The sequence below is a fragment of the Prionailurus bengalensis genome, chromosome B3, assembly GCF_016509475.1.
Source record: "Prionailurus bengalensis isolate Pbe53 chromosome B3, Fcat_Pben_1.1_paternal_pri, whole genome shotgun sequence".
Lineage (NCBI taxonomy): Eukaryota > Metazoa > Chordata > Mammalia > Carnivora > Felidae > Prionailurus > Prionailurus bengalensis.
Window position 1 is genome coordinate 41,768,578 of NC_057355.1, and position 288,358 is coordinate 42,056,935.

A 288,358-nucleotide genomic window follows, 5' to 3' on the forward strand; every position below is an offset into this window, starting at 1 on the left:
AAGACCTGAATGAGCAGAGACATATGCCATGTTGGTAGACAAGACTCCCTAACATGTAAAGATCCCAATTCTCCCAAAGTGAATCTAAAAATGTAAGGCAATTTCAATAGACATCTAATAATTTTTTGAGTGGAAAGGAAAAGCATATTCAGAAATTTATCTAGAAGAATAAAATCAAAATCCATAATTCTGAGAAACAGCAAAGAGGAGGGACTTACCTCACGATACTCCAGGGTCATGGCATAAAACACTACGGTGCAGAAACGTGTGAGGAGACCAAGGGCCATAAAGTGCCCAGAAACGTATATGCTTTTGGGTGTGAGTGTACCTGATGTACCGGAAAAAAGTACCACAATCAACGGGGACAGGGTAAGTTGCTGAGTTGATAGGACAGGGAAACTGACTCACTACATGGGGAAAATTTAAGTTGAAGCCTCAACACACATAAACAAAGGTGACTTTCAGATACACTAAAGACTGACTGTGAAAACCATCCCTACGAAAAAAGACTCAGAAATGTATGTAGGAGAATATAGTTATGATTTTAAAGTGGGGAAGGATTCTTTTAAAACCAAGACCTAAAAAGTACAGTCATAGGCCAAAAAAATGGAGAGATCTATGTCAAAATTAATGATAATGATGGATATTGTTACCAAAATTAACTGACAGGTGATAGACTGAGAAAAAATATTTGAGACTTCAAAAACCAACAGGGATTATTACCTAGAATGTATAAGAGAGTCCTACAAATCAATCAGAAAAAGATGGAGAATCCAGGAGGAAAATGGACAAAGAATACGAATATGTGACTTACGCAGGAAAGTCCACTAGTTCTGCTCAATCCCACCCGTTACAGGTAAATGAAAATCCAAACAATAGGAAAAGAGATCTGTTTTTACCCAGGAGGCTGGCAAGAATTAGGGGACTGGGTAATATGAAATTCTCGCAAGGTCTGAAACTCTTCTGGTCGCCTGCTGGGAAGAAAGTACACTGCTAGGATTTTTCTAGCACGTGTCACAAATAAAGCTGGACACGAGTTTAAGCAGCGAGGACAGGTTTTATTCAGTAACTATGTTGCAACAGGGAAAATGAGTCCAGAGGGAATGGGACTCCACGTCCTCAAAACAAAAGGCTGGAAACGTTTCAACAAGGTTGTGCAAGGGGAAAGATACTGAGATGGGGGTTAAGAGGGCTCAGCCTATGTGACGAGGCTACCTAGATTCGTTAATTGGTGCTTATTTGAGGAGAAACAAATTCTCCCGTCTTTATGAAGGAGGCAGTGGTGTGAGATGCAACGAGGCGCCCCCTCAAGTTAGGTCTTTGTCCTCCCACAGGGATAGGCGGGAGAAAAGGGTTATCTCCCTGAATGTTTCCTCTTAGGTCTTTTAGGAAACAGTTTGAGGTGGTAGATTTGCATTTCAAAGGGCAGAGAAAGAATTCATAATTGCAAGCTTTCTAAAGTAACTTCCCTTTGAGGGTTTCGGGGGCCCATCTGCGGAACGAACAGCAAATTCTCCTGGCAGCACTGAACTTTCATCCCGGGTGGGCCCTTCCAGGGGGCTAGGATCATCCCAGGGATGATCTTAAGCGACTGAAACCATGCTAGAGTTTCATCAAGTCTGTTAGTGGAAGGGTTTGGACAACGGAGTCTTCAGATGCCGAGAGTTCTGTAGTTCTCAAGGACGACCCGGCAGTACTTTGTCAAAGGAAATTGGCATAGATATTATGATTCAGTGATTCCCGTCCTGGCACATGCTTCAGAGAAACTCTTGCTCAGGTCCTAAAGGATCATCAACAAAGACATTCGTCTCACTGTAGTACTGGCCGCGGGGAGTTGAGGGTATTTGCCAGGGGACCGGATAAGTAGATGTGGTAGGTGGGTTTAAGAGCAGAATGTACGCAAAAAAACATAATGTTTTTTTTTTAATTTTTTTTTCAACGTTTATTTATTTTTGGGACAGAGAGAGACAAAGCATGAACGGGGGAGGGGCAGAGAGAGAGGGAGACACAGAATCGGAAACAGGCTCCAGGCTCTGAGCCATCAGCCCAGAGCCTGACGCGGGGCTCAAACTCACGGACCACGAGATCGTGACCTGGCTGAAGTCGGACGCTTAACCGACTGCGCCACCCAGGCGCCCCCATAATGTATTTTTTAAGTTCACATACGTAGCCAAGAACACATTATCAAAAACGTGCCGGGCAGCTGGGTGGCTCAGTCGGTTAAGGGTTCAACTCTTGACATCGGCTCAGGTCATGATCTCAGGGTTCACGAGACTGAGCCCCACCTCAGGCTCCCTGCTGACAGCACAGGGTCTGCTTGCTATTCTCTCTCTCTCTCTCTCTCTCTCTCTCTCTCTCTCTTTGCCCTTCCCCTGCTTGTGCATGCTCTTTCTCTCTCAAAATAAATAAACATTTAAAAAAACCCACGAGAGTGAAGGCCTATGGGAAGGAGGGAGCCAGAAGTATCAGGGACAAAGGGAGAGAGTCACAACAAAAGGAAAGTGGCTCCTTACACAGCTGGAGAATGAGGGAGACTGCACTGCAGACGGGGTGGGGGAGGGGGAGAAACAGGGAGAAAGGCTGTCATCTGAAGAATGAGAGGCTGGCGGGGGGGGGGGGGGCAAGGGAGGTTGGGGAGGGGAGTTGCTGGGCAGTGTGGGTGGGGGGAGGGCGGTGGTCAGAAGGAGAGCAGAGGCAATGGAAGTAAAAATAAACCATCAGTGTTGATTAAGGACCTGCTGTATACCGGGCGCTATTAGGTTCTTTCATTCAGTTTGGGATCCCAGCGGCAACCTGAAGGGGGAAACCCTCATAACGGATGATGCACTTGAATGTGGCATGGAGTCGAGGCGACCCCCAGTTTCTAACTCAGGCACCTGGGAGGATGGTGGTGCCATTAACCAAACTAAGAAATAAGTGAGATGGGGAACATGAACATTCACGGCCTGGGATCTCCCAGCCCATCACTCTGAAAACCAAGATTCTAAGAAGGCGTTCCTACTCAGGTGAAAGAGAAGTGACATTCGTTGTGCTCCTAATAATAACTGGTATTTTCCTAACAGCAACAACAAATCTGAGAGCTTACTGCACATTAGATGCCATGCTTCAGCTGTTTGCGCCCATTAGCTCGTTCACACCGCACGAGAGTACTATTATTATCATCTCCATTTTATTGATTAGGAAGCTGGAGCTTAGGGAAGCACCTGCCTGAGGTCCCAAGGTCACAGAGCTGCTACCGACCATGTCTTCTGGTTCCTTAGCCCAACAGGTGACCAGACACCATGCCACAGGCTTGATGTTCATGCAGTTCTCGCAAGTCTTCCATGAGATAGGCTTATTCTCTTCATTTCAGAGATGACGCAAATGAGCCTCAGAGCACTTCGGTGGCGGGTCCGACCTCTGTCAGTCGCAAGTGGCAGAGCGCGATTCAGACCCAAAGGCTGTGCTCTATTCACAACACACAGCGGCACATCTCTCAATGCTACTGCCCAGACGACCCTCACGCTACTCATTCAAACCCCACCCCTTAGACCAGAGGAGTAGAAAATAGACTAACCAACGGCAAGGCCCCGACCTTGTCCGGAGCACAGATCAACAAGCGGTTGGTAAGACCACCGAGAGGACAAACATGATAGTAAGGAATTACGATAGATTTTTGTGAGTGGTGGCAACATTGTGATTATGTTTTAGATAAGGGGGTCGTTTTTAAAAGAGAAATATGTACAGATGAAATAATACAGTGGTTGTCGAAGTGTGGCCCCTGGATCCGCAGCACTGGTATTATCTGGGAACTTGTGAGAAATGCAAATTCTCGGGGCACCTGGGTGGCTCAGTCAGTGAAGCGTCCGACTTTGGTTCAGGTCATGATCTTGAGGTCTGTGAGTTTGAGCTCCATGTTGGCCTCTGTGCTGACAGCTCAGAGCCTGGAGCCTGATTCAGATTCTGTGTCTCCTTCTCTCTCTGTTCCTCCCCTGCTTGCGCTCTGTCTGTCGTCTCTCTCCCAAAAATAAATAAACATTAAAAAAAGTAAATAAATAGAAATGCAAATTCTCAGTCCCCCTCCAGACCCGCAGAATCAGAAACCCAGGGTGGGGCCCAGCAATCCATGTTTGAACAAGCCCTCTAGGGGCTTCTGATGCTCAGTCGAGTCTGAGAACCACCGAAAGGAGGTTGAATCTTGAATTTGTTTCAAGCCAGCCCAGGGAAGGGGTAATGAGTTGGTGAGCGTATAGAGGAGGCAAGGTTGGTCATGAGCTGCCAATTGTTGAAGCTGGGTGATGGGTACACAGGGATTCATTGTAACTACACTGTTTTTTTTTTTTTAAAGATTTTTTTAAAGTTTATTTATTTTGAGAGAGAGGGACACACACATGGGGGGAGGGGCAGGCAGAGAGAGAGAGAGAGAGAGAGAGAGAGAGAGAGAGAATCCCAAGCAGGCCCACACTCAGCACAGAGCCTGACTCGGGGCTCCATCCCAGGAACCACAAGATCATGTCATGAGCCGAAACCAAGAGTCAGACACCCAGGTGCCCCAGGATTTTGTTTTTAAGTAATCTCTACATTCAGTGTGGGGCCTGAATCCACAACCCCGAGATCAAGAGTCACATACCCCACCAACTGAACCGGCCAGGTGCCCCTGTACCCTGTTATTATATGTGTTTGGAAGCTTTCCCTAGTACAACGTTTTAAAAAATCGGAACCATTTTTTTTTCCTGCAGTGCAAGCCCGAACTGCTCTCTCCTTGCTCCTCTTGGTCCCTTTTTCTCCAGCTCTCCTCTGTCTGGAATGTTCCCTCCTGGCTTCGGAAATGGCAGCTCCTTTTATTCTCTGTGTTTGCCTCAAGCTTTCCAAATCTTTGAGACTCCTGCTGCTTTTGCCTTGTCTCCTTGTCCTCCCTGCTGACGTTTTTAAATGACCCGTCTCTTATCAGTTGCCATTTCCCTCCTTATCAGGGTTCTTTCTCGAGGCTCACTCTGTGTGTTTGCAGAACGGGATTTCTCGGAGGCACTGACTGCCTGTCATCTGAGACCTTTCCTCTGCATTTGCTATTTGGGATCTTGCCCCTGCTTTTATTGGCACTGTAGACTCTCCTTAGGTAGTGTGAAAAAGAACCAGCAGCTCAACGCGGCGTTACTGAGGCCAAGTCTTGAAACAGGGGCTTTACACCTAACCTAACTGTAGTTTCAACCTTCCCTACAAATGCAGGCCAGCCAGCACCAATGAGGCAACCTGTCCTGAGGGTCCTCTCCACCCCACCCAAGGGGAGATGAAGTAATCTGCATGATGAGACCCCCCTCTCTCCCGCCCTTCTCCCAAAGAGAAAGCGCCCTCTCCTGGAACAACCATTTCTTTTGCTAATGACGTCTTTGTCCCACTGTCTTTCCTATAAAAACCTTCCATGTGGTCGAATTCCTCTCCCGGAAGCTCACTTCCACTTGCGAGATTCTGGAATCGCTTCATAAAGCCAATCAGAGCTTCAAATGTACTCAGTTGCACTTTTGTTCTTTAACAGCTGTCTGTTGCTTCTTTTTACTTCAAAAAAGAAAACATTTGCCTCTTTCAATGGCTTTAAAATTTGACTTGTGTGACTGTTTCAGTGTGTAACAGATTTGCTTAAAACAAACAACAACAACCCCAAAACTTCAAACAATACAGAAGTGTAACAAGTAAAACTGTCACTGTGTTTCCTGGGACAGGGTCTTCGGAGTTTACTTCCTACTGCCCTAGCTAATCCCTCTTCACAGAGACATCAATTCAAAGTAGGCTCCAGGCTCCGTCCAAGCTGTCAGCACAGAGCCCGATGCAGGGCTTGAGCTCACAAACCACGAGATCATGACCTGGGCTGAAGTCGGACACTCACTGACTGAGACACCCAGGCGCCCTAGCCCATTGATTCTTCAGACTGAAAGATGGAGAATGTTCACGGGGGAGGAATAAATGAAATAGAGAAGAAGAAAGGAAAAGCACGACAAGCGAGTGGGAGGAGGGCGGCTGGCAACCTAGAAGTGGGACAAGGAATAAAATGCCCAGCTCTGGATGTCCTGGATGTGTGGTTCTGATGATTCCCCAAACTTTTCCTTTCATTGAGTGTCCTTGGTTCTTGGTCTTGGTCTTGGGCTCTTTTAGGAGCTCTGAAGCCTAGAAGCTTCTTTAGAGTGCCTACGGGTGAAACACTGTGCAGCATGTGAACTTCAAAAGAAGACTCATTGTCATACACTATGGCTGCTCCTGCTCTGGGCTGTGAACTTGGACCCATCCTTGTGGGCTCACTTCCCCTGTGCAGCCAGTGCTGTATATGCAATCACTTCCCCTTGTTCCCAAAGCCATCAAGCCACTGACTTACAATCTACCCAGTGTCATATTTATCTAAATCCGTCAAATTGTATCTTCCATTGTTCTTCTAGGAGTTTCCTGACCTTCTTGAGGAACTCCCTCAAGAAATTTGATTCCCTGTTTTAAATCGCTACTCTTCCCAGGTTTCATGACTTCTTGAAACTTAAGATTTGTCAATGTAAAAATTATTAAGATTACGTAGAAAAGTACACAAGTGCTTATGATCCACTGTCATTTTTTTTATTAAAAGTTGTATGCACATTATGGTATATTTACTTGATAGTAACTGGATAAATATTTTTTGTTCACATGAACAAGAATGGAACATGCAAGAAGTTATTGTCAACTAGGATGCATTCGTATGTGATTTCTTTTCCTTTTATGAATTCCCTCTAAATAACTTTGTTTATAAAAATCATTTGAGATGTTTCCCTGTTATAGTTGAGCATTTAAAGTTCTGTTTCCAGGGGCGCCTGGGAGGCTCAGTAGGTTGAGCGTCCCACTCCTGATCTCAGCTCAGGTCATGATCTCATGGTTCATGAGATCGAGCCCCATGTCGGGCTCTGGACTCACAGCACAGAGTCTACTTAGGATTGTCTCTCTTCCTCTCTCTCTGCCCCTCCCCTGCTCACACTCTCTCTCAAAATAAATAAATAAACATTAAAAAAAAAAGAAACAAAAAAAAATGTTGTGTTTCCAGTCTTGGCCAGGAATGCTTGGTCCAGCATCAGACTCCTGAATTTTCACAAAATCACATGTTGCTCATCCCTCAGGTGGAAGACCATGGAATTATCCTTGACTTCCCCAGGCTTCTTCCCCTTTAGTCTGGACAATGGCTACAAGTTAGCACTGTTCCTTCCATAACTTTTCTCTGCCTTCTTCCCCAGTTTTTACCATCTCCCTTCTGCTGGCAGCTCGTTATATAGGAACTATTACGATGAGATTTCTCTTTTTTATTTTTTCAAAGATTTTATTTTCTCAGTAACCTCTACATCTGACATGGGGCTTGAACTCACAACCTCAAGATCAAGAGTTGCATGCTCTACTGACTGAGCCAGGCAGGCACCCCATGACGGGATTTCTCTTATTCACTAGCTCTGAAGTGATTTCTTTACTATTAACTGGGCCTGTGTTAACATGTTTTTTGTCTCAGAGGGGTAATGACTCTGAGATCCTTCTTATCACAGGGGGATCAGATGCCTTCACTAAAGAGGACAACTCAATAGGAACAAGCATCAGTGCACTTTGTAATTATGGAGTATGGAATCCTTCCTAAATGTTTCAAAAGAATTTTACAAATTCTCACTGGAATTAAGTGGCACAGTTTCTGTTACAAAAATGGAATGACTGAGGTATCTGAGGCATTTCTCCTTCCCATCCTCCCCAAGAGAAACAGAATTCGAAGATGTAAGTAACCTAGTTATAATTTATTCCACTGTAAAGTGAGCCTCAAACTCTTTTTTTTTTTTTTTTTGTCTGGATCACCAGTTTATAATCAAAGGATATAACTCGGGGTGCCTGGGTGGCTCAGTCAGTTAAGCATCAGACTCTTATCTCGGCTCATATCATGATCTCGTGGTTGTGAGACTGAGCCCTGTGTTGGGCCCTGCACTGGGCCTGGAGCCTGCTTGAGATTCTCTGTCTCTCTCCCTGTGCCCACTCTCCACTCTCTCTCAAAACAACAACAACAACAACAACAACAACAACAACAACAAACAGGGGTACTTGGGTGGCTCAGTTGGTTAAGTGTCTAACTCTTGATCTTGCCAGTCTCACAGTTCATGGGATCGAGTCCTGCGTCGGGCTCTGGGCTGACAGCATGGAGCCCACTTGGGATTCTCTCTCTCCCTCTCTCTCTGCCCCGCCCCTTTGTGTGCAAGCACGCATATATTTCTCTCTCTCAAAATAAATAAATAAATAAACATTAAAAAGAAAACCCCACACATTTAAAGGGTGCAGCTCAGGAACAGATGGCAGAGCTGCACGGGATGGGTCTGGGGAAGGGGTATGGAGCTTCCATGCCTCTTCAGGGCCCACCCTCCCCACATCTCCATGTGCTCACCAACCCAGAAGTTCTTTTGGTTTTTTCTGGAGGCTTCATTACATCAGCATGACTGAGGAAATCATTGGCCGTTGGTGACTGATTCAACCTCCGGCCCCTCTCCTCTTCCCTGAGGCTCAGACTCTTGGTTTCAAGGATTGGGGGATGGGGTGGGCATAAAGAAGTTAGTTCCATAGGTAAGATTTCTTTACTCATCTCAGTGAGCTCACCGTGCAGCCTTTCCTCAGGGAGGTATCTCTAGTTCACTGGCCATACTCTCTTGGGTGAGAGAACAACGAAGCCTTGGCTGCCTATCTGCTGTCCTTGGCCACCGGGTACACCTGAGCCCTTTCTCAGGGCTTGAGATGGAGCTGGGTCCTTGCCAGGGGCGGGCACCTGACCCGAGAGCCAACTCAACTTGGATGGTCTGTTGAGATGCTCAGTGGCCCTCACCTGTCCATGCCACGAAACCAGCAATGTTAACTGCACCAGGCTTCCAGCCTACTGAGTCTCTGCCTGGCACTGGGGCCGAAGGAAGGTGGGAGTTGCTTGCCAGTTTTCTTTGAAAGGAAAGGAAATGAGGGATCAGATTATAAATTCCTGCAATTGTAAAAAACAAGGGTATCCAAGCAAGAGGAAATTACCGGCTTATTCTAATAGCATGTGGCATCTCTGAGCTCAGGAGTACCTCCCAGCTCCGAGATTCTAGTGATCAGGCATTTCCCTTGATAAAGTAGTTCTGAGTCTCCTTGATTAAAAGGTATCATTGCTTCTGTAGGAAGGCTGGTGTGTTATGACAAAAGTGACATTCTTTGAGAGGCCAATGTGTAAAATTAGGGGAAAAGAGATGTCTTGAGATCTTCACTCATTATTCTCTTAGGGTTCATGAAAGTTGGTATGGTTGCCCAAACCAGGGAAATTGGTGGGGTTGCCTAAACCAGGAACAATGGGTGAAATAGTCCCCCATCAGCCATTCAAGGCCTTTCTATAGCAGAGAACTACCATTATATGGTGCTCATTATATGCCACTGGGCGAAGTTCTTTACAGGCCTAGCTTATTTTGTTTATTCCTCCTTATTGCTCTTTGGGGTATTCTTACTCTATGGCCCTCATCTCTTTAAAAAGGAAAACAGGAGGGGTGCCTGGGTATCTCAGTTAGTTAAGCATCTGACTCTTGATTTTGGCTCAGGTAATGATCTCACAGTTGTGAGACTGAGCCCTATGTTGAGCTCCGTGCTGAGCATGGAGCCTGCTTGAGGCTCTCTCTCTCTCTCTCTCTCTCTCTCTCTCTCCCTTTGCCCCTCTTCCCTTCTCACTCCCTCTATCTCTCAAAAAAAAAAAAAAGAAAAAGAAAAGAAAAGAAAAAAATAGGCAACTGAAACTCAGAGAGGCTAAGTGACTTGCCCAAGTTCCCATGGGCAGTGAGTGGTGTTGCTGACTTTCAAAACCCAGGTTCATGTGATGCCGAACTCTTTCCCTTATACCATTCGGCCTTCCTAACCCCGGGCGGAAGTTGTCAGAATTGATATGAGGACTATTCACTTTCGGTGAATAGTCCAGGATCTGGACCAAACCCCCGAGGTTAGAGAAGAGTGGATCCAACCAGCAGGGGTGAAAGGAGATGGATGTGAGAAACCTTAAGCTATTGCAGTCTAATTATATCTCCTAAGCAGTCTCTTGTCAGCTAACCATGGTTTTCAGAATCGTTTGCCTGGAAAGAGGAAACATATTGCACCAAGGTTTATTTTCACTGACAATGCGTACTTTCCTTGTGCATAGAATTTTAAATTACTGTCATTTTGTTATTAATCATGCAGAGTGCTTTATAAAAGTCCTGATGACAAGCCATTATTTCCCACTTGACAGAAGCAACAGCTGAAGGATTCAGCGGACAAGTAGCTGGACCAGAGTCACAAGTTGCCATGGTAACTGGTGGCAGGGGCTGAATGAGAACTTATGGTCCCTTGTTGGAATCCAGTTTTCATTTTCTTTGGTAAACCAAGGCCGAGATCAAAACAATATCTTTTGTTTCAAGCCCTCTCTTAGGAATCTCGTGTTTGTCGAGTACTTTCACTTGGTTTTCCGACATACGGTCACATCTATGGTCTCATCCCACACTCGCAACCCTGTGTGTGGCTAGACATTCTTACTTCAACTTACAGATCAGAAAACTGAGGCCTATGCTGGACAAGAGATCTGCTATAAGCCCAGAGCTCATTCCTGGCAAAGCCATGAGTCCAGCATTCTTTCCTGTGGGTCACTCTACCCTGCGACGATCCTGCCTGAAAGTGAGCAGGGTAGCTAGGGTTCACACAGAGGCTATGACTCCAAGCCACAGCTTCACAAGTGAAGGAGCCCATGTGAATAAAGCTACAAAAGTGACTGCATTTTCAAAGACCTAGACACTTGCACCAGGATCAAGGGGTCTGTGCAAGTCTTGGCCCAGAGGTCTCCTCAGCTATTACCCAGTCAAAGGAAAACCTGTGGCTTTTTCCTTCCTTCTTCCTTTCCTTTCCTCCCTCCCCTTCCTTCCTCCCTTCCTCCTTTCCTTCCTTCCTCCCTTCCTTCCTTCCTTTCCCTCTGCCTTCCTCCATACTCCCTTTCCTTGGTTCATTATATAACAAGTCCATTAATATAACAAGTAACTAGGCAGTCGGGCTCATATTCTCATTTGCTGGAGAGACGTGTCATATCAAAGCTCTGTGGTCTCAGGTTCCTCGTATCACATTTTGGCAGATGTGCTATGCGTTGATCAGAGTGCAGGGGCTCTCAGTAACCCCATGGGGGTCAGGGAGGACACAGCCACGGCCCATGCTGGGCATTCTGGCACATTGTGCCCCTAATCCACAAATAAGTGATCAAAGCATCTAAAAAATGAAAGAATCCTCATCCTACAAGGATATAAAGTATCCCCATCTAAGGTATTTGTTAGGGGAGCCGTGAAAAGAGCCTGCCTGGGTCTTGGAGACAGAGAATCGTCTGGTTGAGGATTCAGTTTCTGCCACCCAACAGCCTCGTTCAAGGAAAGGAGTTAACCTTGCCACGCCTCAGATTCCTTATCTGTGAAATGGCAATCCTAACACTATCCCCACAAGCTGTTGTAAGAATAAAGTGCCATGCACAGTGCCAAACAGTGGGTACTCACTAAATGTTAGTCCTCCGCCCACTAGTCCTTTCGTTAGCCCCATAAACAAGTCATTCCCAACTGAGTGACACTGTTTGTTTGTTTGTTTGTTTGTTTGTTTGTTTGTTTGTTTTTAAGTAGGCTTCACGCTCAGCCTGGGGCCCAGCACAGGCCTTGAACTCAAGGACCCTGAGATCAAGACCTGACCTGAGATCAAGAGTCAGATGCCTAACCGACTGAGCCACCTGGGCAACCCTGAGTGACACTATGTGAAAAGTTAGTTCATACCTTAGGAAATCAAATTCTTTTTTTCTCCTTAAAAAAATTTTTTTTAATGTTTACTTATTGAGAGAGAGAGAGAGAGAGAGAGAGAGAGAGTCCAAGTACAAATGGGGGAAGGTCAGAGAGAGAGGGAGACACAGAATCCAAAGCAGGCTCCAGGCTCTGAGCTGTCAGCACAGAGTCCGACGCGGGGCTTGAACTCACAAACTGTGAGATCGTGACCTGAGCCGAAGTCAGACGCTTCACCGACTGAGCCACCCAGGTGCCCCAGGAAATCAAACTCTTTATACTGGAATGCTTATAGCTACACATTACCTTATGTATGGACAAACGATGCCAGCTCTGGGAAAGAAGAGATTGGCATTAGCAGTGTGCTTCAGAGGTTTTATGAAGTCACAGAATCTAATTCTTACATGGATGATGTCTTCCCTCATTGCCCCAGGCAGAGTGGTTCCCGTCTGGTTATACATCAACCTTCCATCACACTTATTCCAATCTGATATAGTTGTTTATGAGGTTGTTTTACGTTTCCACACTCTCCAAGAGCAAGGAGAACGCCTAGCACAGCGCCTGGCACACAGAGGGTGAATGAATGAACAGAAAAGTTTCCGCTCACCCTCATTCCATTCATATATCATTTCTGTTAGTCACCCAGGGACCAGGATTACAACCTGCACTATACAGAGGAGGAAACTGAAGTTTCAAGAGGTCGTACCACTGTCAAGGCCATTCGGTAAGTAGTGATGGGGCAGGCATTTCAGCCCAGACCCCCCCCCCGACACCAAATCTCGAGCTCCTTTGCCCCACACTTCTCTGCCCTTTGACTCAGCAGCCTCGCCCTCTCGTCAGTTCAGATGGCGACATTATACAGGAGCTCCTCACCCTGGAGCCTTCTGCCTGGGCATGTTGTTTGGTGGCCAGCTGCCACATTTTGTGTGCCACAGGTCCGTTTTCCACCTTAACCCATTGAGTAATGGATTATTTATTGGCGGATGACAGCCCCATCTGATGATGGCAAAGCGAGCCCGTGCATGTCCAGTTACGCAGGCTTCAGGGAGCTTCTGACAGGGAAGGCTCCCAGAGTTGGGAACTTAAGCTGGTTAGGTTTGTGCTGTTTGTTGGGGAGCGAGGGGGTGCTTGATGTTCAGCTTTAATACTTTAGAAATTTGGTCACTCCATTCATTCCTGCTTGCTTTTCCCCCTTTCTGATCCCCTAAACTTAAAAAAAAAATCACTCAAAGCAGGGCAATTGGGTCTTAGTTGATATTCTCAATTCTCTTTGGATTGCTATCCATTCTTTACTAATTAACCACATCTCTGTTCTAGACACGCAGTGAACATCCCAGCCCTCTCCTTTCTCTCCACCAAACCCACTTCACAATCTTGCCTTCCTCTTCTATTAAATCCCCCCTCTTTTCTAAACCCGTCCACCTCGATCTCGGAGGATCCTTGGAGAAGACTTAGAGATGCGTGTTCAAGGAGAAATTGAACTTAATGTTTAGCCAGACATAATGGGAAAACACCTGAACTGAGAGTAATGAAATGTGTGTGCATGGCCCAGGGTACCTTTAAGTCGTTGTGAGACGTGGGGTGAATGATTTCATCTGCACAGCTTCAGTGTGTGCATCTCTGAACCTGCAACAGCTCTTCCCTATCTCTTGTGTCCTTCAAGTACATTTAATCTTCCAAAGCCCTTGATGACAAATCGGAGGCAGGAATGTCTTAAGAACTGTAAGTGAACTGTTCACTCGCTGCTCTGGAGCTTAGTCAAGGCTCTTTATCAAGATTTGGAGGCAGCAAAGGTCATCCTTAAGCCTGCTGTGGTCTGGAAGTGCCAGTAACAAGATTGTCTTTGTAGCTACTTCCTTAAGAAGACTTCAGGGCTCTTGATTAATGCAAACAGTAGCTGAGCTGCTGGGGACAGAACAGTAGCATCCCTTCTAATGTGGGTGGCATGTGCTTGCTGGTGACTGTCAGCACAGAAGCTGCTCTTTCCCTCCAAAACCTGCATGGACAAGTGGTTTCACTGGTCACTGAGGCCAGCCTGAGAGTCCACATAGGCTTGAGAGTCAGCACAGACCGGAGAGATGGGAGGCTGGTCAGGCTGCTGTGGCCAAGAGAAGAGGGCAGGATGGGCCAAGTCACAAAAGCAGGGGTCGTGTACCAGGGCCGGTGGGTGCCCTTCAGCACACCATGTGGTCTGTACAGCGTCTATAGGCAGCTGGAGCCAAGAGAACAGGCAAGGTCACAGAGCAGGAAGGAAATTGAGCCCAGCACGGGGAGCAGTGCAGACATGGAGACGGCCCGGGGAAGCCAAAAGAACAAACGACAAGGATGTGGGAACGGCAAGTGGCCTTAACAGCAGGAGGAAGATGTATGGAGGCAGCAGGTTAGTAAGACTTTTGACTTAACAAATGAACATGGACTAAATACAAAGGGGAATCAGAACCACGTGTATGTGACTAGATGTATGTATACACATACTTAAAAGAAGCCAGGGGTGCCTGCGTGGCTCAGTCAGTGAAGCACGGGACTCTTGATTTCAGCTCAGGTCATGATCTCCAGTCGTGAGACTGAGCCCCATGTCCAGCTAGCACTGGGCATGAAGCCTGCTGAAGCTTCTCTCTCTCTCCTCCCTCTGCCCCTCTCCTGCTTGAGCATTCTTTCTTTTTTTTCTTTCTCTCTCTCTCTCTCTCTAAAAAAAAAAAAAAGAAAGAAAAGAAAAGAATACAGATATGTGAGAAAAATGGGCAGAAATGAGCAACAGGTGATGATAATATGCATGGGAAGCAGAACTCAGACATTGATGCATGATGCAAAATGCCTAGTACAGTGCCTGACACATAGAAGGTACTCAATAAATAATCGAAGTCTTTTTCTACCCCACAGAAGGGACACCCCGCCCCCCAGCTTCGTAGAGAACGGATTGGTACTACGAACGAATATGAGCCTTGTCTACTTAACATGTTACTAGGGAAAGTCTAATTGCTTCCTAAAGCTGTTCACTGCCTCCCCTATTTGCCTATTCTTAATTAATTAATGTCTTTGTGTGCAAATTCAAAAGCAAGGCTGCACTGCACAACCTGCGGAAATTCTGAATTGGAGTGCAGCCCCTTTGCTGTCCTTTCCAGTCCCTGATGTGTGCCCGGTCCAGGCAGGCACGCAACTGGGCATCCCGAAGGAGGCACTTGTCCGTATGGCATTATACTCAGGGCCCTTCTCACTTAAGGGCAGCCACAGATCAAGGCGGTGACCAGTGGAGCCAGTCCCCAGCCGCACCCGTCCCGGCGGGGCCGAGGCAGGCGGCTCTCGACCCACACCTGCCCGCTGCTCCCAACGAGCCCTGGATTCCCGGGTCAGCGCTGCCCCGCGGAGCGCGGCTCGAGTCAGGCTACAACTCACCTCGCAGCCCCGGGCACCAGACCTCCCGTAGGCAGGGCGTTCTTCCCCCCGCCCCCCCCACCCCACCCCTGCACGATGACATCATGTGTTTGGGGCCGAGTCGCTCCTTAAAAGCAGCCCGCGGGGAGCCCGGAGCCCGAAGAGCAGACGTGCTCGCAAGGCGGCGGGGCTTCGCGCACACGGTCCCCAGCGCGGAGAGCCCGGGAGGGGACGGAGCGGCAGCCCAGGCTGCGCTCCCGCCGCGCCCCGACAGCCAGCGATGCCCCGCAGCCTGCACGCCGCCGCCGTCCTCCTGCTCCTGTGCTTAAACGAACAGCCAGCCGGCCCGGCCCCGCTCCACGGTAAAGTGCCTGCCTCTTCTTTCCTCCTGGTCCAGGAGCTCAGCTACACCTGGACGGAGGGTTTCCTGCGGGGCTCTCTCTCTCTCTCTCATGCTAAAGCAAAATCATTCCGGGGAGCCGGGAAGGTCATGCATACTTTCAAACGCGTGTTTTTTAGACAATCTAGAAAATGCGTTTTGGGAAATTCGTTTTCTTCTGGGAGGCACGACCTGTTGCGGTTGAGGGAAGCACGTCGTCTTCGGATTGAAAGATGTTTTGTGTGTTCTTTGAGCTCCCGCCAGCTCGGCAGGGGCGGCTTGGGAACTTGCTGAAGGGAGGAGAAAGGGAACGGGGATCTAAGGTACTGTGCCTCGGTCCACGTGTAGATGGCAGAGAAGTGAGTGTGGCCTTCTGGGCTGCGTGGTTACCGGGAGGGGTTTGCCGCGCCCCGGCTGCAGAACCTTCCACAGTGGAGGATGCTTTTCTTTGGAGGAGAGACTCTCTACCATGACGTTTTACCTCCAAGTCTAAGGGATGATGCATCCCATCCTTAATCACTGTTTTTCTCCAGAAGGGCTCCACTATCCTGAACGGAAGTGTGTGTGTGCACTCAGGAGAGCATACACACCTCATTTCTGAGTGTAATTAGGGCCCTTAACCCCGAAGGGCTGGAGGCTGAGGGTGCCCAATGGGATGACAGGAGACGGGGAGGACCTGAACTGCAGGCTCAGGTCAAGGCAGTGAGTTTGGGTGAGCAGCCAAGGTCAAGGTTTGTTCATCCTTAGGAACAAACAGCAGGACTCCAACCTGTCCCCTGCTTCTCCAGTTGCCGGGTGAGCACTTTTCTTGAGGGTAGATGGTGATGTTTGTGGAAACTTCTGGGTGGCTAACCGATGGTGGCTCCTGCCCTTGACAGAGTCTGTCCCAAGTTGTAGGGGCATCTGTAAGTGCCTGGTTCCTGGACCGAGATTAGGGTGAAACATTTGTAGGAGGCCTGAAAGTGACTATGACGGCTGGAAATGGATCCTCCCCTACTAGGCAGTGGTCATGGGACATTGGACCTCCTCTGTAGCGTGCAAGCTCCAACCCTCCTCCTCTCCTGGAGGTCACTGTACCCGTGGGGCAGGGCAGGAGGAAGGTCTAGGGAGCTGACCTGTTGCAGCTTTGGCATTACTCTTAATTCAACTCAAATCCGCTGGCTGGCAAGATAGGCTTGATATTATTTCCCCTATCTGGCCCAGGAGAAATAGAAGGTGGGTGGGAGAAAGGGGTTATTTAAAAGTGGAAATTAATTTTTACAGTTGCAGACTTTGACATGTATTCCCCTCTCAAGAAAGCTGCACCAAGACCTGAAGTTTTGCTAGAAATCTCCCTTGTAGTTCCAAGCTGCTCAAGACGGGAGAGAAACAGCCATTTATTGGCTTGCCTTCCAGAAAGCCTGTTACTCCCCTCACTCTGGGGCAGCTCCTCCTCCCTGCTGTCTCTTCCCCTGTCTCCCTGCCCTCCCCTCCTCTTCTTCCCCTCTTCTCCGTGCCCTCCCTCTTCCTTTCCTTTCCCTCCTCCTTTGCCTTGCTTCCCTCCCCATTCTCCAAGTTGGGGTGGGGGAAGCTTGCAGTAAAAAAATTCACTTTCACCCCACACTGAGTAGCCAGCCTGCCTACCCCCCAGAGTTGAAGAACACGGGTTTTATTCTGCTATTCCTCATGCAGGTTTCTTGGCTGTTTAACTGCCTTGGGGGACAAGGTCAAAGCAAACGTCACTGAGATGTAGAGTGTCAGTATTAACCCAAGGTTGGGAATGGAGGGGGGTGAAGCTAGGTAAAGAGGTCGGAGTGTGGTCTGCCCTCCCCCTGGAGCACTTAAACTTCCAGCATTTGGCACTGGTGAATGTCTGAAAAAAATGACTTGAGTCGGGAAGGAGGGAATGTAATAAAGTGAGGTCAAGTGTCTTCTGGAGAAAACCTAGGAATTTTTAGTTGCTGTGGGGGAACATTTCAATGAATTCTGCAGAGCCTGCTCTGTCTGAACCTGGTATGGATAGCTAGACAGTCTCTGGCCTCCCCGACAACAGTTACTCAGAGAAGGTTCTAACACCCAGGACAGGGAGCAGGCGGGCCCTGAACCCTTGGCCTGGATCCTTATCCATACTACTTCCTCAGTGAGCCCTCAGGGCATTCTCCCTGCCCAGTACAGAGTAGGCCTGCAGGTTCTAACAGGCACTGAGCTGAGCCTCCAACATCTAACAGACAAGATCACCTTTCCAGGAAGGGGAAAATTTTCTTTCTGGAAGAGCCTGCTCCCTCAGGAAGCCTCTGAAATGTGGCTGAAGGAGCTTTGGCCTGGCCTGCCTCCTGTGTATGGTCAGGTGAGTCTGTTAAGACTCCTGCCCCTAGGGGTACCTGGGTGGCTCAGGTGGTTAAGCGTCCAACTTCAACTCAGGTCATAATCTCGTGGTTCGTGAGTTTGAGCCCCGAGTCAGGCTCTGTGCTGACAGCTCGAAGCCTGGAGCCTGCTTCGGATTCTGTGTCTTCCTCTCTCTCGGCACCCCCACCCCCTCCCCCCACCCCCAGCTAGTACTCTGTCTCTCTCTCTCAAAAAAAATAAACATTAAAAAAAAAAAAAGACTCCTGCCCCTAAAGCTAGAGGCGAGGAACCAGGAGGTGCTACTTGCAGATAAAATACACACACACACACACACACACACACACACACATTTCCTTTAGAAAGTCTTCCTAAGGTTAATTTTGAGCTGAAGATGGACCAGGCTGGGCCTTGACCTTCATCTGAAACCCCCTCCCCCTTAGACTACTCTCCCCTTCATTTTATCATGCTTCCTCTCCCCAGCCTCCAGCTCCTGAGTCCTTCCAGACACTGCCATTTGTATCTTGGTCTTAAGGACCAGGCAGGCCTGCTCAGAGAGAGGAGGGTGGGAACGTTTACTCTGGATGCCGCTGCTTTTTAAAGACTGAGTCCTTGGTCCTGCGAGGCTTTACGGTCCCAGATGTCCACTCTATACCACTGGTCCCTGAGCTTTCCAAAGTATCACACAGATGCCTCATCAGAGGAAGAGCTACAACAGTAGGGAAAACCCCAGTGTGGCCAGCTTTGGGGAGGAGAGCGGAAGGTGTGGAAGACTGAGGCTATGATTTGATTTGGGGCAGGTGCAATTCAACTTCTGGACAGGGCAGGACTGCTCACGGGCAGCAGCTTTGTTTCTGGTGGTCTCCAGGCTCACCGCAGTGGCCCGTCTCTCCGGGTTAGTGGCGAGGATAAACTCCCGATGACTTGTGAGCTTCTAGATCCTGAGCTTCCAAGTGCGCTGCCCAGCCTAAGTGGCAGTCTGATTTCTTCTGTCTCTGAAATCCATGATTGCATTTTAATAATGAATCCCTCAGGCAAAACCGCTGAAGGAAAATGTTCAGCAAAGAGGGTTGAGGTCTTCGGTAGCTTGGTTCCACGGCAATGCCTCCTTTGTTCCTTTGCAGTGTTGTTTCAGTAAAAGGTCCAGCGGTACACTTGGGGGTAGTGTACAAGTTTGGTTTCCCCATGGTTCTGAATGTCTTCATCTAACTGCTAATTCAGGGAAGGTTAATCTTGGGACTGTTAACTCCTATGGGGTCCAGAGCAGGTTTTAGAGGGTCTGTGGACCTCTGGAAATTACCTGTATGTGAAATCTTGTGTGTCCAAGCCTACAGGCATTTTTTGGGGAAGAGGTCCTTAGGTACTCATCAGATATTCTAAGAGATCTGAACACCCCCTTCTTTCCCACACTACAGATTGAGAAGGAGACTCAACGATTTCCAACGTTTTTTTAAAGTTTATTTTGAGAGAGAGGGGGAAGGGAGAGAATGAACAAGAGAGGGACAGAGAGAGGGGGAGACAAAGCATCCAAAGCAGGCTCCGTGCCGACAGCAGAGAGCCTGATGCGGGACTCGAACTCACAAACTGTGAAGTCATGCCCTGAGCCGAGCTCAAGAGTCGGACACTTAACCAAATGCGCCACCCAAGCGCACCCTCCCTTTTTTAAAAAACTCTTTTAGCTTTTCAAAATCACCATTGCCTTGAGTAGAAAATGCCCAGTTGTGCTAAGTGAGCAGATTGCTGGTCAGTTAAAGCTTTACTGCAAATCAATTCCCAGGAGAGAAAGGAGACGTGAGAGCTTCTTCCGACTGTACCCCGTGGGCCCAGAATGATGGAGGCCTCCAGAGAAGCCAGGAGAGGCACTTAGGATTTAGAGAGTCCCTCTCCCTGGCGGTGTCCCCTGAGACACCCTGAGTCTCGATTCAGGGTCTCTGTGTCCTTCTGGAGGTGACGAGGGAGGTGTCAGGCGGGATACTAAAAGTGCCGCCCAGCAGCCTCTTTTCCCAAACTGTGTTTTGATGTGGGAACAGAGGACTTCTACCTGTGAAGGGCGTGGAGCGGGAGGGGGTAGGCGGCTTCCATTATATTCCCGGCAGAACTTCTCCACGTTCTTACCGCCCCTGGCCTTCTAACGCAGGTGAGGGTGGCAGCTTCCTCCACGAAGAACATGCCTTTTGAGATGACTTTTCTCCTCTTTATGCACGGAGGTGAACTGCTCTCCAGGGTATGCTGTTCAGTGGGAAGGAGCAAGATGCAGACCCACGTTTCCAGTATGGGGACGTTTGTGTGCAAAGGGGGAGAAAGAACGTGATTACATGCGTGTGCGTAGTCAGACCGTGAAAATGTTCTCATCAACTATAAAACTGGCTGTCTCTAATGGAAGCAGGGAGAGCGGGTGGGAGGAGGAGCTTTCACTGGTACCTTTCGGGAACTTTTGGCTTTTGAGCCTTGTGAATTTTATTACGTATTCAGAAAAATAAAATTTGGCTTAAGATCTGGGAGGCTTCTAATCAAGAAGCCCCCTCCCTGATCCTTGAGCCCCAGCCCGAACCCATGGCCTTGTGCCTCCCTCTGGAGCACGGTGACTCTGGGAACCGGTTGTTCTGACACCGACTCCAATGACGTTTTACGCCTGGGTGTCCACCTCCTTTGTGACCGCACCCATTTCAAAATAAAATCTGCAGTTTTCTCTAGCTTGCTCAAGTTCAGTTGCACTTACTTTGCCTTGTTTTGTTCTTTGCAGGATCCAAGTGGAGCTATTTTGGTAAGTAGAGATCTTGCATACTTTTTTATTTTTGAGGAAATGGCTGTATTTAATGAGAAAGCCAGAAACTCCACGATCTGTGGAGGTGACAGTGGGGGTTGAGAAGAGCAACTCTGCTATCATTAAAAGGGGGTACCCAGGCTTCTGTAAAGGACTGTTCCACCCAGGTTCCACGCAGCACTTTCTCCAAGCCGAGGAGCCTGCTCTGTGCACGTAAACTGTGAATCCCAGCGTTAAGGTTTCCAGCTTCCTGCAAGGATTTCTACCAAACCTCCCAGGTGAATGTGCCCGGGTTACCTCCAGACTGCAAGGGCCTTGGCTAGGAGAGAGACCTTCTCCTCTGGAGGACATTTATTCTCCAAAAAACAAAGAACAAAGGGTTCCTTTCTGGAAGTTTGGCTCAGGCCCCAGGAGTTAAGCTGTCAGTGTGCCTAGGATTAACTTCTTGTTGCCGTGTTTGTAAACAAGCATAGTTCAGGGGTAGTGACAGTCCTTCGTGAAAGAGGGATGCCTGCCTCGTGCATGAGGAGAGAGAGGGACATCGAGTAAGCAATGGGGTTTCTGCGGGATTGGCTCAAGAATGACATTAGCCACTTCTGGCGGGCCTGCAAGGTTAGCAGCCTGAAATCAGCCCAGCTGCTGTGTCGCAATGAACTGGAAATTTGGTCGTCAGCTGGGGTGGTAATGGAGGCCAAGTAGCAGGTCCACTGACAAGCACAGGAATGTTAATAATGTCTTGTTAGGGACGGTCACAAGCAATGAGGAAGATGGACTGGTATAGTGAGGAGGCTGGGACTGCCTCACTGGCACAGGAGGAGTGGTGACAGGCAGAGGAGTTGATCTCGACAGCATAAGCAGAATCCAAAAAAGGTCTGCCTTAGATTTGCAAAAGCTAGCCTCCGGATGTTTGTTAACCCAGGAGGCACAGCAAAGTCACTGAGCTAATTAACCAATGATCCTACAGGTCAAGGTCCCCTTGGTCCTAGCACTGCATGGCTCCATCATTACTAACATCCCTTATGTATTTGCTGTGTGCAAGGCACACTGCGGAGTGCGTGGGTGATCAGAAGGGTGGGCTGTGGTCTGTACCTGGGAATACTTTAAGCTCACAGTTCAAAGCTAAATAGATAATGACAGGTAATAAATGGCTCAGTGCTCTGATGGTTCAGAGGAGGATAGAGAGGGTTAGGGCTGGATGGTCAAGGAAGGCTTCCTGGAGGAGAAGGGCTTTCACCTGGGCCGTGGAGGATGGAGAGGATTCAGTGTGGTGGTGGATTCAGAGAAGTGGTGTTGGCCAAGATGATGATGGGATCACATGAGTGGAGGCAAGAAATAAGGGGGTATTTGAGGGGCAACAAGTACAGAAAGAGTTGGGGCATCTGTGGCTCAGTTGGTTAAGCATGTGACTCGATTTCGGCTCAGGTCATGAGCTCATGGTTCAGGGGATCCAGGCCCCGCCCATCCTGGGCTCTGCACTGACAGTAAGGAGCCTGCTTGGGATTCTCTCTGTCTCCCTCTGTCTCTCTGCCTCTTTTATTTATTTATTTATTTATTTATTTTTTATATATGAAATTTATTGTCAAATTGGATGTCTCTCTGCCTCTTGCACACACACACACACACACACAACACTCTCTCTCTCAAAATAAATAAACAAATATTTTTAAAAAAAGAGTTATAGGGGAGTGATTAACTCTAAGTTTGGAAAGATAGGTTGGATTGAACAGGGGAGACAGGCAGGGGCAGGGCGAAGCTTTCCCACTTTTTCCATAGATGGAGGGGCAGGGCCGGGAGTAATCTGTGTTTTAGGGAGAGTAATGTGGTGGTAGGGGCTGAAGAGGGAAGGAAAGGGCAGGGCAAGGGACGTGACAAAGGAAGAACCCACAGAGTCTGGGCCCCAGGGCTCCTCAGGAGGGTCAGTGTGTGGGGGGCGTCAGGAGCGGTGCAGAAGCATTTCTTCCTGACCACGGGCTCTGGCCGGCCCCTCTGTAGCAGCCCCCTGCTGAGGAAGCAGAGGGCAGAGTCTAATGGTGCGTGACATTCGTGGGGTGAGCACAAAGACAGATCTGGCTTCCTGTTAGTGACATGGGTACACGTGATGTGGAGTCAGCCCTCAGTGGGGGCCAGTGAAGGAGGACGAATGAAGGATGGCTAGGGACGGGTCCAGGCTGGCAGTGGGCACCTGTGCTCAGCGTCACCTGGCGAAACAGAGGGCCTGGCATAGGCGCTGGGGGGAAATGGTTTCCAAACAGTGAGGGCTGCCCTGAATGAGGCGAGTCCAACCAAATGCCACGTGCTAGTTTTCCCAGGCTGCAGACCTCAGCTACTCTGCACGTAAATGCGGGTGAGTCATCCTGAACCAGGGACCTCCCAAGGCCTGGAACATAGGGTAGGACTTCTAGAAGCACATGGAAAGAGAGCTCTTCCCCCCTCCCCCTCCACAAAGTCACCAGGCTGAGCTCCCGGACGGCCCGCCTGGAGACAGGAGAACCCTCTGATAGGCAAGATGGCACCCCCCACCCCCGGTCCTGTGCACCCCTCTGGGGTGGCTGGGGCAGCAGCTGGGTGCGTCAGCGGGGTTTGGAGCTGCCGAGCAGGCCCTCCCCACCGCTCGTCAGTTCCAGATCAATCCTGCTGAGCCCGGGAAGCTCCGCCGACTCTGGACTGGAGGGCACTTCCAGTCAGGTTGTCCTGTGAGCGGGAGATAAACGCCAGCCCGCTCAAGTCACTGTCTGCTGACGGAGGTCAGGGTAGCCGGGGCCCTCATGGGGTGGAGGTGACTGGAAGGAGGCACCAGGAGGGGGCTGGTCATGGTTAGTTCCTTGGTGTGGGTGCTGTGCTCAGAGGGGGGAGAATTCATCAAGCTGTTCACGGATGCTCCATGCACTGTTCTGTACGTGTGTTATATTCAATAAAAGAGTCAACGAATTCCAGCTGGCTGGGAGAGTCGTCCTTACCCTGGAAGTTTTTTTTACTTCTCCCCCCACAAAAACGCCCCCCAGGCCCCTTAGTGTGTTCAAAACGACAGAGCAGCCAAAAAGGATGAGTGTGTTGGAACCAATGACCTAAGGACACGTCAGATGAGCAGAGAACGGGTGCCGTGCCCCATCCCTGAGCATAGCAGTCATTGCTATGGTGCTCCTTAGATGTGAGCTGGCTCAGAAACAGATACCATCATCTGCTAGAGATTTGGGAGATAAAAGATAAGCCTTCCAAGGAGATGGGTTGGATGGGGAACATGGGGCGGGTGTCCCACTCTCCCGGAGTCGGGGCCCTGCAGGACATCCGCCGGGTCAGCCCCACCATCCTGGTGCAGGGAACTCTGGAACGACGGTGGCGTGGCCTGGGGGCACCGGGCAGTGGGCTGCAGCCCCTCACAGGCCCTCCTGCCCAGCGTCTCTGCCATGTGGCCGAAAGGCCCTGGACTCTGGCAGGACTCCGTGTGATCCAGGCCCTGTCACTGCATTCCTCATGCTGCTCCCCTTGGTCCCAGACAATAGATACCCTGTCTTAAAGGATTTTCCTTGGGAATCAGGCAGGGATCCTTCACGGGGCAAACCTCTCTGGTTTTCCCGACTCTGGGCTCCACCCACCTTCTCTCCCGAATCTTTTGGAACACTAAATTGCCACAAACAAGCTTTCCCTGACACATGACATCCTTTCCAAGGCCTTCCCAAACTCTACAGGCTAGATACGAAACAAGGGGGAGGTTGGGGGAAAAACTCTTCACTTTCTATGCTTTAGTACAGATAAAGGCAACTTGTGACCTCACTCTCAAATGTAGTATGGGAAGCAGACTAAGAGCTAAAGGGAGAACTTAAAACACAGGTAGGAAGCACGTGTAATTAGTTAAGAACAGATCTTGTCTTAGGACTCCTGGGTGGCTCCGTTGGTTAAGCGTCCGACTCTTGGCTTCAGCTCAGGTCATGAGCTCGTGGTCATGAGTTCAAGCCCCATGTTGGGCTCTGTGCTGAGCTCGGAGCCTGCTTGGGATTCTCTCCCTCTCCCGTTCTCCCTGCCCCTCCTCTGCTCTTTCTGTCTCCCTCTCTCTCAAAATAAATGAATAAACTAAAAAAAAAAAAAAAAAAAAAAAAAAATAGCTCTTGTCTTTACCAAAGGTAAGAGGCCCAACCAACTCCAAACACCCCAGTGACTCCCCCCCCCCCCCGCCCCGCCCCTGATTCCATTTGCTGCCCTGAGGGTGAATGCCAAGAGGCACAGAGCACTGTGAGGAGAGACAGCAGGAAAAGGCTGGAACATATTTCTCATACCAGGGAACTGAATCCTCAGCCCTATGCCTTAGGGATTTCCCTTGAGGCTAGCAATCCAACCCACTATCATTTATGAAATCTGTGCTGTTGTTCCAGTTACTTCGCACTGAGGTTGTGACATCCAGGGTCTGTTAGGATGTGGTATGGTCTGCCTACTCATACTTATTTCTCATCTCTTCTGAGCTGTGGAATTGAGGTTTGTGTGTTCGGGGGGATCCTGGCCTGTAGCTACCAAAATGCCTGCATTTTAGTGTTCATGGCTGGCCTTACCAGCTGGGTAGTACCATAGGGAAGCCAGGATTAGTTCCTAAAGGCAGGTGTAGTGGCTCGGGAGTGGGGGAGGCAGAAAACCAGGAGGAAGAAGTGGAAAGTGTATGGAACCCAGACCCAGGCAGACCTCCATGAATATCTGCTGGGCCGCTTTCTGGCTGAATGGCCTTAGGGAAGGAACTTAACCTCACTGAACTTCAGTTTTTTTCAACTACCGAATGCGAGTAATAGCGTCTACTCCGTGGTTCTCAGATCAGTAGCATCAGCGTCACCTGGGACTCGCGATGCTCTTCCCAAACACTAAGAAAGAACTAGAAAAGGAACACATGAAGGAGGCTGGGAGGAAACAGCAACCTCTTCAGCTCCGGTTCTGTGGTAGTAACAAAAGCACCGTGTTTGATTTTGTTAGAAACGCAAAACCTCAGGCCCGTCCCAGATCTGCCTACAAATTAAAAAACTGGGGCTGGGCCCAGCCATCTATTTGGGGAAGCCCACCCGAGGATCCTGAGGCCCACTGGTGTCTGAGAAGCACGGGTCTGCTTCATGGAGGATTCAGTAAGATCACGTGTGGAAAGAGCCTAGTGGAGCCTGGCACATAGTGAGCCCCTAATACAGCTAATCACATTTTCTTTCCCTCCACCCCACAGAGTGGAATTATATTGGCTAATATGTGGGAAAATGCCTTGTAAACGCTATCGCACCAAACAGACGTGAGCTGGGTTGGGAGGGGGTTGCTTCTTCGTGCTTTTCTGAATTGCCTGAGCTTTTAGTAGCAAGGAGGTACTCCTTTTGTATTCTGAGCAAATGGACATTTCCTTTGTGAGAAACAAAGGGACCGGGCAAAAAACACAAGCTCCTCACAGGCCAGAATGTTCCTTCTAGTTCTGTCCATTAGGCCAGGGAGAAGTCAGATGTCATCTCCCCGGTGCTTTTCTGGCCTCTAGGGACCAGATACCTGGCTCCACAGCCATAGCCACCTCAGCCACCTCAGCCAGACTGAGGTGATCCTCAGCGCCAAGGCTGATCCTCGATTTAGGATGCCAGGGTGGAGGTCTGAACCTGGGCAGAAACCTGAGGCTGGGCTGTGAGGATTGTGAGCTAAGTAAGCCCAGCCCCAGGCAGAAACCCTCACCCACCTGAGGCAGAGTCAAGCTTTGGGACTGCAGGGTGAGAGCTGGCTGACTGGAGCTAGGAGCAGGTCTCCTCAGGGGCCCCGTCAGGCCTCCTGCGGTGCTCAGACTTGCACCTCCTGCCCTGTGCCCCAGGCATCCTGGTGAGGGCAGAACAGGGCCCCCCCAGAGCTGGTGAAAGCCCTTGGCAGCCCAGCCTCAGCACTGAACGGAGAGGAACCTCTGGGGTAAACTGGCTCAAAGGAAGATTTAAAGCAAAAACAAGGCTGAATTCAAAGCAGGTGTGTGAAGGAGGCTCTAGGCAGGGACTGGAAAGTCTGGTTTTCCGGAAGGGAGAGAATGGATCCGAGACCTTTTCTGCAATCCCCTGGGCGGGAGGGCCTTCCTTCCTGCTCTGTTATGCAGAGTTATGTTATGGGTCCTATGCAGCGGCACCCACAGGGGTGAGGGGTACAGAAGCCCAGAAGCACAGCCAGACTTCCAGGGGCCACCCCATGTGGCCAAGTGGCTGCCTTGGACAAAGACCATAATGGCTTGATTCTCAGATGCACATTTCCCCCACATTTTAGCATCTCTGAAATAGGGACATACCATCAATGGTGTCTGGAAGCGATGAAATATGGTAGTTGTTCCACAAACACTCACTGAGAAGCACCCTGTTACATGCTAAGAACACGAGGAAAGGCGCTGAAAAGACTACTTTTGATAACTCAATAGTGAAAACAGTGGGGGCAAAAAAGTGTAAAAATAATGGCTGGCACGCACACTGCCCAACACAGCATACGGGAATGATGGGTCATCATATTTGATTTTAAACTATAACGTTTTCCAATTTTCGGTTCATGTATGCTTTCTGTTTGATAATATTACACGTACTCATAAACAAAGTAATTTAGGAGCTTTTTTTTTTTTTTTTTTTTTTTTTTACCAAAGCGTTTCTTTAAGAAGCAAGCTCCCCGATTTCCTCACAAGCACTCGATTTTATGCCAACCAGGAAGGAAGAAACGCCAGCTGCACCTCCTTCTGCCTATAAAGGCTGACTCAGAACTGGTGTAATTCGGAATGGTTTGTTTAAATCATCTTAACTTTTTAAATGGTTTTGCAATCATTAACTGGTGACTAGATCAGTTGGGTGACTCCTGGGTGAACTGGATGAGACCTGTCCAGACACCAGCACAGTCAGGGCAAGGTTCAGGCAGCCCCCACCTTCCCGGGGCTGATCACTCTGGAAAGGCTCCTTATGTTCAAAGTGAGATTTACTTAAAGCAGGGAACAAGGACATTGGCAAATGGTGCCTAGTGCTGTCGTAGCAGCGGCCGTTCCTGGGTGTTCCATCTTCTGGGAGGTGGACGAGGAGTGGAGAAGTGAGAAAAGGTGACTCTGAAGGTTGTTGAACAAAAACTTTGTCCCCCCTCCAAAGACATTTTGTAGCAAGTCTGAGGCAGTCATGCAAATGACTGTTTCCCTTTTGGCTTTGGCCACCAGGAAGCCCAGAGGCAAATTGGTGGCTCCAACTTGAGTAACTGTCTATTCTTCTATGACCTGCAAATCTAAAGATTCTTCCTTATATCACCCTTCTGGTTTCTAGATATTTTTCCTGGTCCTGAGCCAAAAGGTTACAACAAATAGCTTTCTGGAATTTTTAGCTAGAAGGGACCTTATAGTAGAGATACTCTAGATTTCTACCACTCTTTTTTATTCTGCCCCCTCCATGGGCACCACTGCTTAAAAGATTTGTTTTAACAAATTAATACATTAATGAAATAATCTTTCTCCTTTGTTATTAATCAAAGATGCACATAAAAACCAATCAGAGTTTTCAGTTAGCCCAAGATAATTGGTTCACATTCACTCCACAAATACCGAGTGAATACTAAGTGCCGAGTATTGGACTAGATGCTAAAGAATGACGAGTAAGGCATGGTCTCCACCACTGTGGAACTATGAATCTGGGAGGAGACAGTGAATTAGACAGGGTCTTACAATACAGAGAAATGAAGCATGGAAGAGGCCTCACCTAGGGTTTGGGGGAAAGGACTAGAGAAAGCTTTCCTAGAGGAGATGATATCTAATCAGATCTGGAGGACAGATAAGAGCAAGCCAGGCAAAGGGCAGGGCATGAAAGGGCACTGGGGGCCAAGGGACAAACTATGCAATGACCACCTAGGCTGGTATGTTCTGGGGACCACCCAAGAACCTTGATGAGGGGGACTGGGGCTGGGGAGGCAGGCCAGGGCCAGACTGTGACGAGTGTGAGCCAGCTGAGGAGTTAGGACCTCATTCTGGAGGCAGCAGGGGACTGCTGGAGCATTCCAAGTACAAACCTGAGGTGATCAGATGAGCAGTTTAGAAGGATCATCTCAACTGCAGGGTAGAGAGTGAATGGAGTGTGAACACTGGAGAAAGGGAGGCCAGAGGGATGTGGGAGAGGGGCTTAGGGGTCTGAACCAAGGGAGGGGGGATAGGGGTAATGACCTGTTGGTATAAATCAGCTGGAAATGTAGACACCTAACAGAAATGTAGACACGGTGAAGTCTGATTGTGGATGAGTGCCTGTCTCTGTTCAAATTGGCATGCAGACTGCCATATTGCCTACGTGGGACCCTGGGGTGTGTGTGTGTGTGTGTGTGTGTGTGTGTGTGTGTGTGTATGGGACACTGATGTAGCCAAACCCCACCCCCACTTACAAATGAGGCAGGGGAAACTCACCGTTCCACAGTGGCCCAAACAGAGCAGGAGGCACCGAGCCAGGACCAGAACTTGTGTCTCCCGGTTCCCATTGCATGTGCTTTCCCGGTCATTTTGCGGATGTTTATTTTATATTAGGTGTTGCATGCCCTACACTGCACATCATGACATTGTGTAAAAGCCCTTGAGGAAAGGCAGTGATTTTTTTTTTTAAAGTAAATAATGTAGATTTGCCAGGAACAAATTATGCCAAATTAACGTGCTTTTCTTCCCCTCGTCAGGATAAAAGGCTTAGTGCTTAAAGAAAACACAATACGTTTTGACATAGATAAATATCTGATAAGGTTCCATGTGCCACACTCATGGGAAATGTAGATCAAGGACCAGTGTGGTTGGTAGGAAAAAATCAATAGACTCCCCCCGCCCCCGGCCATGGTTACCGTTGGCAACACACGGCTGTTACTGTTGTTGGGGTTCTTCTGGGGGCATTCCTGAATCAATACCCTTCTCAGATTCTTAGGAAGAGGAAGGGCAGCTAAAGGAATGTGGTCACTGGAATCAGAAGGATCAGCGTTGGAAGGAAGAGTAGGGAGTAGAGGAGGAATTGAGGTGAGGAAGCAGGTCAGAAAAGCAGATCAAGTGAGTAGGCTGGGTGGCAGGGGCAAAGGGAGCATCTAGTGGACAAGTGTTGTGTGAGCAAGGCACACTGCAGGGCTAGAGGCAGCCGGCAAGACTGAAGAGGAATGCCTGACCATTGTGCTCTGTCCTGGTTCCTCAGGAAGGAGGGCGTGCCTATGCACCCACATGCACATATACACATGCACGCCCACATCCATATTCATGTGAGTATCTGCCTTCTGAGATGCGTCTGTACTCACACACGCTCACAATTCCATCCCCTAGCCTGTGAGCTGGCGTAGCCTCTCGGCTGGTTTCTGAGGCATGGTCTGTTTACACACTCAGCTTGGAGGGACCCTCAGGTGCAATCTTACAAGTGACTCCTCTGTGCCTCCTTCTGGCAGTGACCCAAGAACCTCCCCGGCTCTTGATAAACCTTTGGGTGCGATGCTTCAATGTGTCCGTCAGCAAGGATGAAGGAGGGAGTGTCCCAACCCTGAGTATGGAAGGTGTGCAAGTAACACTGAGTATGCAAAGCTGCCTGGTCCGAAAACTTACTACACCCTGGAGAGAAATGGAGAACTGCAGGAACTTAGTGTTCTCCTTTCACATAACTGTCCCCCGAAGCACAGGTGCCTCTTGGGTTGGTAATAATAGCCAAGCGCTTGTTTTCCAGTGAAGATTAACGTGAAGATTATCACTGGAGAAGTGTTTTTTTTGTTTTTGTTTTTTTTTTTGTTTTTAGCATAAGCCTACTGCAAGCAGGGCAGTGTTGTAGGGCCTCTGCAGGGTACGGGGCTGAGCAAGGAGCCATTTCCAGCCTCAAGGAGGGTCACCCAGAAGGAGCACATAACTGCACAGCCTGTGGGGAACGACACCCTCCCCATAGGGGTTGCGTGGACAGATGCACAGACCCCAGCCCAGGCAAGATGCTTGGGAAACATCGGTTGAGCGAAGGAGGAAAGAATGGTTTATTTCTCTGCTTATTTTTGGCTTTGGGAGTTGGGGAAGTCACCAGGGAGAAGGTGACACTTGATCTGGGATGATAGGATTTCAGAGGTAAAAGCCAGTCTGAAACGAAATGCCACATCACCACGCATATCTCATTAGAAGTAAACGGAGACACACAGGGAACCCTGGATTTCTTTTCCAGTGAGGCGAAAGGGAGACCTTGCTCGAAAAGGTTGGCAAATGGCCCGCAAGAGAAAGGATTGAGACAATTTAGCTCAGAATGGCCCAGGGCCCAGCCTGTCTTGGGAGTCTGTCACATCTAGACACTGATCTTACGCTACCACATTTATTCCTCATGACAGGGATGGGAGGAGGTGCTGTCACTTCCATTTTCTGAGTGAAGCTCAGGGCATCGATGACATGTGCCCAAGGTCACACAGCTTGTAAGTGGCAGAGCTGTGCTTGGCAGCTCAGCCTGAGGGCTCCAAAGCCCTCCTGCTGTACCTCATGCCTCTCCGGAAAGGGGATAGATAGTAAGAAGTAGCCGGGATGAGGTCTTCAGGTGGGAGAGACCCATGAAAAAGCAGCTTTTCTCACTAGACAGGAAAACTGAGGGAGTAGCTTTAAGTAACAGCAAGAGTGCTGTAGGTTAGCTATCAGAAAGAACTTCCTCATTGTGAAAGCTGGTAAGTGAAGGATTGAGCTAACATCAGGCCCATGGTTCGAGGCCAGTCACCCTTCACTTTCGTTCAGCTTCCACCCAGGGTAACTGCAGAAAGTTTGTCTTTTACCAGATCCCTTCTTTTCATGATTCCCAGACTCCCTGGGGAATGTTTACAAGGTCACAAATGCCTCCATGGCTGCTCCTCCTCTCTAGCTCTGGACGGTTACCCAGGGCCTACCTGCTGGTCACCTCTTAACCACCCTGGAACCAATGCCGATGCCCGGGCTCTGTACCCTATAAAGCGCGCTGGGAGCTGCCATGGTGGCCAGTATGAACTGCCAAGGTCAGAGCCCAGCCTTGCTACTCAATGGCAGTATGACTTCGGGCATATTATTCAAACTTCTGTGCACCAGTCACCTCCTCTATTAAATGAGAGTATAGTACCTATGTCATAGGGCTCGTACGCAGATTAAATTAACAGATGTTACGCATACAGAATGGGGATTGGCAAACTATGCCCCGTGGGCCAAAGGCAGCCTACCACCTGTTTTTGTAGCTGAAGCTTTCTTGGCATGCGGCTCCATGCATCCACTGACGCAGTTGCTAGGACTGCTTTTGCACTAGAGCAAAAGGACCGGGTAGTTGTGACAGAAACAGTACAGCCTGCAAATCCTAAGATATTTTACTCTCTGGTCTTTTGCAGAAAATATTGCCCAACCTCAGATACAGAGTGATACCTGGTACATAGTAAGCGCTCATTATATGGTAGTGTAAAAAAACAAAAACAAAAACAAAAAAACACTAACACTAAAAAACAATTCATTAGGCCTTGGAATTTAGCAAAAAAAAAAAAAAAAAAAAAAAAAAAAAAAAAATTGGTTCAGGCCCTGGGATGACACAGGCAATTACAGTCTACAGATCTCCCTGAGGGCAACAATCATCCCTTTGCCATGGGTCCCCTACCACCAGGTAGGCACCGGCCTTGCTCTCCTGGCCTGGAGTCCTCCTGACTGTGTTCCCTCTTACCTGACACCAGGTCTCTATTCCTCTTTGTGGCCCCAGGATGATTCACAGTGAGAGCACCTAATTCCTTCAAGAAAAACCTCCTCCGCACTGTATGACCTGGTCCCTCTTCCATACCACCCAGAAGAGGAAGTCACAATAGACTAGCCCGGGGCTTCTCAGCCTCTGCACTGCTGACATTCTGGGTAGGATAATTCTTTGTCGTGCGGGGCTGTCCTGTGCATTGTAGGATATTTAGCAGCATCCCTGGTCTCTACCCATTAGATGTCAGTAGCACCTGCCAGTTGGGATTCCAAAAATGTCTCTAGTCATTGCCAATGTCCCCTGAGGGGTAATATCACTCCTCTTGACCACAATGACTTAAACTTTGGAAATAACATCACAAGTGGGACAACAATGTTCCTGTTCAGGACACCTAAATTCATATTTAGAAAAACAGTGTTCTTTGCAAGGACACAGACCTGTTAAAGAAGCACCCAGTTTGTATCATTGGGTCACTAAACAGAATGCTTAGCATCTCAGCCTGAAACACGAGCATTTGGATGGCTACAGCAGGGTTACATTTTCATAGCAACATTGGGTAGTTCCAGGCCTCAGGTGTGTATAGCTAAGAAGGCTTATCCAAGTGCTCCATCCTACAACACGGGGAGGGCCTCCCCGTGGACAAATTTCTGGCCCCTCCCCCAGAATGTTGAAGGTGCTTATGAACCCCACACCTGCCCCACCCCTTGTCCCATGCCAATCTTCCAGCTTCAAGGGTTTGTACATCTGACTCTACCTCAAGTGACAGGAAGAAACTGCTGGCTGCTATAAAATAACAGTTCATTCACAGAGTCACTTATTCTTGCCAGCAGTCCTTAATGATTCCTTTTTGGGCTGGTCCTGGGATTAGAGACAAGCATGACACAGCCCTTGCCTTCAATGGGTTGACAGCCAAGGGACCCGCAGACATGTAAACAGGCAATTAGAGTGGAGCAAATTAAGTGCTATGACAATGTGTGCTGGAGCTGTGGACATGGAGGGATGACAACAAGCCTCAATTTGGAGGCAGAGTGACTGTCAGGCCTGCCTGAGGAGCTGTTTCTTGAAAGACAAAGGAGCACAGCAAGAAGAGCATGTGAATGTTTATATGCATGGGTGGTGTGTGTTTTAGGGATGAGGATGGCTTTCCATTGAAGGCAAGAGAGGTCCAAAAAGCAGGTAAGAGTGTGTGGCGTGGTTAGAGAATCAGGGTGGCAGCAGACTAGCGTTTGAGGAGTGGTGTTGAGAGCTTGTTCTCCCTAGGTCTCTTGTGTTTCAGCAAATCTGTGGGCAGAGGCACTGATGGCTTTTGTTCTGGACAATCATTTCAAGGATGTGTATGTAGCAAATAGTTTTAGAAGACATAGACAGTGTCTCCCTCCAGGGCAGAGAGCAGGTTTGTTTGCTATCCAGTAAGATAAAGACAGTATCTCCCTTGGGGGTAAAACTGGGCAGGTTTTCCCAACTTGGAGTTGCTTGGCCATGATGCGGAGCAGTTGGCATGTGCAGGTGTCACCTGGCCCTCGTTGTAGTACCCTGTGGAATTGGGGCTTGGAAACAGACACAAATGTCACTCTGCTACTGCTGTGAGTATTAAACTGTCTTTTGTCTCTGACTCAGGAGTCTTGTGTCTTTCCCATGAAACTGTGGTAGCCTAACTTGTTAGTCTGGTTGAAATTTTAGGTCCCCCCTCCACTGACCTCAGATTTTTGACAGGTGGCAGTGGAGAAAGCAAAGGCTGGAGAAGAGGGGATCACAAAGGTCTTGAGGGCTGCAGTAAAGGCCTTGGGATTAATCCCAAAGGCTTGAGGAGCCACTGTAGAATTTTCAGCAAAGTAGTGTTCAGAAGTGGTGTGAATTAGTGTGGAGAGGCGAGGGCTGTGGGGTAAGCCTGGAGAGACAAGGCCAGTGAGGCAGACAGATATGGAGCTGTGGGTCTGAACAAAGCCTGTGCCAGTGGGAACACATGAAGGCCAAGTTTAAAAGAAACTTAATGTGGTCCTTGATAGCACTTTTACTGATACAGGAGTCAATCCAGGTAACTCATTGCATGCCTCTTTAGACCTTTCATGCTCTGACATTTCTGAAGCAAATATACTGGATATCTCCTAGAAGGTCTCTCAATTTGAGTTTGTCTGAGGGTTTCTCATGAGATTAGGTTGTCCATTTTGGCATGAATACCGTAGAAATAATGTGTCCTTGAATATCTATGTATTTCATCAGGAGGCTCTCGACTGGTGATAATTTTGATCACATGGTTAAGATAATGCCTGTAGCTTTCCATTTTAATTTTACCATAGGCAATCTATGGGAAGATCCTTTGAGACTAGGTACAAAAAAATTGAATGTTGATTGTATATTAGGTAACTGTACTAATTGTTAAATTTCGTGACTGGGATCGTTACATTGTGATTATGTTGGACAATGTCCTTGTTCTCAGGAGACAGACATGTAAGTATTTAAGTACAGGAAGGCATGAGGTCTAAACCTTTCTCTCAAAAGATAGCCCTGACTGGTGATGGTTCAACTTACAATTTTTCCACTTTAGGATGGTGTGAAAGTGATACGCATTCAGTAGAAACCATACTTGGGATTGTGAATTTGGATCTCTTCCTTGGCTAGGGATACCTGGTGTGATTCCGTTCGGTGACACCAGGTAGGGCGGCTGCAGCTCCCAGGCAGTCACACCACCACGAGGGTACACACCTGAGGGACTTACAACCATCCTGTATCCAGACAAGCACTCTGACTTTCACTTTCAGCCCAGCACTCTACAAATTACATGAGATAGTCAACACTCTCTCATAAACTAGGCTTTGTGTTAGATGCTTTTGCCCATTTGTAGGCTAATTTAAGCATGTTTATGGGAGGTGAGGCTGTGGGGTGCCTGGGTGGCTCAGTCGGTTGGGCGGCCGACTTCGGCTCAGGTCATGATCTCGCGGTCCGTGAGTTCGAGCCCCGCGTCAGGCTCTGTGCTGACAGCTCAGAGCCTGGAGCCTGTTTCAGATTCTGTGTCTCCCTCTTTCTGACCCTCCCCCATTCATGCTCTGTCTCTATCTCAAAAATAAATAAATGTTGGGGCGCCTGGGTGGCGCAGTCGGTTAAGCGTCCGACTTCAGCCAGGTCACGATCTCGCAGTCCGTGGGTTCGAGCCCCGCGTCAGGCTCTGGGCTGATGGCTCAGAGCCTGGAGCCTGTTTCCGATTCTGTGCCTCCCTCTCTCTCTGCCCCTCCCCCGTTCATGCTCTCTCTCTCTCTGTCCCACAAATAATTAAACGTTGAAAAAAAAATTTAAAAAAATAAATAAATAAATAAATAAATGTTAAAAAAAAATTTTAAAGGTAGGCGAGGCTGAGCTAAGATGTTCGACAGGTTAGGTGCATTTTCAAATTACATGATATTTTCAACTTACAATGGGTGTATTGGGACATAATCCTGTCACAGGTTGAGGAGGAACTGTAATAACAATAATAATGTGCATATGTATGTATATATAGAGCAAGTAATAAAGCAGGTGTGGCAAAGTGTTAACAACTAGTGACTCTAGGTGAAGAGTACATAGGAATTCATTGTGGTACCTTCAATTTTCCATACATTTAAGATTTTTCAAAATAAAAAAGTCTTTAAAAAAGATACCTGAAAATAAAATCATTATGTCTCCGTGCCTAGCAATGGGGCCAAAGGAGAGGACAGGAAGAGGTAGATTGGGATTCCAGGCTTTGGTGTGGTGGGTGGTACCATCAGCTGAGACAGAGAACCTTGAAGGAAGTAAGGGAGGTTTTGGAAGGAGGAGGGTCAGAGAGGAAAATATGGCAAGTTTGGTTATTCTTTTTTGATGGTTTGTCTCTCTGCCTTCCTCTCCAGCCATGTCTGGTTTCAGGGAGCCATAGACATCGAATGGGGGCATCCAGTAGGCAGCTGGTCTGGAGCTCAGGAGGAAACTGCATAGGGCAGAGGTGGTGTTGAAACCGTGGGAGGGGATGGCCTCAGTCCGGAGGCGTGTGTGAAAGTAAAGAAAGAGCCAAGAACAAAAACATAAGACAGCTGTCATTAAGGGGGCACTGAGTTACAGACAGTGGAAGAGGAGAGGTTTCAGAAATGGGGGTGGGGGCATTGGGATCAAGGGCTGCAAGAAAAACGAGGGCTGAAGAGTCTATTTGAATTCAGTGGCACGTGGACCCAGAAGTCAGAGTCGCAGGGCAGGGAGTCTGAATGGGAAGTGAAGACGCAGAAGCCAGCAGCTTAGACAACTCTTGTGAGATGCTTGGCTGAGAAGTGGAGGAAAGATATCACAGTAAAAGCGAAAGGGGAAGTACTCGTTCTAGTAAACAGACATCCAAGGTCCACAACTAAGTATTTTGCCAAGGCCACATTCAACTTAGATATCCACTTTTGTCCCTCACCTACTGTCTAACCCTGAATGCAGTCACGGTTTGTCACCCCCAGGTTCACCCTTTTAACAAAGGGGTGGGGGTGGCGTTGGAGACGAGCAGCTTCTTGTCAGCTAGAGGAGACGGCTGTACCAATGATTCAGAGCACCTGAGACATTTTCACATCTCTCTTCGCCAAAGAGCCTGTCACAAAGGCAGCCTCTGCCCACTTAATTTGCCCTCCCACCAACTTCCTTCTTGTGGGAGGGCACAGGGCTACACCACCGTGTATGGAACATGCCTTTGTTAGCATGATGATGGAAGGTTCCCCTTTTCATTCAAGTAAGAGCCTCGTTGACCCCTAGACTCTTGTTCCCGGGAAAGCAGCCTGCATTTTCTCCATCTTCCTTTTCTGCTGACTCTAGTCACACTTCTTCTAAAACCCTCACAGGAGAGGCACTGATGCTTTATTACACAACCGACTAGCAATTTAACCAGAGTCAGATATTTAAACTACAATAAAAAGCAACAATACGCATGAATAAATGAAGGTATATCCATACAAAGCGATAGAATTCAGCTATAAAAGGAAGTACGGATATATGCCTACAATATGGATGCACCATGAAAACACTATGATGTGAAAGATGCCAGACAGAAAAGCCACATGTTGTACGATCCACTTAGATGAAACATACGGAATAGGCAAATCCATTGAGACAGAAAGTAGATTAGTGGTTACCAGGGGTTGGGGGTGGGGATGGGAAATGGGGAATGAGGATGGGGTTTCCTTTTGGGGTGACGAAAATGTTCTGGAGCTAAAGAGTGACGATGTTGCACCACACTGTGAATATACCAAGTGTCACTAATGGCAAACTTCTGTTATATATATTTTACCACAATGAAACATTAATTAATTTTTTTTAAAAAAAAAAAGCAATCTTACCCTGACGATGGGGAGTAAAAGCCGGGGGCTCCAACTTCAAGGCCTTTGATCTGGGAAGGGCTTTTCATCAGCTCTTCTCAAATTTGGCTGCACATTAGAATCACCTGGGAAGCTTTTTAAGGCTTCCTGTGTCTGGATCCCACCCAAGACCAATTAAACCAGATGTCAGGGGCTGGGGCCAGGGGCACACTTAGAAGCTCTCAGAGATGCCAGTGTAAATCCAGGGTTAAGAAACACTGCTGTAGACAGTGGTTCTCAAAGTGTGGTCCCCAGACAAGCAGCATCAGCATCACCTGGTAGCTGAATCAGAAACTCTGCAGGTGGGGCTCAGCAATCTGTGTTTTAAAAAGCCCTCCAGGGAATTCTGGTGGTCACTCAAGCTTGACAACAGCTGTTCTGAGACTAGACTGAACCACTGGTCTACTGGGATAGAAAGATAGAAAATACTATTTTGAAAAGTGTATGTGTTACTAGGAAAGAGAAACGCCAAGGGCTCTACAGGAGCACAGAGGAGGGGGAAACACTCTGTCCTGTGTTAGGGGGAGAGAGAGAGGCAGGGAGAGGTATCTACCCTCATACCTCCACCCCCCCCCCCACAACCCCAGTGCTACTGTGGGGGTACCTCTAGATATGGCAAGCAGAGGGGAGGGGCTTCTGAGGGCTAGCAGAGAGTTGAGTTGCCGGTCAGTCTTACAGCTCACCTCTTCTCCCCCTACTGCCACAGCTAAGCCAGAAATGACACCAAGCAAGGCTTGATCCTCTCAAACTGGCCCAGCTGACGCCAGCATCAGCTCTCCCTCTCAAGCTGGCCCAAATACTAATGGAAATAACAAAGAGGAAAGTTTGAGATAAAGTACAGATTAAAGCATCTTTAGAAAACTTTTCCCTTTTCAGGGCGCCTGGGTGGCTCAGTCGGTTAAGCATCTGACTTCAGCTCAGGTCATGGGCTCAAGGTTTGTGAGCTCAAGGCCTACATTGTCAGGTCCTCCGTCCCCCTCTCTCTCTGCCTTTCCCCCCTCTCATTCTGTCTATCTCCCTCAAAAATAAATAAACTTAAAAAAAAAACTTTTCCCTTTTTATTAACCCATAACATAAAATCCAAGGAAGAAGAATGTGCCTCCTTCGGCAATCCAGCTTTAAGCTGTATAAATAATAAGTAACCCTGACTCTCCAGCCCTTGCTCACTGCCCTGTCTCTGACTCATTTGTAACATTAACAAAGGAAAATGCCAGTTTGATTCCTTGGCCTCCTCTTGTTTATAATAAAATCATAAGACCTCATCCACCAATCATTAACCCACAGCCCTGCTAGCCTCCTTTCCTTCCGGGCAGGATCTTGGTTATTGTGGCCATGCCTCTCCACTTGACTGGCAGGAAAACAGGCAGAATCGGCAGAACATGGCCTTCTGCAGGGGGGCCAGAACCCAGCTAGGGCGGACTCTATGGGAACTCCCTACTCCCCATAGGCTGAGCCCACTGGACTTCTATGAGAAGCTGTATATCTTTTAATCAACTTTGGAAGTAAACTGCAGGACCTATAAAGTATATATTAAATAGTTTTAAAATGTGACTCCCATGTCCTAATGACATCTTCAGGATGTGTGGTTTCAAGATGGATTTAGAGGGGGCCCCAAAGGCTGCCTTCTCCTCTGAATGGGGTCCTATGGCCTAGCCGTGTTCTGTATGGCTCTAGCCACAGGACCATGACTGACGGCCCTCAGGGAAAGGTGGGTACCAGCTCCCTGAAAGGGGGGCCTTTCTAACAGAGGAGTGTACATGAGCAGGTGCCAAAAGATTCGCAGTGTTGTCGTAGGGCGATGCCCATCTTGGGCATGGGGAAGCCAGATGTATCCTAGGTTCTTTCTCAGTTGATACGTCACATGCATACAAAATACATAGGCTCTCTGCTGCAGCAAGTCCTCTGAGCTTGTGGTGCCCTCTCTCTGGAATGCCATTCCTCTGTTTTTGCTCATGGTTGGCTCAGATCCATCCTTTACGTCTCAATTTTAATGGCACCTCTTCTGAGAAGCCTTCCTGTAGCACCTGGTCCACAGTGATCCCTCCATTTTCTCCATCCTAGTCCTTGCTGATTTCCTTCATAGCACTAACTGCAGACCGTAATCATTATATTTATGTATTGGTTTGCCTATTTGCACTTTATTATCAGACTCTTCCTCTGGAATGGATGCTCCATGAGGACAGAGACCACATCTGTTTTGTTCTCCATTGCATCTTCAGTACCCAATACAGTGTCGGGCACATAGTAGGCACATTTGTTGGAGAAATGAATGAATGAACTTCAAAATTAAGTAGCATTCCAAGGAGAGTAGCAATTCCCTCCTCTATTCAACATTTGAATACCCATTTTTAATTGCAAACATGATCAATCTCATTAAATGTATTCAAACTTGATACACAATCTGTGATCACTTAAGTATATACATGCCAGGACTAGGTCCATTTTCATTATATAGTCAGATCCTTTGGGGGACTGATCGAAAGCTTTTATTGCACTGAAACTTTGACTATTGGTTGAAAAAAAGGCATGCCAACATCCATAATATGTAGACCTTGTAAACCTTCCCACGATGGTTTTATCTGTTGGCACAAGTTTTGATCTTTGTGTTTCGGCGGCCACGCTGAAGAGACACGCCCTGGAGCCTGTGGCACAGGACTGGCTTCCCAGGCAGCTGCCTGCACAAGGGTTCACAGAGACACGGAGATGAGTCTACCTCAGAGAGGATGATCATGAAGAAATGTCAGGGGCAGCAGGTGGATCTGAGGGACCGACTTAAGGGAGGCTCAAAGACAAACCTCAAAATAGGATGACAATGAATGCATTTTGTTTTTGTCCAGACTCATCGGATACAGTGCAAGTTACAGACAATGTTTTTATTAAAATTTTTATTATTCTTGAGCACATAGGATGTACAGCCAGGGAGAGAGAATAATCAGTGAGAAACCGGAATCCGATTGTAGCAGTAACTACATAGTTCTCATCTTCGAAGGCGCTCTCCGTGCTTTTATTATTACAGTATATGTACCAGGCATAAAAATATAAGAAATTACTCAACCCATAAAGTTTTTACTTACCCCATACCACGTCTGCAAACAGGTTATAAAATAATAAAATTATCCTCCATTTACTTGCATAAATTATTATTTGCTTGAGGCAAAGACATACCTCATATATGTACAGAGTAAATACACCCATATTGGGGAGAGATGAAGCGGGGGCAGGAAAGAGAGACCTAAAGCCATTAAACAGAAACCTAGAGCCATATTAACCAGTCATAATCCATGAACCTTACCTGGACCCTGACTCAAACAAACTGTTCAATGAACTTATGTGACAATTGGGGAAACCAGAACAGTCTCTGGATATCTGATGACATTAAAGCATTACTGCCAACAGTTTTTGGATGTGAAAACAATATTGTGGTTATTTTTTAAGACTCCTTATCTTTAATTTTTTTTTTTTTAGCATTTATTTATTTTTGAGACAGAGAGAGACAGAGCATGAACGGGGGAGGGGCAGAGAGAGAGGGAGACACAGAATCTGAAACAGGCTCCAGGCTCTAAGCGGTCAGCACAGAGCCCGATTCGGGGCTCGAACTCACGGACCGTGAGATCATGACCTGAGCTGAAGTCGGACACTTAACCGACCAAGCCACCCAGGCGCCCCAAGACTCCTTATCTTTAGATAAGCATCCACAGATTTTCTTCAAAGTAATCCAGTGGTGGGGGGACAGACAAAAACTAAACTAATCATGGATTGACAGATGGGTACATTATATGGTACCTTTGCACCTGCTTTGAAGTTCTCTGTAATTAAGTTTTAAAACAAGACACAAGATGTATTAATATCAAAATATAAGTGCATTAAAAAAATCACACTGACTTGTTTAGGCTCACTGGCGCACTTTGCTTGCATATACTGCAGAATGTGGAGAAAGTTTGTCTTCCCATAGCCAATCCCCTCTGATCAGCATTGCGGGCCCGCTGAGCTCCTGGATTTCTGCCTAGGTTTTCAGTCTATGGGTTTCACTTCCAGGCAGCCTTCAGTGTCCTGCTCTGATTCATCTGCTGAATACTTACTGAGTGCCTCCTTCAGCCTGGAGTTAATTTGTGCTCTGCTGGCGGGACCCTCCCCAACCCGCTGTCTTCTCAGAGCCACATTCCATCCATGGGTTCCTCTTTCTGGATCCAACTCTCCTTCTCTACTCCCCTTTCCATTCTGTATGGAAGTATGCTTAAGTCTGTCTATTAAGAACAAAACCCTTCTTGTTATCCTCATCTTCCTATAGCCATGTGCGCATGCCCATGTACACACACACACACACACACACACACACACAGTCTTCTCTCAACTCTTTATGGCTAGATTTCTGAAATGAGCTTAAGAAATCCCCCAAATCAATTTATTAAGTGTTTAGTAAGTGTTGCTATATCAGACATGGGGGAGGGACGTGACAAAAAGCTCTAGTCTTCAAAAGGACTGTGAAATTTGTAGACAGAGTTCTAGTCTGGAGCAGGTTCATGTGCTAGTCTGGAGACAGCAGTCACACATGAGACTTTAGTGAGTATTCATATCACTGTACCACTGTGTGAACCCCCAGCAGGCTGGCCAAGGAGTCCTGGGGCAGGGAGAAAGCCCTGGAAGTAGTTTTGGCAGGACTTGAGCTGGACTTGGAAGAGTGAACAGGATTCAGAAAGGCAAAGAGGAAAGAAGGTGGCATTTTAAGCACATTTTTTAGCATAAGAACATATGGGAAGGTTGAGTTAGTTCATAGCTTGTTCTGAGGATGGGGAAGCCGGCCTGACCATAGGGGCTGGAGGGGGAGGGTATGAGGGCCACCGAAGGCCTCGACAGGCCTTGAAAGATGGCTATGGCTCCGCTCTGATCTGTTGGGTGGAGTGGGCGTGCTCTGGAGAAGGGGGGTGGGGTGGAGGGGCGGCGCCACAGAGGCAGGGCAATGTCTGGTTAGTCTGGTTAAACTCGGTTAGGAGAGAAAGGAGCCTGGCAGCTAACAGGAGAGGCTGAGGCACGGAACTCTGCAGGAAGCCTTGACGGTGGACATGATGAGGGCTTACCCCAGGGTGGTGGAGACGGTGGTGGTAACAGTTTCTGTCTGATTCCACGACCAAGTGAGGGCACAGGATGGACACAGCCAGCTTGGCTCTGAGATCTGGAGCCATGGAAGAGTGGGGCCAGTTGTTCTCTGATGAGGCATCACACCATCGAATTGAGATCCAGGCCATCACAGGTTGATTAACTGCAGTTTGTGGACTGTACTTCAACCCCGAAGCTTACAAATAAACCATTCAACAGTTAGGAGATAACTGGAAAACTGAGTTCTGACTAGATTTGATAACATTAAGGAGTCGTTCACTCTGGAAGTGTGGTAACGGTCTTGTGGTTTTGAGTCATTGTGTTTTAGAGACACATACTGAAATATGTGCAGAAAAAATACATTTGGATTTGTTTCAAAATTATCCAGTGATGGGGGGAGTGGGTGCGATTTGTTTCTGCAAATTGTTAGTTGTCGAAGCTGGGGGACACGGAGTTTCACTGTGCTCCCCTCTCCCCCGTTGTATGTATTTGAAATTCTCCATGGAAAAAAATTCTGGTCCTTGGGCATCAAATCTTGGACCCCGGGCTTCATAATTCCCACTCAGAGATCACGAGAGGCATTCTGAGCTGTGCTATGTTAATCTCTTGTCACATTTCAAAACAAAAATGAGGTCCACTTCTGTTTTGCCTAAAGCAGAAAAACATGTGCTGGAAAAGAAATAATGCCGGGACTTTATTTGGAAAAACAAACTGGGAGATACACACGATCTCCTTTATCAGGATCATGTGAGGAATCCAACTAACTGAAAAGGCAAAGTCAAAACTCAGATGAGAAAAGTGGCATTTTTCTGATAGCTGGACATAAATGCTTCTTTTGGAAGAGTCCATCCCAAGGGCGGTTTTCTGGCACCAGAGCACTTGGCATGAGTGTGAAAATCGTGGCCAAGTTGAAAAACCACAGCCCGGGCTGGAGCTGCCTGTAAAAAGCCAGCATTGCCTCTGCAACAAGTCACAAACTGCCCAGGCGGAGGCGAGGGGTGGGGGGCAGAGAGGCCTACTGACAACACCCCCAGCCCTGATACTGGCTGCCCTGGTGTCCACCCACACAGCACCTCACACCTGTCTCACTCACAAGCCACAACGATGGGAGGCCGCTCGGACAGTGTCCCCAGATGTGCAAGAAGGGGACACTGGCTGCCACGTGCTGGTGGAGGGTCCTATGAACTGTGGTGAAGCCCCATACTTGGCAGACCATCTCCCAGGCTCCAGGGCAGCAACCAGATTTTGTTCTCAGTGAGTGGCCCCCAAACAGAACGAACCCTCAGGCAGGTAAACGAGGAAGCTAGGAGGGTAAATTTTGAACCTGAGCAAAGGACCTAAGTTTCTTCTTTTCTTTTTAATGGGAAAAAAAAATTATACGGGGTAAAAGGGAAGCCAGGGGCATTCGTAGGTGCACGCTTCCCTGGAGAGGAACAAGCACAAAATTAGCATCAGAATCCAGTTCAGTAAACAAGTAAGGGCCTGCTCCGTGCCAGGTGAACGTGACATGATGCTTACCTGCATGGCGAGCACAGGAGAGGGGGGAAACAGGCATGCACCAAATCTCCTGGGTACATACTAAAACAGAAGAGCATGGAGGTCCTGGCACCCAGGCAAGGTAACTCTGTTACTGAGCCCAAGTCTAACTTAGGGCAAATCATTCAATGTCAATTCTTCATCTGTAAAATGGGGCAATTCTTGCCTTTCGGATCCTATAGAGTTTAGAGATGTAACAACCACAACTACTAAAAATAATAACAAGGCAGGAGGAGTAGCCTTTTCTACTAGACCCTGTTGCCCCTAAAAGCGCCTGTGAGTGGGGCTCAAAGACGAGGCCCCCTGTGGACGGCAGCCAACACCTGTGGCAAGTTCCTGATGCAGATGGCTTTCCAGCCAGACCTCGGAGCAGCAGCGCCCTGCGCTCAGCCTCACCGCCGCTCCCCACTGGGCACCTTGTCACATGCCCAGGCGCTGCCTTGGCATGAGCAACCGTCTCCAACCCGTTCAAACCTGCCTGACACCGAGGGTGGAGGTGCTTAGTCCTAGGTGATCTGAATCAGTCTCGGAGCTGGGAGCCAGAATGGAACTTTCGGAACGCAGCGTTCAATCCTCTCATTTGTATGAGGGTAAAGGAGACTCAGGCAGCGCATGTGACTTGCTCAAGGTCACTCACTGAGGTGCTGGGACAGCTGGCGCTGAAATCTTGTTTTCTGGACTCTTCTGGTCCTGTGCAGTTGCTTTTCTTTCCTCGGGAGGTTTTGCCAACACAGACTCTGTTGCCTTTTATATCCCTAGTCTTTCTGCCCCCAAATACCTAATTCAGTGTGACTTCCAACAAAGAGTATTTAGGGTGCAATGAAAAGGAAAAGTTCCTCCTGACAACCTTCTCCCAAGCTCTCTGTTCTTTGGGGTCTTTTATTCTTTGGGAAGCTGTTTACTAAATGCCTGTTATGCATGGGACCCTAATCACAGCATGAGTTCACAGAGATGGACAAGAGATGTCCCTGTCCCCCAGGAGCTCTTGGTTTAGTTATCACTAGAAGGCTCTCTTCATGACACCTTTTGGAACCTCTGCTCTGGGAAGAGAAAGTCCTTCTGACCCAGTTCCCTTTAGTCATGTGGGCAAGGAGAAATCATCTCATCGCTACGCCTCTTTACTCACTGAGTTTTTCCATTCGTGCCTGGCTGGCAGCTTCTGCCACGCTGGCTGTGGGTCCAGACGATGTTGTGATCAGAGAAAAGGCTGGCGGCCTCACTCCAGAAGGCTTGCCACCTGGTAGCTGTACCTCTTCCTGACCCGAGGGTTTCGAAGGGTCCCCATGATTGCTTCATCTATGCTTCCGACTGTCCCTAAGGAATTTGGATTTGCCCTCAGCTGAGCAACGGTCTTACTTTTACTCCGGTTTGCCCCATGGAGTGACAGCTTTGATGTCCTCCGGCCTCCCTCTCCCTCTACCATCTTGGTGTGAGTTGCTTCTGAGTCCAGGGCTCTGAGGTCTGCGAAATTAAAATATATCTCAGTGAAGACTCTGACTGGCTTGTGCAAGTGAGGAAACTGGTGTCTGTTGGAAGGTTGGACAGGAGATGGTGAAATCCCTTCAAGCCCTAACATCTCCCAAAAGTTATATCCAAAGGTTGACGGTCGGAAAAATTAGCAGGGTTCCACTGCGTGTCCAGACCTCGGATCAATTCCTCAAAGCATTTTAAATGAACACGGGCACCAAAGTTTTCTTTAGACTCTCCTTACTCTCAGATGAAGTCCCCTAGTTAGAGAACAAGGGGTAGGGAACCAGAATACACACGTACACTCTTGTCAAATGGTGCCACTGTCTACGGAAGGCTTCCTGGAAGCGGAGTTCCGTTCCCCTCTGCTCTAGTTAACATCATTCCTGGTGCCAAAATACTGATGAATGGACCCCAGATGGCAAAGCGTGGTCCCCAACTCAGACAGAGCCCACAGGGCACAATGGTTTTACCCTAACGAGCCATGACATGCCAATTATTTGCTTTTCTGGAGAAACCTCAGCCTGAAAATCCATTTAATTACCACGGGAGATAATCTTTTAAACACAGCTTTACATTCTTTAAAGATTTTTCCCTGTGGGAGTAAGAAAGTTTATCTGAACATGGGATTGGATTGTTTATTTCCATTTCCAGAGGAAGGACAATCACCTGGTAGTTAGCAAGAAGCCTGAGCCCTGGAGGATTTATTTTTAAGTCTCTTCCTCCTCACTGATCGTTTGTCATTAGTTTGTAGTGTTGTCACACTCTCTCAGGGTACACTGTGCACTTAGCTCTGTGATCCCCTAATTACTTGGAATTTTTCAAGCATCCCTATCAGATGGGGTTTTACACTTGCTCTGGATGTGGCTATCAAGAGTCAATGTCCTCAAAGGTCTCCCATCAGGAAGATCATATCTATAAATCCACGAGCCCTGACAAGAGTCAATGTCCTCAAAGGTTTCCTATCAGGAAGATCATATCTATAAATCCACGAGTCCTGAAGACTTTCCTGGAGCTGTGGTTAGTAAGACACCACTTTTTCCAGCCTGGAGCATCCCAGAGGATGCAAGCTTGGGCAAGCAGGGGCCCTATGGTTGTGTTCAACCTGGTGGCCCCAAGACCCTGAGTAATTTCTGCTCGTAATAGGTGCTCCATAAACAGAGGCTAAATTGCTGAATATCAACAGGTCCTCACATGGAAAGGATGTGTACTGTGCCAAAATATGAGCAATGAAAACGGAGCTTGGTGGGCCCTATTCCGTGGCATGGGGCCGCTCTAGTCCTTCTATCCCCATCTCCCTTCAAGGACAAATGGCAGGAGGCTGAGATTTCTGGGCCTCGAAGAATATACCTCTGGGGATTAAGAGGAGAAAAGGAGTGATTGTATTGGACACAGAATTAGAAAGTGAGGAAAACGGTTTTGTGGGAAATGGACTAACTTTAGGGCCTGAATCTCCCCTTTCAGGTCCAGATGGGGAGAAGAGCTGGTCCAAGAAGTACCCATCATGTGGGGGCGTGCTGCAGTCCCCAATAGACCTGCACAGTGACATCCTCCAGTACGACGCCAGCCTTGTGCCCCTTGGGTTCCAAGGCTACAATGTTTCTGCCAACGAGCAGTTTCTCCTGACCAACGATGGCCATTCAGGTGAGAGAGACCTCTGAGGACTGCAAGGGGATGTCTGAGCTCCCCTCAGCTCCTTGGCCTGCTCTCTTGCCCCTGGCAGGGAGGGGGCTGCACTGAAGTACAGCCCCCAGGAGACGGGGCGGTGGGAGGGGGGACGGATGAGAGATGCCTGGACCACTCACTGGGGGGGTGGGGGGGATGCTGGAGGCAGTTCTTCCAGGGCAGCACCTCGCATAAGAAGCACATTTCTTGGGAAGGGGCGTGGTGGGGGTGGGGAGGCGGGGGACAGGCTTGAGCCCTTGGGCTCCCTGGCGCAAACACTCCAGGAGCCACGCAACTCACTGTGGGGTCGCCCAGGCTTTGGAGTCAGACAAACCTGGATTTGAATCCTGGCTTGACTACTTACGAGTCATGAGACTCTGGGTAAGAATATTAACCTCCTTGAGCTTTCATGTGGAAAATGGGCATATTGATGGGTACTGCGGAAAGACTAGAGATTATGTATGTTGGGGATCTGGAATACAGAAGATGCTTCATAAATAGCAATTATTATTGTTGCTGTTATATTATTCTACGGCTTGGAAGATACTTCATTAAAGGTTCTATCTTGATAGCTGGGTGTGTAAGACGTGGATATGTAAAAACACACCCACCCATCTAGTATTAGTGCTCTTGCCATCCTTTTCCCAGGGGAGCTTAGAAGGGGCTGGTGCGACTAGAATTGCTTTAGGGAAATGGGGACACTTTCAGGAGAAGAGCCCAGGTTTCTGAGCCCCAGGCTGTGTCTCCACTCACTGCATCCACCTGCCTCCTGTCTGGGCCCCGGGGCCGGTGTCGCATCGCTAACTGCTCTCAGGCAGTGCTCAGCTGGCCAGGGCTCTGAAGGCTCCACTCCCCACAGTGAGGCTGAACCTGCCCTCGGACATGCACATCCAGGGCCTCCGGTCCCGCTACAGTGCCGCCCAGCTGCACCTGCACTGGGGGAACCAGAATGACCCTCACGGCTCCGAGCACACTGTCGGTGGGAAGCACTTTGCTGCTGAGGTGAGTGGAGCGGGCAGGCCGGCAGAGGCTGCCTGGCGGTGGGTGGTCTGGCACCCTTCCACCTGGCTGGTGTGCAGCGAAGATCAGAGCGCAAGCAAGGGCTGCCTTCGGGCTCCACACACCCACTCAGGGAAGGCAGAGCCACTCCCATCCCCCCGCGGTTCTTCTGCGGTGTCCTGGTCCCCTTCCTCCTGAACGTACGGAGTTTGTCTCTGTCTTTACTGAGTGGCGCCGCTCAGAAGGCAATGCTCCCGGGGTGGCACAGTGGGGCACACATGCCCCTTTTGTCGGCATCGCTCTTCTGCCTGCACAGATCGGGATCCCACCGGCTTGTCTCGCTGACGTATCGTATCTCGCTGCTGAATCCTACTGGGCTAATTGCTTCCCCCAACTTCTCCATCTTTCTTCACAAGCCGTGCTGTTTGCACAGGCCTTTCCCACTCCAGCTTTCCTTTTCCTGGGCATGGGTTGTGCTTGGAACCTTGGGGCCCAGGGCCACAAGCCAAGGGAAGACTGGCATTATAATTCACGGGACATCACGGCAATGAGAGAGTCAAAGAGGATAGTCTGGGATGTCGGCACAACATTGTGTTCGGTCGTTCTGAGGCACTACCCCAAAATGCCCAGAGGAAATGGGAGGAGTGGAGCATTGTTCCTGCACTATAGGTGTGCAGGGGGTACGGTGGGGGTGCTTGAGATACTCCACTTAAGAGCTCCCAGAGGACAGAAGTTGGGGGTGTGGCTCTGACTGTTTACAGGGCAATAAATACAAGGAGATAAATGCTACTGATCAGCCAGTGGAGCCCAAGGTAAATAATGACATGACCACTCTCCTCTGTTCTTAACTGCTGAACTGCTTAATGTCTCAGGCTAATTATAGGTAGAGTTACACGTATGGAGGGGCTATAATTCTGGCCCAATAGGACGGCACTCTTGGAGGAGCACGCATTTCAAACCAGGCCCATCTCTGAAACCCCAGGACTGCAATTTCTTTCAGGCTAATTGCAATGTGGAGGCTTCTACCTACACACGGGGAATAAAGAAGGAGTTAGGGTGTAGGCTGGAAGAGTGTGGGCATTTAAATGGATTTCTCATTATTATATTTTCTGCTATGAAGCCACATCATCACCAAGGGCCTGGTGAAGATGGGCCATAAATGTCTCTAATAGAGAAAATACTTCAAGGTGACCCGAAAGTGGCAGATTCCCTGTGGAGGGTCCTTGAAAGGGCACAGTTCTTCTGGATTGGGTCCTATAGAGAAGAGTCTCTTCATCTCTTCAGCAGGGAATTCTGTTCCTCTCCGTTTAATCTGAACACAATAAGAAAAGTGCTGAAGCAGACTGCACGCTCAAAGGGCAGCTGTAAAAAGAAATATGGATCTAGGGCCTGCAGGGTGTCAGCCCTACAGAATCCCCCATTTCTCAAGGCTGTGCCAAGCTAACATGGTGGGGAGCAAGGCGGCAGGCTACATCCTTCATAGCGAGGACTACTTAAAAAAAGAAATGATGTCATGTCACTTGTGAAAATTAGAAAGGACCACTTGAAAGGTGGGGAACATTAAGCCGTATTCAGTAAAATCTGCTTGAATTCCATTTATGACCATGTAAAACGGAGAAAGAGATGAACAAAGAGAAAATCTCAGCGTGTCACAGTCTCAAGAGGCAAAGACTCAACAAAAATGCATGTCACATATATAGATGTATCTACTAATATAGTTTTTTGGAGGACAAGTGACAGACACCACATTTTGGATTAAAAACTAGGTCCAACCTATTGTCAGAATTTATCGTAACAATACCTTAATGCTTACCTAGACATTTATTTATTTTTTTTGAGAGAGAGAGAGAAAGAGCATGTGTGCATGCAATGTTGTGGGGGAGAGCGCAGAGGGAGAGGGAGAAAGAATCTCAAGCAGGCTCCTTGCTCAGTACAGAGCTGGACTCGAGGCTCAATCTCACAACCATGAGACCTTAGCTGAAATCAAGCCGAATGCTTAACCGACTGAGCCACCTGGGTGTCCCAGTTACCTAGACTTTTGAAACCCAAGATTTCTCAGAACGTTCTCTCTCCCTCACTTTAATAATCACAAGTAATTCCTGCTTTGAAAAAATGAGCTTAGAACTTTTTTGTGAATGCTAAGAATCTACATTCAGAGAGTAACGTCCTTGTTTTTTTTGGCCTCTTGAAATATGGCTGATTAAACCCGTATGAAAGCCGGGCTGTGATTTCTTTTTCCACCGGAGGGATAAATATGTGTCCTCCCCCTGCAAAAGCAAAAGGTTCCCATGAGTCGCCCACCCGTGGTGAGCAGCTTTCCTTCCACTGCAGCTGCATATTGTCCATTATAACTCGGACCTGTATGCCAACGCCAGCACCGCCAGTAACAAGTCAGAAGGCCTCGCCGTCCTAGCTGTTCTCATAGAGGTAAGAGATGTTGAAAGGGGTTTTACATGAAATTTGAAGCCAGGATGGTATCACACTCGGCATTTGGTCCCTGAATTGCCTGTCCATTGGATGTGTGGCTCACTCTCATTTTGGCTGTGTCTTGCCTCTAGAGCCAGAGGTATGCCCCCATAGGGGACCTTGTCTTTTGGCCAGGAGGCAGCACTTTGTGTAGCTGGGCAGCAGAAATGGGCATGTCCTTTGGAAGACTGGAGAAAATGAGCCCTAGTTGCTAGCCCTATTGTATAAAGCTTGGAATTGTCCAGCGAGGCAGGCCCTGTGTGTATGGGGTTGGGGGGTGGGGATCATTCAGCGCTGCCTCATCAGGTGTCAAATCCCTTACACAACTCCTAACATCCAAGTTGCAGTCTTTATATGGACCCTGGAGTGAGCTTTTTCCTTAATCCCCCAAATGGGAATGTTTCCTGATTCGCTTGCATGTATTTCCCTAATAAGACAAGCACCTCGTTTTTCGACATGCTTACTTGCCTGACCTGGCTTGTACGTACTACATCTCCCTTGAGTTCTGGTTAGAAAACACGCTAGTTGTGGCTTTCAGACTCAAAGCCTGATCGCCAGGAGCACAGGCTATATTCTTTGCCTCGCGACGCTCAAGCCCCAGGGCCCTGAGGGCTCAGTGCCTCGCATCCTGAGATGCAAGAGGACAGGACCATTACCCTCACTCTGTAACAGGCTAGCGATCCTTCATAATTGTCCTAGTAGAGTGAATCCTTCAGGGAGGACCTTGGCAGTGGTGACTATATACCCCTAGTCGAGTCCTCCCATTAGCAACTGTTACACCAGGCTCAGCCTATATAATTCTGTCCTAGTTCAACCTGCCCCATCTATGTTGCAGATGGGTTCCTTCAATCCATCTTATGACAAGATCTTCAGGCACCTTCAAGATGTCAAATACAAAGGTAAGGGGTTCCTGGATGCTTATCTACCCCTGGAGAGGAGAATACAGTCACCCCCATGTGACCTGAAGAAAAATGAATGCAGGGGCCAGGTGCTGTTCACATTTCTAGGCTCAGTCGCATGCCCAGCAGCACCTCTGCCGTGGGGAGAAAGGCGGACACCATCTCCCCAATATGTCTCTCCAGGCCAAGAAGTGCTCATTCCGGGTTTTAGCATTGAAGAGCTGCTTCCTGAGAGGCCTGACGAATACTACCGCTACAAAGGCTCCCTGACCACACCTCCTTGCCACCCCACAGTGCTCTGGACGGTCTTCCGGAACCCTGTGCAAATTTCCCAGGAGCAGGTAACTGTCGTGCCCTTCTGAGTCAGAGGCCATGTGGCACCTCCGTCTCTACCATCACCCAATATCATAACAACTTGATTTCCTCACTTAGAGTTTCACTGACAGCTGTGCAAACCCTCTCCAAATAGTGCGGGTTCCTGAACGCCCTGCAAAAATTACAGGCCGAGCTTCAAAAACAGAGTTATCAAGTCAAGCTTGAAAAATGAACCCATCTCCACAATTCCTTACAAGCAAGTCATTAGGCTGCATTTCCTAATATACCCCTCAGTGGCTGCATAGTGTTTGCCTCCATGGTGGAGCGAGCACGGTTCCTTTACAGGGCAGAATAAAGACAGACCCAGTTTCGATGGTTTAACAAGCCAGAGCGCTGGGACTGCGGCAGTGAGTAGGCAATGGTCTCTGTTCTCAAGAAGCTCAAAGTCTAGCGCAAAACTGGGGGACAGAAGCCTCAGCGATCATCTCCAACCTTCTCATCTTACAGATGATGAAAGTGAGGGATAGACAGTTGAGAGAACTTGTGGGATCGCCTGCTGGTTGGACACAAAGCCCCAAAGTCCGATTGGGGTCGCTGGTCGCTGCCCATCCCCTACTCCACAGTTGAAATTCATCAAGAAGAAAACTGACTGTCCAGGAGACAGGGCCGGGGCAGTGCTGCACACTGGCTCATAGCCCGTCCCACCCCCAACCCCTCTTCCTGACCAGTAAGGCCCTCACTGTTGGTCGTTCTTTTTACTATGAGCTACTGATCTGAGTAATGTAGATAAATGGCAGCAGGTGGGCGGACAGGAATAGAGATGTGATGAATCAAGAGATGAAATGTTCAGGGAAGCAGTAACCTAGAAGCTGCCTTGGAAACAGATTATATAATCTATGTGGGTGTATGAAAATTCCATGGAACCAGTGGTCAGAGGAACTGTGAAACTCTTGCCTCCCTCTTTTTGTTCCTTGTGATGGGACCACCAGAATAAGCCCCAGGCCCCTCTGATTTAGAGTCGGGTTGCAAATCAGGCCTGTGAGAGGCTGAGGAGCCCCTCCACCTCCCAGCAGCTAAGAGCTGTAACCCCCCCCCAAGCCTTGGGAGGTGGTGACAGACCAGCTCACCCAGTGTCCAGGCAACCAGACGCCTGCGAGGGAGGGGAAACAGTTCTCTGGCTTTCCCACTGCTTTCTGACATGCCTCCTGCCAAGCCCCAGAGTTCTCCTCCCCACTGAGGTCAGGCAAGGGAGCATCACTTTGCCTATGGGGTGTGTTCCTGCCTTGCAGCTGCTAGCTTTGGAGACTGCTCTGTACTGCACACATGTGGATGACCCATCCCCCAGAGAGATGGTCAACAATTTCCGGCGGGTCCAGAACTTTGACGAGAGGCTGGTGTATATCTCTTTCCGACAAGGTGAGAAGACGCGGTGTGTGGGGGGCGTATGGTGCCAGGACACCCATTTTATCTGCAGTCGGGTGCCCTACCCTTGGGCTTTGTCACTGATACCCTTAGGGGGTGGGTTCAGAGCACTCTGGCTGCCAAGGGAACCAAGTATGTAAGAAGCTATTGTGTGTGGGTTTACTGAGGTCTCCCTCCACTGCTCTTGACTTCCCTGAGCCTTTGCAGGGAAGCACCAGCCAGGGCTTCTAGGTGCCTGGACCAGAGCCCCCATTAAGTCTGGGAGTGTCTCACAGATGGGGAAGAGAGGATGTTCTGGGGTCCTCTCTGTCAGAGAACTACGTCTCCTAAGACACATGGTAGGACTGTTTTCACGAGACAAACTCCTAACGTCTTGCCGTAGGCTTTCTTGGCATCAAGGCCCATCTTCAGCCTCACCAGGTGATTCATAGCACCATCAGCATCACCAACGTCCAGGGATGCTCCTTCGTTAAGCTTTCAGAGAGTGGGCATAATCCACATTTGTGGGCATAAGTAGCTCATGGTCTGATGTAGCAGGACCCATGAGGCAAGAAAGCGTCTGCATTCACTGCCTTTTTGTCTCATCTCCTTAAGCTTGCCTAAGCACAGACACACAGCAGCTATACTGAACGAAGCTGAATAGTTTGGTTTATTCCTAATGCTATGAAAGCTCCGTTCTTCCTCTTAAATCTGTAACCATAACTCCTCAGAAGGACATTTAACATCTTTACTTGTTCAATACCCCTGTCAATACTGTTGGAAGCTGGGGGGTTCAGGGAAACAGGTAAGAGAGCACCCTAGGGGTCCACACCCTTCTTCAAACCTCCAAGTTCACTTTCTCACCGCAGACTCGTGGGCCACTCCCAACACGGGAATCTCATGGTCAGAAACAGGTAGGTCTGTGCAAGTTCCACTTTTTCTCCTTATGTCACTTGTGATGGAACTGGGCCAGGTGTTCATATCTAAAGATGACCCCATTAACCCACTTGTCCGAGAATCAGTTCTCCTTGTCTCACCTTCTTGTTCCTTTGTTATTGTGTGAGATTATAACTACCACTGACTAAGCTTAAACATAGGAAGATAGTATTTCAGGGCCCTTGCCAGAAAGCTTTAGAAACATGCCCTTTTGCACTGACCCATATATATGATCAGAATTATGTCCTGTCAATCACTTAATCAGACCTGCCCAAGAATTTATCTTTTGTGCTCTCCTTGCCACATACCACTGGTTAAGGTAGTTTCTCTCTTTTTCTCAGTTTCCTGGTCTGAAAACATCATCTGTGAACAATGGTCCTTCTTAAACACAGAGAACGTATATGATGATGACTGTCAACTTCTTTTCTAGGAAAGCGCCTCAAATGTACAGATCATCCCTTTGTGATCTAGTTTGGATATAAATTTCTCTTTTCCCATTCCTCTAAATGGAGTAGTAGTCAAGGGTAAATGGAAAATACTTCAACTCTTCAATAAAATACAAAACAAAAAAACTACCTGGAGATAAGGGACTTGGCCCACATAGATAAGGTAGATCTTATTGTGATTCAAGATAATAATCAGATCTCTTCTCTGGATTGGTCTATATAAGTCACAGGGGATACGGTCATAAAGACTCCCCCTGCAGTCAGAAAACCTAGGTTCAAGGCCTCAATTTGTTTCCTCCCTGCTGTATGATGTAAGCAAATCATGTCCTTTCTTTGGCCTTGGTTTCCTTAGCCATAAAATGATAGGTTGGACAAGGTGAGCTAATGTCCTTTCAACGTTAACATGCTATAGGATTCGAAGTGGATACTAACAACTGCCCATCCTGACTTTACGTTGCAGGGACAGTGTTTGAGGGCAGTTACAAAGGATCAGAAGAAACCACACAGGAACTTGAGTCTGACATCCCAAAGTAACCTCCACTTGTAACAATGGACTATGGCACTGGGAATAATTAGCCATCTTCTTAGACCAGCTCAGGTCTAAGTTGGCCCTCACAGAGTGGGCAGTGCAGTCAGGCTTGTAGCAGAGCGCTTCAGTAGACTCTCCCAGTCTGGCTGGGGAGCTTGAGGGGCCTCTTAGCAGAAGCCTGGAGACCAACTCCAAGCTCAGGACATCAAGATCAAAGCCCAAATGCATCTTTGCCACTGCCCTTCCTGCACGGCTCACCCAGAACTGTTGCTTCCAAGAGCCCAGGCTGTGCCCAGCTCTCCCCTTGGAGTGAGAAACCCTGGCAGTCCAAGGCAAACCTGTTCATTTGGAGGCTGATTATAGAAACTTGGCTAGAATTGTCCCCTCCCACTTCTCGAAGACACAGGCAGCTACTGGGGCTGTTTCCCAAGGAACAATGGGGAGGGCGGCCCCAAAGAAGAGAAGCCCCAAACCTCACCCCCCAGGGGCACCTGCATTTATGAAGGGCTCTCACACCAACCTGGAGGGGCCTCAGACCATAACGTGCCATTTCAGGTTTATGGAGTGAGCCTGTGTCAGTGTGAACCTTTAGCAATTGTGCTGAATTATCTGTAAACTTCCATTAAGGCAAACTTGGAATTAGGGCCTGATTTATTCAGAGCTTTCTCTGGAAGTTAACAGGAACTATGGAGTTGGAACATTGAGCCAGGAGAAAAGTGATGTTAAGGAAATCCTCTAGGAGAGAAAGTGCAAGGACTTTGAGAGTAGGCTCTGAGGTTTAGCCAAATTGGAACAACTGGGACTAAATCATTTAACTTTACCATGCTTCCTCAACTGTGCTTAGAAGAGGAATAAAGAACTTAATTTCTGTCCTTAAGAGGTAGTAATCTGTCCTTAAGGGGTAGTCTATGATTTAGCCCTAGGGCAGGGTTTCTTAACCTTGGTGCTATTGACATTTTGGTCTGGATAATTCTCACTGGGGGCTGTCCTGCATTGCATTGCCCTCTCCCCACTAGATGCCTATAGCATCCCCCTACTTTTGAATGCCAAAAATGTCTCCAGACATTGCCAAATGTCTCCAGGGCATGAGGGGCAAAATTGAGAACCACTACCCAGGAATTACACGATGAATTTCCTAGGCCCATGCTGATTTTTTTTTTTTTCCCACTTACATGACAGGATTCTGGAGTGTTCATATGCCCTGGTCTTTCCTCTATTACAGCATGACATTTTCAAACTGGTGATGGCTACCCTTGAAACCGAAAGGTTGTTGGGTTACTAAGGTAGAACAACCAAACTCAAGAGAAACCCTGTTCCTTACCTTCCTTTAGCATTTGAATATACCTGCTTTTTGTATAATTGGCTATGTCCAAGGCCAAGAGAAGTGGACAGGCGAGAACTATCCACCCTTAAGAGAAGCAAACAAACCCCTTTTTCAGGGTTCCAGATGCCTCCGAGGCAGCAATTTGCTTCGGGAACTCGTTATCATTTTTCTCCCTCGCTTTTATACCATTTTTTTCTCTCATGTGTGTTGTGTTTCTTGTTGCCTTTAGTTAAAATGACCACTCTTTATGGAGAGGTGAAAGTCATGTCAGGCACTTTTTTTTTAAGCTCTTGTGAAAGTGCCTCTTCCAAGGGGTACAAATGGAGGACTTGAGCTGAAGAGGGGAGACAAGAGTCATTGCCCTCAAGGTGGGACCCCAGAGAGGGGGGAGACATCCTGTGGCCAGACCAGATCTCACAGGAGTCAGATGCCCTCTGTGAAGAAGGAGAAAGATGGCACGGGCAGATTTACAGCCCAGGAGCCTGATTCTTAGTTCCTTCACATTGACCTCTTCCAAGCTAAAGATAGCAACACTGGGTCCTGACGGTGGTGGGTAATAAAGCAAGAGCCTATCGAACCTAAATGCTAATGTTATCTAGTCCTATTTTTAATATACCAGGGCCAGGGACACTCGAGGGACAAGGGGAAGCCAAAGAGTTTCTATAATCACGCATTAGTGGGCTTTTGCTGAGCAACTGCATGTTCCCCACTGTAGAGCCCAGAGCCAGCTGAGGCACTCTTAGACAACAGCGCTGGACAGTAGTGGGGCAGGGCTTTGACCCGTGCTAAATCTGTGGAGTCGCACGATTAGAATCTGCTTGACCCTTAGAGACCTGGGGAGTTTTATAAAACCTTTAAAAAGAGGAAAAACTCTTACGAAGCTAAGATGGCTAATTATCTACTTTTTGAGACTAGACTGTATGCTTTGTGGTTATTGACCTCTTGTTTCTAAAAGTTCCTATTTTTAAATAAAAACTATTAGATGGAAAGTATCATCAAGTCTACTGAGACATCCAAATGAAAGACAGAGGGGTTCCCACCTTCCAATTCCCCTGGATCCAGGGGGCTGAACAGTCAGGAGTAATTGTCAAATGTGCTACAAAGTCCCTAGCCCCTTCATCTAGTGCAATTCAACACACCACATGTTTCCTCAGCATACCCCAAGCCGAGCATTATGGAGAACAAAAACCTCACTGTGGATGTTCTCTTGCTCCTTAAAAACAAGCCTCTGGCACAGGGCAGACCAGGTGGAAAGTCAGAAAGCTGGACCCACCCACGGCAAGGTGGCCCCAGCTATCTTTCCAGCATTTCTCCTCCTGGCACCCGTCCACGCCCTGCAGGGCCTCCCTTAGCAAGGCACGGCTTTTACATGTGCATATGATTTACTTTTGCACACGACTCCCTTTGCCGGCGATGCCCCTCAGCTTTCCACCTGGAAAATTCTTTCACGAGCCCACTCTAATGTCATGCCAGAAATCTTCCCTGTTCCCCTGAAGGTGACTTACAGTCTCTTTCAATGCGGCTGGAACAACCCGTTCATCTCTGTTATGGTTCTTAGCATAGCGCAGGATAATGATTTACTGCTGTACAGAAAAAGAAAAACAATGTCTATATTATCCACACACTCCAAGACCCTAAGGACAGGGACTCGCTTTTGTGGCAGGCATCGTGCCTGGTGCTCATTACAAGTTTGAGAGGATATAACCAAGCCAGCTCCCTTCCGCTCCCCTCCCCAGGCTCTTCTCTGCAGAATGATTTGAACATAAGCCTGGCCAGGGGTCACCTTTTAGTTTCAAGTCTTCTTTTGCTTTGTTTCAGGTTGCCAACAGGCATTCAAATCAATCCATTGGTTTAAGAAGCCTTAAAGATCAGAACTTAGCCGTCAAGTTTCAAAGTCTTAGGAGAGAGTCGCCTAGGGATGCTGTCAGGCTTTTTCTGTTGCTCTGGCCTGAAAGGAGTAAGAGGCCCCCGTGCCACCACCTACCATTCCTTCAGCACAGACAGCCTGTGCCTGGCCACTGAAGGGGGCAGAGCGCACTAAACCCCCCAGTGCTGGGATTGGAACCCACGCCTACTGCCCCGGGATTCAGGCCCCTCAGAGCAATATGTGGCTTTCTGTCCTGGGCCTACAATCCTGCCATCTGGAGGGCAAAGCCCTCAGTCCCTATCATGGTTGTAGAAAACCAGCACCCTGATGTAATGTGGTGGCATCCTTTTGGCAGATCTGTAGAAATCATTTCTTTTTGGGGTTCCATAGTGTCAATAAAAAAGTCCTCCAGTTAAATATGTTCTCCAAAGATAGTTATGTTCTGTAGTCACTGAGGGCATCTTCCTTGCTTTTCTTACCAAAGCATCATCCAAAGAGAGGACTAGCATTTCAGTTACTTCACTCTATGACTTGTATTAAACATAATAATAAGAGCTTTTATCATCTTAAACTGGATTTTATGTATTTAAACTATCAAATCCCTGCTAAGCCAAAGCTCTTCTTGTCTCTTTTATAAGACTGGAGACTGCTAAAGAGGCATATACATATGTATACACATGTATGTAACTATGTAAAATGTCACTTACCAAAATAGTCCATACTTTAATTTTTTTTAATGTTTATTTTGAGAGAGAGAACAAGCATGACCGAGGGAGAGGCAGTGAGAGTGGGGGAGAGAGAATCCCAAGCAGGCTCCGTGCTGTCAGCACAGAGCCTGACACAGGGCTCGATCCCACAAACCGTGAGATCACGACCTGAGCCGAAATCAAGAGTTGCATGCTCAACCGATTGAGCCACCCAGGTGCCCCTAAAATAACATTTTGAAAGGAATAACAATAAGGATTGTATTCCTCTTTATTTAAAATTCTGTTTGAACAAACAGAATTGCAAATAGATCTCGAAAATGCTAGAGTTGTTCCAGGAACGGCAAGCTGTGTGAACGAGGGGCTTGTTCCTTCTGCTGGGCTTTTCTGTGTCTGCACTTGAGGCTTCAGAAGACCTCAAAAGCAGTTAACCAGCATCCCTCGGTCCAGCGAGATACCAGTGGAAGATCCAGCTCCTGAGCCAGCAACAACAGGTAGCAGTGCCCCTGTGGCAATCAGCTTGTCTGCCTTCTCCGGGATCTGTACCCTCCTGGGGGAGGCATGTGACAACCGAATTCTTCTGTATCTGTGTGATTTCATTCTCTGTGTCATACTGCCCTATCTTTGTTCACCCTGACCCGTACCAGAGCGCTTTCTAGATAGCAGATAGCTCTCACATCTGTATGGCATGCACCCTCTTAACCAACCAGCTCGGAAGCCCCTTCGTCGTGTTCTCATGCAGTAGCTCTTGTGGGCCATCTCCGTCAAGCAGCCTGTCTCTGTTTCTCCTGTCTCACTGTTCTTCAGTGGGAACTGCCTGTGTTAGTCGCCATATAGAAACCAATCCATTTCTTTGTTTAATCTGCAGATGAATTTCTCTGGCTGTGTCCCTCCCATCATCAACTGTGTTCCCTATTCTCTACACCATCGCACAGGCTCTGTTTGATGCAGGCTTTGGCTTTTCTCTCTGGGCTCTACTTCTTCAGTTGCCCCAAGAATTTTCCCTGTGCCCCCAAAGTCTCCCTGACTTTCCCCTCTCCTGTTAATTAGCAGATGCTTTAGCAGCTGCTTCCAGGGGGCCCCAAGCCCTGTGGACTTCATCTGGCTCTGCAGAGAAGTCCCGCTTCCTGGATGGTTGGTGCTGTCTCAACTGGCAACTGGCAGGGGGTAGCATCCCAACAACATCTTCCTGCCCTGGGCTCCCCTGGGGGTGGAATTCTTGGGAGGTGACACCCTCACTACCATTCCTCTTCCATAGTGGCTTACACTTTTCACTTGCTCAGTCAAGCCGCTTTGTCTTTGCTGCATCAAAGTCTTGGCTGAAAAGCATCTGTCCCAGTCTCCGGGGCTTACTTTGCCTTTGTGGCTGCTTGCTCATTTCATTATTTCCACAGAAAGGCAATTTAGGCCCTCACAAGTGGTCATCCAGGAGCAAGGAATCCTGGTTAGAGCCCTGGATTAAATTAGGCTGTTGTTTACAGGGCCTAATACAGCCAAGGGCAGCCAGATTTCCTTCCAGATAAGACATCAACTTGGGCCATGGACTCTTGAGAAAAGTCCCATCTCTGGGGGCCTTGCTTCTGTAGACTTGGCTCTGCTCCCCAAGCTCCCTGGGGGTGCCCCCTACAGTCTGGAGTGGGGCTGCTCAGCTGTCCGGGGCCCTGTGTGTTTCTCAAGGATGTTTGAGGTGACTGTGAAAGCAACGACTTTAGAAACTGTTCAGTTGGGGCGGCTTAGCCAGTGGTTAGGCTTACTAGTGATGGTCTTATGTGGCGAGAACTAGTTTGGTACCACAGACATCTGGACACTCTCCTCAGGGGAGACTCATATCCTGAGTGTCTCCCTAAGCCACAGACTGGTCCTTGTATTCAGGTTACAAGAAGAGACTTGGAGCAGGGAATCAGGCCATCGGAGACCCACTCTCTCTGCCACTTGGGAGGCCATGGGCTGCTGATGGCTAGCAAGAGCCAAGAGAACAGGCCACCCTGTATTTTGTGGATAGCTCCTCTCCATACCGGCTCTGCTTATTCTGACAACAGCCTCGGGCCACCTGGGGAGGACAGACCAGAGACTCCTAGGGGCCAGCCTTGGATGAGGGAGGCTGCAGGGTCAGTGTGAGACTGTGGAAGAGGACAGCCGGGAAAAGACACAGCGCTGATGGCTCCGGGGGAATCAACCAGACTCTGGCCACATAACAGGAGAAGGGAGTGAACAAAAAAACCCTCATCCTGCAGTCTCAGGTCTGGTTCCCCAGGGTGTCAAGTGCCCCCAAGTCTGAGTCCCTAGCCCTCTGCTGACATCTCACAACTGGCCAGGGCTCTCCCAAGGTCTGAGTCTCAGAGTGGGCTCTGTGGGCACAGGCTCTCCTGAGTGTCACGCTGGGTGGCCACAACTCCGAGCACAACTCTGGCTTCCAATGTGAACTGGAACAAGCACCCACACGACACATACACACATATGCTAGAAGTTTCTGCTAAGGTCAGAAAACCACCAGACAAGAGGGTATGTGTAACAGAGACTTTCTTGAGATGCAGGACCTGATTGGGAGAATGGGGAGTAGTTCTAAGAACCTGGAAGGAGCATGCTGGGGTTACCCAGGGGAGCTTCATGACTGGGCACCACCGTCTTACTCAAAAAGATGGGCTCACCCATTACCCTCCCCCAGTGAGGTCCCTAGGAGGCTGACTATGGGATTTTATTTTAGATAGCTGGGCACTATTTCAGCCCCATTGAAGACTCCTAACTTACCCCCAAAGGAACTCACTAAGAGAAGCCATAATCTTCTCGTTCCACATCAGAGAAGGGAGGCTAGTATCAGGGAGGGGTATCTCCAGTTTGCCCAGTGGGGCCAAAGCAAAAACAAAACCAAATCATGATAACAGGACTAGACAGGGATGGAGCAGAAGTCTAGCCACAGGCTCCAGCTAAGCCCTGCCAGCCCCAGACAGCCAGAACCTGGAAGATTCCTTACAGATATAGAGGGATAGGTATCCAAGCAGCAGATAATAGCCTGCCCAAGGAGACTCTGATCCTTACCCTTCCTTATGTTCCACTCTAGCCGTGTTGTACTAAAAACTGAAGTCTTGCCCTAGCAAAAAGACTGCTGTGACAAAAATTGGAAAGGAGGATCACAGTGTGAACTCCCAAGGTGGGCAATTCCCTCTATACCATCAGGCACCTGAGTCAAGAATGAATACTCTCAGAAAGTCTGTATAAGCCCTGTACTTCCAACCAAATGTTCAGCACATTGGTCAAATCCACCATGGTTTGACTTGGTTAATTTTCAACCTTTTCCTCTCCCCTTTGAAGTGCAAGACCTTACCTACACAGGACTGAGTCTGGGTATGTGGCCTGCTGGCCTTGCATGCTGCAGCTGGGTGATCTCTGTGATTCTTGGTGTGATCTGGGCCTGTGATACTTCCAACCCAATCTCCCTGCTTCTCTGTGCTGTTGCTCTGGCTCCCGGTCCTCTCCTTGCTGTGGGTCTTACCTTCAGGTCACTCTGTGATTCAAAGATGAACCGCCAATCAAATGCTTCCCTAATGAAAGACCTAATCACTCTATAGCATGTGTACATTCAACGAGCTATCCAAGACCTGCTGGCCATGGTGGGAAGCCATTGTCTGAAAAAAAACATGCCTGAGCTCAGTGTGGAGTTTGGGTGACTGGCTAGGTGATCTTGGCAATGGACCCCTGGTTGTCTTGGACTGCTTAGGACTGTGCAATGGAGCTTGGGGGAAAAGCCAATAGAGGCATCCCAATGGGCCTTAAATCCAGCAAACAAAGACAGAGTAAGTTCTTATTCTGTAGCTCAGGGTTTCTCAAAGTATGGTTCATGAACCATTTACATCAGCATCAGCTAGAGCTGTTTGTTTGGTAAAAATTCAGATTCCTGGGCCCCACTCCAGACTGAATCAGTCTCTGATGGTTGGGCTCAAAAAAAGTCTATATTTAAACAAGCTCTTCAGATGATCCTGGTATAAGTTTGAGAACCCTTGAAGAGTCACTACAGTTTGCAAATGCCCCCCCCTAAGTACTCCAGCCAGTTCTGCTGAGCCAAAGACCAGAACCTGAGAACAGAAATAGGGAAATGACACCTTTCTGTGGCAGATTATACAGCTGTCACATGACTTCACATCCATGTGCCATGGGACGAGACCCAGGGGAAGGGAGGAAGGTAATTTGTGTTCATTGCCTCTTCACCAGGCATCATCCTTTCAGTGGCCCTGGCTGGCGTTCTTGGCATCTGCGTTGTCCTGGCAGTGTCCATTTGGCTTTTCAGAAGAAAGAAGAGGTAGGAGCTGGTTTGGGTTCTAAATGAGAGTGGGCAGCTTATTTGTCCATGAGGATTGATCTGTCTGGAAAGGCAACCTGCAGAACGAAGGGCCCCTGTCACCTGTACCAACACTTATCCTACGGGTGCTGTTTCCAGAACACAATTGCCCCTCGCATCCTCTGCAGGAGATGCTGGTCATTTAAGGATCCTTATGCTCAGAGCTGGAGGTGTGTCTGCCAGCCTTGCTGCACCAGCTAACACCTCAGACAAGAGACAAGTCTCTCGACTGGGGCGCGGGAGGCCCCATTTGGCTAAATACAGGCTGCAAGGCTGTCTCCATTCTAAATCTGATTTTTCTTCTCTGAACCCCAAAAGAAAAAAGAAGGAAAACTTGATTCATCACTCACATTAGCTATTAATGCCCTTTGCTCATGTTTTTATTGTCATGTTTGGTTTTTATAAAATCTATTTCTTCTGGCATTTGTAACAAAAGTTTCCAGGAGCTTTGTTACACACAATCAAAGGTTTGAAGTCAGGGTAGTCATGAGACCTTCTTCAAAATGCAGGTCTAGTATTGTCAGCTGTTAAAAGAGAACAGTTGCAGATTCCTGGGCCCCACTCCAGACTGAATCAGTCTCTGATGGTTGGGCTCAAAAAAAGTCTACATTTAAACAAGCTCTTCAGATGAGTTTCCTTTTTGGTTGATGCTTTATTTGGGGGCATTCCTCCCAAGAGTGACAGAACTGGGGAAAGGTCCCTAAGAAAGGAATCTGACCCCTAAAGTTCATCTTATTTCATAGCTGAGTCAGGCTACTCTCTGCCTGTCTCTTCTCTTTAACTGAGACTAAATATGTGTTCTTCCTGTTCCAGTAGCAAAAAAGGTGACAACAAAGGAGTCATTTACAAACCGGCCATCAAGAAGGAGACCGAAGCTCATGCCTGAGGCCCCAGAACTCCCAGGCACGTCCAAGGAAGGACTCTGGTTTGGACACTACACAATGTGGCTCCCTAGACACTTGAAATACCTGAGGTTCTCTGACGCTCAACCCACAAACACTCCAGACCCATGGGGGCGCTTCTCGGTGGGTGCCCTGCCATCCTGATGCCACGGCCACCGGCCAGTGCGATGCATGGATGGGAATAACTCACCAAGGAGGCAGAAACTCTGAGTCTGCTCCAGCTGTATGGACCATTAAGTTGTCTGGATTTCTGGGGGCACAAGCCAGGTCACTCACTGGGGGCTGTTAGTGACTGTAAAACATTCTGACCCAGGGATTCACCTGAGTGTGATTTCAAGGATCCTGGAAATCCTGCTTCTTGTCGAAGCTTTCAGACCTGGATGTGCACTCTCTGCTTAGGATTTGCTTTTGAGACTCAGTTTCTTTCCTCAGGGAAGGGGTTGTTATTCTCCTCTGATTTCCTCCTGCTATGACAAAAGCTTTGGTCTGACCTTACAATTGGAAGGAAGAATGATTCAGGAAGGGTCAAGGTATCAGAGACAAAAGAAAACAAGAGAGATTCTTTGAAACACAGTAGAGGCATTTCCAAAGTCCTGTACTTTGGTTCAAATGTAGTGAAGGGACCTGAGAGGGAGAGAATGAGAAGACCCCTAAGGTCTGGAGGAACCTCACTTTGGAGTCAGAAGTTGTCTGTCAAGCCGTAAGTGTGAGAAGGACAGAATATTAAGGTCAAGCCCAGACTCCTGTCAGTGGGGCAGTTATGCTTTGTACTCCACACACTTTATACATGATTAGGCTATTCCTTGAAAATGTGTTGTTGCTTTCTCTCTCCTAGACATGAGTTCTGAGATGACCCAAACTGCTTTTGACTCTACAGGAAACAGGCAGATGCAGAACAATTGAAGAGCTTCATCTCGTTTGCCCAAATTTCATTTCTGCCACTTCTGTGGTATCTCTAGTGCCTAGCTGGATGGAATGGGGACTTCTTACTTCTCTGACTTGGGGGATATTGAGTTAAAATCGGGGGGGGGGCTTGGTTAAAATCTGTTTTCGAGCTATGAAAGCAGGAAGTTATCTGTGCAGGGTGGGGGCACCACGGTATTTAGGGACCAATAATAATGGAATATTACAAAGATTCTTCATGGTCTTCCACTCAAGTCGCAGTTTCTGAAAAGACTTAACTCTTTCCTAGATGTAAGAGCCCCATGGAGATCAGTTAGTTCCATGACTGAGAAGGAGCTTCCAGCACCAACCTCTCATGGCCAGCACCTTGCAGTTCACAGACAGCTTTCTGATTCCTGGTCTCATTTTGACAGCATGGAATGTCCTATCAAAGCACAGATTTCTTTATAACATCTTTTTCCTTCTACTCCTCTCTCTGACTCTGAGACGTCTTTTCCCTTTTCTACTGTCATGACTTTTTGTAGCGATGGCAAGCCCCGTGGCTTTGTAGCTAGTTTGCTAAACAAAGTTATGAAAGACCTAATGGACACTCAGATGTGTGTGGATGAGAACTCTGACAGCTTTGGAGCCTGGGGCAGCATCCCAACCTTGCCATTAGCATGCCTGATGCTGATCAAATGACAGTAGGGACAGCCCTCATGACAGAAATGTGACTTAGGGGATGCTTTCTTGGCCTTGGCCCAAAGTTGTCTATCAGAAACCAACATAAACCACTCCAGAGCCATGGGAATGTCTCTCTATACCTTTTATGAACACATTTTGTAAGAGAACTAAGAGATCATCATGCCTGGCATGACAGCTGCTCAACGAAAGGGAGATCTACTGAGCCATGAAAACTGGCATTTTTCCTGCCCTGTGGCTGAGATAAAGCAACGCTAGGGAGGCAGGCAGAAGGCTCCAAGAATCAACACTGTCAACTTCCATGTGAATCATTATGGGACCTCTGAGGACCCAGCAGCTTTGGAATTGGGAAGCCTTTCTTCAGATTCTCCCTCCTTCCACTGACACCAGTGGCCACTACAGGAACCCAGACTGTGGTGTGTGATGCTCCTCTGTCTCCCATGCACCTGGTGGAGGGCCCCGGTGCTGTGCTGGGTGCACAGCAGGCAGGGATCACAAAAACCAGGCACAGACTGGAAAGGGACACACGGAAGGCCCTGGCTTCTTTGCTTCACCAACGGATAACCTGAGTTTCTGTATTCTGTTTCTTTAGTGCCATCTGGTAAAAACAGTAACTTATACTTGTTTCCTTAATAGACATTCTAGAATTTTGCTACATTGACTATTAATCCTATTTCAAGTTCAGACCTTAGATTCTTCTCCCCTTTGCTAAACTCTCTGAAGTCCTCCTGAGCACTGCTGGGGAGCAGTGGGGTCTGCAGCACCCCTCCATTCCTGTGCCATGGATGGATCATGGGCCACTGTGATGATGACGTTTAGCACTTCTGTATTTATTGTAAGAATGATTGTAATGAAGACCTAAACTATAAATATGAGAAATTATAAATAAAATGTTTTTCACATCAGGCTGATTTTTTGGAGGTGAGGCTAAGCATTACTGTTGGCAAAGCACTTTGTAGTTCCTGGTCTATGGTGACATGTAACTGATCATAATGATGTCACCTGCATCCAGGTCTTAGAACCCGGCTCCAAAGGAAAATACACCGATGCATTTAATCATTTTACTGAGGAAGGAGGCCTATGGTATGTGCAGTAAAGTCCTAGGATCACACAGCTGCTTAGGGAGTACAGCTGGGAAGTTTAGAATAATCAGGGAAACGCTCAGAGAGAAGCGGGTATCTGAGCTGTGCCTTAAAGAATACGTCACATTTGAACAGATGGATGGAAAGAGGGAGGCATTCCTAACCAAAATGACATAAATATAGAGAATGGGTCTTAGTAGCTACTGCACTTAGTAGGTTGGTAGCCGCTTTAGCTTGCCTGCTACCTATTTTGGATTTTTTTTTTCAAAACATGCTATCGCCTTCCATATAATTTTTATCTAATTCCAGATTTCATATTCTGGTTTGCTAAAAGAGGCAGTCTTGTACCGGTTACAAAATTGTTTGAGTTATTTAGAAAAGCTTCCAGTCTTCACTTTAGTTGCCCAAGGATGGAAATAGATGAACTGTCCAAGGGTAATTTTGCTTCAGTAGGTGATAAAACAGTGGACCCAGCTTTAGAAGAGAAACACTATAAACCCCTCCAGGTTCTGATGGTCTCTTGGTCAGAAGACAGGGATTCTTCAGTTTGCCCCCTTTAGCATCCTTCTGGGGTGAGGACAGGTGAAGCGAGGCATACACAGAGTGCCTGTGACTCTCATTCCCACTGGGGCTGGGGCGACGGGAGGGGAGGCTGGGGCGAGCAACAAAAATCATCTCCGTCGTCTCTCCATAGCCTCTCTCCCCATTCCCTGAACTCAAGATTCATCAGGGGTGATGATCAGGGATGTGAGGTGGTGAGAGCCATGGGATGCCAGGTGACACTCAAGTCCTTCTTCAGGTTGGCCATTACCTCCTCTTGTAAATCCAGCTATATGGACATTCTGGAGCACAAAGCCCAACAGAATACAAGACAACATAATGCAAGACACATGAACATTCACAGTAGCCACACCTCCCAAAAGGAAAAAAGTGGGTCCAAAACACTACACTTTGTAATCAATATTTTGATATGAGGTATTTTCATTCTTTTTTCCTGTAGTAAGTCTTTGAAACCTAGTGTGTATTTTTACATTTATAGCACATCTTGATTCAGATGCTGAACTTTCATTGAAAATATTTGATCTGTATTTAGATTTGACAAATTTACAGTTGAAAAAGCAGATTCACATGCCAGGAGTTGCTCCAAACACACTTAAAAGTTTTCCAAATAACTGAATCAATTATCAGCTTTTAAATTTAAAGTGATTAAAGTAAAATAAATCAGGGGCACCTCGGTGGCTCAGCTGGTTAAGTGTCTTTGGCTAAGGTCATCTCATGGTTTGAGAGTTCAAGTCCTGCATCAGGCTCTCTGCTGTCAGCACAGAGCCAGCTTCAGATCCTCTGTTCCCCTCTCTCCCTCCTCCACTTGTTCTCTTTCTCTCTCTCAAAAATACACATTAAAAAAAAAAAAAAGGAAAATACATCAAGTTTTTTCTCAGTTTCATTAGACACATCCTAAGTGCTCAGTAGCCACATATGGCCAGAGGCCAGCACAACCACCGTGCAGATATGGACTGCTCACCTCCTGGGACATACCCTTTGTGAGAGTTAAACCTAGAGAACTTTCATGCAAAATCAACCTAAGAACAAAGTTTTGAGGGGCAAGGGATGGGGGATGAGAGATAGAAAATGGGGAATCCAGGTGGGTGGATATGGACGACAGAAGAAAAGAGGGCAGACAGAAAAATCAGGACAAGGTGAACAGAGCAGCAGACCTTAGGCATAGATCTCCTTTCCCTTACACCTCTTCTTGTAGCTCCATGGGGGCTCTCAGCCCTTCTCACCCTGGCAATGTCCCCTGGCCAGGCCCTGGGGTCCAGGTGCTCAGTAGCAACTCGATCTAGGGCATCCTGGTGACTTTGCAGGAGTTTGAGCTAAAGGCACAAGGATGCCTGGTTAACCTGTTAGGGGACCTTGCTGCATTTCCCTGGCCAAGTGCCAGGTGCTAACTCCCCTCTTCCCACCCCCGCCCCCCCCACCTCCCTGACAACATCCTCTTCCTGATCTCAGAGTCCCAACATTGCTGCTTTGTCTCCACTCTTCCAGTCCTGGCCAGCCTGAAGACAGCAAATGCCTGAAACCTGAGTTCCTTGAACTGTCAGCTGGGCCTGGCCCCTCATATTGGAAGGGGCTGTAAGTTGCCTTCCATTCAGGTGTGGGGAGAAGTCTTGAGACAAGAGGAAAGGAGACCTCTGGAGAGGCCTGCTGGGAAGCAGAGGTGCCCACCGCACATTCTGGCATTGCCATCTATGTCCACATTGTACACAGCCTGGCAGGAGTGCATGATCCTCTATGGTCATCTGGCTCAGACTCCACTACGAGAGGGTGGGAGAGAAGGCATAAGGCCCAGACAGTGCTGGAGAGGAGGGGCCCCATGCTCTACCTGTGCCTTTTCATTTTATATTGAATGGGTAGGGATAAGGGCCACAGTTCCTTGTAATAGAATTATTCACCATAAACAAATCATTGCAACCAGGTCAGCATATTGTTATGACTGCAGGTCAACCAGGGAGGTTTCAATAAGTCTCCCACCTGTATATCCTAGACTGAACGTACCTTCACTCCATTATCTCACAACCCAGGGAAAGAGGACACACTGCCCTTGTAAGTAGGAAACCAAACCAGGGCTCTTGCTCTGGGCTAAGTTGACACAGCTCCTGCGGCTCTAGGATCTGCAGTGACAGTACGGTCTGCCCTTCGCAGCTCCAGTGACATGAAAACACCTTCTTATAATAGAACGTACTATGCTTATCTCAATCATGCCACAACCTCATAAAGCCCCAAAGGCTAAAGGAAATAAAGGCATTTGTGCCAACAATTTCTGGAAAGTCAACAACCACCTCCTGCCTCCACTCTGCTTGGTCATATTAACCCCTGGCCTCTGTTCAGGAAAAGTCGGTCCAAAGGTTGCCAACTGCAAGTCGAAAAAGGAGTCAGCACAGCTCCTGGGATGTAACCCTCACCTCTTACTTCTGCAAACCAAATGTGTCCCAAGGATGCATTCATTGAACTTTCTCTATCTGACGGCTGAACTGGAGAGAAGGAATAAATACACATGTGTGCACATGCACACACACACACACACACACACACACACACACTTTAATTCCATTTGTATAAAATTCTAAAAAGTACAATATAAACTATAGTGATAGCAGATCAGTTGTTGCCTAGGGATGAGGTGGGGGTGGAAGGTGGGGGATGAAGGGATTACAAAGGGGTACCAGAAACTGATGAGGTGATGGATACGTTCATTATCCTGTTTGTGGTGATAGTTTATCCGCATAGGTCAAGACTGGTCAAATTTTACACTTTAAATGTGCGCCCACACACAGCCAAATGACACCCTGCCCTGTCCTGGAGTTTCCATTGAGAGCTTATCCTCCTGGTCCATCTAGAAGAAGCCTGCCCAGGACTGGCACCTTCCCTGGGACCCACCCTGTGGGTGGGAGCCCAGAAAGAAGTATGCTCTCTATTCACATGACCAGCTATGACCTCTTGATACTGGAAGTCAAAGTCATTGTTTCTGCTTGAGTTCACTAGTATCAAATATTAACTTTTAATTGCCTGCAATGAAGACAACAAACACAGGGCTACAGGTTCAAGGACAGATGCAGACCTCTATAGGAACTTTGTATCAGTGATGACAGGGTCTACTACCTTCTCTACAAGAAGCAAAGACTCTCCTGGTGAGTCAGGTAATATAACCAGTTCATTCGTCTGCCGAAACTAGTTTCCCAAGATACCTAGACATCCAACAAGAGATCTCATGCACCTTAGTTTCCTTCCTTCCCAGCCACCCAACACATAACCATTTGAAAAGTTTTCCTGGGACGCCTGGGTGGTTCAGCCGGTTAAGTGTCCAACTTTGGCTCAGGTCGTGATCTCATGGTTCGTGGTTTTGAGCCCCGTGTCCGGCTCTGTGCTGACAGTGCAGAGCCTTGAGCCTGCTTTGGCTTCTCTGTCTCCCTCTCTTTCTCTGCCCTCCCCTGCTTATGCTCTGTCACTATCTCAAAAATAAACATTTTAAAAAATTAAGAAAAAAATTTTCCTAAATAACGTACAATCTTTCATGGAGTTGGACAAGCATGCTTTGGAGCTTATCACCTTCTCTTAGCCACTGGGTGAAATCTGGATTAATCTCCTGTGATACTGTAATATAATAATAAATATGTGTTTGGTCTTTGTTCCCAGTTCCTGGTACAGAGATCCCAAATGTTATTCATAATAAGTCCCTTTAAGCCATACCTAAATTTATGCTAAAGAGGTGATGCTTGGAGGATGGGATGCTGGTTGCCGGAGGAACCAGCCATGTGATTAGAAGGTTGGAACTTTCAGCCCTATCCTCTGACCTCCAGGGGAGTACTGGGAATTGAGTTCAATCACCAATAGCCAATGACTTAATCAATCATACCTATATAATGGGACCACAGAAACTCTAAACCATGGGGTGCAGAGAGCTTCCAACACCTGGAGGTGCTGGGAAGGTGGTACACCCAGTGAGGACACGGAAGCTCTGTGCCCCTTCCCCATACCTTGACCTATGTACCTCTCTATCTGGCTGTTCATCTGTATTCTTTGTAATATCCTTTATAATAAGGCAGTCAATATAAGTAAATGTTTCCCTGAGTTTTGTGAGCTGTTCCAGCAAATTGTCAGACCTGAGAAGGGAGCCATGGAAACTTACAACTTATACCTGGTCAGAAGTACAAGTGACAATCTGGGACAAACTGGTGTCAGACAAACTGGTGTTTGAAGTGGGGGCAGTCTTGTGGGATTGAGCCTTTAACCTGTGGGTCTGGGGAGTTAGTTAGAAATGAGTTAAATTATAGAACATGTACACAGTGTCCACTGAGAACTGTAGAATTGCTTGGTGTGGAAAACCTCACACATTTTGTCAGAACAGCATTTTCCTTGATCTCTCCTCTATCATTCAAAGTAATTTCCAACTGCCTTCCTTTCTCACACCTCCTTATTCAAAAGCAAAAATTTAATGAATAACTACTGTCTGCTAAGCATAGATTAAGTGATGGAGATTCAAACATGATTTAGATAGAGTTCCTATATTCAGTGATAATTGGTATCACAGTCTCTTCTGGGGAAGCAAGCAGAAAACACTAAACATAATATACAGAAGAGTAATATGAAAAGAATACTATGTACCTATCAACAGAAGAATGGATAAACAAATTGTATATCCAAAAGATGGAATGGTATTTAGCAAAAAGTTGTAAATTACTGATATACACAAAAACAGGGATCAGTTTCAGAAAATTATGTTGGATGAAAGAAGTCAGACACAAAAGAGTACATTTAGTGTTATTCCATTTATATGAAGTTCAAAACAAGTGAAACTAATCTATGGCGATAGAAGTTGTAACTGGCAATTACCTCTGTGGAAGGTGGGGTGAATAGACTAGAAAGGAGCATGAGGAAACCACCTGGGGAAAGGCAATGTTCCATATCTTGATAGATGTGGTGTTTACCAAATAGGTGTATCCGTTTGTCAAAACTCATCCAATTGTATACTCTAAATCTGTGCATTTTATCATATGTAAATTATTCCTTGATTTAAGAAAATACATGCTGAAGGATAACAGTGGAGAAAGCCATTTGTTTTGAGTCTAACCAGGAAGGACTTCACAAAGGGTAAAATTTGAGCAGGACCTTGAAGGAGGAATAGGATGCTTTCTGGTTGAAACTGAAAACAAAAGCAAAAAGATGGAGGTGTGAAAGTCCACAGTGGATAATAAGAGCTCTCAGGGATGTGTTTGAGAACATCTGAGAAACAAAGATAGGGAAAAGGTGGTTGGGATCAGATTGTGAAAGGCCTCGAATGATACCCACTTTCTAATAAGGACAACAAAAATCATGAAAGGGCTTATCATTTTGTCTGATTACACAAACAATATATGCTAATTAAAAAATACAAATAATACATGTATAAAGCCAAAAGTCCCCCATAATCCTAACTCCTAAAATAAAAATTGCTAGTAATTTAGTTTTATCTTTCTGGCTTTTATGTAAGCATGTGCATATTTTAATATTTATTTTAAATTTTTAATAAAATGGACTAATAGGATACATATTGCATGCTTTACAAGGGCTAGGATCATACCTGTCTACTTTCACTCTTGTATTCTTAGCATCTAGCACAATGCCTAGCCTAAGAAATATGTGTTGAATGGAAGAATGGTCTATACCTTGCTTTTGTTTCCTAATAAAACAAAGAACATCCTCATTCTTTTTAATGGCTATAAAGTATTCTGCTCCTTGAGGCAAAGCTGTACTGACAGACATTGCAAATTCCTTACCTTCCAGTACTAATGCAAGATCCTTTTGCACTTGGATATATTTTAATAGGATAAATTCCCAGAAAAGGAACTGCTGGCTCAAAATATGCATATCTCAACATTTTATAGATACAATAAATTTTGCTAAATTACCACCCAAAAGGTTGTACTAATTTGCTATCTCACAACATGCTGTTTCCACCATATGTTCAACCACCCTTGATATTATCAATCTTTTTCACCTTTGACAATCTGATAAATCTAAAAATTGTGTTATATTTTTTTTATTATTAATAGTTTAGCATTTTATCTTATGTTTGTTGGCTATTACATTTACATACTGTGAATTATCTGTTGACCTCCTTTGATCACTTCACTAAATCAGTCATCTTTTTATTTATAGAAGCTTCTTATATATTATAGGTGGCAATTCTTTGTAATATATGCCAAAGATATTTCTCCCAGTCTTCTTCTTCAGGGTATCTTTTGCTGTTTTAAATTTTATGCAGTTAAATCCATCCATTTTTCCCCCTTTGTGATTTATAGTAAAGTGCTGAGAAATACTCTATCTACCTTAAGATTATGAAACCACAGTTAACCCGTGAACAGCACAAGTTTGAACTGTGCTGGTCCACTTACAGGCAGATTTTTTTCCATAAATTTACTGAAAAAATTTTGGAGACTTGCAACAATTAAAAAAAACTTAGACAACTGCATAGCCTAGAAATATAAAAAAAATTAAGAAAATGTTAGGTATGTCATGCATACAAAAGATGTAGATAATGGTCTACTTTATCATTTATTTCCATGAAAAATACACAAATCTATCATAAAAAGTTAAAGTTTACCTACATGGCGCCATTAGTCAGGAGAAATGTAAACACACAAAAATGCAGCATTAAATCTTAACTGCATAAAATTAACTGCAATCCATACGTACTACTGTAATAGTTCACAGCCACCTCCTGTTGCTATTGAGGTGGACTCAAGCATTGCAAGCATCTGCTTAAAACGCTGTGTGACGCTAATCGTCTCTGCATGACCAATTTACCTCTCCAGTATTTTTGCGTATCACAGTAAAAAGTGATCTCTCTCAGGTCTCACATAGTTTTCATTATGTTTAGTGCAATACTATAAACCTGGAATACCACTACAGGACCCTTCTGAAGTACCACTAAATAATGCTGGAAACATTGCCAAGAAAAAGAAGTCATGACGTTACAAGAAAAAGTGGAATTGCACCATACTTTGAGGTCTGCAGCTGCGGTTGCCTGCTTTTTCAAGGCAAATTAATCCAGTGTAAGGACCATTGTGGGAAACAACAACAACAACAAAACCAAAATTCACAAAGCTGTCACTGCAGCTATGCCAGCAGGTGCAAAAAATCTTGCACTTTTTTGCAAAACACCTTTATCTTGTACTGAAAATGCACCCTTAATGTGAGTGCAGGCTTGCTATCAGAAAGGCATTCCTATATACTCTAATCATGATTTGAGAAAAAGAAAAGTGATTATGTGACAACTCAGAGCAAAAGGAAGGTGAAGGATCGAAAGCTGGAAAATTTAATGCCAGCAGAGTGGTTTGATACTTTTAGAAAGAGGTTTGGCTTAAAAAGTGTCAAGATAACAAGAGAAACAGCTTCTGCCAACCAAGAGGCAACAGATGAGCTCCTAGTCACCGTTAAGAAAATCACTGTTGAAAAAAGAATTATCTGCCTGAACAGGTTTTTAATACAGACAAAAGTGCCCTATTCTAGGGGGGAAGAAAAAGCCACAAAGGACATTTCTTAATAAAGAATTAAGCAACAGGATTTAAGGCAGGAAGGAATAGGCTACCTCTACTGTTCTGTGCAGATGCAGTCAGGGTTGTCCTTATCTGTAATGCTACTCAGCTCAGAGCCTTGAAGGGAAAAAAAGACCAGGTGCCAATCTTTTGGTTATACGACAAGAGGACAACAGAACTCTTTTTCTGGATTAGTTCCATCAATGTTCCTGAAGTTAGGGAGTACCTTGCCAGTAAGTGACAGCCAGGCTTTTTTTTTTTTTTTAATGTTTATTTTTTTTTGTAATCTCTACACCCAATGTGGGGCTTGAACTCACCACCCCAAGATCAAGAACTGCATGCTGTTCCTACTGAACCAGACAGGATCTCTAGTAAGTGACTGCCTTTTAAAGTTCTTATGATACTGGACAATGTCCCTACTCACCCAGAACTCCATGAGCTCAACACAGAAGGCATCAAAGTGGTTTACTTACCCACAAACACAATTATCTCTAATTCAGTCTCTAGATCAGGGGGTCATTAAGACCTTTAGGGTTCATTATACATAATACTCTATGGAAAGGACTGTCAACACTATGGAAAAGAACCCTGAAAGGGAAAACATTATGAAAGTCTGGAAGGATCACATCATCGAAGATTCAATCATTGTTATAGAAAAAGCCATGAAAGCATCAAGCCAGGAACAATAAATTCCTGCTGGAGAAAGCTGTGCTCAGATGTTAAACATGACTTCAAAGGATTTACAACAGGGCCAGTCCTAGAGATTATATATAGCAAAAAAAAGGTGGAGGGTGAGAGTTTCAAGGATCTTAGAGAAATTCAAGAGCTAATAGACACCACACCAGAAAAATGAACAGAAGACAACTTGATGGAAATGAATGCTTTGGAAATAGTGCCAGATGATGAGGAAGGAGACAAAGAAGGAGTCACAGAAGCCAGAGAACAAGTGGATGTTAGACAATCTAGCAGAAGGGTTCTGATTATTCAAGACTGCTTGTGACTTCTACAACATGGACCCTTCTACGATACAGGCACTGAAACAAACGGTGGAAAAACAATTGATACTGGATAGAAACATTTTTAGAGAAATGAAAATACAAAAAGTCAGAAATTGCGATGTATTTCCATAAAGTTACACTGAGTGTGCCTGCCTCTCCTGCCTCCCCTTTGACCTCTTCCACTTCTGCCAGCCCTGAGATAGCAAGACCAATCCTGTGAAGATGACGAGGATGAAGACCTTTACAATGATTCACTTCCACTTAATAATCAATCATGCTGTACAGCCAACAAACTTACGTGTTATGTATATATGTGAGTGTCTTCATATGAAAATCTAACAACTGTACAATAATTGTGTGAGACATTTTGTGTCACCATTACCATCATCACCTAAGTGTTCATCATATAGAACACTGCATGTGTAACCTGTATGGGAGTGGAGAGCCTATCCTCACATAGGCATAAGGTGAGTGATATTTAACATAAAGTTAATAATGTGTTAGTTTTGTTTTATAATTTTGCTTTCAGGAATTACAGTATGCTTCTTATAATTAGAGAAACTGCATATCAGCCTATCATCACAAGCGTTTTTTTTTTAGCAACAATATTTCCAATACTGTATTATGAATGACTGTAATACTGTAAGCCATAATAATCTTATAACAATTAATTCATCAGAGTGTAGGCTAGGCTACCATGAAACAATCTTATTGATTACATAAAAATATGGTTACCATAAAGCAATCATATTGCTGCTTCTCAATGCATGAGTTCTTATACCTGTAAATAAATATGAATTTCTTTTTCACATTATCTTTTCATTTTTGATGTCTAGTGTTAGTAATACATATAACATTTACAGTGTTTTGTATCATTTAAGGCAATATTGATGTAGGTACTGACAATTCATCTTGTAAACAGATGACGTAAACTTACAATGTTAATACGGTACAGTACTATAAATGTATTTTCTCTTATAATTTTTTTCAATTTTATTTTTTTATTTTTTAAAATTTACATCCAAATTAGTTAGCATATAGTGCAACAATGATTTCAGAAATAGATTCCTTAATTCCCCTTACCCATTTAGCCCATCCTCCCTCCCACACCCTTCCAGTAACCCTCAGTTTGTTCTCCATATTTATGAGTCTCTTCTGTTTTGTCCCCCTCCCTGTTTTTATATTATTTTTGTTTCCCTTTCCTTATGTTCATCTATTTTGTCTCTTAAAGTCCTCATATGAGTGAAGGCATATGATTTTTGCCTTTCTCTAATTTCACTTAGCCTAATACCCTCCAATTCCATCCATGCAGTTGCAAATGGCAAGATTTCATTCGTTCTGATTGTCGAGTAATATACTCCATTGTATATATATATACCACATCTTCTTTATCCATTCATCCATCGATGGACATTTGGGCTCTTTCCATACTTTGGCTATTGTTGATAGTGCTGCTATAAACATGGGGGTGCATGTGTCCCTTCAAAACAGCACACCTGTATCCTGTGGATAAATGCCTGGTAGTGCAATTGCTGGGTTGTAGGGTAGTTCTGTTTTTAGTTTTTTGAGGAACCTCCATACAGTTTTCCAGAGTGGCTGCACCAGCTTGCATTCCCATTCTCTTATAATTTTTGAATAACATTTTCTTTTCTGTAGCTTACTTTAAGAAAACAGTATGTAATACATATAACACACACAATGTGATAATTGGCTATTTATGTCATCAGTAAGGCTTCCAGTCAACAGTAAGGCTAGTGGTAGTTGAGTTTTTAGGGAGTCAAAAGTCATGCACAGATTTTTCAACTGCATGCAGGGGGCAGGGGAGTCAACACCACTACCCCCCCACATTTTTCAAGGATCAACTGTAGTCTAATTTTTTTCTAGTTCTTCTATAGTTTTACTTCTTGCATTTGAATTTTTAATGTTTAGATTTTGTTTTACAGTAAAAGTGAAAGACCTGGCTGTACATTTTCCCCCCGAATATAATCAAATTATTAAATAGCCCAATTATTGAATAGCTGATTCTTCCCCTGTTAATTTAAAATGCTGATTTTATTATATACTAGATTTTCATATACACATTGGCCTGCTCCTGAATCTTCTACTGTAGATTTGTGGTATATTTTGGTAACTAGTATGATAAACACAGAAATACTACAAATATGCTTTATTCTTTGAATAGACTAGGTAAATTAAGAAACAGGATACAAGATTATTTATCACATAAAAAAGCTTCATGGTGTGTTAAATAGGCATTCAACATGGAGAATATCCTTTTCATTATGACATTTTGTTCAGTTATTATAGAACAGAAAGTTTTGAGTATAATATTGGTTCCATATTAACTGCCTATAAGCACATGGTCAATAAAACGTATACATTTTTGTACTTCTTTTTTTCCTCTATGTTTGCTTTGGTTTATTTACTGAATGTAATTTTGTATCTGTTGACTCTAACAACAACAATTTTGGGTTTGTAATTTGAATGTTTTATTACATTTTTATAATAATTCATTTTTGTTGTATTTTACAAAAGTATTGATCTGCAATGAATTAGAAGGTTTTTTTTAAATGGCCCTTCACTACAGTTTGAGAAGCAAACTAGAGAGCCAACCAATTTCAATTTCCAATTGTTTGCTGCTTGTATAGAGAAACATGATTGATTTTTCTATGTTGGTCTTATATCCTATGACCCTACTAAGTTCACTAATTAGTTGAATTAGTGAATTAGTTCACTAAGTTCACTAAATCACCTTTCTGTAGCTTCCTTAGGATTTTCTACACTAGTAATTCATATTATCTGAAAAAAGAAAATTTCATTTCTTCCTGTTTGATCGATGACTTATTTCCTTTTGTCTTTTTGTACCTCCAGTACAATGTTGAATCAAAGTGGTGAATGTGGACATTCTTGCCTTGTTTTCAATCTTAGTGGAGACAGCATTCAGTACTTTATCATTAGGCATGGCCTTAGACACAGGTTTTACATAGATGTCTTCTTTTCAGGTCAGAGAAATCCCTTTCTATTCCTAGTTTGCTGAGAGTTGTTTAATTTAAAAAAATGGAATTTAGATTTTGTCAAAAGCTTTTTTGGATCTGCTGATATGATCATGTTTGTTTGTTTTAGTCTGTTAACATGGTGAACTGAATGGTATTTATATGTTAAACTAATTTTTTATTATTGGGATAAACTCCATTTGGTCACATGCATTTTATCTTTTATATATTACTGGATTCAATTTGCCAAAAGACTGTTGAAGATTTTTACATGTTTATACATGATACTGATCTGTAGCTTTTATTTTTGTTTTCCTTTATAATATCTTTGTCTGGTCTTGTTATCATTGGTAATGCTCATAGAATGAACTGGACAGTGTGCCATCCTTCTATTTTGTAGAACAGTTTGTGTAGAATCAGTATTGTTTCCTTCTCCTTTTTTCTTTCTGTGTGGTAGAATTCTCCAATGAAGCCTTCTAGGAATTGCCCTCATGAAAACTACAAATTCAATTTCTTTCAACGTTGTTTTTTTTTTTTTTTTTTTTTTTTTTGGGACAGAGAGAGACAGAGCATGAACGGGGGAGGGGCAGAGAGAGGGAGACACAGAATCGGAAACAGGCTCCAGGCTCCGAGCCATCAGCCCAGAGCCTGACGCGGGGCTCGAACTCACGGACTGCGAGATCGTGACCTGGCTGAAGTCGGACGCTTAACTGACTGCGCCACCCAGGCACCCTACAAATTCAATTTCTTTAATAGAGACAGGGGAATTCTGGTTAGCTCCAATAAGTAAAAAGTTTGGAAGTTGTCGCTCCCATCCTTACAACAAGAAAACACTCAACCAATTAACAATCAATAATGCTTTGCACTTCTGAGAGAACTGAGTCTCAGGACACGCCACCGCCCTGAAATCTTGAAAGACAGGGGAATCTGCAGAGTCACAACTGAGATTTGCTTACCTAGGGCAGAAGCCACCAGAGTCATAAATAGATAGGGACACTTACAGGCTAATTTTAACAAACTGCTGCAGTCTGAGTGTGTAGTAGCCTAACAGTGAGAAATCCCTAAGACTAGCACACAGTCTTAAGAGGCTCACATTTTTCTAGGTTTTACCTCTAGGAACATGACCACAATCTCATGGTCCATCCCCTATGGCTCAGGCAGGGAAAGGGTAAGAGCAAATATTGTAAATTATGCCCAGTGTTATCCATAACAAAGACTTACTCTCCACAGAAAAAGACCTTATAAGAGCCTTATCCTACCTGGGGGAAGGCATTCCTCCCACTCTAGCCCTCTTTGGCTTTCCTGTCTTAACCAGGGGGGTAAAAAGTTAAAAGATGCTTAGTTTAAGGATGCAGGCCCACTACAAAATTGAAATTTAATCTTAAGATTATAGGACACCTTCTTTCTCTTAAGTCTTTTACTGTCACATCAATAGGTTTCCAACATAATAACAGTGGATTATAGCTGAAAGAGCTGTAAGACTTAGACTTTCTTTGACAAGGAGCATATAGAGAAGCCCAAAGTCAAGAGGAGAGACCAAAACAGGACACTAGAGGAATCTGAAGCCTCTGGTACTTAGAGCTGCAACAAACATTTACTACAATCCAACTTCTGCTCAGATTAAAATTTACACTAAAAGCCTATTTCAGTTCCTGTTACTCAATATATGGTGTGCAGGTTTAATAAATAATTATCATAGTCTGAAGAATTATTCAGATTTTCAGTTTCTTCTTCGGTGAGTTGTTAAAGCTATTTGTCCATTTAATCTAAGTTTTTAATTTATTGGCATTAAGTTGTTTATAATATTCTATTTTTATTTAATAAATGTAGGATCTGTAGTGATAGTCATAATTTGTACCCTCTTTTTTTCCCTTACCAATCTGGCCAGGGCTTTATCAATTGTAGTGATTTTCTCAAAGAGCTAGATTTTTGTTTTGTTGAAATTCTCCAGGGGCACCTGGGTGGCTCAGTCGGTTAAGCGGCCGACTTCGGCTCAGGTCATGATCTCGCGGTCCGTGAGTTCGAGCCCCACGTCGGGCTCTGTGCTGACAGCTCAGAGCCTGGAGCCTGTTTCGGATTCTGTGTCTCCCTCTCCCTGACCCTCCCCCGTTCATGCTTTGTCTCTCGCTGTCTCAAAAATAAATAAACGTTAAAAAAAATTTTTTTTTCAATTCTCCATTGTTTTTCTGCTTTGTATGTGATTTTTGCTATTCTTTTCATTATTTCCTTTCTTCTGCTTATTTTGTAAACTTCAGTTTGCTCTTTTTCTAGTTTCTTAAGAAAAAGCTTGAAGTCATCTATTTTAAGCATTCTGACTTACCCAATGTAAGCATTTAATACTAAAAATTTCACTCTACTCTTCCCTCAGGTACTTTGCTTTGGCAACTATCCTCCCCATCTCCTGCATCAATCAATTTTCCCTTTCCACTAAATAATTCCCATCTTCATACAAACATGTTGTTATAATGATAAATTATGGGGGTCGGGGGGGAAGAAAGACACCCTCTGTTGCCCCCTCATACTCCTCAGGCTATCATCCCATTCCCCTACTACAATTATAATGATTGTCTGTACCCAATATGCTGTGTCTATGTCCTTATCCCCCAATATTTATAACCCACTCCATTTAGGTGTTCATCCATACAATGAAATTCCATCTCTTCATATGCAATGATCAATTCTCACTTCTCATCTTACTCATTATCCAACAGTATGTGACATACTTTCCCCTCTCAGGCCACCTCCCGGTTTTCCTCCCTCCTTCAGGGCACAATTCCACTTCCCCTTTCCAACCTCTCAGCTGGGAGTTTCCCAGGGTTCAGTCCTCAGTCACACCTTCTCCTCTGGATCTACATCCATTACCTAGGTGCCTTTCATCTACCACTAAAATTGCAAGTATCATGCACTCAAGCTATTCTGTTATTATTTCATAATTGGTAGTACATTTTTAGTTGCCTTAAAGTAATACTTATGTGTTTTAATCTGTGCGGTGAGATTATATGTTCCCAGAGAACAAAGATCTCCACCATCTTGTTCTTTTCCATCTTTTTAAAGTATCTAATACAGTGTTCTGTGCATGCTAGGCCCTGATTAAACACTACAAACTCCATCTCTGATTTTGCTCAAGCACTGAAAAAAGAATGGTTTACTACAAAATCAAAGAAAGATTTATAGTGATCCACACTCATGCAACATGTACCTTGTATTATTGAGTCTTAAAGCCAGGACCTGCTCAGGGCTCATAATTACAGTCGCCTTAGAATGTGTCAAGTCCCCAATTCTTTTACTAAGACTAAATCCAAAAGCCAGTTAAGTAGCTCCTTCTATTCAACATTTTCAATGAGATGAAGATAAAATATGTACTTCTTTCCACTGGAGGTTTCTCATGTGTTGAGGATGGTCACAGAGAAATCCTTGTTCCAACTAAATATCAAACAATTAAACTAGAGCCACAGTTTCAGTGGGAAGGGGCCAAAAAATTGTACACAAATCTGGGCTGTTACCTACAGAATGTACATCTCTTCCACTGGCTTACAAGTTACAACCAAAAGGCTCTTGGTCTCTGAGGTTATTTCACAGAATAACACAGTCAACATAAACCTGAGCAGTCTCATTTCAAACCAGAGTGAACAGGTATCACATGGTTTGCGTTTCAGGCCATAACAATTCTCTTCACAGCCTGTCTGATGGTGAAAGCCAAGCTCAACCCCTCAGCTGCCCTGCCTCCACATCAAGGAGAGAAAAAAACATAAGGACTCTATAGGCTGCTCAGGGTCACTGGGTAGAAAGTAAACTATACTCTCTTGGCAACCAATTCCCATCTTTAGCCACTATTACATGCTATTTTATAAATTCATTGTTTTACAATTACTTAGAAAGATGGATGCCTGGGTGGCTTAGTCAGTTGAGTGTCCAACTTAGGCTCAGGTCATGATCTCACAGTTTGGTGAGTTCAAGCCCCACATCGGGTTCCATGCTGACAGTGCAGAGCCTACTTGGGATTCTCTCTCTCTCCTTCTCTCTCTGTCCCTCCCCTGCTCATGCTCTCCCTCTCTCTCTCTCAAAATAAACTTTTTTAAAAAAATTACTTAGAGGAGATTTTTCAAGGTGATTCTAGGATCTTCAAGAATAATCTTCCACTTGGTTTAGAACACCTCAAAGAACTTCTCTGCACCAAACTGTTTCTGAACACACAGAAATGAAATAGGCCTTAGGAATTTTAAGGTAACAAAGATTTCTCTTTAAAAAGTCTCAGAGCTGACCAGTCATAAACAACAGAAAATACAGCCAAGTTTTATAAGAGACAAAAACTGTAACAACACATACTGAAGGATACACTACCCCAAAAAGAGGAAACATGGGAAATGAATAGTGCCAAACAATATTTTTATTGTTCACTGAAAAATACAGGTCTGCAAAGAGTCTATTGCATTGTGTACTGAACGCAAGGCCTGACATTACAAGGATACATGACATAACGGCGTAACTTATATAAAATGATACATATTGCATACTTACATAAAATGATACATACAGTACCCCACCTCTCTAAACACTAGAATTTAATAGAAGTAAAGCCTTGTATTAAATGAGAACTGTAAACACTGCAATCATAAACAAAATGCTCTAAGCAAAGCACTTTAAAATTGGTTTGTTGTGATACCTACTTGGTCCACCCAGAGTTAGGAATAGCAGGGCCTAAGAAACAGTTAGCTAACGAAAGCTAGCACCTTCAAGGAGCTCTTCCTGGGGATCAGGCTGCCGCTGCCCAAGACAGGCCGCCACCCTGGCCTCCCTGGAGCCCTCAGGCCCATAATGACAGCTAATCCCTGTCTTGGCGCTAGTATGAGGTGACTGGGAAGTGGGAGGAGTAGCAGGTAAGAGGAAGCTTCTGTCAACAACTGCTTATACTGCACCAACTCTATGGATAAGAACACCTAATATTTTTGATGTGAATCTACCACTCTCAGCAAACACCGAAGTGTGATTTAAAATAAAAAATTAACATTGAGAACAAAAACCATTTTCTAGACAATCTGCCATTATCATCATTTCTTCCTTTCAGCCATGTTTTCATTAGATGCTCTAAAAGAAACTGCTACTTACTATATGACCAGCCAGGTGGGCCAGGATTGAAGTAACAAAACTTCTGCAGTTACAACTACTGACTTAAATGAATACAAAATAAATACAAATTTATTAGAGAGCAACAAAACCAATCTCTATTAATCACATGGCAAAATATTCAAGCACTGCAACAATATTCATATTCCAAGGTCAACTTTAACTCTATAACCCACATTTCCTTCCAAACTGAGAAAGCTTTGTGCGGAGGAAAACATAAAATATCAATACCACCTCCTCTACAAATACTATCAGGGCTCAGAAGGCTCACCATAGATAACAAATGTTAAAAAAAAAAAAAAAGGCACCTCGATATATACACAGCAACAGAGGAATACTATCCTCTCCTCTCCTCTGGGTGTCCTTGGCATCAGGCAAATCAGGGCTATTTATGACAACAGTGCCTAAGCTGACTATGGCCATGCTCACATTTTAAGGGAAATCAGGATTACAAAGTTCTTTTATTCATAGGGAGTCAAAAATAATTTCCTCAGACAAGAGTCTTAGCATCAAAGAAAATTTTACTCTGGCCTGAGAAATTTTTATAAATAAGATTGTACCATATCCCAGCTTCTTTACTTAATATTAAACTACTAAAGCACAGAGGATATCCTCAGAGGGCAGGAATGTGTACGACTAATATTCTCGGATTTTTCAATACTTTACAGATCAAATGTTTTATCAGACTATCCATTTAAGAGATGTGTAAGTCAATACTAATAACCAACTATGTATTTTTCTTATTCTGTTCATCAAAGAACACCACATTCCTATAGGAATAAAGGGCAGTTCAGTGGGTATCCTGTTTCCCATAACTCTGCACAGTAAATTTCACTGCTCAGTCTCTATGCCTTTGACTCTTCCTGTGGCTCTTTTCATCTAAGGAAAACTTTGTATAAAGGGGGAAAACTGCAAACTCCAGTGGAAGCGTCGGAATTAGTGTCGTGAAGTGAACTTTAGGGTAATAACTGTAATTGCTATGGGACTGTTTACAGCCTTGCTAGAAATCCTATTTCTCTTGAATCCCCAGATTGAGACATTCTCATAATTTAAACATGGGCGGAGATTTCACCGATAAAGATCTAGTTCATGTGAAAGGTCTGGCCCCTGGAATGATGTGTGGCTAGCCCAAAACACTGGCCACATTTCCACTTTAGACATGTTCGTTATTCTTTCCCATCACAGTACTGTTCAATTCTTCCATCTGTCATGGCACTGACTGGTGAGCTCTCTCTCACTGCTGCTCCCATTTCTTTTGGGTGTTCTACTGCACATATGGGATCCATTGAGCTTATCACTTTAATGTGTAGGGAATTTTCATTTCACACCATCCACTCTCTAAAAGCCATTAACTGGGAGCAATTTCTAGTTAGTAAAGGCACAATTCACTGGCATTTCCTCTTTATAAAGGAAATCAAAAGGGCTGCTCAGAAGCTGAACACCTTGGGTATTCCTATAAAGGGAGTGTTGTATCTGCTACTAAAACCCAGAGACATTTGCCAGCTCTAAAGATTATACGGATTCTGTAAAAGCATCGATTTGGCAGTTTAAGACATATTTCTAATTCTGCACTACATCACTTGGTGAGGAGGAGGAAGTACTGGTTAGTATCACAGGAGCAAATTTAAAGTGTCAACATCATTCTACTGGCTTGTTTTCCTCATGCTTTTGAACTTTCACCAGCTCTAGTGAAGCGTGTCCCAGGGCACATCACTCAGCAACCTGCAGAACTGCTCAGAGATAGAACAATGGACTTCACCCCAACTAGCCCAGCTGGTTGCTAGCACTCAGCTGGTAAAGACTGCCTCGGGGCACAGCTCACGAAAAGCCTTAAACCCAGGAAAGATTTACGGAAGTTGCACAAAAATTCTTGGTTTATAATACCTTCCCAGAAATCAGAAAATAATTGATTTTTAGGTAAAGAAACTGAATCTACGCTCACGAACAAAGTAATGCCTCAAAAAGCAGAATCCAGAATATAAAACTACAGGAAAAATGCAGCTTGTTAATCACTAGCTTACTTTGGCTAAATTATCATAGTAAGTCAGTGCAATTTACTATTGCATTTAGAAGCACAACCTACCATGTTCTCATAAATTTAGGGTATAATAAAGAACATGAAAAGTTCACAGGGGTGAGAGCCCTTTAGCGTTTTGTGACTTCATAACTTAAAAAGACAAAGGCTAAGCAGGATCTGACAGTCAGAGATTTACCTGCTCAGCACAAGCTGAGTTGAGAGACGGCTAAACATCGGACTTTTATTCATTTATGGTGTTCTCAGAAAGTTCCTATCTGGACACTGATGATTATCAACCTGGCTGCACATCAGAGTCACCTGGGAAAAGCTTTTAAAAATGACCAAATGCCCAGACCAATTATATGTGGAGGGTGAAGCCCAGATATCAATATTCTTTATGCTTCCCCAAGGGATTCGATTCTAATGTGCAGCCAGGATGTGTACATCCACTGCTGTATCCTTCCAGAGAGCTGTTGCATGAAGTCATATTTTATTTATCTAGAGGGTTTTGTTTTTTCTAAATCCCACCAGGAAAAGGAATTTTTAGAAAAAGGCACAGTTGTGCTTCCTCTAAAGATGCAGCTTACTGTTTGGCAGGTGCTGGTTGTCAGAGGTTATCTGGAACGCTGATTGAAAAGGAGGAAGTCCTTGTCTTGGCAGAGGAGGCACAGTTTCAGGCTTCGGCAGCTGCCGCCAGCAACAAAGAATGCCCAAATGCCCATGAGTACCACAATTATATATGTTGACACCAAATTTATTCCATAATGAGGACTTATGAAGGTCTGCAAAAGGAAAATAAAGCAGTTTGGGTAATAACAGCAAGCTGATTAAACATGTAGAGTAACCAAAGATAAAGGAAAATCTAGGATACTTTCAACAGCTGGGGTGTGTTTCAACAGACATATGATGTTATGTCATGTATTGCGGAGTTCCACAAAGACGAACAGAACTAACCTAGTCAACAGACGCTAACCCATAGGTGTGCGCTTTGCAATATTCAAATGCCAAACCTAGAGGGTAATTAGAAGTCAGCATCTAATGGAATACCCAAGAGAAGATACATGTTATATAATCTGGGCCCAGTTTATAATAATTTCTGTGTTAGCTGGCTCTTAATATTTGCAAGAAAGTAGGACACGTCCAAGTTACTTTAGTATGAACCTTTAGTATTTAAGGGAACAAGAGGGCACAGCATTTCTTTTTCAGCTGCATAATTGCTGAGCCTTCCAAAAGTTTATTTAAAAAACAATGATGAAAAGCCAAGAGGTACTCTGTTACACAACAGTGAAGACCAAAGTATCTACCTACTGGAGCTTATATGCTAGGAAGAGAGACAAGTAATGAAAGAACAAATAAATGAATTAAATAATTACACACTGTGATGAATGCTAGACAGAATAATTCTAATTGTGATGGTGCCAGGATAAGTAAGAATAAGGTGGTCTATTGAGGTTGTTCAGGGGAGGTCCTGAGTAAGTGGCACGTAAAGTGAGACACATAGTTGGGAGGAGAGCGCCAGCCTCATGTAGACTGAGGGAGGGAATGACAGTAAAGCGAAGAGTTTGGGGCAGCTGAGAACCTGAGAGAGGGCTATGACTGATGTGTAGGGATGGAGAGGCAGCACAAGAGATGAGGCATCAGAGAGGAAGGCAGGGACCAGCTATGTAGCATATGGGTAAGGAGTGTAAATTTTATCCTCAGTGCAACAGAGGGTCACAGAACAGGCTTACATGGAGGGGCTGAACGACTTGGCTTAGGTGTTTAAAACTGCAGAGAATGGATTAAAGGAGGCAATTGTGAAAGCAGGGAGACTCATTGGGAAGATTCTGCACTGACTGATGAAATCAGGGTGGTGGCAGTAGAGATGGAGAGAGTGGGCAGTAGGAACTGACAGGACTTGCTGATGGATGCAATGTGAGGGAAAGGGGGAGGCCAAAATGACTTCCAGGTTTCTGGCTCTTGGTAAATGATGGTGCTATTTAAGGAGATGACAAAGACTTGAGGAAGACCAGGCTCGAAATGATGGGTAAGAATCAAGTCCAATAAGGACACGCTAAGAGTGAAATGCCTGTGAGATTTCAAAGGACGGAATGTCAGGTAAACATTAGGTATATGAGCATGGGGCTCAGAGGAGAGGCCTAGGCTAGAAAGAGGAATACCAAAGCACAGTCCATAAGCATAAAGTTTAAAAATTTAAAAAATTTTAACTTATTTTTATTTTATTATTATTTTTTAGAGTTCTCTCTAAAAAAGAGACAGAGAGAGAATGTGTGTATGTGTGTGTGTGTGTGTGTGTGTGTGTGAGAGAGAGAGAGAGAGAGAGAGAGAGAGAGAGAGAGAGAGAATCTTAAGCAGGACCCATACCCAGTGCAGAGCCCAATATGGGGCTCAATTCCATGACCCTGGGATCATAACCTGAGCTGAAATCAAGAGTCAGATACTCAACTGACTGAGCCATCCAGGCACCCCCATAGATGGTATTTAAAGCCATGTCTCTACCCAGGGAGCTACTGTAGAAAGAAGAGAAAGGAGAAGAATAAGCCCTGAGAACATTTATAGATTGTTTGTGCTGCTTAGTATTATAGGAGCAAATTAAAAGTGTCAACACCTTTCTATTAGCTTGACTTTTTTTTTGTTTACATTTTTTTAAATGTTTATTTATTTTTGGGAGACAGAGAGACAGAGTGCAAGCAGGAGAGGGGCAGACAGAGAGGGAGACACAGAATCTGAAGCAGGCTCCAGGCTCTGAGCCATCAGCACAGAGCCCGACACGGGGCTCGAACCCATGAAGCACGGGATCATGACCTGAGCCAAAGTCGGACATTCAACCGACTGAGCCACCCAGGTACCCCAATCTGTGAGCTTGACTCGTACTGAGAGAGTCAGCAAAGGGGTCTGAGAAGAGTAAACAGTGAGGTAAAAGAAAAATCAGGACAGTGTGATATAGCAGTCAAAAGAGGAAAATGTTTCACAGGGGGTGAACTCTTTTAAAGGCTGCTGAAATGAAAAAAACAAAACAAAACAAAACAAAAAAAACCCAAAACACCAATGTCCATCAGATTTGGAGAAACGAAAGTCTGTTTTGACCTTGACAAGTGCAATCTTGGAAGAGTGGCTGAGGAGCACCTGGGTGGCTCCAGCTGGGATGCTGGATGAGTTCCAGCCCAGCATCATTCTCTGTGCTCACAGCACAGAGCCTGCTTCAGATCCTCTGTCTCCCTCTCTCTGCCCCTCCCCTACTTGTGCTCACTCTCTCTCTCTCAAAAGTAAATAAATGTTAAAAAAAAAATTTAAGAACAACAACAACAACAAAGAAGGTGGTTGAGCAGAAGCCAGACTGGATTAGAAGCAGGAGAGGTGAAGAAGTGGAGACAAAATTAGTGGACATAACTCTGAGAAATTTGGCTGTGATGTGGAAGAGAAAAAAAAAGGAGTGAAGGCTAGTTGGGGGAAAGGCAAGAGGAGAGATTTTTTTTTTTTTTAAAGATATGACTATATGGGGGCATTTGGGTAGCTCCAGTGGTTGAGCGTCCGACTTTTGATTTCGGGTCAGGTCATGATTCCAGAGTTATGGGATGGAACCCTGCATTGGGCTCTGAGCTAAGCATGGAGCCTACCTAAGATATTCTCTCTCTCTCTCTCTCTCTCTCTCTCTCTCTCTCTCTCCACCTCCCCCACCTCACTCCCCTGCTTATGCTCTCTAAAAAAAAAAAAAAAAGCAAAAAGATATGTCTCTATGTTGATGAAAAGAGGGAAAAGCTGGTGGTATGGGATAAAGGGCACAATCAGAGGAGCGAAGTCCTTAAACGAGAACTGGATCTGGTGGCCAGGAGGAGGGACTGGCCTTTGACAGAAAGAGGGATACTTCCTTTACTGGGCCAGGGTAAGATAAGGAGATGGGTTCCCACGTAAGCCAGCACTTACACGTACCAAAGGAGAGAATCTGATTGGGTCAACTTGCCACCATACACCTTTGCCAATAAGGGGCTTCAGGGGAAGTGCCTCCACGGCTCCTCACTGTCCTTACCCTCACCATGCCTGTACATGACCCCACCTATCAGCTCTGGCCAGGAAAATGGGCTGATTTTGCAGGGAGCTACTTATGCAGAAAAAGTGCTTTTCTCAAGAGGCATTGGTGGGTATGACAGGCATTGAGCATTTTCTGGATTCTTCAGAATAATTCTTTACCTCAAATCCACTGAATTTTAATTTATTTTACAGGGTGCTAAGCTCTTTTGTATTTCTCTTTAGTTTCTTTAAATTTTTTTCTCTTTTAAACAATTACAAAAGCAGCTGTGATTGTTGCAAAAAATTAGAATACACAAATGAGTAAAATAAACAAATTTTAAAACTTGAAATTCAGATAGGTTAGTATTTATTGAACAGAACACAAAAACTGCAAACCATAAAGAAAAACTGATCAAACTACATTAGAATGAGGAACTTTGCTTATAAAAAAAGACAACAGTATGAGGAGATAAAGATAAACCACGGTACAGGAGAAGTTATTTACAGTATGTATATCTGACAAAGACATTTTGTCAGAGAACATAAAGAGAACTCCTAAAAATCAAAATGATTTATAGGCAAAAGATTTGAATAGGCACTTCACAAAAGAATTATCCAGGGGCGCCTGGGTGACTCAGTCAGTTGAGAGTCTGACTTGATTTCAGCTCAGGTCATAATCTCACAATTTGTGGGATCGAGCCCTGAGTTGGGCTCTGCGCTGACAGCATGGAGCCTGCTTGGGATTTTCTATCTCCCCCTCTCTCTCTCTGCCCCTCCCTTGCTCACATGCTCTCTCGCTCTCTCGCTCTCTGGCTCTCTCTCTCTCTCTCTCTCTCCCCCTCCCCCACTCACGTGTGTATGCCTGTTCTCTCTCTTGCTCTCAAAAAAACAGAATTATCCGATGGAGAAAAGACAGTCTCTTTAACGAATGGTGCTGGGAAAGCTGGACAGCAACATGCAGGAAGAATGAAACCAGACCACTAACTTACACCATTCACAAAAATAAACTCAAAATAGATGAAGGACCTGAATGTGAGACAGGAAACCATCAAAACCCTAGAGGAGAAAGCAGGAAAAAACCTTTCTGACCTCAGCTGCAGCAATTTCTTACTTGACACATCTCCAAAGGCAAGGGAATTAAAAGCAAAAAATGAATTGGGACCTCACCAAGATAAAAAGCTCTGCACTGAAAAGGAAACAATCAATAAAACTAAAAGGCAATCGATGGAATGGGGAAAGATATTTGCAAATGACATATCAGACAAAGGGCTAGTATCCAAAATCTATAAAGAGCTCGCCAAACTCCACACCCCAAAAACAAATAATCCAGTGAAGAAATGGGCAGAAGACATGAATAGACACTTCTCTAAAGAAGACATCCAGATGGCCAAGAGGCACATGAAGAGATGCTCAACGTCACTCCTCATTAGGGAAATACAAATCAAAACCACACTGAGATACCACCTCATGCCAGTCAGAGTGGCTAAAATGAACAAATCAGGGGACTATAGATGCTGGCGAGGATGTTGAGAAACAGGAACCCTCTTGCAATGTTGGTGAGAATGCAAACTGGTACAGCCTCTGGAAAACAGTGTGGAGGTTCCTCAAAAATTAAAAATAGATCTACCCTATGATGCAGCAATAGCACTGCTAGGAATTTACCCAAGGGATACAGGAGTGCTGACATAAGGGTACTTATACCCCAATGTTTATAGCAGCACTTTCAACAATAGCCAAATTATGGAAAGAGCCTAAATGTCCATCAACTGATGAATGGATAAAGAAGATGTGGTTTTGGGCCACCTGGGTGGCTCAGTCGGTTGAGCGACCGACTTCGGTTCAGGTCATGATCTCGCGGTCCGTGAGTTCGAGCCCCACGTCGCGCTCTGTGCTGACAGCTCAGAGCCTGGAGCCCGTTTCAGATTCTGTCTCTCCCTCTCTCTCTGACCCTCCCCCCGTTCATGCTCTGTCTCTCTCTGTCTCAAAAAAACAAATAAACGTTTAAAAAAAAAAAAAAAAAAGATGTGGTTTATATATATAACGGAACACTACTTGGCAATGAGAATGACTGAAATCTGGCCATTTGTAGCAACATGGATGGAAATGGAGAGTGTTATGCTAAGTGAAGTAAGTCAGGCAGAGAAAGACAGATACCATATGTTTTCACTCATATCTGGATCCTGAGAAACTCAACAGAAGACCAGGGAGGAGGAGAAGGGAGGGTAAAAAAGTTACAGAGAGGGAAGGAGGCAAACCATAAGACACTCTTAAATACTGAGAATAAACTGAAGGTTGATGGGGGGTGGGAGGGGAGAGGAAAGTGGGTGATGGGCATTAAGGAGGGCACCTGTTGGGATGAGCACTGGGTATTGTATGGAAACCAATTTGAGAATAAATTTCATATAAAAAATTTAAAAAATAAACAACTCTTACAACTCAAAAAAAAAAAATGATCCAAATGGCCAATAAATATATGAAGATCTGCTTAATCTCATTAATCATTAGTGAAATGCTAATTAAGACCATAATGTGATACCACCACATACCCAGGGGGATCAGTAACAAGACAGTGCCATCCCAACCATTGGTGAGGAGGTGGAGGAACTGCCACTCACAAATTAATGGGAATGTAAGTCAATACAACGACTCTGAAAAGCTGAGTGGTATGAACAGCTGACATATGCACGCCCCATGATCAGCAATTCCGCTCCTAGGCACACATCCAAAAGAAATGTACACATATATTCAAAAGAGATATATTCTAGAATGCTCAAAGCGTTATAATTAGTCACAAAAGTCAAAAACTAGAGATACCATTTCTGCAGTAGAATGGATAAATCATAGTACAGTCACAAAGTAGAATACTAGAGTGCAATAAATGAGCAATATATATAGATGAATCTCACAAAGATAATGTTAAGCGAAAGAAGTCAGACACAAGAGTAAATACCGTATAGTTCTGTTTACATAAACTACCAAAAGGCAAGGCAAGCCATGGTGTTAGAAGTCAGGACCGTGGTAGGAGGCTCATGGGATCTGATGTTTTAGTTTTCATGTAGGTTCGAGTTACATAGGTTACAAGATGTACACTTTTGATCTGTATATGTTTCTGTGTGTGTGTTATTTTTCTTAAGTAGGCTTCATGTCTAGCATGGAGCCCCACAGGGGGCTTAAACTCACAACCAGGAGATCAAGACCTGAGCGGGTATCAAGAGTCAGATGTTTAACCGACTGAGCCACCAAGCACTACCCCGTTCCCCTCCCCCCTCTGCTATTCAGAGATAACTACTATTAATCAGCACCACATTATTTTGCACATCTAGGAAATTGATCTGAGGATTAACACAACAATCTGCATAACCTGAACCACAGAACTTGGCAGGTACATGGTGCGGAGAGGTGAAGTGGGGGAGAGAGAGAGAAGCTGTGGAGGGTAGGGAGCTGTTTTTGCAGAGAGAGGACAGAGAAAGGGGAGAAGCGTGCAGCACATCGTGAGAGTACAGGAAAAGCACTCCCTCGAAAGTAGCTGCAGACTCTTAAATACAGAGAACTGAGGATTGCTGGAGGGGTTTGGGATGGGGGGATGGGCTACATGGGCAAGGGCTATCAAGGAGGACACTTGCTGGGATGACCACTGAGTGTTGTATGTATCACTGGATTCTACTCCTGAAATCATTATTGCACTATATGCTAACTTGGATGTAAATTTTAAAAAATAATAATAAATGAATAAATAACTATATTAAATAAAACAGTGTTATCTGTGGATAAGTGTTATAACACAGCTATGAATAAGGGCCGGTGATCGTGCTCAGTCTGGAATATGCACCTTTTCCAGGGAGGCTTCACATGGAACGAGTACTTTTCCAAACTGACTTAGGTTAGGGGGAGACGCGTCACTGCAGATAAAACAGCATGGACAAGGCACACCTACTGGGAAGCCACAATGGATTAATTTAGATGGAGCATATGATGTGAACTGTGGGGAGCAGCAGGAGGTTAAGTTCTGTACCAGTAAGGCTGATAAGAGGCTTATGTCAAACGAAGAAGTCTGGGTTTTATTCCACAGGCATCTACTACAGCTGATCATTCTCTCCTTAACACATCTGGCTTCCAGGACATCTGGCTCCTGGTTTTCTTCCAACCTCACTAGTGGCTCTTTCTCAGTCTCTTTTGCTGGCACCTTCTCTTTCCCCAGTCTCAATGTGGGAGCGTCCCAGAGCTCAGTCTTTGGATTTCTGGCCTGGATTTCTCTCCCCAACTCCGTACTTTCTCATCCAATTGCCTAATGGATATTTTCACTAGGATGTCCAATAGGCACCTCTACTACGTTTATAATGTGTCCAGACGAACTCCTTGATCCACCCTCACAAGCTCCCCCATCCCAGCTGATGGAAGTTCCATCCTTCTAATTGTCCAGGCCCAAACCTTGGAGACATCCTTGGCTCCTCTTCTTTCACTCTATGCCTTACCCAATCTGTAAGGAAATACTGCTGGCTCTACTTTCAAAAATATATCCTCAATCTGATCATTTCTCATTATATCCACTGCTTTTTCACCCAAGTTATCACCATCCTTCTCCTGATGACTATAATCTTTCCCTGCTACAGTTCACTCCTAACACGGCCAAGTGATCTTTTAAAAATGTGAGTCAGATCATGGCCCTAACACCCTGCAACGACTCCCATTTCACTGACAGTAAATGTCAACATCTTGCATTATCTAGATGCGGTTCTCACTTCTAACCTCTACTTCCCTCCCCAACTGTGTCAACTCCGTGACAATATCTATTACCTTTACCCTAGCTCACTCTGTTCTGGCCACCCTCACTTCCAAAAATACGCCAAGCAATTTCTTTGATGTTAGACTTTGCTACTGGCTGTGCAGTCCAGGATGCTCTTCCCCAGAGAGCCGCATGACCAATCTACTTCACTTCTTTGCTCAAAGGTCACCTTCACAACGAAGCCTACTCTGACCACCTAATTAAAAAATTGGACATCCTCTGCCTCCCCACACTCTGGATTCCTTTTAACTCTGCTCTATTTCCATAGCACCTATCACGATAAAATTTCTTATTTATCACGCCTGCTGCTTGCTGCCTTTCTCTCACCACTAAACTGTAAAAGCAGGGATCTTTGTTTTGTTCACTAAACTGTTTTGTTTACCTAAAACAGCACCTGGAACATAGAAGGTACTCAGTAAATATTTGTCGAATGAATGAATTAGCCAAATGGATCCATGAAAAGGACATTTGTTTTTTCATTTAATTTTCTTTTCTGATTATAGAAGCGTACATTGCAGAAAATTTGGAACATGCCAAAAACTATAAAGAAGAAAAGAATCCACTCAGAGATAAATACTATTAGTATTTTAATGCTTTCTCTTTCCAGTCTTTTTTTTCCATGAAGATTTGGCTTCACATAGTTGCCATCACACTAACTTTAGTATCCTGTACCGCTGAAAGGTTTTAGGAAGGGGAAGCAATAAGACTGCATTTTTATCTATCTATCTATCTATCTATCTATCTATCTATCTTTTAAGTAATCTCTATGCCTATAACTGGTGGCCTGAACTCACGACCCAGAGATCAAGAGTCACGTGCTTTAGCAACTAAGCCAGCCAGGCACCCCTGCAAGACTTCATTTTAGATGCATCAGAGGTCAAGGAGCCCAGTATGAGAAAACTTGATATAAATTCTAAGTGGATGGAGAAGAGAGAAACATGAGGTAGGACACCATCAGAAAGAACCCTTCTAATACTAAGAGATGAGAAATGATAAGGGTCTGGACAAGGCAGTGGTGGGGATAATTCTGATGTAAATACATGGCAAATTACCATGAAAGTCAAACCCAAACCATTAAATATTCTTAAGAAATATAGCTAGTCAAGCTTTCTTTTTAAATTTTAGTTATTTAGAAAACTGGCATAATAATTATAATTTCAGTGAGGAGGGAATAAAATGGGCACCCTTGTTATTTATCAGAGTGAGTAGAAATGGTACAATCCTTGTGGAGAGGACTTTACCAATTTATATCAAGGGCTTTAAAAATATTTGTACCATTTAATTTCATATTTTCATTCCATGAAATCTAAACATCATATTGAAAAAATTTCACGTACAAAGATGTTCAAGACAGCATTGTAAGAAACAAAATTTTGAAATAGATGTGATCAATCAGTTGAGCAAACTATAATATAATTCTATGTAATGATATAAGGCTATTAACCTGTATATATGAAAAGGATTTCTAATAACATGGTACTTATTTAAGACGTGTTACATAATGTAAGCCTAATGCAAGACTATTTCAGGCTTGACTATACCCATAAAAGAAAGATAGATGCATAGAATAAAATCTTTAATGACATCAACCAACAAATTAATAGTGGCTTTTTTCTGTAGGAATAGATGATTTATCTATCTATCTACCATTCACTCATTAAAGAGCTTCATCTTCTCATGAGCATGTGTTTCACTGAGAGTGGAATCTACCATATGTGGACTTATGATCCAAAAAATACTGTGAGCACGGTGACAATCAATACTCACCAGGGCTGACACCAGCAGATGGGTCAGAAGAACTACAAGAAGGGCAGACCACTTTTTCTTCTCACAGCCATCAAAAAATATGATGCCCCAGAACACGTGCAGCAATATGATAACCAGCGTCATGAAAGCTGAAAGACAGTTATCAATTAGTGTCCAGTCATACAGACACGGATGCCAAAGCCCAGTCACACTTGGTCATGACACAACAGGCTCTTGGGGTGCGGTACACCACCTTGAGAGTTTAACTACCACCTGCCAGAAGCAGGACTTTGACACACATTTGCTCAAATAGTAAACTGGAAAGCAACACTTTTTTTTTTTTTTAATGTTTATTTTTTGAGAGACAGAGAGAGAGAGAGAGAGAGAGAGAGAGAGAGAGCGCGCGCGTGAGGGGCAGAGAGAGAGAGGGAGTCACAGGTTCCGAAGCAGGCTCCAGGCTCTGAGGTGTCAACAAAGAGCTCAATGCAGGGCTCGAGCTCACGAATCCCAAGATCACGACCTCAGCCAAAGTTGGATGCTCAATAAACTGAGCCACCCAGGCGCCCCTGGAAAGCAACATTTCTGAAGGAGGCGCCAGGTCTGCAGTAGCTTCTCATGCAGAATGTGAACCTATTAAATCTAAAGTCAGCTTGGACCTGGCTTTCAAGGTGTATCTCTGAGGAACGCAATAAAACTAGTGTGGTATCTAATCAACTCTTTCCAAATTAGCCTTTTGCACCATCCTCAACTAAACAGAGTACATTCAGTTTACACAAGTCTCACTAAAGTGGAATTTCTCCTGTGTTCTTTCCTTTTTAAAAAGGCCAATGGAAGAATAAAAAAATTAAAAATTACAACAATTATCTAAGATTCTTCTTAGGCAACAAAAACTGAATTTGATCAGCACACCCAGATTTTTCTGTGGAAAAGAGTGTGTTTCCTGTGCCCTGAAAATATTATTTAAAATGAACCAATTCCGCATATTCTGAAAGGTTTTTTGGGGGGGAAGGGGAGGATTGGCAGAGCCATCTGAGGCTTTATTTGGGAAAAAACTCTTGAATTGGCTTTTAGCTGGGGACATGGGCAAGACGGGGGTACCCAGGGTGGTGGACTCCTTCTAAGGGTAGGCCAAGGACTGAGGTGAGACTTAGGTGGGCCTCTCATTCCCGACGCTCCCCTGCACGGCTCCTTCCCCCACAGGCTCTACGGCAGCCACGGGAGCGGGGAGGCTGGGAGGGACCACAGTGGTTGTTCGCTTGGACAGGATGTCAGACGACTGGGACACCAGCTTCCCATCACGGGTCTCGATCTTCTTCACCACCACAGCCTTGGAGGAGCTGACATGGCCAGAGGAAGCAGAGCTCTGGCCAGAGCTGAAGCCGGACTGGAAGGCATAGCTGACGCCAGGGCTCATGTGGCCCCTGTAGGCTGAGACCAGCCCACCCAAGTAGCCGGTGGAGGTCTTAGTGTGGATGCTCATGTTCTGCATCCCAGACTCCAGCCTGCTTTCCTCACCCTCCAGCAGCTTGCAGTAGGTGGTGATCTTGATGTCCAGGGCCAGCTTGATGTTCATGAGCTCCTGGTACTCCTGCAGCTACCGGGCCATGTCCTGCTTGGCTCGCTGCAGAGCGGCCTCCAGCTCGGCCACCTTAGCATTGGCGCCTTCACGGCCAGCTCCCCCAGCTGCTTGGTATCAGCTATGGTGGCCTCCAGGGAAGCCCTCTGGTTTTTCAGGCCCTCAATCTCAGCCTGGCGTCAGTTAGTGTTCTGGTTCATCTTGGAAATCTCCGTCTTTGTGAGATGGAGGTCATCCCCATGCTTCCTGGCCAACGTCTGCAGCTTCTCGTACTTGATCGGGTACATGGTCTCAGCCTCAGCCTGGCTGCTGTTGGCGATCTCCTCATACTGGGCCTTAACCTTGGCAATGATGCCATCCAGATCCAGGGAGTGGCTGCTGCCCATGGACAGCACCACAGTCGTGTCTGAGATCTGGGACTGCAGCTCACGGATCTCCTCTTCGTACAGCTGCCTTAAGAAGTTGATCTCATCAGTCAGCCCTTCCAAGCGGGACTCCAGCTCCACCTAGTTCATGTGAGCTTCGTCCACACCCTTCTTGATGAGGACAGATTCATCCTCCATGTCTGCACGTTCTTTGATCTCCTCATATTTACTGAAGTCCTCCACCAGGCCCTGAATGTTGCCAAGCTCCACCTCCAGCTTCAGCTTCTCCTGGCCTAGGGTTTCCAGCTGCCGCCGAAGGTTGTCGATGTAACTCTCGAACGTGTTATCCATGTTGCTGCGAGAGGTTTTCTGCTGCTGCAAGAGGTTCCACTTGGTCTCCAGAATTTTGTTCTGCTGCTCCAGATGCCGCACCTTGTCGATGAAGGAGGCAAACCTGTTGTTGAGGGTCTTGATCTGCTCCTTCCCCTGGCTGTGCACGGCCTGGATGTTGGGGTCCACCTCCAGCTTAAGAGGGCTCAGCAGGCTCTGGTTCACTGAGACAGCCGTGATGCCCCCCATACTCCCGGGCCTGCCGTAGCCCCCAACTACACTCATGCTGCTGCCCAGGCCACGCTGGAAGCTGCTGCCGCTTTCCACCCAGGACAGGGCAGAGCTGATGCGGGAGCCAGGCGTGTGAGTGAAGGAGAGGCTGCTGAAAGCCCGGGGGCCAGAGGAGGACACCTTGTAGGACTTCTGGGTCACCCTGATAGACATGGTGGAGGCCAGTGTGGAAGTTGGAGTGGAGGCAAGTAGGCTAAACCTGCCTGAGGTTCGAGAAGGAGCCAAGAAGCTGCTTCTAGGGTCTATTCTGAAAGTTTTAATATGAGGAAAAAAAAGCATATCGATTTCCCCTTTCAGCCACATAAGAAGATACCATTAACACCCACCAGTCTGGCAAAAATTCAAGTCTGACAATTCGCTTTCACATTGCTGACAGGAAAACAATCTAGCATTACCTAGTAAAATTGAAAGTATGTACTCTCTATTTCACTCCAACAACTCCACAGTTAGATATATACTCTGAAGCAGTTAGTTCTTGGATCAATAGATCATTAGTACCTGAGACGTTGTTAGAAATGCACATTCTTGGGACTTACCCCAGACTTCCTGAATGAGCCTTGCAACCTGTGTTTTTAAACAGCCCTTCAGGTGGTTCTGATGTATGCTCAAATGTGAGAACCACTACCCTGGAAAACTCTAATATGTGTGCACCAAGTGACACATACAAGAATATTTATACTATCATTGTTTATATTAACAAAAAATTTCCATCATTATCAGAAAGGATAAACTGTGGTGTATTCACACAATGGAATGCTATATGCTCTATAATATAAATGATCTCAATAATATAATGCTAGTGGGGACAAAAGTATATTGTGGGACACCAACCACTATTTCTACAAAGTTAAAAACATCCCAAAACTACATTAAAAGGACAAAACTGTTATACATTAAAAGGATATAATTGTTGTGATTAGAAGAAGGCAAGTTTTAATTTTTTTTTAATGTTTGTTTACTTTCCAGAGAGGGAGAGAGACAAAGCGTGAGCGGGGGAGGGGCAGAGAGACAGTGAGACACAGATCCAAAGTAGGCTCCAGGCTCTGAGCTGTCAGCATAGAGCCTGACGCAGGGATTGAACCCACAAGCTGTGAGATCACGACCTGAGCCTAAATCGGGAGCTTAACCAAGTGAGCCATCTAGGCTCCCCTAGAAGGCAAGTTTTTATATATAATGACATCATTTAGTGAAATGATGACAAATACTTTAAAGTAGAGGAGGAGTTTTAAAATATGTACCTTTGGGATGATGGCAACATTTCACCACATCCAAATCTTACTTTTACTTAAGATCTAGCTTGATGCCATCTCCTTGGTGAATTCTTTAGGACCCCTAATCTTCATTTTTAAAAAACACTGAGCACACATTTACTGAGCACCTGGATAGTCTGGCCTAAAGATTCTGTATAGGAGCTCAGGAGTCACACAATCCTGAGATGGAATGCGAGCTCCACAATATGGCTTTGGCCAGATTATTTAACCTCCCTCCCCTTCTGTTTCCTTTATTTCAGAAATGGGGCCAATAATACCTCATAGGGCTGTTCCAGGGAAGAACAGTGCTTTAATATAAACCACAGCTTTTCAGTAAATGATGCTACCATCTGCTATCGTCTCCAGGTTCAAAGATGAGTAGGGCAGAGCCTTTAATGAGTTGTACTGTCATGTGGGAAAGAAAGCGAGGCAAAGCAGCAAGCGGTTACCACATTTATCCAAGTTTCCTAGGTACTGGGCTATGTTTTAAAATGCACTCTTCTTCACTCTTGGACATTTATTTCTTCCTCTGACCTGGTATTACTTTTACATTTGTCGTCTTCCTCCCCATACTTATTCAATGTCCATTATGGGCAGGCACTGTTCCAGGCACTGGGGCTATCGCGGTGCACAAAACACAATCCCATGGGACTCTGCCTCATCCTTTCAGTTTCCTGTTTTATTAACAGTATCCAAAGGGGACCTCTCGGACATTTGTGAAAACACTGCATATTCTTACCTGACTGCTTATTTACTCGGCTGGCATTCATTTCTGGCTGGCTTCCATGTCATCACAAGCCTTTCCTATTACAATGTGCTCTTTAGAATACTGCGATTCATTGTTTATTCCCTCTGCAACTGGTTAGAGGTCCAAGAGAAATGGAGACCTGAGTATCCTGCCATGTACATGTAGCTAGAGGTACATACATACTATGTTGATACTTGTCTCTAGTAAACAGAATTCCAACTAGAGGATTTGCTATTCTAGGATATTATCTTTTCATTAGTAAAACTTGCTCATTTCATGTTCCTAACTATAAAATTCAACAATTCCTTCAGTGAATCTAACCCTAAGTGTGCTTTGTTCTAATATTCTTAAAAATAGAAAAAAACTTCTCTAACTTAATCATATAAATTTCACAACTTCTTTATAATAAAGACTGATAAAAGGAAGTTCTATAATTTCTAGTGTTTTGGAACATTAATCAGAAACCTGATTAACATTCTAACAAATTTTGTACATCTGTTTGTGAAACTGTAGCTGCTAGTTTGATAATGGACTTCCTCTTCCAAATATCTTTTAAGTCAAATTCCCTTGGTAAAGAATGTTTTAATCTAACCCATTTTTAAGCAAAATGTTTCAGTGTTATCTTTAAGAGGCCACATTTACCACATTTAAGAGGCCACATTTGGCTCTTTTGTTCTTCCTGAATATACTCTAAATGTTTCAGCACACAGATTCACAAATATCCTCATTTTCATGCTTGTCCCTCTCTCCCTTATTCCTGGTATCTACTTTTCTGTCCCTGCAAAGATAGCAGCTTAAAATAGCGACTGATTCTAATACTAGATCCTACCAGCACAGACACTGCTATCATCTGGCTTCCCTCGACAACTTCAGAGTATCTCCAACTATGCCAGAGAGAGCCAAAGGCTGCTGCTGGGTGGTGGCAGCAACATGCAGAGGAGGACTTAGCAAAGCCAAGGGTTAGCCTCAACTGCCTACAGACAGAATGTAGTTACTAATGAGCTTCTGGCCTCCTTCTCCAAGTAAGAAAAGAGTCTGGCGTGTCAACGTTCTGTGAAGTGAGGGACTGTTCTCCATCCCTCTTGGTTACAGAAACTCTCTGGATTCTTGAGCGATCTCCATTGACCTAGCCAAAGTAGAAGTCAAGCCACAGAACTAAATATTTTTGAAAATGCTTTTCCTGTAAGAGTGATTTAACTTAAAATTTAGCTTTAAAAAACATGACATTCCTGTGACCTAATTATTATAATATAGAAATATATACATTGCTGATCATTCTCCAAGATTTAAAAAAGACATATTGAAAACTATCTTATATTACATAGCAATAAGAAAGGGGTAGTACTATCCCCTAATACCAAACAGATCATAACAGAGATGTCCTGAAAGCAATCTGAATTAACTACTGGTGTTTAAACAGCATTTATCATTTCATATTTACGACAATGCTTCTGAAATATTCTCATGAACTGGAAAGACTGTCGAAGATATGATTTTGTTTAAAGTCTCCCTAACAAATGTTAAAAAATGATGAAATCCTCTCCAGATTAGTTCATCAGAGTGGGGAGTCAGCATTGGGAAACTTCTTAGACGTTTTATGAACTAATCTCTGTGCAATGAAAAAGTAAATCCCACAGGGTCCACTTCAAATCCAGTCTAGAAGCTTACTTCATTAAAGCAGTCACGATGGGAAAGTTTCTTCTCCAACTGAACCCAAATCTGCCTTCTAACTCAGTGATTCACAAGTGAGGCAATTTTGCCCCCAGAGAGCATTTGTCAATATCTGTAGACATTTTTGGGTGCCACAACTGGGGATGGGGTACTTTTGGCATTTAGTAGACAGAGGCCAGGGATGCTGTTGAACACCCTACAATACACAAGACAGCCCTCCACCACCCACTAACGAAGAATTATTTGACCCCAAATGTCAACAGTGCCATTGAGAAACTCTGCTCCAAATGCTGCTTGTTGATCCTAGGAAGGCTTTTTGAAGAAAAATGAGTCAACTCTTTTATTTCCCATATGTAGCACACTTACAAAAAACTGAAACTCTATTACTCAGCTATTGTCACAAAAATGCTGGATAACTATGCCAAAAGTTATTGGCTACAGCTGCCACTGGGAGCATGAGTGGCCTAAGGCAGCGTTCATGGGAACCTACGGTACAACTCCCTAATGGGAAACCCATCCTCTGGCAGTGGGCAGGGAGTGTGGGTTCTCCGGATTCTACTGCTTTGTATTAATGCTGTGTTGGCTCTACGACATTAACTAGGGCCTTTCCATGTTTGTCTCTGGCCTGGAATAGTTTCAGCATCATCAGATTTACCTTTTTTTTTTTTTTAATTGTTTGTTTGTTTGTTTATTTATTTATTTATTTTGAGAGAGACAGAGAGTGAGCAAGCAGGGAAAGGGCAGAGAATGAGACAGAATCCCAAGCAGGCTCCACACTGTCAGCGCAGAGCCCAACATAGGGTTTGAGCTCACAAACCATGAGATCATGACCTGAGCCTAAATCAAGAGTCAGACGCTTAACTGACTGAGCCACTTAGGCATCCCAAGATTTACCTTTAAGTGTTTGCTCCAAACCAGCTCTCAAACCGTTCGTTCCTAATGCTATATATAAAGCAACACTAAGCACAAAAGAACTTGGATGGAGATTTAAATGAAAGTTGGAGGTAAGATGTGTAGCTGGACTGGATTTGAGTTATAAGAAAACAGGAAAAATTGTGCCAAGAAAGGAATTGTGCCAAGGTTTTTGCCTGAGCAAGAGGAAGGATGGAAGGGCATCAATTGAAATGAGGAAGACTTCTTAAGAACATCACTTTAAAGATGTTGTTGCACTGTTTTCTGTCCTCCAGAATTACTGATGAGAAGTCAGATTTTCAAATCATTGTTCCATTCAATGTAAGAAGAAAAAAATCCCCCAAAGATGGAAAATCAACATCTGAAACTGGGAATTCAATCTCAAGATTGATATATTCAAGTAAAGGGGTACCTGAGTGGCTCCGTCTAAGCATCTGACTTCGGTTCAGGTCATGATCTCGCCATTTCCGAGTTCAAGCCCCGTATTAGGGTCTATGCTGACAGCTCAGAGCCTGGAGCCTGTTTCAGATTCTGTGTCTCCCTCTCCCTCTCTGTACCTGCCCATTCACACTCGCTCACTCTTTCTCTCTCAAAAATAAAAAACATTAAAAAATTGAAAAAAATATTCAAGTAAATATTCAAAGTTAATATTTGAGTAAACCTTTGTAAATCAAAATCTTCGTATATCAAAATATTTTTGATATTTCGATGAAATAAAATATATCTTCTTTGGTGAAGAACTGCGAATAATGAAAAAGCTGATAAAATCAAATAGATCAGGGGCGCCTGGGTGGCGCAGTCGGTTAAGCGTCCGACTTCAGCCAGGTCACGATCTCGCGGTCCGTGAGTTCGAGCCCCGCGTCAGGCTCTGGGCTGATGGCTCAGAGCCTGGAGCCTGTTTCCGATTCTGTGTCTCCCTCTCTCTCTGCCCCTCCCCCGTTCATGCTCTGTCTCTCTCTGTCCCAAAAATAAATAAAAAACGTTGAAAAAAAATTAAAAAAAAAAAAATCAAATAGATCTATCCCTTAAAAATAAGCCTCAAGGTTGATTAATTCCTTAAAAAAGAACCACAAAGATTTCTAAACATTTATGCATAAAATACAAAAAGTCTGGTTCCAGGAAATTTGGCTAAGACTTGCTCCAGTAATAGCACTCAGAGTACTGAGGAAAACCTCAGAGTACACCAGTGAAATATTACAATATGAATGATTTCCCCAGAAATGATGCAATGCAGCGGCCCTGATGTGAACATTCTAGTTCTCTTTAGAAGAACCATGGAGAGGCAGGGGAGCAAACTGGCACCACTGATCCCAGCGGTGAAGAGCATCCTTGGTGACGAGAAGTAGGCACAGAACAGATCAGCAAATGCCAGGACTCCCAGAACATGCTTCCAACACAGCAATGGAGCTCACAGGATCACGCTGAGGTGACTGAGAAAGGCCAGACTGGTCAATAAAGCTGGAAACAGGGTGGATTTTTCCCCCCCTTTTAAACTTGTAAATAGTGAGGTAGTGGAAAAAATATATGTTCCTATGGGACTGAAGGAAAAAAAGATACTATGTCAGATGATATTCCAAAAATGTTACTTTTATCCAGCGCAAATCATCTGCAGAGTAATATCCTGCTCATCATTGCTATGAAAAAATTCTCTGGGAATTTCTCTGGGAAGAAAAAGAAACTAAACACAAAAACACCAAAAATTAAAGGCAGTAGTGGATGAAGAAAATAAGGACTTATTCACATGCAAAGAAGAAGAAACATGACCTAAAGAAAAATGAGCAGCAGAAGCCAGTAGACTGCCTGAGCTACATAGGGGTCAGCAGGGGCCAGCCACTCAGCCATGTGACAGAAAAGACATCAGTGTCTCAGAAAGTAGCCTGGAACATATCTGAAAGAGCCACCAAGTCTTAGAGCCACAGCCTTCGTCGTTCTTTCAGCCAAACTGTGAAGCAGCCTCCTGAGCTCCCTGTTTGCATACTGCCTAAAGACCGTTGTCGGTGCTCTGCATCCATGATAACGTATCACAAGCTGCTAGTCTCTAACAAGCCAAGGACATTCCAACAGTAGAGTTTCCCATTCTCTGTTACATGGACAGCTTGAAGGAAAGACTATTATGCCACTGATATAATGAAAACATAACGAGAAAATATATGTGATGACAACACTGATGACATATTACTGCATCATAAGCAGTGGCAGTTAGCTCTGATAATTTATTCTAAGAAATTAAGATTCTAATACATTCAGAAATGAGTAGGAATTGCAGATTAATCTCCATTGTTAAAAACTTTCTCTGTATCATTAATAGATGTTAATCTATTAGTCTACCACTTTGTAATTGGTAAGACAGTCATTTGAGATAATGTTGCTTACAAAGAGCTTTCATTTAAAAGTCTAAACACCTGGGGCATCTGGGTGGCTATGTTGGTTAAGCGTCCGACTTCAGCTCAGGTCATGATCTCACAGTTTATGAGTTTGAGCCCCACATCAGGCTCTGTGCTGACAGCTCGGAGCCTGGAGCCTGCTTCAGATTTGTGTCTACCTCTCTCTGCTCCTCCCCTGTTCACGCTCTCTCTCTCTCTCTCAAAAATAAACAAACATTAACAAAAATAATAAAAGTCTAAACATGTAACAAACTGACATAAGGATTATACTTAAAATATTATAGGAAAAAAAGGAAACTCACTGGGTTATAAGAGTCATGTTCATTGGTCTAAAGGTCTCACTGACTATGCTCTGGCTGATTAAGGTTGGGCTCAGCTGGGCAGCACTGCTACAGGCTGCTACAGCTGCATGCAAGTCTATGCGGGACACGTTCTCATGGCACATGACCAGAGTCCAAAGAGGCAGGCCCAACCATAAAGTGCTTTTTTGGCCTCTGACTTACCTTACATCCACTAATTAACCAACTCAAGTCACATTACTGCATGTAACCTCAAGCGCAGAGAAGTACATCCTGGCCACGACAGGCCATGCAAGGATGTGGATGCGTAATTCTATAACGGGAATGACAAATTGGAACAAATATCGAATCTCCTGTGTTCCTCTTACTTTTATTTTCCTTCAGGCTCAACGTTCCTCTTCCTTCAATCAGTCCCCATTAGACACAGCTTCTAGGTCTTTCACCATACTCACAATGTTCTTCTGTACCAATTTTAGTTCTTTAGTATTCCTGTTAAATCACAATGCTCAGAACTGAACATGATGATCTGACCTGTGCTGATTTCTCCTAGTGAGTGGGTACAAAGTTTAAGACCTTACCTAGATAGGAGCACTGCCAAGAAAATATAAATGAAATGATTTGGGGAAGTTTTAAGAATAAAATATTAGCTGTCCTTCTTACTGAGTACCAGTTAAAGACATTTTTCTTCTAAAGCATGAGAGACAATTCAGAGTAATAAACCCAGATTCCACATAAATTAGAGAAATTATCCTCCAAATCCTGTTTTTTAATTTCAAGAACCAAATTCTCTACCCTGATAAGAACTTGTTCTACCTTTTTGCCATTTTACAGTTTATTCAATTATTTACACTCTAAATTAATTTCATTTAATTCATTACAACTCGGAGCTAGGCATCATTTTTGTTCTTCTTGAAATATGAGGAAATTTTGTTTGGGGGATGGGAGGGGGGAAGGGTGGGTGATGGGTACTGAGGAGGGCACCTGTTGGGATGAGCACTGGGTCTTGTATGGAAACCAATTAAACAATAAATTTCGTATTTAAAATAAATAAAAGCCAAATATAAAAGAAAAAAAAAGAAAGATGAGGAAATTGAGGGTTAGACAGAAGTCCAGTACTTCCTTTACCCAATGAACAATGTCTTTCTTACCTCCAGGACAGTAGGGAAAAGACCTCTTCCCTCCACCTGGTACATTCTTCCCTGACAACCTCCTTCTTTTGCCTGCCTAGCTATTATTCATCTTTCAGTTTCTACTCAAATAGCACTTTCTCCATAAGCTGTGCCCAGCTTTCATTTTTTCCATCAATATTTGAGAAATACAGGACTCTACAAGGTGCTGGTGTGAACAAAACAGATATGGTCCTTGCGCTTAAAAGGCTTTGCATCCAGCTGGAGAGAAAGACATAAATAACTATACACGTGACCACTTAATAACAACTGCAGAAAGTACTAAAAAGACAAGCACAAGGTCAACTGAGCATGGGTCAGGGCTTGACTTTTGTGTGCTCATGGCTCTTCCTCATCGTAACATTTATCACACTTTACTATAATCAGCTGTTTGTCTTCATCCCCCACTAAGAGTGGAAGTCACAGACACCAATTAAGCTGTATTTTCATAGCTTGGTATAACTTCTGTTTGATAAAAACACTTAATATTCCTGTGTGGAATGAGTGATTAAATGATCAAATGGACTTGCCCAAAATACTAAATTAATGAGCCAGAAAAAGACTTGAACTTTGGACTCCAATTTCCATATTTTTGCCTCTATACAGCGTTACTAAGATGGTAATGACTCTAATAAAATTTAATGCTCGCCTGCTACACAACTATAAATAAAAATAATTAACTTAGAAATACATATCATTTATAAACTATGCCTACTTGTAATACAAAAATTTATGTACAGACAGGTATTATACAGTGTATCTCTGACACTAACATAGTGACCCCATAGGCCCTATTCTGATTACTACTTAGGCATGTGTAATGACATATGTTAAACTAACATATAAACTTACAGATTTAACTAACAAATTAAAAATGAGCTCATGGCAGGGTGCCTGCGTGGCTCAGTCAGTTAAAAAACTGACTCTTGGTTTTGGCTCAGGTCATGATCTCATGTTCGTGGGACTGAGCTCCATGCTCAGCACGGAGCCCGTTGGGGATTCTCTCTCTCCCTCTGTCTCTGCCCATCTCCCGCTCGCACATGTTTTCACTCTCTTTCAAAAATAAATAAACTTTAAAAAAATGAGCTTATGCCTAAATAAGTGGTTATGATAGCAATTATAAATAACATATACAACAAACACAAAATATATACAAACTTGAGGTTATTATTTTAAAATGCAATGAATTATCCCTAGGTATTTTATGCTTCTTGGTGCAATTGTGAATGGGATCAGTTTCTTTATTTGTCTTTCTGTTGCTTCATTATTAGTGTATAAGAATGCAACTGATTTCTGTACATTGATTTTGTATCCTGCAACTTTGCTAAATTCATGTATCAGTTCTAGCAGACTTCTGGTGGAGTCTATCTGGAAAACAGTGTGGAGGTTCCTCAGAAAATTAAAAATAGACCTACCCTATGACCCAGCAATAGCACTGCTAGGAATTTACCCAAGGGATACAGGAGTACTGATGCATAGGGGCACTTGTACCCCAATGTTTATAGCAGCACTCTCAACAATAGCCAAATTATGGAAAGAGCCTAAATGTCCATCAGCTGATGAATGGATAAAAAAAATTGTGGTTTATATACACAATGGAGTACTACATGGCAATGAGAAAGAATGAAATATGGCCCCTTGTAGCAACATGGATGGAACTGGAAAGTGTTATTATGCTAAGTGAAATAAGCCATACAGAGAAAGACAGATACCATACGGTTTCACTCTTATGTGGATCCTGAGAAACTTAACAGAAACCCATGGGGGAGGGGAAGGAAAAAAAAAAAAAGAGGTTAGAGTGGAAGAGAACCAAAGCATAAGAGACTCTTAAAAACTGAGAACAAACTGGGGCGCCTGGGTGGCGCAGTCGGTTAAGCGTCCGACTTCAGCCAGGTCACGATCTCGCGGTCCGTGAGTTCGAGCCCCACGTCAGGCTCTGGGCTGATGGCTCAGAGCCTGGAGCCTGTTTCCGATTCTGTGTCTCCCTCTCTCTCGGCCCCTCCCCCGTTCATGCTCTGTCTCTCTCTGTCCCAAAAATAAATAAAAACGTTGAAAAAAAAATTTAAAAAAAAAACTGAGAACAAACTGAGGGTTGATGGGGGGTGGGAGGGAGGGGAGGGTGGGTGATGGGTATTGAGGAGGGCACCTTTTGGGATGAGCACTGGGTGTTGTATGGAAACCAATTTGACAATAAACTTCATATATTGAAAAAAAAATGCAATGAAAATGTCTTCAATGCATAATTTAGAGTTTATGTTCCAAATAATGATGCTATAACAAATAAGAAACTCTTGCATATAATAAAATGACAGCTGTTCTTTATTTCTATAGGTCATATTCACAGCATGGTCAACCTGCCATCCTAACAGCCAGAGACATTAAAATACTTTATTTTCTTTGGAATATTGCATTTTCTCTTGCATTTACAGAAATTGCAAATACAATCCCCAAACTGCTAGCACATCTTTCTTTCACTTTCTTCCAAAAGAATCATCTTCAGCTAGTCTTATGAAAGGGAATTAGCACCATCTAGTGAAAGAAGCTGGCAGAAAAAGAAACTCCATTAGGAGAATGCTATGTGAACCAAAAGAAAACTGCTTAGGTAGCAGTATAATAGGCCAATTTCAGAAAATACAGAAAAGCGTAGCAGTAATACTCCCTCCTGATTATGTTTTGTTCATTTATACTAGACTCTAACAGACTTTAGCTATTAACATTACATTTATTCTAAAAACCTAATGTTCATTATAATTCCTTTAAAAAACTGCCAGAAATGCTATAATTATGGAATGCTTACGATGAAGAAAATTAGATTTGTTGGAGGTGCCTCTAAATAAGTCCAACCCATGAACTTGTAGCCAGATGTAATGGGCCCTGACTTAATCCCTGGAAAGAAGAGACCCTAGCAAGTCATACATGTTTGTATAAGGAAGATCAGTTTGGTGGCTGCCTGCATATAGGACAGATTCATATGAAATGTGTGCTGAGGAAACACTAAGCAGTTGGGAGTTGATGGTAGTAATCTAGACAGGAGATACCAAGGCCTGGACTAAAATGAAGAACAAGAGTCTACTGGGTTTAGGGATCACTAAAACAGTCAGGATGACTAAATTACCTCAGCAGCTTGTTTTTATTTAAATTTCAGTTAACATACAGTGCAATCATAGTTTCAGGAGAATTCAGGGATTCATCACTTACATACAACACCCAGTGCTCATCACAAGTGGCCTCCTTAGTACCCATCACCCATCTAGCCCATCTCCCACCCACCTCCCTCAGGCAACCCTCAGTTTGTTCTCTATTGTTAAGAGTCCCTTGTGGTTTGTTTCCCTCTCTCCTCTCTTTTCCTCCTTCCCATATGTTCATCTGTTTTGTTTCCTAAATTCCACATATGAGTGAAATATATGGTATTTGTCTTTCTCTAACTTATTTCGCTTAGCACAATACATTCTAGCTCCATCCACATTGCTGCAAATGGCAAGATTTCATTCTTTTTGATGGGTGAGTAATATTCCTCTGTGTAAGGAATGTGGGCTCTCTCCATAGTTTGGCTATTGTTGTTAATGCTGCTATAACACTGGGGTGCATGTGCTACATTGAATCTGTATTTTTATATCCTTTGGGTAAATACCTAGTAGTGTGATTGCTGGATTGTAGGGTAGTTCTATTTTTAGTTTTTTGAGGAACCTCCATACCTGTGGCAGTTTTTAAAATTTGGGCATACCTTCCGATATCTGGTTCTACTGCTACCTTAAATTATATTAAAACAGTTATTCCTTTTTTTTTAGTCTCATTTTCCCTGCCAGAGGGTAAGATCCTTGAGGACAGAAATTCCTTTAGTATAAGATGTTAAATATTTTTTTTAATGTTTATTTATTTTGAGGGGGAGGGGCAGAAAGAGGAGAGAGAGAATCCCAAACAGGCTCTGTGCTGTCAATGCAAAGCCCAATACGGGGCTCATTCCACGAACCATGAGATCATGACCTGAGCTGAAACCAAGAATTCAACACTTAACCAACAGAGCCATCCAGGCACCCCATAAGATGTTAAATAATTTTTAATTAATAGAACGTGTTTATGGGGGACACTTATTTTAATGATCTAACTTGTGGAGAAAAAAATACAATGGAATTTTCTTAAAACTATTTTTAAAAGATTCTTCTTGAACATTTAAGATAAATTTTATATTATGTACATTATCAACTCTAAATGTATGATCATGGCAGCATGACAATTTTTACCTGGTGGATGAAAAAGGAATTTGAAATGAGGTGGTCCTTTTATACTGTATCTTTGAATAAAAAGGTCAACTCATCTCAACAAGATACTAGGAAATCAAATCGAGTAGTACATTAAAAGATTTATTCACCACAATCAACTGGGATTTATTCCTGGGCTGCAAGGGTGGCTCAATAGTTGCAAACCAATCAATGTGATACATCACATTAATAAAAGGATAAGAACCATATGATCTATTTTCTCAACAGATGCAGAAAAAGCATGTGACAAAATATAGCATCCATTCTTGATAAAAACCCTCAACAAGGTAGGGGTATACAGAACATATGTCAACATCATAAGGTCATATACAAAAAACCCACAGCTAATATCCTCAACGGGGAAAAACTGAGAGTTTTTCCTCTATGGTCATGAATAAGACAGGGATGTCCACTTTCACCAACACTATTTAACAAAGTATTGGAAGTCTTAGCCTCAGCCAAAAGAAACGAAAGACATCCAAACTGGCAAGGAAGAAGCCAAACTTGCAGATGACTTCATACTCTGTAGAAATCCTGAAAGATCCTACCAAAAAACTGCTACAACTAATAAATGAATTCAGCAAAGTTGCAGATATAACATCCACGTACAGAAATCTGTTGCATTTCTATACACCAACAATGAAGCAGCAGAAAAAGATATCAAAGAAACAATCCCATTTGCAGTTGCACCAAAAACCATAAGATAACTAAGAATAAACTAACCAAAGAGGTAAAGGATCTGTACTCTGTAAACTATAGAACACTTATGAAAGAAACTGAAGAGAATACAAAGAAATGGAAAAACATTCCATGCTTATGGATCGGAAGAACAAACATTTTAAAAATGTCTATACTACCCCAAAGCAATCTACACATTAAATGCAATCCCTATCAAAATACCACAAGCATTTTTCACAGAGCTAGAACAAACAATCCTAAAATTTGTATGGAACCACAAAGACCCTGAATAGCTAAAGTAATCCTGAAAAAGAAAAGCAAAGCTGGAGGCATCACGATTTTGGACTTCAAGCTATGCTACAAAGCTGTAGTCATCAAGACAGCATGGTACTGGCACAAACACACACACACACACAGATCAATGGAACAGAACAGAAAACCCAGAAATGGACCACAACTATATGGGCAATTAATCTTCAACAAAGCAGGAAATAATATCCAATGGAAAAAAGACAGTCTCTTCAACAAATGATGTTGCAAAAACTAGACAGCAACATGAAGAATGAAACTGGACCAATTTCTTATACCATACACAAAAATTCAAAATGGATAAAAGACCTACATGTAAGACAGGAAACCATCAAAACCCTAGAGGAGAACACAGGCAGCAACCCCTCTGACCCACTTTTTATGAGACATGTCATCCGAGGCAAGGGAAACAAAAGCAAAAATGAACTATTGGGACCTCATCAAGATAAAAAGCTTCTGCACAGCCAAGGAAACAATCAAAACTAAAAGGCAACCAACGCAATAGGAAAGGATAGATATTTTCAAATAACATATCTGATGAAGGGTTAGTATCCAAAATCTATAAAGAACTTATCAAACTCAATATTCAAAAAACAAATAATCCAGTTAAGAAATGGGCAGAAGACATGAATAGACATTTTTCCAAAGAAGGCAGCCAGATGGCTAAAAGACACATGAAAAGATGCTCAACACTACTCATCATCAGGGAAATACAAATCAAAACCATGATGATACCACCTCCCACTCGTGAGAATGGCTAAAATTAACAATACAAGAAACAACAGATATTGACGAGGATGTGGAGAAAGGGGAACGAACATTCCAGCACCGTTGGTAGGAATGCAAACTGTTGCAGCCACTCTGGAAAACAGTGTGGAGGTTCCTCAAAAAATTAGCAATAGATCTACCCTATGACCCAGCAATAGCACTGCTAGGAATTTACCCAAGGGATACAGGAGTACTGATGCATAGGGGCACTTGTACCCCAATGTTTATAGCAGCACTTTCAACAACAGCCAAATTATGGAAAGAGCCTAAATGTCCATCAACTGATGAATGGATAAAGAAATTGTGGTTTATATACATAATGGAATACTACTTGGCAATGAGAAAGGATGAAATATGGCCTTTTGTAGCAATGTGGATGGAAATGGAGAGTGTGATGCTAAGTGAAATAAGTCACACAGAGAAAGACAGATACCATATGTTGTCACTCTTATGTGGATCCTGAGAAACTTGACAGAAGACCATGGGGGAGGGGAAGGGAAAAAAAAAAGGTAGAGAGGGAGAGAGCCAAACCATAAGAGACTCTTAAAAACTGAGAATAAACTAAGCGTTGATGGGGAGTGGGAGGGAAGGGAAAGTGGGTGATGGGCATTGAGGAGGGCACCTGTTGGGATGAGCACTGGGTGTTGTATGGAAACCAAGCTAACAATAAATTTCATAAAAAAAAAATTCTGATTCAAAAGCACACATGCACCCCAATGTTCATAGCAGCGCTATCAACAACAGCCAAACTGTGTAAACAGGCCAAATGTTCATCGGCTGATAAATGGATAAAGAAAATGTGGTATGTATATACAATGGAATATAACTGAACCACCGGAAGGAATGAAATCTTGCCATTTGCAACAATATGGATGGAGCTAGAATGTATTATGCTTAGTGAAAAAAGAGAAGGACAATTAGCTCGCTCATATGTGGAATTTAAGAAAAAACCAGATGAACAAATGGAAGGGGGAAAAATAAAAGAAAAAAGAGAGACGGGAACAAACCATAAGAGACTCGTAATGATAGAGAACAAATTGAGGGTTGATGGATGGAGGTGGGGGAGGGATGAGCTAGATGGGTGACTGGTACTAAGAAGGGCACTTGTGATGAGCACTGGGTGTGGTATGTAAGTGGTGAATCACTGAACTCTACTCCTGGAACCAAATACTGCACTTTATGTTAACTAACTGAAATTTAAATAAAAATTTGAAAAGCAATAAAAAAAAAAAAGGTCAACTTCTCTACTATCATTTTTTCCTGTCAATTTCTTTTTTCAAAGAATGTCACATGATTTATTTTTAAATATTCAGAAGCAGGAAAACAATTTCTTTTCAGATACATACATGAAGGTAAAACTTTCATGTTTTACCTTCAAAACAAAATACGTATATAAGTTAAAAAAAAAAAAAACAAAAAACCCTAGCTTTCAAACCCGGTTAACCTAGGGAATTAATAACACAAAGTCAAGGCAATAGTTACCTGTGGGGAAGAAACAATGAAAAACAAGGGATTCTAAGGTCCTATTAGTGTTCTAGTTCTTAAGGAAAAGGGAAGATTTGTTGTTAATCTCTAAATGATACAGGTATGTTTAAATATACATTGTAGACGCATAAACATCACATTAAACAACCATTTTCCCCTCTCAATTTCAAAATCCAGTTATACTGCCTATCCCAAAAAGGGACCAGGATGACTAATTAAAAACTACTGCTTATATTGAAAATAAATACAAACTAATAAAAATCAAAAAGCATATATCCTATAAAAATTCACTTACAATATATCAACTACACATCAACATTATTAGTACACAAAAATAAAAATAAATTTTATGTATGCTAAATTCCACCCTAAAATCCTAAATACCCTAACCAAATTTTTATTTTCCTAGGTCTTTACTTCTTTTTTTTTAATGTTTGTTTATTTTTGAGAGAAAGAGAGAGCACACACACATGTGAGTGGAGGAGGGGCAAAGAGAGAGGGAGACACAGAATGTGAAGCAGGCTCCAGGCTCCTGTGCTATCAACACAGAGCCTGACGCAGGGCTTGAACCCACCAACTGTGAAATCATGATCTAAGCCCAAGTCAGACACTTAACTGACTGAGCCACCCAGGCGCCCCTCCTAGGTCCTTTCCTTCTGATGTCTAACAGTATTTTGCCTTTAAAAGGTATCACGTAAATTTATATTCACTTGAATTCCTAAGCCAGGTAACTTCAATAAGGATGATCATTTAGACCAGAAGACTTGACATTCACAACTGGTAGGCACATACCTGAATTTAGGAAGAACTGAGGAGAGTCTCCATGAATGCCCACTGTGCCTGGTCCCAAGGAGTCAGAAAGGGTATTTACAAAGGAAAATACTCCACTCATGATTCCAAAACCCAAGCCAGAAACTAAAGAGGAAGAAACACACTGTTAGACCCTTTTTATGTTATGATTTCTCTTCAAATCAAATTTCCAAGGATTAGAGAATATTATTTTTTAAAGGAGAAAAAGGACACACGCTATTGGAGAAGCTGTGGAGAAAGCTGGCTCAGAAAAGATGAGTGCTTGGCTAAACGATAAATAGAGCAAGAATGGTGTAAAAGGAAGGGAAATAAACAGAGGAATGTAGCAGAGATATGAAAAGGAGAGAAAAAGATCTAGAAAGGCACAGAAACAATAGGCAAGACAGAGAAAGACACTATGCTGAAGTTCTGGCTTTGGTTTAGGTTAACAGTCTGTAGAACTAATTCTCAACCTTGACCACACATTACAAATACCTGTACAACTTTTAAAATTGAACAGATCTCTTCCCTTTTCTCATGCCAATTCTGTTTAATTATTCCAGAGTGGGTTTTAAACATGAATATATTTTAATGCCTCCCCAGTAACACTAATGTGCAGCCAGGGTTGGGAACTGGGAGCTTAGGACAAGGGAATCAACACGGATAAACTATGTACAGATTCCTCCTAACTCTGCCTCCTACCATTCATGGGAGGGGGAGGCTAAGGAAAGGTGGAGGTAGGTCTTTGAAGATGAAAAGGTCAAAAACTAAGAGGTCAGAATGTTGAGCTGTCATTACTTTATCAATATGATTTTTAAAACGGGATGCCTGGAATGAAACAGTGTCTAGATTTGGTCTGCCAGGCATAGAGTAAGGGAGTTAATACTTCTCTTGTTTTGGTTAATGTTTCACATCTTAAAGTCTATAACTGTATTCATCTTTGCACACCTACATCATAATGTATATAGTCAGCTCTCCAAAAATTAATAAGGTAAAATTAAATAAAGCTAAATAAAATGAAAAAAAAAAAAGAAGTCTGAGAGTTCAAAACTGGAACTGATCTTGAAGGATGACTGGATTATAGAAAGTAATTCCTGGGTCAAACAAAGGTGACTCAACTTACGGACCTAGATCCAGTCTTTAAAACATAATTCTGAAAGAAGACTATACAAGGGTATTAATTATTTAATATGAAAAGTCCTCCTAGTATAGCCAAAGCCACGGTAACCATCCAGAGAAGAGAAACATCACTTAAACACTGTTAGAGTGTATACATATTAGAAACCCAAGTTTCAAATCTAGTTAATATTTAATGGACACACAGATCACCTGTAATTATTTCTCTTTATATAATGGTCCTGAAAAGCTAGAAAAAGACACAATGTACACCAACAGGCCAAGGCAGTAATAAAATACTATTTAAAATCTACAAAGACATAAAAGTAAAAATGGCTCTTATGCCAGGTATGGTTTTTTCTCTTAATGACAACATGCAGTTCCAACTTACCATAGGCCAGCAATCGCATAGAGGGTGCTGTCTCATCTGGGTTTATACTCCTCAAACCCTCATTGGCTTTTCTAAAATAAAACCATACAGACAATTTTTTAAAAGGAAAATAGTATATCAGGAAAATACACAAGATATTTCAAAATCTAGATGCTTATTGAGGTTTCTAATCAGGTTGTACTCTAAGTCTAAAATCCATTTAAACGAAACCCAGAAAATTTTCAATTAACTTAAATCAATCGAAATTTACAACCAACATTTTGCCTTTTATCTGACTTTCACGTAGAAGAGAAAAAAATAAGAAAAATGTAAGTAAACAAGCTATCAAGGATTGGGTTTAGTAAGAAAAAAAGTATGGTTCTGACTACTTTCTGAGCTCAGTAAATATTTAATTCAATATCCTATGGCATCTATCACTCTGAATTTTCTTCTCTTTCAAAAGTACTATATCTTCAATCCCAGTTTAGTGGCACTTTATACTGTCACCTGCCTGGGTTATAGTTATGTGCTCCCCTCCCTTCTACTTTCCACTTCATAGGACCTAACTTATACTCATCCTCCAAAGTCTCACTTACTCAGCAGTGTCTCAAAGAAACCACCTTTGCCAGTGACTGGTAATTGCTATTATCTCCTTACCCCCTTTTTTTAATGCTTATTTTTGAGAGACAGTGTGAGTGGGGGAGGGGCAGAGAGAGAGAGGAAGACAGATAATCTGAAGCAGGGTCCAGCTGTCAGCACAAAGCCCTACATGGGGTTTGAACTCACAAACCGTGAGATAATGCCTTGAGCCAAAGTTAGACACCCCACTCACTGAGCCACTCAGTGAGGGATCTAGGTCCCTAAGGTGCTCTAGTTTCTTATTCTTAAATCCTAGAATACCCATGGTCTGAACTCTTATATGAGTACTTAACCTGGTCTTCGGATGATAAAAGTATTGAACATATTTGTTTCATATCCCAATCAGGCTTCAGATAAGAAATAATCAGAGGAGAATAAAATGCTGCCCTCAGAAAAGGAGATAAATGAATACCTAAATGAAACATTAAAATACTGCTCAATAAGAAATGATCTTCAGAGTGATCATATCTGTGCTGTGAACAATTCAGAAACTTACCATGAGTCCCTGCTCCCATGCAGATATATGTAGGAATGCAAGGTGTGGCTGGTCTGTTCCACTACTGTCACTATTACTAACATTTATTTGTTGGCTAGAAACTCTGCAACAATGATCCTGACTCCAAGGATATCTACATTATATTTACTATAAAGTATATTTGTTAAAGCAATAAAGAAACTGAACGTTTTAGACTGATTTCTTAGCAAATGCGGAAACAAAATGAGTTGGGTTAACTCTAAAAATAGAAAATTTAAATTAACCAAAACATACTTATATTCTGGGCATTGTGTTAATTTAAATTTCAAGGTACACATATTCAGTACAGCTGGCTTATTCATTACATAAATATAAATATCACTGATTTCTTTAAATTAAGGCAATGCGGGGACGCCTGGGTGGCTCAGTCAATTAAGCGTCTGACTTCAGCTCAGGTCATGATCTCACAGATTGTGAGTTCAAGCCCCGCGTTGGGCTCTTTTCCTGACAGCTCAGAGCCTGGAGCCTGCTTCAATTCTGTGTCTCCCTCTCTCTCTGCCCCTTGCCTGCTCACACTCTGTCTCTCTCTCTAATATAAATAAACATTAAAAAAAGTAAAAAAAAAAGTAAATTAAGGCAATGCAGAATTCAACCAAAATAGCGATAAGCATAATGAAAAAGGCCTTTTGCTTTTCCAGACTCAAGACAAACAATATGCAATTTCAGGGTACTCCATTTAGAAGCATTATTTGGTAGCAAGGACATTGACATTAAGTGCCTGTCATCATTTTTCTCTGGAGCAGTAACCAACTAAAATGTTCAATTTTTCTAAATAAAATAAAATAACCTGTCACAAGAATGTTATTAAAGGCTAATTAAAGCTTAGAAAAAGGGGCACCTGGGTGGCTCAGTAGGTTAAGCATCTGACTTCAGCTCAGGTCATGATCTCAACAGTTCATGGGTTTGAGCCCTGAGTTGGGTTCTGTGCTGACTGCATGGAGCCTGCCTGGCATTCATTCTCTCTCTCTCCCTTTCTGTCCCTCCCTGACTCGTGCTTTCTCTCTCTCAAAATAAATAAATAAACTTAAAAAAATAATAAAGCTTAGAAAAAAATGCTTCGAGACATATATGATAGTAATAATCTCTATCAACAAATGGACGTAAGAATACAACAGAATCATTAAATTTTGGAGGATCTGTTTAAATTGCTCAATAATGAATACAAGATTTTTGCTATCTGGTATAGCAAAGTACTGCTATCACAAATATATTAAATATATAATTTCAAAAGTTTAATAAACTTCCTCATTCCACATTACAAATTTGTGAGAGGAAAGGTCAATGGCATTAACAGTTCTCAATGCTAACATTAGGAAATGAAAAAGTAGTTTCCATATTCCTGATGGACAGCGTTTTTGACAGTTTTACTGAAGTGGAAAATTCTTTGTTTGCATTTATTACTATTTTCAAGATCATAAAAGAAAAAGTCCAATTTTTAAAATACAAACTTTGAAAAACTACTGATAAATCGTTTTCTTTGTCTTCTTTTGTGTATGTGTAGTAAGAGACAAACAGTATCAAAAAATATGCATATAAACATTCCATTTTAGAAATTTTTAAAAATAGACTATGCCTTTTAAGAAACTATAATAAAGGGGCGCCTGGGTGGCGCAGTCGGTTAAGGGTCCGACTTCAGCCAGGTCACGATCTCGCGGTCTGTGAGTTCGAGCCCCACGTCGGGCTCTGGGCTGATGGCTCAGAGCCTGGAGCCTGTTTCCAATTCTGTGTCTCCCTCTCTCTCTGCCCCTCCCCCGTTCATGCTGTGTCTCTCTCTGTCTCAAAAATAAATAAATGTTAAAAAAAAAAAATTAAAAAAAAAAAGAAACTATAATAAAGATTATCTCTTTTCTATAAATAGAAGATTTTCTAAAATTAGGAAATATTTATGGTATCAGCATTGTAAGACAAAATTGGATTAAATTGCAAAAGGTTAACCCAAGCCAACATTTTTTTAATGTATATTTTAGGCAATGTATAGGCCCATAATTTGGATTTTTTAAAAAATTAATATAGGAAGAGCTATCACTTGTGGCCACATGCCAGTTTCTCAGGGTACAACTCTTTGCTAGGGTGAAAGTTATTATTCATTATTCAAGATGAAGTACTTTTCCTAAAGCCTGACCCATGAAATAAAACTATGAGATTACAATGATAATTATTTTGATTCAATTTCATATATGTAAAAAAAACAAAAAACAGTGCAAAATGTTCACATTTTAATCTTGGCACCAAATTCGGATAGCAAATATGTGATTAAGGCAGTACTTTAACGTTGAGAACCCACTTTAACAGTGAAGATAGTTAAAATATCGACTGAACCAAAGTTCCTATATTTAAATACAGCATAGCATAAGACAACAACTTAAATGTATTTATATGTTAGTCATGAATAAAGTATCATAATCATTCTCAAACTTGTTTTAACACATAACTACATGACAGCCAATATGTCTAAAATGTGCTAGGAAGATATGGTACAATAATCCAAAGTTTCAGCAAAGATGCATTTTGCAATGGCAAATAAAGCCACCTATTATTTTTTAAACGTTTATTCATTTCTGAGAGACAGAGTGTGAGTGGGAGAGGGGCAAAGAGAGAAGGAGACAGAGAATCTGAAGCAGGCCCCAGGCTCTGAGCTGTCAGCATAGAGCCCAACACGGGACTCGAACCCAAGAACCATGAGATCATGACCTGAGCCTAATTCAACCAACTGAGCCACTCAGGTGTCCTTAAAGGAACCTATTAATACAGGTTTGCCGTGTTACCTGGTTGCTAATTTTCAAAGGCCCTTTCAGAGGAGTAAACATGGTTTCCCCAGAAAGCCAAAGAGGCTTTACTGAACTTGCGGGCCTGAGAGCCATCAGACTGACCTGTAATTCCTTCCACATATGGCCCCACTCCCTCACTACCCTTATTAAAAATGGTAATGTTCAGCCTGCGGTCCTTTAGAAACACAGGACAGTGCAGGGGCGCCTGGGTGGCGCAGTCGGTTAAGCGTCCGACTTCAGCCAGGTCACGATCTCACGGTCCGTGAGTTCGAGTCCCGCGTCAGGCTCTGGGCTGATGGCTCAGATCCTGGAGCCTGCTTCCGATTCTGTGTCTCCCTCTCTCTCTGCCCCTCCCCCGTTCATGCTCTCTCTCTCTCTGTCCCAAAAAAGTAAATAAAAGTTGAAAAAAAAAAAATTTTAAAAAAGAAACACAGGACAGTGCAAAATAAAAGGTTGCATTCCAGGTAGACACCATGAAGAACGAAGGTGGTAAAGAACGGCAGATTTAGCCACTCCAGGCAAGTTGGGTTACAGACCTAAAGCCCTAAGGGGTTATTAAACCCATATCCCTACACTGTAAAATCGTTCAAAATTAACCTATTTCAAAATCAGGATCACCATGTGGAAAATGTAAAACTAACATGAGCCAATGATGTTGCTGACAGGAAAAAAACAGTGCAATCTGAGGCTGAGTTGTTCAGAGGACAGTGCCCAGGCAAGGGTGGGAAGGGCCACTGCGCGGTACCACTTCGACCACAGCAGAGTGCTGTGCTGGTCTTAAGCACAGGTAAACTCCAGGCACTAAAAACGGGGGTGTCTAGTGACGTAAAGAACAGAGACGGAATAGGTTTGGAAGTCATATCTACGTCTTCTGAGGGCCAGGTGAAGAAATGAGGTATGGGTAGCCTTGTAAGAGACAAGATGACAACCATGTAACAAAGATTTCATTTGGCCATGTGGGACAGAGGTCAGAAAGAGGGAGACTTAGTCTACCTTAATATATTCTAAAGTTAAAATTAAATTTTTGAATGAAAGTAACTGCTGCATACCAGAAACATCCACAGGTGAAAAGATGGTCCATCTGTTAAGGGTACTGTACTCCTGTGGAAACTGAAAAGTAATTGTCGGTATTTTGTTTTTGCTCTTTAATATTTCCAGAAACTAGGGGAAATATCATTTTTAAACCTGTTCTAAGAAAGAACTTTTGCTTTTCAGCAGTAGCTTCCTGGGTTTGTTATTTGTAATTAAAACAGCTTCGGTGTTAAATTGCAATATCTGTTATTAAAAGCAACAAGTAAAAAAAAGAGAGAAGGCCTGGCATAGTGGCAAGAACAAATTATCAGAAGCCTATTACAAGAGATGTTGTTGAGGCTCTGTCTTGATCTCATCTATGAAATTCGTGGAATGTCTTAATCATCTCATTTGCAGAAATAAAAAGAGCACACATCCCTTTATTAATTCTTACTACATAATCAAAGTCAACCTCATGACTGCCTGAAAGAAAACATGGTCCCAAGATCAAGCTGTGTTTCAAATCAGTGGTTTCATGTGAGGTCTTCTTGGGTCCTACAGACAACCTATGACCAAAAAATGAAACTCAAGACAATGGCTTCTTTTTAAATCTATTTTTCTATTATAGATATGAAATGCCATGAAATATCACAAAATAAACCCCAGTTTTCCCCTAATGCATTTAAAACAGTGGTAGGCAGGGGCGCCTGGGTGGCACAGTCGGTTAAGCGTCCGACTTAAGCCAGATCACGATCTCGCGGTCTGGGAGTTCCAGCCCCGCGTCAGGCTCTGGGCTGATGGCTCGGAGCCTGGAGCCTGTTTCCGATTCTGTGTCTCCCTCTCTCTCTGCCCCTCCCCCGTTCATGCTCTGTCTCTCTCTGTCCCAAAAATAAATAAACGTTGAAAAAAAAAATTTAAAACAGTGGTAGGCATAATCTCCACAAGAATTATTTAAGTGGCAGCAAAAGAAGCACACAGAAATTCTAACCTGGAACAGTTTTTCTTGTTGTTTCAATAACTCTTTCTCTGGCTTATTTTTCTCTAAGACACTTATTATTTTCTAACATACAATGTATCTTCCTGTTCATTCATTTGTCATCTCTTTCCACTATAAAATAACCTCTGTGAAGACAGAAACTGCCTTTTAATCAGGATCTATCATTCCCAGTGCACAGGATAGTGCCTGGCACTAAGTAAATTCTGAAGAAGTATTTTTGGAATGAGTGAATGAATGAAGGGAGTTAAAATACTCAGTTAAATTACTCAGCATTTTCAGGCTGAACATGTACAATCCCTTGACTTTCAACTCTGTTAGGAAGACACGGACCCTCAAACACCACACTATATTAACATTTTCAAACTACTAAATCATAATTCAAGTATAAATGCAAAAAAAGGTAAAGCAAACATTTAACTTACTTCAAAAGTTTATAATATGCAAATCGAAACATTTCTTGGACAAGGACGGAGACTAACACTCCCAAGATCAGCAGATATTTCTGTATTGGTCCATCTTTGTTGTCAGTAATGGTTCTTGCCATGAACCAAAAAAGGGACGAAAACAGCAGAGATACCAACCAGAAAAAAGCTCTGAAAATTAGAGGGGGGAAAAAGGTTAAGTGAACAGGATTAATAAAGACTTAAAAGTGAAAAAAAAAAACCCTACTTGAAAAGGAACAGATTTCCTGACTCCTTAACGGGGTGGGGGGGGTCCTCATAAAGTGATGCTTGGACCAACTGTTCTTCATCACCGGTTCGTTTTCCCCAGGGAGACGAACATGCCCTCCAAGAGGAATGTGAGATTTTTCCTAAGTCTATTTTTTTTTTTCAGTGACTCTGCTATTTCTAAGTACATCTGCAGACTACCTGCCAAAGGCCGTTTAGCTAGAAATTTGGTTATTTGTTACTCTTCCTAATTAAGGCTTTGCCCACTGATGTGTAAGTATGAGCCTTTTCCAGAAAAATGTCTACATCTCTATTAACACAGTGATTAGTACAAAATTCAGAGGTTGGAAACCGCTGATGGTTGCAAATCTAAATCAGTTTTCCAGTCCCGCTTTTGCAACATACCTGTGGATTTTAAATGATTATAACCAGCTTTACAAACCTTTTGCCCAAATCTCTATTGTGTTTAAAATGACACCTGTGGGGCGCCTGGGTGGCGCAGTCGGTTAAGCGTCTGACTTCAGCCAGGTCACGATCTCGCGGTCCGTGAGTTCGAGCCCCGCGTCAGGCTCTGGGCTGATGGCTCGGAGCCTGGAGCCTGTTTCCCATTCTGTGTCTCCCTCTCTCTCTGCCCCTCCCCCGTTCATGCTCTGTCTCTCTCTGTCCCAAAAATAAATAAACGTTGAAAAAAAAAATTTAAAATGACACCTGTGATGCAGCACTTTCACTACAGCTGCGAGAGGTGAAACAGCTCCGAGAAGGTGGGAATCACTGGCCTACCAAGGCTGTTTCTCCTGGTACTGAGACTCAAGGGAGGAGGGGGGACGTGGGGAGCCCCGGGAAAGCTGCAGGACAGGTGAGAACCGGGATTATGACCACCTTCGCCACCAGAGTTCAGTATTTACCAAGCTCCTGCCAGGAGATGCACTGACAGGTGCGTCGGTGTTTTCACAGGTTTCCAGCCTTTGACTGTCCTTCTGGGGAGCATTAAGGAAGAAAAATCCGTAGCCCGAACCCACCCCCCCAGACATTCCGAAGTGGCTGATCCGGGGTAGGGGGTGGGCATGCGTACGTTTTAAAAGCACCTAAGCCCCAGGTGCTAATGTGCTCTTAACCCCTTCGGGATTACAGATGCCTGTGAAATCTGAGGGAAACTAGAGACCCCCCCCCCAAGAAATATAAAAGGTGAATATGTGAACTTACCCACAATTTTTTCATGCAATTTTAATGGGTTCACGACTCACTAAAGCCCACCCATGGACCCTCGGCAAAAACTCAGGAGCCGAGCATCAGGGTTTTCTGAGACCCAGTGTGAGCTCCTTCCCCCGAGCCCCCACTGTGGGGTCCCGGGGCTCCTGTTCTTTTCCCGCCGACCCTCGGAGGACGAGGAGTACTAGGGGACCGGGGTCCCGGCTCAACCCTCCCAACCTTTCTCCCCTCCAAGCCCAGCAAGATCGAGCCGTTTGGTGCGGACGCCGGGGGTCACCGGTATCTCCGGCGGGGGAGGGGAGCCCCGGGCCTGGGTTTCCCGGCGCAACCGCCTCACCCGATGATGAGGAAGATGACGCGCAACGGCTCAGTGGCGATGGTGAAGATGTAGAGGGCCAGCGCAGGCCCGAAGGCAATGAAGGCGCAGCCGAAGAACACGGCCGCCGTCATGGCGACCGCGGAAGCCGGCCCGGAGGCCTGGCGGGGACTCGAAGTACGCCAGGCGCCGACAGAGCTCAGCGCCGCGCGGGGGCGGGAGCAGGGCGCGACGGCGGGGGCGGGAGGCGGGGCGCGGCCGAGGGGGCTGGAGGCGGGACGGGGGCGGGACGCGGCGGAGGGGGCTGGAGGCGGGGAGGGGCGGGGCGCGGCGGAGGGGGGCTGGAGGCGGGACGGGGGCGGGGCGCGGCGGAGGGGGGCTGGAGGCGGGGAGGGGCGGGGCGCGGCGGAGGGGGGCTGGAGGCGGGGCGGGAGCAGGGCGCGACGGAGGGGGCTCGAGGCGGGGCGCGGCGGAGGGGGCTGGAGGCGGGGCGGAGGGGACGGGACGCGGCGGAGAGGCTGGAGGCGGGACGGGGGCGGGGCGCGGCGGAGGGGGCTGGAGGCGGGGCGGGATCAGGGAGCGACAGAGGGGGCTGGAGGCGGGGCGGGGGGGCGAGACGCGACGGAGAGGCTGGAGGCGGGACGGGGCGGGGCGGGACGCGGCGGAGGGAGCTGGAGGCGGGGCGGGAGCAGGGCGCGACGGTGGGGGCTGGAGGCGGGACGGGGGCGGGGCGCGGCGGAGGGGCTGGAGGCGGGGCGGGAGCAGGGCGCGACGGCGGGGGCTGGAGGCGGGGCGGAGGAGCAGGACGCGATGGAGGGGGCTGGAGGCGGGGCGTGGAGGCGGGGCGGGGCGCGGCGGAGGGGGCTGGAAGGGGGCGGGGCGCAGCGGAGGGGGCTGGAAGCGGGGTGGTGGGGCGGGGCTGGAAGCGGGGTGGTGGGGCGGGGCTCGGCGGAGGGGGCTGGAGACGGGGCGGGGGCGGGGCGCAGCAGGGGGGATGAGGCGGAACACGGAGAAGGGGGAGGGGCGGAGCGCGGCGGAGAGATAAGGCGGTGCAGGGGAGCTGGGGGCGGGGTGGAGGGTGTTTGGGTGCGGCGGAGGGAACTGGGGCAGGTGGGACAGGTCTTAGCATGGAGGGTTGGTGGCAGGTTGGGGCGGGGCGGAGGGATGTTGGGGCGGGGCGGAGGGGGTGAAGCGCTGATGCTGGAAGGCGGGGCGGAGGCCGGGCCTCATCGCCAAGCTCCCGCCCCACCCCCCGAATTGGGCGTTTAGGGCCGACCGGATTCCGAGGTACCCTTCCCTGGGTACCTGGCGACATTAGCCTGGGGCCCCGAGCCCCCGAAACCACCATCACCACTCCTACACTTCGATCAGGCTGCCGGTGCCGGCCGCGAGGCGGCTAGGAAGAGAGGTCCCCAGCCCGCTTTGGAGCCTGAACGGGGAAAGATTCCAGATCCCCTAAAGAAATATAGCGCCGGATAGAAGCAGGATTCCATCTCTAAATAAAGTTGTCAATTTTAACTTTTTAAGTAAAAGTTAAATGTGTCTTTTTAAAGCACATTTTGCCATTTGCACAGTTGCGGGAACTTCGTGCTCCATCGTATAATAAAACCCAAGCTGGAATAGCGGTAACCTAGGTGATAACTCACACATACGAAATAGTGGTGGACGAAGCTGTCCTCAGGGTTGTTTCTATTTATGTTGTCCCCTCACCCCCAGGTCTTCGAAAAGATGTTTTTGAAGACATTCTCCGGTTACCCCCCACTCTATACGAACAGTAAAATCTCCCTGCTCTGTTTTCATTTACTCGTTTGTGTCCCCGATTAAAATGTAAATTTTTAGGGGGTAGGGGTTTGTTTTGTTTTGTTTTGCTGTTTCCACACACCTAGAAGGTGCTGACTAAATATCTGTTAAGTGAACTAAACAATTTAAACGATGGAACTTATAAACATTTGCTACTTTATATTAATGGAACAACTTCTGAGAGGTTTAAGAATTAAAATCAGAAGGTTAAGTTCCTGGATTTCACATCTAAGATTTTTCTCCATGTTTAAAGGGAATAATAATGATAATAATACCTTATGTGTTCTTTTGAGGATTGTGCCTGCACAGTAAGTGGTATATAAGTGTTAGCCATTCCTACTCATTCTTTAATATCATGAATAAAGCTCTTGGAAATGAACACTGAAAAGAGAAACACTAATAGCCAGGACCTGACTGAAAATATTTTGCATCTCGTCTCTGATAATGGGCTTTCAAATAATACAGCTACAAGTATTTACTTCCTTTTTTTAAAGTTTATTTTATTTATCTTGACAGAGAAAGAGATAGGTAAGGGCAGAGGGAGAGAGAGAGAGAGAGAGAGAGAGAGAATCTTAAGCAGACTCCACACTGTCTGGCAAAGTCTGATGCAGTACAAAGTCTGATGCAGGGCTAGATATCACAAAATGTGAGACCATGACCTGAGCTGAAATCAAGAGTCAAAAGCTTAACAGACTGAGACACCTGGGCATCCCTACAAGTATTTAATTATAAAACGTCACCTTTGCTCACTGAAAACAGACACATATACTTCCCATTTACTCCACAATATACTTCATTTTGAAATGTCTTCTATAGTACCTACTGAAACTCAGGTTGAGACCACAGTTCAAAATGATGGAGTGACTCACCATTACATATTCTTTTGGTTCTATCCTGAATCAAAGTTACCAGATGCAATTCCATTCCTTCAGCTCCATGCAGAAATGTCTTCACGAAGCATAATGGACTCGTGTCCTTAGCATAAATTAAGATTTTTGTACCACAAATGGCCATCTACATTTTTCCTGCATATTTTATAAAACTTCAGCATGTTCAATATCTTTAGTAGATCCCTACTTTACTACTTGAGTTCAGGGCTGGAAAAAAGTTTTGTTTCTCCCAGTAGGTACACATGCTCAGCTTTGAGAGCTAACTCATCATACTCAGGCTTCATTGCACTCTCAGGAAGCTTCGAGCTAAATTTAATAGTCGGTGATAGCAACTATTCTGGTTTTTTTTTAGCATTATAATTACTGCCATGACCTCAGAAAACGACGTATTCTTTTATCCCTATTTTAATGATTTGATTACCCCAATTGTAACTAAGATCTTGTGTCTTGGTTAAAGCTGCCTCAAATATCTTGTAGTAGGCAACTCAACAGGCAGAACTGTAAGTTGGGGCAATTTGTATTCATAGTGTCTTGACCATATTTCAGTTCAATCTTAGTCCTCAAATCCACTTAAAAACAATGGGAAGGTAATGTAAAATGTAATGGGTCTGCCCCCTCCCCCCCCCCCCCATCAGTAAAGACATCTTTAACTGATGTCTTTTGGAAGAGAAAAGAAAGCAACTAGACCAAATTGGAAAAATCACCAAGAAAATAGTCATCTTCAGCATTCACGGTTATTTACTGGAAAAACTGATTTCAAGTTTTCTCTGAATAATAGCACCTTACATTTATATAATGCATTGTTATTTGAAGAACACTTTCACACTGACTTCAACAATTCTGTTTACAAGAGAGGAGTTTGAGGCTAAGTAGCAGTGCTATTGACTCCTCAAGCTTTTATGCACTATTAACGTCCCCTGAAAACTTGAAAACATAAGGTACTAAGTGATGATGGTTAAATCCCTAAGAGGTGACTGGCAGAAAGAGGCTGGCACATGGTATGGCTCTGGATATAGACTGCTGGGAATTCCTCAGAATTGGGTGCACGTGGGAAGCTGGGTGTGGGCAGGGAGGTTGTGGGGGGGGGTACAAAAGTAATACCACATTTTAGCAATTTATCAGATAAGGCTTTGAGATACCTACGTGTAACTCACAAGATACTAATGAACTCACTTGAGCTTTGTTTCTGGTAGTGCTGATAGATTCAGAGTTACTCAACCATCTATTCATTCATCCAAAATGCATGCTGAATAGCGATGAAGTTATCAGGCACAATGCTGGGCAAAGGGAATCCACCAGGAGCCAGATGTGCTCCTGTCTCCATGAAGATTACAGTCTAGTGGGAAGCCAGATAGGCAGGTACAGGGTGCTGTGAGAATGTATAGGAAGAGGGAAGGGCACCCAGTCCAGATGTGTGAGGTTTTGCTAAAGAGAACATGCACTCACTCAGGTCTCTGCTTAGGAGTTAGCAAAGATGAGAAGCAGGGGAGAAATGGATGGACAAGTGGAAAGGCTTCAAAGTGAAAGAAAGCAGGGCATTTCTGAAGGACAGAAATTAATTTTATTTGCTATGGGGGAATTCTTATATATTCCCGGAACCAATATTGGAAAACCCAAATTTTGAAGGTAGGACACATGAAGAAAAGGAGAGAAAAAGTTTACTCAATTTATCAATACATAGGTAGCATTCTGGGTGATTTATTTTATTAAAAGGAAATTCTTCTGTATTTAATAAAGACTAAAATAATGTAAGGTAAGGGCTAGAATAAAAACCAGATAATGAAGCTCCTCTTTTTCTTGCTATACTTACTGAGGCATGGATGAATTTACTTTAAATTTTTCTCTAAGAAGTAAATGGGGGGAAAAAAACTCCTAAATTACTTAGCTTTCTTCAACAACATGTTAATTTTGATGAAGTTCACTGATTCCTTCAACGCTGATTAAACACCTACTATGTGCCAGGCTCCTTACAGGATACCGTAGATTCAAGCTCCTGGGAGCTTAGAGTCTAGCGGGAAGGAAATAAGCAGACAATTTGAATCCGATACAGTGACACTCTGGGCCTACAGAGGAGGGGGTTCCTAACCTGGATGGGTTGTGAAGGAAGTCTTCCCAGAAAAACCCTTAGTAAGTCTTGAAAGATAAGGAAGCGTTAGCCAGAAAAGGGGTAGGGAGTCAGCAGAAGGAGTAGCATAAGAAAAGGAATGACAAAACGTGGTGTATTTGGGAAACTGCAATTAGTGGTGACATTTAAAACGGGTATGAGTTAGGGTATGACAAGATCCAAGGCTGGAGAGAAAGATGTGGGAGTGGTAAATGGCTCTGTTTGCCAGGCTAAAGTGTTTAGCTTTTTATACCCCAAGGTATGAGGTATCACTGAAGGATTAAATTTGGCAGTGATAGAAGATTCCAATTTATTTTTTTTTAATTCTTATTTATTTTTTAGAGAGAGAGAGAGAGAGAGAGAGAGAGAAAGAGAGAGAGTGGGGAAGGGGCAGAGAGAGGGAGACACAGAATCCGAAGCAGGCTCCAGGCTCTGAGATCTCAGCACAGAGCCCGACGCGGGGCTCAAACTCACGAGCCGGGAGGTCATGACCTGAGCCGAAGTCGAAGGCTTCACTGAGCCACCCAGGCGCCTCTGAAGATTACAGTTTTAAAAGCCTGTTGGCACTGTGAAAACCGGCTTGGAGGAAAATAAGATTCGACACTGGGCGACTGGTTAGGAGAGGTTGCAGACATCTAGGTGAAAGATGACGAGGCCTGAACAAAGACAGAGGCAGAAACAATGAACAAGTGGACAGATTAGAAAGAGATTAAGGTGTTTGATCTATAAGACTTGGAGGCTACTGAGCATGCAACTCTTGATCACGGGGTCATAAATTTGGGGCCCATGTTGGGCAGAGAGATTACTTAAAAATAAAATCTTTAAAAAAAAAAAAAGAATGCTCCAAAGGGGAACCTGGCTGGCTCAGTCAGCAGAGCGCGCAACTCTTGATGTCAGGGTTGTGAGTTTAAGCTTCACGTTGGGCGTGAAGCCTACTTAGTTGAAATTAAAATAAATAAATAAATAAGACTTGGAGGCTAGTGAACTGTGTACAGATCTAAGTAGGTGATGATGCTATCTATCACAAGGAAGAAAAAAAGGAGACAGAGGAGCTTTTTCCTCTTAGGTTTAAGGGCTGTTGGTGGGAACTGCTGGGGAGGAGGAAAGATGGAGAGCTGAGTATGAGTTTCAGACTGTATTTGATGTTTGAGGTACCTGTAGCAGATCCCAGGGGAGATGTCCGGTGGGCAGATCGACTTGGAAGTCTGCCCATCTGCAAAGAGGTTGGGGCTAGAGATATAAACTTGAAAGCTGTATTAGTTTCCTATCATTGCTGTGACAAATAATCACAATTTAGTGGCTTTAAAGCAACACAAATCTATTCTCTTAAGAGTTCTGGAGGGCAGAATTATGAAATACACCTTACCAACCTGTTAGGTCCAGGTTGGTTCCTTTTGGAGACTTTAGGAGAAAATCTCTTCCCTCACCTTTTCCAGACGCCAGAGACTACCTACATTCCTTGACTCACAGCCTTTCACGATCACACCTTTTCTCCCTCTGTTTCTGTCATCACATAGTTTCCTTTTGATTCCAACTCTTCCTGTGTCCCTCCCATAAAGACTCTTGAGATTACATGCTCCCCACCCTCCGATAATCCAGGACAACCCCCCATTTCAAGATCCTTAACTTGATCATATCTGCGAAGTCCCTTGCCCTGTATAGAGTAACAATCACAGGTTTCAGAGATTAGGACATGAACATCCTTGGGGGCCATTATTCAGCTGACCACAGAAGTTATGAACATTTAAAAGCCATGGAAAGGGATGAAATTATTTTTGGAAAAAGTGGAAAACCAGGAGAACACTGTCACAGAAGCCGTCACGAGAACATTTCTAGGAAGAAGAGATATACTGCTCAAATGCTGCCAAGAGGTTAACCCAGATAAGGACTGAAAATTGTCAGCTACTTTAGCAACTAGGCAACTGTAAATACAATGTCAGTGAAGTGGCAGGGGTGGAAGCCAAACTGGAGGGGAGCTGAGGAATAAATGAAAACTGAAAAACTGAAGACAGTAACTGTAGTCGACTCTTTGAAGAAGCTTAGCTACAACAGAAGAGGAAAAAGGGCAATAGGTGAGACAGAGACGAGGCCAAAGGCTGGATCAACTTCCAAGTTGATCTGCCTACTAGACATCTCCCCTGGGATCTGCTGCAGGTACATCAAACATCAGGGCTGCTTAGATGCTGAAGGGACGGGGGTGACACAGGAGAAGGGTGTAAAGGTAGAAGAGAAAGAGCTGCGAGTTCTCTGAAGGGTAGGGGGGGAGGAAGAGTTCAGAGAAGAGGCAGTGGTGCAAAGTGCACAGAATGGAAAAGATGCCTCTATTCCAAAAGGAAGGAGGATGAGGGTTGGCGATGGGCAGCCAGCCCACAGGAAGCTATCGGTTGGGGAGGAAGAGGTGGCTAAGAACCTCGTGTTTGATTGATGCTTTTCTCTGTGAGGCAGGAGGTGGAAGACCTATCTACTATGAGTGAAGGGAGAGAAGTAGGAAGCTCGAGAACAGTGAACGTTCAAAAGGGTGGTGGGGCTGAATGCAAAAGGCTATGGCCAGGAATGTGCACAAGCATAGTGGGAGGACAGCAATAGGTCCAGGGCCTCAATCCATGGGATTTGGAAGGGAAAACAAAACAACAGAAACTACACTTGTGAGGACTAAGAAGGGAAGGCTACAGTTCTAGAATAGAACAACCTCAATGTATGCTGATGTAGGTATGAGCAGATGTGGCCATTTTTTCTAAGTTTTAAACAACTTCAAGCCAGAAATGTTTGCTAACATATCTTAAGTCTACCATGGTTTGAATCACACACGCTTAGCAAATTTGAAGAAACATTTTTTAAACGTGCAGTCCATTTCAGAGTCGGGGGTGTTTTCATTATGTAGTTTTTATTTTAGACGAACATTATTGTAAAAAAAAGTTCACCTGGAATAAAGTCCATTAAAAAAAAAACACACAGCATCAGTTATCAGTATACAGTTAATGAATTGGCTTAAACAAGATTAACCACATGACAGGTTCACTTTATCTGCAGGAGCTTTTCACAACAAGCCGTTGAAGCAAAAAAAAAAAAAAAAAAAAATGCCGAAACATACACAGTAGGACAATTCTACGGAAAGACTAGATATTTCCCACTAGGGGCATGATTTTAGTCAAATCGTTTATGGCGTTTTGCATTAAAGGAACTACAGTGTCAGCTGCAAACAAACAAAATAAAACCCATCTGTAAGGCCATAGGAATGAATTATAATAATTAAATTCACATTTTAAAAAAGGTAAGAAAATGAAACAAGAAGTTTCTATTAGTTCTTGGCAATAAGAAATGCAATTGCATATGGCACAAGCATTGCAAAAAAACAAAGGAAAATTTGAAAATATCCCTAAAATAACTGTTTGCTAATTTTCACTTCTGTAAATTTCAGTCATTTAAAATTTTTTCATATTGACCATGATTCCCATTAATATTATTAGTCTAAAAAAAAAAAAAAAAAGACTGATTCTCCTGTAAAATTGTGCTGGGATTTAAATTTTTATTAGCATATCCTGTACCTCTAGGACAAGGAATTTCATTTTTAGACATTCCTTTTTCCTCCTTTCTTTGGATATCACAAGAAGGAAAAGGAATGGTCCTTTCTGTTAAAAGAAAAATTCTAAAAAACCCGACAGCAGAAATGAGTGCTTAAAATCTGAGCTAAGTAAACCAACGTAACGAAATGCTGTTTTAAAATTTGAAGCTCAGAAGTCCATCTTTAAAGATTAAGTACTAAATTTATAAAGGAATCTAAGTCATGAACTAGAAAAGAAAGTCTCCTTAAATGTATCACTTACTGTTCACAGGAAAAACTTTATAAGTCTTAATACAGATTCTCAGCATTCAGAATCCGTAAAATGGAGTTATAATCTCTTACTTAGAAATTTCTGCAAACATTTATCTATATTGCACAGCTAAATTTCTTAATGTAGACAGGGCGAGAATACCTTTTTTGCACTAAGTGGATATGACATGTATGTTCTATTCTAAAGTAAACTATCTCCTACCTCTTCCAATGATGTCTTTAGTCCAAAACAAAACACAAAATCTAAATGGTGCCGGATGCTTAAAGGCTGGCTCACTGTTCTTCTACCAGGTATTAGAATACTAGTTAGCTAAATGAGGTATAATTAAAAAATAGTCCTTCAGAGTAAAGAGTATAGTCTTCGGAACATTTATAACAAAGACTGCACAAAATGCTCACGTAAATAGTAAGAAACCCTGTGGCGCCTCCTAACCGACGCACAGGTGGTTATTTTCTCATAATCTGTATGAAGTAAAACATAGCGAAAATAAATTCCCAGCGAAACGTCTTACAATCAACTGGTTTACATGCTAACTTAGTTACAGCACATTTTCATGGTCTGACATCCTCAGACTCTGTTTGAAAAGGTCTAGTCCAATCATTGTCAAAAATTCGCACACTGACAATAAAGTGCAGCCACCGAACCACTAACTGCTGCCAAAGTCTGCGTGTACCTTTCCCCTAAGACCACAAACATGTTCACGCAAAACTAGGTTTCTTCAGTTTCAGCAGGGAACAGACAATTATCTGTCACTAAATTCATCTACAAATAGAAAAAATAATGCACTGTAGGTACATTATGAAGCAAAGTGGAGTATTTATTGGGGCATTTTACCATGCAGAAAGGGAATTTCCTATGGTCTTAGCTCAAATTATATACAATTCAGCAAAGCTACATGTAAGAAAATAGCAAGGACAATTTATTTCTATATAACAGAGCATATATCCCCAAATTGCTGCTACTTCAAAGAGCACTTTTAGACTCATCACTTTTACAGGCTCTTTCAAAGGGAAATTCATGGAGACTAATTATTAACCCATATAAGACAAAAGAAGAGAGAAGGAATAAATCAGAAGCAAAGCATTCTGTTAAAAAAAAAAAAAAAAAAAGTCTAACCACAGAAAATGTCAGTTTTGGTTTGCAGACAACCCCTGAGATATAAACCAAAGTGTTAAGACACCAAATAGTCAGAGGTAAATTGCTAGAATTACATTCATACATGGTGTCATAGCACTTGCCTTTTAGAAAGTACTTTGTTACCATTCAGAAAGCTTAACTGCTTGGATATTTTTTCGGAAAATTAGCAAAGACAAGATGTTTCTAAGAAATTATTTTTTCTTTCCAAAAATGTATCTAATTTTAAGACGGAAGATGTACAATCAGCTTTCAATCGAGCAATTACTGATTATACTGGGACACCAGCAGGTGCCTCTAAACCGATAGGTAAATAAAAAAAAAAAAAAATCAAGAGGGCTGAAATTTGTCAACATTAAGTTTAGCGTATCCATCAAAAATAGCTCTGGTATATTTGCTGCTGCTAAACTGGACGTAAGTTTTCAAACACGTACTAAATAAAGGTTGACTGGTCCAAGCATTCTAACGCTAGGTCTTAATTTGAAGCACAATGCTCTGTGGTAACAAGCAATCCATTTCCATTTTCCTCTCCACTCTAAACTATCAAGCATGGTGGTACCCTCCATGAAACAAAAAGGACCTAACAGGAAGAGTGATTATTAAGAGAGTTCATTTCCCTAATCACCGATTTATTACTCCCTTCTGTGTTTTGACACTGAAGGCTAGGATAAAAGCAATGTCAAAACTATCTGAATTTGGCACGTAAGTTAACTCTAAATACTTTTCTTTTTCTTAAGTGAAGGTTTCATCTACAAAAGGTATATCAGTACCGGTGTTTGGTGAGAAAGGCAGCTAAGCTCTTGGTTGGCGTTGACCCAAACGACTGGACCAAGTTCTGTAACAATGAACCTGAACAGATGGAACTGGGTTCTACGCATTCAACAACAGCTGTTTTAGAATGGAAACCTTACTCATATTTTCTCTAACAAAAGGGCGAGACTTTTCCTAGAGGCTGCACTAGGTCTAGGCCTAATTATCTTTATTTAAAAGAAAAAAAAAAAAAGAAGCCCAAATAAAACCAGAATAAAAAATCATTATGTTTACCATCACCAAGAGCTATCTCTATTAAATTTATATCAACAAGTTAATCTCTCTCCCTGTAGGTAAGTTTTCTACGAACAAAGGTCTAAATATAATTCTTGTTAACTCTTGTAGACAGGGATTACAGTAGGAACTGGGTATTACAAACGAAACCAGCAAGCTAGGGAGTGAACCTAAGAAAAAAATATATTACATATGCTGATGTGACAGAACAATAGGACGCTGAAATAAAACCCAAATGGTACATCTCTCTGCCTGTATAAAATTCAGCTCAAGAAGTTCACAATTAGAAACAGACAACAATGTTCAAATATGTTATGTTTTAGATAACTGAGCAGTTACAACAGGTCAAAAATAGGAAAGAACAGTGAATACAAACCCCAGGAAAAGTGAGCTTAAGGTGATTTCCAAATGTAGCTTCTACAGATGAGGCAGAGGTAATCAATTGAAAAAGTGATTTCTTCAGCTACCCAAACTCTCTGACCAAAAGGCCAGGAATGAAGCAAAATTCTCAACAATCTGGAGAAATAAATCGCAGCCTCTGATGAATAGATGGACATTTTTATGAACTTTTAAGATGAATTTTATCAGAATTTAATGATTCTTATTGAAGGAAATCACAAACTAGAGCCCTTAAAAAAATTCTATCAATGCAATAACATTTGGCCACATGAACCAGACCCAACATCTTTTAGTTTTAGCATATTAATCTCTGCGTTAAATGTTTTACTTTTTTCAAACACCCCCAAGTGCACAAGTTTGTCTAGAACTTCACAAGGCAAAAGTGTGCAGATACGAGTCTGAGACTGTGCTGTAGCAGGGACAGGCTAACACTGATGTGCAAAGTGAAAAAGAAAGATAGCAGCTTCTGGGACAAACCAAAGAAAAAACAAGTTAAGTCCTGCGTATGTCTCCACTTCATTGCTTCCATGTTTGAAAAAAGGAGCCTGTTATCTTTCTAGGCCACGAGGCTGGAACCCACGTGGCGTTCTGTGTCGAGAAGTCTAGGTTCAGTGGTGTTCTCCGCAGCAGCCGGGCGGTGTGGTTCTGAGGCTGGCTGACCTGTGCTTTCAGAGAAGCCGGAAAGGGTCCTTTAGGTGTGCTGCAGTCTCTCAGAAAGAGTTCATCAAAGTAGCGAGCAACGGAAGAAACTGGTCTTCTTTGATCGGTTTTCTGTTATTTTCACTGGTCCACCTGCCCCTGATGAATTGCTGTCATTCTAAAAAAGGGAAGATAATAAAGTTACCATGCAAATTGAAGTTTCATGGTTTGGATCCAATTATCTAAAAAACACAAATATCAAATAAAACCATAAATGCGTATTCAGTAGAGTTTTTTTATTAGAAAGTAACTCGTTAGGCTCTGGCATTGTTTCTTTGGAAATGGTGGATTCAAACGGGGAAAATATCTTTAGGATGGCACCTTTTATGTTAACAATATATTAGACAGGAAGCTCCTATTTCCGGTTCAGAGAAATTATAGCCAAAGGACTGTAAAATTTCAAGGGTAATGAGGGAAACGATGTTAAGATATTGGTATAGGCAATCCTCTTGTTAGATGTAGGAAGAGTTGGTAACATAAGGTATACAATTATATTCAGGCTTCAGGTTAAAACAAACCTCCAATGTGGTCCTAATGATTCATCACTGAGATCATGTCTAATTTAAGCAAACGTTAACAACTTTAAGATCATAATTGCATATAGGTATAAGTATCTGTCACATGAAAACTAAGCTACATAATTTTATGGCAAAAATTTAATTTGTGTCATTAACATTTTAATTATTCTGGTCAAAATTCCATTAAAGACCACCTTTAAGAGTCAGATGAAAGAACTGAGGCAGCTGTGGTTCAGAAGTAAGAAACGTGAAGAAACAGAAACAAGAATCAAAGCTCAACCAGGTGAATACGTGAGTCCAGAAAAAGAGGAGTCAACGTGAATATATCATAATCAGGCCTATCCTTTTAATCAAATAAAAGCACGAATCAAATTAAACAGCATGAATAAGACCACAAATTTAACAAATAGCATAAGGAAAATACAAATGATAAGTGATACAAACCATTTTTCTGTTGAGTTTTGTCATTATATCCCGTGCAAGTGTAAAAAATGCCTAAAGGTAAACCAAACATTTTATTATTATATGTTTATAGCATATTTTAAAATAGAAATGTGGAATTTTCATTAATTCATTATGAAATATATTATTTGACACCTTTTAATCGAGAAAAGGACATAACTACAATCATAGTACACACTTGAATAGCCTCTTATTTTTCAATGATATCGTAAACACTTTCCAGTGTTATAAAACTGTCATGCATTCACTCACCAAATATTTTCTGCACATAATATCCGGCACAAGTTTCTAATGTGACACTGGCTGAGTTATGGGTAGCTTTCTCGGTGCATCAAGAGCACCTAGTGGGGTGGAGGCTCTAAGTCCCGCCACATCCTCAGAGAGGGACACAGCACCTGGTTTAGGAGATGCTGAATATCTGTTTAATCACTGAATGAATACCTAGAGCTCTAGAATCTGTTTTCCCAAAAACCTCTACCTTTCATCTCCAATCTCCTCCCTTTCAAACTACTTTCACTCTTGTACCGAGAATATATCATCTTCCATGTCTTATCTCAGCTAAATTCCCCACCATGGAAATCAGTTCAAATGGAAGCAGGACAAATCTGACTACTCACTTTGTGCCTAGTGTCTCTTGACCCAAACCACACATTTTTTAACTCTATCATCTCTACTTTGTTTCTACAGAGCCAGGACTTTTTCTTTTTTAAGATTTTATTTTTAAGTAATCTCCACACCCAATGTGGGGCTTGAACTTACAACCCTGAGATCAAGATTTCGCACGCTCCACTGACTAAGCCAGCCAGGCACCCCTCTACAGAACCAAGACTCTTAAAGCACCTTCAGTTGTCTCCATGCTAAACCCACTGTTGTCACTTTCTTTGTTCCCAAACACTCCTGATACCCCAAAGATGTTCAGCAGGATTATGTCCAATCAAGCCAAATAGAAACAATGTGATAACCGCTATCATCACTCATTATCAGTGTTGCACTGTCACACTGGTCACCTGTGGGTCTAAGTTTCTAAAGAAGCCCATCCTAGTTCTTATGACAAGCCAACCGCACTAAGTTAAAGCTCTGGGCAAACTGCTAATTTCTGTAGAACACCTGGTCAGAATAAGCAGCTCAGGCAACTCCTCAGCTCTGTATTTCCATAACTCAAAGCTGGCTCTAAGCCACAGGTGTGAGGAGGGTGCACAAAAAGAGACCTACACCTGCTCCATTAAGCCAGGGTATGGAGTTCATTCTGTGAGAGCAATCCTATCTGGGCCATCTCAGTGAACACATTTTCTCCTGTCTCTACCAAAGAAGCTCCCCTTTTTCTGCTTTTTTGTGGCAAGCGGACAGAAGCATTTTTCTGCTTATCTAAGCTTATGTAAATAAATCAAAAGAAGCTTCCTGTTTCCTAACACCCATTAGCCAACCCGGAAAAAAATTAGTTTTATTGAAAACAAAGAAAAAGTTCTGATCAGTGTTCACTGTCAATAAAGTCATTTCGATCTCGATTTTTAGCCATAATGTTATGGTGAGTGGCGAGTAGCCTAAGAAATTAAATGTCTACGTGGGGCGCCTGGGTGGCGCAGTCAGTTAAGCGTACGACTTCAGCCAGGTCACGATCTCGCGGTCCGTGAGTTCGAGCCCCGCGTCAGGCTCTGGGCTGATGGCTCGGAGCCTGGAGCCTGTTTCCGATTCTGTGTCTCCCTCTCTCTCTGCCCCTCCCCCGTTCATGCTCTGCCTCTCTCTGTCCCAAAAATAAAAATAAAACGTTGAAAAAAAAAAAAAAAAAAAGAAATTAAATGTCTACAAAACCATCAACATTACTGTTTATTGAGTTACATGTATTAACGCACATATATCATTTTTGTGAGCAGTTTAAACAATGTTTTTAAAAAAGAAAATATTATCAACAACTCTGCCGGTGATAAATAAAATCTATTCTTAGAAGTCTTTAGATGGTTTGATTGTCTTTAACAGTTAACTTACTGAAAATGTATTAAAACTACTCTCTGATAGACACACTTATTTCTACTAAATACTGCTGTGTTATAATGTATCATGCTTAATCTAAGGGAACCTGTTCAATATACGGTTTCTCTCTTGAGAGAGTACCGACATGAAAGTAATTAAGACTCTCCTGCCACAGGCTACCATAGTATGGCAGGAACCATGACAAATGAGCAGAGGACACTATGCTTGGTCAGCGAGTGCAGGATTTCCAGCTTCCCAAACAAAGGGCAAAGGTGCACTTAAATGGAACTTTTACCTTCTGTTCGGTGAATCTTAACTGAGCAATCTCATTATAGCCCACGTGGAGGCTGGGTGCATTTAACAACCTGAGTCCGCATAAAGTGAGAAGTACAGAAGTTCACAAGATGGAGGTGGAGTTCCCACAAGACATTTACTAAGAAAATGACAAGACGGGGTGCCTGGGTGGCTCAGTCGGTTAAGCGTCTGACTTCACCTCAGGTCATGATCTCGCAGTCTGTGGGTTCGGGCCTCGCGTCAGGCTCTGTGCTGACAGCTCAGAGCCTGGAGCTTGATTCTGTGTCTCCTCTCTCTCTCTGCCCCTCCCCTGCTCACACCCTCTCTCTCTCTCTCTCTCCAAAAATAAATAATAAAACATTTAACAAAATTAAAAAGAAAAAAAGAAAGAAAATAACAAGTCTTGGAGAGTTGTTTGAACACAGGTACCTAAGCTCTAATGCTACCCCAGAGAAGTCATCAAACATTTCTTTCTTACCTCTTCTACATTTGTACTGGATTTTGCACTTGTCTCCAAGAATTTAATCCCATAGTCAATTGCTAACTGAAAGGCAAACAGAAACATTTAAATTCAGTTCAATTTGCTTCAACATATAAAGCATTTCCATTTTCTAGGTTTCTCAAAGTCCCAAAGGTACGGTATGTAGTTGAGAACTCTTGTGGTTCTCAAATTTCTTTGCTTTCTTCTATTTTTTGAAATGTAGACATCTAACTCATTCATCATAAGTAAAATGGCACTGCTTCCACTCAAAACACCATTTGAGTACTTCTTTTTTTCTATTATACTTCAGTTCTCTAATATACTTACAAGAAAAACTGTGATGGGCAACTGGGTGGCTCAGTCAATTAAGCGTCCGACTCTTGGTTTCAGCCCAGGTCATGATCTCATGGTTTGTGAGATCAAGCCCTGCATAGAGCTCTGCGCTGATAGCATGGAGCCTGCCTGGGATTCTCTCTCTCTCCCTCTCCCTCTCTCTCTCTCTCTCTGCCCCTCCCCTATACATGCATACACTCTCTCTCTCTCTCTCTCAGAATGAATGAATGAATGAATGAATGAATAAATAAATAAAAGAAGAGGAAGAAGAGGAAGAAGAAGAAGAAGAAAAGAAAAACTATGAAACAGACACTCGCTCCTACCATTAATTTGGGATTCATTGACGTCTTTTATCTGCTCCCAAAGTACAACTCTCCCAACAGTCACTATACGGACTTTTCATTTTTTTTAATAAATTGGTGCATGAGATAAGGAAAGCTTAAAATACTAGGTACTCAATGCTTTCGTTTTTATTTGGTTTCTATTTCCATCTACTCCCAAAAAGCTCCCAGTTCATTTAAAATACAAAGACTAAATGAATGTTCATAGGGGAAAAGTTTGCAGTCAGATTTAAAAACAAAATGTATTTTGTATGTATCACTAAAAAAAGGCACAGCAAAATTCCAAGACTTAAAAATTGAATCCTCTAAGTTAATTTAGAAAATGTTAATTTAGAAAATTTAGAAGTAAATATGTACATATAATAAACGTTTTTGCCTTTTTTGCAGGATGCAAAATAGAGAAATCCCTGTAAATGAGATCCACAGCTTTGATGAGTTACAAGCAGTTTATTCATAATGACCTAAACCTAATGTGTAGTAAAGTAAAATATTCTTAGGAAAAAAAAAGGAACTGGACTATAATTACTATTTAAACTTCGCTTATTCTATTACTTTTACTTGAAGAGAATGATTTACTTGACCTTTAAAACTGGGCATTTTCACACAGATATGGAAGAAATAGCCTGAACTCTAAGCTGTAGGAATCTGAAAAAGGACCAATTTGTATCTCCCAGAAAACAGCAAATTCTTCAGGAATGAGTCATGACTACACATTATATGGGGATGGATCTCGAATACTAATTCACAACATTCAAGTATGGATTACATCTCTTTGTTGCTTTTTAAAGGATTAAAATCACAGATACTTTTCAAACTGAAACCAATAATTAAATAATACTAAGAAAATAAACGCTTAGTGTGAATAGATTCCAATCTTTATGCATTCAGTTCAAATTTACCTTCTCTCCTCTTTCTTTTGACACTTGTCTTTTGTCATTCATATCACACTTGTTACCCAGGATCATTCTTTCAACGTCTGAAGAGGCATGCTGCAGGGAGAAAATAGTACGTTATAAAAAACAGCCTGAGAAAAACACAGGTATTCAATAGACAAATCCTAACCTGTCAGAAACATATCCATAAATTTAATAATAAGACAAGCTTTTACTCAACACAGGGTCTGATTCAGAGGAAAATGTAAAAGATGGGAGGAGGGAAGAGCTACAGCTTAAGAGTCCGTGCTAACTTTTCCCTCAAAGGCTTGTGGTCATTCTCATGCCTTTTTTTTTTTTTTTTTAATTTTTTTTTTCAACGTTTATTTATTTTTGGGACAGAGAGAGACAGAGCATGAACGGGGGAGGGGCAGAGAGAGAGGGAGACACAGAATCGGAAACAGGGTCCAGGCTCTGAGTCATCAGCCCAGAGCCCGACGCGGGGCTCGAACTCACGGACCCCGAGATCGTGACCTGGCTGAAGTCGGACGCTTAACCAACTGTGCCACCCAGGCGCCCCTCTCATGCCTTTTTTTGTACATGAACAAACAGAAATAAAACGGACGGTTAGTCCAACAACAAAACTTCCAAATATTAGTTTAGAAGGAAACTAAAGGATTTAGAAGGATTACCAAATATTAGTAAAGAAGGGGGGAAAAAAAAACCCAGTACTGAGTGGGCCAATGAGGAAGGGACTCTGGCTTCTGAACTACTTAAAATATAAATTCATGTAGGTTAATAGAAATGTGTACAAAATGATTTCAAAGTCAGATTGCTTTCTGAAATGTCAAAGACATAAAAACACATCTTAATACCAGTCAATCTGGAATTAAACCAGATTTCAAATACGTTAAGATGGAGAAAATGTTAGAAGGGAAAACTGATAAGACGTTGGAAGAGAGGTATCTTTGCCAGTCCAACGACAAGAAGCTGGGGGTCAGATGTTAAAGCTCTCGGAAAGAGCGCGAGCAAGTCTCTTCTGTTTTCTCATGTGTGAGACGGGGGACTTGGATGAAATTATTTTCAAGATCCGGCCCAAGTTTAGAATTCTGTGAAACTGCTGTCCTGGCTGTACCCCCCCCTGTCTGACAGGGTCACCAGGCTGGCAGCACCAGAGATCTCTCCCTCTGTGGTGCTCCTCAGAGCGAGGGGGCCTGACCTGGCCGTGCCCTACTTTGTGGCAGCGCAGCCGCCTCTTCCAGAAACAGAAGGAGCCCTTTAAAGTACTCAGCAGGGCTCCTCCGTAGCATCACCATTCTCTTCCCATACATACCTCTTCAATGTTTCTTATCCAGTTTTTTATATTGTCGAAGGACTTTTCATTTGTGATGTCATAGACCAGCATAATTCCCTGTGACAAGAAAATAACATCTTTATTTAGTACTTCATATACTTAAAGTAATAGAATATAATGGCAGTGTACCTCTACCCTCCAGAAACCATTTTTTGTCCTGTGTCCTTTTTAATGAAATACAATAAAAAATTTAAAGTACAGAGAAGCAAAAATAAATAAATAAATACTTCCATTGTCTCACCATGTAAATAGATAGTCTGTAAACATTTTTACTCTTAACCTTTAATGAATTAGTGATTGCAGTAAAGGTGATACACCCTTTCTACCAGACTTCATGTGATAAGAATCAGCACTAACTGGAGCTAAAAGAGTATTTAAGTTAAAACAGAGATAATAGCATGGAAAGAAAGAGATAATCACTTCTGTTGTCTATTTGTTTATTACAAGTAGAAATGTCTTGCTTCTTACCCCTATACTAAGATAGTAACCATACAATCTTTCAAATTATTTCCTGGGACGTCTGGGTGGCTCAGTCAGTTAAGCATCCTACTTCAGCTCATGTCATAATCTCACACTTCATGAGTTTGAGCTTCACATCAGCCTCTGTGCTGACGGCTCAGAGCCTGGAGCTTGCTTCAGATTCTGTGTCTCCCTCTCTCTGCCCCTCCCCTGCTCGTGCTCTGTTTCTCTCTCTCTCTCTCTCTCAAAAATGAACAGTTAAAAAAATTTAAAAAGTAAATAAAAATAAAATTATTTCTTTTTTTTAAAGTTTATTTATTTATTTGGGGGCAGGGGGAGGGGGGGAACGGAGAGAGCAGGAGAGAGAGAGAGGCCCAAGCAGGCTCCGCACTGTCAGCACAAAGCCTGGTACAGGGCTCAAACTTGAGAACCATGAGATCACGACCTGGGCCAAAAGCCAGACGCTTAACTCACTGAGCTAGCCAGGTGCCCCAAAAAGATAATTTTTAGGGGCACCTGGCTGGCTCAATTGGTAAAGAGTCTTGATCTCGGGATTGTGAGTTTGAGCCCCACGCTGGATGTAGAGATTACTTAAAAATAAAATCTTTGACAATAAATAAATACAATAAAATTATTTCTTTTTATATGGGCTAATCAAAATGTCACTATCATCTACGTAAATCACAGACACTTAAAACAGAATACATTTGTTATACAGGTTTAATGAAAGGCAATGTCATCGTATCTTTAAAGACTCTCACATCTGGTATTTCTAAAAGGCTTATCTTCTAAATGTATCAACCGACGCTTGTAAAATCTGTATCACCAGACCACACTCCTATACTAAGTGCTAGATCTACCCATCTATCCATCCATTCAACAAATATTTAGCGAGCACCCACTATGTGTATGATAACATACTTAGTGCTACCAGCAGTGAACAAGATAGACAAGGCCCCTTCCTTTCAAGCACGGCTAGCAAAGAAAACAATAAACAATAATTATACTAGTAATTATAACTCACCATTGCTATGAAGAAGCATGCAGAGTTTTATATATATATATATATATATATATATATATAATATACTTTTTAATGTTTATTTATTTTGAGAGAATGACAGAGCGGGAGCAGGGAGAGGGGCAGAGAGAGAGGGAGACACAGAATTCGAAGCAGGCTCCAGGCTCTGAGCTGCCAGCACAGAGCTCAACATGGGGCTCGAACCCACAAACCACGAGATCATGAGCCCAGCCAAAGTCGGAGGCTGAACGGAAGGAGCCATCCAGGCTCCCCACCATGGAGAGTTTTGAATATAAATGCTAATCTAATCTGGTTGAGGAGATAGGGGTGGTCAGAGAAGGCTTCCCGGAGAGAATGACATTAAAGCCAAGACCTGAGGACTGAGTATCAAACGTGAATTGGGCAATGGGGTTGAGGCAGGGGTGGAGAAAAAACCCACAGTGCCCAACACACAGTAGAAACATTATAAATATCTTGCTGACCAGAAAGGCCCAGAACCCACTGGATCGACTAAAAGAAAGCCATCTTGGTAAGAGTGAACAGATCCAATGGGAGACAAGATGAGGCCAAAGCGACAGACAGGGTCAGGCATGCTTTGGAGACCAACGACTGGATATCAGCTCCCAAATATCCCCTGTCGTCACCAAAAACCCAACAAGTGAACCACCAGGTTGTCTTTGTCCCCTCCAAATCTTCTCTTCCTCTTTGTACTCATTTTGATAAAGAGCAATATAACCCTGCCAGGCCGCCCAAGCAGACCCCTGCGAGTAACCTCCTCACAGCCAGTCAGTCACTAAATCCTATAGGCCCAACAACTGCAATATCTCCCGATTCTGACCCCCGACTCGCACGCATGGCCTTATTCATATTCTCATCTATTAGGCTTTACCTGAATCGCTGGCATTGTCTTTAACTGGTCTCCCAGCTTTCACAAAAATCTACAATTGCTCAGAATGTGTGGAGGAGTTCTCAAACATCTACAGGCTATTGACCTGATTAATATTATGAAGACCAACGGCAAAGCATGCAGTTACTAAACACAGAACATTAAAAAAAAAACAAAAACAAAAACAAAAACAAAACCTTTAAATGTCTTGTTTTCACATCCAAAAATGTATCTCCCCCATTGTACTAGACTCTAGCTTGGATCCTCTCAACTTGACAAATGAATATTCATGTTTTACTTTCACCGGAAGAGTTACAAAACCCTCAAACACACTCACCATGGCTCCTCTATAGTATGCGGTTGTGATGGTTCGAAATCTTTCCTGACCCGCTGTGTCCCTAAAATTTGAAACAAAGGAGAGAGAGGTTTTAAAAGTTATCGCCGGCATCACCGAGGAGAGACCTTAAGCTGTGGATATAATTCTGGTCTGCTCACAAAGGCAGTGGTTTCAAGGGAAAGGGGAACGAGACGCAGCGGGAGCCTGCTGCCTGTGAGCTGGAGGCGGTGGTGGCCACGGGAGCCTGTCAGGAGCTCACAATGACTTTGGTGGGAAACTTGGTCCTTGATGATAAAAGCAGCAACAGGAAAATACACGGCCCGGCTAGGAACTGGCATATTAGTCAAACACACGTGGGAGAGAACAGAGAATGGTTCTAAATTCTGGGACCCCTGGAGGTAGTTATAATCCTTTCTATAAACGCCTAATGACGAAGGCATCTAGCTCTCTTGACCGAAAGTCTGATTTCTGTACAATGCAAGCAATTGGGCTAGACTTACTACTGTGGAAATTCTGCTCAGTGGAACACACTAAAATGGATCTCCTCGAGCACTTTTTCAGCTATAGAGCCTGGGATTAAATGGGAGCCTGGAGTTTAACACATAGCGGGTGACGATGCTTCCAAAGACTTGAATATATGGACAACGCTTCAAAACTACATAAACTTGAATATATTCTTGCTTTTTAGCTGATGGCATTCTATGAAAACACATCCTGAAATTTTTTTTTCAAATTTCTCATTATGCTTATTGAAGCAATCCCTATAAAGGGAGTCACATTGACTTGATATCTGGGAAAATCAGTATTTCTAAATTTGCCATGAGCCCCAGAACTAATTCACTCCCTGTGCCACTAAGGCAAGTTAAACTGTAGAATTTAATTGCAGGGGAGAGCGAGGCATTTGTGGAAATATACTAGAAATCGAATGCATACCAAACCCAAACAAGAGATGAAGGCCCAAGGGAAATACCATAAATGAGAAACAATAACTACCTTAACATTCATACACACCTTTCCAAATACTTTCCTCTGGTGCTCCCATGATGCCCCCCACCACCCAGTGCAGTGGTAGGATGACCACCATCCTCACTGTGCACGAGAGGCAACAGGCTCAGGTAGGCTAGGGTCTACCACTAAGCCACTAAGCAGCTCGTCGCCTTGAATGACACTGGAGCATCCAGGTCTCAGTTGTTTAGTGCAGGGCCAGGCATCACACCACAGTCACCTTATCCTGCTGTCCTCTCACTGATCAGGCCTAGATACACACGGCACTGGTTTGGTATATGGCAAAGAAATCAAGGGGAAAACAAGCCAAGCACCTTTAAGCCAACTAACCATATTTTGATCTAACACACCGCTGCATTTGGAACCAGCTCTGCCGTGAGGACGGAGGAGAAGCCCTGCCATACTCCATGTTGGTCGTGAAGACTGAATGGAGACTATTTTGCTGCTTGAGAGTATTGATAAATAGTGCTATGATGTTACATGAAGTTCTAATTAGCTGACCGACTGCAGGCTCCTATAAAGGCTTCTTATTGCTATGGTCAGGACTGTTCGGCACAGAGTCAAAAATTCTCTTGGCTTCCCCCTAAAATTTTTAAAACTATCTTTAAAATATTTGGCCTACTAAACATCAATAGATGAAAAGGGCAACCTGTGGTAACCTTCACAACGTTTCCCAACAAATATACTGGGAACCACTCACTATACTAGGCTAATATATGAAGCTTGACATCCTGCTTCAGATTTGGGTAGCTGTCCCAGCTTTAACATTAACCCAGACAAATGCCCTCAGATGGACTTCACTGCTCTAAGTCCTAGGTTCCTCCTCTGTAAAAGAAGGACTAGTGGTTTCAACATGATGCTCTAGTTCTAGTCTTGTTCTGAGATTCAAGGAAGAAAAAAAGCCTAAGGAAAAAGCTGACATATATTACTTGACTATTTTGCCCTGCCTCCTTCTTAATCTATACTGCTCTAAATTTCTAAGCTTTGTCTACTCTTGTCATTATCACACATTAGATCAGTCCAGTGTTCCTCATTTTTTTATTTAAAGAGGAGAAATACGAAAACAGATTATAAAGTATCAGATCGGGAGGGGAACTCCAATGTCTTCAGTCCAACCAAACAATTTATAAATGATGAAAAACAGGCCCTAAGAAGGGAAGGCACAGGTCCAAATCCTCAGATTAGAGGCAGAACCTAGAACCTAGATCTGTACTTCCCACAGAAGAAGCCATTAAGGCTTCTTACCGCCTGAATACTTTTGCCTTATCTGATTTCAAAGCTGCAACAACTACAATGATAACGTGTATGCTCTCTTTAGATTTTAGTTTCCTTCCCTACAAAATTAGTGTTTGTGTGGAATGAGTTCTCAGATCTCCTCCAGCTGTAAGGGTTAGTGGCTTCATTCTTTACCTTCTCATTCTCGGTGGCGACGCCTTTGAATATTTACCCACTTCCCCTTGGTTCTGATAAAGAAAAGACGTTTTAGCGATCACAAGTTACCTCTAACTTACCACAATTCACATTTTTCACATTTCAATTCCCACTTTCAATTCCCACTTAAGGTAGAAACTGTGTATATAATTTTTGTTTTACTTACCATATCTGAAGCTTAATTTTCTTTCCATCTAGTTCTATCGTTCTGATTTTAAAATCAATTCCTGCCAGAAAAAGAAAGAAAGAAACGCTAAATTTCTCCAAATATAATCCAAGTCTTATTAGGAAAAGGACAAAGATTTCTATTGAAAAGAAAAAAAAAGTCTCTCCAACGCACTGGAAAATGTGAACACAGAGAGGGTGTGAATGGTATGTTTCCTCTGAATGCAGGCTGAAGAAAGGAATGCTAATTACTCTGCAAAGAATTCCCACACATGTTAAATGGAACGTATTATATGCCTCATTATTTTGATACAAATGGATCACATCCCTCAAAGTTATATAATTTAGATAGACTGAGAACATGCCATATTTTCCACTTCCTGATATACATATAAACAATGATTCCTACCCCTCTGGCCCATCTTTCCCTAAGAAACACCGTGGGACCTCTTTACAATGTCTTCCTCCGTCTCCTTCCGTTTGTTCTTTGGGATCGGTCACTGGCTAAGGGAAAAAACAAAACCCCAGGCTCCCAAACCTGCCTGTTTGAGCTCAGAGATGGGAAAACCCGCATATTTATTTTACATGGCTGGCAAGTATCTTATGCACATTTTAATAAATGTTTCTTTTTTTTTCAATGTTTTTTTTTTTTAATTTTATTTATTTTTGGGACAGAGAGAGACAGAGCATGAATGGGGGAGGGGCAGAGAGAGAGGGAGACACAGAATCGGAAACAGGCTCCAGGCTCCGAGCCATCAGCCCAGAGCCTGACGCGGGGCTCGAACTCCCGGACCGCGAGATCGTGACCTGGCTGAAGTCGGACGCTTAACCGACTGCGCCACCCAGGCGCCCCTTAATAAATGTTTCTTGCATCTTACTGACTGGGCCTGACATAGCTAGAATGGTTTTTAGCCCTGACTGAACTTTAGAAATTACCCGGAGAACTTTAAAAAACTACTAATGGCTAGGTCTGCTCCTTTCCCCAAATTCTGAGATTCTGACTTAGTTGGTCAAGGGTGGGATCTGTGCACTAGTAATTTTAAAAGCTCTCCAGGTGATTCTAACCTGTAAATAACACTCAAGCGGGACTGTGAGGTAGTTTGCGAAAGTCATTTGGGGCTCTGGCACTTAAACGTTCAACGCCACCCTCACCCATTTCCCCCCCACTATGTAGCTCAAAACTTATTTAGCAATTTCAATTACAAAGAACCACAAAGTCTTTGACAAATATCAGAATGCTCTATCCTTTTACCAGAAATAAGCTGCTACCTTCTGACAGGACAAGTTAATGAAAACAATTCGAACGCAATTTGCTAAATCCTTCATCTGGCCACTGAGCTTTTAGATTTCCCTATTGTTTTGCATCCTGTACAGAATCCCTTAAAAGCAGCCTCCAAGACATTTCAAGAAAATGTCAATTATCCACTATATTGACTTAACCATCAAATGCAGTTATTTGCCGGGAGAAGAGTCTTCAACGGCTAAATTACTACAATGTTTCTACATATAAACGTTGAGAACACACAAAAAGGCTGCCATTTTGAGGCTCATTAAAGTCTCAGTCACTCTCCAGTCATTTAAAACATTTAGGGAGTTTTCTATGGACTCCGCCTTTTGTTTTCTGTAGAAGGACTATCTTTCTGTTATTTGAGGCCGTTCTAACATTATCTGTGAAACTTAACCAGCTTTTCACAATTCAGACGTTTTCAGCGTTTGGAAGAGTCGTGAGCTGTGGGGGTTAGCTTTTGTTCATGCCGCTGTCAGGAGCCAGGTGAGAGACACGTGCATAGAACACGGTCAAATTAGCTCAACTTGAATTTCACTAAAGATGGAAAATGTCGTTTATATTATTATTGAAAAGCACTGGCCCTGAAAGCCAAAAGACCTAGACTGGAGGTAGGAAAAGGTGAGGGGACCTAATTAGATAAACTAGATAATGTGTCTGAATGTGATTTAGAAACTCTGAAATTCCAGATAAATGTACAATATTACATATTACATATTACATATTCAGATGTCACCTCAATCTTTAAGAAGCTATGGGCCCAACTCCCTCTGCCTGGCAATACGGCCTTTGCCACCAGAGGCACTGCTCCCCTGTTTGCCACCAGAGGCACTGCTCCCCTGACTCGACAACCCTCAGAGCCTCCCTCCACCTGCCGCCTTCTATCTCTCCACCCCACACCTCCTCCCCTCCGCACGTGCAGGGCCACCTCATGCCCGCAGCCTTCCCTGAGGATGCCACCTGTGGGTCCTTCCCCTCCTTCCCCCCTCAGCTCTCTACTTGGCCACGTCCATCCCTTACATAGCAAGTCCTGGCTTAATCCTGTGTTATTTGGTTTTGTTAACACACTCCTCTGAATTGCTCTCAAATCAAGCAAGGGCTCCAGCCTCTCTTTGCTAGTTAGGTTGCATGCAGAAACAAGCATAGATAATAAAAGGTTAAATACTCTTATGAGAAGAAAGGTTACATTCTACTAAGTGTGAAGAGAATTAAGAACACCTTGGAAGTTCCAAGTTTTCTTAGCACGCCATAGTAACAATAGTAAGAATGCTAAGAAATCTATTACAATATGAAAATCCAGGTCTTTACATTACAATTAGTTTGATAATAACATCAGTAGACTATATGGTGGATTAACACTCACTTTGACATTTAAAGGAAAGATAACTTCCTGAGACTACTCCAGAATTAGAATAACCAGTCATAATACAGGGATACAATTATATCAATCAGGATGCTTTGGCTGCAAATAACAGAAAGCCCAAATCAAACTAGCTTAAAGTAATTTGTTGACTCATATAACAAGCCCAGTGATGAGCTGGGGTTCAGGGATGACTCAATTCAGTAGTTCAGGCTCATTTGTCTGTACCTCCTTGGGCTCTGCCCTCCTGGGAGTATCAGTTTCATCCCCTGACTGATAACCGTTCCTGACCACCACGGCAATACTGAGAAGAAAAGAGATCATCTTGTGCCTCTCACTTCCAAGTGAGGAAATGTTTTCCCAAAGCCTCCAGCGACCTTTCCGTCATGTTTCACTTCTGGAATTACAACCATGAGAATGTCATGTTCTCGGGACTAATGCTGAGTTCAGAAACCAATCACTGCCATGGGCAGTTACCAAGATTGAATTAATCTAAACTCATCCCTAAATTTAGATTAATCAAAACCCATCCTTGACCCACAAGACTGCTGAAAACAGGAGAGAGTGGAAAAGCTGTTGATTGGTCATTGTTATCTGTCAGAATAATACTCAGATCTACCAATCAGTAGAACTTTATATTCAGAGCTATATGAATATCACTATCACTACAACCCTGTCATGAATGTTACTAAGATTAATGATAAGTCTAGGACTTCATCCGGTGTTCAGCCACAAGCAGAAAATATGAAGGAAATAAAAATACAATGAGCAAACCAAGCAGCTGCTATGACCTCTCTGCACTAGACCATGAGCTTCACCGTCCGCGAGTCCCAGCTCCAAAGGACTGGCCTGTGCACCAGGCCCAGATGATTCGAGACCACAAAGAAGGAGGGGGCTGTCTGTCATACCAACAGCAGCAATAACCACCACAGCTCATTCTGGCAGGAAGGGAGCAACTTTTTTTTTTTTTTTTTTTTTTAAAGAACTATACAATCTAAAAAACATAGCTTCTGAAGAGCATTATGTTTAGGGTAAAAAAAAGCCCTTCACATTTCAATAGCCTTTTAGAAAGCATCATTTCTTGGCAGTACATAATATGATAACTCATGTTCAAAATGATGACCCTGAGTCATCCCAACTCATGAGCAATCCATCAGCCCCAGGCTTCGTGCAGCCTGCCCAGCTGGCCACACAGCCCAACACCTACGTTCAGGAGACAAGACTCCAACACTGTCTCCACGGGTACTAGAATATGCCCCAACAGTAATTTTTTGATGGCTTTAAAGCAGTGCCAGTTTTTGTCATTAATATTTATCTAGTCAATAAAATAGGAAATCTACATTATAAGAAAACATTCCCAAAGGACTCAAAGCCATTTTTATTTTGAATTTATTTATTTATTTAATTAATTTTTTTTTTTTTTAATGTTTGTTTTTAGAGGGACAGAGACAGAATGCGACTGGGTTGGGGCAGAGAGAGACGGAGGCACAGAATCCGAAGCAGGGCTGCAGGTTCCAAGCTGTCAGCACAGAGCTGCACATGGGGCTCGAACTCACGAGCTGAGCCGAAGTCAGATGCTCAAACGACTGAGTCACCCAGGCGCCCCTTTGTTTTGAATTCACACACACACACACAAACACACACACACACACATTTTTTTTTTTTCTGAATTGATTCTCATGCTAAACAGTTACTCATAACTGATATATACATTATAAGGAACCAGGAAAACTAGCATAAAAGGAACCATAGAATTCTAGGCTTGGAAAGAATCTTAGAGATGGATTAGTCAGTCCTCCCTGTGTGCCTAAGAAAACTGAGGCCCAGGGAGACATAGCAATTTATCCAGATTGGCAAAGACTAATTGAAAAGGGGTTAAAATCAAACTTGGCGTTTAAAGATCAGGCCTTCCCAAAGAGATGTGTACGAGAATGGCCATGTCTCCCTGGGGAGGCCTGCTCTTTAAGGGTCTATGGCATAACACTAGTGACAATGGCGGTGTCCAGCAGTGGGAGAATCCCTTGGTACAGAGGGGCCATCCAGGAGCAGTAAACAAGAGTCACACGAATCAACATGAGTGAACCTAAAAACATAATATGAAGTGAAAAAAGCGACTGCAGAAATTTCTCACAGTCAAACCATGCCTACAAAATTTCAAAAACACCAAAAACTGTACTATGTATCATTTGTATACACATCTATGTGTAATTAAAGTATAAAACAGATACATGAGAATGACTATCGACAAAATCAGTATCGCTGTTACCTCTGGAGAGAAATGGAAGAGGAGGGATTAAGGAGAGGTTCAGAGGGACTTCAACTTTGTCATTTATTATTTCTAAAACTCAGTAGTGGTACCTGGATGCGGAAGTGTTTTATATGAGGTGTACTTTTGTATGCCTGAAATTGTTCATAATTTTTAAGAAGGAGTAGTTATTTAAAAAAATGACATCTGGAGACTCTCATTCATTAATAATAGCAGAAAAATCAAACCAAATTTAGAGATGAAAGGCAACTTAAAAATCTTCGTGGGAGGTGGCAGGGGTGTGGGGGAAGCAGGCGTTACCCCACCCCACACTGCTCAATATACAGAGGGCCTGGGAGCCCTTGATGACCAAACGTGAGTGATTGCAAGATTAGATCAAGGTCAGAAAGTGAGGGGGCAGATCAGGGCCTTGGGGCAGCAAGGAGTGCTAGCCACTCAGATTTCAGGCAGGGGTTCAGGAGCATTTCCTTCCCTGCCTGGAGGGGAAAAAAAAAGATTCTCTTTCGGCTAAGAATAATGAAAGAATACACATTTGGTCTCTGTTGGGAGTGGCACTCCAGGAGAGGAACAAAGGAAGGAGTTCTGATTTTCCATTACAGTGGGAGAAGGAAGAGGATAGCCTCCCTCCCCGCTCAGGATGGGCGAAGGGGCTATGCCCTGCACCTCTGAAGAGAAGGTAAAGTTGTACTTGAGGTCTCTGCATTGTCCAGGGCGACCCACAGGAACAAGAGCTGGCAGAGACCTGGCAGGGAGGCTCCAGGGAGGGATATGGTGTGAGCACTTGGCCTAAAGCACTGCTTATCAGATATTTCTCAGAAACCAGTAGTATAGTTGGAGGCAGTTGGAGGGAGGGCCTGGCCAGCAGAACAGAGGGAAGGAACCTTTGAACTCAACCCAAGCCCACAGTTAATAGACTTAGCAGGGCACGGAGCTTGGAATGAGCAGTACTAGGCCACCCTTCATTCCACAAATTAGGTCTAATTTAACATGGAGAGGAATAGATTGACAAAATTATTTTACACAATGGCAAACTAGTCAGCCAACAGATGTTTTATTTACTATCATAACCTTTTTCTGCTTCAAGAGAATAGGGAGGTTGCCCTGGGTTTGTGAAAGGGTGAAAGGACACCCTTTGCTGGGGTGTGGAAAGGGTATGAAGAAGGACTATTCCTGGCCTTTGGAACGCCAGGGCCAACCAGTTGTCCCGACCTTCAGCATCACTGTGATCGGATGCATTTTTGCCCTGTGGGTACTGTAGCTTAGAACACACACAGCTAGGGGTGCCTGGGTGGTTCAGTCGGTTAAACCTCTGACTTGGGCTCAGGTCATGATCTTGCGGTCTGTGACTTCCAGCCCCGTGTCAGGCTCTGTGCTGATAAATAAGCTCTAGGGGCACCTGGGTGGCTCAGCTGGTTGAGTGACCGACTTCAGCTCGGGTCATGATCTCACGGTCCATGAGTATGAGCCCCACGTTGGGCTCTGTGCTGACAGCTCAGAGTCTGGAGCCTGCTTCAGAATCTGTGTCTCCCTCTTTCTCTGCTCCTCCCTACCTCTCTCTCTCTCTCTCTCTCTCTCTCTCTCTCTCTCTCTCTCAAAAATAAATAAACATTAAAAAAAATGCAAATTCCCCCAACCCATGCAATCTGAAATTCTGGGGGGCAGAAACCTGGAGTAATTTGTTAAAGAAAAAAAAGAAAAAAGAAGTACACACATAGCTCTCTCCTCTACCTTGGAACCGTCTTGGGTTACTTGGGGAAGTCAGCTCACCCAGGAAAATCAGGGATGGAGAAGCAGCAGGGACCTTCAACTGATGTGTTCCACACCCGGTTCCCACTCAAGTTCTTTTATAAAAAGTCCACTCTGGCTGCAGCCAAGAGATCCATGAAAAAAAAAAAAAAAAAGAAGTCCTATTTCTGGGACATTCAGTCTTTCAATGAATGACAGCAATGCAAGATTCCAAAGCTGAGTTTACTCACAGCGCCAAACATACATACATATATCAACAGCCAAAAAACAACGGGGTATCTATCCCCTTTGACCCACTTTAAGAAGCAGAAGTCCAATACTGCACTTTCACAATGAAACGGGGGGGGGGGGGGGGGGGGAAATGTACTTTGTTTCAAAAGTACATCTGGAAACATCTGTGATCCCAGGCTATCGGAATATGGGTTATGTGGTTGGTCTATTTACATTTCAGAGATATTCCAGAAATAGAAGAAAGTTTCCCAAATATTGAAATCCACTCTAAAGAAATGCTACATCCACTTCCTCACTTGAGATTGTTATTATTAATGATAAAGATGCAGTGTAGACAGATAATGCCAGTTTTGAAACTTTGACAACCTCATCTTGCTTATGCTTTTTTTGTGTGGACTTTCAAACATGGAGCTTAATGAGATTTTAGAGTAGCTGACTTTAGGACAAATAGCTAAAATCTCTAATTAGAAAAATAGGTTACTGAAATAGGAAAAAATAAGAATCATAGATGGAAGCTTTAAAATATTTTTTTTTCCAAAATAAAAAGGACTTGGAGAAAATGAATAAAAGTAAAAACAAAGTGAAGAATGTTACTTAGATGGAACGAGAGGAGTTCAAGGCATTGTTCTTTTCTAAATACACATTCTGTAAGTTCACAGAAGTATTTTCGCCAAGGACCAATTTTGCTGCATATATTTAGAATCATTAATTTTTTATTTTGTTTATATTCAAATTTACAATCTGGTTTCTTTTTTGAAAATCAGAAAGTCTAAAATTTAGGACGAAAAAAAAAACATTGAAAAGTAAGCTTAGAAGGCATTTAACAACAGTTTCAAATGATCACTGGCAGCCAAATATGTTAGTTTTGTTATATCCAACATAGGAAAAAGAGGATTTTTTTTTTTTTCAAACATGGACTTACAGGGGTCTGCAAATATAAGCTGCTCTTAGAAAAGACAACTAATATGCCAAAAGAAGACAGAGGTGTTCAGATTTCTTTGGTTCTTCTATTCTGTGAATAGGAAGCAGTAAATTAAAACTCTTTTATGGCATAAATAGTGACACATATTACTCCTTTTTGCTGAAAAAGGTGCATGCACATCTTTACACTGTTTTAAAATTTTCTACTTGTTACTGAATTAAACTCAACTCTTGGCATTCTTGGCATAAGACAGCTGTACCCATACAATTTGATCATACCAACAAAAGATAAACTCGTAAACTAATTCTAGAAATTAGGAAGAATTTACTTTTTTGAGCCATATACATATGTGCAACAGATGCAAAAATTGTGCAGATAGGAATAGTTTTATGTAAGGTCTGTATTTGAGAGTCTCAAAGGGCTTCGTAGATTAAATTATAATGATTTAATTAACTCTTAACATGTCTTTGGGAAATTATAGGGCAAAATAACAAATTATTATATATACCAAGTGATAACTGCTAAACGAGCTGTGTGTTGAATCACCTAAGAGGGGGAAAAACACAACAAAAATAGCAAATAAGGTGCAATAACACAGCTACAACTCAGAAAAAGTAGGCAGAAACACCTAGACAAGATTGAGAATTTTAAATCTGATTAAGGGGCCAGCAGAGATTATCCAGCATTATCAGCATTTGAGAATGGCCAAATGAATACGTGACAAGTCTCTTTTGCAAATCTTGCGTTTTCGAAAGGAAATGTGTTTTAAGTATTACTCAATCTGGAAGTAGCTACGTGCTTGAAGTAGTTAAAATGTAAACTTTCAAAGTTTTGAATGAACAGATGTTTTACCTTCAATAAAATCTTTTTTCAGAAAGAGCCAAATATATGAATTAAACTTTTCTTGAAGAATACAAGTGCAGAATGTCTGAGATTTCCACCCCTTTCCCCATTATTAATTCACGACCATGTCAAGAACCATACTGCTCTCAAATGAAACCACCTGCATCACCTCTGCTCCATCCACCGTTTCTGAGAAAGTGTCCCTTTGCAGTAGGCAAACACAACCCCCCACCCCTCCCCCCACCCACCCCCCAGTATGAGTCACTATCACTTTCCTAAACCTGGAATTTCCTTGTTTGTATTTTGACAACTCAGGGTCAGGTCCGTTTCATTTAAGGGTGAAGGGAATACAGTGGTTATTCAGAAAATGAAAATAAAAAAGCGATTCCCTGATTTGACACACTGTTGCTATGGGAAAACCTTCTGCCAAATCACTGGAATTATCACTGGAAAAAATTACAACTACATTCCAATGATGTTGCACCAAAAATGCAGTAAAACTGATCCTTTAGATCTAAGTATTGACCATGTATCATAGTTTCCATTCATTTGGAGGCAAATGAAAGCTAAAAAGAAAAAATACATACAAAATAATATAACTAAGTAACATGCCATGGTGCAACTATCTAGAAACAAATGATGTATTTTTTTCCCCTTTGGGAACTGAGTTCTTAAAAGAGTAAACACAAAAAAGATTGTTATCGATGTAATATATCAGTTAGCAACTAGGACTGAAATAAAGTTTGGCTATAATGTTAGCATTTTTCAGGAAAATTTCCAAATCACTTAAGAAAGATTTCAGCTTATATTGGTATAAAAGGCAAAATTTAGTCATCTCCCTCACCAAGTTAATACAAATCAACTTTTTTTTTTTTTTTTTTTTTTTAGAAGGGAAAGGGGTAGGGTCTGTACCAAATAACTTCAAGCTGAAGAGAAGAATCATCAAAAGTCATCATCTCTTTCCTGCAATACCTACCTCACCCCTTCCCATCTTCTCTCACTGATTTTTCACTAGATAAAAGGAAAGTGATCAGAGATTATAAAATAAACAAACATAACTGCAAACTCACAGTGCTCTGAATCTAGTTAGCAAAAAAAGCCTTTGCTTGTTCAAAACCAACATCAATGCCACAGAAGTAGAGTAAAATTAAGCAGCATTTACAGCTCACGGTAGCCAGGGTGACAGATGGGTAATTATAATAAGCTATTGCTAATGAGTAAGGTTAAAACAAACAGATGGAGTATATGCAAGTAAAAGGATGACACGAAGATCAATACAAATGGCATGAACAGAGTATAGTTTTTCCCAATCAGAATGAAAATCTTCTGCAGATGATTACATCATCCTGATTTGTAAACATACTCCCTCGTGATATAAAAGTAAACAATTAACAGCACCATGAGCTTCACGCAGAGGAAGGAAACACTTCCATGGGGCGATCATGTATGTATGTACGTGTGTGTGTGTGTGTGTGTGTGTGTGCGCGCGCGTGTGTGTGTACATATAAATATATATGGCCATCCACCTCTACGTACTTAAGACATTTTACTAACTTCAGAGGGTGATAAAGGATTCTGTCACCTACTACTTCTTTGGCTTGACTTTTAACAGAACACAGTGAGGCCAATACCCAATACCAACTGAGTTGGTAAATCCAAGATCTCCTCTCACTCACATTTCAGATCTACAGATGCAGTCTGGACTAACAAAGGACTAGAATGCATCCCATTTCCTTTTGTACCCCTTGTCCCCAGCTAATTGCCACTTTCATCTTCAAATACAAGGAATGAATAATAACTCAGGCAAAGCATAAAATGAGTGAGTTGCCAAAACATGCTACTTCAGAGTTTACGTTTGATCATTATGCTCCCTACTTCCAAATCCCAGTGTTTGGGGGTTTGGGGATTTGGGGTTAGGAGGGAAGTGTTTGGGGTTAGGAGGAAAGAAAACCTGAACAATATTGACAAGAGACCATTTCTAAAAAGCCATCCTGATATTTGAATGGCTCAGAGAATCATCCAGCAGCACATAACATCATTTTTCTAAAATTGACAAAACACATTTCAAATTATATTTTATCGACTTGTTTTTATTAAACCAACATCAAAGTGGAACACCCCATTCAAGGCTCCCCATCCCCACCCTCCCCATCTGACCCTCAGGCATCAGAGCAAGAAAACTAACTGCACAGTTTCCAATGACTGGTCCTCAATCTTGGATAAAAGAATTATTCACTTTATGTTTCCCTTTACCCACTTCTTTCAAAATAGACCATTCTTCCCAAATCCTGGAGAAATGCATTAAGGATCACTGAATGTTAGCACTTGTCTTTCTCAGGTAAGGTTTTCAAAGTTGTAAATATAAAGTATGTTTTTTAAACAGGTCACAAGCAGGAGGTTGCTCCAAATGACAAGCATGTAAGATACAAAGGACTCATTTGGAGGTGTCTAGTCTGATCTTGGGTCCTGGAGGGCAATGACCTGTATTTCCCACAACAGAATACCTAGGAGTGAGCTACGTCTTCTTTTAGGCAGGTACGCACACACTTCCTTGAAAATAACACACACCCCTTCAACATCCCCACCCTTGACTTCCCAATGCTAGAGTAGCCACTGAAGGCTTTGTGTCTTTTTCACCATGAAGGAATATTCTGAAGCTATTAAAAGCAATCCTTGGTCATTATCAAGGTTATACAGAGACTAGGGGCACCTGGGTGGCTGGGTCGGTTAAGCGTCTGACTTTGGCTCAGGTCATGATCTCATGGTTTGTGGGTTCGAGCCCTGTGTTGGGCTCTGTGCTGACAGCTCAGAGCCTGGCACTTGCTTCAGATTCTGTGTCTCATTCTCTCTCTGTCCCTCCCCAACTTGTGCTCTGTCTCTGTCTCTCAAAAATAAATAAATGTAAAAAAAAAAAAAAAGATTATACATAAACTTGCAAGACATGTATTATAAAAGAAGCAAAATATAAAATGCACTATGTCTTTAACATTGAACAAATATTATACATGCTATATATAGTTGAAGCAGTACTCACTACAACTAGACTTCAAATTCTAGATTAAAGAAGCTTTCAGGGGCTGCCCTTACAAAATCTTACCATTGAGTATAATGTCATTTCTTTTTTTTGGGAGGGGGAGTTGGGTAAGCATTTAAAAAGCACACAAAATAACCAATTCACACACTCCATCTGAAAGGGTCTTAAGACTGCAACCATCACCTACCAAACAGACTAGACAAATCTATCCCTCTTTCCCTAATTCCTTCAGTTCCAGTTTACTTGCTATCACCTGCAAGAATGTATGGAAGACAAAGAAAGGGATAAAGAAATGGAGGCTTACTTTTAACATGATGCATCTTTGTGGCTTCTGCAGAAACAAACCCAAGAGGAAAGACAACATCTGAAGATTTCATTTTTCCATGCTCTCCCTGCCCCTAATTAACACAGATAATTCTGAGTTCGCCATACTATAATTTATTAATCATATTCAATTAATCTAATCAGCTGTAAAACAGGAGAGGGCAACAGAGCAAGCTCTAATAAACTGAGCCCACTGGACTTCAAACGCCGCTCAGCTGAGGCTCATGGTGAAATCCCACACATACAAAGGGCAAAATTGGCCTTGGTGAATCATCTGCTTTGTACATTTTCAACTCATTTTTCTACTCATAAGGACCCATATTACAATATGGTTTAGAAAAAAGAAACAGGAGGTCTATCCAGATTATTTTAAAGTCAACTCAGGGGTACAGAGGGTAGAGAAATCTGGCCTTTGGTGTGTAGCAGGTGGATCAAGTCAGAGTGTTACCATATATAAAGAGTTGAGAAAAATTAAAGAAAACGAACTTGACCATTGAGGTAAAAATTCTACCTCTGCAATTGAAAAGGTGGTATTTTACAATGTTACATTCATCTCCCCAGTTTCTGGCTGATCCAAACGAACACTGGCAGCCCTGTTAAGTGGAACCCTCAGTTATTAACATGAACAGCAAAAACAGAACTATCCACTCACATGATCACTTTACAGACACAGCGTCATTTCGAGGATGTCCTCAGGCAAGCCTGGGGCAGGATTTCCACATCTGGTGGTCACAGTGTTAGCGCTCCCAGTTTGGACAGCGCTGCCATTAGGTCAGGAAATGCGTCCAACAGCGAGGCAAAGGGCTTAAGAAACACGATACACAATGACTGTGTATTTCTAACCCCAAATGGGCTGTCAGCAGAATGAGGAACCTGAAAGAAAATGTCACTGGCCATTCTGGGAAAAGAAGAGATCATCACCACTGGACTGCAGTTCTTTGCATGAATTTCTGAACATAGAAGAAAGCAAGACAACTGCACATTCAGAAAAAACTGGCATTTAATCGACTTCAGACCAACCACTGTGGGCCTCAAGGCTGCAGTCCACATTTGGAGATTACTGAGGGCAAAGAAGGAGCAGACTCGGACCTTTTTCAACTCTGTAACCAATTCCCCAGCCGACCTGCGACGAATTATACACTGCCTGACTGGCCACATAGGAGATCTGCTAAGGAGCGCTCAACCGCATACGACGCGCACAGCGAGGTTCAGCCTGGTCAAATGTAAATCAAATCAACTAATGAAAGGGCAAATTTTAGTATTGAATTTGATAGGAAGTCTTGAGCCTGACCTGAGCCTGACTCTGTGCTAGGCACCGAGGAACACAAAGACGAAACGTTACGGGCCCCAAGGAGCTCCTGGGCTACGACCGATCAGTAAAATGTCTTACTGTGAAAATCCTATGCCTCACTTGTGTCTTTTGTTAAAGATAATATTCTAAGGTCTGCGCCTCAGGAGCAGGAACTAATGACAGATGATGAACCAACAGAAAACATGATTTCCTAAGATGCGAAACTGGCTGCTTTAATTCTGTCATTTCCACAAGCAAGCGTATAATTATCTCCCCAAAGGCTGAAAGTAAACAAGTGGCATTTGTCTATCACAAACGGCAAACATGGTAATAGCAATTTTTCACTGTTGTTTAGAAACCAATTTGACTGAAGGTTTAGGGCAGTTAAAAAAAAAAAAAAAAGGAAGGGGAGGCAACTGACTGGCTCAGTCAGAAGAGCAGGCTACTCTTGATCTTGGGGTTGTGTTTTAAGTAACAGAGATTACTTAAAAAAAAAATAAGTACGTAAACTTTAAAAGAAACAAAAAGGTACTATACTATCACCTTCACATTCCCTCCTCCAGTGATCCTACTACAGTCTTGGTCAAATTTGAAATTTTCTCTGTATTCTAAGAACTTTGGTGACTAGCTGAAAATCAAAATGAGCAAATACAACATTCACAAGGAATGACGTATTAAAAACTCTGTCAGTTTAAACCTATATTGGCAAAGGCAAAGGGGCTCGGCAAACCTCTGCAGCTCAGCTGCAATCTTGAGTTCCTGACTCCAAAGTCCTTCATCTGATAAGCATGATGAAATTATACTGAAGAGTTACCATTTTCTATGAACTAACTACATGCCAGGTATACCCCAAGGAAATAGCTAACATTCTCCCCCATTTCACCAACAAAGAAGCTGAGGCCCGATGAAGTGTCTAAGACGACAAGCTGGTGGCTGGCAGAGCTGGGCTATGTGCTCAGCTAAGTCTGCCTAGCTCCCTTCCTTGGGCTGCCCACTATGCTAAGGATGAGAATTCTGTGACTCACATGGTACTAAGAGGGGAATCCCTTTCAGAGCCCTTCCCCACCACGTGGTACTAACTCACATTGCAAAATATCGGGGAGGAGCCAGCTTCCAACACAGCACTGGAAGCTGAACCTAGTTCCAGATCATCTCTGTGTCACAAAAGAATAGGTCTGCTCTGAATGGACCTGGATATTAGGTATTCATTCTTTGAGTCCTTTGAGTATGCTTTGTATAACCACTGCATAAAGAATTCTTTTTCTGGATTAATATGAAATAGATCAGATCATCCTGACATCTTTCAAACTGGAAAAGACTCTATCATTGCAAGTTTATTTTGAATCAAAGTGAATCTCTCCTCCAAGGCAAGGCCCCAAATAAAGGAAGTTCAGGAGAAGGGAGAAGAGGCAATTGTCTATTCTTATGACTGAAATCCATTTCATGTTAGTCTACAAAACAGGGATTGGGACACTTATGCTGCCCCAGGGAACATGCTCTTGGTTCTGTAGGAAAGCAAGGAAGAACCAAAGAAGTGTGGGATACTGGGGATCATCAGTGGTCATATGTACTTCTTAGCCACTTGGAGGGTAACTTTGAAATGCACATTAATTTCTCCCAACATGAGACGAATGCTTTACATAACTTGCCTCTAGCTAATTGTAGTTGCATCTTCTAATTCTGAGTTTATAATGAGAAAGAAACTATGTTGGAAATAACTACAAATGCTCATAAAAAAATTCAAATATGACCAGCTGGTAGACTGTTCTGAAGCTCCAAAACCAGTCCTCTTTTCACTACATCTCATTGCTTCATTAGGAGACATTTAATAGGATAATCATATGGGCTATTTTATACCTATTTCTTAGGCTGCACCACAGGGAAAAAAACACCATAAAAGACAAAAGAAAAACTTTTCTTTTAGCAAAGTATATCAGTCAGAGTCTGATTGTGGGAAAAAGAACCTCCTGCAAGTATCTGTAACAGAAGGAATTTAATACAGGGAAATGATCACTTAAGCCATGAAGTTGCTGAGAGCCAACTAAGAGATGATGAATAGTTTGGCAACAGCAGGAAGCCACGACCACCCCTAAGCTAGAGAGACAAAAGGAGGAGATGGTGTTACTAGAGCTGAAGGTTCAGAAAACTGTGAGAGTAAGAGGTGAAAACTGTGGTCCCAGAGGAAAAAAAACCTCTTTGAAGAAGCTACCCACAGCAGAAAGGGAAGAGGAGAAATACCCTGGTGTCTCTTTTTCTCCTCCCTTCAAATCACCTGCCAGTGTCTCTGTCTGACCCGTCAGCTAAGCCAGGAGCCTGGGCAGAAAAAGAGGGAGGAATATAGATGAGGGAAAACTAACCAAGAATATGGTTAACCCTTCGCTGCAAGAATGAAATGTGTATTACTGTTGTAAGCCAGAGATCTGGGGCTGTGTAACAACAAAAGCTGAATGATAAGCAAACACGGTTCTCCATTAACATGAAATAATATTGGGGCGCCCGAGTGGCTCAGTCGGTTAAGTGTCCGACTTCAGCTCAGGTCATGATCTCATGGTTCGTGAGTTCGAGCCCTGCGTCGGGCTCTGTGCCGACAGCTCAGAGCCTGGAGCCCACTTCAGATTCTGTGTCTCCCTCTGTCTGCCCCTCCACTGCCTGCGTTGTCTCTCGCTCCGTCTCAGATATAAATAAACATTTACAACAACTTTTTTAAAAACATGAAATGATATTAATAGTTATTTTCAACAACTGCTTTGAGGAAAACTTTTCCACCATTAATTTGTGAGCCTGGGGCAGAGGGCAAGCACCCGTACAGCTCTCCAACTGTGCCCTGGTGCTGAAAGAGAAGCACTTGGGGAACCTGTGTAGGAATGCAGCAGAACCCCAGCTGGAGGTGCGAGGCCATTATGATCAGCCCTGGCCATTATGATCTTGCAGCTTCACAGTCAACTGGGCAGTTTGGGACAGGATGACCTGGTGAACTGGGAGTGTCATATGCTGGCAAGTCAGGAGCCAGGCCTTCCAAAAAGGAAGTCTGTCACTGAGTCAGCGATGTTGCCAAGCCCTGAGCCCAAGCAGTCCCAATATAGCTCAAGGGTAACCACTGACAATGGTGACTCCAAGGTTTTTGCTTATAATACTTCCATCATACGACTGGCTTCCAGCACAGTCTTTACAGGGCAGTCTCACAGTTATTTATGATCCCTCCCTTCTCCCAAAGTAGACTGTAAGCACACGCAGCATGTGGGGTACCCTCTCAGTTTATGAAACTCTACAATTATCCATACATCTTAAAATACATGGTCCCACCCAACAAAGCCAGCCTTACCTTTCACAATTCCTCAGAACACACCCTCAGCAATGTCTCCTTCATGCTCCACTCTGATATTCCCTGCCTCTGAGCATTTGTCAGGATTCCTCCACTGTTGGGAATATTCTCCATCCTTCCCACTGGAATGCTGACAATAACTCAAGACTCAGTAACTCCACCTCCTCTTTCTTCCAGATATCCTAGCCGGTTCTGCTCACTCTCTACCCTAAATTTCTACAAAATTTAGAATAAGTATCATTAGAGATGGCATTTAATTATGCTTGTTATTTCATATGATAAGTTTTGCCTTCCCCATTAGATTTAGGCAGACAACCTAGCACAGTATGCAGGTGAATGAGTAGGTACTCAATTAATGTTTACGGGGATGAATGAAAGAGAAGTCCTTTAGAAGCAGGAGCCTTGGAAACTCCTTCTTGTTTGCTAAGCACATCACAGGCACTCAATAAATACTTCTTGACATTGATTAATTACTTCTGGATACAACCAGGTTCACATATCTCCAAATTGATCCTACTGGAATGCATCTTAATGACTGACAAATTACGTTACAAATTTGGATAACTTTAGGTGATAAAAAGAAACAAACACACAGATACACGAACACTAAAACATTTACATAATTGAGAACAGAACAAATCACAAAAGACAGTATTAAGCACACATAAGATAGACGTCTTTTTATTTTAGAATGGAAAAAAGACAACAGTGCAGTCTCTTCTAGAGATAAGGGATTGAATGAAAGGTTCTGTTACCATTGTCTCAACTCCAATCCTTAAATAGTAACCTGTTAATTTAGATAGGCTTAGGAGTGGAAGTGATTTTTAAAAATCTTGGGGCACCTGGGTGGCTCAGTTGGTTAACTGTCTGACTCTTGATTTCGGCTCAGGTCATGAACTTGCAGTTTGTGAGTTAGAGCCCAGCGTTAGGCTCTGTGCTGACAGGGTGGAGCCTGCTTGGAATTCTTTTTCTCCTTCTCTCTCCACCCCTCTCTCACTCGCTCTGTCTCTCTCGCCAAATAAATAAACTTTAAAAATTAAAAACAAGAAAAATCTACACACGAGTAAATAAATACCACTTCGGTAATTATATCAGGAGGACCAATAACATAAGTGCTACCACTAGGGGGGAAAAAAGAATTGGGTATTTCGTGTTGGTTAGAGAGTCTTACTTTCTTCCCAAACCACAGTTTTCTTAAAACTCTGGCAACAATCACAACCATATGTTGCAGATGTCTCTACTGCATAAAAACTGCTGCCAATGCTCCAACAGCCAGAGTGGCTTCCAGGGCCCCCACTTAGAGAAGAGAAAGCAGGAAACGAAAAAAGGAGAGAGACAATGGGCTCATTACCCAAAAGACCCTAACAAAAACAGAGCAAGTCAAACCAGCAGCCGAAGCCCTCCATCAATAAAAGGCTCGACAGTTAAAAGGCCCAGTTTTCTTTCAAGGGGGAAAAAAGGGTTTTATCCGATTAAATACAGCCTCCAGATAATTGCTTTAAAAAAAAAAATGTTTTTTAACTCTTCACGGCCAAATGCAGCCACAGCAGTGACTTCCCAGCTTTTGTGACCCACAGCTAAGAAATACTTTTTATATCACACCACATTACACACATACACATATGTGTGCATGTTATACATGTTATATAACTGAAACAAAAGTTTCACAAAATAGCAGTTGACTTTTCCCCCTTGTTACTTTTCTACATGCAATGGACTCTGTATTTTCTTTTCTATTCTCTTATGTGCTGGTCTATTCTCTCTCCCTCCACTAAAAAAAAAAAGTTGGTCTGGACACTCTAAATTGACTTCATGACTCAATAATAGGTTGCAACCCATACTGAAAAACATTGGCTTAAAGAACATGGTGGAAGTCAACCAAAGGTCATATGCTCTTTCTTTTTAGAAAATCCATTGCTGATAAGAAGAGGCCCCTCTAGCTTCACTTTTTAATGACAAAGAAAGAAAAAACAAAGACAACTTCAGGGCCTAGCGAGCACTAAAATATTTGTTAAATTTAATAAGCCATTAAAAAGATAGTGTGTGTGTTGTTGTCGTTTCTGTTTTGTGGTTAAAGTAACATAGAAAGGAGCAGGGAACTAAGTCTTAAAGGAGAAAAAGGAGAATTCTAATAATGGAAATACTGCCTGGGCAACATGCCCAATTTTTTTTGAGCATAACATTGCCAGAGGTTTTGCTTCCTGTATCACCTGAGATGCTTTGATCCATCGGCCTAAGGCCAAGAAGAAAAAGAGAGAAAGGCCCATCACAAAAAGGCAGAAGAGGTCAGCATGGTTTGGTAACTGACCATACTCCAAATGAATGAAATAGGACTATACCTTTTAAATGGGGAAATGATTGCCTGAAAAATCAAGGATCCCCATTTAAATGAATCCAGAATAGCTACAGCGCAAACTGTACCAAAGAACAAGAGGCAGTAAATCACAATGAGCGTCAGATAATTCTGTATAATGGAATCAGATAAAATCCTTCGAGATACTCTCCTGAGACGATGGCTCACCCACTCAGCACAGAACGATGCTGACAGCTATGAGACAGACCATTAATAGAAATAGCTATCACTTCTCAAGGGCCCACTGAGTGCCAGGCACTGTGCTAGGTACTTACTATACTTTATCACTATTCTCGTAACAAGCCTGCGCAGGGGCTATTAAGCCCCTTTCACACAAGTAGAAACTGAGGTCCAGGTGGAGAAAGGCAAAAGTCCAAATCACAGCGTGGAAGAGGGAAGTGTATGAGAGAGGAAGGGGCCTGGAACTAAGTTATGCAGACACCAGTCTTCAACGTCCAGATTCCTGGGCCCTGGCTGGTGGTTTGGGGCAAACGTGGTATTTGGTCATAACCACCAACAGTAGGTACCTGCCCTGTTTGGAATCGGGAAGCAGCCAAGAATCCTGTAGAGAATGCAGACATCTGACAAGAGATAGAAGTCACAAGGACAGAAGAGCTTTAGATATCCTGTTCAATTTTAAAGACCTTAATTATTAAACAAGAAAAGTAATACAAATACTATATTTATATTCCATAGAAAATATTTTTTCTTTAGGAAAAAAAAATACACCACTACATGTGGTTAAGTTAGAAGGGAAAAACCAGAAATGTGAATTCTCAAAAGCAGAAACTCGAATCACAAGGGTTACACAAGAAAAGAGAAATGAACTGTTGAACTGAAATCGGAGGCAAGAGAGCCCGCCCTGGTCACATCCATTGTCAGATGCGCGAGCTCTGGATGAAGTCAGAAGTGGAGCACACCCATTTCTAAGGAATTCAACACCACTGCAGAATTCTTTTCTCAAACTGAAATCAAGCTCTTGGATAGTTACATTAGACAGACTCTTTATCTCCCACGCTGTAATACCTTGAGAAGAATGACCAGTTTGGATTTTTCAGCAATGGAAATTTCTACATTTTATAAAGTTGGTGCAGAGAAGGAGGCCACTTTTGTTTTGTTCCCAAGAGAAGATATGACAGACATATAAGAATAAGTGGAAACTGTAGAAAGATACCAAAATTTACTCATTTTAAGTTTCAACACTCAAAACAAAGCAGGTGGAAAGAACTCATGTAAGAATTGCCCTTAACCAGAGGAGGACTGTTTTATCTTTTCATGTTTTTTTTTTTTTAGTGTCCATATTACAATTTAAATTCACAACTTAAGCTTTTATCATTTTTAAATGTTGATTTTTTTTTTTATTTTATTTTTTTAATATTTTTTTTCAACGTTTATTTATTTTTAGGACAGAGAGAGACAGAGCATGAACAGGGGAGGGGCAGAGAGAGAGGGAGACACAGAATCAGAAACAGGCTCCAGGCTCTGAGCCATCCGCCCAGAGCCTGACGCGGGGCTCGAACTCACGGACCGCGAGATCGTGACCTGGCTGAAGTCGGACGCTTAACCGACTGCGCCACCCAGGTGCCCCTAAATGTTGATTTTTGAGAGAGAGAGAGGGAGGGAGAGTGAGCGGGGGAGGGGCAGAGAGCAAGATGGGGACAGAGGATCTGATGCAGGCTCTGTGCCTACAGCAGCAAACCCTACACAGGGGGTCGAACTCAGGAATGGTGAGACCATGGCCTGAACCGAAGTCAGATGCTTAACTGACTGAGCCACCCAGGCGCCCCATTATTATTTTTTAAATGAAAGCTGCATCATCTCAAGTCATAAATGCACAGCCTGCTGAATTCAGAAGAGGCACACATTACAGTTTTGAGCATAAATTGAGTGACCAAGTGAACAATAAATTCCTTAGGCAGTACAGGGGCTTTTCTGGGCATTTGGCACTATTTGGAAGACCATGATTTACCAAACACCAATCCACTGACCTAATCTACGATTGCTCCCCTAATCTAACCTCTGCCTCCCTTCCCACATGCCACCTCCCTACACATTCACTTGTTTTGGGTAGTGAAATAGTGCCTGGAAGACATTTATTCTCACTGGATTTTATTTGAAGAAAGAAGTCAGAAAGCAACTATCTTGTAAAACTTAGTTACAACTGCAGGTACCAGCTAGGAAGTAGAAAACTGAAAACTATTTTAATCTGTGTATTAAAGGTTAAATTATCCCTGGTTGTGAAGAGATATTAGTTAGAACCTAGAGAGTTTCCTTTTGATTTCAAAGGGGAGAATGGGAAGAAAAAGGAAGGGACACAGGAAGAGTGGGGAGGGAGGGAAGCAGGAGAGAGGGAAGACTTAGATACTAAAACATGCTTTAGGTTTCTGCCAGAGTCTTACAAAAACCTAACACAAACCTCATAGTTAACTACTGACAGTGGCATGTGCTTTTAATTATATTCTGAAAATGTGCAAGCAAGCAAGGCAAAATTGTATCATGGTTCTCATTTACATTTATCATTCCCTCTCTACGGGAATATATAATCACATACAGACATCTGTGGATGATTATATGCGAAGACGGGCCTTTCAAGATCAAGTTTAAGAGTTCTAGTGTCTTTCTTCCTATTCATATACCAATCGGGAGGCAATTCACTAGAGCGGTTTTAGTGAACAGGGAAACGTGAGGAAGTCCAGAGGCGATCTCCCCACCATGTATAAAATTTTTATAATAATTTCCCTGATCTCCACCCTCCTCCTTTCCACAGTAAAGCTCAGAGATGACATTTCCTTTCCATGTCTATGTATAAGAATCACTTTGTACTTTACAACACTTTTCTTTGTGAGGATTCTTTTTTTTTTCCCTTGAGTCAAAAGCAATGCCAAATTATCACTACAATATCTTGACTCTGCTGAGACACCAGCAGAATTTCCCTTCCCCTAGTTGAAAGTGACATTTTCTAATACAAAAAATTTCCAAGCAAAATGGGGTTAGACTAGAATAAATATGAGTCACAGGTGAACATAAACCGAAACAGAAAAGGTGCTGATGAAAATCCCTCCCTTAACAACTTTATCTCACAATGCCAGTGGTTTAAAAATGACAAACACGGTGACCTATCCAACAGCAACTTAGGTATCAAGTTTTTGTTGCTTTTTGATTTTTGGTTTTGTTTTATTTTGTTTTTTTGCTGTGGACTAGTTTTGCATGCTCCATTTGTTATGCACCAAGGATGCTTTTATACCAACTCAGGCAGGACCACAATGCATTGTGCTGGGCAGATGGGGCTCCTAGTGATGTTGAACAATTAATTAGGGCATTTCACCTTCAGATAGGATACATATGAGAGATACTGGTCAGTCAATATGGGACAATATGAAGGAAAATGTGGTGCTTGGCAAAAAACAAAAACAAAAACAAAAATCCACCAAAACCATAACTGGATTTAACTGGGGGCTAATTTTGAATTCTACCACACTTACTTTTACTTTTAACAAGATATATTTAAAGGAAGTATTTGCCAAATGCAGTACCAAGAAGCCTTTAAAAAATTTTTTTTAATGTTTATTATTTTGAAAGAGAGAGAGACAGAGCATGAGCAGGGGAGAGGCAGAGAGAGAGGGAGAGACAGAATCTGTAAGCAGGCTCCAGGCTCTGAGCTGTCAGCACAGAGCCCAACGTGGGGTTCGAACTCACAGGTGGAGAGATCATGGCCTGAGCCAAAGTTGGATGCTTAACTGACTGAGCCACCCAGGCGCCCCATTACCAAGAAGCTTTAAAGAAAATTTCAAATTCAGGCTCTCTCTAGGGTCTTACATATTCTTTTTTGTTCGAATGACCAACATAGTTAAAATACGGTAAGATTAAATAAGCCAGTCAATAAGAGATATACCGAGCGTATACAGCCTAGAACAGAGGACAGTTATAACATCACAGTGAGACAATAATCTCCCAACCTCCCAACGTGTAAAGAGGCAAGAATTTTGCTACAGTTTCAGGAGCATCTGTTCCTGAATTTCCCCATAATCTCAGCAATTTCTATACTTCTGATGTACAAAGGATGTTCTATTATTTGTTCCCCTGTCAAAAAAGAAAAGTAAGGCCAGAGAAGTCAAAAGAGATTTTAATGCAAAAACACTTAGGCCAATGAAAGCAGAGTTGATCATTCATTTTTACTTGGGCTTTTGCAGATAAGCCCTCCACATCCCCAACACACCAAAGAATCCTCCCCCAAACTCTAGCCTTGCTTTTATCCTTCAATACGGCAAGGGCTCCCATGGGTCACCGCGCAGTAGTATCTTTTGGCAAAAGAAGTTTCTCTAGGTTGAGTTAAGGCCTGGCTCTTCAAAGTTAATTAGAACCATACCACATATCTTGTTAGTATGCTGCTAGAAAACGCCTGTGGTATGGTGCTAAACGTTCATTCTCCCCGAGAGACAATTCAATTTCTCATCTTTTATTTACATACCTGTCACTCGTAATAGAAAACAAGTCTACAGTTTAAAAAAAGGAGGCCAAGAGCTGGCCCAGTGGTCAGTGCCCACAGCTGTGGCTGCCACCATGGCCAGTGCTACTCACTTCCCCATCCTTTTTTCAGGAGGAAAGGCAGGACAGAAGAAGGCGTGGCACACCCTTCCTTCTCCTGCCAGGGGCTTCCGTGTCAGAAACCCTGCCATTTTCTCCATGTCTAAAATGATCTCAGCACTTCAGTGGGAAATGGGGAAACATGGCCCCACTGCGGATGGTCAGGAACCCAGAGAAGAAGGTATTTGGCACTGAAGAGTGCCTCAAACATATCCTAGGAGGCTGAGCTGTTTTATATGTATTTCTCATCCAGGTGTACTTTTGCAGAATTCAAACGCAGTAACCAAAGATTTGTGGGGGGAGGAGTGGGGAGAGACAGTAGAAATAGACAAAGTGGGAAGAAGTGATAGGCCTGTATATAGACACAGAGAAAAGCCTCATGGTCTTGATCAGGCCAATGTTCACAGGGTGCTGACAACTCTAGAGAAGGCCAGAAGCAAAGAAATCGTAACTGACCACCTGGGGGAAAGAACATTTTCAGGGCCTCCTGTGTCGAAATGAAATCAAAATCAACGTGCCAACGATTTCACAGGTTTCACAAAAGATGTCAAATGAAATGTGTAAATTTCTCAATTTAACCACTGCAAACACAGCAGACCTTAATCCAAGACTCAGATATCTGGAGCTGCTACAGTCCAAGATGAGTGTGTCTTTAAAAGATAAATGGGCGATTATTCTCAGCACATTTTAATAAGCAACTGTGATTTTAATTTCAGAATCATCAAAAAAAAAAAAAAAAGAGTCTAAACGAATACTTTTAAGAGACCCTTTCCTCCAAAGATGAGAGCTTTACCTAACTACTTCATCAGCACCAGGCGAAGATTTCAGTTCCATGACAATTTTTTTGAGCAACAATTATGTGCCAAGTACAATGTCTGGTAATGCAAAGAACACAAAGAAGAAACAAGCTTCTGTCCTAAAGAAAGTTATCATGGGGGTGGGGAGGTGGGGACGCAGAGAAGGAAGCCCGTTCTACTTGAACGCAGGAAGAACATGGGAGATGTCATGCACAAGTCCAAAGTACTACAGGGTACCAAGTACCACTGAAGAAACAGGAAGCACCTTCCAGTGGTGGAGGGCTGGGAAAAGGCTGTGACATGGTGACACAAAAAAGGAACATCCGAGGAGCATCAGGAATGAAAGGTAGGATGTCTATAGGCAGATACGAAGTGTGTTCATGAAACCACCCATTCTGGGTAGAGCAGTGATTCCTAGAAAGTTTAATTTTGTGAACTGGTAAAGTTTCCGGGGCGGGGGGGGGGGGGTGGGGGGGGTGGGGAAGATAGTGGTAGGGAGAAGGGAAGAAGTTCAAAGAAGGAATATTCTAATCTAGGAACTGTTATTCCATAAAATTTGCTGGGCTGGAAATAGGCTTTTTTTCTCCCCCAGAGAAGCAAAACAGCAAGAATTCTATTGCAATTTATTTTTTAATTTTTCAGATGTTAGTCAGATCTATAATGGCCATCTATCATCACCATCATTTTACAAATAAAACAGCATTTGAATTCCAAAAATGTAGGAAGCACATAATCTCGGGAACTTAAAAACGGCATTTCTTCTCACAAAAGGGCAGCTAGTAACCTTACACTGGTCAGGCAAAAGCGTGGCCACAGCCTGCTGGGTACACCTGTTTAGAAGGCCCTGGGTTTGGATGTAGGACTCCTTTAAGAAACAGTAGGAAGGGGCGCCTGGGTGGCTCAGTCCTTTAAGCGGCCGACTTCAGCTCAGGTCATGATCTCACGCGTCGGGCTCTGGGCTGATGGCTCAGAGCCTGGAGCCTGCTTCCGATTCTGTGTCTCCCTCTCTCTCTGCCCCTCCCCCGTTCATGCTCTGTCTCTCTCTGTCTCAAAAATAAATAAAACGTTAAAAAAAAATTTAAAAAAGAAGCAGTAGGAAATACAGCTGATGCCTCACTGTAGGGAGTTTGGAAGGATACACTGAGAAAATTATACTCAATTAGGCAAAGTAAAAAATAAGCCTTTTAAGAGGAGGGGTAAGGAGTTGACATGATTAATACCTAGAGCTATGCTCTATTGTGAATTTGAGCAAAGTGGACAGAATGGAATGGGGGCAGGGGTGTTGCCTAAGTGATGATGGAAGTGCCTAGGCCACCTAGGGGACGCTGCAAAGTCCAGGTGAAAGGTGTGCAGGGCTTGTATCAGGGCGGTGGAAGACAGAAAGGAAGGGACTCAGCAATGAATCATATGCAGAATTTGAGGAAAAGGAAGGAGCCTAAGATGACTTCCAGGTCTTAAGCCTAGATAAATGAAAAAGTAAACAAAACGAAGCTGACGATAGTATTAAAAGATACGCGAAAATTCATGAAAGGGTATGAGATAAGAGGAGGAAATGAACTCATTTGGGGGTGGGACATGCAGGGCAGGAGTTTGGGAAAGGCTGGGGATATAATGAGATAGAAAGCTGGGGAGTCCCACATGGAAGGTCTTGGAAGGGGGCAAGCCTACCTTCTTCATCACTTGGGGATTTTCTAACCCTTTCTACATTGCAAGCACTGTACTAGGTGCTAGGGATACGACGAAGAACAACAGATCCGGCACCTGTGCTCCCAGAGTGCCAACCTACAGGGGAGACAGACCTTCACGCAGTAATGACACAGACGAATGTGATTACAAAGTGTATTAAAGTGTCTAATTTCCAAGAGAGAAAAAAGGAAAAAATCGAGAATGGACACTTGGAAAATGACTTCAATTAAAAGGTGAAATGAGGCTACCAATGGAGACAGAAGGCACAGTTAGAAGAGTAGGAAGCAAATTGGAGCAGACAATTCCTGGAAGCTGGTAGGAGAATGAGTTTCAAGAAGCAAGTGATCGACAGTGCCAAATGCTGCTGAGAGGCCAAGGGGGACAAGGACGGAGAAAGGGCCGCTGGCCCGTTCAGTGAGGAGGACAGGATGACCTGGGCGCAGCGGTGAAGCAGGCGGAGCAGGATTTCAAGGGGTTAAGGCGTGAAGACACAGAAAAGTGCAGGGGACAAGACTTCTCTTTCAGGGAGTAAAACAATGAAGGAAAGGAAAGGGAGAGATGGGGGGGATTGAGGAAACGATACATTTATGGGGTCTCCTTGTTAGACTGGGGATAATTTCAACAGGATTGAAAGCAGAGCAGAAAGGGCCAGCAGAGGAAGAGAAAGAAAAAAAACAGAAGATGCAAGAGAGAAGGGGACGACAGCCAGGGCCCCGTCACAAGAGAAAGGGAAGGTGTTCACAGGAGCATCAACCAACAGGTCAGCACTGCCTCCTTGGAGAGAAGGGGAAAGGAAAGTTGGGACGGTGAAAGTACCCAGAAATCAGAGATGGTAAGAAAAAACGTTGAGGAAGCTCTGGTTAGGAGGTTGTGGGGTCTTTTCTGGAAACGATTGGGAAGAGATGTGAGCGAGCCACATGTACAGCTGGGACTTGAGAAGATGGCATCTGCTGCCAACTCTATCCATTCAACAAACATTCACTGAGGGCCTTCCATGTTCCACAAACTGTGCATTTATGGCTGAGCATAAATGAAGTTAGCAGGCATTTGTTCTCTGGGTTAAAAAAAGAAACAGACTGATTTTGTCGCTCTTGCATCTAGAAAAAGACCATAAGCAATAACAGGTGATAATTACACATCCTTTGAAGCTTATGTATGTGCTAATGGATGAGATGTCACTACTCGGGAGCCCAAGATCCATTCCTCAGAAGGAAATAGATGGTGTTAGTTTACTTATCCCACAGATACCGTGGGCCTGAGCATCACATAAACCACCTCTGAAGAGACGAGTCATGGTTCCTGTCCGCCAGAAGGTCACAATCAGAAGTGATGTGCTGAAAGCTTCTGCTCTTTCCACCATTTTGGCATATTTCACTGTTTGGAGCATTAACTGAACCCACCATCACAATCTTTATGTTTTATTAGAAGGGAAGACTCTGGCCACCTGAAGGTTGTTAACTAGATACTTTTCTGGATGCAACATAACTTTGGGGAATGGACTGGACCAGAGAGTTCCATGGCATGGTTTTTCAGTGCCATTAAACCTCAAAATGAACTTTAAAAAAAAAGATTTTAAGTAATCTCTAATAAACCCAATGTGGGGCTCAAGCTCACAACCCCAAGATCAAGAGTCACACACTCTAAACTGAGCCAGCAAGGTGGCCCAAAATGAACTTTCTTAAAACCACTGCAGCTTTTAAAATTACAAATCACAGAGGCGCCTAGGTGGTTCAGTCAGTTGAGCATCTGACTTCGGCTCGGGTCATGATCTTGAGGCTCCTGCGTTTGAGTCCTTCGTCGGGCTCTCTGCTGTCAGTGCAGAACCTGCTTAGGATCCTCTGTCCCCCTTTCTCTCTGCCCCTCCCCCGCTCAAGCTTGCATTTTCTCTCTCTCAAAAATAAAATAAACATAAAGAAAAAAACAAAATAAAATTACAAATCACATATGTGTCCCTTCCCTACACATAACTCTGCATATGTTATTTCAACTACAGTCACAATAAAATCTATCCTCCTTACACTGGCCCTCGAGGCCCTTCATGACCTGGTCCCTGTCACCTCTTATACATATTTTTTTAATGTTTAAAAAAACTGAAACAAGTGAAGAGCATCTCACCTCATCCTCGTGGTCCAAAGAAAGTACTGTACAAAACCAAACCCAATTTCAGTTTTATGCTTACCATGTTCATGTTATCATTCATTAAGTACTAAATATCACAAGGGGGAAAATTGTGCTTCACGCTCATACTGACACATTTACTCCCCTAGTTCTCTTGATAAGACAGTTTAATGATTAAAAAGAAATTAATAGCATGTATCGATATTGTAAAAATGTGATTAATGACTTTTTTCAGATTAAAGCATCATCATCTTGATTATTTGGTAAAGAAAAACCTATCAACTAACTTTCAAGTTGGGTAATTTACTCCATTAGAATCAGCGAGGGTGTTTCAAGATTTAATGTATTGTTCAAATTCATGTATGCAAACAAACTCATTAAAATTCAGGAGACTTCACTCAGAAACTCGCTCCACTTAAAATTCAGGGCCCTAACAGAGGACATTGAGCTGGAATATTTAAATTGAAACATTTGTCCCTCCTAGACAGGGTATCTTGCACTGTTTTTTGTTTTTGTTTTTGTTCTCACCCAAAGGAAGAATTCAAGATGCCCTGGGAGTCTGCAGCAGCCAGAGGCTGCAGAGAATTTGCTCCTTACATTACACTGACATGCTGCCCCTGGGGTCAAGGGCTGTTCTTGGACACCTCCTTTAACGCCAGCTAAGGCCAGGGACAATCACCTCCACTGTGACAATGAGGCTAAAGACAAATATTTCTAATTCTAGCTTCATAAAATGCATGTGGGCCTCAACCGTAAGAACTAATTCTCTAGAAAACTGAAGCACACCTCATTAAGTAACCAAAATGTTCCCATTCATAATTTTTATGGAACTGATTCCAACAAGGGCTTCCTAAATTACCTGGAAAAAAACAAAACCCTTCAGTAATTACTGAGACTGACTGCATGCCAGACCCTATGCTAACTGCTTTACTATAGTACCATCATTAAACCACCTCGCAACAATCCTCTGCAACAAAGGAAAACTGATACCAAGGAGGTCAAAAGACTTGGTGATGTCACCACTTGGTCACTGGTCAGAAGTGGTGCCACGATGACACCGCTTCCTTGAAGATAACTAACCTTTTTTTTTTTTTTTTCTTTCTTTCTAATATTTCTGAGTTGCTGGTGGCACAGAAAGGCACAGTGGTTAAAAACACAAACCCTGGAACCAGACTGCCTGGATTCAAATCTGGGTCAGTTTTACTACTTGCCGGCCTATATGCCCCAGAGAAGTTATTCAACCATTTTGTTTCTCCGCTACGTCTTTTAGAAAATGGAAATAATAACAACGCATCTAAGAGGTTGTTTTGTGAATTACATGGATCAATCATGAAAAATGTTAATCCACGTAAAATGCCTAGAACTGTGCCTAGTATACAGCAGACACTCAATAAATGTTCGCTCTTATTGAAAGCAAGCGCTATAACAAGGAAGCCTGAGGGATTGCCAGCGTCCTCCCTCACAGCTGTCTGGGCCTACCCTCAGTGAACTGGGACTGAGTTCCCTCACACGCACTCCTCTTTTGTGTGTGTCCCATGTACCAAAGATAATATACACACTATAATGCATTTCATTCTCAAAATAAAAAATGAAACAAAAAACCTAAAAGGGCGTTCCCATCTTTCCTTGATCAATAAAGAAAATGCTTAAATAATTTGCCCAAGGCTCTCAAACAGGACTTCACTTGAGAGTTTGTCTCAGCAGCCCAATTCTTTTATCTACACCATGTTATTTCGTGTTCTTAAGTCTATTTTTCCCCTTTGTCAGTGAATCCTTTGGTTATCACTTAGGATCAGAGTTTTGGAAGAGTCGTTTGAGTGTACTGAACACAACACGCCCTTTTTGCTTCTGAAGAAATGGAAAGGCCAAGGAAGTTGACTACTGACTTGCCCACAGTCATATACTGAAAGCCACCGCTACAGTAGCACAAGGCCACTTTTTTCTCTCTGATGTTGGTGGCCTGCCTCTAGGAGGATCTCAGCTCTGCTCCTGATCTTTTAAGGGCTCAGAGAAACAAAGGACCACTGTAAAAATCAAGAATGCAAAGGCTAAATGAGAGACCTAGGGAATCCCCAGCAGGCAACTTCATGGGTTTTAGCAAATGGACTTTGTTTTATCAAGTTTAGCTGCTTGTGCCTTTCTGCTTTTTGGCCCACAGCAGCATGCTGCAGACTCAGGGCTAGCAAACAAATCAGGTGTTAGTCTGGCCTACAATGTCACCGTGATTCTGAGGAAAGCTGCCAAGCAGGGCTTTACAAACAGAACCCAAAGCAGAGACGATTTCACCCTGAAAAAAAGAAAGGGACAGGCTAGCACGAAGTCTAAACTTAATTTGTCAAAGGAAAGAAGCTCACAATTAAAGCAGCTCTTCCTAGCAGATCGCCATCTATCTAAGGCCAACAACATACAAGCATAACAACCAACGGCCCCATGTGGAGAGACAGTGCTGAGATGCTGGTATAATTAGTTCCCTTTTCACAAGAGAGTTGGATTCATAATTAAACTCTGTCCCTTCCTGCCCCCGTTCTGCTGTGCACACGTTTGCCTGCTTCCTAAGGGATTGGGTTAGAGGCCAGGAGACAACCCAAAACCGCAAGTCCACTGACCTCCCAGGGCCAAAAGGCAATGCAACGCATGTCTGCGTTAGCTGCGTGGGAGCTTGTCGAGGGAGAGGCTGATTTCGTCTTTCCGTGCAATACACTTCTCAAGTCAGTTTACACAGTTGTGACAGACCGTTGAAAGGCCCTGCTACTCCAGCCTAAGTGCCAACACACTTGGCCCCATGGAAAACTCCAGGACCCATTCTGAGAAGAGCAGGTTGTTGTGGACAGAGTGTGCTCATGGCCCATTAAGACTCATGTGATTGATCAAGTCAATTACTCTCTCAGAACTTTAGCTTCCTTGTCTAGAACAGGGAGATAGCAACTTCTGTCCACAGAGGTGATCATTGAGGAGTTGAACATGAGGGTCACAGTGAGGTACAGGCAACTGATACTGTCTGCTAATCTAACTGGTCTCTTGCATAAAACCCTCAGTGACCCCCCCCCCCACCCCGCTGTTCTCAGGACAGACCCTGGAGCGGGTTTAAAGGCCCATCACAACAGGTCCTCTAATTTCTGTTCAACTTTACCTCCCACCTCACTTGAGGCTTCAGCCAGACCGGATGTCCTGAGTTCTTCCAGAAGTTGTCTGGTACACCTGCAGCGGGGGAGCCCTCCTTCCCAGCACTCTCCCATTCTACCCAACTAAGTACTCCTGCGGGTTCTGATTTTAGCTTAGATGCCATTTCCTCCTAGAAGCTTTCTCTTCTGCGCTTTCACAACCTCTTATGTTTACTTTGGAGCCGTCTTCATCATTGTGTTAAACTGCCCGAATACTTGTTACTCTTTCCCCCTCTCAAAATTGGGGGACTAAATAAAGTTCCTGCAGGAGTGAATGTAGTGAAAATGAAAATGACTTCGTTTCTGACAGTAGTAAATGACTAACAAAATCTCTGCAGTTCTCACCCTAAGCTTTGTAAGCAACCTCCCCACCCGTGGTCTCTCCTTTTTACTGGCGAGAAAGCAAAGATCACGAGAAGAAGTTAAAAGACTTGACCAAAAAAAAATGGCTAATCAAGGGCAGAGATGTGTTTGGCCCCTACGTCTCCTGGTTCAAACACTGAATTTTTTACTACAGGATGTTGACAATGTCCAAATGTTATGCTATACCACTGGTGTCTTTTCATAGCAAGGGAACTGAAGGCAGATGATATGCAAGAGAAAAGAGACTTGACGTCTGAAAACTGATACCCAAGGCCTGGCTCTGGGTGACCTGGAGCCATCCACGCACCCGCGGCCTCAGGCCCCCCAAGCGTCAAATGGAAATTTAGCACCAACATACCTAATCAGCAAAAAGCTTCCTACCTTTTTCGATTATTTTTCACCTACTTGACCATGTTTTATGTGAAGAAAATGAGAGAATTTGAAAATACTTTATGCGTCTCTTCTCACAGAAATATTCTTTACAACCTTCACATGGTGATTTTTCTGGTGACATTTAGCTTTATTATTCAAAGCAAAAGCATTTTTTAAAGACAGGATTCAAATTCTTTCAGCAGTCTCCTTAGGACTACAAAAAGTTTAACCGATTTACAACATCAACACAGGCGTGGCTTGAATTAACTAGTGCCATTATTTCTTCCTTCTGTCTTCAAGTCATCAAGACACTAGTGTCCACCTGCAAGAAGAACCCTCGTCCACAGTCATTCACTGAAAGGACAAACCCTTTTTTCTTTACAGACACTACTTGATTTCATAGACTCACAGGATGATGCAGCCAGAAGAGACTATGAAAACCATCGAAGCCTGTATCTGCCTTTCACAATGAGAAAACAGGCCCAGTCTAACTGTCCTTGGGGAGGGGCTTAAGCAGGGCTGATTGGAAACATGCACCAATTGTTTTTCAGAGTACTATACATTCTGCAATAACAGATAATTGGAATAAAAACTGTGATAAATCACATACTGAGATCACAACACAAATTTAAAATGTATTGAGGAGGGCACCTTTTGGGATGAGCACTGGGTGTTGTATGGAAACCAATCTGACAATAAATTTCGTGTATTGAAAAAAAAAAAACAAATTTAAAATGTAATGGTATTTATCAAAGTTGAAGGCTGAAGGGCCAAGATAGAGACACCCCTCTGATATTATATACATGCATTTCTTAAAATTTGATTATAATAGAATTTTCTGGAAGCAAAAGAAATTATTTTGCTTGTCCCACCAATTTTTCATGCTTCTGTATGATTTGAAATTTTCAAAACAAAAGTAAGTAGACAAAATAGGAAACACACTCGCTCAAATTATTTTGTTTGTGGATGACACCTCATCTGTCACTGTTCGTTACTGGCTATGACTGAGACAGGCACCAATATTTTACTAATGAGTTCGAAACAATGTAAGGGAGCAATGAAGTCAAAAGTCACTATTAATCCTCACACTCTTTTGTTTTTTTCAGAGTTTATTTACTTATTTAGAGGGAGAGACAGATTGCGAGCAGTGGGATAAAGAGAGAGGGGAAGAGAGAATACCAAGCAGGCTGTGCTGTCAGGGCAGAGCCCAACATGGGGCTCGAAGTCAGCAACCATGAGATCATGACCTGAGCTGAAATCAAGAGTCAGATACGCAACCAACTGAGCCATCCAAGCTCCTCTATTTCCTTTTTTAAAGATTTTATTTTTAAATAATCTACACTCAACGTGGGGCTCGAGCTTACAACCCCAGGATCAAGAGTCGCACACTTAACCGACAAGCCAGCCAGGCGCCCCAATCCTCACACTTTCTTTTTTAAAGTTTATCTTGAGAGAGAGAGAAAGAAAGAAAGTCAGCAGAAGAGGGGCCGAGAGAGCGAATCTCAAGCAGGCTCCGCACTGTCAGGGCAGAGCTGGACGCGCAACTGGAACTAACGAACCATGCGATCAGGACCTGAGCCAAAGTCGGACGCTCAACCTACCGGGCCACCCAGAAACCCCCCAGTCCTCACACTCTTACCGGCAGAAGTTTCTAACTCCTTACCCAATAGTTTCTCCAACTACTAACAAAAGCAAAAGAGACTAAAGGAGTAGCCAGAGAAACTGACAGGGGGAGGAGGGTAGAATGTTGTTTTCACTCTCTTCCCTCTCCCAATCCAAGCCCTCTCCCCAAACCCTGGTAAGGGTGAGGTGTTAACGGAGACTGTACTGAGACCGTGGTCTGAATCATTCCAAAACTGAAAGAGTTGACTCGCAATAAAAAATTATTTTCCATGCCATCTGAAGATTTTATTCAGAGACCTTTAGAAAAGAAAAAGTAAAAAATTCTTTGTTGAAAACCATAAACAGCTACCCCATCCAAATTCATAGGCAGCAAACAAATTACAGTAGAGTTAGTCACAGAGAGCTCACAATGCAAATTCTTTTTTTTTTCTTTTTTGTGATGGACTTTGTGTTTTTGTGTATATGAGATTACAATATTGTGTAATACCTATTCCAGACAAATTTTGCACAAGGCCATAAGAAACAAACTCTTATCATTCAACCTTTATTTATTTATTTATTTTTATTATGTTGATTTATATTGAGAGAGAGAGAGAGAGAGAGAGAGAGAGAGAGACAGAGTACAAGTGGGGGGGAGGGGCAAAGAGAGAGAAAGACACAGAATCCAAAGCAGGCTCCAGGCTCTAAGCTGTCAGCACGGAGCCCATAAACCCACAAATCGTGAGATCATGACCTGAGCCGAAGTCGGAAGCTCAACTGATTGAGCCACCCAGGCACCCCTTATGATTCAACTTTTAAATAGATCATCCTAAATCTCACGTCAAAACTTGATATTATATTTTAGAGATTGTCCCTCTACATTATATATCAGGAAAACATCTATAAGTTATTAAAATAATTACTGCCAAGTTCTTTGCCAAAATATGCAAAATGTGGGGAAGTCATGCCAGTCTCAGCTCTGCCAGCAGAAAGCTATGCAACACTACAAGTTGCTTAACTGCTTTGTGGTTGTGTTTATCATGATGAGGCGGGATTTCATACCTAACCCGGCATTTGCAAAGTGCTCTTCAGTCCTGTAATGCTGTCACAGGGCTGCGACTAGCACTGCCATAGCCTGTCTCTTAATGCTAGCAAGACTAAATTTGATGGACATGAGGACATAGAGAGCTTTAGCATTTTTTCCTGGGTACCAAGAATTAAAATTCTGGGCTGAGGAAGGAGAGCTACTCGGAAAATGTCCCAAGGTTCAGCTACAGGTAAGTACCAGAGTGCCTAATTAAACTGATGCAGAATGCTACAGTCAACACACCAAGAAAATAGGTGTTTCATTGCAGCCAAGTTAACAGGTCGGCTGCAGAGAACAGTTTCCAATTGTTTCCACCACTTTATGTTGCTTTGCAACACTTCTTCCTCTAAAGACAATCAGGCACCTTCCATTAAGGTTCTTATTAATTCAACTCAAAATGAGACAAATCCCCAAACACAAAACCGAGCAGAGGAAAAGGACACATTTCTACATACAGTATATCCAATTATCATTCCAGGGTAACATTTTCACTACTGAAATTTAGCCCTAACAGGATGGACCACAAATAGCTACCCATTCACTTGAGAAAAGAGACGGCAAATGTGTAGGGCAACACCACCCATTCTCTCCCTTAGTCACCACCGCAGAGGTCAGGAATCCATCGGGCCCTTGGTCTTGGTGAGCTTAGTTAGGAGCTCAGAACTCCACACCAGGCAGCATGCCGGGGGGCCACTACCAACCAGCCAGCCCTGGCATTCGTGCTGAAGTCTATTTCAGCCCGGCTCTGCATATGCCTCAACACACCATGCCAAGATATTGAAATGGGTCTTCAAAGAAAGCCACTTGATGACAGTAAAGCCTTCACTGAAGCCGTAAAAATGGTAATTTTTTTTCTACCTGATGTAATTTTAAAGTGGCAATAAGAGCAGAAAACGTAACTGCAAACATTAGTTTTACTCTAGACGCTATGCCACTCTGGTGAGATACACAAGAAGTTCTATACAATAAATATTTATATTCATCTTTTGAAAAACAGAATTTGGCTTTATTCAACCCAAATGCCCAGCCTGGTTCCAATCCACTCGCTACCTTGTCATTCAAACAAGCGCGAGGCAGGATACAGACACAAACAGAGCTCCATCTGCTAATTAAAACTGGGCATGAAACTGTTAACAGGCATCTGTTGCATTGTGTGAAGCTAATGGGCAGAGACAAAGCTGAAAGCTCTTCTGAAGCAAACCCAGTGATGCCACTCATTTTCCATTTGGTATTTATGTCAGTGGGGGGTGGGAAGCGGGGTGTTAAACAGCTTATTATGGAGACTGAAAGATAAGTAATATCGTACCTAGTCTAAAACGTCCCTTTACGTTTTCTACTGGCATTCTTGAGTTAAGAATTCAGATTAAGCCCTTTTGATCTTATCTCAGACATACTGTAATTATAATACTATGGAAGGGAATAATAACCAAAACTCAAGCAATGCTGTAGAGCTCATACAGTGCTTTCACAATTCATCCATCCAGCCATTCATTCGTTCAGTTGATGAGTCATTTAATACAGGCCTTGGAGATTTAAAAGGTGAATAAAGGCTTGATTCCTGCCCCTAGGCAATTCACAGCAACCCTGAAAAGTTGGTATAATATTATTAGACTCTATTAGAGATGAAAGAACTAAGGCCTAGAAGGACAAGTGACTCACCAAGGCCAGAACACTAGGAACGGCAGATGCCAGGACATGAACGGATCGCAGACCCCACTGCTCCTCCTAATTTGCCGTATATCTCCCTAACACCAAACATGAACCAGTCCACTTGATCGGTTACTTGCATTTCACAAACTCCCTATTATGTTATGTTCCACAATCTTACTCACCCCTGAAAATCTACTTCTCCATCCCCACTCCAACCCTCCCCTCATCCTGTATGAAATCTCTTTCCTGCAAAATATTCCCAATTCTACTACACCCAAGAGAGCTGAGCCCCAGATGGCTGTGTGTGCAGGCAGGCCGACCGAGACTAGAGCCAGCCTCAGGCCACGCCAGCAGCCCCCTGGTCTTCCACTTCTGGCTCCATGGTTCTTTTCAGATTCAGTTATGGGATTTAATTCACAGATCAACTGCTAAATTTGTCCTGGTCTTCAAAGGCTAGACTTATTTCCCCCTAAGACAATATCCAAACCTGTTTCCCTCCAGCTTTCTCAGTGGGTCCAGACAATGCCAGTGCTGTTGCCCAGAGAACCTCCTCCCTGATTTGCGGCCACATAGAACAGTTGGCAAAACTCTTTTTAAAGTACACTTATTCTTAGGACATATCCATATTGTATCCAAGACTCAGTTTCCCCACACCCATTCTTAATATGTTGGATGGCTTTTCTCATGCACTAAAACACTGATTGAGGAGGTAAGTTTAACCCTTTATTATCAAGCAGTAAGTTCTACTTTTTCTGAAATAGTACGGTTATCAAAGCTATCACTTAGATGGAAAACCTACTGACAGCTTTGAAAGAACACGATGACATTAAAATGAAGCTTTATGTACAAAGTGTTCAATTTGAAGTTGCATGTTCCTTGCATAGTTTTGTTTGAGAGTCTGAAACCAAGGAAAACAACTATGAAAATTAAAATCAACTTGCTCTACATATCTGGATTATGCTCGGCCAAATGTTGATAACATCCTGGATAAAAATGTAAATATGACAAAGTTTGTTTTTCAGTCAATAAGTCTTGATAAAAGCCTTGAATTGCTACCAACCAAAAACAGTTTTTAATTTGAAGCTGGGGTCGACACACTTTTTCTATAAAGGAACAGTGAGTAAATATTTTTAAGCTTTGTAGAACACATATGGTCTCTGTTGCATATTCTTCTTTGTTTTATTTTTTAATAACTCTTTAGAAACGTTAACAAGCATTCTTTGCTTATTGATGGCACAAAATCTGCAAGCCACATTTGGCCTGGGGGCCACAGTTTGCCAAGCCCTGATTTTAGGAAAAGCAAATCCAAGAAAAAAAAAATGCACTGTTACAGAATAAAACATGGAAAAGTGCCCTGATGAGACCAGGCAGCGACAATTAACCAGCACACTGCCATTAACATGATTTCATTAGTTATTTTGCACATGGAAGGAACTTTAATGACAGGATGCACTTTGATCTCCCAATCTGAAACTATGGACACAAAAGAAAGGGCAAAGGACAGCTATAATGTGCTGAGTTATCCCAGCAGAAATTCCTCACAGAAAAATGCATGTGCAAAATCTAATTCCTCCCTAGGAAAGGCGGTGACTTGGATTTATGGAGATGATCAAAACTAGCAGCAGCTCAAATGTGAAAAGTGACACAGACTTGAACTCGGGGCTTCACTAGAAGCTCTGCTGCTCCCGGCTGCGTGATCTTGACGCTGTCAACTTCACCTTCGTGCTCCTATTTACAAGATTGGGGCAAGGGTATAAAGTAGATAATTTCTAACTCTCTGCTGTCAAACTATGACTAAACTAAATAACGAAACCACTCAGGAAATACCCTAACAGGAAGAAGGGGGGAGGGCAGGGGAGAGATAGCCAGGGGAAGACGCTCACGCTGTCCAGTCAAAGGACAGGGCTAGGTTTTCTCTTTCTGTTCCATCAGTACCTTGCTCAGGACAGGCCTTTCCAAGGTGTCAGTATGGCCTCATACGGATAATAAACTGCACCCACATCCCATAGGAATCAGGATGCAGAGCAGACCGTACTACTGTTTCCTAAGTGTCTCAATGTCACATTTTACAGACATTTAATTAAACATTAATTATGGGGCGCCTGGGTGGCGCAGTCGGTTAAGCGTCCGACTTCAGCCAGGTCACGATCTCGCGGTCCGAGAGTTCGAGCCCCGCGTCAGGCTCTGGGCTGGTGGCTCAGAGCCTGGAGCCTGTTTCCGATTCTGTGTCTCCCTCTCTCTCTGCCCCTCCCCCGTTCATGCTCTGTCACTCTCTGTCACAAAAATAAATAAACGTTGAAAAAAAAATTTTTTTAAATAAAAAAAAACATTAATTATGATTACATAAGAGGTTTGGGGGAGCTAATCGAAAAACTTTGTTCAGTTCTCAAACATCTGAACTGAAAGGCTGCTTGGTCCTAGGCACCGGGCCTATAATTTCAAGCGGATAAAACATCCCTACTCAATAGTCAACAAATATTATCTGACTGATACACTGAAAGATCCCCAATAGGTCAGGTGAGAGAAAATGTACCCTCCACCACCCCCAAGAGCAGAAAGGAAATGAGGGAAGCCAGGGTATCAGAGAAGGTAGCAGGACCTTAGAGAAGTAAGAAGAAAGTTCTTGTGTGTGTGAGACAACAGTATCTGTAATCAAAATGACTGTCTCCTTCCTGTCGTGATGGCCGAACCACTATCAAACAGGGTCTACGGATGGCAGATGCCTTTTTTAAAAAATGACTTCCACTTTGACAGAGCAAAATTAAGACTTAACGTGTATCCTCATGGGGAGAAACAAGCACACATACGTAGGTACCAAAGCACGAGCGCGCGCACATACGCACACAAACACACACACACACACACACACACCCCTCAGGCATTAAGAAATGACTCTTTCCTGTGACGTTGACCTTATCAAGTTTTGTCAGCAAGGCTGTAGCAGAACCTAGGAGAAACCCAGGAACTTACACAATTGGGTACCTCAAAAAACAATTATGACTGGAAGGAGATAGACCACCAACTCTTACCTCAACAACTTCAGATCACCTGGGGATGGGGGAGGAGGTGGGGAGGGGGAGTGGATATGGCTGTTAGAGATGTGGACACTCCAAGCCTACGTTTGTGGTTAGTGAAGAATGTGTGGAACTTTTTTTTACTAGAATGGTGTTAACATTCACCTTCTTTTCCCAGCTTAATTTCAAGTGCAAAGCATTAGGTTTCAGGTATACAAGTTTTCCTGCTGTTTGAAGGCAGTGTGATACCACTTCCTGTTGGGTTCTGGGGCTAAGTAAGAGGCATGGATTTCCCCTCCTCCACGTCAACTGAAGACACAGCTCAGAGCCTCTTTTAACCACATCCACCCCACAGAAAATATAAAGAGAAAGATCACATATGAGACTCACCCCATTTAACGTCTCCCCTCTGTTCTACACAGTTTCAGGATACTGGTATTCCTGCCTTCATGGCTGCAACCCTTCACCGAACCAATTGCAATAAAAAAAAAAAAAAAAAATCCACACAAGAAAGATTCTAAGCCAACAACATGAAAAGTAATTTTTAAAAGCTCCTATCACAAAAGGAAGCAGATACTCTTAGAGGAAATGTGGAACGAAAATTAGGGCAAAAAAAAAAAAGGGGGGTTACTAATAAAGCTATTACAAATGAGCAAAAGTCATCCAAGGAGCTTACCAGAAACAGCATCAGCGAGACTCATTCACTTTCGACACAGAGAATGCTTCTGGGAGGGTCACATAGAGAATGGACAAAAGGCTACCCACTCCACTTGTTAGAAATTGTCCTTTACCATCTGGACTGCAATATGCATTCAACAGTGAAAAAGGTTTATTTGGGGTTTTGAAATTAGTACCAGCATCAAAAACTACTGTCTTTTGGTTGCTGTGACAGCTCCCACCAAATCTCTTGGGAATATACTTGAGACATGACATTTAAAATCTGCTTCCTCAGAAAAGAAAAAGTCCCACTCAAGAATGACTGCCAAGAACTTGCAACTCAAACTTCCCTAAGCCCAGACATCGTAACATGGGGGGGGGGGGGGGGTGGAATCAGAGCACTCAATCCATATGAAAGAGGCCAGAACAAACAAACAAACAACCAAACCAAAGAATTTCCCAGCTCTTAATTTTAAGAGCACTCTATATCCAAATATTCTTTTTTTAATGGTAAATAATCCTTAAAACATACAATACTCACATACAATTATTACCATAGCACTAGCCCCGTAATAACCCCAGTAGTTCAAAATATGCTGTAAGAACCATTTGAAAGGTGCTTAAGTGAGCTACTATTAGAAACCACAGACATCACCCAACCAAAAGCTAAGATTCTTAAGGTACTTAATTAACTGCAGCTATTTAATAAAGGAAATGATGTTAAGGTCACTTGTATAGGCAGCTTACAACCAGTTTTGGGGCGCCTGGGTAGCTCAGTCAGTTAAGCGTGTGACTCTTGATTTTGGCTCGGGTCATAGTCTCACGGGTGATGGGTTTAAACCCCACACTGGGCTGCACACTGACAGTGCGGAGCCTGCTTGAGATTCTCTCTCCCTTTCTGTCTGCCACTCCTGTGCTCTTTCTCTCAAAATACATAAATAAAATTAAAAAAAGAAAAACACCAGTTTGATTTGCTCTTCAGCTTATGGTAAGTTAGAGATCTCTTTACCTGAACACAAAGTCTTGCCAGTACAAAAGTAGAAAGGACAGCTCCCAACCAAGATCAGGAAAAACTGAATCAATTGAAAGCAACTGGGGGGGGTGGGGGGTGGGGGTACAGTGCATGTTGTGATTCATTTAGCAAGTAATAATTAAAACCAAAGCAAAATGCATAGGGAGGCAGGCAGAATGTAAGATCAATTCCTCTGCTGAGAAGTTATTAAACATTCAAGCCCAAGAATTTAAAAAGTTGGGAAGTATTGCTTCTTAGGCGATGGTAGTAAAGGAGTGAACCATATTTTCCTGACCACACCATTCCCAAGAGTCACCAATTCTCTTAACACCCGTTAACACTCACACAACAATTTAATATCCTGTAGACATTATTCCACCCTTAGTCACTTTTTGCTCTTTCTCTGGCACTTGATCCGAAGGAAGAAGAGGGAGAAAATGGTAAGCAGTGTTTTCGGTTACTGCAGAAAGTCCTGTGCCCCACACTTTCCATTTCCCCTCCCTTTCCCATTTTCTCCGTCTTCTCTGTACACCCTCTCAACTGTATATTCCGCTTCCCCTTTTGCCTCCTGTCTCACACCCAGCTCTCTTTTACTTTCTCCACCACCTATCCTCACTCTGGCCCCCTGAACTGTGCTCCCCATCCTGCAATTTTGTTCTGCCCCTCCCAGGAGGAGGGATCCAGACCTCTTGCGGCCAGTGCCCCCAATCCCTCACCTCCTGATCACTCATTCCCCTGAATTCCCTTCCGATTGTCGGGTTCTCACCTCTCTTGTCCCTGATGTCCTCCCTTCTTTTACTTCACGTCCCTCCTACTCCCCCCAAAGCTTCATTTCCCCCTTCATATTTCCTTCCTCTTTCCTGTCTTTTAATCCATTTCACACCCACTATCCCCTTCTCTTTCTCCATGAGATTTCGTGTGCCCCCCCCCCCCGCTCCAATCACTTTGTCCTGCTAAGACCCTTCCCTGTCACTCCCCCAACCCTCTAATTTCCCCCAATACCCTCAGTCCTTGTTCCTCTGGTTCCCCTTCCTTTGCCCCCAAGTTCCCTCTTCACCTCCCCCCTCCCCAGCCTCACGTCCCCGCCCGCCCCTCTCCCTCACGCCTTCACCCTCTCCCACTGCCCTCGCCACCCTGCCGTCCCCGGGGTCCCCTCCCTGGGGCTCCCAAGCCCTCGTCCAGCCCTCTCCCCCGCCGCCTTGCACCCGCCCCCCACATCTCACTCTCTGTCCCCGGCCGCGGCCCCTCCCTCACCGATGGTGGAGATGAAGGTGGTGTTGAAGGCGTCCTCGGAGAAGCGGAATAGGAGGCAAGTCTTGCCCACCCCCGAGTCGCCGATCAGCAGCAGCTTGAACAGATAATCGTACGTCTTCGCCATCTTCTCGCTCCGGCCCTCTGACCGGGGAGCTAGAGAAGCGGCGGAGAGAGGCGGGGAGGGGGCCGCGGGCGAGGGGGCGTGTCCGCCGAGCCACCACCGCTCGCCCCGCCCTGAGACCCGCCCCTTCCCTTGGAGAAGGCCTGCGCGCCCCGCCCCACGCGGCCAATCCGAGGGGGCTTCGTCATCACCGCCCGCGTCCCAGGGCTTGATGGGATTTGTAGTTCCTTTGAGGAGTCTCGGGCGTGCCCAGCGCGGGCTGTCCGAGCAGCCCCAAGGGATAAAAGAGGATCTGCTCGGGGCTCGGTGACCTGGTGGATTAGACGTTTCCACCCCTGCCGGGAAGGAGGGTCCCCTTTCGAACTCTGCGCGTAGTGTCGCTGGAACTCAAGTTCACCGTTTTCTTTGTGTGTGGGCGCCTTTCAAATCCAGACCTCGGAATCTGAGTCCCACGACTCCGTATGTCTCCGGTCCGGACCCGGAGCAGAGATGCTTTCTTTGCTTCATGCTGCTGTGGCGCAGCCTGTGGATTATCTGCAGAGTGCGTTATCTGGCTTCTCCTGCAGTTCCTTATCAGCACCACCCCAAGCCCCCTCCCGCAGCTCCTCAGTTACAGATCTCCAAAAGAATGATTGCCGTTCTAACTTGAACCTCAGCTGTGTTCTCTTCACGGCACACAGACCAGAGCCAAATACAATTGGTATTTTAGAGATCTGTTGTGCAGACCGCTCCCCTCCCAAGGCAAGAGGATGGATAAAAAAAATCGAGAAATTGAAAATATTAAGGCTTGTGCTACAGGTCTATGTCCTATAAAATGAAAATCATTATGCGAGGCCCGAACTATGACGTTGGGAATGAGAATCGGATTTTGTCTTGGCTCAGCGACTCAGCTGTTCAGTCTCTGCGCCCCAGTTTTCTCATCTGTAAAATGGGCATAAAACAAGCATTTCATAGGGTTGTAAAGAAAATTAAATGAAATACCTAACATAAATGTTTGTGGTGATAGTTACCTTCTTAAGCCCTCTCTCTCCATGGATGACAAATGAAGGGGGGGGGGGGCAGCATTGTCATACTCAATGTAATCCTTTATTTACTGTTTTAGACTATTCTGTAATTGTTTTGTGGATGTATCATTAAGGCCTCTTTCGTTTGCTACTGGCAGAAACCCAACCAGAACAAGTTCTCCTGGAAGGGAAGTTTCCTGGCTCAAGTAAAGCCACAGGGCAAGGAATGGCTAAGGAGGTCTAGGACCAGAGGCTTCATCCAGTCAGGGTTCAATCTCCCATCTCTTCTCTCTTCTCAGTTTTAACTTCTAATATGTCAAATACCTACAGATAAGACCCACATGAACAAAAGCTCTTCAGAGTACTCAATAATTTTTTTTTTTATTTTAGAGAAAGAGAGCGGGGAGAGGGACAGGGGGAGAGAGAGACAATCTTAAGCAGGCTCCATGCTCAGCAAGGAGCCCAGAGACATGCAGGGCTTGATCCCACGACCTTGGGATCATGATCTGAGCAGAAATCATGAGTTGGTGGCTCAACCGACTGAGCCCCTAGGCACCCCCACCTCAATAATTCTTAAGAGGATAAAGGGGTCCTGAGGCCAAAATATTGGAGAACAACTGGCCTAGGCATTTACCTTAGATCTAAGGAAATACCTTATGGAAGGTTAGAGGAGGTTATTAAGGAAACCAGTGGACTCAACCATTAGTGGAATAAGGAAAACACTTGGGACAGTAAACAAGATGTCACACTTTTCTTCCTTCCTTCCTTCTTTCCCTCCTTCCTTTCTTTTAATGTTTATTTTTGAGGGGGGTGGGGAGGAAAGGCAGAGAGAGAGGGAGACAGAGAATCCAAAGAAGGCTCTGAGTTGTCAGTGCAAAGCCCGATGTGGGGGTCCAACCCACAAACTGTGAGATCATGACCTAAGCTGAAGTTGGACGCTCAGCCGATTGAGCCACCCAGGCTCCCCGACAGCAGGCTTTTCTAAAACACCTCGAGTGGCTTGTGACTTTATATACAGTGTCAGTGATACTCTATTCTTAGTCTTGTGGCAGAAGATTTGGTTGGTCTTAGTATTGGCCTTCACCTTCCATGTAGAAAAAAGATGAAATGTGTCATTAACTCACACTTATTGGTAATACAGTACCCAGAGAGTTGCTGCTAATAAAGTGTCTAGTTCCTAGAGCCTGCCTGATGGAAACAAAGGTCTAAGGAGGTCAGTGTCAGTTTCTGCCCCGTTAAGGGAAGGGCTCTGTCCTCTGGCACAGGCTGAGGCTCCTTGCCCCAGTCAGTTCTTGCGCAAGTCTGTGAATTTGGCCTCAACCAGGGCTGTACAAGTGTGAACAGCTCAGTTCTATACCTGCACCTTCATTCTGAGAAAGAAGTAGGAAAAAAAAATCTTCAAAGACCAGTGAAATCTTTCTTTTATAAAATGTGTATTGATTTTAAATAAATTTTAGTCCTACTATCTGCATGCAACTGTTGCCATTCTTTTTCTGTATGAATAAGAACATACAGATGTGGTATAGAACTTAAGTTCGGAAAAGAAGTTGGGGCACCTGGGTGTCTCAGTTAGGAAAGCATCTGACTCTTGATTTTTGACTCAGGTCATGATCTCACAGTGGTGAGATCAAGTTCTGCACTGGCCATGGAGCCTGCTTAAGATTCTCTCTCTCCCTCTCCCTCTCCTGCCCCTCTCCTGCTTGCTCTCTCTCTCTCTAAAGAAAAAAAAAAAAAGAAAAAAAAGTTAGAGTTAGGAGTTTTAAAGTCCCTAAATTTCCTTAGGGGAATTTTTTTAATTGATGGGAATTAAAAAAAAAAATCTGTCTTATTTTCACTTCCCTGGTTTTTCTCTATTACCAAGTATATAATATTGGGACTTTCTAGGTGGTAAGTCTGTGCATCACTGTTGAACCATTCACAAATTTTGATATGTGGGCCCTATTTCAAGAAGAATTCAAATTTTTCTCTTGATGCATTATTAATTTTTAAATTTGTACAACAATGTTACTTAGAGAACAGATTTGGTGGTAGGCACAGTACTATTATATCAAGAGGCACCTGGGTGGTTCAGTCAGTTAAGCGTCCAACTTCGGCTCAGGTCATGATCTCACAGTTCGTGGGTTTGAGTTCCGTGTCGGACTCTGTGCTTAACAGCTCATAAGCCTGGAGCCTGCTTTGGATTCTGTGTCTCCCTCTCTCTCTTTGTCCCTCCCTACTCACACTCTGTCTCTCTCTCTCAAAAATAAATAAACATTAAAAAAAATTTTTTTTAAAATCAGGGTACTTTGCTCAAAGGACTGGACACTAAGTTTATTTATAGAGCTGAGAGTACCACGTGTAACCGATCACTGATTGCCACCTTGCTTTCTTTCTCCCAGTGGCATTGGTGACCCCTTTCAAAAAACCCATGCTACTGTGCTCTGAGGAAACCACATCAGTATTTTTTGCCAGTTGCCCAGACCCATCTTTGAAATGCTACATCACTGCAGAGCACTAGGAAGACCAGCACATTCAATCTGATTCTGTAAATATTTACTGAAGCCTTTGATAAGGTTAACATCTACATGGCAGCTTGACTTACAGAAATCTCGATGTCCAAGGAGTTTACTCTCTGTGGTTTTTGTGAGGCCAGCACTCTTTCTTCCTGCTTTTGGTAAGTGCTCCTCCCCCACTGATGGCTGTGAATCAGGGTACTCTACTCCTCCAGCCAAAGAGGTGGACGTAAGGCCGAGCTGTGCCTACCACCAAATCTGTTCTCTAAGTAACATTGTTGTACAACCTGAGTTCTTCCCTGTGAATCTCCTGATGAGGTGGGGCAATGATACTGAAAGGAGGTCTGAATGGTGGGAGGTCTGTGTGAGCTTCAGGCTGGTTTTGAACAGAGCTTTAGTTCATTTTCCTGTATTTTCTTGTTGTTGCCCTCCTCTACGTGTTCACCATGTCCTTGGACTGGCTTTCCTCAGGACCACCATGTTGCACAATTCCAAGGGTATTATTCACATCTCACAGTTTATTCATAGGGGGGATCAAAGGCTCCCAAGAATCTACACATATTCTTGAGGGTCTGTGTGTTCTCTAGGCAAAATTTCAAATTTATTCAAGCACTCTTTAACTGTTTTGAATTGCTCTATAGCACTTGAGTGTAAGAAGAGTTACCTTTCTTAACTGCCTAAGTGAAATTAAATTTGGCTGAGACCCTACCTGTCAAGGGCTGGAAAAACTGGTGTCTATCATTATTGGGGCTTTTCCTCCTCTTAATTATATCCTATACGAATCCAGGAGCTTACACAGTCCTGAAACACTAGGGGCAAAGCAGCTTCTGATCATCTGTCTGCACCCAGCAGTGTTGACGCTTCTGTCCAAGCACTCTTGGGTTCTGGTCCTCTGCCATCTGTTGAGCACAGCTGTCCCGGTGGGCTACAAAGATGTCCTTCATGGTGATTATTTTCCCTGGCTGATGACTCAGCCATTGAATAAGTTCTCTCTCTGTTATCTAATAGTTTGTGTACTTCTTTGTCTTCTCCCTTACAACTTGAGCTCTTTGAGGAAAAGAACATTTCTAATTTCTCACTGTGTACCCCAGTAGGTACTCAATTAAGCTGTCAAATAAATGAATGAACACCTGATTATCATGCCAATTTTCTAGCTTTTCAAACAGCTGGTTCACCTTCAGTTTATTATTTGCTTGGGTATTTTTGGCCTCACAAATACCTTTCTGGTTGTACTCTATAGTATATTTATATGATATTCATTCTGTAAGTATACTGTTCATTGTTGTGTTTAAGAAATGAGTATGATTATATCTTACTTCTCTAGCTTGTCAAGATCATATTGAATGATAATCTCTCAAAAATACCAATTTCTCCTATCACCTGTGTGTCAGCCAAAAACATGCTATTTGTTTAGTGATATTCCAGTGGGACAATTCTATAATTATCTTCATCAGAGAGACAAACTGTACCTTTTCCACCCACTGATGTTTCCTGAGCAATCACAGGGTGAATAATGTCCATTCAAACAAATATCCATTAAGCTCACTCTATGAAACCAGCTCAGCAAGGCCACTTGGAGAATACAAAGGGATCTATCATATGATCCCTTCCCTCAGTTTTCTTCCCATCTAATTGAGGGGAGAATCCACAAGTGACAAGTTCAATAATAAATGGGAGACCAGTATTTGGCTGTATACTCTTCATTTATTATGATGGGTCAGGTGTTCATTCTGATTGGTTGGCTTTTAATTCAGATTGGTCAGGCATCCATTAGACTGGTTGGGTGTCCATTTTGATTATTTGGGCGCACATTCTGATTGGTCAGGCTTCCAATGTGATGGATCAAATGCTCTTGCCAAACAGGTGGTTAAATATGCTGCATATCTCAACTAGATGCAAAAGTTAAATAAAAATGATATGGTACAAAAAATTGCTGCATGAAATTACAGTATCTGCTTGATTAACAAATTTCTATAAACCTAGCTTTTTAGAACAGAGTCAGTAGGTGTTTAACAAAGGTGTAGAGGGGATGAGAAGATAGTCTGCATCGTTCAGGCCTGAGTTAATGAATGTGACTGAAAGGGAGACCATCTATAGCATGGACCCTTAGAATATGGGAAAGGACCACAGCCAACACCCAGATGAAGGCAAAACTCCTTTCCTGGGTGTCAGGAGTGAATACCTAGTCATCTACAATGCAGAAGAAGCCACCCAAGTTGCAACAATTCTGAGTGGCTCCATTTCTGGGCACTGTCCAGCCCACAGAAAGGGGAGGTCAACCTTAGCCTGCATAGAGAGTTGAGATCAATATTTTACTCTACTAAAGGGTGGACTGGAAGGAACCCATTCCACTACCTCTTATATTATTTCTTTTTCTGATAATAAAGTAACCTAGACATTGCTATGTAGGATTTTGTGTCAAATAAGGCATATGCGCTAAATACTATGCATTTTTGGGTTTCTTATAAGCGTGGGTGAGTAAAGAAAGTTTTGGGACCAACTTTAAAATGGACTTTGATCCAATGGCAAAGTCAAGATATGCTGAAACTCACAATCAGCATCCTAATAGGTATTGAGATGCTTATGGCAGTAAATAATAGAACACTAGATAGCTTGAATAAGAAAAAACATTTAATCACACACTAAAACAATCAGATATAAAACTAATGACAGGTGAGTAATTCAGCAGCTCAAATGACAGGACTGGTACCTGGTTTTTCTCTCTGTCATTTTCTTAGTAATGTTTCCTAAGTAACACTTATTTCAACAGGCCAGCACAATGTGGTTGCAAAATGTCTTCCTGAAACTCCTGAGACTCCTTGCTTCCAGATTCAACAAAGCAGGATGTAGACAGTCCTCGTCCTCAAAAGTTTAAATGAATACCCTAAAAATGAGTTCCACGGGACTGGACTGCCCTTCCATGAATCAATCCCTAGAGTCTAAGATTCTGGCCTACACTAACTGGAGTAAGGCTGAGTGTAGGGTCAAGCTCAACCTAAATCACGGGGTTCTGTTAGAAACAGAGAAAAGAAGAGGAGACAAGGTGACAGAAGCAACAACGGAATACCACCACCTGTTTCAGCGTCAAGTGCATATTGGTTTTTGTACTGAGTACCTCTAAGTGGTTAGTTATGTTGGGATTTCTGCAGAAGTCATGGAGCTGAATCCAGGAAAATTCTGACTTGTTCTCTTATACAAATGGATTGATGTTGAACTGGGAAGAAGAGGCAAGAAGGAAATAACTTTGCTTAAGAAAGAAGGGATAGGTGGTCCAAAGCTAGAATTAACATCGGCACTTACACACCTGGTCCCTTTCTACCCTACTTCAGCAAGCAGCTAAGGTTAAACACTTTAGCAGCCTTGAACTTTCTAAGTTCTGGGGTTTTGTGATGGAAAGAGGAGCAGACTAAGCATCAGGTGACTGGGGTTCTGTTCCCAGCTCTGCCACTAACTAACTCTGTGACCTTAAACAAGGACAACAACCTTTCTGTGTCTCAGTTTCCTCGTCTGTAAAATGAGGGGAGTTTGTTTAGATGATTCCTTTTTGTCTATAAAATCCTTTAGCTCTTAAATCCAAACCCCCGTAACAGGTGACCCAAGACCTGCCTTGGGGATTCTGGTTTTACAGACATTGGTCTTCCAGGCCAACCAAACACCCTGTTGAATCAAGGGGATTTATCAACAGCCCCAAGGCCTAGCGGGTCTTGGAGGCCAGTCAGGGTGTGGTGCTGGGAAAGGAGCCCAAGACACCTAGTTCCTTGTTCCAAACAGCATTCAATTCACCCTATGACTCAGTTATCGTACTTCTCTCTTTCCAAGGAGTGCAAAGTTTCAGTCCTCTCTGTGATGGCAACAGCAATTTATTAGGTTGCCAATCTAGAAGGTTAAGAGAAAAATGAGATTCTGCTTTGTATTTTGAGCCATATCCAGTTATATTCCTGCTTCCAATTCCTATTTAATATGGATAATCATTTCCCAAATAACCTTAAACATAGGCTTCCCCCCCCCCCCGACCTCATTTAACAGCAGCAAGGCACCCTTAATCAGGGTGCATGTTGAATGTTCCAGAACCTAGGATAAAACACCCTATCTCTTTAAATTCCTTGCCTCTCACTCTCCAGACAGAACTGAAGCAGTTAGTATGAAATCAAGTAGAACTCTTTGATTACTCATTTTTAAGATTTACAATTATAAGTGATGGTGACAACATAATAGGATGCTAAAGAAATAAGGCTGAAGAGGTGATTCTTTGGGGCCAAGATGAATATTCAGATTAAGAAAAACTGCTAATGAAATCCCAATCACATAGTAATTTCCCACGTATTGCTTTCTGAAACTCAAGTAGCTATATGGCCTAATTAGGCCTGTTTGGGAGATTATCACAACATCTTATTTCTGCCATGAATGGCATCATTCAGCATTTAATATTCATTGAGGCTTTTATGAAACAGAGAGGTTTCCATATGTCTCTAGAGCAAAACATTTGTGTTTGCCATCTGCTACTCAAGAGTAGTTTTTGTAGGAAAAGAATGCAAATCGCTTGGTTCTTTAATTACTTTGGGGTTAGGCTGTACTATAGCTGGGACTGTGGGACGGCCAATTCACTGAAAGGAGCATACGGTTGTTTACTTAGCCACCAAACTTAAAGAGTTCTTTACAAGCAAACGACATGAAAAGAAATTGAAGCCTAAAACTATCTTTGTCCTTTAAACTCAAGGCAAAGTCCCTTGTGAAGTGATGTGTGAGACTTTTATAAGTTGGCATTAAGGAGACACTATCTAGGGACACTGGACTTTGAGGTTGTTATAGCAAGCATCAGTTCTCTTTTCTTAATCTTGACACCAAAGGAATATATGACTCAATACTTAAAAAAAAAAAAAAAATCAAAGGATCTCCATGAACTCAGTATAAAAAAAAAAAAAAAAAAGGAATTTACTCTTGGTCACCCAGGAGATAATTACTTGGGCTTTGGACTCTGTGCTGTTCATTTTGCCTTTCCCTCTTTCTCATTACTTTCTCGAATTGTGGATAATTCTCTGCTCAGTAACACCTTCCTAGCCAATGGATACACACCATTAGTTTTGCTTAATCAGGAGTAACTTCAACTGAGAATTTAACCCAATGTGGAAACCCTGGAGCTTAGAGAAATCTATAGATCTCAATTACTGATGCTCTTTGGAGCCCTCACAGTAAATTTCATTCACTGGGATTACTGGAATATAGAATGTAAGAAATTGACAAATCAAAGGGACCTAGTTTGGCTACTGACTATGAGATCCTAACCTCATGGACTTCTGTTTTCTAAGACTATTTTCTGCTTGAAGGTGGTATAGAACCAATGAGTATAGAGATTGTTTATTGTTTCCAAAGTTTGTATCTCAGAATACGAAGTGAATCAATAGGTGAAACTAGAAGAATGGGTTTCATGGCCAAACCCTTTTGACAAATTCTGCTATCACAGTGTTTTGATGATAGGGCTTCTCAGAACATTTAATATGCTGATGTGCTTTGTGACTCTTCATAGTCTGGTGCTGAGTGCGGCTTTCCCCACACTTGTGCTCCGAGGCACCTTTTTGATGGAGCATCTTATGGGACCTATGTTCAGTATATATGTCAGGAAAGTGATTTCATCTGAACCCTAGTTTTAGATATGAAGATTGAGCTGTAAAGTCCTACTGTCATGAAGAAAATCACCATGTTTATAGGAAGGTGTCAGGAAGGGAGGCAACATCCATTTATCAGAGTTCCTGCTGGACTGAGAACATCTGTCCCTGTTCAGGATTCTCCTGAATCCCAGGGCATGGCTCCCTCATGTTGCCTCTGTTACAATCACACCCATGGAAAGATTAGCCAAGGGGTCTAGGGTACTGTGATGGCTGCTTCCTCCTGCCCTGGGGCAGCTGACTTGCCCCCAAGTCCTGGGGGACAGACATTGTACTGAAGTGAAATGAAAATCACCTTATGTGCAGAAGGAAATTTACCCAGCATTCTAAAAGTGCAAAGAACTAGATTCTTTTTTTTTTTTTAATGTTTATTTTTGAGAGAGAGAGACACACACACAGTGTGAGTGGGGGAGAGGCACAGAGAGAGGAAGGCACAGAATCCAAAGCAGGCTCCAGGCTCCAACCCGTCAGCACAGAGCCTGATGCTGGGCTTGAATTCATGAACCATGAGATCATGACCTGAGCCGAAGTCGGACGCTTAACCAACTGAGCCACCCAGGCACCTCCAAAAAACTAGATTCTTAAATGAACATTCTTGAGGCTGAGTTTTTTCAGGAAATAAGGCTAATGCCAGCGGTCCTGGGTGGCTCAGTCGGTTAAGCGTCTGACTCTTCATTTTGGCTCAGGTCATGATCTCACGGTTCATGAGTTTGAGCCCCAATTCGGGCTCCATAGTGACAGCGTGGAGCCTGCTTGGGATTCTTTCTCTCTCTCTGGCCTTTCCCTGCATGTGCTCTAAATAAATAAACAAACGGACTTAAAAAAAATTTTTTTTAATTTTTTTTTTCAACGTTTATTTATTTTTTGGGGGACAGAGAGAGACAGAGCATGAACGGGGGAGGGGCAGAGAGAGAGGGAGACACAGAATCAGAAGCAGGCTCCAGGCTCCGAGCCATCAGCCCGGAGCCTGACGCGGGGCTCGAACTCACGGACCGCGAGATCGTGACCTGGCTGAAGTCGGACGCTTAACCGACTGCGCCACCCAGGCGCCCCTTAAAAAAATTTTTTTAAAAGGTTAATGCCAAGTAATTAAGCTAACATTTGTTTGTATTATTCTCTATTTTGAGTGAGTTATAGGATGTGTTAAGGGTCACATCACACCCAGACTAATTTTCTACACTGACATCTAAAGTTCTGTAAAATGGTCTGTATAATAAAATGTTTTTAAAAATAGATTATTTAAATTTCTTGAGGGCATGAATTATATTCATATTGTATCCCTAATGACCACCACAGGGCTTGGCATACATTAGGCACACAGTAATAAATATGTTTGCATTCATTAGTAAACTACAATCTGATGATTAGACTTTAATAATGATAATAATACATTAATGGTACTAATGACATCCTATCTTTCCAAAAATCTCCAAGATAAATTCCTTGACCTGGTTAAGGTTTAAAAGCAGAAGCTGGTTAACACTCCTTATTTGTAACCTTCTATTTCACAAACGGTTGTACTGTGATGCGGTATTTCTTTCGGGAAATAATAAGTGGGATCACTTCCGTGTTTGACTTTTGAATACATGCACATAGACTTAGATGTGGAATGAGTCCATAGATACCGACTCCTATCTTCCAGTCATTGTAGAATTCCCCTGTCAGCCAGTTGGCCTGTATTAAACATCCCCAGAGATAACACACATAATAATAATCCTGAAACAATGTGTGACCCTGGAGGGCCTACTGAGTCATCAAAGAAGGATTAAGTCATGTTGGTAAATTACAGTTTTTCTGTATATTCATTCACTTAATAAAAACAAATCTTTTAGCCCCTACAATATATAAAGCAACTCACTAGGTACTGTAAGGGGAGTAAAGAAACTGATACAGACCATCCCTTAAGGAGCCTGTGGTCTTAGAGGAGAGGTGGGGCACACACAGAAGTAATTACAATGCTGGCTAAAATTACGACATGCTGGTAATGTGCTGTTGTGTTAATTTACAGTTCTTTCAAAATTAGCTTATTTTTCTTTCAAAACTGGTAGTCTGTAGGTAAGCAGACTCCCCTGTGAATTAGAATGCCCCATCTCCTGACTATTCTGGATAAGCAGCATCTGTGACATCAAGTTTTATTCGCAGTGATCTGCATTGTCTGGGAGCCATGCTTCTTGTTATATAGCAGGACAGGGCCATCCCAGGAAGGTCTTATTGACCAGCACTAAGTCCCTGACGTTGGGACATACAATTCACTTGAACTGGATGGGTGAGGAGGATGAATCACAATGACAGGAAGGTGGGTGCTTTGGGCAGCAACATAGTAATACAGGGGTCAAGTTGTTAAGTGACAGCCAGAAACGGGGTCAACATAGGCACACAAATTGTCCTTGGCTCGCCGAGTAGCTCCCTCTGAACAGAGAGTAGGTCTGTGGGGGAGAAGGTTGTGGGGGCAGTAGGAGGATTTATCGGTCCACATCCCAGAAGTGACCACTACCTGATGATGTGAGTTGACTCTTTTTTTTCTGATTTGAGATATATTTTTATCTCCATTAAAAAAAATTTTTTTTAATGTTTACTTATTTCTGAGACAGAGAGAGATAGACCATGAGTGGGGGAGGGGCACAGAGAGAGGGAGGCACAGAATCTGAAGCAGGCTCCAGGCTCTGACCAGTAGGCACAGAGCCCGACTTGGGGCTTGAACTCACGAACCGTGAGATCATGACCTGAGCCGAAGTCAGTCGCTCAACCAACTGAGTCACTCAGGTGCCCCTTTATCTCCATTTTAAAAGCAAAAAAAGTAAGGAATTCATTTACACATCCAACATCCCAAGATCATTATGGAAACACATCTTTCATACATTAGGAACGATGCTGTCAGAGAAAGTTGGTCTAAAGCCTTTCTCTGAGCCAAGAATCCAGAATTTAATACGGTAATCACTTTTTTTTTAAGTTTTATTTATTTATTTGTGAGAGAGAGGGAGAGAAAATGCATACGTGAGAGGTGGAGGGGCAGAGAGAGAGGGAGAAAGAGAGAGAGAGAGAGAGAGAGAGAGAGAGAGAATCCCAAGCAGGCTCTGTGCTGTCAGTACAGAGCCCGATGCAGGGCTCGAAATCATGAACCTCAAGATCATGACCTGAGCTGAAATCGAGTCAGACGCTTAACTGAGCCACCCAGGCACCCCAATACTGTCATCATTTAAATATACAACAAATTAACATCAAAGTATACACTTATACATTTCCCTTATTTATATCTTTTGCCTTCAAAATTGATGATTAAAAATACTTTTTATGTATGGACATAGTTTTTTTTTTATTAAATATTGTAAATCATTAAATGAAACAGATATGAGTTAGCAAGGAAACTCATAATTTTAACTTTTTTGTATGTCAGGCCAGGACTGGGATCATGACTCTGATTCTGAGGGGCATGATGAGGACAGAGGGATCGGTTTTGTCCCCCAGCTCCTTGCAAGTTTGGCTGACCAAAGAGCAGGGCAGCACACACCCAGGGTCCCAGGGATTCATGCTTCTCTTCTTCCTGCCACTTGGTCCATTTTGGGGAGGCAACAAAAGGGTCATCTATGCTAGGATCACCATCTAGAGCTTTGGTATCTAGCTTTTTATGGGAGCTCAACCTCTCTGGTAAAGTATTTAATTATAGAGTTTATTCGTTTGATTCCTGGCCCTCATACCTGCCGGAGACCATGCCTACTGCCCAGAATAAATTATCTGTGGGAGGCAAACAGTCAAAACACTTGAAACAGCTCATGCCTTTTGTGTTTTATAGTTAAGGTAGCAATTACTTATGGTATCCAGATTTGTGCAGACTCCAGTATTAACTCAGACTTTTGACTTATTTGTTATATGGCCAGATAGCATTTGTTCTTAAGTCTTAGCAAGAGGGTCCCTTCCCCTGGGGCCCACTCTTTAGAGAACCCTACCCTTGCCCTCTCTTGGTCACTATTCCAAATTGGGCAGGGAATCCATAGGCCAGGAGATGTATTCATTCAGAGTCATGCTCCCTTTTCAGAATACACTCCAGGTACCCACACCCCAGAATTCTCAGCCGAATGCCCTGCTTCCAGGAATGGTATGGACCTCATCTCCGGATCTATCCTTCTGAGGGTGCACTGTTTCATTGGTGTGGCACCACAGGCATACGCAATGGCCAAAAGGGGGTGCTAACATGGACAGAGCTTGAACACATGGTCTGGGATCCTCATCGCATGTGTATGATGCCTTCATGATATGGGCCCTGCCTGGGGCGGTTGGGGATGGGGGAAGGAGGGGCGTCGGTCCAGGCCAGGACTGCTCTCCCTAAACCACCACATTCTGGTGTGGAGCTCTGTGGAGCTAAAATATTCTAAATTTCATTATCGATTTTTTAGGTCATTATAAATATATATCTGTTAAGGTAGGAAACTTGCTTGTTATCTTCATCTATAATTGTTAAATATTTAGACATAAGATTTATGGGCCTCTGTTTTCACTCTTTTCTTTGTTTTTGTTGTTTGTTGTAGTTGTTTTTTTCCCCACTTTTTTGCACCCTAAGCCCCACAAATTATGGGACTAGGACCTCTCTTAGAATAGGTTTGATTTTGGGTTTGTTTAAAATCTTAATACAGGGGCGTCTGGGTGGCTCAGTTGGTTGAGTGTCCAATTTTAGGTCAGGTCATGATCTCACAGTTGGTGAGTTCGAGTCCCACATCGGGCTCTGTGCTGACAGTTCAGAGCCTGAAGCCTGCCTCACATTCTGTGTCTCCCTCTCTCTTCCCCTCCCCTGCTTGTGCTCTGTCTCTCAAAATTAAATAAACATTAAAAAAAAATTTTTTTAATAAAAAATTAAAAAAAAAACTGGATACAAAGGATCTGGTAACAGAGGGTTGAAATGTGGGTGGTGGGTGGGCAGCTTTGTCACCAGGTCAAATGTAGCATGCTCATAAGCCATGTTCCAACTACGTCCCAATGTCCTGGTCCTGCTCCCTGGCCTGATAGGGGAAATTGTGTGTGTGTGTGCACGTCTAACATCCACTGGGAATCAGAAGAATATGACTTGGCTGTTTTCAAATAATTCAAGCCCACACTGCTGCTCTGCTTAGGCTGCTGCCGTATCCCTGCCAAAACGCTCCTCCCAGTTGACTTCTTTAACCTGCTTGGAGTTAAGAGCTGGGCGCCCTGAAGGCCTCTTCCAGGCGAAAAAGAATGAATGAGAAAAAAAGAACTGGGCCAAGCTTCCTTGACTGAACCACTTCACTTCGGCAAATCCCTAAGCCTTTCTATCTGTTTTGTAGGGGGTCAAGTGAGTAGACTAATTCAGTCGTACCTCCGAGGACATTGAGTGGCAGGTTTAATTAATGATGACTGTGAATGGGCTTTGTAATGTAAAGTTATACATAAATGAAAGGGGCACTACAACTATTTTTTGCCAAGTCTGGAGCTCGTCCTGCTTTCCATTGCCACAGTTAAGCCTCTAAGTACTGATCACAGACTGCTGCGGACTTCAAGAGTGCGGAAAAGCACAGCTGGGCTCCCATTACCTGAAGCAGAAAGCAGGGTCAGTAATTTGGGGGGAGAACTGGGGCAAGTTATCAGTGCCCATCTCAGATTCCTGGATGGCCGGTGGCACCAATATCCACTGGGTCTAGCCGGTGGCAGAGGATGGACTGGTTTCTGCAAGCAAAGTTCAAAAATAGGTGTATCCATTTATTCCTGGAACCATTCTGGAAAGATTCTTGAGCGATGAAGCATCACATCGAGTAGGGAACTCTTCCCAAAGGTCTCCCTTGCACTTCTTCCTATTGTCTCTGCCTCAGTTTGCTGGCTGACAGCTCACACTAGAGGTATTTTCTTCAGGGACGGTGTTTACTGAAAATATGCAACAAGAATCAAGCCTATTGAGGATGCATTTCTTCCTTTAAAGTCATATGTCTTATTTATAGGGGTCACATTCCATGGTTCACTTAAACACATGGCTATATGATTTATCAGAAGTCATACTGGCCTTGCTAAGCATTCCACTTTGGAACGGTTGATTACTCTGGCTAACATGGGATTTGTGTCTCTTACACTGCTCATCTAACAACATTCATATGCAACAAATCCTAACTTTTACGTAGTAAGTGAACATGATTGCTCTTTCTCTTAATCTCTGCAAGACTTTATGCTTCTAGGACGGTGTATATCGTATGTTGTAATTATGTTTATACAGCCTCTTCCTTATTATTAGATAATCTGGAGCTCCTTTAAAACCCCAAAAGGGTCTTAATCATTGTTACATTGCCCTTTACATCAGTGTCTTCTTTATAGGAGACACAAAAATACACTTAATCAAAAACATTGAAAATGAAAAGACCTAATGGGTGATGAAAATGATAGGAGAGCCTAATGTTCATAGAGAGTTTCTTTCTCTCTTTCTCTCTTTCTTTCTTTCATTCATTCATTCATTCATTCATTATGTCTGTCTGGGGAGCTTCACTTTCAAATAATTTTTAATTTAATTTATTTTTAATATAATTTACTGTCAGATTGGTTTCCATACAATACCCAGTGCTCCTCCCAACAAGTGCCCTCCTCAATGCCCATCACCCACTTTCCCTTCCCTCCCACTCCCCATCAACACTTAGTTTATTCTCAGTTTTTAAGAGTCTCTTATGGTTTGGCTCTCTCCCTAACATTTTTTTTTTCCATTCCCCTCCCCCATGGTTTTCTGTTAAGTTTCTCAGGATCCACATAAGAGTGAAAACATGTGTTATCTGTCTTTCTCTGTATGACTTATTTCACTTAGCATAACACTCTCCAGTTCCATCCATGTTGCTACAAAAGGCCATATTTCATCCTTTCTCATTGCCAAGTAGTATTCCATTGTGTACATAAACCACAATTTCTTTATCCATTCATCAGTTGATGGACATTTAGGCTCTTTCCATAATTTGGCTATCATTGAAAGTGCTGCTATAAACATTGGGGTACAAGTGCCCCTATGTATCAGCACTCCTGTATCCCTTGGGTAAATTCCTAGCAGTACTATTGCTGGGTCATAGGGTAGATCTATTTTTAATTTTTTGAGAAACCTCCACACTGTTTTCCAGAGCGGCTGTCCCAGTTTGCATTCCCACCAACAGTGAGAGAGGGTTCCCGTTTCTCCACATCCTCTCCAGAATCTACAGTTTCCTGATTTGTTTATTTTAGCCACTCTGACCGGTGTGAGGTGATATCTCAATGTGATTTTGATTTGTATTTCCCTGATGAGGAGTGACTTTGAGTATCATTTCATGTGTCTGTTGGCCATTTGGATGTCTTCTTTGGAAAAGTGTCTATTCATGTCTTCTGCCCATTTCCTCACCGGATTATTTGTTTTTCGGGTGTGGAGTTTGGTGAGTTCTTTATAGATTTTTGATACTAGCCCTTTGTCCGATATGTCATTTGCAAATATCTTTTCTAAAAATTTCTTGCTGGAATCTCTAAGTATATTATATTGGTTAAGATAAAAATTCTTCTGCTACAGCCAGACCTAGGCTTACATCTTAGTGTACCATTTATGAGTTCTTGGGAATGGTACTTAACAAGCTCTGTGCCTTAGTTTCCTCATCTGTAACATGCAGATAACATCTCATGGAGATGGTGTAAAGATTAAATGAGATTATCCATGTAAAGTGCTTAGTGCCATGCCTGACACGAAATAAGCAAGAAGTAACATTCAGATGATATCACTGTCATCACCATTAGAAATTGTAGGAGAAGGAGTCTTGGGTGCTCTCAGAGCCTTAGAGGATCGCCTCCAGATTTCACAGTCTACCCCATAGTTCCCTTAATATGCCTTATAAATATGAAATAGGAAACCACATAGGTTAGAAATTCCAAGTGTTCTGCTTCTAGCTCCTGATTTCAGATTTTACTCTTTAGATACTTTAAGTATGAGTAAGATAGTTCTCATTCAGACATAACGTAAGGGCTATTTAAAAGGCATTTTGTTGGTTGTAAAATATATTGCTAGGCAATGTGGGCCCTTGGAAATGGGCTTAGCTCCAACGTACTTGGTAAGTGTTTAGTTGAAAATGGCATCTCTCCTCAACATGTGGTCTCTAGATCTGATTGTTCTCCGTGAACAAAAAAAAGTTGTTGCATACATTTATCATCACTTTGCTGAAGTTTGTGGAGAAGGTGTTTTCAGTTAACAAATATGTCCAGTGAATACTCGATGTTTCAGGGAAAAGACAGAACAACACTGAGGCAGCCTGAGGGGAGGATTTAGACTATCAGCTGCCTCACCAAAGGCAGTCGCGACAATGTTTGGAGGGAACAGGCACCTTTTGGGGTCTCTCTCCAGCCCATGCCTCCTTTTCTCAGAGCTTCCCTGACCCTCTTGCACAGGGGTGGGCCCCAAGAGTCACTATCACTCCAAATGCTCACAGACTGTTGGAGTACACGCTCCTGACCCAAGCTGAGACAACCAGATTCTCTTGCCAGGGCATCTGGAATTGGGACACAGGCCTTCGGGTCAGTCACTATTGGCCCTGGAAGTAGGACAGCATGTAACAAGGGGCTGGCATAGCCACTGTCATGATGTGCCCTGAGAGGCAGAAAAGCTGGGATGTAGGGAGAGGAGGCTGAAAGAGTGTCAGGGAGAAGTAGAGATGAGAAACCAGGTCACTCCTGAGAGAAAAAGGGAGGTGGCAAGAGAAGAGCTGTCTCCATTCCCAAGGCCTCTCAGGGCTTTGTTCTGACCCCCCCTGAGGCCCAGCTGCCCTTCCTGCCCTGGCCCACGTCCAACACACTCTCCACCTTAGCTCAGGCAAGCTTAAGATGTATCTGTTACGTGAAACCCAAGGACTCTTGGCTGAGGGAGTGGTCTGGCAGAGAGAGAGAGAGAGAGAGGCTCAGCCAGGGATTCTGGTTGCACAGGCAGGGTCTGCCTGGTGATGCCCACCCTGGTGATCCCATCACAACCGCCTGCCCAAATCGGACATGCACACAAATCATTTTTGCTGACGATAAAACTGAATGGAACATATTCATGGCTATTCTTGAAACAACGTTCTTAGTCACTTCCTGATGTACTTTCTTGTGTAATAGGGAAGAAAGTGGCATTATGGATGGCACACCCAGAATTTTGTCTAACCCCGAATACTTGTACAGGGGTATATGTAACTGCAGCTGTCACCGGTCAGGAATTTTGCAGGGGAAAAATAAAAACCAGATGGGCACTGGTCGCTTTAATGATCTGTCTGTCCCCATTCTGGCCACTTGACACTCAGCTTTGGCTCTGCCCCAGATTCAGAGGCAAATCCTATCTCTAGGGAAAGTTTCAAGGAGCCCTGTCTCAGGAGTTCAGGAGACACTGTTACGTTACCCTGTGACTTGTTCTCTCATCAAACTCTCTGGTTCTGGCCTCTGGGCTTCAGCCTTCACCCTGGGATTGAGTTGGTTAGATTCCCTGTCACAGGACCTGACTCCTTGATTCCTCAGGCTTCAGCCCCTGCCACCATAAAACCAGGACTGTGGCCCCTCCAAAATCAGGACTGTAATTTGCACACACCTATTCTTTGTAGGTAACACACCCGAAACGCAGACCAAGCTGGGGACCTTGCTACCTGCCCTTCATCCTGTGTGACCCTCCCCCACTGCCACTCGGGGTCACTCACACTGTTTTTTCCAACATCTGCCCCCCCACTTTCACCGCTGCCAATAGTCACATTTGCTTCACTTATGGGACACCTTCTTTTGGTACCTGAATCTCTCCAAATTGCCACATCGCTTGTTATTTCTCTGAGGGTCCATGGTCCTGCAGCTCTGCTTGCCTGGAAGACCTCCTCCCTGTCACTTCAACTGGGCACCAGTCACAATGCCTAGCACTTAACAGGGTGACAGGGAAGCAATGTGGTGGAATGGGCATGGGCATCTCGAGCACACTTAGGTTCAAATCCCTGCTCCTTCACTTACACAAGGTTCTTAATTCCTCTAGAACACAAAAGAATTGTTGAAAGGATTATATGAGATAATGTGTCTGGCAAGATTTCGTAGTTATTTGATAAAATACATCTGCTTTTCTTTCCTGAACTTATATTTTTTAACAGCTTTATTGATAGTCACATATCATACAACCCACTGACAGACTGCAGTGCAACGGTTTTTATTATATTCACTAGACTTAGGGTTGTTGTTCTTTTTTTTTTTTTTCTTGAGGGGAGGGGAGAGGGGGAAAGACGGGGAGGAGGGAGAGAGAGAGACAAAGAGAGACAGAGAGAGAGAATCTTAAGCAGGTTCCAGGGCCAGCACGGACCCCAACGCGTGGGGCTCGATCTCACAACCATGAGATCATGACCTGAGCTGAAAACAAGAGTTGGTTGCTTAACCGACTGAGCCACCCAAGTGCCCCTAGACTTAGATTTCTTAAAATGCAATTAAAGCATGAGAAATATGAGGCTTAATAACACTTAAAAAGACTTAGGATGTTAGTCAGCTATACGGTTAGGTAAATAAATGGTTCAATGCTATTATGCTGCCAAGAGAGCTTATGTGATATTGGACTGTGCCGGCACACATGTGATGATCAGAACAAGACAAGCAATGGTTCCCTGTGATTCAGAGCTGACAATGTGTTCAGTCATTGGGCCCGCTTTAAGAGGGATGTGGGCAAATTGGAGCATGACCAAAGAAACATGAAAAGGGTGATGAGAAACGGCAAATACTCTGATATTCAACCTGGAGAAGTAGATTCTAAGAGGAGGCGACCCTGTCCTTAATTAGCTCAGGGCATTCAGTTGGAAAATGAACGACATGTGTTTCCTGTGTTCCCTTCCTAGGCCTGAAAGTCAAGAGGTGAATTTATTTTATTTTATTTTTTTATGTTTATTTATTTTTGAGAGAGAGACAGAGCATGAGTGGGGGAGGGCAGAGAGAGAGGGAGACACAGAATTGGAAGCAGGCTCCAGGCGCTGAGCTGTCAGCAGAGAGCCCTACATGGGGCTTGAACCCACAAACCACGAGATCACGACCTGAGCTGAAGTCAGACACAACCGACTGAGCCAACCAGGCGCCCCAGCAATAGGGGAATTTAAAAGCAAGCAAACTTTGACATAAAAGGATTTCCTCTTGAAAATAGGAATGGGTTGGCCCTTCCTAACCTGAAATTCCATATTTAATACGTTGCTACATTATTAGCAAGTCCGAGAGCAATGGCTTATAGAGCTCCTACTCTGTGTAATATGCTGTGCTCAGGTGATAAAATGATCCAGCAGGTCAGCCCTTCTTCATTTAAAGCCAACCATACAGTTTGTGGGTTAGTCTAGTAGTTCATTCTTTCTCCTATTTTTGATTCCTGCTTTTGATGTAAGAGAAAAGGATGCCCCAAAGTGTCGATATGGATATTTTATTAGCAGTTTTGATGATGGTAGAAATATTCCTAGAATAAGACTTTGGCATTACCTGGTCAGGAGGATTATGCTCTCCTCTTCCCGGCTCTGTGTAAAGTGACTTCATTTTAGTTCTTGAAATTGACCACTGTGGAAACAGTTAGGGAAATCAGCAAACACTACAGATCAGCAACATAACTCTCCCCCATCTTCCAGGGTCCCACTGCTTCGAGTCCATGCTACACAGTGACTGCAGAGCTGGCACAATTCACAATGACGACAGACCTTCTACTACATTTTTGGACTATGTGTCTCTGTGAAAGATATACTTAGGGCCAATGGTATTTAACTTTCACCTAAGGCTGATTTGGAATTTAAGTAGTTCAACAGAGTTAACTAGTTTCAGATGAGTGGAATATTTAGGGGGAAATATTTGGGGAAGATTAGACTCGTTCTCAACTGCCTTCTAAGTCACATCTATTTTTCCTAAAACTTGTAATAACCCAGTCTATATATTTAAAGAGTCTATAGGGATCAGAGCCAGGACTAAGGCCCTCTGGAGCTGGGAAGATAAGGCTCTCTGCTGGCCAGTGCTTGTCCTGCATGACAAGTGGCTCCTTGTGCCACCTATTGGACTTTGAAAGAACAGTCTCTCAGGTTTTGATTGAAAGGTAAGACACCAGCAAGGATTTTCCGCAGCTGGAACAAATTCATGGTCTTCCCTAAGTCAGAACTATTCTAAAAAGCTAGAATTTTACAAGTCACTAAGAGGGAAATCATCATCAGCCCGAGATTCACAGAGCCAACTGATTCCTTTGTAATCAACAAGCTCTAGGAATTACAGTTGGCATTGACTGAGCACTTAGTATACTGTGCACTTTACAAGCATCACCTCATTCTGTCTTCATATAACCTTATGAAGCAGACATAAATATTTTCATTTTACAGACAGGGAAACAACACAGTTAAGTGGTTATTAGGCTTAAAAAGTTTCTGCATTGCCTGCCCGTTCTGTATATAGACATTCTGCAAATAGTTGAGTAAGTTTTTAAATGTGAATAAACAGAGCACCATTCTTCTTAATACTCTGAGCCTGCTGACCCATTAGCCTTTTAATCAGCTTTTATCTAATGGGAAAACAATGATTTTCATTTATTTTTGCTTGAACATGCCTTCCAAGGGAAGGTTATACTATCTCCATATCACTATATCACTGTAATATCTCATTAACCTTATAATGACTTACACTTACTTTTTCAGTTTCAGAAAACAAGTTAACTTGGGCTTGGTCAGAATTCTGTGGTCGTTCGGTCTTCTCATCACACCAAGTTGAGGCAGAGGAAATACCAAAGGCATGCATCAAGAAGGACCTATAAAGTTATGAGAGAAAAAGAAGGGTTATGGATAAACCAGAGGGAGAAGAGTTAGTTCTCAAAGAAAGACGATCAAGCCAGTTACATTGAGTAGATGGCACTCTGGACATATTCCTGTGCCTATCATGCTACTAGACAAGTGGGGGAATGACAGCACATCCTGATCTTAAGAAGCCTATGGACTTCTAAGGAAGAGAACACACTCAGAGGAACATGAGGAGCGTGAACTTGCAGTACAAGAACTTGCAGAGAAAAACCACACAAGACAGCAGTGGTCATTGAGAAAGGATTAATGTAGGCAGTAAGTGCTGCAGAAAAGGGAAAGGTTACATTTGCATACATTTTTGCTGACCCCAGCATCTTCATAAAATATCTTCACTGTGAGCTGTGGGGAGACAGTGAAGTATGAGAGAACACCTGGCCTCTCAGTAGCTCACTTCTCCTCTGGAGACTCAGGCAGGAGATGAGAGGGTTTGCAGGAAGCAACAGCTGGAGAGACATGGAGACCAAGCACCTGGCCATCAAGGCAGGCAAGACGGTGCTGGCAGGTCTCACCTGGCTACCGAGTCTTGATGTACCAAATATTAATGATTTTTTTTCCCCTCTGTATTTGTCCTTCTTTCTACCTTTCAGCAGGAGTAGCCTGTAGTTCTTCTGGGCTTTGCTTTTGAAAATTTTGAGCCCTCTGGAGAATGGAGAGTAGTAGTTCTCAACCTTGACTCCTCCTGGAATTACCTGGGGAGTTATAAAAAACACTGTCCCCCATATGCTCTTAAACTGACCTGGGATGCTCCTCTGGTGATTCTAATGTGCAACCAAGTTTGAGTCCCACTGACTTAAAAGGTTCCTGGACATAGTAAGAGAGAATAAGATCTACTAAAATGGACAAAGCATCTTGGAAAAGGAGGGAAGAGGGGAACTTCCGTGTTGCAATCTAGAGAAATAGCCTTGGTTTGTTGTCTGGAGTAGTGGGAATCTGGGTTCTGGTTTTTGTAGAGTCCCACAGAGGAGGTAGGAAGGCTCCAGAAAGAATGCCAGTTGGTAAATCTAGGGCGGTGTTTCTAGGTCTGGGATCTGCATGCAAATTGCCAGGCCATCTTGTTAAAATGCAGATTCTGACTCAAGAGGTAGGGGGTGGGGCCTGAGTCTCCATTTCCAGAAAGTTCTTAGGTGATCCCAGTGCTGCCCATAACATGTCAAAGATCTTCATGGCTAGGACTCTAGGCTGTCTCTCTTAAGATTCCCATTTCCATCTGAAGCCACAACCTGTTAAACGTGAAGTGTTCCACAGTCAGGGGCAAAGGACATCCTTCTGTGACCTGGTCTGATTGAGAGCTGAAGGGCAGACAGACCCATCTACAGATCTCCAAAGCCTGGCGGGCTAAAGAGGAGCATATCCTGGCAGGGGATCCCCATGTCAGGGTCCTGGTAGAGTACAAACGGCCCACTCAGAAGAGATGACTGAAGATAGCTTCATGTAGGTATTATTTACAAGGTTGAGGCAGGGTTAACAGAAATGAACAAAAGATGGTGAGATACCATCCCTCAGGCAGAAGAACCAAAAGAGGAGGATGTATTGACTGGAATCCCATAAAAGCTGTAGGAAAGGGACACCTGAAACAACTGTTTCTTTTATTCTTATTTGTTTATTTATTTATTTATTTACTGGGGGAGGGGCAGAGAGAGAGAAGGAGAGAGAGAATCTCAAGCAGTTCCCACACTGTCAGCACAGAGCACGACACAGGCTCCTTCTCACAAACCATGAGATCGTGACTTGAGCTGAAATCAAGAGTTGGATGCTTAACCAACTGACGCAGGTGTCCCTTTATTTTTATTTTTTAAGAGGCCTCACACCCAGCACGGAGCCTAATGAGGCACCTGAATTCAGGATCATGAGATTAAGACCTGAGCTGAGGGACACCTGTGTGGCTCAGTTGGTTAAGTGCCTGACTTCAGCTTAGGTCATGATCTTATGGTTAGTGAGTTCGAGCCCTGCAATGAAAGCACTGAAGGTGGAGAACCCACTTCAAATCCTGTGTCTCCCTCTCTCTCTGCCCCTCTCCTGCTCACACTCTCTCTCTCCTCTCTCAAAAATAAACATCAAAAAAATAAAAGACCTGAGCTGAGACCAAGAGCCAGACACTTAACCCACTGAGCCCTAGGTGCCCCACAACTGTTTAATTTCGAGAAGCACAGCCACATGAAGAAAATAGCCCACCATGGATAGATCCAGGGGAGTGAATACCCCAATATTTCTCTTCACCCACCTTGTGATTTCCTACTAATACCTCCCATTGGCCCAACTCAAGTAGAAACCAGAGGACAAGAGAACTCAGCAGATGCAGTCCATCAAAGTCAGCTTCCTGGGCACAGAGAAGGGTGAAGGATGGAGAGCAGATCAGGTCATGGAAAACCTAGCACAATCTCCAAGAATGAGGTGAAATGTTCTGCCAGGCCAGACTACTTAGCCTGTTTAGGCTGCTATAACAATATACTCTAGAGTGGGTGGCTTAAATAACAGACATTTATTTCTCACAATTCTGGAGGCTGGCAAGTCCAAGATCAATGGTGTGGGCAGATTTGGAGCCCACTTCCTAGTTCATAGATGGCAGTGTTCTCACTATGTCCTTACTTGGTAGAAGGAGTGAGGGAACTTTCTCAGGCTTCTTTAATAATAGCACTAATTCCATTCATGAGGGTTCCATCCTGATGACCTAACCACCTCTCAGAGTCCTCACCTCTCAGTACCACCACACTGGGAAGTTAGGATTCAACCTATGAATTTCAGGGGGACACAAACATTCAGCCTATAGTACAGCCCAGTGGGGCTCAGCTTCTGTCAGAAATTCAGCTGGCATGGAAGAGAAAATGACAACAGAATTTGCACCTGAGACTCTTACCCCTTCTAGACGGGAGCTTACCTGAGGGTGTCAAACATCCTCATGAAAGACAGGTGAACTTCAACCCCCACAGCGGACATTTTGGGACAATGATCGTGATCCTGTTGGAGAACTGGTGAGCAGAGAAGAGGCGAGCTTTCAGAAGTTGCTGTTGATTTCAGGAATGTGTTGAGAGTAAGCCACTCAAGCTTTGACTCCTGACAACAGGTGGAGCACAGAGGAAGAGAAAAAGAATACAACCTTGTGACAGTTTGCTGATGACATAGATTTCTCTTTCTTAGAAAAATAAGGAGTGTGAAGAGTTATCTTTGGGCCCCACCTCGTACCCTGAATTTCTGAAGACAAAACGAATCTCCCACCATCTTTCTGGGAAAAGAAGGACACAAGCCAGAGGCACGCCCCCACTCCGGGGCAAGTAGGGATCTGACCTATTTAGAACTGGTCTTGGCTAGCCTGAAATTTAGCACCGGTTAAGTTCCTGGCTTAATTGGAACACCTGTGCGCTTTCCCAGTGTCTGAAGTTGACAAAGGGGGAAGGGGGCGGAGATGGCTGCGCACTTGTTAGGCTGGTACTGAACAGGAGATAACAGAAGCACTTTCTCAGACGTGGCCAGGTAGAACCGCTGGGGAGTTCTCAGCAGTACACAGAATTCCAACTGGCACTTTGGGAAGCCAGGTGGGGGCTCCTTGCGCCGGATCCCTGAGAGCAGACTGCCAAGGCAAAGGGGCTCTGGGTCCCTTAATCTGCCAGCAGTGCAAAGACAGCGGGACATTTTAGGAGACGCTTAGCTTTGGAGGAGGAGGCAGAGTTGTGGCGTCCAGGTCCTTCTGACCTTGAGTTTTATTTCCCATGCAATTACTGTGTCTCAGAAGTTGAGGGTTTTGACACTGTACGGGGCATTAGTAAGAAATGGAAGCAATAACTAGGAGTGGTCATTAGAAAGTGTTCTGAGGGGGGCGCCTCCTGGCTCAGTCGGTTAAGCATCTGACTTCGGCTCAGGTCATGATCTCATGGTTGGAGGAGCCCCACATCGGGCTCTCTGGTGCCAACTTCAGATCCTCTGTCCCCCTCTCTCTGGCCCTCCCCTGCTGGTTCTCTCTCTCTCCCTCCCTCTCTCTCTCACAAAATAAATAAATAAACTTAAAAAAAAAAAGTGTTCTGAGGCCTACTGCATATCAAGTGCCAAAATCAATTCCAGGTTAATTAAAAAGTTAAAGAATGAATACCACAACAAAAGAATTAGAAGAAAGTTTAGCTGATCCTAACACGGCCAAGGCCCGTGAAAACACAAAAGCAAAAAAAAAAAAAAAAAAAAAAAAAGGAAAAACCAATAGTTTGAAATAAACATATACACGCAAAATTAAAAATTTCTGTATAGTTTTCAAATCACCAAAAAAAAAAAAATTAAACAGGATAAAGTTAACAGGAACTAATGAGTTGGGAAAACACTTGCAGCATATGTGATTACTGGTTAATGTCATTAACACATAAAGGAAGAAATGGATGATCACCTCAATGGAAATATGTGAACTGCCAATAAGCACTGGAAAATATTAATTAAATAACAGTGAAATATGATAAAATACCATACAGTTCTTCAGGATTGACTGAGATAGGGAAAAACATAATATCCAGTATTGTCAAGGGTAAAAGAAAGGGGCATCTCAAATATTTATAACTGGAATGTAAATTGGTTTGATTTTTCTGGAGGGTAATTGATAGTTTATATTATTATTTTTTTTAATGTTTATTTACTTTTGAGAGAGAGAGAGAGAGCATGTGCACACAAGTGGGGGAGGGGCAAAGAGACAGGGGGATAGAGGATCCCAAGTGGGCTCTGTGCTGATGACACTTTAGGTGCCGACAGCACTGAGCCCCATGTGGGCTCATGAAGTCATGAACTGCAAGATCATAACCTGAGCCAAAGTTGGATGCTCAGTTGAATGAGCACTCAGGGGCCCCGGTAGTTTATATTATACACCTTACAATGTGCATAACTTAAAAAAATTATTTTAAATGTTTATTTATTTATGAGAGAGAGGGACAGACACAGAGTGAGAATGGGGGAGGGGCAGAGAGAGAGGGAGACACAGAATCTGAAGTAGGCTCCAGGCTCTGAGCTGTCAGCACAGAGCCTGATGCGGGACTTGAACTCACGATCCGTGAGATCGTGACCTGAGCCGAAGCTGGACGCTTAACTGAGTGAGCCACCCAGGCTCCCCAAAACGTGCATAACTTTTGACTCAGCAGTTTGTCCTCTAGGAATTTATCTTAAGGAGATAATCAAGGACGTGCACAGAGACTTACCTACAAGAATGTTTACGAAAGTGTTATTTTAACAATGACAAATTCTGGGGAGGGAGTACTGAATGTTAAGATTTGACAGAATTGGGGAGTAGCTACATGGGTCTTCATTATTGTATTAGTTTCCTACTGGAACAAAAAACTGTAAAGTTAGTGGCTTAAAACAACGTACATTTTTTAAGTCACAGTTCTGTAGTTCAAAGTCCGACCTGGGTCTCACTGGGTTAAAACTGAGGTGCTGGCAGGACCGTGTGCCAGGGCAGTGTCCATTTCCAGCTTCTGGAGGCTGCCCGCATTCCTTGGCTCAGGCTCCCCTTCTTCCATCTTCAAATCCAGCAACACAGCATCCCTCAGACCTTTCTTTCATCACCGCATCTTTCCCTGACTCTTCGTCTGTTTTCCTCTTCCAATTTCAAGGACCCTTGTGATCACATCGGGCCTACACAGACAATGCTCCTAGTTAGCTAATTAGCAAGCTTAATTCCAGTTGTCATGTAACCATAGGTCCTGGGGATTAATGCTGAAGTCTTTGGGGGTCATTATTCTGCCTACACTACTGTATTATAGTTCCACATACTTATCTTCATAAAATGGTATTTTGTAATATTTAAAAAACCTAAATTCAACGTCCACTTTAGTGTATGGATGAAAGGAGGCTATATATTGATAGTATGAATGCTGTGTGCACATTAAAAGTCATAATGTGGGGGCGCCTGGGTGGCTCAGTTGGTTAAGTGTCCGACTTCGGCTCAGGTCCTGATATCATGGCCTGTGAGTTCGAGCCCCGCGTCGGGCTCTGTGCTGACAGCTCAGAGCCTGGAGCCTGCTTCAGATTCTGTGTCTCCCTCTCTCTCTGCCCCTTCCCCGCTCATGCTCTGTCTCTGTCTCAAAAATAAATAAAAACATTAAAAAAAAAAGTCATAATGTGGGAAAACATGTAACACGGAGCAATGTTCATTATATAATGAATGGGGGAAAATAAAGTCTACAAAAGAATATGCACAAGACAACAATTATGTAAAACCCAAACCCCAAGTATATTACTATTTACTATGTAAGTAAATAAAAAATGTTGGGAAGGTCAAAATGTCAATAGTGTTTATCTCTGGATGGTCATTTTAATTTTCTTCAATTTTTCTCCATTTGCCAAAATGTGTGAAATAAAAGGTGATTGACAATGTTACCTAGCACATTTTCTCCTTGGTATCTTTTTAATTACACTTGCTCACATCCATCCTTCAAGTTCATCATCAAAAATACTTCAGTTCAAAGGGGCACATGCACCCTAATGTTTATGGCAGCGCTATGAACAATAGCCAAAATATGGAAAAAGCCCAAATGTCCATGACTGATGAATGGATAAAGAAGATGTGGTATATACATACAATGGAATACCACTCAGCGATGAAAAAGAATGAAACCTTGCCATTTGTAACAAGTGGATGGAACTAGAGGGTATTATGCTAAGTGAGGTAAGTCAAACAGAGACAGATACCTGATTTCCCTCATATGTGGACTTTGAAAAACTCAACAGATGAACAGAGAGGGAGGCAAACCATAAGAGGCTTTTAAATACTGAGAACAAACTGAGGGTTTGGTGGGGGGGGGGAGGGAGGTTAAATGGGTGATGGGCATTAAGGAGGGCACTTTTCGCTGGGGAGGTGGGGAGACACCTGGGTGGCTCAGTCAAACATCCGACCCTTGGTTTTGGCTCTGGTCACGATCTCAAGGTTTGGTGAGTTCAAGCCCTATGCTGGGCTCCATGCTAACAGTGCAGACCCTGCCTGGTATTCTCTGTCTCCCTCTCTCTCTGCCCCTCCCCCACCTGCACTATCTAGTTTGAACAATCTAGTTCAAAGCCCAAGTCTCTCTCAAAATAAATAAACCTAAAAAAAATTAAAGAAAAAAAGGCAGGCACTTTCGTGGATGAGCACTGAGTGTCATATGTAAAAGATGAATCACTTGGTTCTACTCCTGAAGCCAAGACTACACTGTACATTAACTAACTTAAATATAAATAAATTAAAAAAAAAACCAACACCACATTTCAAGTCTGGCTCTCAGTGACACCATTTTTTTCAGGCCCCAGTTGTCCGCGGAGGCAGGAAGGAACCATGCGGTGAACTAAGCCTGGCAGCGAATCCTGCTTCTTAAAAACTTCAGGGCGAAGCTGACCCAAGGCACAGCCGCATCCCACAAAGAACTTAACGGGTACCTTGGAAGGTGGATGCTCAAGTATAGGAACCCTTCATAATTTCTCCAACACGGGTTAACGGTTTCGATTGACGCTACTATTTTTTTAAAAAACGAACAGAGAGCGGCGGCGAAAGCCGGGGGCCTGGCGACCAGGACCGTGGCGGGGGCCACCCACCGCGCCCGCCGGGTTCCCCTACGCCGCGGGGCTCAGGCGGCCGTCAGCGTTCCCCGCGGCCTAAGCCCCAGGAGGCTTCCTAGCCGGACACACCGCCTGAGCCTCACTCCGGGCACCGCTGGCTCGACGCGCAGCCCTACGGCCGGCGGCCCTGGCCCAGGAGCCCGCGAGGCTGGTGCGGTTCGGGCGTTCGGCACGATGGGAACCTCGGGGCCTCTCCCGCAGCCCCTGATCGGCTGACCCGGCCGAAGCCGACCCCCACCACCGAGAGGAGCGCCTAGAGCGGACCGGCCCGCGGGTCCCGACGCTCCGCTCCGCCCAGCCGCCTCTATCCCGGAAGTTGATGCAGCTCGCCAGATCGCGTGCTGCTCGTTAGGGGTGTCGCCTTAGAGATCGGGACTGGCTGGGATTGCGAAAGGATCAACATGCCTGTGAGTTGTTTACTTTCTGGCTTTCCGTTTATTTCGGGCTTCTCTGTCTAGGGGTCCTGGGGGCGGGTTAGCCCGACGCTTCCGCGGGCCCGGGGTCCCTGCCTAACGCATTTCAGGGGCGCGGATCGCGCAGCTCCTCCGCGCCTGGCGGACTTGTTGGGACTTGCCTGGACGGCGCGGCGTGTCGGGCCCTGCATGGGCGTGGAGCGGGGTGGACCCGGGGCCGCCCAGTGCTTAGGTCTCGAGTCCCTAGCTAGGGGGACACAGCTTCTCGGAAACACTCAGCCTTCTTGGGTTTGGGTGGGCGCTCGCGAGACTGTAGTCTTTGGAGTCTTTTTGCTCTCCTTGTGCTTGGTGGTTCTCTCCTCGTCTCGGAAGCGATTTTCTGCTGGTTTCCTTTTTCAAAACTGTCTTCGCAGTTACCCTACTTGTTAACTGCATCAAGGACAGTCAGGCTTCAGGCGCTCAGAGTTCCTGTCGGATCAGATGTTGAACCCCCGGGGCAGAAGTCACCCCCGTGTTGGCACTCTCCGGTCTACCTCAGCGATTTCTACTTTCAGCGGGTGCACGGTTGGGGTCAAGTTCTTACTTAGCACCACAGTGTTGTTTTTATCGGAGACTGTTACTCAGCGGACTAAAGAAGAACGGGATTAACCTTACCATATGCTTCTTGATCGTCCTAGAGTTCCTTTACCGGGACGTAGAGAACACAAGCATTATAAAAAGTATGGATTAAAGTTAACAGGCTAAAAAATAACAAGTATCTGACATGTTGCGTCGGCTGAGTATGACTTTATTCTCTTTTTTGCGTGTGTATTTTAAGTCTGGTTAAATCTGCCACCATTGTGGATTCATTCTGGGAATAATAATACGTTTTTTTTAATTCAGTTGGCTAGAGATTTACTCCACCCGTCCTTGGAAGAGGAAAAGAAAAAACATAAGAAGAAACGTCTAGTTCAAAGCCCAAATTCCTATTTTATGGATGTAAAATGCCCAGGTAAAATTTCAGATCTTAATTCCTTTCTCAAGGAAAATTTCTGAAGGGATTGCTAATGTGGTGTGTTTAGATCCCTTAGGACCCTTTGTTGACTAGCAGTGGGATTACAGAATTGGAATGTCAAGAGGGACAGTTTCCTAGTAAACTATTCAAACCACAAGAGAAAGATTTGGGGGGGGGGGGGTGGTGAAGAGGAGACTCCAAAGGGGATATGACATTTGATTTACTAAGTGTGAAGCTATGCAGATGGTTAGTTTTCTTGAAACTAATCATGAAAAGTATGTTGATTCTTCAGTGTAAAGCTGTGCTGCCCAGTGTGGTGGCCATTAGCCATAGGCAGCTACTGAGCACTGGAAATGTGGCCAAAATGGGAAATATTCCTTAAGTGTAAAATGTACACCTGATTTTTAAGATGTAGCACATACACACACAAAAACCATATTGATTACATGTTGCAATGGTAATAATATTTTGGAAATACTGAGTTCAATAAAATATATTACTAACTTCACCTGTTGGCTTTTAAAAACATTTTTTATGTGACGTTAAATATGTGGCTTGCTGTTGCAAACATTAAAGTCTTAATCTTTTACAAAGTCTTTGCTACAAATATGTTGAACAATATGCTTTATTTTCTTCTGCTTTTCGCTTTCAATTTGCCCTTTTTCTAGGTTGCTACAAGATTACCACGGTTTTCAGCCATGCTCAGACGGTGGTTCTTTGTGTAGGCTGTTCAACAGTGTTGTGCCAGCCAACGGGAGGAAAGGCCAGACTCACAGAAGGTATGTCATTTGGCCGTTTCTAACCCAGTGATGAGATTTTATGATTATAAATGTCTTCCTTTACTAAAAACCAGTTTAAAAGAAATCTTAAATTCATTATTACCAAAATAGTTGTATCTTTCATCGTATGCTCTGTCAGTAAAGAGTACCCTGCTCAGATGGCTAAGTTTATATTCTTGACTTTGTAAAGAACTCATGTAACTATTATTTTTCTTAGTTTGGAACACCTAATTCTGATACAGTTAGTCATTTAGTTTGTTTAACTTGGAATATTAAACATAAGTCAAAATGGAGCCAAAGAATAACTACATACAATAGGACATACAGATTTTTAAAACCATAGAATTTTAAAAATTCCATCATAAATATTTTGTTTCATATATAGTTGACGCATTTGACTGAAGACAGTTTTTATCATTGCTGGCTAAGCAACAGAAAACTAATGTATAAATTAAAATGCCAGAGGTTTTGATTTGTGAGTACCTGCTTAATAAAACATCTCATTTAAAAATTTTTATGTATTTATTCATCTACTTATTAAAGACTTCATTTTTAAGTAATCTCTACCTCCAGTGTGAGGCTCAAACTTACAGCCCTGAGATCAAGTCACATGCTCTACTGACTGAGGCAGCCTGGGTGCCCCTAAAAATCCCGTTTGAGTTGCTCTTTCACTTTTGTGCACCAAGAAAAAAAAGAGTAATTATGAATATTGTTTTCCATAGTACTTATAGATTTATAGTTCCATAATTATATTTGAAATTTGCTTGTGATATTTTGGGGAGTTGTGAATTCCACATTGTTCTCACCAGAAGAGTTATAAGTGGTTTGGGAACTAATCTAAAATCTATTTTGTGTGACCTGGTGAGATCTAAGTATGAGGTCAGCATACGATATTTAAGTGTAGTGTTGCTCTCAAAAGTATACTTGGAAGAGTTTTTAAACCTTTATATCATGCCATGATCTTGGAGTTTTGTGCCCATGTGCTGATGGATGATTAATAGGGTATTAGAGTTTTCCTAGCAGACTTGAAGAGCATCCTCATCAAAATTAGTTTCTTGGGAAGTGATTCAAAATAATTCCTAAAAACTAAGATTGCATTTTCTGATAGCTGGCGTTAAAGTTTTAACTGTTGAATTTAGGCTCATGGTCTTATGTAGACTCCAACATAGCATTTGAGAAACAGGAATAATAGTTATAGTCACATCAGAATAAATTCAAATGTACAAGATTTATTATAATAAAGTTCTAGTATAAAAGGATAAATAACGTATATATGAATGTTAATCTAATATTCCTAAAACTTTGGTTTTTTTAACTTAAAAAGTACTTTTTGTCATTAAAACTATACTAGAGATAGAGTACACTTGTTTAACATGCTCTTGTGATTCCTTTGCAGGGTGTTCATTTAGAAGAAAGCAACACTAATGATCACACAACCTCTTGAATTTGTGTTCTATCGCAGAAAGCCTTATCAGTTCAATAATTCCGGTTAATCTACCAAGATAATGTAATTATGTTTAATTTTGTAAGGTATACAACAGTCATCTCCTATTTTGGTGTCAGTTTTTCAATAAAGTTTTGATTATGGGCAAATTCCCCTTTTTATTTTTTTTAAAGTATGTGTGAATATGCTATATGTTTATATGTATACTGTGTCTGTGAATTTGGTATAAACATTTTAAGAAGTGTATTCTGATTAGTTTGTCTCATTTCAGGACTGGAAACCCTAAATATTTGATTTTCAGCCCTTTTCCAAATTGCTGTGAGTGGGCTAAACAATTAAAAAATGGAAAGAAGTCCATTATTTGTTAATTCTAAAAATAGTTTGTTATTGTAACTATGGAAACTCATTTTCAGAAGTACATATTTAATGCTGTAACAATCAGTATAATTACAGAGTAATTATAATGTAATGGTTTGCATTTTTGTGGCCCTCACATGCTGCATAATTTAGTAGAATAACTGCAGCTGGGGTCTGAGTTATAGGAAGCTCCTTTTGGGGTAGGAAATTTGAGAGGAGACATCAGGAGTAGCATGATTTACCCCAGGATGTCCTGGTTGGGAATGGTAGATGGTATGGAATTCTCTGATCCAGACACATGAGCACACCTGATTACAGATGTGTGTTGAGTGGCTCTGGTGTCTCCTTGTCATTTTGATAGTTTATGGAGTGATCCTAGGGAGCTAGGAAGTGGGAGTGTATCTCCCTCTAGCCACATTGGACTGCTTGTATTTGACTTGTTACCTTTAAAGTAGGCACTTAAGATGGGCCTTTGCTATCAAGAGATGTTTCTATATATTCACCCCCAATCTGGAAGGCTGATCCTTAAACATATTCATATACAAGAGGAATGTGGCACAAGAACTGAAAAACTTGGGGCACCTGGGTGGCTCAACCTGTTGAGCGTCCGACTCTTGATTTCTGCTCAGGTCACGATCTCAGGGTCTTGGGATTGAGCACTGCATTGCCCTCTGCATTAGGCTCCATGCTGAGTGTGGAGCCTGCTTGAGATTCTCTCTCTCTCCCTCTGCTTGCTCTCCCCTGCTTGCCCTCTCTCTCTCAAAAAACAAAAAACAAACTGAAGAACTATCCAAAGTTTGGAATGTATTTAATATATGGAGAAGTAAATAACCCAAACGTTTCCAAACTTGCTTGGTTTATGGTATCTGTAGAGTCTCAGTAATTTTTTCAGAGTTCCTTGGCCAAAACAAAACAAAACCTAACAGTTAACATTAAGTAGTTAGGTTCTAATACATGTAAATTAAAAACAAAAGTGGTATTTTTTATCTCATTCTTAAATGACCACATTAGTAATCGAATGGGTGTCCCTTTTGGGCACTGCACGGTTTCTCAAAATTGGGATCAGACTAGACAACTGCCATCTCCTTTCTTCCACACTGATTTTTGTGTAGTACTTGCTTTTTATCACAGCAATGACCCAAAACCCAGCTTTGCAAAGATATGACATCATCAGGGGTGCCTGAGTACCTCAGTTGGTTAAGCATCTGACTCTTGATTTTGGCTGGGGTCATGATCTCATGGTTCATGAGATGGAGCCCTACATTGGGCGTTAGGCTCTGCACTGACAGCGTGGAGCCTGCTTGGGGTTCTGTCTCCCTTTCTCTGTCCCTCCCCTGCTCAGCTCTCTCTCAAAGTAAACATGGAAAAAAAAAAAGATCTGATACATCGAAAGGAATGTGGTGTCACATATTAACTACCTGGAACTACAAGTTGGCATGGTATCCAAAAGATACCCAGTATCAAAGCTTTTCTTGTGCAACTCTCCTCAGCTTGCACAGTTCAGGAAACTTGGCCCCATGGAGAGCCAGTGGGGATGGCAGCCTATTGAAATGGAAAGGAGCAAAACCTGTGATACCTAATCTAGAGAGCAAATCCCTGAAAATTTCCTTGGAGATAGTACTGAAAGAAAGGGTTTGTACTTCGAAAAACATATCCAAGGATTAAGTTATGGAGATATTTGGCACTGGGAAGTGAATGGTGTATTGACTTTTACTTGATTATTAATCCAAACAGTATTCTTGGGTTTGAAAAATATGCAATAGAACACTAGGACTTTTACAAATGTCAGAGTCTGCCAATATACCTTGTTATTTACTGAATGCTTTTCTTTAATACTCTTACTTATATTGACTTCATTTTATAAAAATGTAAACTTTTTAAAAAAGGTTTTAAGTAATCTACACCGAACATGGGGCTCAAACTTAAAACCCTGAGATCAAGAGTCACATGCTCTAAGGCCTGAGCCAGCCAGGTACCCCAGATGTAAACAGATTTTCAAAGGAGAACTTTCCTGTCTTCTCTAAATAGAAAATCCAGTTACATAAAGATAACAAAATAAAATGGATTCTTGGCTCTGACCTGATCAGATGACAAATGGTTTCTTACCTGGTGGTGCCTGCAAATCATCCAAAAAAGTTCTTGTTCTTATCCTTGTTCTTGTCCTTGGTCTTCTTCATACGATGTATATAGAACTCAACGTTGAACAGTGAACATTTCATTCAACATGAAACGCAGTGTTTTTTAGTATATCCACAAGTTGTGCAGCCATCACATAGTCTAATCCCAGACTATTTCCTTAGTTCATGAAGAAACTCCATATTCATTAGCATTCACTCCCCATTCCTTCCTTCTCCCAGTTCCTGGCAAACACTAATATATTTTCTATCTCCATGGATTTGCCTATTCTGGACACTTTATGTACATGGGGTCACATAATATGTGACCTTTTGTGTCTGGCTTCTTTGGCTTAGCATAATGTTTAAGACGGCCATCCACGCTGTGGCATGTATTAGTACATCATTCCTTTCTGTGACTGAATAATACTCTGTTGTAAGAATATACCTTCTGTTTATTCATCAGTTGATGGACAGTGGGTTTTCACTTTTTGCTACTATGAATAATTGTACTATGAACTTGTGTGTACGAGTTTTTGTGTAGACCTAAGTTAGATTCTCTTGGGTAATATACCTAGGAAAATTGCTAGGTTATAGTAATTCCGTGTTTAGTTTTTTTAGGAAATGACTATGTTGCAAAAAGGCTGTACCATCTTACATTCTGACTAGTAACGTACAAGAGTTACAATTTCTCTACATCCTCACCGACACTTGTTTTTATCAGCCTTTTTGATTGTGGCCATCTTACTATGTGTGAAGAGTTATCTCACTGTGGTTTCGATTTGCATTTCCCTGATAGTTAATTATGTTGACCATCTTTTCATGAACTTATTGGCTTGTTGTTTTTCTTCTTTGGGGAAGTGTCTGTTCAGATCCTTTACCCATTTTTAATTGGGTTGTGTTTTATTGTTGAATTGTAAGAATTCTTATATACTGTAGATATTACACATATAAACAATTTTCTCCCATTCTGTGGGTTGTCTTCAACTTTGTCCTTAGAAATACAAACATCTTAAATTCTTATGAAGCCTAATTTACCTATTTTTTTGTTGTTGTTTCTTGTGCTTTTGGTGTCATATCTAAGAAATCATTGCCTAATTCAAGGTTATGGAGATTCATGCCTGTTTTCTTCTAAGAACTTTCTAGTTTTAGTTCTTACATTTAGATTTGATCCATTGTGAATTAACTTGAATTAATTGTTACATACGGTGTGCGACAGGGGTTCAACTTTATTCTCTAATTCTTTTTAATGGTTGCATACCATTCTATGGTATGGAAGTGCCATAATTTATTAAGTATTCTCCTGTTGATGGGCACTTTGTTTCTAGTTTGTTCCACTGTAATCAAATGCCATAAATATATTTAAATATGTCTTTAGTAAAGGTGCTTTTATTTCTGTGGGTTAGATTTCTGGGAGTGGGATTGTTGGTTGGAAAGATAAATGTATTTTTCATTTTAATAGGTAATACCGATTGCTTTTCACCAGCAATATATGAAAACATTCTCCTCCTTCTCCATCTCTTCCACTAATAAATGGAATCTAAATTTTTTGACATTTTGATGACCATAAGGTTACATATACATCATTGTTACTCTAATTTGTATATCTGCTTACTGAGGAGTGTGGGAATGTAAAAAAGGCAAAATAAGCTGCTATCTTCCTAAATTCCTTCTCATTTGCCTTTTCTTAATAACACCAGCAACAACAACAATGACAACAAATTCTCCATATTAGAAATATGTCTAAAAAGAGTTGGAATGCAGTTTCCTGTTGCTGCTGTAACAAATTAGCACAAATTTAGTGGCTTAAAACAGCACAAACTTAAATGGATCGTCAAACTTAATGGATCATCCATGTCTCTAAAAATAAAACAAAACACACACACACACACACACCAGAGACAGAGAGGGAGAGGGAGAGAGAGGGAAACAAGGAAAACATAAACTTACTATCTTACAGTTCTGGAGATCAGAAATCCAAAATGGCAAAAATCAAGGTGTTGGTGGGGCCATGTTCCCTCTGGAGGCTCTGGAGGCTCTGGGGGAAGATGTTTCCTTGTCTGTTCCAGCTTCCAGAGGCGGCCTGCATTCCTTGGTCCCTGACCCCACATCTTCCTACCTCTGCTTATGTCACCACATCTCCTCTGGCCTTTACTTCCTACCTTCCTCTTATAACGACATTTGTGATTACATTGGGCTCACCCAGATAATCCAGGACAATCTCCCTGTCCAGGATCCTTGATTTAATTACATCTGGAATGTCCCTTTTGCTGTGTAAGGTAACTTATTCACAGGTTCTGGGGATTAGGGCATCCGTATTCTGCCTATCACAGAATACAAAGCTTTAAAATTCTATCCCAGAATTTAAAACTGAGATTCTGGAAATGTGTCTTTGTAATTCTCAGTGGAAAAAAACTTAAATCTGGGCACCTGGGTGGCTTAGTCAGTTAAGGATCCGACTCTTGGTTTTGGCTGAGGTCATGATCTCACAGTTTGTGGGATAAAGACCCAAGTCGGGGTCTGAGCTCACAGCATGGCCCTGCTTGGGATTCTCTCCTCCCTCCCTCTCTGCCCATCCTCTGCTTAGGTGCCTGTGTGCATGCATGCATGCTTGCTCTCTCTCTCTCCTTCAAAATAAATATATAAACATTAAAAAAAAAGAAACTTACATAAAAAAACCTTAAATCTTTGTCTGGAAGGGTTAGAATTTATAACTGCATTTTATAGAGAAAAACAATTACTTTTCTAGAATAATGACCTTACCTTATAACCTCTTAGGAGTTTAATGCTACATTTTCTTAACTACAGGCATAAATAATTACATCAAGTTAAACCCAGGCTCAGATAGCCTTTGAATCTTGTTTCTAAGGGAAGGCCGGAATAATTTTCTCAGTTTATCTCTTCTACCTATCCTAGCTCAGTTCCCTCATTGCTATTCCAAGTCTATTGTTATTTTCTTGCTTAGCAAAACCTCACCTTAGAATAAGAATTAGGGAAAATAGTCCTGTCAGACTTAGTGAAAAGCCTACCTTCAAATCTTGCCTTATGGAAGCAGTTTTAGTTTTGATTATTCCACATGAACAGAAATTTAAGCTGTCACTGCCTTCTGGACCCAGAGTTCACCAGACATTAGCTTCAGCTCTGCTCAGTGTTTTGTGTTTGTGTTCTTCAGTCCGTGAATGTCTTTCTCCTTTTCCCACTTCCCATTTTATATGTCAAGCTCTGTATTTAGGAGGTGGAATGTAAGAACATGACTCTACTGTGCCACCTTCGTCTTGTCTTTACATTAATCTGTGCAGTAATGTAAAAGTTGTGTACTTTTGTTTATTTGCAGCCAGATTTACTAATTAAAATCCAAATATATATTTATTTTTATTCATTTTATGTACCTTAAGAACTTACTATTTATTGTTTATATACTATAAATATCTAAAATATAGTTTTTACTAACCTATTTTTACTATCTATAAAATTGCATGCCACTAAGTGTCACTTTTATTGGATCTGTAAATTTTTAGAGACTTTTTTTTTTTTTTTATGGGAAGGCAAGATAATGATTAGAACAGGCTTTACAGCCAGATATACCTGGGTTTGCAATGAGTTCCAATGGCTAATGGTTGTGTGACCTCAGGCAAAATAAGAATAATTTCTACTTAATAGAGTTGTTTTGAAGATCAAACGAAGTAACATATACAAAGTGCTTAACACAATGCCTAACACATAATAAGCACTTTGTTAATGGTAGGTTTTTAATTAAAAAGGATCCTATTAAAAATCACGTACTTTCAAGTTCTATTTTTCTCTAAATTATTTACCTACCCCATTACCGTACTAGAGTATAGTTATGTTAACTATTTTAAGATTTTTAAAGAAGTTTATTTATTTATTTTTGAGAGAGAGGGTGTGCACACATGTGTGCAAGCACAGGGGAGGGGCAGAGAGAGAGGGAGGGAGAGAATCCCAAGCAGGCTCCATGGTATCAGATACAGCTGCATGCCAGGCTTGATCCCACAAACTGTGATATCATGACCTGAGCCAAAATCAAGAGTTGGCACTTAACCGACTGAGCCACTCCGGCACCCCCACAGTAAATTCTTGAAATACTTCATTCATTTATCTTATTCCAGATAGCACAGAATGTAAGTGGGAAATTTACATTAGAGGAAATCCAAATGGCTAATGGTTAATCATAAAAAACTCCCTATTCAAATATTTTTGACCTACAAAAACAGCAATTTCATATGGTCCAACCAAGAAAAAGATGTTCCTTACAGTACTGCCCACTAAAAAAAAAAATCTGTCAATGAGAAAACATTATGCGATATAGTTAAGCAATGTAGTATTTTACAGCAGTTAAAATAAACTGGCTAGATCACCAAACAATGTTAAATTTAAAAAGGGAATGTATAAAACATGTATACAATGATGCTATTTATATAAATGTAAATAATACAAGTTAATACCGTTATTAGATATGGATACATACATGGCTGTGAAAGAATTAAACAAGGAATTGGAAGGGTATATACCAATTCCTGATAGCTGTAGCCTGTGGGGCAAAAGGGCTGGAACTTTGGGTTTGGCATGAAGGGGTCTTCAGCTTTATCTCTTATGATACTATTTTTTTTAATGAAGAAAATTTAATGAAATGTTAACATTTTAAATTCTGGGTATTGGGATTATATTGAATATTTGCCATATGACTCTTGTGTGCTTTCTGCTTTTTTTTTCTGACTTCACAAAATAAAAGTTTAATAAAAATAAAAGATCAGTTTAATACAGGAAGGTAAGGAAAATAATTTGTAGCTAATGATCACCTTGACAACTTGTAAATTGCAGGAAAAAAACAAAACAAAACAAAACAACAACCACAAATACAAGAAACTTGTGTCAAGTTCTCTTTAGTTCTTTTCCCTAATATTAAGGATCTGCCACACCAGAGATAGCACTCTGGGAGATAGGTACATTTATCAAGACTGTTTCTAACAATATTGAGAAAAGAAGTTATCATGGCAAAAATATCTAAAACAGGAATTCTTTCTTTTTCTTTTTCTTTTCTAAAACAGGAATTCTTAATCTAGGGTCTGCGAAGCCCTGACATTTGCATAGCACCTCATTTTCTGAGCAAGTTCACAGCTCTTCTCAGAGCTTTAAGAATCCTAAAGAAGATGAAAAACATCTAAAGCAAGTGCCTTGTTCATAATACACACTCACTAAATTCGCATGCTCTTCACGCTTTGTGGATCCTCCTGCACCTATAGTTCAGTCACAGGGCACTTCTCCCCAGTGCCCAGATAACGTTCTTTCCTCATCCTTTCCCCCTAATTCAAATGTCTGCACTTTGGAGCCTCTGAGCAGTTCACTCTGCAGTCTGTACACAAGTTTGAAGCATACAATAACATTGCATCATCAAGTTGCAAGCCTACGTATCTTTCAGTATCAGAAACATTGATTTATTTTTATTTTTTAAATGTCTATTTACTTTTGAGAGAGAGAGAGAGAGAGAGCGCGCGCACGCAAGCAGGGGAGGGGCAGAGAGAGGGGGACAGAGGATCCAAAGCAGACTCTGAGCTGACAGCAGTGAGCCTGATGTGGGCCTAGAACTCAACAACCATGGGATCATGACCTGAGCTAAAGTCTGATGGTCAACTGAATGAGCCATCCAGGCACCCCCATTTTCTTAAATCACCATAATTTTGGGGTGCCTGGGTGGCTCAGTTGGTTAAGCTTCTGACTCCTGATTTTGGGTTGGGTCACCATCTGATGGTTGGTGAGTCAGAGTCCCACAGTGGGCCCTCTGCACTGACAGTGTATTCTGTCTCTGTCTCTGTCTCTCTGCCCCTCAACCACTTGTGCTCTCTTTCTCTCTCTCAAAATTAAATAAACATTAAAAATAAATAAGTTGCCATAATTTTATTGCTTTTAGTCACAACATATTTTAAAATTTAAACGTTAAATTTAATAAATTAAAGGAAGGCATGACCTTTTCACGTTTATCAAAAACAGCATGGATTGAAAACTTTGACAAATATGAATACAAGACTTAGAGATCAGAAGCCAGAAAGGAATAAGGAGATCAAACGGATCAGTTATAGAGAGAGAGCTGCTTTCTCTATACTTCAACCAACTCAGAAACATCCATGTATTTACCTTTACAGATCAAACTGGAAAGTGAAGAAACAGGCTTAGGGCTCAGAAGTATAGAAAACCCCTCTTTTATTAGAGTGTAGGAAAACTTTGCTATCTTTTTGAATTTTCCTGAATTGAGTGTATCCCCAATATATTCGTCTATGGCTGTTAGAATAACATTTCCTAATATGTCAACGCTCTAAGAAACCATCTGCGGAGCCAGTCTCCCACAGTGAATCAGGGTTGGTCTGTGTGATCAGAAGAATTTGTCGTAAGCGATGGTAAAGGACTTCCAAGGCTAGATTATAGCAGACATTGTGGCATTTACCTCGTCCTCTCTTCAATTACTCAACTTTGGGGATGCTATAGGACAATCAAGCAGATCTATGGCTAGGTCCATGTGGTGAGACACTGAGATCTCTTGCCTTAAGCCAGTAGCAAGTAATGGAGGCCTCTTGCCTATAGCCACATGGGGAAGCCACGTTAACATAAGATCCTCTGGTCCCAGGCAAACCTTCGGATGACTGAAGGTTTTGCTCACATAGTGTCTGCAACCACAGGACAGACCCTGAGGTACAACCATTCAGTTAAGCTGCGCCCACATTTATGAAACACAGAAATTGTGAGATGGGATAATTTGTTAATGCAATAGATAACTAATGCACATTGTACAAAATGAAAGAAGGCAGACGAAATAGGCCACATATTGGATGATCCTATTGATGTGAAATGTCCATAATAGGCAAATCCAAAGAGACAGAAAGTAGGTTGGTGGTTTCCAGGGTCTCAGATGAGAAAGGAATGGGGAGCAATTGGTAATGAGTATTTCTTTTTTGGGGTGAAGATGTTCTGGAATTGAATGGGTGTACCCCTTGTGAATACACTAGAAACCAATGAATTGTACCTCCTTAAAAGGGTGAATTTTAAGGTATATGAATTGTGAATTGTATCTGAAGTATGTGTTTTTTCACATTACAGATTTGTGACCTGGAAATAGAGTGTGGCTATAACAGAAACCCAAAATGTGGGAGTGGATTTAGAACAGAGCAGGAGCTGGAAGTTGGATGGACTTTGAAGAGGGTGTTAGTGAAAACCTCAGGAGCCTCGAAGAAACCCTTCAGAAATATGATGGCCTTTGAGGCTGAAGCTGTGGCCTTAAAGGACAGTGAGGAAAATCTTATTGGAAATCGGAGGAAAGGAATTCTAATTTTGCAGTGGCAGAAACACTTTTGGCCTGAAGGAACACAGAAAGTAGAAAATGTGCCCAATAAATAGGGGAATCCAGCTGAGATGTCCAGTGTTCAATGTGCCTCCTGCCTTCTTCCTGCTGCTTATACCAAAGGCACGAGAGACATAAGCTAAAGGAAGGACTACTTGATAAAAAGAATCAATAATGGATGGTTTGGAAAATTCCCAGACTCTCCAGATGGCAAATGAAGCTAAAATTAAGAAATGGCTTCAAGGCAAAGATAAAATTTAGGGCACTTCCTGGAAAACACAGTCTAAAGATGAAGCTGAGGTCCTGACTATAAAATCCTTTCACTGCTGGAAGAACCAAGATGGTGCCTCAGAGGGCTATATAAACAACAGGGTTTATTAGAAACAAGTGTTTCTGGGGCGCCTGGGTGGCGCAGTCGGTTAAGCGTCCGACTTCAGCCAGGTCACAATCTCGCGGTCCGTGAGTTCGAGCCACGCGTCGGGCTCTGGGCTGATGGCTCAGAGCCTGGAGCCTGTTTCCCATTCTGTGTCTCCCTCTCTCTCTGCCCCTCCCCCGTTCATGCTCTGTCTCTCTCTGTCCCAAAAATAAATAAACGTTGAAAAAAATATATATAAAAAAAAAAAAGAAACAAGTGCTTCTAATGTTTACTAACATGAACCCGCGCCCCCCCCCCCCCCCACCTCCCCGTGAGATTTGTAGGAAACTTGCCAGGTTGAAACAAATTACATTGGCAGGCACACTACTTAGACTGAAAGGACAGAGCACAAAAGAGGACTTTGGGCCTCAAACTTGTATGAGCAGAAAGCAGGCTGAGAAAGCCACTCAGCTACCAACACATGCTACCTTTCATGAACAAATTATAACTCAGTGGGCAGAACCAGCGGCCTGGAGAATATAGCCAAGAACAAAGAATTATCCCCAGGCCCTGAGTACTAATCAAGGAGCTGCCAACCTGTGTCTGGTTGGATTTCAGAATTGCTAGAACTCATGTATGTCTTCCGTTTCCCCACTTTCTGAAGAGGAGGGTCTATAGCAGTAACTGTACATATGTTGTGCCATTGCATGTTCCACATGTGGGGAGCAAATAACTTGTCTTTAGTTCACAGATCTCAGATACAGAGGAACTATACTTCAGGAACTACCCCCAAGGAACCTTACCCATACCTAGACCGGATTTACACGATAGATACTGGGCTATGAGCGGATACTATAATGGAAAGAAATTTCTGGAAAACTTGGGAGGCTGTAAGCATATTTTGTATGTAGAAAGGACATTAATGTAGACTTGTTAAAGATAATTCAGCTAGGACTGACATTTGTGAATGAGCAAGGAGAATACCCTCCAGGAACTTCAACTTGGCAGTTTAATTTTAAATTTAATTTGACGGAGGACATGTATGCCCAGGACTCTATAGAGCTACTAACAACATCTGGCATCCAGTTTAAAAAACATGAGGAGGAAGGAATTGAGACCCAGTACTTTGCCGAACTTCTTAAGACATCGGGAGTGGTCCTCTGTGAAGGGGTCAAATGGTTATCATTTCATAGTGGTTATGACCTTGGCTATTTAATGAAAATCCTGACCAACTCTAACTTGCCTGAAGAACTTGACTTCTTGGAGATCCTTTGATTATTTTTTCCTGTCATATATGATGTGAAGTACCTCATGAAGAGCTGCAAAAATCTCAAAGGTGGTTTACAGGAAGTTGCTGAACAGTTAAAGCTGGAACGGATAGGACCAGAGCATCAAGCAGGATCTGATTCATTGCTCACAGGAATTGCCTTTTTCAAAATGAGAGAAGTATGAAGACATCAGTGCCTTTTTCTCAGTTGGTTGTTAGGTTGAGAACATTAAAAATCTTATGATTTTTAGAGCAGAGGTCAGACTGTGGTAGATGACCCCCCATGATCTCCATCCACTTCCTAATATTCATACCTTGTGTAATCCCTCCAAGATTGTATCATGACTGGTCTGTGTGATCTGGAGAATATAGCATCTGTGATGGGGTATGATTTCTGAGGCTAGGCTATAAAAGACACTGACTTCTGCCTGGCTTATGGCTCTCCCTCTTTCCCTCCCTCTTTCTCTGTCCCTCTCTCTCAATGTCCCTCGAATCACTTGCTCTGGGAAAAGCCAATTAACATGAGACTAAGATACTTAGGCAGTCCTACGGAGAGGCCCACATGGTGAGAAACTGAGACCTCTTACCACCAGTCAAGTGAGTAAGCCATTTTAGAAGAATTTCCTCCAGCTCCGGAGAAGCCTTGAGATGACTACATCTTGTCTGCAACCTCATTAGAGACTGGTGCCAGACTCACCCAGCCAGGCTACTGAATTCTTAAGCCTCAGAAACCATGAGTTAATTTTTTGTTCTTTTAAACTGCAATAGATAATATACAGTTTCTCATAAACTTGTTTCTGCTGTCATATTAAAATAACAGTATTTGAACTTTCCTGTAGAATGACATTTGCTTTATATTACACGTTCAAAAATATATTTTTTATCAGAATATTTTATTCAAGAATTAACACGTTTTTTCAAAAAGTAAAAATAATAGTTACTTCCCTGAGTATAAAGAACTAATCCTACAATAAAAGACAATTACAAAAGTAAGCAATTAGAGGTACATAATTCTCTGCATTCAATTATACTCTATTACAAATCTATTTTTTAAAAACCTCATGTATTTTGGGATTCATGTTTCCAAAGACAACAACAAGAATAAAACAGCTCATTTTGTACCTGTGATGTTAAGATATGTCAGATCTGTCCTTATCAAATTCCAGAGCAATCTTTAAAGCAGTGCTGTTGAGGCCAACCGATTGCATGTTACATATGATAGAAACAACTATTCCTCTTGGGGGAACCTTGTTATTTATAGCTTCCGCATCCAGTTCTTCAGGAAGGACCAGCAGGACACTGCTGGCACCCACCGCACCTCCAGTATGTGAGGCATAATGCCGTTGCTTCCTACAAGAACCATATGTTTGCTTCTTTTCTACGACACCCCATGCCATTGCATATTTACCCTCTTTATCCCAAGACATCTCTGTGTTAGGGACTGGTGTCCAAATCATAACCATCGTTTCTGGTTTGAGATATCCAGGTAAAAGATTTTCATGTGAGTTCTTAAACAGCCCGACTTGGTAACCATACAGCATTGCATTCCCAAATTTCAGAAGGTCACCCACTGTAGACAGAAATCCACCACCAGCCCATTTATAGGAGTTATCCACGTAAGGTGTGTTGACAAGTCGTCTCTTTTTATTGTAAACGTAAAATCTAAAATGAAATAAGAATGGTCATTAAAAATTTAATAGTCTACTACTGACTTTACATACGAAAATGAATAGGAAAATATGTAAATGAACAGAATGTGTTTTCATGGAGCGATCATTCTCAGAAATCATTGATTTTCAGTATGATTCAGATTCTGATAAAAACATAAATAATTGAGTAACTAAAGCATAGAATGTGTGTTTTTCCCCCCCTATTGGCATGGCTTGCCCATTCTGAGTGTATTATACTGGTATATACTTTATACCAGTATACTTTAATACTGGTAAAAATGTACTGATTGTTATACATGATACATTTACCCTGTGCATATGCAAAAACACTTCTTGTTTGGTAGATATTCCCAGTCCTTGGGGTCAATGAATCATGTGCCACATGTAACTTTTATAACTACAAGTGTATACATTGGGATATTTAAGAATAAAATTAATATTTGTAAGGAGACTACATCTCCTGGTTAAAAATGCCATGGGAATACTATGTGTAGCGATGTCACATGGTACTTTCTTGGTGTAGTGAGAGAAAGTGGAGTTTGCAAACCTGTTTGAATCCCAACTCACCCTTCTTAGCTAGTAAAATATGCTTATTTTATTTGACTAACACTTACACAGCTCTTATTTTGTGCCAGGCATTGTTCTAAGAACTATGTAAGTATGAACTAATGACAGTTGGAGGTAGGTACCACTATAATTCCTATTTTACAGATAGAAAACTGAGGCACAGGCGGTATAAATTTACCGGTCCCAGGTCACAAAGCTTGTAAGTGGCAGAGTTGGATTCAAACCCAGGCTGTCTGTTGCCTCTCTGCTTCAGCATCCTAATCTGTGAAGTGGTGACAAAAATACCTGCTTTGCAGAGTTAGGAATGCGTGCATGAATCCCTTTACACATTTCTGGTAGCTACCTAATAAACGTTAGCTTTCATTTACTCACACACTCAACAATTACTGGTGGAGCACTTACTATGCGTGTGGCGCTGCTTAGATGCTGGAATGAAATGTTAAACAAAAGAGACCAAGCGCCTGACCTCATGAGCTTTCTACTCTATTAGGAGGAGACTGCACCATCCATATTAGGTAAATGGAATGAAATCACACAATAATTAGACATAAAATGAAACGTGGTTCAGGAGAATCCGTTCTTTCAAGATGCATAACAAAATGTGCTCTCAGGTTTGCAGTGTGCTGTCCATCTGTGATGACCTTCATCTTCTTCCCACCTTGGCTATTCCTAACACTGTCAGACTCAAGCTCACCATTACTTTCAGCTGCTTTATTGGCAAGGTCTCAAACTCGGGAATTTCTTCCTGGGACTGTGATTTCCAGTCCTGCCAAACTCTCCAAATGAACCTGCTCTCTGCCCTCATTGTGACTATTCCCCCTGGACTCCCATCTATTCCCTCTGGACTCTTCCGCATCTCCCCAGGTCTTGGAGTTCCTCTTGATCTCACCCGACTTTCTGTTTTAGCCTGAACTACTGTTACTAGCACCTTTGGGTTCCTCACTCACCAATCCGCCAATCCTGAATAAATTTAGGCACCCCTTTCTTTGGTTCCTTATCTGCCAAGAAAGGCTGCAGATACACGGCAAAGCTGACTGGTCTCAAGTCATACTCTTGCTAAGGGTTGTCACTGCTGTTACCAAATCTCCTTCTTTTCCTGGTTATTATCTGGTATGTTCTTCACAAGAGCTACTTCCAATCTCTTCCACCCTTGGTCATCCACCCCTGGCCAGTGAGCAGACAACTATATCCTTTGTTTCACTGAGAAAATTCCAGCCTACTCTAGGTGCTTTAGATGGCCTCAAACTGCCATCTTTATCTTAAAGTGCATTTACATTATCACGCGTTACTGTCTCCTTTCCAGTCACTTATGAAAATGTCCTATTATTTTTAAGACTAGTTCTACTACCTGCATCTCTGACTGCCTTTTTGCCTCTACACCCTTGTTCCACCAGTTCTACTTCCGAGATCATTTTATCTCCTTGCAGTCTATTCTCCATGCAGAAGCCTGAGACTGTGTCTCCCCCTTCTTCCATCCACTTGAAACCTTCCAATGGTTACCACTTTGAGGACAAAACCCAAGTTTATTATGATGGACTACAACACAATTGATGGTCCTCAACAGAGGCAGTACTAAGTCCTTAAGGGAAATTTTTGGAGGCATTTGTTTAGGTGGCACAATTATTAGAGGGCTCTGACATTTAGTGGATAAAGGCTCAAGCGTCCTAAACGTCTTATGATGTATGGAAAAGTCCCACAAAGTGGTATTCTCCCATACTGTGTAAGACCTTCCACTATCCCACCAGACACTCATGGAAGTAAAAAATCTATTTAGGGGTGCCTGGGTGGCTCAGTCGGCCCAGCATCCGGCTTCAGCCCAGGTCATGATCTCACGGTCTGTGAGTTCGAGCCCTGCGTCAGGCTCTGTGCTGACAGCTCAGAGCCTGGTGCCCATTTCGGATTCTGTGTCTCCCTCTCTCTCTGACCCTCCCCTGTTCATGCTCTGTCTCTCTCTGTCTCAAAAATAAACAAACATAAAAAAAAATTAAAAAAAAATCTATAGTGGGCTGAGCCTCAAACCTCTCCATTTGGTACATAAACACAAAGTACTTTTTGCATGTTTTTATTCTACGATGCCTTTTTCTTGAAAGTAACTATTGTGAAAACTGAAGAAAGACTGCACTTTATTTTGCTCAAACCTTTAGCCAGAGGCGGCCAACAAAGGCATGAGTTGAAGCACCAATACAATATACCTGTGGTGGTCTGCATTTACAGTTGTTACATTTACGATGCTTTTATGTATTAAGTTGCATCTGACTTTATCACGTCTTCTAATGCTCTGAGTAAACAAACATATTGAAATATCTACTATATATTATAAATTACATTTCTTTTATTTCTTCTTTATTTAATGTTTATTTTGGGAGAGAGGGTGACTGAGTGCGAACAGAGGAGGGGAGAGGGAGAGGGAGACAGAATCTGAAGCAGGCTCCAGGCTCTGAGCTGTCAGCACAGAGCCTGGCATGGGGCTTGAGCTCACAAATCGTGAGATCATGACCTGAGCTGAAGTCAGATGCTCAACTGACTGAGCCACCCAAGTGCCTCTCTTCTTTTATTTTAGAGTAGTGAGTATAGGTTATATGATCTACAACTTTCATTTCAGGATATTAAAAGAAGTATTATAAAACATTTGTGAAATTAAGGGGCAGAGGTCTAATGGCATTGAGACTCACCATCCAATATGATTTTGTCCCTCCTTCTTTGATCTCATCACTTAGAACATCTGTTGCTTCTTTTGTGCCAGACTTATTTCTGTATTTGCAACAAGGCAATTTAGCCTTCCTTATCAGTCATGTCTAAAACCAATGTATTTTTTTTATTAAAAAAAATTTTTTTTTCAACGTTTATTTATTTTTGAGACAGAGAGAGACAGAGCATGAACAGGGGAGGGGCAGAGAGAGAGGGAGACACAGAATCTGAAACAGGCTGCAGGCTCTGAGCGGTCAGCACAGAGTCCAACTCGGGGCTTGAACTCAGGGGCCATGAGGTCATGACCTGAGCCGAAGTTGGATGATTAACCGACCAAGCCACCCAGGCGCCCCCAAAAAACCAATGTATTTTAAATGGATCCCCTACCTCTCTCCATGTTACTCTTTATCCCATGTTCTCTTTTATTTTCTTCCTATCAGTATCTGAAATTCTTAGCCTGTTTGTCTTTTTCCCATAAAAGCAGGAACCTTACCTATCTTGCTCCTTGATGATTCCCCTATCTAGAATAGTATTTGCCATCCACTGAGTGCTCATTAAACGTGTTCAATATAGAGTGGCTCAGTCGGTTAAGTGTCTGACTTCAGCTCAGGTCATGATCTCACCATTCATGACTTCGAGCCCTGTGTCGGGCTCTGTGCTGACAGCTCAATGCCAGGAGCCTGCTTTGGATTCTGTCTCCCTCTCTTTGCCCCTCCCTTGCTCATGCCTCTGTCTCTGTCTCTCTCTCTCTCAAAAAAAGTAAATAAACATTAAAAAAAAGTTTTCAATACATGAAAACATCACTTGTTGGCCAAATATTTAATGGAAACACCTTGGAAGGCACTGGAGAGACAGGTTAAACCATACACCGGCTGCTTTCAAGGTGCTAACAGTCTTGTTGGATAGTTAAATTTCAAAGCACTATATGAATCACCTGGGGATTTTGTTAAAATGCAGATTCTTCAGTGGGTCTGGGGAGGGGGTAACATTCTGCAATTCTAACAAGCTCTCAGGTGATGCCAATATTGCTGGATCCTGGACCACACTCTGAGAAACAGGTTGTGGGGTGATTAGCAAGATGGATGTGAGGACTCCTGAGCACTAGTGAGAGTGAGCCTTGTTGAAATGGCCGATTACAGAGGCCAGGCTGGGGGGCAGAGTCGTTCTTTTGGCTGAGGCAGAGAGTTTGAGGGGATAAGTGGCAGAAGGTGATGCTGGAAGACAAGACATGGGCCAGGGGACAGGTCACAAAGAACTTTCTATGTCACGCTAGGAGCCTTGACTCCTTCACTTTAGTTCACAAAATGCTCTGGTTTTCTGTATCCTAAGGGGGGGGGAAAGCCTTTTATCTTTTTATCCTCGTTACAGCTTCCAGTTGTCAGTCCTTTCTCTCTTCTCATTTACTTCCCAACTACACAGAGCAGCCCATACCTTCTGTTTCCACGCACTCACCCTCTCTAGTCATTCAACTCCTTAAAACCTGGCTTCTGGTCTTTAGTCACTCAACAGCTCTCTTGTGGGTTTTCAAGGCTCTCCTAATTCCCTCATCCAGGCTGTATCCTATTTGCCCCCGCAGCACTGTTAACCAGATTTTCCTTCAGACTCCCCCTCGGGCCAGTCTGCTCTCGGCTTCTAGATCTCAATCCCGATTCCCTACATCTCCTTCAATCACCGTGGCCCCGCTTTCCCAAGTCTTCTCTTCTACAGAGATAACTATAAATCTCCATCAGTTCCACAGCCCCTGTTCCAAATTACAATCAGGTTTTCTACTAGCATTAATAATTCTCAAATCTGGTTTTGGGGAAAGGCAGGAAAGTTGTTTATCAGAATCACCTGTGGGCCTCCCCTCTCTCAAAATTGTACCCTTCCCTCAAAATTCATAACTTTGGAGGGAATGTGGGCATATATAATTTGAAAAATCACTCCTTTCTTCCTTCCTTCAAGAATCTTATATGTCCCCTAAAAGTCTGAGGCATAACACTGGGAGAAGCAGGGGTGGCCAAAGGTATGTGCTTTGAAGATAGGGGGGGAAAAAGCCTACAGAGAATCTTAATATGCTCTCTTGAGAACCAATGACTTGATATGTCTGTGGTCTTCTCATTTCTCATAATGAACATGTCCAAAATTAAATTAATCTCTTCCAAAACTTCTTCTCATATTTCTCATCTCCATTAAAACCCTGGTTGACTCTCTTGCCCTCAACTCTCACATCCATCAAGAGGCTAAATTCTATGATTCAACTTCTGCTTTGTGACTTACCCTTTTCCCTTCCTTCATTCCTATGGCTTCTCCCATATTTTAGGGCCTCCTTACTTTCTTCCTGAACTCTGATTACACTTCTAATTCCAGCCAGTGAAATCGAAATGAAACCACATAATAGAAATACATTTTCTCATTGGGTAATGTATGTTTTACAGTGAATTCCAAATTTGTAAACTAGGGGAGAACTACCAGTATATTTTGGCTGATAATCAGCTGTGAGTAACTTTCTTTTAAAAGTAAAGCATTCCAAACTGCTTATATCAAAGCTGGAAATTAGTACTCCTCAGGCATTCCTCTTTTAAAATATAAAAATATGGAGAATTTCAGACTCCAATCAAGAATTCCAAACTTTAAATAAACAAATTCTAGGCTTTAATCTCTTGATTCCTTTTCACAGAGAACAAGTTAATGACTTTTCGTGAAAATAATTTTGTTCAGCTAAAAGATATGTTTACCATTTCAAATTCTTAAGGAATTTCTGCTCTAAAAAGAATGGAATATAGACACAAGTTCTTGAGTAAGTTACTGAGACATCTTTGTAACTGAGTAACTGATGGAATAATGCCAGATGACAAACAGCCTCTTCCTACTTATTTAAGAATCTCTAGATTCTGCACAACAGCATTATATAACTATAGAAATCTCTATCAACTTAGAAATTGAAAATATTTTTATTTTTACAATGCTTCTTAAATCCCTTTAGAAATCAATATGCACCAGTTCATGTTATATTGTTATGAGAAGTTTAAAAACCCACAGAATTTAAAATGCATATTATAAAAACCAATCCCACACTTGACATTTAGCATTAACATTTGGATTGAACCTATTACTTGAGAGCCTATCAGCTAATGGCACAGAAAAGAGCTACCTAAGTAACAATGCTTAACTATGGAAGATACTGTAGCAAACAAAGCTAATAAGTAATAATCATAAAGATAATAACTGGAGGTACAGACCATATCTACACTGTCAAACTATAGCAAACACTTTGGAAAGCATCCATTGTATTAGCTTTCGGTCCCATCCAATTAGAAAAGAGATTTTTGTTGCCAACTATTATGCCAAACTCAGAAAATATGAACGGAGTCTAAAAATAAACTAATGAAAATAAACATCTTAAAAAAAAAAAAAGGGCGGAGCACCTGGGTGGCTCAGTGGGTTAAGCATCTAATTTTGGCTCAGGTCATGATCTCGCAGTCTGTGAATTCAAGCCCCATGTAGGGCTCTGTGCTGACAGCTCAGAGCCCGAAGCCTGTTTCAGATTCTGTTTGTCTCTCTCTCTCCCTCAAAAATAAATAAACATTAAAAAATTTTTTTCATATTGTTTAAAAAAATAAAATGAAAATAAGCTAATGCACTGACTAGGGATTCCCCTATCAATAAACTGAGTGTCTTTCAGTACAAGAATATTCAGTCCACTCCCCCCATGGGTATTTGCTTAAAGGGTTATTTAGTTTACTTGCCTATACAGAATATACTTGTTATACAGAATTAATATATCTATTTGTGTATACTAAGTCAATGTTCCTCATCTTCCATTTAAGAAAATCCCAGTTTTATTCAAGACATCAATGTATCCAGCTAAAAACTAATTTCTCTACATCTCTTACAGCTAAGTGTGGCCTGTTGCTAAAATTGTGGCCAAAGAAATATAAGTAGTATTTTGGGATGGGATTCCAGGGAAATACCCTAAACAGGTGACAGACACTGGGAGGTATTATTTTAAACACACAGATATACACACAGAGAAGTGATAAAGATGATACGTATTTACTCTTGGGTTATAATAACTCTAACAAGCCTGTTATGATAATATAAATATGCTTAAAGTTATGATTATGATCAAGGAGTCAGGAGACTAACAAAGCAGTGAACTTGTTTAACATAAACCAATAGAAACATACGCATTTACTAAGTTTTACTTTAAGATTTTTTTGTCTTTAAAAAACCGTATCTCTGAAATTTCCTTATACTCCCTGAACTCACTTAAAAAGCTAGTGCTTTTAAGCTCTTTTAAAATAATTATTACCAAAAAAATAATCAGAGTTGAGTTTTAGAGGCCCAAATAGATACTGTAGTAAGTAAAACAAAAGCAAAGCAAACAGACAGACCCTTTTCATAGGTAACAATATTCCCTTCTTCTAGTGCCCTTTTTCAGCAGCCCATTTAATAGAACTAAAATGAATCAACTACCCCTTTAGTTCCACTGGGTACTATCAAAATCTAACAAATCAGAGCTCACAGGAGCCTTTAACAAAAGAAATGGAAACCCATGGCCTTTTCTTTTCTTAAGAATGGGAGATAAGCTGAAATTAATTCAGCATCATATGCCATATTTTGATTTTCGTGCAAGTCACGAACAGCAAATAACTGCCCTGCAGTCTGTACCTTCATAGAGTCTTCATTTTCAGTTTAGAAAAGAAGCTCAGTGATTACACCTAATGTTCTCTCCCCCTTACATGTAAGTATAAGCATTATCAAATGCCTAGATCTAAAACAAAATAAGGTCATGCATCTATGCCATCTTTACTAGAGAATCATTTTAGATTCAATTGACAAGCTCTGGCATTTTCTTATGCTTTCCAGGAGAATGTAATGTGGGATCTAAAAATAATAAACACTAATTGTTTGAAGAGGTTGAGAACCACAGGCCATTTTAAAATTAAAATTCATTGTTTGCTGCTAACCTCATTTCTTTTAGATCCAAAAAAAACCTCTTTTAGGCTGATTTGCAATGTACATTTAATCCTTTTAAATAAACTGGTAATTTTAAAATGGCAATTTAACTAACTATAACAGAAGACTGAACAAAACCAATAAAGGGATAAGAAGATAAAGCTAAAATAATCCCACTATGAAAGTACCATTAAGCCATTTGCAAAGCATGAACTAAGAAAAATATACAAAATAAAAGTAACAGTTGCTTTGTTAAATGTGTTACCTTTCTAACAAACCAAATAGTAATGAGTGAAATGCAAAAGAAAACACAACCATACAACTCATCATAGTCATTAGTCTCAAAAATTCTCTCCCAATACCCCTTTTACAAATCACTAGTAAAAATTATGATAAAATTTTAGTTTGATACATTTCAATTAAATGACTCAAACTTCTACAGGGGACAAACCTATCAGTGCCACCTCAAAAAGCAATTAAGTCACCATCACCAACAATGGGATGGACTGACCTCATGTGACTTCTGAGAGACATGACAACTCAATGTAATGTATGAACCTAGACTAGATCCTGAACCAGAAAATAATTTTTTTTCCTTTTCTTTTGCTATAAAGGACATTACTGGAAGAACTGGCAAAATTTGAATAAGGTCTGTAGATCTGATAGAAGTATTGTGTTGATATTCATTTCCTGAATGTCCTTAATTTTAGAAAATATATATTTAAGTATTTACGGGTAAAGGGGCACCATGTCTGCAACTTATTTCCAAATGGTTGAGAAAAAAAGAATGAATAAAGCAAATGTGGTAAAAAGACAACATTTGGGGAATCCAGGTGAAAGGTATATGGGAATTCTTTGTACTTCATCTTGTAACTTTTCTATTAAGTATTAAATCATTTCAAAATTGAAAAACCATTAAGAAATAATAAAAGATAAAGTATTAGCTACAACATAAGAGATGATGGAAGAGCATATTATAGATGCCCATGATAGGTGCAATTTTGGTTCAATTAATAATGAGTTGAAATTATTATTGCTGTCTTTCATCTGAGGAACTTGGGGTACTTTGCAAATACATTCAATTTCTCTTACTTTATAGATGGAAAAACAGACATGCAGAAAAGCTCTAAAATGTGGCACATGTGATTTTGGAACGGAGACAAGGAAAGTCTGACTTTTAATGAACAACAAAGCATTAAGATGTGATAGAGCTACACGCACCAGACGGTATCATTTACCTTGCTCTATTGTAAATCACTGGCTCATTTTCTTCCTGCACAGTTGTCAGCATATCCAAGTCATGGAATATTTTCTGCATATAGTCCAAATATTTATATCCTGAAGCTCTTTCTACTATGGCTGCCAGTAGGGTATAGCCAAAAGTTGAATACAAAAACTGACTACCTTGAGACATCATTGCAAGGGGGAGGGAAGAAAAGAAAATGCTTCATTATTATTTACAATCATAAAACGTTTCCCACTGAAAACTGGCATACCTTTACAACTGGAATATTTTACTTCAGCATTTAGAAAAAGATAATGGGTGATATGTTAATAAATTTTGTCAACTTTGCAATGGCCCTGCTTACTCCATGATTCAATGAAGATCAGAATACTTAACATTTCACATGAATCTACTCCTTCTGCGATAATGAATAAGCAAACTTATCCTTCCTCAAAATTAAATTAAAATCCTTCAAACTGGTAACAAAACAGAAAGGGGAAGAAAAGCAAATTTGGTTTCTTGAGTTAACGGTCTTGTTCTTAGTGTATCTAATACTCATTGTTTAAGGCATGAATTAGTTGTGTACTTTCTTATTTTAATAAAGTATATGTAGGTAAGAAAGACTTTGTTTCAAATATACATTAAAATACAAATATATATTCAAATACAGATACATTTCAAATACATATCTTTATGTCATTTGGGATTCTGGAAACACAGATTGTAAGATCTGTGCTAATAATTGTAACCTGATTTTTTAAGACAAAATCCAGAATTCTATTCCTTTGTCCTTATTAATTATACCTGTATAATATGTCTTCATGGTAGAAAACAACTTTTAAAATAGAAATGGAATAGAAGTACATACGCTTATGGTAAATTCAAAGATATTAAGTGGTTTTGGTAGGCATCATACCAAAAAATATGTTTACAAAAATTTTTTGTAGTCAGCTTTTTGGGAAATAAAATTAAGTTGCTGAAAACTATTTTCTTTAAGGAGTGAAAGCAGAAAATAAGTGGAGCAATTTAAACACTAAATTAGACACTAAATACTGACATATTGGCAATATTTTATCATGCCCTCTTTGGTCCAGAGTTTATTTGGAGAACATATAACATTTCTCCCTAATTTTTCAAAAATCTCTTGATGCAGAAAATCCACTAAATGACTGATAAGGCTAAATCTAAACAACTCGCTACCTGGAGGGTAGGCTGTGTCAAGAACTACAGACTAAAAGGCACACACTTGTCTAACAGCAAAACCCATGCCGCAATCATCAACCACATCCAGTGCTCTCGGGGTGAGATCATCTTAGATTTTCTGAAAATTAATACTTCAATAATGATGACTTTGTTAAGAGAGGGAATTAACACTCACCAGGTTTAAAGAACAAAGGGTCATTTTTAAATAATCTTAGTGATTCAATTGAATTTTCAAACTTTTCTTTCAAATATAATTCGCCTTGTTCAAAATCATTCTTTTTCTTGCCAGGTTTTAAATTCCGGCCTTTGGCATCATTATCTTGCTCTATCTTAGCTTTAGCAAAGTCACTCTTTTCGTTACTTTTGCCTCCTTTTTCTTTGAACTCTTTTTCTTGGTCAGATTCCATCGTCCCTTTCATCATCTTCGAGGCTTTGTAAGCTTTCTCTTCTTTCACCTTTTTCATGTCCTTTTCATAATGACGAATTCCACTTAAATGGGAGATCAACAATCTTGTTGTGACAGAAACCTAATTGTAAAAACATGGAAATTCAATTATAATATTAAACTGCATAATAAAAAGTTAGTAGCCTTAGAATAATGCCTCAGTACTGTTTTCCATTTTAAACTGCTGCTGGAAAAACATGTCATGTTCACATCTTCAGCCTTAAGTTTCAGAAAAATACACAATCATTTATCATCTGGATAAAAAAAAAACTTTAATCCATTAACAATCATTAAAAACAAACTGAAGAATCTTGTGAAACCTTTTAAACCATTTAACATGCCGTCAGTAAAATGAACTAAGAGTTTCATCACCTTTTCACCTTCGTATTCCTTTTCTGGGAATTCAGGAACATAATGTTGTACTGGAATATCAAGATCCAGTTTCCCAGCTTCCCACAATTTGGCAAGAGCAACCATGGTGAGGCTTTTGCTGATACTGGCAATTCTCATAACAGTCTCTGGCTTGCAGGGTACTCGGTTCTCAACATCAGCATAACCTAAACCTTTAGAAAAAGAAAAGCAAAAAGTCACTATTAACAGGCTTCATGGTCAAAAGAATCTTCAGAAACTGAAGCAATACTATCTTAAAACATCCCATGTATTTATCTAAAGGAAAAGATATTCCATTTAAAAAAAAAATTTTTTTTTAACGTTTATTTATTTTTTGAGAGAGAGAGACTGCGAGTGGGGGAGGAACACAGAGAGGGAAACACAGAATCTGAAGCAGACTCCAGGCTCCGAGCTGTCAGCACAGAGCCCGACTCAGGGCTTGAACTCATGAACCTCAAGATCATGACCTGAGCCGAAGTAGGAGGCTCAACCGACTGAGCCACCCAGGCACCCTGATATTACACTTTTATAAAAAAGTCAACACTTAAGGGAAGAGAACCTCAGTAACACTGCCAACAGTAAGGCTAAGAATCTTCTAACTGAGCCAAAATTACACACTGTGCACGATAGCAATTTTCTATCTGCTTCAGATCCTAATTATTCTTAGTTTATCTCAACAATTCAGTTATTCCACATTTCACATAAGTTATTCTATATTCTTTAAAGAAAACATCTTTGTTCTCTGATTATATTTATTTTTGATTCTTGAGTTTCCACTAAATTCCTTAAAATAGCCACGCAGGAAAAGTAAACGTGAGGGGCACGTGGGTGGCTCAGTGGGTTAAGCAACCAACTCTTGATTTTGGCTCAGGTCATGATCTCACAGTTTCCTGACTTTCCCTGCACCAGCAGCCCAGAGCCTGCTTGAGATTCTCCCTCTCTCTCTGCCCCTCCCCTGCTTGCACTCAGTCTCTCTCAAAATAAATAAATAAACTTAAAAAAAAAAAGTAAACATGAAAAGGTGTCCTGCAAACCCAATGTAGGTAACCATCAGTTTACCTCAGCTGCAAACCAGAAGAAAAAAGTCCTAGAGAAAATTTTAAGTTTGTTTTTATCTTCTGGAGGCTGAAAGTGTGAAAATCTAAGCGATAAGAACTGAAATCTGAAAAGAACAAAAAGGATACAATGATTGTTTTTAAATTGTAAATGGAGATTATGCTGAAAAATATTTACATAAAAATAAAGCCCTCACCCATAAAGCTGACATCAATTTTTGATGGCTCAGTGGATTGTGTCGGACTTTTGATTTTGGCTCAGGTCATGATCTCACAGTTCCTGAATTCAAGCCCCAGCATTGGGCTCTGCACTGACAGCATGAAGCCTGTTTGGGATTCTCTCTCTTTCTCTGTCTTTCTCTGCCCCTCCCAACTCACTCTCTCAAAAATAAACATTAAAAAAGCACTCAGCCCTTTATTTTTAAAAAAATGTTTATTTATTTATTTTGAGAGAGAGAAATAGAGAGAAAGCAAGGGAGGGGCAGAGAGAGAGAGAGAGAGAGAGAGAGAGAGAGAGAGGAGAGAGAGAGAGAGAGGAGAGAAAGAGAGGGAATCCCTCTGCACTGCCAGCACGGAGCCCATCAACCCGGAAATCATGACCTGAGCCAAAATAGGAATTAATTGACTGAGCCACCCAGTCACCCCACAAGTACTCATTCCTTTAAATGATATCTGACACATTTCCTAAAAGTAGGGTTCTTAAAAACCTGGAATGGGGGCGCCTGGGTGGCGCAGTCGGTTAAGCGTCCGACTTCAGCCAGGTCACGATCTCGCGGTCCGTGAGTTCGAGCCCCGCGTCGGGCTCTGGGCTGATGGCTCAGAGCCTGGAGCCTGTTTCGGATTCTGTGTCTCCCTCTCTCTCTGCCCCTCCCCCGTTCATGCTCTGTCTCTCTCTGTCCCAAAAATAAATAAACGTTGAAAAAAAAAATTAAAAAAAAAAGAAAAAAAAACCTGGAATGACCAGTTGGACCAATTCGTGTGCAATGGGTAAGTAAATCAAATTATAAAATATGCTTTGATAAAAGTATCATAAAATGATTAGAAATCTCTCTCCCAAAGTCTCTAGTTTTTGTTTGGAAAAACAAAAGTAATAAAGTAGATTGTAAAACCCACTAAGAGAATTATGCATACCCCTAGTTCTTAGTGCATTTTACAGAACAGGGGGCTCGATAAATTGTTAACTAAAATTTAACTAGCATTAAGTGTTATCTACAAATATGCAGGAGGTAACATATTGTTCTATATACAACTTTCAGGACGGTAAATCTAGTCCTTAGACAGAAGCCGTCTTTATGACTTCAAGAATCACGTTTAAACTTTGCTGTTTACAGAAGGCCCCATTCTTTATTCCGTTAGAATTGTTTTCTCTACAACACGTATGGTCTTAGGAAAACTGAACATTTCATGGGATTCACTCCACGCGGTAAAACATCAAAACTTCATTCGCCAACTGGCACAAAACAAACCACTAAATAACACTTTTCTGAGCCCACCTTCTGACCAGACTTCTTTTCCATCTACAGAGACTCCAACCACTATGCCAGGGGCGCCCACCTCATCCTAAGAGCGAAGGGGAAAGAACAGACAGTTCAAAGACAGGCGGAAACACCTCGCACGCCAGCCAGCGCCCACCTCTAGGTCCTTCCCGAGGCCCCGCCCTCGCCCCGCCCCTCCGCCCGGGCCCCGCCCACCCCGGCTCGGCCAAGCCCGGCGCTAACGGTGAGGGGCGTGCCTGGTCTGCACCGAGGGCGAAGGGGCGGTCCCCAAGGCGGGCGAGGTGACCTCCGCCCCCACTTGGGCAACCCCCAAGAACGTCTGACCGTGGCCGGGCGACCGGGGAACGGGAAGTCCTTCTCGGAAGCCGACCGCAGGCATCCCACCGCCTGGGGAGGGGTCCGCTCGGGCCCGGGAGATGACCACCAAGACGCCCCATTCCGGGGTGACGCCGGTGGTGGGGCGCCGGGTTCTCGGCAGCCTACGCCCCCGTCTCCGCACCTTGATCCGGTGCAGCAGGTCGCGGCTGCTGTCGATGGCTCTGGCGAAGCGCCGGGTAGGGGGCAGCATCGGGGTCTGTGCAGACCACGGAACGAAGGGCTGCTCCTGCGGCGGCAGCGGCTCCGCCTGGGGCGACGCCTCGGGGTCGGGGGCCCCTGGGGACTGCGTGGGGGCGGCGCCCCTCAGCCCGCCCGCCAGCTTCACCCCGAGCGCTAGCCCCAGCCCCAGCCCCAGCCCCCCGACCCAGCCGGGGCCGAGGGGCGGCAGGCCAGCGCGGTGGTGGGCCGCGCGCCGCCCGCGGCCCCAGGCCCAGCCTCCGTGGGTCGCGGCCCGGGCCGTCACGGCTGACAGGAGCCGGTACATGGCGTCCGCTGCGAGACCGAAGCCTCGGAGCTCGCGCAGGCCGGGCGGGCGGCAGAGGCGCGGGGAGGGGAGGGGACTGGATGGAAATGAGGAGGCGGTGACCGCGCGCAGACCTTAGCAGTCGACACCGGATTCGGGAGCGCCGATAGCATCGAGCCTTTCCTCTTTTCTCTTTATCTCCTTGCCTGGTCTCTTTGTTGATGTTTCTTCTTTCCCCGCACCGGTTTTCTCTTCTCTGCCTCTCCTCAGATCAACTGTCACCTCCTCAGGGAAGCCTTCCCAGTTGCCATCCCAGCGGAAGTACTTGCCACACTTTTTTGACCCCCCAGTGCTCACACCTCCTTAATAATACTTAACGCTTTCATCGAACTTATCTGATTGCTTACCAGACAGGCTATGACCTCTTTGGAGAGCTGTGACTTTTACTTTTGGATTCTCAGCTCTTGGAACAGCGCCACGTACACAGCAGCCACTCTGCAGGCATCTCCTTCCACCGCGTCCAACCCCCCAATTCTCTCTTGCCATGTCCTTTCTTTATGCCTCATTTCAGCTCCTTCCATTTACTTGAGTCCTTTTTAAAATCTACTTTTGGAGGTCCAGCGTTACACCACATCAAGCGTTAAGTTATATGCAGGCCCATATTAAAAACAATTTTTCTTTTTGCTGCAAACATTTAAACGTTTTTTTGCACTTGAAATAATTTACAATTAGCTATCATTTCTGACATCTGTAGATGATCAGAGATTACTGTGAAATAAGAAATCTAACATCAAATTGCTACAAAAGGGGCGCCTCGGTGGCTCAGTCGGTTAAGCCACCGACTTGGGCTTAAGTCATAATCTCGCCCTCTGTGGGTTCCAGTCCCACATGGGACTCTGTGCTGACAGCTCAGAGCCTGGAGCCTGCTTCGAATTCTGTGTCCCGCTCTCTCTCTGCCCCTCCCCTGCTCACACTCTCTCTGTCTCTGTCTCTCTCCCTCTCAAAAATAAATAAACATTAAAACATTTTTTAATTGCTACATGTAAAAGGTGTATAATTATTGCTGAACAAGTAATGGCGATGTTAATTTTAAAGATAATTAAACACTTATCCATTTCAATTTTACAATTATGCATATTTAGTTTTCAATATATGTATTTATTAGGGAGACACTGGGGCTAAATAATTATAAAGCACTGGGGCTGCTAACAAAGCCACTACCAGCAAGAGATCAGGGTATCCTAGGACTCAGGGGTTTGGCACTGAAACTCACAGAGGTCTCTAGAGCACCACCTGCAGTTAGAATGGACAGGTGCATTCTATCAGATGGTATTGCTGGAAGCCCCACTACTCCAAACACATGACAACAAGAGAACAAAAATACAAAGACAAAAATGTAAAAGACATAGCTAGTGGTGGTCACAATGAGCTCTCATTTTAGTATTCTTTTTAAATTTGTACATATATTTTATGTACTCTTCTGTACTTCTCCTTGGATCAAAAATGGAATAGAAGCACAGAGCCATGCAGAGAGCAAAAGGCAAGTTCCTGGTGGACTTCCAGCAGTTCAGAAGCAGGTAGAGGCCACCCATAGTATAGCTTCTGTGAAGGTAACAGAGAATAAATGTTCTCCATGAGAGCCAAGTACCTAGGAGGCAACCTATCCAAACAGCTGGCAGAAGTGTTGGCTGCCTCTTTACTATCACCATGGGGCCAGAGCCCAGAACGGCAATATTTTAGCTTGCTCTGGACTGGGAGCCACAGAAACCAGACAGAAGAAAAGTAAACTTTTACTTTAAAAAGTAAAGACAGAAAGAGGAGGGGAAAGATAGGAATAGAGAAAAAGGAAAGGAAGGAAAAGTAAGAAGGAAAGAAAATTTCCATTAAGTATAAACCGGCAAACCAAATTTCCTAAACATATGAAGGAAAATATTTCTAAGAAACACTGGCAATAATCAAAAAGTGAAATACCTCAATCAAATGAAAGCAGTAGGACAATCTATAGGAAAAGAGAAAAAAGAAGCCATTCCCTGGTTAAAAAAAAAAAAAAAAAAGGTTGATAGAAAACAAAGTATGTTTTTTTCCCAAAGAATCCTCGAAGAGAGAAATGAATGCCTAATATTCACAAAACAAGTAAGGAATTATGAAAAAATAGGAATAAGTGAAACAACAAAGATATTAAAAAGAATTTATCAGAAATTGTGGAAATAAAAAATCATGAGAGATTTAAAAAGAGCATCTTTTCTGAAGTTGGAAGTATGAATTTCGTGGGCTGCCTTTACGTGAGGTCGGTTTTTGTTTTCCCTCAATGTTTACTTTTGCAGGCTAACCTTCTCCAGCTGCTCTAATTGTTGTTCATATCTTAAGGTTTCCGGGCCCCAAACCGGTTCTAAGAACTAGCAGACACTGTGCTTCAGGGTCCACAGTAAAGTGAGCCCATCATCTTCCCTCTTCTGGACAGTTGGCATTTTCACCAGTTGAATTGCAAGACTGGTTCATAATGAATATGTGGTCAGCAATCAAGTCTTTTTGTTTTGTTTTGTTTTATTTATATAAACAATATAGTCAAACCTAGCTTCCCTTCTTTAGCATGTACTTGCAAGATTGATTAACCTTTATCTTACCTGTTTTGGTTTAGTATTTCTTTTTGTTGTTGTAATTTTTTAATGTTTATTTATTTTTGTGAGAGAGAGTGCAAGCAGGGGAGGGGTAGAGAGAGAGGGAGACACAGAATCCGAAGCAGGCTCCAGGCTCTGAGCTGTCAGCACAGAACCTGATGCAGGGCTCGAACCCATGAACCATGAGATCATGACCTGAGCTGAAGTTGGATGCTTAACCAACTGAGCCACCCAGGCGCCCCTGGCTTAGTTATTTCCATTGGCATTATTTTTAACCTAAATTCTGTCACTGTCTATGTTATAATAACCTTTTGGCTTTCATATCATCTGCAAACAAGATTGGTAAGCCTTCCATCTTGTTCAAATATTGAATATGACTGGACCTCATACAGAACCCACTAGTCCACCAATAGAAACTTTTCTCCAGGAGATCAGAGATCTAGTAGCCAGTACTTTTGATGTGGTTGTTTAAATGGCTGGCAGCCCGTCATTGCTATTTGTGACCTGCTAGTGTGTGATGTCCTGAAAGTACTTCTGTTTCCTCTCCTATTTTCCTCTTCAGAATGTTTCCCATTGCACTTTTGATCTAAGGTTCATTGAGGGCTTTCACAGAACCCTACTCTTAATCATCCAACACATATTTATGGGTATCTGCTCTTTACCAAAGTTGGTGCTAAGGTTACAATGGTTACTCAAAACAGACACATACTCAGCCCCCCTAGAGATCACAGGCGGGAGGGTAAGATATTCATGAATCATATAAACACACAAATAAATGTAAAATTCCAACTGTAACAAGAGCTGTGAAGGAGGGGTGCATAGTGTGTTGAGAGGTTATAATGGTGAGATTTGATCTAGTATTGGAAGATTAGGGAAGGTTTTTCTAAGGAGGCAAAATGAGATCTAAGATCTTAAGGATAAATGGGAATTAACTTGGTCCAAGTATGGACAGAAAGAGGAGGAAGTGTCCCATGTAGAGGGATCAGCAACAGCAAAGACCCTGTGGTAGGAGGGAGGAGGGTTCATTCAAGAAATTAAAAGGGGCCATGGTGGCCATCATGGAAAACAAAGGGGAAAGAAGTGAGAAATGAGGCTGAGCACTGACATTCAAGATCTTATCTCCCCTTTGATTCTTTGGAAGAAAGAATATTCTTCTAGAGCTGCTTCTTGCCACAAGTCCTATTCCACCGGATCTCAGTGCAGTATAAGCTATACTATAATATCTAGTATTATGCAATACTATCTGTTTTCTAGGGAGACTTTCAAAATTACTTCATCACTCATACTCTGTGCTTTGGTGTGTAGATATCAGGGGTCATAACTATTAGTTAATCAGCTTCCTGCCCAACCTTCCAACCACAAGAATTTCAGAGCATTTCCTCTTTCATGCTGCTGTTTCCTTTGTTACACTTGTTGTACCATACTATCTGGTTTTAATGTGTTCTTTTGGTAGTTTATTCTTTCATCCCTTAAAATTTAGTTGAGGGTACCTTGACTTCGGATGGCAGCTTGGGAGTGTCTATTAGCTGTTTAAAAAAAATGCTTGTAACTCATGACCCAGCAACACCATTTTAGGTTGTACACTCTAGAGCTATGATTTTCAAAGTATGGCACTTGGACCATCATTAGCATGACCCGAGTCATTAGAAACGCATATGTTCAGGTTTCACCCAGATCGACCTACTCAATCAGACACTCCAACAGGGGTGCCCAGCTATCTGTGATTTTAAAAGCCCACCAGCTGATTCTGATACATGCTACAGTTTGAAAACCACTCTAAAGAAATACCTGCACAAGTGTATCTGATAACTTTCGCTGTTCAAACAATGACTTGACTCACAGTTCTTCAGACTGGCAGGTGGTCTGGACTCAGGTAGGCAGTTTTGATTTCCTCTGGCCTCAGTCGTTGTCAGCAGTTCGTGCTGGGTTAGCTGGGTCTGGTTGGTACAGGATGCCCTCAGAAGACAGCTCAACTCTCTTCAGTGTGGTCTCTCTTTCTCCAACCGACAGGTTGGCCTCAGCTTGTTCACGCGGTGGCGGATAAGGACCCAAGAGAGAAAAGGAGAAGGATTCAAGGCCTCATGAGGCCTAGGCTTGGAACTGGCACGCTGTCTTGTCTGCTGCATTCTCTTAGCCAAATAAGCCCAAGGTCATCCTAGATTCAAAGGGAGGAGAAACAGACGTTAACTGCTGATGGGCAGAGCCTCAAAGTCATATTGCAGTGGATTCAGGGAGGTTGAAAAATTACAATGGATACAGAGAAGATGGCCCGTTTTTGCAATCTTTCACACACGCGCATACAGAAACGATGCAAGGGTGTTTACTGTAGCATTTTTAGTAATAGCAAAACATTGGAAACAACCTAAATATCCTTCAGTGAAGGATGGGTAAGTTGTGGCACATACATACCACGTGGATACTCTGTATTCATTGAAAGGAATGGGCTAGGTCTCTCTCTAGGTCACCTATAAGAAATGTAAGACAAACCCCCCTTTTTTAATGAAAAAAGAAAACTGAGAAGCGAGCGAATTGTATATAATAATACCCTGTATACATTTTTAAAACCTACACGAACAATATTACATATTTTTGATGGGTACACATCTGTGTTTTTGAAAGTTTTTTAGGTTTAAAAGTATATACAATTAACCCTTAAACAACACAGGTTTGAATAGCATGGGTCCACTTATATGTGGATTTGTTTTGATAAATAGAGTTCAATACTGTAAATGCATTTTTCTCTTCCTTATAATTTCCTTTTTTAAATGTTTATTTATTTCTTTTGACAGAGAGAAAGACAGTGCGTGCACACATATGAGTGGGGGAGGGGCAGACAGAGAGGGAGAGGGAGAATCCCAAGCAGGCTGTGTGTTGTCGGCACAGCTCAAACCCATGACTCGGGGCTCAAATCCATGGACCATGAAATCATGACCTGAGCCGAAATCAAGAGTAAGACGCTTAACTGACTGAGCCATCCAGGTGCCCCTTTCTCATGATTTTAACATTTTCTTTTCTCTAGCTTACTTTATTGTGAGAATACAGTATATATAATACTTATATATCTGTATCTGTATATGTCTGTACATATACATATATATCTGCATACATATATATGTACATATCTAAACATGTATATGTATCTGTATGATTCTATATTATATAACATTCTGAAACTGACAAAATTGCAGAAATAAAAAACAGATTAGTGTTGCCAGGGGTTAAGGAGGGGGTTGGGCAATATAAGAGATCCTTGTGGTGAGGATCTATATAGAGATCCTATAAGGGGCAACATAAGAGATTCTTGTGGTGATGGAACTTTTCTCTAACTTGGCTGCATCAACTGTCAGTATCCTGGTTGGGATACTGCCCTATAGTTTTGCAAGATGTTACCACGGGGAAACTGGGAAAGGGTATGCGAGATCAGTCTCATTTCCTAGAACTGCATGTGAATCTACAGTTATCCCAAAATTTTAAAAAGCTTATTTAAAAATACAAGATGTAGTGTGAACCAGGATGAATATGCCAAAACTGAAATGTAATCATGCATATCCCCTACTTAAATGCTTTAAAGTGCTATTTCTCAACAGGAGAAAGTCCAGACTCCTGTGGTTCGTCACGTGGTAGGATAACCTATTGAGAAACTTTTTTTTTTTTTCTTTTCAGAATTGGATTTACCACAAAGGAATGAACGACATTTCCTTCTCTGCCAAGAGGGTAGCCAGGCCTCTGCAACCTGAAGGTCTGGGCTTTCCTTATCCCCCAGGGGGCAGTTAACAACTGTAACTGGTTGTTTGAGAGATCTCAACCCACCAAAGTATAAACAGAGAAGGTTTTGTTTTTTCCCAGCTATCTACTTTGCTTGGCTAAATCTCTTTCCAACTGGGTAGAAAGGAACTTTAGTGACATCCCTGTTTCGTCCCAAACGTTTTCAGTCACATCTAGCTATTAAAGTAGTGTAATTTCAAGGGAACATTCAGTTGCTCTAGGTACTTTTTCCTTTGCCAAGTGCAGTTCAACACCCTCTCTCCAGGAGCTGGGCAGGCTGCCTCTTGCACTGAGGCCCCTGGCAGAGGTTGAAGGGGGGCTTTGGCTTGCTTGCTTTCATCGCCCTCTCCCCTCCTTCCAGTCCCTCACGCCTACACTCACCACCAGGAACAGTTGTGGAGTCAGGGGACTGACGGGAGAAAGGTGGTTGGTGTAAGAATGGTGGCCGGTGTGGCCCTGGGTCTGGGCCATGCAGCTGGCAGAGCCTTAGAGGGCCTGCCCCTAGAAGGCACGGTTGCCTGTGTACATTGAGCGGGAACTTCCAAAACCCACGGCTTTGCAGAGCTCAGCGAAGGTCTCCCAGACTAACTTGGAGGCTGACAAGGTTACGTGTCCAGAGAAGAATCCCACCTACAATAGCCTCCACAGACCCGGGGACTCCTCGCCCCTGGCAGAGCACCACAGCAACAACAACCATAGACAGGGGTCCAGCAACACAATCCCACAACTTTCTGGGGCTCTTGTTTAATACTAAGGTGGTGTAAGGAGTCCCACCCCCACAAAGAAGATCCATCTAGTGCTTTTTACCAACCTTGATGGGTGGAGCTTTTGCTATGTTTGATTTGATTTATGCAAATGAAAAGATAAGGCATTATTTGTACCCTCAGCCCCATGGACACTGCCATTTTTATTGAGTAAATAAATGAGTGGAATAATTCATTTCTGTTACAATTTCAGCACTGAATCAAGGTGTAGTGGATATGTGTCATTCCGTTGGGCCCCTGCAAAAACACTTTTCCTTTCTTTGAGAGAATTTCCTCTCTTCTGAATTCTGCCTCCTTGGGGAATAAACGACAATCATCGCAAATGCTTATATAGTGCTATTCTGTGCCAGGCACAGGTCTAAGCTCTTGACACATATTTCATTTTAGCAGCGTGCCAACTCTAAAGGCAGCTAGTGTTATTATCCTTGCCATTTCCTCCATGAGGAAAGAGAGGTACAGAGAAGTGAAGTAATTGGCCCAAAGCCTCCCAGCCGGTAGGTGGTGGTGTCAGGAATTTATCTTCTCAGTCTTCCTTCACTTGGTGGCAGGTGTGTGAAGTAGGCTCCACCAATCAGAGGTGCCCGTTTTTGGAAGCTGGTAATGCCATCAAGGGTGCTTCCCTGGGTGGCAGTGACAGGAGTTCTTGTCCAGTGTCCAGTGCCTGTCTGGGCAGCAGGGCCGCCCCACTGCAGGCCTGGGCAGTGTTCCAGGCTGCACACTGCTCTCAATTTTCCAGCTTTGGGGAGTGCCCTAATATTAACAACTCCATGCGTGTCTCCTGTACATCTGCCGTCAGGCATAATTAAAAATAGTGCCCTTTCCCTCTCAAATGGGGCGAGAAAATATATGGTCATCCCACCCAATATGTTTCAATAAACTCCTTTTCTACTTGACCTGGCTACAGTGGTCTTTGTAATCTGCAGCAGACAGTATGCTCCCAACTTTCCCACCGCCCTCACCTCCCACTTCTCATCAGGGCTCTTATCTCGAGTTCTCAGAGAACAGGCTGCTGGTTGCCTCCAGGCCTTTGCACAAGCTTTTGTTTCTTCCTGGAAAGTTCTCATCAACATCTGGGGTTTACCCAGCAAACCCCGCCCTGGAGGGTGTGGGACGCTCCCTTCCTGCCTCCATCTTGCCCTACATTCCTCCATTGCGGCACTTAGCCCTGTGGTACAATTTGACCTAACTCTTTGGATTTGTTTTTTTTACCCAACTTTTTGGATTTGCCAATGGTCTGTGAATTCCTTCAGAGCAGAGACTATTTCATCTGGGTTTAGCCCTAGTGCCTGGCACATGGTGAGCTTTCAACAAGTATATATTGAAGACTCTATATGAATGAGTGTAAAATTGTACTTTTTAGGGGCGCCTGTGTGGCGCAGTCGGTTAAGCGTCCGACTTCAGCCAGGTCACGATCTCGCGCTCCGTGAGTTCGAGCCCCGCGTCGGGCTCTGGGCTGATGGCTCAGAGCCTGGAGCCTGTTTCCGATTCTGTGTCTCCCTCTCTCTCTGCCCCTCGCCCGTTCATGCTCTGTCTCTCTCTGTCCCAAAAATAAATAAACGTTGAAAAAAAAAATTAAAAAAAAAATTGTACTTTTTATAGAAAAATAGTTGCAGTCTGCTACTCAAGTTCCATCTCCTAAGGTTTTCACTTGCTGGTTTTGTTTTTTAGCTTGAGAGAATCCTACTGGAGGACTAGAAAATGGAATTCACCCGGGGAGAAGACCTTACTAGCACTGGGCCATCTCACCCCCTGAGGGAGGAGAGCTCACCATCATTGGACTTTATTATGTGCTGGCTACTTGATATGCATTTGTACATTGAGCAGTAGGTATTATCTCCCTGACAAGTAAGAGAACAGAGGCTAAGAGAGGCTAAGTTGCTCAAAGAAATAAAGTCAAATGGAAGAATTGGAATTAGAATTAGGGTTTGCTCCAGGGTCTGCGCATTTCCTTGCTTTGCTGCCTGGGGATTTGTACAAAGTGATTCAGACAAGGGAGTGTGTATGCATTTGCCATGTAGATTTACAGAGGAGGCAGGGCCGCGATAGCTGCCTCCACCCTCCATTCCCTGCCTGCCATTTCTGCATACCGTCTTTTCTGCCTGCTTCTTTGACTCTATCTTCTTTTTTTATTTTATTTTTATTGTTCAGATTTATTTATTTTTGATAGAGAGAGACAGAGCACAGGTGGGGGAGGGGCAGAGAGAGAGGGAGACACAGAATCCGAAGCAGGCTCCAGGCTCTGAGCTGTCAGCACAGAGCCCGACGCGGGGCTCGAACTTACAGACCGCGAGATCATGACCTGAGCCGAAGTCAGAAGCTTAACCGACTGAACCACCCAGGCGCCCCTGACTCTATCTTCAAATGGAGACAAAATAGCCAGTGGTATTACTTGAGGAGTGTAAAGCTGGAAGACACATCAGACATTATATAGTGTGGTGGTTTTAGTGGGATGGGGCATTTAGGAAGGCATTGAGCTATTTTGTCTTTTTCTTTTTTTGCTTATCATAATTGGGGGAGGGAGGAGGGGGGCCCCTGACATTTAGTGGAAAGGGGCCCAGGATGATTTTGAAAGCCCTTCAATCTGTGGGAGAGTTGTGCTGGCAAAGATTTTCTCCGTGACCAAACTCTGGCCAGACTCCTTTGAGCCCTCCTCTCGACTAGGCCTCAACCTTGGCTATAAAAAAAACCCATAAACCGACACTAACAGTTTCTAACAGCTCAAGGCCATATCTCTAGGCCGACCCTCCCCTCTAAGGTGCTTGCCCCACAAAAATCAGGGCTGCCAAAAGCATTTACTGTTTGTGTCAGTCAACACCTGAAGACAGGCCATCTGTCTCCCAGTTTCTATGGGTGGGTAGGAACCTAACTTCAATAACTAGCAGGTTATTAACAGGTTAACTAGCAGGTTAATTCAGATGCCTTTTACACAAACAAACTCTCTCAGCTTTTTGTAATTTTTCACTTCTCTGATTCTGTTCATTCTGCCCCCTCCCTGTACCCTCATTTTTCCTTTAAAATACTCCAGCACCTCTGTACAAATCTGAATGGCCCTCTGCTCTTTCCTCTACTGTCAGTGGTTCCTGAAGAAAATCTGTTTTCACCACTTGAACTAATGCCCTACCGTGTTTATCTTTGACGGTGCACTGTGAATTGTTCAGCCCCAAATACTATTCTTCAAAAAGAGATCCTTGTTTTCAAAAATAAATTTTTTAAAATGTTTTTTTAAAGTTTATTTTTGACACAGAGAGAGAGAGAGAGAGAGAGAGACAGAGCATGAGCAGGGGAGGGGCAGAGAGAGATGGAAACACAGAATCCGAAGTAGGCTCCAGACTCTGAGCTGTCAGCACAGAGCCAGATGTGGGACTCGAACCCACGAACCATAAGATCATGACCTGAGCGGAAGTTGGCTGCTTAAGTGACTGAGCCACCCAGGTGCCCCAGAGATCCTTGTTTTCAAAGCGAAATCTTATAGATGTGTTCACTTAGTGATAATTCATTGAGATGTATACTTATAATTTGCGCATTTTTCTCTCTGTATTATATATATATGTGTGTATTTATGAGAGAGAGAGAGTGAGAGAGAGAACATGCAATGAGCGGGGGAGGGGCAGAGAGATTGGGAGTAAAAGGATCTGAAGCAGCCCCTGTGCTGGCAGCTGAGAGCCTGACACTGGGCTCAAACTCACAAACTGTGAGATCATGACCTGAGCTGAAGTTGGATGCTTAAGCGACTGAGCCACCCAGGTACCCCTGTATTTTATATTTTCATGTAAAAGTTCATGTATAACAAAATAAGAACTTGAAAAAATGAGGGGTGCCTGGGTGACTCAGTCAGTTAAGCCTCTGACTCAGGTCATGACCTCGTGGTTCATGAGTTCCAGCCCCACGTCGTGCTAACAGCTCAGAGCCTGGAGCCTGCTTCAGATTCTGTGTCTCCCTCTCTCTCCTGGCCTTTCCCTGCTCATGCTCTGTCTCTCTCTCTCAAAAATAAACACTAAAAAAAAAAAATTAAGAAAAAGGAAAAACTTGAAAAAATGATAAAGCATAATTTAAGAAATAATCATTGAAACAGTGTTAAGTGGAAAAAGTAAGACATTCTGCTTTGCAGTAGTAAAAACACAAACACGTATAAAGACATGAGAATGTAGAGGAGGAGGAATTTGTAGGATTATGTGTGTTTTTTAGAAGTATGTTATTTAATGGTGTACTTAAAACAAACTTTATTGAGATATAATTAAAATATAATAAGCTGTATGTATTTAAAGTGTACAGTTTGGTTAAGTGTGAAACCATCAATCACAATCAAGACAATGAACATATCCATCATCCTCTTTTTAAAAATTTTTTATAAATTATTTTAAAGTGTTTATTTATTTTTGAGACAGAGATCGAGTGAGCAGGGAGGGGCAGAGAGAGAAAGGGAGACAGAATCCGAAGCAGGCTCCAGTTTCTGAGCTGTCAGCACAGAGCCTGACGTGGGGCCCAAACCCATGAACTGTGGGATCATGACTTGAGCTGAAGTTGGATGCTCAACTGACTGAGCCACCCAGGCATCCCTCCGTCATCTTCTTTACAATCCTTTCCTGCCTTGCTAGTTGCTTCCCTATCCATTCCCTAAGCAACAGTTTTTTGGCACTGTAGATTAGGTTGCATTTTTTAGAATATTATGTATGTGAAAAAATATGGCATGTATATGCTCTTTTTTTGGTATATCTTCTTTTACTCAGCATAATATTTTGAAATTAATACATGCTAACTCATGTATTAATAGTTCATTCCCTTTTACTGGTGGGTGGCATTGCATTATATGGATATACCACAATTTGTTTATGTATTATTGGTTGATGGACATTAGAGCTATTTCCAATTTGTGATTACTACCAGTAAAGCTGCAATGAAACTTCATATACAAGTTTTTGTGTGCACATAGGTTTTCATTGTGCATAGACCTAGGACTGGAATTGCTAGGTTATATGATAACTCTATGTTTTCAAAGCAGCTGCATCATTTTACTTTCCCCCCCAGCATTGGATGAGAGTCCCAATTTCTCCATATCCCTGCCAATACTGTCTTTTTGATAACAGCCATCCTTGCAGGTGTGAAGTGCTATCTAATGTGGCTTCGCTTTGCATTTCTCTGAAGGCTAATGATGTTGAGTTTATCTGTCATTTGTCCTTCTTCTTTGGAGAAACATCTATTTGGATCCTTTTCCCATTTATATAACATTCTTGAAGTGACAAAATTATGGAAATGGATAACAGAGTAGTGGTTACAAGAGGATAGGGACTGGGGCAGGAGGAGGAGAGAAGGGAGTTGGGAGCATTTATAAAAAGCAACCTGAAGCATATTGGTGGTGATGGAACTGTTCTTTATCTTTTTTTTTTTTTTTTTAATTTTTTCTTTTCAACGTTTATTTATTTTTGGGACAGAGAGAGACAGAGCATGAACGGGCGAGGGGCAGAGAGAGAGGGAGACACAGAATCGGAAACAGGCTCCAGGCTCTGAGCCATCAGCCCAGAGCCCGACGCGGGGCTCGAACTCCCGGACCGCGAGATCGTGACCTGGCTGAAGTCGGACGCTTAACCGACTGCGCCACCCAGGCGCCCCGGAACTGTTCTTTATCTTGACTGCGGTGGACGCATGAACCTACATGTGTGATTAAATTACACAGAACTAAATACACAGACATGCACAAATGAGTATGAGTAAAATTGGGAAACCTGATTTGTATTGATGGATTGCAGTTATATCAATGTCCTGGTTGTGATATTATTTCTATGGTTTTGCAAGATGTTGCCATTGGGGGAAATTGGGTAAAGGGCACATGGGATTTCTTTGGATTCTTTATCAGGGCATGTGATCTACACCTATCTCAGAAAACAAAATGTTTAATTTAAAAAATGCAGTTAAAAAGAATCCTCATGATTCATTCTTCAATAAAACATAACAATTCTTAATATGTACGCACCTGACAACAGAGAGTCAAACGATGTGAGGCAGAAACTGACAGAACTGCAAGGAGAAATAGATGAATCCACTGTCATAGTTAAAGACTTCAACTCCCCTCCATCAGAAATGGACAGACAGATCCTGCAGGCAGAAAATTGGGGATGACACCGCCGAAGTCAATAACACTATTAATAAATTGGATATAATGGACATCTACAGTTCATTTTATCCAGTAAGAGCAGAATACATATTTTTCTCAGGCCCATATGGAACATTCACCAAGGCAGACCCCATTCTTGGCCATAAAACACAAAACACACCTCAACAAGCTTTTCTTTAAAGTTTATTCATTTATTTTGAGAGAGAGAGTGCATGCACAAGCTGGGGAGGGGCAGAGAGAGAGAGAGAGAGAGAATCCCAAGCAATCTCCATTCTGTCAGTGCAGAGCCCGATGAATTGAGAGATCATGACGTGAGCTGAAATCAAGAGCCAGATGTCTAACCGACTGAGCCACCTAGGTGCCCCTACCTCAACAAATTTAAAAGAATAGAAATCATACATCTGCTCTCAGACTCTAATAGAATTAAAATAGAAATGAGTAACAGAACAAAAATTTTAAAAATTAAAACAAAAATTTAAGAAATTAATAATAGAGAATAGCTAGAAAAATCTCAAAATATCTGGAGACTAAACAACACAATTTTCTTTAAGAAATGTTTTTTAAAAATCTTTATTCCCTTTTGAGAGACAGAGAGAGACAGAGCATGAGCTGGGGAGGGGCAGAGAGAGAGGGAGACAGAATCTGAAGCAGCTCCAGGCTCTGAGCTGTCAGCACAGAGCCTGACATGGGACTCAAACCCACAAACTGTGAGATCATGACCTGAGCCAGAGTCAGATGCTTAACCAACTGAGCCACTCAGGCACCCCTAAATAACACACTTCTAAATAACACATAGATCAATGAAGAACCTCAGGGAAATTAACTAAAAAACTGTTGAACTTGCGGTGACTGGGCGGCTCAGTTGGTTAAGTCAGCGACTGACTCTTGATTTCGGCTCAGGTCATGATCTCATGGTTTATGAGATTGCATGCCCCCGTCGGGCTCTGTGCTGGCAGCATGGAGGATGTTTGGGATTCTCTCTCTCCCTTTCTCTCTGCCCCTCCCTGCTTGTGCTCTGTCTCTCAAAATAAATAAATAAACATTAAAAAATCCCCACAGAAACTATTGAACTAAATAACTTTTCAAAGTTTGTGGGATGCAGCAAAAGCAGTGCTTAAAGGGAAACTTATACCACTAAATGCATATATTAAATAAGAAAAAGAATCTAAAATCAGTCATGTAAATTTCAATCTTAGGAAATTAGAATAAGAAGAGCAAATTAAATATACAAAGTAAGCAGAAGAAAAGAAATGAAAGTCAGAGCAGAAATCAATAAAATTGAAAACAGAAAATCAATAGGGAAAATCAATGAAACTAAAAGTTACTTCTTTGATTAGAAGATCAATAAAATTGTTGAGTCTCTACCTAGGATAAGAAGAGAAGAGAAGAGAAGAGAAAATAAGAGAAGAGAGAAGATGCTAATTACTAATATTAGAAATGAAAGAGGAACATTACCACAAATCCTACAGACATAAAAAGAATAATCAAGGAGTACTATGAACAAGTCTATGTCTACAAATTTGATAACCTAGATGAAATGGACCAACTGCCTGAAAGACAGTCTGCCAAAATGCACATAGAAGAAATGGATAATCTGAGTAGGCCTCTATATATTAAAGAAACTGAATCAATAATTAATAACTTCCTAAAACAGAAAGCACCAGGCTCAGATGGGTTCACTGGTGGATTCTAATAAATATTTAAGGAAGAAATTAAACCAATTCTCTACAATCTCTTTCAGAGATTAGAAGCAGAGAAGAGGGAATACTTGTAAACTCATTCTATAAGGCCAGCATTACCCTAATACTAAAACCAAAGTTATTACAAGAAAAGAAACTATAGACCAATACCTCTCATGAGCAAAGATACAAAAATCTTCAACAAAATACCAGCAAATTGAGTCCAACAATGTATAAAAAGAATTATATACCATGCCCAAGTGGGATTTATCCCAGGTATGCAAGGATGGTTCAACATTCAAATATCAATTAATGTAATCCATCACATCAACAGGTTAAAGAAGAAAAATCATATGATCATATGGATAGATGCAAAAAAATGTATCTGATAATATCAATTTCCATTCATGATTAAAAAAAAAAACCCTCTCAGTTAAGTAGGACTAGAGAATTTCCTCAATTTGATAAAGAATATCTATAAAAAACCCTACATCTAACATCATAATTGATGGTGAAAAACTTTCCCACATCAGGAGCAAGGCAAAGATGTCCCCTCTCAGCACAGCTTTTCCACATTATACTGAAGTCCTAACTAATGGAATAAGACAAGAAAGCATATAAAAGGTTTACAGACTGGAAAGGAAGAAATAAAACTTTTGTCTGTTGATGAAATGATTATCTATGTAGAAAATCCATAAGAATTAACCAAAATCTCTTGGAACTAATCAGCCATTATAGCAAGATTTCAGGATACAAGGTTAATATATAAAAGCTAATTTCCTCCCTAATATACTAACAATGAACAGGTGGAATTTGAAATTAAAGACAATACCATTCACATTAGCACCCCCCAAAGAAAATACTTAGGTATAATCTGGAAAAATATGTACAAGACTTATATGAGGAAAACTACAAAACTCTGATGAATAAAATCAAAGTAACTAAATAAGTACAGAGATATTCCATGTTTGTGGCAAGGAGGACTCAATATTGTCAAGATGTCAGTTCTTTACAACCTGATATATAGGTTAATTGCCATCCCAATTAAAATCCTGGCAATTTATTTTGTGGATACCAATACACTGATTCTAAAGTTTATATAGACAGGCAAAAGATCCATAATAGCCAACACAATATTGAAGGAGAAGAACAAAGTTGGAGTATTGACATCACTCAATTTCAAGACTTCCTTTAAAGCTTCAGTAATCAAGTACTGGCAAAATAACAGACAAATAGATCACTGGAACAGAATAGAAAGTTCATAAATAGACCCACATAATTATGGTAAACTGGTCCTTGACAAAGGAGCAAAGGCAATACAATGGAGAAAAGATGGCTTTTCAACAAATGATGCTGGAACAACTGGATGTTTACATGCAAAAAAAAAAAAAAAAAAAAACAACAACTGGATACAGACCTTACACTCTTCCAATAATTAACTTAAAATCATCACAAAAACAAATTAAGAATGCAAAACTATATAACTTCTAGAGAATAATATTGGAGAAAATTTAGATGGCTTTTGGTCTGGCCATGACTTCATAAATACAACACTAAAGACACGCATGATTCATGAAAAAAATGGATAAGTTTGACTTCGCTGAAATTAAAAATTTCTGCTCTGCAAAATACACCATCAAGAGAATGAGAAGTCACAAAGGAGGAGAAATATTTGCAAAAGACATATCTGATAAAAGACTGTTATCCAAAAAACAAAACCTACAAACCCCCAAGCTGAAAAAGATTGTTAGCCAAAAATATACAAAAAACTCTTAGAATTCAACAATAAGAAAACAAACAACTGAATTAAAAATGTGCCAAGGATCTCAGCAGACCCCTCACACAGATGACAGATAAGCATATGAAAGAGGGTTCCACATCATATGTCATCAAGAAAATGCAAAGTAAAACAACAGTGAGATACAACTACACACCTATTAGAATGGTCAAGATCTAACTGACAACACCAAATGTTGACAAGGATATGGAGCAACTCTCATTCATTGCTGGTGGGCATGCATAACAGTATAGCTGCTTTGGAAGACAGTTTAACAATTTCTTACAAGACTAAACATATTTTATCATAATCCAGCAGTCTCTCTCCTTGGTGTTTAGCCAAAGGAATTGAAAATTTATGTTCACACAAAAACCTGGACATGGATACTTATAGAAGCTTTATTCATAATGGTCACAACTAGGAAGCAATTAAAATGTTCTTCAGTAGGTGAATGGATAAACTGTAGCACATCCAGACAAGGGACTATTGTTCAGCAGTAAAAGAAAGAAATGAGCCATTAAGCCATGAAAAGATATGGAGGAAACTCACATGCATATTCCTAAGTGAAAGAAGCCAGTTTGGAAAGTCTACATAAGGTATGAATCCAACTACACGACATTCTGGGAAAGGCAAAACTATAGAGAGTAAAAAGATCAGTGCAGGGATTAGTGGGGAGGGAGGCATACAAAGGTGGAGAACAGAGGATTTCTAGGACAATGAAACTATTCTGTTTGATACTATAAAGTCATTAAAATTTGGTCAAACCTATAGAATGTACAACACCATGAATGAATACTAATATAAACTGTGGACCTTGGATGATAATGATGTGTCAAGGTAGGTTCATCATTTGTAACAAACATACTGCTCTGGTGGAGGATGTTGATAATGGGAGAGGCTATGCATGCGTGGAGGCAGGAGATATATGGGAAATCTCTGGAATATTCTGCTCAATATTGTTGTTATCCTAAATCTGCTCGAAAAATGGTCTCTTTTAGAAAATGTAGGGTGCAAATGAAATTGTGATGAGTTCTGAAGTGGGCTCAAATCCCTGCTCTGGTACTAACTGTATATTAAAAAAAAAAATCCAAACCTCAGGACCCTCAGAATGTTTTCATGTCTTTTCCTGAATGTGATTATTGCACAACTTCCGATTTCTGCCTCCTGCATGTAGACTTCTCTGGTTAATATCCGAGCTAAATGTTCTGTCTTTTACCTTGATCTTTTGTCTTCCAATCACTGTCCATGTTGTTTATTCTGATTTAGTTTGCAAACCATTGAAGGCATGACTTTGTCTTACATATGTTTGTGTCCCTCATATACAAAGCTCAGCACCTGTTTTATGACCTGTTGGGTCTGAATTTGGGTGATGAGTCCTGAATTTCAGTTTTTTCATCTGTAAGGTAGGACTCATCATAACGACACTGATTGTTTGTTGTGACAATTAAGTGTGCTTGGACCTGTAAAAATGATGAAATATAAACTTTAGTGAGGATGCCAGCTGATGAAGAGTACAAATTAGAACTGTTTATTCTGCCCCTAATATTATTTTTAGTGAAAATTAAAACAAACAAACAAACAAACACCCAAGATGTCAACTACTAAAGTTACCAGTTCTTTTCCTGCTGCATGTGAACTAATCTTCCAGTTTATTCTTACATGGTTTGTCTTGCTCTCACATCTCTTTTCCTCCACTTGTCGACTTCATTGTTTGGTCACTGCCTCAGTGATTAAAGACAAAATAGGAATTCAATTCCTATGCCTCTCCTGGATTGGTACTGACAGAAGGTTAACGAACAACCCTGTTGTGAAATGTCATAATGACCTTTTTAAGGAAAGGAATCAAGTCACACGGGAATGCATTCTCACTGGAGTAATGAGAATGTTAAACGCCCGGGAACTGGAACCAAACCCTGCACTGACACCCATGTCCCCTCTCTACAGAGCAGCAGGGAGTCTGACACTGCGCTCTGTCGTTCTGTTACTGTGGATGACTGTGTTTCCCGACTTAGTGACTCAGCCTCGGGGGGCCTGACAGGCAACTGCACTTGACTGATGGGCGAGTTGTGCGGCAGAAGGGATCTTGTGGAGGGTCTTTCAGGCAGGCGATTTCTCCCATGGCCTTAATAACAACTAGCCTCAGATAGATTAACTCTGGGGAAAATAGAAAGGATTTTTTTTTTTTTTAGGTCCAAAAGGCAAAGAATGAGTTAACAGATTGCTGCAGGCATCTATTTTAGTCTCACAGCTCTGAACAATTTCCAGCTGCAGATGTTAAAATATCCAAAATCCATGGAGAACAGAACAGATGACATTATTCATCCCCCGTATGCTGCTCTGGGGGCCTCCTGCAATTCACAGCATTTGATGACTCATGTGAGGAGCAACACTGCCTATGCTCCCAGCCCGCGTACCGTTCACTTCAGCTCATAAAACCTTTTATAGACAGTCACTGCAGGGCCACACTTCCAGGCTGGGGATGTACAATGATGAACAAGTTCCAGGGGACCCTCAGGAGCTCACAGCCGAGAAGGCAGGTGGAGGGCCCCTGCACGTGGTTGAGCAGCCTCTGGCCTGCACGAGGGTGCCTGGGGAGGGTGCCTGGGCTGAAATCCAGCCTCTACTCTTATTGCCAAGCCACGTGTCTGGCTCTGGAGGAAGGGGTGCCTTTTTCTAATACACACAAAGGAGCAATGTGTGTTCCCAGGGGCCCTGGATCGAGGTAGAGGCCTAGAACTCATTCCTACAGGAACATAAGTGCTGTAATAGATACAGGTATCGATAACTATGAGAAGGAAGGAGAAACAGGGAAGGAGTCAAGAAGAGTGACAGAGAGGAAGGGACATTTCAGGAGGGCCTTGGAGGAGAACAGGAGGAACAGGAATTCACCCTGTAGAATTGATGAAAAAAAGGCAAACAAGGCAGGGGAAACAGAGTGAGCAAAGGTGCAGGGACTTGACAATATTGAGGCCTGTTTCTGGAACAGCGGGTGGTTCGGCCTGGCTGATGGAGGTGAGGCCAGAAGGTAGGCAGGTCTTCTAAGCCACATTGAAGATGCTGGGCTTCAGCCAGTAGGCTGATGGTTCTCAAACTTTGGTGTGACACATGAAAGGCTTATTACAAGTGTAGTTTCCTTGGCCCAAGCCCCTGAGGTGAGTTCTGACTCAGTAGGTCTGGAGTACGGGGGCTCTTAAGAGTGAACACTTGGGGGCGCCTGGGTGGCGCAGTCGGTTAAGCGTCCGACTTCAGCCAGGTCACGATCTCGCGGTCCGTGAGTTCGAGCCCCGCGTCGGGCTCTGGGCTGATGGCTCAGAGCCTGGAGCCTGTTTCCGATTCTGTGTCTCCCTCTCTCTCTGCCCCTCCCCCGTTCATGCTCTGTCTCTCTCTGTCCCAAAAATAAATAAACGTTGAAAAAAAAATTAAAAAAAAAAAAGAGTGAACACTTGGGGCACCTGGGTGCATCAGTTGGTCGAGCGTCTGTCTTCAGTTCAGGTCATGATCTCACGGTTCATGAATTTGAGTTCCGCATCGGGCTCTCTGCTGTCAGTGCGGAACCCACTTTGGATCCTCTGTCCCCCTCTCTCTGCCCCTCCCCTGCTTGTGCTTGCTCTCTCTCTCTCTCTCTCTCTCTCAAAAATACATAAACATTAAAAAAAAAGAGTGAACACTTAAAATGATTTTCCCATTGGATTTTGATCCAGTGGTCAGAGGAGAAACAGCGGTGAGCTAGAAGGGTGTTCAAAGGAGTTTAGCCAGCAAAGGGTCTGCCAGAGAAAACGACCATCAGCTGCAAAGTTGAGAGTGGGGGCAGGTGGTAAAACCCACTTTGCCAGTACATGCTCTATCTCAGAGGGGCACCTGGGTGGCTCAGTCGGTTGGGCAACCGACTACAGCTCAGGTTATGATCTTGCAGTCTGTGACTTCCAGCCCCACATCGGGTTCTGTCCTGATAGCTCAGAGCTCAGAGCCTGGAGCCTGCTTCCGATTCTGTGTCTCCCTCTCTCTGCCCCTTCCGTGCTTGCTTTCTCAAAAATAATAAACAATAAAAAATTAAAAAAAAAAAAGAAAGAAAGCTATCTTGGAGACCAGCCCTTAATTAATCCACCCTCAAATGCGAAGGTCAGATAACAGTTTTAAAATGTGAAGAAAGCAGACAGTAGGGACAGAGGCACGGACTTCAGGCCCAGCTCTACCCACTGTGGGTTGGGTCACTTCAGGCTAATCATTTCCCTTCTGGGTCTCTATCTGTACAGCAGTAGGAACACTGAGGCCCCTCTTGGCTGTATCATCTGGGACTTTGATCCCTCCTAGTGAGAATTCATTGTATAAAAGGATTCTGGAAAAGAAAAAAAAAATCTCTAATAGCGGAAATTAGAATAGGCTCAGAATTGTTTTGAGGAAGGGAAGTTCTTTCTTTCTGAAACCTTTCTGAAACCTCTCTGTGCGCCTAGCACAGCACTCTGCACCTTGTAGGCACTTAGTACATATTGCTTAATAATGAATAGCATCCAGAGGGTCAGAGGTCACATCTGAAACTCCTCCCCTGTGCTTTATCTGGCCTATATTATCAACGGGCATTTAGTGTAGTGACCCTCCTATTATCCAGACATTCATTAAATAGGGTTCTCGATTATCTGGATGTTTTAAAATATCCTCAGGTAATGTTAACAATAAACCTGAGCTATCTATATGTGATTGGGTGGGGGGAAAGAATTAGAAATTTTAAAGGTGATGAAAACTTTCTCTTGGACTTACACAGGCTTTAAATATGCAGACTGTGTCTTTAAAACTTGCCAAATGAAGGTAGTTACGTGGGATATTTGAGAGTATAATAGAAAGCAGAGAAAGCAGCCTTTGGTTTAGGAAATGATGTTCCTTCCTGTCCCAAATCAAAAGACAGGTATAAAGTTCCTTCGCTAAAAAAAAAAAAAAAAAAAAAAAGTTTATTTATTTATTTTGGGGGGAGAGGGGCAGAGAAACAGGGAGAGAGAATTCCAGCAGGCTCGACACGGTCAGTGCAGAGCCAGTCGTGGGGCTTAAACTCATGATGGTGAGATCATGAACTGAGCTGAAATTAAGAGTTGAATCCTCAACCGATTGGGCCACCCAGGCGCCCCTGAAGTTCCTTCATTTATCAGTTTGCAAACTGGAAGAGTCTATGGCTAGAATGTAGTTATGTCTAGAACAAGGCAGTAGCCATGTTACACTCACTTTGGTCGAGGAAACGTGGAAGCTGTGACCAGGAAGGCATGAATTTAGGAGCTGTTCACAAGTTGAGGCAGAAGCTGTTGGTGTCTTGCCCATATTTCCATGTCACCCCTTCCATGCCAGCACCTGCAGCTCTGTGCCCGTGAGGCTTCTCTGGTGCCACACATTCTCAGTCCTGCACATGAATGTGGCACACAGGAGGTGTCAGAGGGTCATTGCCATGCCACCCTCACCCCTGTGAAAAGACAGACTGTTGGGGCCAGGTGTATGCCTTAATTCCCTTGCTCCTTGGATAGAATAATTGTCTTCTAGAGTTCCCTGAGGGTTAAGCTCCAGATGGGCACAGTGGTGACCTGCATGATCACACGTCATTCCTCGCCCTGTCTCCCTTCTCTACTGTGGCTTCTAGAATCATCTCCCAGACAAACCACCTACACTGGAATCCTTGTCTCAGGTGCCAGTTCTGGGGGAACCCAACTAAGACATCAGGCCACTGGCTGGAAGTGTGATCACTGAGGCCGTTGATTTGTAGCCCTGGGCCTAACAAAACACAGGGCCACCACATGGCTTACACATTCCTAGAGAAAGTAGCTGAAGAGTCCCACATAAAAAGAGGTGAGCACAGGGGAAGTGCATGGACAGCAGGGTGGTGGGGAGCAAGAAGGTGGGAGAGAGCAACCTTGATGGGATGTCTACTCTGGCCCTGACTCTGGGTTCAGCGTTAGACATACATTGTCTCTATCAATCTGTCCAACAACACTATGAACTAGGAAGCTGTCACCTCCATTTTACAGGTTAGGAAATGACGATCGAAGGAAGTTAAGTAACTTGTTTACAATCACGTGACCATCGAGTGGCGTAGAGAAGGGATTTGAACTTCGGCCTCTCTGGTGCCAGTGTCTCTGCTCTATTTCCCAGAGCTCACCGAATAGCCCACACATAACTAGCAACTATCAGTGACCAGTGTGGTCTTTACAAAGAAGAGCCAGCGGTTCCGCAGGCCAGGCCGGGCTCCCCAGTGGAAAGGACCTTAGGGAAGCTGAGGTCAGTTGTCTGTGTTTCCCACTCAAGTGTCTACCTCTCTGAAATTCATTCAGAAATGTTCCATGAGAAGCTGTTTGTGTGCCAGGCACCTTGGAAGGACCTAGCTGCACAGCAGTGAGCAGACTTGCCCCAGCTCTCATAAAACCTAGAGACCCATAGGGAAGATGGATCTTCATCAAATAATCACACTCATCAATGTGTAATTAAAAATGAAGGTAATTGCTCTTAAGGAAAGAAACATGGCTAATGAAAACTTAAAACAAAGAGACTTGTACTAGATTGGGGTCCTCAAGGGAAACTTACCCAGGAAGTGCCATTTGAACTTTGCTCATCAGGCGGGTGAGGGGAGGGAAGGAAGATGTTGTGAGGTTAACGTGGCTTCAGGCCGAAGGGGATGGACAGGAGGAAGGTCAGGATGAGGCCGCAGAGGTGGCCAGGGGCCAAGGGAAGGGTTTTGAGTTTCAGCCTAAGAGCAAAAGGTCAGACTTGGGTGCTGAAACCATCGATTTAGTTAGAGCGTGGAGAACAGACTCTGGGTGAGGAGAGGGCAGAATTGGTGCAGACAGAGCAGTTAGGAGGCTCTCAAGGTAACAAAAGCAAACCATGAGTGTGACCTGGCCACCGGGGTGGCAGTGGAGGAACAAAGTGATTGGTGTGGAAATTTGGAGGTAAAATCCACCAGGGCATGGTGGAAGTTTGAAGATGAGGGCACAGAGGGGAAGATTGTAAAGGTGAAACCAAGCCTAATGGCTTACATAAACTCCTATTAACTGAACTGATGTTTACATTCAATTGCAATGAAACACTGTTAAAAGGACAAAATGCCCACTCTTGTGTACTTTATGACAGGCCTGATGAGAACAGCTGCCTTGCATGTGAGAGGGTTGCACATCCTTATGAACCTCAGACATGACCATGGTGGTGGCTTCCAGAAGAAGTTTACATATCCAAATTCAAGTCCTTGGGTGGCCAACATAGTTGATGCTTTTCCTGTCAGACCCAGTCTAGCGGGAGGGGTTGTCTCTAAAACAGAACCACCAGACAGAGCAGGCTGACCTCAGAGGGAGAAGCTTACAATAAATCGGAGCATTCTGGGAAACCAACCCCAAGAATTCTGGCCCCCTTCCCCACTTGTGACTCTCTTTCGAACTTTAGGATTTGGCAGTCGTTCAAACCAAATAACTCTGGGGTGCAAAAGGGAATGGAGTCCAGAACAATCTCTGCCTCATTGTTTCAGATTAAATATCTCAGAATCCTCGCCCTTCTCCCTCTTCAAATACAGCATATTTTCTGGTGCAATGAGAATTTGCATAAACATTTTTTTTCTCAATATGCTTTTCTATAACAAAGCATTTGGTTGCTTCATTGGGAGAGAATTTCCAAGATTTCAAATGTGAGTGTCTGGTCCTAAGTATCCTGGTGGGACTACTTGGAGGTCCCAATTAAAGTCACTTGTTAAAGGGAGCAGGCGCTTTTGGAACAAACATCCTCTCAGGTTCTGCTATCTAAGGGTCAGAGCCCTGGCCTCGCAGCTCAGCAGAGAGGCAGTCGGGGAGGGGAGAGTGCACCCTGGCATGAACACTGAAGGCTCCCAAACAGGGAACATGGCCAGTGGGCTCCAAACAGGGCCATTACTTTTGTTCAATTACGCATTACGAAAAGGGTAAGAAATGAGGGAAGCAAATTAAAACTCAGTAACTATTGCATCCAACACATAACTAAGGCTCTAAAATCTCATAGTTGAGATCTATGCACACCTGAGCCCTGACTCCTACCAAATCCCATACTTCATCATTAACATCTGTGACTCTCAACTTGTACTTGAATCACGGGGGGTTGGGTTGAGGGGTGTGGGATGAAGGTGTTAAAAAACAAATTAATGCCTTTGATAATGATTTCATTCATTACCACACAATATGTAAGTCACCCCAACTCATTCTATTTGTGGCCTCCGCCTTATCTGATGGCCAATAGGGCAAGCTGTGGCCACTTCTGTTCCGTCATCTGTTCTGCCTGTCCAGGACACTCTTTCCCCCAGTAAGGCACACACATGTGTTTCCTATTTGAGCCCAGTCCCTATACCCTCTCTTAGCACTGAAACTTGTAGTGTTTAAGAACATGAACACTCACTCACCCCTCTGGTTCTCTCCTTTCTGGCCTCCTCTAATTCTGGCTTCTAGGAACCAGATCTTGGCTCTGACCTGCTTGGTCAGTGCCTACACCGGCCATTGGGGATTGTGGGGCAGATACTTAGATCCTCATAAGCAATCTATGAAGTAGAAACTAATATATTCCCCATTTTACAGCTGGAGAAATTAATGCCCAGAAAGGTTAAGTGATCCAAATAAGACCACCCAGCTCTGGACCTTACTGTTTTTGATTCTATAAGCCAAATAATCTATTATTCTAAGTTTCAGCTGCGAAACAGAAAAAAATTATTAGCCACATAATGGGTGGCAAGCATTAAAGAGACAGAGATGTAAAATTAGTGAAACCAGCATAAATACGGCTGGAGTCATTGGGAACCAACTGAAGAAACTCTGGGCATGAAACATTACCCCAAGTATTTTGTATTAGTCAGCTCTGGCTTTCATAACAGAATATCATAGACTGGGTGGCTTAAACAATAGAAATTTGTTTTTTCACGATTCTGGAGTTGGAAGTCTGAGATCAGGGTGCCAGCAAGGTCAGGATCTGGTGACGACCCTCTTCTTGGCTCGATCACATACATGGTGGACCTCTTGTGTCTCTTCTTATAAAGATACCAATCCCATGGTATCAGATCCTTACTCTTGTGACCTCAGTTAATCTTAATTACAGGCCCTTCCATAAAATACAGTCACACTGGGGATTTGAGCCTCAACTTACGAATTTTGGGGGAAATAATTTAGTTCATAGCATGCTCCTAAAGGAATCACTAAATCTTGGAAATAACACACAGTCATTCTTTTCCGGCACATTCCTTCCCCGAAACTCATGGCTCCGCCCAGCCTCCTTTCCTGAGGTAGGGTGGAGGGAGGGGCACCTTTCCGTCTATATTCTACCCTCAGGCTCCAGGAAAGGTTATCCAAACAGACTTTAATTGTTTCTTTTGAAGGTTTTTCCTGCCCTTGGGTTGCTTAGTCACATAAATGCATCAGGGATTCCTAGAGAAAGCCCCCAAATTCTAAGAAGCTGGTTTCTACCTGGATTCAATGTTTTGTTCCAAAGTTCACTCAGCCAATCTTTCTATTTTAAGGAAAGGGAAAAACTAAACTGTAGGGCAGATTTTCTTATTTCCAGACTCATTTTAACCTTTTAGGTAAAAGAGGATGTTAGAAAACAATACCTAGGGTAGGCTTGAAGGACTCATCCTAATGACAGTTAAGACTTCCAAAAGCATCCTCCAGGTTACAAAGACAAACTTCTCTCGGAAAGATCTTAACTTCCCATTTTTCTCCTGAGGCTTTTTCTTATTAAGTTGTTAGAAGCTGTTAGAATCTGGACTCAATGAGAAAATCTTAAGAGGCCCTTGCTATGATACTTAACCAGAAGTTTAAGTGAAGCTCTAACAGGGCACTCCTGTGAAAGAAAAGTTAGAACATTTTAGTATGTCAGGGACTTCAATCACAATTAGGAAAATCAGTTGGGAAATTTCTAGAACAGGTGGGGAAATCTCTCAGAGACCTATACTATCTGAATGTAGTAAAGGGGTAAGAACCCATAGGAAAGAAGACCCACCCATGGTCCCTCTTTTTCAGAGGATCCACTTAAGCTTCAGCTGGCCGACCAGAGGGTAAATCCCCTCTCTGTCGCTTACCATTTTGTTGCCAAGTTCCTGTGTGTGGGTCTCATTTTTCCTGAGCATAAGACTAAGAGGGAGTGCCTCCTTAATTCTGTGTGCTATGTGCTTCCTTAATTTTGAACCTTAAATGCCTCACTCCCCTCACCCTAGTCCCACCCTGGATGATCATATCTGCCTCACAGGGCTTTGTGAAGATGAAATTACGGATTGTATGAAAAGTACCTGGCACAAGGTGTCCATTCACTAACTGCCAGTTTTTTTCTTGTCCTCCTTCTAAAAATATCATTGTAGAAGGGACTATACCCTTACTTGTCACCTAAAATCTGACTAATGATAACCAACATTTATTTAGCTCTTGGGCGCCGAGCATTACGCTCGTAATAATAATTTACTGATTACTTTCAAGTGCTTTATATCCCATATTCTAAACTGCCCATCCAATACTCTTATGAGGTAGAGGTTATAATCACCTCCAGTTTACAGATGAGGAATCTGAAGTGAGAGAGTAAAAGGTTTGTTTAAGGTCAAATCTGTAGGCAAGGGTAGAACTAAGAGTTTGGCTCCAGGGCCAACCCTGAGAACAAAATTAGGGAATGAGACAGTTCTTGAAAGGGGAGAGAGAAGAATGAAAAGAGTGAAATGCTTTTTTAAAATCTTTTAGAAATCAAAAATGGCTGCATGCTTTCTTCTCCAAGTGAACATCTGTATTAGATAGGTAGGCACACTCTTATTTTGCAGAGGAGCTCAGAGAAGTAAATTTCTTGTCTAGAGGCACCTAACATTTCTCAGCAGGTGGCCACATGTCCATGTGGGTTTTCCACTGATAACAATGGCATTGTCGGGGTCTGTGGGTTCGTGAATATTATACCACTCTTGGCCACAAGTCAAGTGCTAATTTTCTGCTCATACTTGTCTTTCTTGGGTCAGGAATTCTTCATGGTGCTGTAGATGCAGGTATGTATTATCTTGGTTTTGTGGCTCTGTACATATTCGATATGTTTTGTATTTATAGCTGTGTAATAGCATAAGGAGTTTATACATAATTCCATGCTAGTATATATTTAAGTAGCATTCACATAAAATTAATTTTGGTAATCCTAGAGGTCTACAAGATATTTCCCTTGAAATGTATGTAACATTGAACCCCAAATAATTCAATGGGGGAGAGGGAGGGGGAGAGAACAGAGAGAGACAGAGAGAGAGAGAATCTTAAGTAAGCATCACTCCCAGTATGGAGCCGGACTCAGCGTTTGATGTCATGACTACGAGATCATGACCTGAACTGAAATCATGAGTCAGATGCTCAACCGACTAAGCCACCCACATGCCCTGACATTAATTTAAAGATGTTTTGCTAAACAAGTGATTTGCTACTAGTAACATGAATGTGATAATGATGCTGATGATGGTAAAAGTTGAGTTTGCTAAAGGACAATTTTGAAAAAAGTTAAAATCATGACTCATGCAAATATAAATAAACATATGTCAAAGATTTTACTGAATTCATCAATTAATGAGGGAAACAGGAAGATGTAAAGACCAGTCTAGAACGTGTTTGAGAAGCTATGTATTTATCACTAATTTAATAAAAGAATGTTAGGATATAATTGCTAGGTTAGATACAGGACTGGTTAATGTCCCATATGGCAATAAATTACAACACTTGGAGTTCCCTTTCCTACTAAGCAAAAATCATTTGCATCTCTCCTAGGAAAAAAATCTGTAAGCTAACATGTAATTTTTCAAAGTCTGGGAACATTATTTTACTTTATTTTTAGTAATCTCTAGACCCAATGTGGGGCTTGAACATGAGTACAAGGGATCAAGAGTCACATGCTCCGCTGACTAAGCCAGTCAGGTGCCCCTCCGTCTGGGAACTTTATTAAAAACTGAGTCCGATTAAGTACACTACTCTAGTTCAGTGGTTCTCAAATCTGGTCCATGAGACTCCCCCCGCCCAGGTCTGAGAGAAGCTTTTAGGGATCTATGTGTTCAAAATTATTTTCATCATCATCATCATCATCATAACATTATTTATCTTTCTCACGGTGTTAACAGTTTCATTGATGGGGTAGGAGACACGGTGGCTGACACTGCTGTCACTGTCACACAGATCAAGGCAGTGGCAGCAAACTGAACTAGTTGGTGTATTCTTCACCACGCACTCCTAGAGAAAAGAAAGTGTTTCACTTAAGAATGTCCTTGGTGAAGCCATAGAAATTTCTTCTATTAAACCTTGCCCACTGAGTAGAACTCTCTTTTAATATTTGGTGTGACAAAACGGGAAGTGTTCACGAAGTATGATCAGTTGCCTTGAGGAGAGACACTCGTAGAGGTGAACTGTGAGCTGAATTAGTCACTTTTTAATGAAATACCATTTTTACCTAAAAGGATAGTGGACAACTTCTTCTAACTTGGGAGTTTGGCAGGCATTTTCTTAAAAATGAGCCAGGTAAGCCTGTCACTTCAAAGAAATCCTATAAGAGTATTTGTTGCCAATGGTAAATCTTGAGTTTTCAAGTGAAAATTAGAATTTTGGTAGGCTTATATCTGACACCACAAGCTTGACAGCTTTCTAGTACCCTGAGATTCATTGAGACCTTAATGAATGAAGTTGGTATCGTATTATGAAATACGCTGACATTTGGAAGATCTATACAAACATGATGTTAGGAAATTCAAAATGCAACACGAACCAGTGGATTTTAATATAACCAAATATGAAAAGTTCATTGCTATGGTTCCAGATTCTACCTTGCAGTTAATGTTTAAGAAACTACCACTTGTTCAATTTTGATGTAATATCAAAGAAGAATGTCCACAGCCACCTGAAAGTCTATTAAAATACTCTTCCCTTTCCAACAAAATATATGTGTGAGGTCATATTTTGCTCACATCTGTCAACCAATATATCAAAATGGGCTAAATACATAAGCAAGTATGAGAATCCAGCTGTCTTCTGTTTAGCCAGACATTAAATGGATTTGCAAAAATGTAAAACAATGCTACTCTTCTCACTATAATTTTATTTTGCAAGATATATTTTCATTGATAATGTTAGATGTTAATCTATAATGGGTTTTTTATTATCATTTAAAAATAAATTAGTAAACAAATCTCAGTTTTTAATTTCTAATACATAAACATTGATAGATACAACTCATATAAACAAAAGCTTTTGGGGAGCCTGGGTGGCTCAGCAGTTAAGTGTCTGACTCTTGACATTGAGTCAGGTCATGATCTCACAGTTCACGAGTTTGAGCCCACTGTGTTGGGCTCTGCACTGACAGTGTGGAGGTTGCTTGGGATTCTCTCTCTCTCCTGCCCCCTCTCTCTGCTCCTTCCCAGCTTACTTTCTTTCTGTTTCTCAAAATAAATAAACTTAAAAAAAAGAAGGATTTTTGGGATTCTCAATAATTTTGAAGATTATAAATGGATCCTGAAACCTGAAAGAACATCCTTGGGCAGGCCTTCAGTCCTGTATGCTCTGGAAGGAATGTGTTGCCCACCTTTTTTGGGTATCTTCTCTTGACAGAGTTCTTATGTATTTGGTGTGGCTATACATAACGAGTTGTGTGATAACTTTGCATACCCACCAGTTTTCTGGTTGAACAACTGGGAAAGTTTTCTTTTCTTTTTTTTTTTAAATTTAAAAAAATGTTTTTATTTTATTTTTGATTGTTTGAGTTTTGAGTGAGACAGTGCGCCAGCAGGGGAGGGGCAGAGAGAGAGAGGGAGACACAGAATCCGAAGCAGGCTCAAAATCACCAAGTGTGATATCATGACCTGAGCCAAAGTTGGACATTTAACCGACTGAGCCAATCCAGATGCCGCTGGGAAAGTTTTCTTCATACAATGTTTTGTGATGTCCTTGGCCTCTAGTTGTTTAGATATTATGTAGATCTCTATTCTTTTCTTCCTCCAGTTATGACAATTCTCATAGCATTTTTTTGGCCCCAATACTATCTTATACAGTGCCCATGTAGATACTGAAGTCATGTTATGGTATTCAGTGGCTGTCTAGATGACCCAGAATCTGCAAACATTAGTATTATTTTAAATAGGCATCAAATGACAAGACCTGAAAGTCCTCATGGAGCATTCACAGATGCCTGAAGGTGAGTGTACAGCTCTGGGCTCGAGAAGCCTGAGCTAGCTGGCTCAAGCGTATGTTGAATGAACCTCAGAGACACTGGAAATGCTGCTGTTATCAGCATCAATTGCATAGTTACTTAGCAGTTTCTTAAAAGCTATCTCTAAATGCCATTTGAAGAGTTGTTCTTCTTATTTCTATGCCCCAGAACTCAGTTCGAAATGTTTTCCTCTTAGCTTGTTGATTACCCACAGACCAAAAATCTATGTCCAGGTCCACCCTTAGTTCTTCCTCCCAAAGTTTCCATCAGACATATCATATGCCTTGTCTCCCTCTCACACATGCCTCCTTGTTGTGGGTACAGAGGTCCTGAGTCACCTTCCTTCCACAGCTCCATGCTCCGGCTCCCCCACGTTGCTATGAAGCTCTCCTACAGGCCATTGTGCATATTTCCCAGGCACACGAAGCACTAAGCACAAAATGTGCTAGGGGCCATTTTATATGCTCGTATGGGTTTAACTGCAGAATAGTATTAAACTCTTGTCAGATACTATATTTAAATAATATATTTAATTAAAAACTGGCAATAAGGCAGCAGAGGAAAGGGTCCATATCTGCAGGCAGCCTGACCTAGGATGAAACAAAGCATTCCTAAGCTTTTTGTGTGGAAAAGCAAAGGACTGTCCATAGGTCCTTTGAAGTGACAAAAATACACTAGCACCCATTGTGGGCACCTTCAAACATTCTGAAAAATCACTGATTTCTGCCAAATACCGTGGCCTGAGACTGAGCATCTGAGCATGGGAGACGATCACCCACGATTCTGCAGTGGGAGAGAGTGAGAACCTTTGGCTCAGTTGTGATCATGTGATGTTTGGCATCACGTACTACTTGTATTGCAAGATATCGCTTATTTATCAAGTTAGAATTTATTAGAAATGTTTGCTGGTCCTGCGGAACCCTCGCAGAACAGGTTACTCGCAGTCCAAGGTTTTTCTGTATTTAGTTCCCACTCTTCCACTTACTAACTGTGTGAACTGGACAAATCACTTAACCTTCTGAGCCTTGGTGTCCCCAACAACAAAGTGGTAATGATACACCATGCACTGCCTGTTGTGTGGAGTTTTGATAATGAAGGATGTGAAAGTATTTTGAAAATTGTAAAGTGCTAGTCAAAGGCAAGCTGAAGAACTGATCCATGTCAGCAAAGTCACAGGATATAAAATCAATGCACAGAAATCAGTTGCATTCCTATACACCAATAATGAAGCAACAGAAAGAGAAACCAAGGAATCGCTCCCATTTACAGTTGCACCAAAACCCATAAAATACCTAGAAATAAACATAACAAAGAGGTGAAAAATCTATACACTGAAAACTATAGAAAGCTTATGAAAGAAACGGAAGACACACACACAAATGGAAAAATATTCCATGCTCCTGGATTGGAAGAACAGTGTTAAAATGTCGATACTACCCAAAGCAATCTACATATTCAATGCAATCCTTACAAAATAACACCAGCATTCTTCATGGAACTAGAACAAACCATCCTAAAATCTGTATGGAAACAGAAAAGACCCCAAATAGCCAAAGCAATCCTGAAAAAGAAAACCAAGTTTGGAGGCATCACAATTCTGGACTTCAAGATGTATTACAAAGCTGTAATCATCAAGGTAGTATGGTACTGGCACAAAAACAGACACCCAGATCAATGGAACAGAATAGAGAACCTGGAAATGGACCCACAAACATATGGCCAACTAATCTTTGACAAAGCAGGAAAGAATATCCAATGGAATAAAGACAGTCTCTTCAGCAAGTGGTGCTGGGAAAACTGGACAGCGACATGCAGAAGAATGAACCTGGGCCACTTCCTTACACCATACACAAAAATAAACTCAAAATGGATGAAAGACCTCAATGTAAGACAGGAAGCCATCAAAATACTCGAGGAGAAGGCAGGCAAAAACCTCTTTGACCTTGGCTGCAGCAACTTCTTACTCAACACATCTCTGGCAGCAAGAGAAACAAAAGCAAAAACGAACTATTGGGACTTCATCAAAATAAAAACTTCTGCACAGCAAAGGAAACAATCAGCAAAACTAAAAGGCAACTGATGGAATGGGAGAAGATATTTGCAAATGACATATCAGATAAAGGGTTAGTATCCAAAATCTATAGAGAATTTACCAAACTCAACACCCAAAAAACAAATAATCCAGTGAAGAAATGGGCAAAAGACATGAATAGACATTTCTCCAAAGAAGACATCCAGATGGCCACCCAACACATGAAAAAATGCTCAACATCACTCATCATCAGGGAAAATCACAATCAGATACCACCTCATACCTGTCAGAATGGCTAACATGAATAACTCAGGCAACAACAGATGTTGGCGAGGATGCAGAGAAAGAGGATCTCTTTTGCAGTGCTGGTGGGAATGCAAGCTGGTGCAGCCACTCTGGAAAACAGTATGGAGGTTCCTCAAAAAACTAAACATAGAACTACCCAACGATGCAGCAACTGCACTACTAGGCATTTATCCAAGGAATACAAGTGTGCCGTTTCAAAGGGGTTCATGCACCCCAATGTTTATAGCAGTGTTATCAACAATAGTCAAAGTATGGAAAGAGCCCAAATGTCCATCAACAGATAAATGGATAAAGAAGATGTGGTATATACAATGTAGTATGACTCGGCAATCAAAAAGAATGAAATCTTGCCATTTACAACTACGTGGATGGAACTGGAGGGTATTATGCTAAGTGAAATTAGTCAGAGAAAGACAAATATCATATGATTTCACTCATATGAGGACTTTAAGACACAGAACAGATGAACACAAGGGAAGGGAAGCAAAAATAATATAAAAACAGGGAGGGGGACAAAACATAAAAGACTCTTTTTTTTTTTTTAATTAATTAATTAATTTATTTTTTTTATAATTTTTTTTTTTCAACGTGTATTTATTTTTGGGACAGAGAGAGACAGAGCATGAACAGGGGAGGGGCAGAGAGAGAGGGAGACACAGAATTGGAAACTGGCTCCAGGCTCTGAGCCATCAGCCCAGAGCCTGACGCGGGGCTCGAACTCACGGACCGCGAGATCGTGACCTGGCTGAAGTCGGACGCTTAACCGACTGCGCCACCCAGGCGCCCCAAAAGACTCTTAAATACAGAGAACAAACAGGGTTGCTGGAGGGGTTGTGGGAGGGGGGATGGGCTAAATGGGTAAGGGGCATTAAGGAATCTACTCCTGAAGTCATTGTTGCACTATTTGCTAACTAACTTGGATGTAAATTAAATAATAAACAAATAAACAAAACAAAGGCAAGTTGGTAGTAAGACCAACATTGACATATTTAATAGCCACTTTATGATTCCTCCCATTGAGGCTGGACAAGCGTGTCATCTCAGCCCAATTAACATACTGAGGATGTAGGAACACAAGATTCTTAAAGACAGGATTTTTTTTTTTCCCTGCAAGATGTTTGCTTCTTCTAGTTGCAGTATATCATGTTTGAATGTTGTGGTGCTTGATGAAATTTTTTGGCAACCTATGACTGATGGAAATGAGCAATCACTTGCCTCTCCAAGTAGATCATAACTGCCTCCTTGTTCCAAAAAGAGGTGCTCTGTAAATAGTTTCAACTTAAAAATAGAACATCTGGGGGCGCCTGGGTGGCTCAGTCGGTTAAGCGTCCGACTTCAGCTCAGGTCATGATTTCGAGGTCTGTGAGTTTGAGCCCCGCGTCGGGCTCTGTGCTGACCGCTCAGAGCCTGGAGCCTGTTTCGGATTCTGTGTCTCCCTCTCTCTCTGACCCTCCCCCATTCATGCTCTGTCTCTCTCTGTCTCAAAAATAAATAAACGTTAAAAAAAAAAAATAGAACATCTGCACCCTGAAAGGCCAGGCTTCTTCTTATAATGTAACCATATTTAAGACAACTTGGAAATGAATAAAAATAATCCAGAATCCTACTATCTGAATACAAATTTTTGTGTATTTGCCCATTACTGTCCAGTTGTCATCCTGAAACACAGATAGCTTAAGATAGCTGTAATTATAATGTACACACCATTTGGTATTCTACCCTTTCTCATTTAACATTATAGCAAACATTTGTCCATGTTTCTACATAGCCTCCATGTTTATCACTGTAATGGCAAAATAATATCCCATGAAATTAATTAATCATAATCCCCTTTGGGTCAGAATTTACATTGTCTCCAGGTTTTTCTTTTGCTACTGTTAATAATGCTGCAATGGAGAGCTTCTTAAACATAGCTTTTTGCCTAATTGAAAAATAAATTCTCACGGGTAGAACTATTTCCTCAAAGGGTAGGCAAAATC

The 288,358-nt window shown here is 42.9% G+C and overlaps 6 protein-coding genes, 1 long non-coding RNA gene and 1 pseudogene across 20 annotated transcripts; 3 read left to right on the plus strand and 5 right to left on the minus strand.

Annotated features, from left to right (window-relative positions):
• Window positions 1–15,302: 15,302 nt before the first annotated feature.
• CA12 (carbonic anhydrase 12) lies at window positions 15,303–66,967 on the plus strand. Of its 6 annotated transcripts, none has more exons than XM_043555227.1 (11): window positions 15,329–15,523; window positions 20,606–20,626; window positions 47,157–47,336; window positions 48,217–48,359; window positions 50,688–50,783; window positions 51,658–51,721; window positions 51,905–52,062; window positions 53,326–53,452; window positions 62,553–62,585; window positions 63,450–63,537; window positions 64,390–66,967. In XM_043555227.1, the coding sequence occupies exons 1-11, from the start codon at window positions 15,442–15,444 to the stop codon at window positions 64,460–64,462; spliced, it is 1,065 nt and encodes a 354-aa protein (XP_043411162.1). In that variant the 5' UTR covers window positions 15,329–15,441; the 3' UTR covers window positions 64,463–66,967. The 6 variants fall into 6 exon arrangements, with proteins under 6 accessions (XP_043411164.1, XP_043411165.1, XP_043411167.1 ...); XM_043555228.1 differs by having other exon boundaries at window positions 64,393–66,967; XM_043555229.1 differs by lacking the exon at window positions 62,553–62,585 and having other exon boundaries at window positions 15,303–15,523.
• On the minus strand, window positions 42,715–126,031 carry APH1B (aph-1 homolog B, gamma-secretase subunit). Of its 4 annotated transcripts, none has more exons than XM_043555234.1 (7): window positions 125,819–126,030; window positions 124,027–124,197; window positions 117,676–117,746; window positions 116,172–116,294; window positions 96,910–97,037; window positions 86,939–87,133; window positions 42,715–42,885 (listed from the first exon to the last, which is right to left on the minus strand). In XM_043555234.1, the coding sequence occupies exons 1-6, from the start codon at window positions 125,929–125,931 to the stop codon at window positions 86,966–86,968; spliced, it is 774 nt and encodes a 257-aa protein (XP_043411169.1). In that variant the 5' UTR covers window positions 125,932–126,030; the 3' UTR covers window positions 42,715–42,885; window positions 86,939–86,965. The 4 variants fall into 4 exon arrangements, with proteins under 4 accessions (XP_043411169.1, XP_043411170.1, XP_043411168.1 ...); XM_043555235.1 differs by lacking the exon at window positions 42,715–42,885 and adding an exon at window positions 62,152–62,745; XM_043555233.1 differs by lacking the exon at window positions 42,715–42,885 and having other exon boundaries at window positions 83,580–87,133.
• Window positions 97,376–100,431, minus strand: LOC122468544 (annotated as a pseudogene).
• A 9,185-nt stretch (window positions 126,032–135,216) lies between the features above and the next one.
• Window positions 135,217–192,174, minus strand: RAB8B (RAB8B, member RAS oncogene family). Of its 2 annotated transcripts, XM_043555238.1 has the most exons (8): window positions 191,962–192,174; window positions 149,629–149,689; window positions 147,027–147,087; window positions 144,303–144,380; window positions 142,997–143,086; window positions 141,421–141,486; window positions 138,663–138,713; window positions 135,217–137,818 (listed from the first exon to the last, which is right to left on the minus strand). In XM_043555238.1, the coding sequence occupies exons 1-8, from the start codon at window positions 192,083–192,085 to the stop codon at window positions 137,726–137,728; spliced, it is 624 nt and encodes a 207-aa protein (XP_043411173.1). In that variant the 5' UTR covers window positions 192,086–192,174; the 3' UTR covers window positions 135,217–137,725. The 2 variants fall into 2 exon arrangements, with proteins under 2 accessions (XP_043411173.1, XP_043411172.1); XM_043555237.1 differs by lacking the exon at window positions 191,962–192,174 and having other exon boundaries at window positions 149,629–150,209.
• A 29,678-nt stretch (window positions 192,175–221,852) lies between these two features.
• On the plus strand, window positions 221,853–225,347 carry RPS27L (ribosomal protein S27 like). Of its 4 annotated transcripts, none has more exons than XM_043555240.1 (4): window positions 221,853–221,975; window positions 222,864–222,972; window positions 223,644–223,754; window positions 225,151–225,347. In XM_043555240.1, the coding sequence occupies exons 1-4, from the start codon at window positions 221,970–221,972 to the stop codon at window positions 225,177–225,179; spliced, it is 255 nt and encodes an 84-aa protein (XP_043411175.1). In that variant the 5' UTR covers window positions 221,853–221,969; the 3' UTR covers window positions 225,180–225,347. The 4 variants fall into 4 exon arrangements, with proteins under 4 accessions (XP_043411175.1, XP_043411178.1, XP_043411176.1 ...); XM_043555243.1 differs by lacking the exon at window positions 221,853–221,975 and adding an exon at window positions 222,085–222,249; XM_043555241.1 differs by lacking the exon at window positions 221,853–221,975 and adding an exon at window positions 222,315–222,760.
• Window positions 225,348–233,959: 8,612 nt separating this feature from the next.
• On the plus strand, window positions 233,960–236,882 carry LOC122468008 (CCR4-NOT transcription complex subunit 7-like). The gene is given in 3 exon segments (XM_043554510.1): window positions 233,960–233,965; window positions 234,777–234,963; window positions 236,268–236,882. Coding segments are annotated over 3 exon segments (750 nt in total). The 3' UTR covers window positions 236,825–236,882.
• Window positions 236,883–237,513: 631 nt separating this feature from the next.
• LACTB (lactamase beta) lies at window positions 237,514–253,847 on the minus strand. 2 transcript variants are annotated; one of them, XM_043555244.1, is made up of 6 exons: window positions 252,819–253,842; window positions 252,317–252,383; window positions 249,751–249,941; window positions 249,109–249,460; window positions 247,744–247,909; window positions 237,514–238,301 (listed from the first exon to the last, which is right to left on the minus strand). In XM_043555244.1, exons 1-6 carry the CDS (start codon window positions 253,179–253,181, stop codon window positions 237,770–237,772), a joined length of 1,671 nt encoding a protein of 556 aa, XP_043411179.1. In that variant the 5' UTR covers window positions 253,182–253,842; the 3' UTR covers window positions 237,514–237,769. The 2 variants fall into 2 exon arrangements, with proteins under 2 accessions (XP_043411179.1, XP_043411180.1); XM_043555245.1 differs by lacking the exon at window positions 237,514–238,301 and having other exon boundaries at window positions 247,750–247,905; window positions 252,819–253,847.
• Window positions 253,848–257,579: 3,732 nt separating this feature from the next.
• On the minus strand, window positions 257,580–266,461 carry LOC122468554. The gene is made up of 2 exons (XR_006293275.1): window positions 266,276–266,461; window positions 257,580–257,933 (listed from the first exon to the last, which is right to left on the minus strand). It is a non-coding gene; the product is annotated as an uncharacterized LOC122468554 (long non-coding RNA).
• Window positions 266,462–288,358: the final 21,897 nt, after the last annotated feature.

What these genes read in the sequence shown, in the direction of transcription:
- CA12 (XM_043555227.1), top strand. Translation starts at nt 15,442, where the DNA reads ATGCCCCGCAGCCTGCACGCCGCCGCCGTCCTCCTGCTCCTGTGCTTA. An exon ending in ATCCAAGTGGAGCTATTTTG is followed by an intron (nt 20,627 to 47,156) that starts GTAAGTAGAGAT and finishes CTCCCCTTTCAG; the next exon opens with GTCCAGATGGGGAGAAGAGC. An exon ending in TGCAAATTTCCCAGGAGCAG is followed by an intron (nt 52,063 to 53,325) that starts GTAACTGTCGTG and finishes CCTGCCTTGCAG; the next exon opens with CTGCTAGCTTTGGAGACTGC.
- APH1B (XM_043555234.1), bottom strand. Translation starts at nt 125,931, where the DNA reads ATGACGGCGGCCGTGTTCTTCGGCTGCGCCTTCATTGCCTTCGGGCCT. An exon ending in GCATATTATAAACTTTTGAA is followed by an intron (nt 117,747 to 124,026) that starts GTAAGTTAAATG and finishes GTTTTATTTTAG; the next exon opens with AAAAGCCAATGAGGGTTTGA. An exon ending in TCAGTTCTTCCTAAATTCAG is followed by an intron (nt 97,038 to 116,171) that starts GTATGTGCCTAC and finishes ACTGTCTTTCAG; the next exon opens with CTTTCATGACGCTGGTTATC.
- RAB8B (XM_043555237.1), bottom strand. Translation starts at nt 149,990, where the DNA reads ATGTTCTCAGTCTATCTAAATTATATAACTTTGAGGGATGTGATCCAT. An exon ending in GGATAAGAAACATTGAAGAG is followed by an intron (nt 143,087 to 144,302) that starts GTATGTATGGGA and finishes TTCTCCCTGCAG; the next exon opens with CATGCCTCTTCAGACGTTGA. An exon ending in CAAAAGAAAGAGGAGAGAAG is followed by an intron (nt 141,487 to 142,996) that starts GTAAATTTGAAC and finishes TTTGCCTTTCAG; the next exon opens with TTAGCAATTGACTATGGGAT.
- RPS27L (XM_043555240.1), top strand. An exon ending in TATGGATGTAAAATGCCCAG is followed by an intron (nt 222,973 to 223,643) that starts GTAAAATTTCAG and finishes CCCTTTTTCTAG; the next exon opens with GTTGCTACAAGATTACCACG. An exon ending in AAAGGCCAGACTCACAGAAG is followed by an intron (nt 223,755 to 225,150) that starts GTATGTCATTTG and finishes ATTCCTTTGCAG; the next exon opens with GGTGTTCATTTAGAAGAAAG.
- LACTB (XM_043555244.1), bottom strand. Translation starts at nt 253,181, where the DNA reads ATGTACCGGCTCCTGTCAGCCGTGACGGCCCGGGCCGCGACCCACGGA. An exon ending in AAAAGAAGTCTGGTCAGAAG is followed by an intron (nt 249,942 to 252,316) that starts GTGGGCTCAGAA and finishes CTTTTTCTAAAG; the next exon opens with GTTTAGGTTATGCTGATGTT. An exon ending in GTGATTTACAATAGAGCAAG is followed by an intron (nt 238,302 to 247,743) that starts GTAAATGATACC and finishes ATTTCATTTTAG; the next exon opens with ATTTTACGTTTACAATAAAA.